We start from the raw sequence: 268,787 nt of genomic DNA on the forward strand, positions 1-268,787 counted from the left end.
AAATGACCTGAGTTATTTAATGTAAGAGGAGTAGGTTATTGTGGAGAGTTGTTCAGTTGTAAATAACACTCTTGTTTTAGAAGAATAGTGGAATATAGATTCTAATTTCAGTGAATCTTTGTAAACACCCTGAAACTCAGAAACTGTGTAAATGCACAGTTGTGCAATTATTGACACAGTGGGCCTGAATGTTGAACTTCATGTTTTAGTTCAACAAACAGGTCTGCCTGAGGCTACATAATGAACAGTATGTGTTGACTTACTGTGTTGACATGTAGATGATCAAATGGCCTACTTACATTTGTTTTACATTTTATTGTATCACGAAGCAAAACGGTATTTTCTTAACAATTTCCAAAGATCCAGGGTATTTATAACTTTAGACGTCCTTTTAGACAATTCAAATTCATCTGGCAAGCGTGCAGCATGAACTCCATATTAAGGAAAAAAAGTTATTCCTCCAAAACCCAGGAGATGTATACGTCTCTGCTGTACCTGCAGCACAGAGTAACGAGAACTTAAAACAGCCTTGATGAATAATTAACCCCAACACAAATAATTCATTCAACTGGTTCCAAGACAGAGGCACAGCACTAAGACACATTTTCTCAAAATATCTTGTGTTTTGTTGTGTGGACAGCACATTTTTAGAATATCACCCTCCTCATTGTTCGTGTGTGTGTGTGTGTGTGTGTGTGTGTGTGTGTGTGTGTGTGTGTGTGTGTGTGTGTGTGTGTGTGTGTGTGTGTGTGTGTGTGTGTGTGTGTGTGTGTGTGTGTGTGTGTGTGTGTGTGTGTGTGTGTGTGTGTGTGTGTGTTGAAGAATTGTTGTTGGGGTGGCTGTGGCTCGGTTGGTAGAGTCGTCGTCTCTCAACCGGAAGGTCAAGGGTTCAATCCCCAGCTGTGTCCGATGTGTCCTTGGGCAAGACACTTAACCCAGAAGTGCTCCATCTGCTTCAGTGGTGGTGTATGAATGGGATTACTTACTTCTGATGGATGATACTACATAGTGATCACTACCATCAATGTGTGAATGTGTATGCAGTGTAAAAGCGCTGTACAAGACCATTTGTTGTTTGTTTTGTCACTTTGTGATTTTTTTTTCTAATTCCTCTTGAAGGCACATCTTGTGTCCACTCTGCACACTGTGTTTTTGTAGCTTGACAAATGATAACCTGTTGAGTAAGGAAGGCACCTGTTTGTATGAACCCAGCATAGTTTTTAATATTTTATGAAACTTGTTCAGAGTCACATTACACAGATGCCCTAGATTTGAGAGCAGCAACCCTCAGAAACATGAATCTGTAAATTGAATTTAAAAGATTTGCCAAGTGGGTTGGTTTCCAGACCGGCTCTCTTGTTTTCCTATGATCATCCCCAGTTGCTTTGGAAAAATGACCCTTTATTTCAGATCATTTTAAATACCGGTAGTTACATTGTGTTCATTAAGGTACAAATACTACACAAGTTGTGACATTCAGGTTTACTTTCCTTGCCAAGATGTCTCTGGCAATTCAAAATAAAAAAAATTTTGTTCAGGATCCATGCATGCCAACAGCATAGGTAAGATTCATATTGAACTAACTACAGATAAGAGCCTTGTGTTGAATATCAGACTGCTCTGGATCAGGCAGCATGTTTCAGCCAGACACCAGGTTTCTGTTTTCACTCTGTTAATGTTACAACAAGTTGCTAAGCAACCCCCCCCCCCCCCCCCCCCCCCCCCCGCCTTCCCCATCTGCTGCCATTGGCTGAAGTGGATGGTGAAGTGTTGTGCTTTGGTTTCCCAAGGTCCATGGCACAAAGAACCCCCCCACCCCCACCCCTTCTTGGTTGCATGTAAACAAGGCAGTGAAAAGACAATCATGCTTAAGTGGATTTATGCAGCACACTGTCTCCCAACCAACACCTCTCCCCTGTGTTGTATGTTTGTTTGGAAAACAACAGCATCACATTGGTCAATGGCAGAAACGTTGATAATAGCCAGCGTGTGTTTTTCTAATTATCACACAAACCAAACCCAAATAACCAAGTGGCAGTGATATATATAATTATGAAACATATTAAACAATAATCCAAATCTTATTTCTACAAAGACTCCTCCAAAGCCAGGCTCTAATTGATGGAGCTGCCTGTATTTCTGTTGGCTGGGTGGTGGGTCAAACTAGGCAGGCATTCCTGAAATAGACAGATGATGGGAACCCGCTAGAGTCCGGCTGGACACACATTTCAAACAGGGATAACTTCATAGCACTTACAATTGCTGGATTATCACGTTGCTGTTTATATTCACGTTTAGCTGCCATATCCTATGACTCAATTATCAAGTAGGCCTAGCCCTGTCATATAGGCACTCAGAGAGTTATATAAGGGAACACACTCACAACATCCAATCCACTTTGGAGTCAAAACATCCAGCAGAGATAAGAAAACCCTGTCAGCACTCTCTCAGACTATGATTTCATTTGTCACATCAGCTCACCCATCGTGCAGCACGCCCTTTTTGTCTCAACCAGGAAAATCTCTTATGCCAAACCAAGCTTGAAATCAAGGCAGATCATTTCATAAATATTAGGCGTGTCTCTTCTTTTTATGTCAATACAATTTTTTTTCTATTATCACAAGACATTTTTTTTTATCTGATTGAGGATTCCTTGTGTAAATACCATAAGGTTAAAATGTTTAACCTTATGGTATTTACATCTTTTTCACTTTGCATCCTAAAAATGAAACTCTCTAAGCACTATAATACACCCCGGCCAAGTTACTTGAATAATCAGAGCAGGCCTGGAGCCCTAGCTGTGAAGATGTATCACCCCTGGCAAGCTGTCTGCTTAAAGACATTCTTATAACACTGGCTCTAAAAGCCTAGCAGGCACGTTATAAGCAGGCTGGCTTCCTATCACAGCATCTTTTACTGGCAGTTTGTCCATGCAGCCAACTGCTGTCCTGCCCAGGACCTTTGTATTTGCCATGCAGCCAAGTGTTCCCTGTCCTATAGGGATGTGGCGATAGTCACATCCAATGTCTCTCTTGGACATGTTTGCAGGTTGCAACCTCTTCAAGCATGAAAGGACACATCTTATATTCCCTTATGCGACATATCATTTGTTTAAGGTCTCAAATAAGGATTTTTATTCCTGATGTCCTCCAAAAAAAACTCCTCTTTCATACTCTTTCATATGAAAGGAAAACCACAGATTCACTACACACTGGTTAAATCTTCTTGTTTCTGTGATATAGGTTATACATACAGTAGGCTCAGTTATGGTCATTCCATAATCCAGATGAATGCATAATCCTGCTCAAAGACCAACGATGACTGCGGCCTATAAATTACATACATTTCCTTTTATGCTTTAGTTGTTTGAAATGAACTTCAAATAGCTGTAGAGGAATGTGTAGAATCCCATGCTGCTGTCTAGCATGGAAGCTGTTTATGGAAGAGAGTAAGGCGGTTGGAGGGATGGTGGGGGTCTATTCTCAATCAGGGGGGATAAGCTGCTGCTCTGGAGCAGCCCTTTCGAGCCATGTTTGGAGCTATTTTGTGGGATCCACAAGCAGTGCTGGATAGCTTCTCTCCCCTCTGCCGTTTGTTGACAAAGCAGAAGTCAAACAGTGTTACGTAACAGCCCCTTTCTGTCCTCCCTTCCAGCTGAGCATATGATGAGAGCTCTTTTGTATGAACTTACTTTAAGGCGACCTCAGACTCAACCATAGAGACCCACTGCATGAAATACAGTATAGTTCAACTTGGTACCAGCCTGCCTTTGTGTAGGCTTCACTGGGGGTCAGACAGTCTGGAGCTTGTTTCAGATTCATGTCTTTTTATGACATTAAATAAAATCACAAGATTTTCATAAACCATAAACAGGGCTACATACTGTACAGCAGACATCCTTTAGAAGCTTTCAGGGCTACAATTACAACATTTTAGTCTTTGGTCATTTTGGTATTAGCCTTCAGAACAATAAGTATTTTATGTTACATATAAAAAAGATTCATTTATTAAAAGAATTGCTATTAACAATATTTGATATCGGGGAACTGTTTTGAAGTGCGACATTTATTCTATTGGCTTTGTTCAAATTTATTTTTAATTTTATGATATAAAATTCTCACATATATTTTATATTATCATGAAAAGTAGCCACATTGTTCATCATGCTGAAAAAGTTATAAAGACCTTATGGAGGGTTGGGGGGCTCTGGTAGCCAAGTGGTTAATACGCATAGGTCATGTACAGAGACTGTAGTCCTGTTCGAATCCGACCTGTGGCTTCTTTCCTACATGTTCCCTGATGTTGACTCTATTCACTGTCCTGGTTCTAAATAAAGGCATTAGACGCCCAAAAATAAACCTTAAAAAAAGTGGATCCTGTCATCCTCTTTCTCTCATGGGCCGATCCTTAGGGAGCACTTGGGTATGGAAGAATTTGATGTGGTGCTCTGTCTGCACAGTTGTTGAGTGGGTGACACATTCCCAGATAGCATCTGGTGACAGGTCCATCTGGGAGTGCCTGTTGGCAAAAAGCAAACAGACCCCCTACATAGCATGGGTCAAGGTCAAAAATGGGACTGTCCCAAACAAGACCCTCAAAGCTCAGCCAGAAGTCTCAGGAGTCTTCAGACGGACATTGTGTACGTGGACTAAGGATTTGCTGTGCACTGCATGAGATTGGTAATGCACCTTACTACATCTTCAGTGATGCTTCAGGGTTATCATAGCCTTTTGAGAGTTGCTCATTTTTGGACATGTTTTTTTTTGGTTACACTAAGGCCATTGTGTTGTATTAATGTGTGAGTGAGTCCTGGTATTAGAAGTTGGAAAGGCTTCACTATATCCTGCTCTTGGGTAATCACATTTTTTTGGATTAGAGGTGAAAATATTTTGACCAGGATTTATTAGGTCTTTAGGTCTTGACACTTCACATTAAGGGAACAAATATTTTTTGTTTTCAATAGAAATATACAGGTCTTCTCTCAGAAAGAAAGAGAAAATCAGTAAACTGTGTAACTTGAATCCAGCTAATTTGATCCCCTAACAATTTAGGATTACTGCTTACTTAAATAATTTTCATTAACTGTGATGTAGTCCGATAAAGTTATAGTGACTTGATCATTTGTTAATGATAAGTGACAGATATGATACATCCTGCATTAACATCTTGCATTAAGAATGACTTTATTAATGATTTGTTCCCTTGAAATGTGTAAAGGTTAAGAACTGATGAGATAATGAGATCAAAGTAAGACCAATAACATCTGTGCTCAATAGAGAGGAGTATGTTTGATCCTAGTTCTGCTCTGGTTCTAATATCTGACATCAGATAACTAGTCATCAATTTACAAAAAAATGACATTATATAAAAATATCTGTTGAAAGAAATACATGAACTGCTCAATCTGATCTCACTTCTTCCTAGGTCATTGTTTTTGTGTCAGATATTTCCCATTTGTCAGGCGGATACATCTGAAAGCATTGAAGATTATAAGGAGTGATTGTTCATTTAAGTAAATTGCAGTTTTACTGGAGTTGGGCTGATGAGAAGTGTCTTCTCATTTCCTGTTTATCTTACGAAATCCTTACTGGCCATCGCAGAGCTCCAACGATGCTCTTCTTATTTTTCACAGGCTGAATGGATGGTATTCTTTGCCCGGCTCTGCTCTGTGGCATTTCTTCCTAAAAAGGCCCGGGGTGATCTATGCTCTCATCTGTTTATACAGCAAACTTAACACTGCAAGCCATCATCTTCCCATTATCTATCATATGTGAGAGGTTCTTTTTATTGTGTATTCACATCTCAGGATACAGCAGATGCAATGTTGAGTTTAAACATTTCTCAGAAAGAAATGTCCCATAATGTTATTTTTTTTTAATGAAAGAGATTGTGAAAATATGTAAACATGATTTGATACTCAGAGACAGCTCAGCTCAAAGATCAGGAGATGTTTAAAAGGTTATAGCTGTGTCCTCTTGGGACATGTTGGAATAACTCCCATTTTCCCCTCATCTATTTGGGCCTGTTTGCAGACTTTCCAGCTGGAACACAAATCCCTTTGCCGGTTCTGCAGGTTGCCTTATTTACCTCCCTGTGCAAACGTAGTGGACATAATACAACATAAACACAAAGTGGAACAGAGTTAAAGTTAAAAGCTGCTTCAATTTAACTAAGTCAATTTGAGATGCTTTTTGTTGTTTATCCATTATTCATAGCCTACAAAAATAGCTATTTTTATTTGCATAGTGTTTGTACATGTGCGGTTGAGTAATTGTTGAAGTGCCTTTCTGTGTGTGTCTCTATTTAGCCCTATCCTTTCCCTTTTAAATAAGGAGGTCTAAATCAATCGTGCAGCTCAATGGGAGCGTTTCACGACTACTTTTCTGGTGGCCTTGGTGTTGCTACAGCATGGTCCACTCATGCAGCTCAGATTAGCATATATTTGTTCTCACTTACACCCTCTCTTCGTGTCCTTAAAGAGGAACATTTCTGATTCATATCATTGGTTCAAGGCAGGTCAAATTTTTTCCCAAATCCAGTGGAAGAATTAGCAGCCAAATAAATCCTGTAATAAAGTTAAAAATAAAAATGAGTCTTCAGAATTGATGTTTGGAGTTTTTTACTTCAATTTGGCTTTTTATGTGTACTTTGTGGATGTGCACAAGACTTGTCAAGTGGAAATACTTTTTTTTTTTTTTTTTTTTTTTTTACAAATATTTATCACAGCAAAAATAAGGGCAGGAAACAAACCATCAACAAGCAAAAACATAAAGAAAGAAAATGAAAAAGTTAATTTAAAGAATTACATTTACAGAGAATTGTTTACTTTCCTTTTTTTTACAGTCTAAACATCAATTTATAACGGACCAAATGGATAACATTTCTAAAAAGATAATTATATAAATTTAATGTGTCTTGTGTATTTTTCAACTAGCTTCAAAATAACTGTTTCTTGACAATACTGTGTTATTGCATTTCTGTGTTTCTACTTCAGGGCTCTCCACAAGAGGGCAGCATAAGACCAAGCTCAACTCCCAGTAAGTGAATAAATAATCCTGTAAACCATATTCACAAAATCAGATGCTGAGGAGATACAAAGAAACACAAACACATTAATTTACAGCTTTTGTTGGTGCATAATGTGCAAGCATCTTAAAGTACATAGTACTTTTTTTTATTATTAATTGGGTGGGCATGCTTTCAGTTTGTATTTAAATGGTTTTAATATTTCTGTAACATTTCAGCCACCTAACAAATTGTTGTATTAGCATTGTGTGTGTATTTAATTAAGTACCATCAGGTCCTCGATCAGTCTGTGCCGTCAAGATCACTCCCTTGGCAACCATGAAAGGCTCTCCTGACCTGATTCCTGCTGCAGGTGATGTATCCGTGCTCTACAATTATTTTTCAAAGCCTAAATCAGTGAGATAATTGTTATTCACTTAGAAAGTGACTTGTAAGTGACTGCTCCACTTCAACCACTGGCAATTAGTTTTACAGAATCATGGGATATTAATATATTGGCCTGGTTTTGATGTTGCAGTTCTATTTTGAACATGGGGAGCAGGAGGTCGCTTTAAATAGGATTCCAGGTAGAAATAGATAATAAAGTTCATATCTATCTATTTAAATATCTGAAGCTGTAGTGACTTCCTGAGTAAACCAAATCAAACTGCATTGCATTTAAGCATGTGAAACTGGGGAAATGAGCCTGTTATTTTGAACATTTCTAGATTTGGACCCCAGCAGAGTGTGCAAAGGGAAAGGAATTGTGACTCTGAGGGCCACCCTTGTTCACATTGATGATGAGGGCCTCATCAGCGAAGAGCCAAATGTCATCACAACGACAAGTGAGTCAGAACGAATGCCACAGCTGTTCTAGCACTAGTTCCCACATGATGACAAAAAAGTTTAGAGGACAGTAATAGTTGCATGACCATGTTAATAGGAACAGCTCCCTGTAGAATGTGGACAGAGAATATGAACATTGCGTTCATGTTAAAAGCATTTCATCATCTTTCTTTACATGCCTTACAGTTCTGTTTGATGATAATAAGAATTGGCTTTTGAGGTCAGGTACATTATCAGATATAAGGAATATGACCCTAACTAAGTATCTCCTGATGTTGTGTGATGCATTCTGCGTAGCCTGGAACACTCCGAGTCATAATAAATGGTGTTAGCTCATATTTTCATTTGACCATCAAAGAGCGTTTTTGTTACAGCCTGCCCACATTGCTCTTTGGAAAAAGGCGCCTTGACTGTGGGCTCGTTTGTTACCAAGAGTACATTGGTGCTGGACTGGAGGTTGGCAAAGTCTTTGAGGGAGATGCATTAACTGTTGTAAAGCCTGAATATAAAGGCCATTGGAACAAATGGCCTTTGTTGATGACTCAGTAAGAGCTTTGTTCTGATGACAAAGTTCCCAGATTGTGGGAGAATCTTTTTTTTTCTTTTCTTGGGCATATTGGTATCTATGACCATGAACACCACCAAGGGATACATTCATGCCCTGCAGAATGAAATGGAAATAAATGTTGTCAGCATTTAGCTGATTTTTGGTTTGATATTTCAAGTTTATTGGAATACTGTACTTTTTGACTCGTCCTCAATGTTTTCTGTATATTTACTGAGAGAGTTGTGGACTCTTTATAGGCGGCTGGACACACCAGATTAATGGAGACAGCTCTAAAGCAGGATTGGCTGAAGGAGGCAGCCACACCACAGCGGATTTACCTCCTGTAAACAACAGTCAGTGCCAGGTACGTTTACTTCCATTTCCTTTTAACACAGGATCTTTGCTCAATTCTTTTTGTTTTTTACAATTTTGACAACAATGTGATCTCATTTATTTGTGGTCTGTGTTTGATTTCAGATTAATATGGGAATACTTGTATGTATTCTATGAAATTTACAGTGAAGTTTCTGTTACTTTCAGTCCAATTCAGCAGAAAGTGTAAAAGAAAACCAGTGTCCATCCTTCAGTGACATACCCCAGACAACCATATCAACATCCAGCTCTGTGTATCCCTGCACCAGTTCAGTTAACCCCACCATCGTTCTGCTGCAACACAACAGAGGTGAGTACACTTGTGAGCTGGTTGTGCGTGTCTCTGTGGCATTTTATTAGCCAAGATCCGTGGTACTCTGGTCTTATCTATGTCTTGTCTGTGATCAGCTGTTCCTGTCGTTTGGCCACCGAAAAACTGACTTACGCAACTAAAGTGAAAAAACAGTTTCTTTAGTATATGTGGACAATTTATTAAATGTCTTGAAAATGACCTTCCAAGATATATGAACATTTGAGAATATAAAGTAAGTACAAAGTAATAATTCTCCCTGTCTTGCTCAGTGCTTCACTAAAACCTTGCTTTCTCACTTTGACGTCATTAGTCACATTTCACTGTCCTACTTGTCTGTCTTTCTATTTCAACAGAGAAGCAAAAGCATTTCTCTCACTTTGAAGGTATGCACTTGGGTCTTGGTGACTTCCTACTGATATTTGCCATGTATTTATATTTTCCTTTTGTTCCTCTCCTGAACCATCTGTTATGGGTATTGAAAGGCCAACCTATCCTGTTTTCCTAAATGTTCATCCAGTTAATGAGTCATGTGTTCATGCCTGAGTGTGGTAAAGGATGTGAACAAACATATCCCGGGTCGAGAATATAGATAAATCCTCAGATATTTTTAGTCCAGTATCTACCTGCAGTTCACAAAGAAATAACTGCAGGTAGATACTGTCCCTGTATTTGACTCATTACAGAATGTATCCTATCTTTATAGCCTTCATTTAAAACACATAGTTGACCATGAGTGCCGGACTGAGATTTCTATGTTTTCCATTTTCTTCCACTTATTGGACAGCTGACACATCTCACTCCTTTTGAGGTGGTTGTCATATGCTGCAAATATTGTTAGTGCCAGGGAGTTGGTGTCAGAATATCAGAATTCTCCCTTCGTTTCCTCTACACCATTCTGTCACAGAGAAAATCATTAAAAACAAACTAATATTTGACATACAGGTTAATTAGTTTGATAGGCATAAGAAGTCTGATTTTTTTTTTAAATAATTTCTGGACCCAAAACAAAACTTATCCTCTCCAACACTCATAATCCAGAAGAAGTGTGCTTTGGTGTCTGTTCATACAGATTTAATGGCTGTCAATGGCTGTGCAGTAGTATGAAGCCTGCTGTCATAAGTCCGCAGGCCAACATTAACAGAAAAAGAAAAGGAACCAGAAGGCATCACCGTCTTTCTTATCTGCTCTCAGTCTGTCTGGAACGGCCTCTAAAGTAACTTGTGCATCCTTATGAGATGCCAAAAGGCCTTCACAAAACATTGGTATTTATTTGTATATCAGGTGTTGGAGTTGTGTATTGGAGGGCTGAGCAGAGAGACACTCATTTCTCTGTTGTACTGCTTTGTTTTGATTTATCATGCTCAGCCTGATTCACTTCCTCTCTATGTCATTCTACCTCAGCTGATCTTTCTGTTTTGCTCGGTGCAGGTTTAGGGTTAAAACATGATTGGAGATCTGCATTTTCATAAATTACTTTCCATTTCTATCACACATAAAAATAAACAAGATTCTATCATTTAAAAAGGACCTTAGTGTCAATGATTTTGACAACCATAGTCAGCAGTTGGTATCATTGAAATCCTTTATAGAAATGTATGAAGGAATATATTAACAAAAATAATCTCTACTTTTCTATATATTTTGCTGATAAAATGCATCTTTAAAAAGTATTTTCTATGAATGAATGTAAGGCAAAAGTTCCCATACATATATATCCATACAAGTGTGTATATTGTAGTTATTTTATAATAATTGATCTAACTTAATAATGAGGTAGAAAGTAAATCCTGTGATGTGAAGATGAATCGTCTGTTTAAATGTAAAATCACAACGTGCACAGTAACAATCACATGTCATACCTAAGCCTGACCTTTGCACCATTTCGCTAACCTAAAACATTTGAAGTGTTATTTGACATTCAAACTTGACATTTTGTGTGTCTAACGGTTTTCTGTTTTTTTTTCTCTTTATGTTTTTTCTTGATAGACCCATCACCAGAAAGGGACAAAAGTCCTGATCCTGGAAGAGACTCAGTCAGTCCAGTCCCTGATATGGACTGGAAGAGGCTGCGGCTGTCACTGCACTCTCCTGTCCTGAATCCTCTAAACAAGCCCGTTGTTCCTGTACGGGTCAGTAATAAATACTGTTCACTTTTACTGTTTTCTTGTTTTGTTTGTATAATAAGTGGGTCTCTTATGTCATATACAGTTTTAGAAGTTTTAGTATTAAATTCAGTAAATTAATTCACTTTATTACTACACATTTTACTAATACTGCTGATACTGATTTATATCAATTTAATGCAGTAAGCTTTTCCGACAGGAATTATTATCACCTGAAAACTCTTTCCTATGTGCCTGTAAGGCCAATCAGTGTTCAGTGTAAAGATATCAGGGTTCAGTATGAAGTATTGAAATTTGATCTCACAGAAAGTTCCCTTTGAACAAAACAGAACTTGCAATGTTTGCTTCAGAATGTTTTTTTTCTTAATAATTTGATGAATAGAATTTAGCTGAGTAGAGTAATGCTTGAACTAAAATGAAGAATATTTGCTATTTGATTGATTGATTCAGGTTGGAATTGATTCCAGGCCAATAGTAAAAATCTGTGATGGACCAATAGAGCACTCTAGCTGCAGAGCTAATCCGCTAAAGGGGTAATGATAAGAAGATCAAGGGGAGCATTAGGTTAAGTAATCGGGTACTCCTCCTAAAGGAGATTGTTTTCAGTTTGAAAATAAAGACAATTTACATTGCTGCTGCCAGAAAAAAAGATGATTAATGGATCAGCATGTCAGACAGTTTCTTCAGGCTCAAAGGAAAGATAGGACACTGAAAAACAGTTGGTTAGCTTCACAGTAATATAATAATAATAAAGTTTATTTATAAAGCACTTATCAAAACCAATGTCACAAAGTGCTTTACAGAAAAAAATCCCAACAGTCAAATACACAACAATAAAATCCTATTAAAAAAGCATGAAAAATAAAACAACAGCGCAGCAATCATCCAATGAACAGAGAAAAGAGAAACAACCGAGACAAAGATTGGCTAAAGTTAACAGTAAAACAAATCAAACATCATGGGTGAAACAAGGATTATAAGTGACTGAACCATAGCTAAAGTAACAGATTTCTTTCTGAAACTGAAAAGGTCTTTATCTCATGACTGACATACTCATTTTGATTTAACTTTCTAAAACATGGCTGCTTCAACAGCATGGAGCTGATCTATGACATCATCCTCAGTTTTTTGTATCAATTAACAATCTTCACCTCTTTATTTCAGAACACTGAAAAGTCCAAAGACTGGTACAAGACAATGTTCAAACAAATACACAGGATACCTGGTAAGAGAAAAGAACATCATGTTCTTTTCACATGTCATTTGTATCTGTTGGTGTCCAAACCATGTGTGTTTCTTTATGTGTTTGTATTTGATGTCACTATGTGCTCTGTCTCTTCATCACTGTGCTCAGAGCCTATTGAGGAAAACCCTTACCGTCCCACATACATTTTCCCTGAGAAAAAAGACAGTCAGATGAGATCAAAAGGTATCCAATGGCAGTGGCCTCACTCTTGTCGGCTTTATTAACCACATACTGGACCCTTTCTAAAACTTTAGCCGTGTTTAATCTGCCATACCTGATCCTGTAGCTGTCATGAATAAACTCATGATAACCAATAAATGTGAATTTGTCTGTTAAATGATTATTTCCTGCTTTACTCTCTCCCCTCGTATGTAACTTTTTTCCTTCCTTTGTTTCTTCTATTACGCCTCTGTGTTTGTGTTCCCTGCATATTGTTTTCACCTGTGCCCTAATTCCTTCTCCTGTCCCTGATTAGCCCCAGATTAGTCTTTTATCTAACCCGTTTCCCCTTGTTTTCAGTGCCAGTTTGTTTGATCAAGACTAAATACTCAGGGTGCAAACAGGTACAGGTGAGAGAATTAGGGCAAAGGTGAAAACAGTAAAAGCAGGACACATGATCACATCGGCTAGGAAGAGTAACAAGGATGTAAAGCTCCATATGAGGAAGAGAAATGTGACAAACACAAACGGGCACAACAGGTGAAAAAAGAGAGGAAAATCCTAAACATGGATTTATACATGACAGTAGAAAGTCAAACAAAATACTTTGATCAACCTTCAAGTTGCCCAAAGTGTTTGAAAAGCTTTCCCTTTTTTTTCTGATTGCTGTTCCATGTCATAGAGATGATATTTTCATTTGTGTTAGAAACACTTAAGGCTTTGTGCAGATTCCCTAATCCCACTCACTTTTGCTCATTTGGACTATTTTGAAGATCAGATTGCTTTTGGATTTCCTGGACCTTTTTGGTCAGGGAATTTTGACATGTCACTGTAGGAAAATAACAGGTTGTTAATGCTTTATTCAATTCAACTGATGGAATTTTGATGTCAGGGAGTTGTGCATGCTTGCTCGAACACTGCCAGGACTCAGTGAGACACCTTAATACAAAGGAGCCATTATCAGTGTTATCAGTAACAATGGTCCTTTTCCTACCATGACAAGTCAAAATGTCAGCTGTGAAAACAGATTTATTGTCTATACAAATACAGTTAAAGGCAAAAACAAAGCTTCGATCAATTCCAAAAAAACAACAAATGCAAGATACGATGGCAGGATTCAATTGCTGTATTATTTGACATTTCAGAAAAGTTTTGAAAAGCTCTGTCATATGTTTGGATTATCCTGAAATACCTCAAATTTCAAAAGAAATCTTACTTCAATAACAGATGTTGGTGCAATTTAAAAATTATCCATTATAGTAGCATGTGTTTTCAAGTGTAAATTTCCAGTTAGAATTTTTTTAATTGTTCCCTCTACTATAAAAATATTTTTTAATTTTCTTTTCTTTTCAACACACGCCATAAAATATAACCCAAAACATTATTTTAGAATAAATAGTACAGTAAAGAAATGTAAAACTGTAGTTCACGTTAAAGGCTTAATATGCGATTGTTAGATCCAGCAGATGTCGCTCTTGAGCACCAGCATGAAATCAAAACAACTCGCGGTGCATTGTTGTGTTAGCATGCTAATGCTAGCGATCTTTAGCATGCTCGTATCTTCGCACTGCATGTAAATTTACATGAAATGAGCGTGATCTAGAAACACAGTTAAGCAGTGAGTACAGTATGTTATTCTTCTTTTCTCTAGTCCCTCAATTAAACAACTTTTATACACGAGGGGAGGAGTCAGCCGGCCGTCCTGGCGATGTAAACAAAGTGAAGATAGGACTCTGAAAACTTTGAAAACATCACAGACAGTGGGACTCTGGTGTTACACCCATTGTAGACAGTCATGACTCACAGAGTTATTTTCAGAGGATATACTTGATTTCTATTACAATTAAGTGTGAAAAATCACATATAAAGCCTTTAACCGTAATTGTGAATGTAATTATGTATAAGTATATACTAAAAAGATTCTTTTTGAAAATGTAAAAAAAAGTGCAGAAAGGATCTATTAACCTTAAATAGTAATTTTCTCGCTTTTGATCCATTACTGTGTAAAAGTAAGGCTTCATATAAAACCAGTTCACTCAAACTGCAGCAGAACACCTAGATGCTCATTATAGTGGTCACCCTACCATCTTCAATATACAAGATTTTCTTTATTTCTTTACTTATTTTATTTGTAAAGTGACCATGTACAATATTAAACATAAATGTTGCCATTGCATTGTACCAGAGTTAGCTTAGAGCTAATTTACATCTGCAGTCCCTCGGCAGGTCAAATTTAAAAACATCACATAGTAATAATAGAACATCAATAAAAAAATATAGATAACAAACAAGCAGAGTATCCAGAGCAGTACACACACACACACACACACACACACACACACACACACACACACACACACACACACACACACACACACACACACACACACACACACACACACATTAAGCTAGCGGCTTGCATTAGGTGATACAACAAGAGGTAAAAAATAACGTCAGTAGTATTTTTGAAGTTTACATATATATTTTACCTGCCCTGGCCTTTAAGATGATCATTTATATTAAGCTCTTAACAGGTAGAGCTGAACAAACATGAATTTATATAAAGAACTTTGATACATTGATTTACATGTTTCCAAGGATAATGCACAAAGCCTAGTGTCTATAGAAGTCAGACTTACCAGACGTACTCATTGCCCTTTTTCTTTTCGCTTGATCATGTAAAACTGAATTCTTCAGACTGCTGATTTTTGAATATGCTATTATTATTCTTTTTTTTTTTTAATAAAAGAGTATTAGCAGTTTTTTCTGATGTAGTTTGCTACAGTGGCCACATGATGCCGCTGTAGTCCTGTTCTGTAGAGTCCTTCTGCCAGCCCACGACCTTCTAACTTGCTGCTGTGAACAAGCTTCATCCACCAGTGTTTTCAAGTTGGTTAAGGTTAGGTTTAGGCTCATGCTTAGGTTTTAAGGTCAGTCGGCCCTAAGGAAGGAGGAAAGATTTGTATGCAGCATTTACCAAAAGAATAACTTTTTTTTTCTTGTTGCACAACAAGACACCTTGACATGTTAACTTCCTTGTTATAATTCTGCAAATGTTGTCTTACAGAATTTTTTTTTTTTTTAAAGAGATCATTGTAGTTGTGACTGTTATGGCATTTTTACTCTGCATGTATTACTTATTCAGTGCCTCGATGCTCATCCATGCTTGGATCCCTTTTTGGCTCAGCAGTGCTTCCTGTAAAGTGCTTTGATTTGACAGACTTTGATTGTATTTGGTGACTCTATAATGCTTGGCTTAATGGAAGGGCCTTGTGAATTATTTAGATGTGTTCTATTTTCATTACCTTTAAAATGTAACAGAGTATAGATAGATTTATTTAACTGTAATTACTGATCATTGTTGTCTCTTTCAGATGATGGTCCCAGCCCCTATGGTTACTTAAAAGATGGTAGGATTTTTAAATCAGCTTTGCTTCAAGTACAGAAGTCAAGATTTACATGAAAAAATTGTGTATCATCCACAATTAGTATTGAGATTCATCCAAAATAAACACTCCCTTAATGCATGTTTTACACTTCAATGTAGGAAATATTTAAATGATGCATAAATGCAGTTAAGTATCAGGCTGTTAATGTCTGTCAATGTTTCTGTTTCTTTTTGTTGCAGTAAAATCCGTCCCACGCTCAAAAAGTGACATCGAAGTTGATTCAAGAGGCCGGTCGATGCCTGTGCCAACAAGATCCTCTTCCCTTAAACCTTCTGCCAAAAGGTCTGTCTATACTCCATCTGCTAAAAACCTTACAGTATGTAATTCCCTTTTAGATATATCTCAAAAAGAACAGCACTGTGCCAGTTTGCAAATGTAGAAAGGAGCTTTTTACAACTCAGACAACTACAGATTTCCTCATGAATAAATATGTTTTTCTGACAAGATTGTCTTATATTAACATGCAAGTTTCACAGATTATAAAACAGTAACGTGACAGTGACACTATGATATTAAGCTGCTTTTTGTGTCTCTGTTGAATAGATATTACTGGTCTTTATTTAAATTTCTAGTAAGTGTAGCTAAACATGACTGTGCACAACTGGACATAAGGATATTCCTTCTTTTGCTAATCTAAGGTTTTGTTCCTGATTGCTTCCACTACTGTGGCCTCTAGTGCCTCATCAGGAAGTGTTTAGATTCAGCCCTTTGACACATGTCAGCACTGACATGGGGTGATCTATGTTCAGAGAAATGAGCGATAGAGTGATGAAAGAGGACAGGTGAAGGGGGATAAACTGTTGCCCACTAGCTGCAGATGACATAAGGTGGATTGACCTTGCTTTTTACTCAGTGGTCATTGTATGAATGGATGCATCCCTAAAACCCAATTTTTAATCATATTGAATGATTTTAGAGACAACTTAGTGTTGGTTTTGTATTAAGAAATTCTTCCTGGAAATGCTGTGCTCTGTGTATTGTCACCAGGTCACATCTGGTTTACAAAAGGGAATAACCTAATAAGGGACGCGTAAATCCAATTGTATGTCAAACCATCGTTAGAGGAAGAGAGGGACAGGGCGACAGTTAGCAGGGATAATAAGGGCAGCCATCATGTTAAAAATGGAAAAAAAAAAAAAACATACCAGCTTATTCTGGTTGCCATGGAGACTTCTTGATGAAGATTGGCCCTCTTCCATCCTACACCCCACCCCTCCCTGATAAACTGCCTCTCCTCAGAAACGAGTGGGAGCCTCCAGATAAAAAGGTAGACACCAGGAGGTATCGCGCCGAGCCCAAGAGCATCTTTGAGTATGAGCCGGGGAAATCGTCTGTGCTGAAGCTGGAGAGAACGGTAAGCTAGCAGCCTGCCTGTTTGTCTGTTTTAATTGTGTCTCTCTCTCTCTCTCTTTTTCTCTCTCTCTCGTTCTATCTGTCCGTGTTTCTGTGTACATGTCGTGGAAGCTATTCCTCACTCCACTCGTCATCCACAACCTCAAACAACCACCATTTATGTACTGAAGCTTGCATGTGGCAGCTTTACTGACAGAAGATGATATACATGCTTCCTGAGTCAACGTGCATCGCCTTCCTTCAGGGTGTCTTGTTGCTGTGACAGATGATACTGTTGGGAAGAGGATATCATGATATCATGGCATCTCTTACCAGGAGAACCATTGTCTTCTTGTCTCTAATTTGAGGTTATTTTATTTGGCAAAATGTGCATGGTGAGAGAGGATCCCTGACACAAAACATGTATCCTTAGGGTTTTCTTGAAGAAGTGGCTGCTCTCTGCTCAACTTTTAACTCTAGCCATTAGCTGTATGTGCTAAATCAAGTGATACTGCATTTTTCAGTGTCTTAAGGGGAAAAGTTTTTTAATGATGAGCTCTGTTAGGTATTATATAATTAGCAGACACTGCCTAGATCCAGAGTGTTATATTCACCAAAGGAGAACACAAAGATTTCTTAGTTATCAAGATTTTTTCATCTTACATAAGAGGACATGGAGATGTTTATTACAGCAATAAAGTTGTTAATTGATCCTGTAATTACTGTTTTTCTGACGCTCAGTTACATCATGCTTTGAGGTGTTGTTAGCTGAGATCTGGCCTGATCCCAGTGACAATGAATACTCTCATTATAGAGAGTTGTCCCCAGTTCATCCTGGGGCTGTTGTAAAATAATGGACTCTGTTGTTTTCAATTACCAGCCCAGTTATAATGGACTGGTGCTCTTCATGATGTAGCTGTTTATTTTATATTTGAGGTCCACTGTGGTTCTTACCAACTTTGATCCTCCAAATACATACTTCTTAAAATTATTATTAAATTTTTTTCTAAAAGGGGTTTGGTTTTTGGTGGTCATCATTAGCCAATGATTTTTGATTGAATTAAAGGAAACCAACACATTAAAAGGCACTTTTTGGAGAAGACTTTCCCAATGGGCTAGGGTATGCTTTTTTAACACCCCCATCCAAAAATGTACATTGAAACATTTTTATTTGGCTGAAATGATTCCTCCCTTCCATACTCTAAAACTAGATCTCTTCCACAACCAACTGTATTTATGGAGAAGCATAATCATTTTCAAAAACATCTTCCTAAACTTATTATCTGTTTAAGAACAACAAATCCATATATATATATATATATATATATATATATATATCAGACAGTATTGCAACCTTTACACTTCAGGAATTAAATTTCTTTCTAAAGTAAGATGGGAAACTTGATACCAGCCCCGAATCTGTAATATTTAGTATTGGCTCCAGTGTCTACTTAGCTTAAATGCTGGCACAAAGATCAGACACTTAGTAGAACAGCTGAACTTGTGACAGCATTGGCTTGCCAGCAGATCTTATGTTCAATCACTTAAACCATCACTTTTTGTTGAATTTATCCAAAAATGTAAGTGTACAAAGAACCTTAAGTGGCTGGAAAAAAGACTTCCTGGACTCGAATCTAGCAACCTGCTGGTGACTACAACAGTATTTAGAGTTAAAACAGATGCAATTATTTAAATTTGGGATCCAGGGCCAGGCTAGCTGTTTCCCCGTAATAGACTTGATGCTAAGTTTAGCTATCAGTGGTAGCTTTACATTCATCGTACAGAGTGCTATACATCAAAGAGAACAGTTTAAGAATTTAAGATAATTGCTGGAATTTGGTGCAAACATTGGCTCAGCCAATAATGTCCCTTTTTGTGTATATTCTGTGCTGTCTGAATTGTTTTCTCTTTGTCTTTCCCTCCTTTTCTTGTTACCATGCCCTAGACTCAGGATGTAAGTCCAGAAGATGTAGATTTAGAGAATGAGCCTTGGTATAAATTCTTTTCAGAGATGGAGTTTGACAAAGCGGTAAGTGGTTGCTGTCTTTAAAGTGACAGCATATTGTATTTTAATGCATGTGATAACATTTATGTTAAAAAAAATGCTAAACAAAGTGTCTGTCTATAAAGACTACTCCAATTACTACGTCCGCTTTAGCTTGCAAAATTAGACTTTTTTTTATTGATCCCAGAGAGAATACGTTATGTGACTGCATGTGTGAGCATTACATAATGTGAACAAATTCACTTTCATGGATCCCTATTTTTCCATCACTACTTTTATTTTACTTTAAATGTATTATTTACAGCTACTGTCATATCTCGTCATCTCATATAATTGAAAAAGATACTTTAGCCAATACTGTCTGAAATGATCAGATAAGATCCATGTTTTTCCTTTCCAAAAGTAAATCTTTCGAGCAATGTTTTTGTTTCTGTAATGCTGATGGATTCCAATCAGCTAAAGAAAAACTGCCCAACCTCTAACATTAGCTGTGGCTTCCACCTTTTACATTTCAGAAATAATACTCAATGTGACTGATGTTTGCTCAATAGTAGAGTCGGTCGTCTCTCAACTGGAAGGTCGGGGTTCCTTGGGCAAGAAAGTTAACCCCAAATTGTCCTGCTGCTGTGTCAGTGGCGTGTTAATGTGTATGAATTGATTAATTAACACTGACTTTACAAAATAGCCTTTGTCATCAATATAATGTTATATGACAGCAACATGTCAACAAAGGCTGACATAATAGAGTGCAAATAAAATATACTCTTTTAAAGTGTTTGTGTTTTCAACTCAACATGCAAGAGGAATACTCGTTAATTTTGATGCGCAGCCTTCTATCTACCATACACTGAACCAAACGCTTGTACTGGGTGAATCATCCAGAAGTCACTTCTTAATTATCAAAATGTCAAAATAGGTTCAGGAATGTGGTGTGTAAATTCGAGTTGGATCAAATCCATGTCTTGGGGCTAGGTTGGTAAAAGTTAAGCATAGCCCTGGCTGTCCCCCAAACAGATGTTGGATATCCCCTATCTGTCAGGCAGAGCCACATCACCACACCCTGGATCACACAGTGAGGTCATGTCCTAGCATCAGGCAGACACAGGGGCAGAGTCTCCGGTTCCAGGTTAGTGTATATGTGGAGGAGGTTTAGCAGTGGAGGCGGCCCACTCTGTCTCATGGCAGCCTGGATGATTGCCAGATGAACTTGGCTTGATGACTGGCTCCTGTTTAATGTCAAAGTCACTTCTAAAGCTGCACCTGGTATGCGCAGCATTTGACCTTAAGGTCCAGCCAGACACACTGGCTCATAGGAGTTTGATTGACATGTTATTACTCACTTTGAGATAGGGTTGGAAGTATGCAAAAACAACAATGTTCAGGGGTAAAGAGAAGGCTCTCCTGGCTATTGTTCTGTTAGCTGTATTCTTTTAGATACATTTGTAATAGTTGCTGCAGAGTACCACAATCAATTATAGAATCAAGTATGATAATAAAAGTTGTTATTATTATTTTTATGATTATTATTATTATTTGAACAGTAAAGGTGACTTTGTTCACAAAGGATGTGAAAACAAACAGTAGAGCTCATGTTTTTGGATCAAACCCATTTAAATAGTTATCAATTACATTTTGAATTAATTCTATTTTTCCTACTTCCTGAGGCTGTCATGTCAAGTCATTACTCTTCACCTCATGTCAGCCATTGGACAAAGCAAGTCCTGTGTCCAATCACAGTAATGGTCATCTGTATAAATGTCAACAAGTTCTAAGTTGAAGGAGAGTCTGGAAACACATTGGGTGCTCCAGTTTAACAGAAGCTCATCCATATAGATAGCTAGCTGCAACTGAAATTCCGCACATAACTATGGTCAGGAAAAGCATTTAGACCCCCTTCAACCGACAGTGTGACTCCATCTGTTGAGCATATGCTGACGAGGGGGCTGTTGCCACACTGTATCAGCGCTGAGATACATCGAGCCTCCCCCTGCCACCTGACATATCTAAAGGAGGCAACTCTGTAAGCTCACCAGCTCATTGTCTTTCATATTTAACCTCTGTTATACACTTAACCTTTACCTTTAAGCATTAAGTGGAGATGAGAAGCACACAGCTATAGCCAGCCTTGTACACTGGGGGGCTGTTGGTTTTCATGAGTACATATCAACACAAATAAGTTGCTGGAAAGAATGAGATTCATGTTACCATGACCTACTCATGATTGCTATTTTAAATATGGATGCGGCACACAGGAGCCAGAGCTCTAAGTAACCGGGGGGTGGGGGGGGGTCACCTGTTAGGAAACATGTACAGAAAATTCTGCAGAAACATTGTCATCAGCGTTCCAGTGACTCACAAGGCCTTCATTCATGTCCATATACAGCTCTCCACATTTCACACCTTTACTGAACAGTCAGAGGACTTTAAGCGTCTCTCTTCTACACTCTCTAATAGTAGTGCATACGCTGAATATCAATTGCAATGTGGTATTAAGTTGTATTGGTAAAGGCATTATTTGAAACACACATTTTTTGCCCGTTTATGTTAAGAAAAGCTCACATAAGCTGACACTAATCGGGCATGTTGTAAAGAACTAAGAGACATTCCTTTACTCCTTTAGTCTCCATGCTTGTTTCCTGTTGACTTTTCTCAGATATTGTACAAGTGTAAGCCCAATTACCAGTATCTTTAGGTGTCAGAGGGCACTGTTTCCCTCTTTTTTTCAATTTTGAGCTTGATATAAGACGTTGTAGAGCAAAAAAATTCAGATTATTGGATAACACCCACATGTTCCCTGAGTTGACATGGAATATTTGGCTTTAAAAATAGATCAGACTATAGACCTGCCAGCCTGATGTGCTGTTCTTATAAAGATAGGCATTTATTTTGAAGGGTTATTAATGATCATCTGCCCTGGCAACCCAGGGGAAAGGCATGTTGTGGCAAATGAGCTGTTAAGAATGCTCCTTGTCTGGTCATCGGTGTTGGAATCAGAGGCTTGGCCACGCTGTGGGGAAGTGGATGTGGTATTAACAGCAGGGCCAGGGTGGCTGGGGTGGGGATTGTGCAATCGTATTTGCAAACAACACTTGCGCTCTCATTCATAGTTCTCATGTCATGTCTGTTATTTTTACCCACTGTGACGTCCAAAAAGAAGAGAGCAACAGAAACAGTGGGCTAAAATTAGATTGCTTTGAACAATTTCAGATGCTTGCAGGTGCCTCAACACTGCATGTATTGGAGATAACTTCTGCTCCTAAATAAATACTGCGTTTCCTTCTGATGTCCTTGACACATAGGTTCACAGTTTATTGATTGATTTATGTCTGTTTTTGCTCAAGCTTTGTTTGTCTTTATAACATTGTTATTATTCATGTTTTCACAAAGAAAAGGTTAATTCAAACTTAATTATTTACATACCTGTAAGCATTTATTTCTCATTTTGACTCCTTTGGTGTGAGTATTGAATGTGTGTATGAGAGTGTGTATGTGTGTGTCTGTGTGTAATTTGGCCTGTTTGCACCACCAGCTGGTTAATTGTCCCCCAGTCTGGTCCAGTGGTAATGAGAGTGACTCAATACCAGACAAAAGAAACAGCTTCACTGGGAAACAACAGCTCATTGGCTGAGCCTGTGACAGCCCCCTCCCCGCATGGGCGCCCTCTGACCACACACGCCTCCCCGCCCACTCCAACCCCCCACCCCCCACCCCACCCACCCCCCCTCGACTCTCCTCACTGCCGCTTGTTTTCTCCAACTTGCATGCAGGCCAAGCACACGCTTACTCCTCCATGCCAAGCCCAGTCCAGAGAAGCTAAGAACTCCGGGTTGTTGAGACAAAACCAAGAAGAGCAAGTGAACGACAGAGAGGAATAGAAGAGAGAATCTGGCCATAGCTAATGCTCCTGTCTCTGTTCTAGCTGGAGGAGACCTTCCTGTGGATCTATCAATGACTTCTTTGTTTGGTTTGTTGCAGAGTTCCCCCTCTTTCAGCCCCCTGGAAACAGCCTCCGACCTGCAGCAGTAGTAAGTTCATGCCTTTCCTGCTTATTCAAAAACTTGTGCTTGATTTCTTCTTTCTCCTTCAGGGATGTTGATGGTTATTTAAGGCATGTTATAAATGTAAGTGAGAGATCTCTCCACCCTGTACAGCTTCTCCAGCTACAGCAGGGGGACTCCTGCTTCCTGAGGAGATCCTGTTAATAAGGCAGAAAGCTACAAGAACAGTGTGTCCTCTGTATTTTATGGTGTTACTCCCAGGGTTGTGTGGTTGTTGTATGTAGACATGAGTGCTATGTGGTCATTTATTTAAAGACAGCAACCTGGGACAGAAGGAGCTCGCCCAGCTGCCACATAACCTAAAAAAACGTTATCTCCTTCTGAATGGGTGTGCGTACAGAGCTATGACAAGCAACTGGATTATGAAAGAGGATGCCAGCTGATGTTAAAGCAAAGCCTACCAAGCCCTTGATCTTTTGTGTTTTTGTCTGATGAGCATGACCTCTTCTATTTCTGTTTTTGCAATTAAATGTCAGAAATTCAGGAAGAGAGACAGTGCTACAAGCCTTTGCCTTCCATCTGCTGTAGTCATTATATTATCTTGGCCAGTATATGAATAGAGGTAACAATCACAATCTAGCCTTTCTTCAGGCTGGATTGTGTTGTCACTTTTAATAGAAAAGCCCTGATAGGTGGAGGTATACTCATCAAAACTTTTCAAAGGAAACCTCAGGCCATACACTGACTTCCTTCAAGGCACATATATATTCTGGGCAGGAACTTCTTCTTCTTGTAGGCTTGTTATCAATCCAAAATTGTTGTGCCAGTGTAGCCTGTGATAAATTAATTAACTTGTAAAGTAAACTTTGGAACAATTTGGAGCATGCCTCATAATTACCTCTTGAAATATGATTGGCAGCTACAATGTTACTGTAGTAAATACAACATTGATACTAATAGATTTAATATTATGATATAATAATATAATAGTAGGCTATCTGAAGGGATTCATAATCATTCCAAGGAAGTTATTACAATGTTTTAAGCTTCTTCTTTTTTTTCGTTAACAATATAGTTATTGTTGATTTCCAAGATATTGTCTTCAGTCTTGCGATTATCCTGTACATCAAAATACTACATCGTTTTTATGTGAATCCTATCAAGCAATGTAGAGCCAACATGGTTTTAATTCCCTTATTTCAGCGCTGTTTGATTTCAGATTATTCCTCAGCCATCTGTAAACAAATAGAGGAGCAGCATGTGTAACACATGGAATGTAAAAGATAGTAAACCTGAGAGTTAAACAGCGACATGGCAGGGGCTGATGCACCATGTGGGAATGTTCAGAGAATATTTATAGAATTCTGTCCTTTTGGCCTCTCTGGAATGCCAAGATATGTGTAGCTATGGCCTTCTTAGAAGCAGCCTCTAAATGCTGTAGTTTCTCCTTAGGTTCAGCTGTCTCTGAACACAGGAACTACTTAACCATATATTAAATAAGAACCATATGACAGCTCGTTACCCAGATGGCCCACCCCTTTTTGTCATGAAACACGTAACACAACTCCTCTGAATGATTTGACTGTTTTTAATTAGCTGTTTGCATTTCTGTCTGCCATCTAGCTCCTCGAGCAAGTCTGGACGCAGCGAGGTGGAGAAGGACAATGGATCATCTACGAGCGATTCTGGGGCTCCAGAATGTGACCGCCATGTTTACAAGAGTGTCCTGGAGGGTGGCGACATTCCCTTACAAGGTCTAAGGGCTTTAAACAAGCGTCCTGGCAGCTCCTCTTCATCTAAAGGTAGGATGCAAGCCATTTTACATACGGCCATAAAATGGCATGCGTGTGTATGTTTTATGGATGTGGATGTTGTGGCCAGACTCTAAAGCCTTCCCTAATGAGACATAGCCAATGAGCTACAGACACTGATGTTTGAGCTTTGTCAGGCAGGGACACATGTGTTTCAGTTTACCTTTCTGTTGAAACCCCTCACATTTTCTTTTCTCCTCACAGCATTGACCAATCACATTGCAGCATGCATGGCATTCACAGAAGCAGTTGATTTATCTATGAATGTTTCCATCAATGTGTTTTACCTTCTGCTTTGAAAACTCATGTGAGTGAGGTGGACTTGCTAAGTGGCTAAAAGATAACCTTGGGGATTTTCCCCTTCTTGCTCCAGTTGTGAGCTGCCAGTCGCTAGGCAGGCTTAGGGCAAGACTCCAGAGTGTTAGAGTGCCAGGCAGAGGGAATGTATAAGGAGAGACAAGCGAGATAAACAGAGCTCTGCTCTTCAAAACTCAGCCAGACAGGGGTGAGATAAACAGGAGGGACACAGAGGGTGGGTATGCATGAGGAAGTCAGCTGTCATTGTGAGGCCAGAGGCTGGAATGAAGGACAGAGGACACATCATGTAGAGAAAAGTAGGAACAGTGTGATCCACAATGTAATGTCATTACATTCAGTCTGGCAAGATGTACATTATACACTATACATACCACTTGAGAAGCTTTTCAGAGTTTATTACAGTTCCACAATAATACATTGAATAAATAGAAACATGTATGAGAGGTTGGGATAAAGATCAGGATATTCGTTTTAGCCTTAACTTGTGGAGCCGTGCAGTGAATGGATTTGGCAGTCTAGTCAACTGACTAGCACGCTCCCTCATTAGCCTCTGTTTCAAAGAAAGACCCGAGCACTAGAAACCAAACACTTTATCATGTGTTTCTGTCTTGTGCTCATGAAATAAAAATCATCTGTTTCAATCTTTGTGTTCTAAAGAAACAAGCCTCTGGGATTTTCAGTAGCCAGGTCCTTTGACATGCCATATGCTGTAGATACAACCTTGGTTACTTCCTTATTGTATTTTATTTGTGTTTTTCATAGACATGAATGTGACATCACACAGACATGGTAATCATTATAACTATGCATACTAAAATCCTACTGATAACTTTCTCTTTTGTCTAATACCAAAGTGGAATTTCATTTCCCTGTGGTTGTATTTTATATGATTCTTAAGTCAATCTTGATAGGTTGATTGACTGATGGGTTTCTCGTGCTACAGAAGTCTGTCATAGCATGTGAAAGTGTGCTGTCATTTTGAATTTCCATGCTATCAAAAGGCCACTATAGCCAGTGACTCAAGTATTTCACTATGGGTTTTTTTTAGTAGTCAGGCTTTATGGGGCAGCTCGACTCAGGATACATTTATTATCAACAACCTTGTGTCAAAGCTGTAGTTTAACAGGGGTGACATATAACTTCAGCCCTATCTCTCTTAGCTACAAATTAAGGAGAAGATTATATGCAGGAGGCAAAAGCAGGACAGGAAGCAGCCATGTAGGAGAAAATGTCAGCCCTAAGATTAATAAAAAATGTATTTCTGTTTTAGAATCATACTGACACTGCTGTCGGTGTAACAAATTCCTATATGACCCCTTACATTACATACTATCCCATGATGCTTCAGTACTTTATGTTTATCTTGTTATCTAACTTTTATAATGCAAGTATGTTAGATAACACATTTGACCTATTTACATTTGTTTTAAAACATTACTCTTCACTGCAGAACCATGCCATATGTTTATAGTTGCCATTTGATACACAATGCATCAAGTCTACTTCCCCTTCTCATTCTTTTTTGATGGAACCAAAATGTTGCCTGACTCTGTTTTTGGATGTGAACCTGTGACCACTGCAATCTAATATGTTGTTTATTCTGTTGTCCTGCATGCTTGCCAGTGGATCATAAAGGTGGGAATGGCTACATAATTTCACCCTGCTCCTCTGTAAATAGTAGGTCAGTTCTTGCCAGTAATGCAATAGGTAACCAGTGTAAAAGTATGACACCTCTATCTGCTGCCAAAGCCTGCATACCCCAAATTCTGCCCTCAAAGTTCAAGCCCAAGCTGCTGCCACCCAGTGGTGACAGTCAGGAAAGTAGGACTGCATCTGTCAGACACCCAAAGGCCCACAGCTGTGAGGATCTGTACACTGGGCAGTATATCACAGACTGTGTTGGATCGGAAGAAAGGGATGGATGTGTTACTGGGTGTGCAAATGTTTCCCACTCAATTAGGAGAAGTGCATCAGAGTTTTCCAGCCTTTATAGATCCATGCATTACATCCAGCAACCCAGCTCAACTGGCTGCAGCCCCCATGGCAGTGTCCGCAGCCTTACCTCTCTTTTTGAGAAGGCAAAGGCAGAGAGGGGTGAAAGGTCAGAGGCAGATGGCGGGGGTAACATTCCACGGGATTCAGTGTCGTCACGGGTCAGTGAGTTTGAAATGATCATCCAGCAGTCAAGCCCGGCACCCTGCCGCTCCTCCTCTCTGCCCACCCTGCACTCCAGCCACAACCACAACCCTGTCCACTTTTACATGGTGTCTGCAGTGTCAGCGGAGTCTCTTTTGCCGGCAGACAACACCCAGACAGTCGCCTGCTCCCCAGTGGAGGCAGAGGGCTCTGTGGAGGAGGCTGCACCCTCCTCACTGGATGTACACAATTTAAGGACTGAATCCCCATTTAACACTGAGACTGAGGTTGAGCAGATCTTCAGTAAAAGTTCTCTAGAGCATATTGGCCAAAATATTAGTGGATCTACTAGTCCATCAGCACTGCTTGCAGAATCCCCTCAGCAACACAACTACATCCACCACCACCACCACCTACTGGACCACCTGAATCATCAACTCCTGCTAAAACCCAGCAAATGCAAAGGCTCTTGCCCAGCCTCCTACACCCGCTTTACCACCATCCTCAGGCATGAGAGGCAGCAAGCCATGACACAACAAGAGAGGCCTCGACCTTTGGAGAAGAGGACAACGCTGCCTGGTAACCTCTTCCTCATGGGCCCTGCTCCCTTTAAGTTACGCAAGAACTTGCAGTCCCACCAAACTCGGAAGACTCTTGCCACCAAAGTGCCAATGGGTGTCCAGAGGCCTTCTACTTTGTCTCCTGAGCTCAGACCTTTGATCCCTCAGCGCCTGTCCTCCCTGGAGGTCCTGGATAGGCTGAATAGCATAGAGGGAAGCAACACTGACCAACTGAGTAACGGGCACGGCTTGGACACCAACGGGAACCTACTACAGCTGCTGGCATCTCACCGCAGAGGTGGCTATTTCCATCCATTCACCACTGTCACCCTCCTCTCTTCTCCCTCTGTACTCATTTATCTCAACTCTTTCTACCTTCTCTCCACAAAGCCACACTGCCACCCTCCATCTGTAGTCTGTTTGGTGTGTTTACAAGTGACAGAGAAGCCTCCATCATATTCTGAGTGTGCTGTTTGGTGCGCTTCCTTTTTTCTCTTTGAATGAGTATGGTCCAACAAATGCATCAAACACTTCAGAGACTGTAGGAGGTTCAGGGGCCTTTTGGTAATGTATATACTGTCTATCTCCTAGTGACATCACATTTGAGTTGTATGCAAGAGATTCAGAGCATGCATAAGCATTGCATCCATACAGACCAAATCTGTAATTTACATCATAAAGATGTAAGAAAAATAAAGGTTCCATAATTGATTTTCAACCCTTGTCTTAACACAGTATTGGCTCTGGTTGAGAGACTTACATTTAAATATGATCCCAGCATATGTCTGTTTTTTCAGTATAACATTGCATACACTCTCTCAAATTGATGTCTCACTATGTCTATATCTGTTTGTTTTTTTTCTGTTTTGCAAACAGTTTACATCAGCCATCTTTCATTTTTTGACTATGAAAGGTTTCTTAAGCAACACAGTTTTTTACAAACTCTGATTTCTTTTATATAACAGCCAAAAAAATCTTAAAGCATTGGTAGTTGTTTCCCATGGTCCTACTGGGACACATAATGAAACAACTGTCATAGTGATGAGGAGGAAAGTAAGCTATGATATCTTAATATTGAAATGAAAATTCAGTAAACTAATGGATACTGGTTGGTCAGTAAAACATTATATGTGTCATTTCTTGGCCAAGATACAGGAAGTTTCATGTTATTGTTCTGCATTTGTTTTCTCATGGACACACATTGGATCATCCCGTGATCATTTGCATGCAGGAATACATTTGGCTTTTGGATGTGCGTGTGTGCTTTTTAGTATTGCAGAGATAATGGTGTTCTTTTAAAGCATGCATGGTTGTATTTGTTGTTTATTTTTATGATTCTAATCATTGTATGTAAGGACTACGGTTTACTACAGTACCATCACCTTATATTTAAAGGATTGTTTTTGTTTGAGATTTGTCTCAATGATGTCAATGAAAAGTCCTCACAGCTGAATCCCTTTTCTGTTTCTTTGTTAGACTTGTCACCAACTCCAGGGGAAAGCCAAGACGAAGTGTTGCGAAGGCGACATGGGGACAAGGAGGTAAATTTCATTGATGAATCACACCTTTGCTGACAATGCTTAATCAAAGAGACCTGTGTTGTGAAAAAGGAACTCATCTATTATACATAACATGAAAGTGTAAAAGAGTAGAATGGACCCATATCTGGAGGGGACAAACAGTTCAGTGTGGTTTCCTGGCAGAAAATCTTGGAGGAGCAGCGGAGACTGAAGCGGGAACAGGAAGAGGCTGACACAGCATCGAGGCGACACACAGGCATTGTCCCAACACACCACCAGTTCATCACCAACGAGCGCTTTGGAGACCTGCTCAACATCACAGATAACACAGAGAAGAGGAAATCAGGAATAGAGGTACAATAGAGGACAGTTTCTTATCCTTATGTAAGCAGGAACAAGGACAGTAAATGATTTGGGGTTTATATGGAACATTGTTAGGGGATAATAATGGGTTTGTCGACAGGATTTCTGCTGAAACAGATAATCCAGAGGAGAAAAATGTTATTGAGTCCATCAATGTTAATGTCCATTTGCATTTTAAACTTCTATTCCACAGTGCACACTGTTAAACAGATGTCTGTTAAAGAAGATGACAAGATATAAATGTCACTAAATTCAAATCTTGTTTAGGTTGAAGGTGTGTCTGCTGTCTTTGCAGGACAGTTTAACAGTAATTATCCCGTTGTCATTTTTCAATTGACATGCTCCAATGGTCATGTGTTTTTATTTTTTTATTTAACCAGGTAATTATTAATATATAATTAATTAAATAATTAATTATAATTAATGCAACCTAGTCGGTCACAAGTACTTCGTTCCTGTCTTTGCATTATTATTTATGCTCAGGTGGGACACAGATTTGCTATTCACAATGAATTTTGGAAGCTTTTTTCGTACACATTAAACAAAATCACCCAATTATCTTTTTATTTACAGAGAACTCCAGCCATGGCTCGCTTTGACTTCAGAGCTGAAAGTTTAAAGTAAGCCGATATAATCATAATTTGTTTGTATGTGTAGGTGTGAAAAATGGGATTATCTCATCTATATGTCGACCTATCTGTCCATCTACATGTTTGAAGTTCTCTCTCAGGTTGGGTTAGAAATGTCTGACCTAATTAAAAATAATACAATTACAATCATATATTATAAAAGTTAAAAAATGTTTTTATTTAGTTGTTTTTTAAATATTCATTTGAATTTGAATAACTTGTCTCTTCTGAACATTTGTAGGGAATTACCATTTCAAAAGGGAGACATTGTATACATCATTCGACAGGTGGATCAAAACTGGTATGAAGGGGAACATCATGGAAGAGTTGGAATTTTCCCTCAAAACTATGTTGAGGTTTGTGATTTCTGTCTGTTATTGAGAGGTCTTTTTTCAGTTTATCATTTCCATTTGTATGTTTCATGTTTATGTATAGATGATTGTGCATTATGTTGCAGTGTGATTCAACTTTTGTTTTCCTACTTATTAGTTTTTTTTTATGTATAATTCTCCTGCTACAGCTGCTTCCTCCCACAGAGAAAGCCCAACCAAAGAAAATTGTTCCAGTTCAGGTGCTGGAATATGGAGAGGCTGCTGCCCGCTTCAACTTTACAGGGGACACAGTGGTGGAAATGTCCTTCAGAAAGGTATGGAGAGAGAATTAAAAATGAACAAACTGATGAACATTCATTTGTTTGCAGCTGTAAGTTATCTACATGTGTCATTTAACCAATTATGGATTTTTAACAATATTTTCAATGTTCAAAATATATGACTACAGGGAGAAAGGATAACACTGATTCGCAGAGTTGATGAAAACTGGTATGAAGGCAAAATATCCGGCACCAACCGCCAAGGCATCTTCCCGGTCACTTACGTAGAAGTACACAGAAGACCCCGTGTCAAAAATGGGTTGGAGTATCCTGACCCTCCCGTTAGCCAATCACCACAGCGTAGCACCAATGCTTCTCCTCAGGTAAGGACTCTGAGCTTTGCAGATAGATCAATAATAGAATACTTTTTGAAGTAGTAAAGACTTGATCCACAGTTTTTAATACTTTTCCATGTTCAACTTCAATTCCTTTTTTTTTAATCAAAAAATCTAGACTAGTCTAGTTATCATTCCTTTCCTTTTCTTTTCATTTCTGATCTCCTCCTCTTCTTGTTTCCATATCCATCTTCCTCCTATGTGCCTGGTACTCTTAAAAGCTGTATCGTAATCATCTTACCACCTCCCCTCTGCCCCTCCCTCGCTCCCCTCGTCGCTCCGTGTCCCCTGAGGTCCATGCTGTGTCCTCAGAGTGGATCTCCCTGACTGTGGGAGGAGGGAGCCCTCCAGCTGCTCCCACCCCTCCCCTGCCACCGCTGCCCAGTGTTTCCTACCGATGTGGCGAGTACCTGCCCCCACCCTTTTCTGCCAGCCCTGTTCCTCCAATCACTGGCAGTCCTTACTGCATCTCCCCCATGGCTTCCCCAGCTGCCTCCCCTCTTCCTCCGCCTTACCCACCAAGACCCAGCTCAACCACTCCTTTTGTTACATTCACCCCACCTCAGGGGGAGGACTTCATGCTCTTCCCTGCCTCCCCCCATCTGTCACGCAGCATGAGCCCCTGTGGAGGGCCTGTGTTGGAGGGCTGGCTGAGGGGGGAGAAGGAGTTGACTGAGGGGGAAGGTGCAGAGGGGGACATTGGTCGCTCAACCCCAGGCAGCAGGCAACATAGCCCTGCAGAGGTATCTTCTGCATGGTTTGCGGTGTTGCATCTCAGGCTCACTGTGAAACATCGGCTTTGACAGCACAGTTTTATCCCAAAAGAAACGTTCAATGGGTCACTGAAGCTGACACTTTATTGTGAAATCCTTGACTAACTATATTTTGACTGAGGTTGATCTGAGCCCCTTAGAGGGATACACATGCTGGTTATTTGGAGACAGACACACATTAAACTTGTTGCATAGCTGGAGGTTGTAGGTTTGCATGTTGTTGTGTGTGCCCTAATAACACTCAGACGTTTAGAGAGTTTTCAGTGTTTATTGGAAGTTTCAGAGCTCTAAAGGTCTTAATGAGGAGCTTTTGTGCTTGCATTTCCAGGTTTGATTTGAGACTAAAACCTCCTTTCTCTTCATAAATATAGCACTTGGCTGCATGTCATTTGTTTTACATTGTTCTTTTCCTTCTGATAACTTGGATGCTGTTGGATGTGAGATTTATTTAAGAACTTGAGTACTTACAGGTTTCCCATGTTACCCTTTATGTCAAATACTTCTGCTAGGTAGTCATTGAAAATGCAACCTGTGACTGAGGTATGAAAATATTTATGTCTAATGATAGATGGCGTGAACTCGAGAGAAACGCTTTATTTTGAAATACCCTTGCTGATTTATCATGTTTGTTTTACAGTTTGTGAGAATGGAGGCTGACCATCGTGGACAGAGCTCCAGAAGCCCTGTGATGCTGTATGACATCCAAGATAACAACAATGCTAACTCATTTGCGGTAAGCTCTTAGGCAGTTCATAAATCCTACTCATCCATTTTACTCACATCATCTTTAACTGTAATTGTGTTTTCATGTGCTGCATGCTGAATGTGTAGCCTATATGTGAGTATTATCCATTCATTAAAGGAATAGTTTGAAATAAAATGATGTTTTAGTTTTTAAAAGTTAGAAAGAAAAATTGTGCTCTCATGTTTTTCCATTCAGTATGAAGTTGGTAGTGTCATCTGGTTAGCTTAGCTTTGCCTTTCATAAAGACTGAAAACATAGAGAAACAGCTAGCTCGGCCCTGTCCAATGTTAACCATATTCACTTGCCAGCACTTTTAAAGCTCTCTTGCTTGAGCTTTTTATATTATCTTTGTTCAATTGGTACAAAATCCAAAAAATAATATTCCTGACTATTTTACTAGAAAGTGGCTAAAGCCTGCCCAGATACTTACTAGATGTAACTCAGTCATGTCATGTGTACTTGTTATATGTTAGCTGATGTAATAGTGTAACTATTTTCATTTTTATTGAAAAATATTATTATTATAATTTTTATTTTGTTTTAAAAAATAAAAATTGAAAATTAAGGTCTTATTCAGGCTGTGGCATATACAGCACACAAAAGTCCTAGAGAGGATTCAGACAATGGAACAATGTCCCTCTCGCACAAGTGTGTTTCTTCACTTTTTTCAAGCTCAGTTGGTCGACTGAATGTGCAGCCTTCTGCCACTCCCACATTTAAAAAAATATATACAGGGGCCTTAAATGTTATCAAATCTAGTAAGAACAATGCAACATTGGTCGTCACTGTTAGGCAACCAGAAGACAAACCAGGGAGAAACTGTTTCTTCCCCCTAAAGAAATAGTCAATCGCATTGCTCCATATGAAACCTCCCTAAAAGTTGCCTTATTTACATTTCAGGCTTAATGTCTAGCTAATAGGCTGCTGGCTTCAAGTTCATACTGTACAGACAGATATGAGAGCACAATCTATCTCCACACCTATCATTCACCAAGAACCAATAACGATAGCAAAGAGGACATATACTCAAAATGCTGAACTATTCCTTTAAGCTGCACTTTTCATCTTACCTTATAATAGTGCATGATTATACTGAATAATATCCTTTAAACTAATTATTCATGTTTCCTATCTACATGTTCTCACTCTTGTCTATTATGCCTGTCCTCTTGGCCTCCACCAACTTCCCCTCTGTTTGTCTCCTGGCTTTTAACGGATCACTTCCTTTTCTCTCTAACCACTTATTGGACCACTTCCTGTTTTGCTCTTCATCCCCTTACTCTCTAACTCCTCAACTCCTCCTTCAACTTCACCTCAACCTCTTGTGGGACTCGGTTGGGCTGCTGTTTGTCTGTCTCTGATGACTTCACCTACTACTACAACTAGGAGGCAGTGTGTAATGAGATCTTGAATATAGCTGAGACCTCAGTGAGGTACTGCAGCACCCTGCCCCACCACCCTCATGACTCTGTTCACAGACTGCACCCCCATCCCAGTAAACAATCTCTCATCATTTCCCAGCAACCCCATTCCCACAATAGCAGCCCAGAGCCGAGCCGTCTGAACTGTGGAATGTGAGTATGATCTTTATCACCTTAAGTTGCCATGTTTTTGTTGTAATTCAGTCAAGCAACCCTGCATTTGTTACGCGTTTGACACTGTGTCTCAGCAGCTTTGCCAGTTTACCAAAATAAGATTGAATCTTTCCCCAGTTTCCAGGCTCTGTACAGCTATGTGCCGCAGAATGACGATGAGTTAGAGCTACAGGAGGGTGATCTCGTCAGCGTCATGGAGAAGTGTGATGACGGCTGGTTCGTTGGTATGTGCTGTAGGCCTTAGAACACATTCCTTAGACATGAAGTCACTCGCAAGGTGTCCCATTAATCCATGTAGGGTTTCTTAGGGAATGACAGCAAAAGACTGCATGCATGCAGTGTGCCTGCTCATAGCTCTTTGAGATGTAGAGTCATTTTCAATGTGTAGCAGATTATTTACATGGGACGTACAGGCACAGGCCTTGCAGTTGATTTTAAATATAGCTTTAAAATGTATTTTTGTACTACAATCATTTATGAATCAATTGACTTTCTTTTGCTCACCCATGATATTCTTTCTGTTTTGTTTATACAGGTACATCAAAGAGGACAAAGCAGTTTGGGACTTTCCCTGGGAATTACGTGAAGGAGGTGAAACTGTAGATATATCTCATCTGACTGTAACACATGGATGCCTGTCAAGCTTGGGAAATCAATACTATCACGCATGACTATTGGTTAGTATAGTATTTTAGCAAGGCAAATCCTATTTGTCTCAGAAAGTGATTGGTTTGGCCAGAGGTATGTCAAACTGCTGGAGGCGGGGATAAAGACAGTTTAATGCTGAGACCTTGGTATTGTGTACGCATTTTCAACAGATATATTTCATCTTGTCAGATGGAATTTTTTCATAAGAACATACCACAATCAAGATTTTAGTGATAGTAAATAGTTTTAATATAAATTGTTATCTATTCTATCCATTTAATTTTTGGCACAGAAGTATTTACTTAGCAACTCAGTGTGGAGGCTGGCAGGCTACAGCAGAGCAGTACATGGAGAAAAGAGTGGATCTTGTTACCTGAAGTGGACATGGGGGGATTCAGAAGGATTTTTTATTGGATTTTGGTTTGTACCTGTTTGTCATAAGCTACCTTTCAGGACCCACAGGTGTTTATCAGAGTTAGATTTTCAGTCTCTTAGATGTTGCTTCCAAAATAAATCCTTTAGTGTTTGACCAGACATACCATTCATGTATGATGAAATGTGGTGAGACATTCGTGGACTCTCCATCATAAAATGTTTGCAGTATAGATTTGAGAAAAAATTGTTAAAATACCTAAAGCCTTTTGTATGACGCTTCTTTACGAAGTGGTCTGACAAACCTGTTTTACATTTTCTGACTCATATTTTATCTTAAAGACAGTATTACAAATGTTCACAACCCCAAAAGCTTTGGATAAAGGTTCAGAATTCCCTTCAACAACCTTTGTCAAGTGCATCACAAAACACACAAAAAACTAAAGAGTGCAGTGGCTACCAGAATAAACACAAATACAGGACACACATTGATAAAAGTGAAGAGAAACTCTATGCCTATCCTATGTTCTAGAAACCATGTAAAAGTATTCTGACAATAAAGTGGCCTTTTTTTATTAATGGCTGGACCTGTAAGCTAACTGGTATAAGCCTGGCTCCACAGGACAGGCGTGGTGAGACTTGACTTCCTGTTTGATCATTTAGGGGTATCTCAACTAACATGATAACAATAGATTCATCAGTGATGATACAAAAAGCTTTTTTAATCATACTGATTTTTGGAGAGCATAATGAGATTAAACCCACACTATTAATGACAACATTTTATGTTGTATTGTAGGCATGTGAATAGAAAACTTTAAGAGGCCTTCCGAATATGGCAACATATTTAATGTAAAGTGAATCCAAATTGGGTAACATAGTGAACAGATTGATTTTAATAATAAGGTAAGCATGTATACAGCACACATTATAAATTATAAAATCAATAAAAGATCAAATCAAATCAGAGCCTTCAACAGCTTCCTTATATCAAGTCAATTTAAAAATTTTCATCAAAGCATTAGAGCCATCTTCCTACAAGACAGAAGCTCCCACTTTGCACAGACCTGTTAGATCCTGTAACAGAAATCATTTTTAAAAGTAGAGCTCCTCTCCATACAGAAAGATGATAGCTAATGTTTTCTTTTTTTTCTTTCATTTAATTATTTTTCATTGGCTTCATCATTTGTTGCACTGTTCTCATACATAATAGCTAGGTGTCAATTAAGACCTGCAAATAGTTCAAGTCACCTGTTATGACCTGATTAGATGAGCAGAAGGATGCAGAAGGACCATGGCTAATGACGTATTTCAAAGTTAATATAGAAGGAGAATTATGGCAGGAAAATTGAGGTTCAGATGCTTCAGAAGTCCTTTTATTCAATCCAAACATTTCTAATCAAATGGTTCCAGATGGGTCTACCTTTTAGTGTAATGCTCTCTCATTGCCAGAGTACACAAAATTAGAAACACAATGTGAAGGATTGAAAGATAAAACAGGAAACTAGGAAAAGTGTATGTTTACTAAAGTTTTTTTTCTGAAATTGCTAGCTAAAGTTGTGCAGTGATGATGAACATTGTTATTAACTGAACTCGGTTCGAAGATGAATGTGGCTACCACATAAGTGATATATGAAGTTTCATGATTGATAAAGTATATTACTTTAACAATATTGAGGCGCTTATTGAGTAGTGTGATGCTTTTTTTGTTAGCTTTTGAGTCAAAATTGTTGTTTCCCCACGTGGAAATCACCACTGACAGTCTTTCCAATACAGCATTGGAATGTTTTCTCACGATAAAAAAATGACGATAATACACTTATAGGTTTGCCTTTATAACGTGGTGTTATGTTCAGGTATTTTGTCACACTAAAAAAGAATGTTTCCTCATCTACTAGTGGCTAGACATTTTTGTTTCTTTGTACGTCCAGCGCCTCATGGTTGAGAGACAAGGTGTTTATTGCCTGACAGAAATGGTTAACTTAATATCCAACACACTATATGATGACAAATAAACACATCACAAATCACCAATTCAGCCATAAAACATTTAACTTCAGTATGTGGTCCATAAAACATCACAGGATGTATGAATGTATTAATATGTGATTAGTGCACAAACAATATGAAATAAATGGCATATTTTTCACTTTGGATGAATACGTAGACCATTGTGCAGGTGGGCACAAGAAGGATTGTAAATATGTAAAATAAAAAATAGACTATGGAAGATGGGAGGAACAGCACAGAGTGCAGCATATGAGCACAGACAGTTTGACACACATGAACATTACGCTGCCATTTGTGAGCATCAAAATGCCTTATGTTAGATGAAAAATTGTGCCTCATTTTTCCTTTTTTTCTCCCCCTTTTTTTTTGGTGGGGGGGGGTCACTGAAATGTGTTTATTACATATTTAATGTAACCATGGTTTACCATTGGTTCTTGTCTTTGTAATGGGAGAACAATTTCCTTGCAAGTACTTAGAAGTGTGACACAATGCTTTAACACAAAGATTAATAAATAACGAAAAGTTTCATGAGACACACAACTGCAACAGTTTTGGTTTGTTGACTTCAATTTGCAGTGCTGTTACATTGAAAATACCTAAAGTTACTATACTGCTGTAACTTCAGTATTATGCAATATTTAATAAATCATTGAAAACATCGTATGTGTTGACTGTTTTTTATTGTTTTTGGATTGATTGAACATTTGAGGTCATTGCCATTTTTAATGTAATGTTAATAAAATGTGAACACAGGCCTTTACAATTCTACAATTCACTTATCAGACGTTTTTATCCAAAACGACGTACATCAGAGAGTAAGTACAACACAAGCAAGGATCTAGGAAAAAAAGGAAACAATGTCAGTAAGAGCAAACGATCAGCTTTGAGTCCGATTGGACACACAGGTGCTGACAGGAAGTGACCAGAGGCAAAGCACAACATTGAGGGCAGTTCTTGAGAGCTCTAATCAGTATAGAAACCATCTTATAAGTCATTGTTATCAAACAAAAACCATCGTCATTACCATCATCATCATCAATGATATGGAGACCATCATCATTAAGTTAGTAGGTATTCATGAAAGAGCTGGGTCTTTAGCTTTTTCTTAAAGGTGCAGAGGGACTCTGCAGATCCAATGGAGTTTGTTAGTTCATTCCACCACCGGGGGGCGACAGAGGAGAAGAGTCTAGTCAGAGACTTAGGACCCTGTTGTGAAGGTTGGATCAGACACCTTTCATTGGCAGAGCATAGTGGGCGGGAGGGAGTGTAGACCTGGATGAGAGAGTTAAAGTAAGGAGGAGCCGTGTTTGTCGCTGTTTTGTAAGCGTTTTAAATTTGATGCGAGCAGTAACTGGGAGCCAGTGTAAGGAGATGAACAGCGGAGTGACATGTGCTCTTTTAGGAAGGTTGAACACCAGTCGTGCTGCTGCATTTTGTATCATCTGCAGGGGTTTGATGCATGATGCATGCATGTAGGAAGACCTGCCAGTAGAGAGTTGCAATAGTCGATGCGTGATATCACAAGAGCCTGTACCAGGAGCTGTGTAGCATGTTCTGACAGGTAAAGTCTGATCTTCCTGATGTTGTACAGGGCAAATCAACATGACCGGGCAATCGAGGCTACTTGAACCTTAAAAGTTAGCTGGTCATCAATCATGACACCCAGGTTCAGGGCAGACTTTGTGGGCATGAGTTTGGTTGTTCCAAGCTGGATATTGATCTGTGGTTGCATAGAGGGACTGGCTGGGATGACAAGGAGCTCAGTCTTTGAAAGATTGAGTTGAAGGTGCCATTCATTCATCCATTTAGAGATATCAGCAAGGCATGATGAGATTCTTGCAGAGACTGTAACATCGTCTGGTGGGAATGACAGGAAGAGCTGGGTATCGTCAGCATAGCAGTGGTATGAGAAGCCATGAGAGCGGATTATTGAACAAAGTGAGCTTGTGTATATGGAGAAGAGAAGGGGACCAAGCACTGACCCTTGAGGTACCCCTGTGGATAAGCTGTGCGCTTTGGACACTTCTCCCTTCCACGACACTCTAAAGGATCGCCCAGAGAGGTAGGACACGAACCAGCAGAGGGCAGATCCTGAGATGCCAAGTTCAGAGAGCGTAGATAGGAGGATTTGATGGTTGACTGTCAAAGGCAGCAGACAGGTCTAGCAGTAATAGAACTGATGACTGACCCGCAGCTCTAGCAGCTCATAGCGATTCTGTTACTGACAGTAGTGCAGTTTCAGTAGAGTGGCCCTGCTTAAAGCCTGACTGATTTGGGTCAAACAGATCGTTTCTGGACAGGAACTCAGAGACTTGCTTAAAGACTGTGCGCTCAAGTATTTTTGACAGAAAGGGCAGAAGAGAAACCAGTCTGTAGTTTTCAACCTGGGCTGGGTTTAGTGTGGGTTTTTTGAGCAGAGGGGTTACCCGAGCTTGCTTGAATGCGGTGGGGAACACACCCGTTGACAGAGAGGAGTTGATGATATGATAAGTGCAGCATTAAGCAGAGAGGAAATGGTCTGCAGGAGGCTCGATGGTATTGGGTCCAGAGGACAGGTGGTGGGCCGAGAGTCTAGCACAAGCTTAGATACTTCATCCTCAGTCAGAGAGGAGAATGAGTCGAGTGAGGCACTTTTGGTTGGTTCCTTTGGGCTGAGTTGGTCAGGCTCAGAAAACTGGTTACTGATGGTTGTAACCTTTTCTGTAAAATACGAGGCAAACATGTCTGGTGTGAACAGATCGGAGGGTGGAGGAGGAGGTGGGTGAAGCAGTGAGTTAAAAGCAGAAAACATTTTTCTTGTTTCTGTGGCATTGCATATCTTGTTCTGATAATATGTTGTCTTGGCCGTTTTCAGGCTGGAGGAGAATGAGACAAGTCTTTTCTTATAGTCATTGAGGTCAGCAGACTGTTTGGATTTTTGCCATTTTCTCTCTGCTGACCTCAGTCCTGCTCTTTGCTCTCTTATGACTTCCGTGAGCCATGGGCTAGGGTGGGTTTTGCGAGCGGGTTTGGACACCAGATGGCAGAGCTTGTTCAGAGATGAGGCTAGTGTGGAGCAGAGTGTGTCTGTAGCCTAGTCTGTAGAGAGTGCGGTAAAGACCTTTTGGGCAGGCATGGCAGCCATTACCTCATTAGACAGCTGAGCTGGCTTGAGCGATCGCATGTTTTGGTGGTATGACACCATTTGTGGCTGTGCCTGAGGGAGTTCCGGCAAGGAGATTGTGAATTGAATAAAGAAGTGGTCTGATAGATGTAGAGGGGTGACAGTCAGGTTTGCTGTAGAGCAGTTCCGAGTCAGAATTAAATCAAGAGTGTTGCCAGCTTTGTGGATAGGAGGAGTTGGGACCTGCGTGAGGTCAAATGAGGATAGTAGAGCAAGGAAGTCTGTTGCCTGGGCTTTATCAGTGTGTATATTCATGTCTCCCATTTCAATCAGTGGTGTTCCATCATCAGGGATTTCTGAGAGTAGCATGTCCAGTTCCACAACAAAATCATTCAGATTTTAATAGGAGCAGTAACCATGATTGTGTGATATTCAAATGAGGAGTTGTTTCTCAGTGGGAAGCGTTTATTGAATTTCCAGGTATTAGAAATGAGGATACCTGTACCACCTCCACGTCCAACAGAGCGGGGGGTGTGTGAGAACACTGTGTCAACAGAAAGACCAGCTGGTGTGACTGTGTTTTCTGGGCGGATCCAGGTTTCAGTAAGGGCAAGTGCCTGAATGTCTGACATTTTTGCAAGTGCTTGGATGAATTCAGTTTTATTCACAGCAGATTGACAGTTCCAGAGGCCAAAAGTAAATGAAGGGTGGGTAGAAGAGGCTTTCTTAAGCCAAGTTGTTAAGATTTCATTGTCTATGACAGATGTGTCTTTTCCTGTTCCCATGAATGACAGAGATTTCTTTGTAGCACATGTTACGTTTAGCAGATAACCAGAGAAAATAGGCAAAGCAGTAGTCGTGGATGCCCGGGCTCTGTGGCCACGCTGAAGCGTCAGATCTCTTTTAAGCTTAGATTTTCGTGAAAATCCCGCCCCAGATTTTCAGCTTGCAATCAACAGAGGGTGTGACACTCGTCAACTGCCTCTCCTGTTGATGCTCAGAGAATGAAACTTAAGTGCTCAGTCCAAACAAAGCCTGACAACGACCCACTATCAATATCTACTCAAAGCAAGTTTCGATTCACCCACCTAGCTGACAAGACCTTCCTAGTTTTCAGATCAGAGCTTGTTCTTTAGCAGTAAAAAGGTTGATGCGCAGAGATACTTAGTTTTAAAAACTAACTTTTTGACTGCAAAATTCATATTAGCTGTTTTTCTTTTGGCATCCATGTAATGATGTATTTTGATCTCAATCAGACAGTCACAACCTTCTACCTTCTGAGGGGTATGATGCAGTTATTAAATGTGCACCTTGTGTACACTTACTTGCAATTCATTTTAAATAAGATAAAAAGAAAGAAAGTATTCAATAAAATGTTTCTTCCTCTCTGCACTGAAGACTGTAGTGCTTCAGCCTTCAGCATATGTTGGCTGTGCTGTTATTTCACTAGTCTCTTCTTTGTGTCCTATATCTTCCCAGCAAGATAGATAAAGATACATGCAAGTATAGAAAACGTGGAAGGAAAGAATTTAATAGATTTGGGATGTATCGGATGAGAAATCATGTGACTAACTAAGCGGACCTTGACTCAGGGCCCCTAAAAAGATTTAAGTGAACAGGCCTCCTCTCTTTTACTGGACTTGCTTTTTCAAAGACTTCGTTAAGATGAGTGTTTTGGGGACCATCTTCAATAACCTTTAACAGTTTATTACAGAGGAACCACTTGGGTTAAAAAAGCTGAGGGCTACACTGCCATTGTTAACTTCTTGTATATGTTTCAGGTAGCTTTATTGGTTGAAACGGATGCAAAAAAAAAACATGACTGTAACATGGGGTGTGTTATTGAACTGTGTCTAACAGTCAAGTCCATCCTTTACATTCATCCAATGAACTTCTTGTATGTAGCTACAAAGTTTTATGCACCTAAACGGTTAAATTGTGTTTGTCCTGTAGCATTAAGATCCTCCATTTGAACAAAGGGGCTTGGCACAAAACTTAAAAACAGGCCCAGAACACTCTGTGTGTTTCTGACATCCATCCAGTTTCATCCTTCAGACTGCCAGATATTGAAGCATAATTCTTCACTCCAAATAACTCCTACTACAGAGTCCCAAAAAAATGAATCAGCCAATCAGAACTCTTCTATTATTTAAACAACCAATCAGAGGTCTTTCTTTGAATATTTCATCAATCAGAGGTCTTTCTTTTAAAACACAACCAATGAGAGCTCTTACAAATAATTTACAACCAATAACAGCTCTTTCTTTTCTTTGAAACTTATGCAACCATTTAGAGCTCTTTTTCAAATATTCAACCAATAAGAACTTTTTTTTATTATAACAACAAATCTGGGATCTTATCTTTTTAATATTCAACCAATCATAGTTATTTTATAGATTTATTTTAATATAAAACCAATAAGAGCGCTTATTTTTGGATGTACAACCAATCAGAGGTCCTTCTTAAAAATATACAACCAATCTGAGCTCAAAATAAAAAATAGCCAAACAAATCAGAATACTTATATTATTTAAACATCTAATGCTGCATTCACATGGTGTCGGAACACATCGGAAAAACAAGTTTCCTTGAACATGCACACAAACACCTGCTCAAGTCGGAACAACAATTTGGAAACTCAGAAAATAATTAGGTACCCGACTTCCAGACTTGACGTCAGAATTGTCATCAAATAGGAGGCAAAATATGTTTCGGTAATGTTTACATACTTTTCATTAATTCAGGTATTGCTCAAATATAAGTTTTAACAGTAACATTTCACTGTTCTTCTTCGTAGCATCAACGCTGTTTTTTGCTGTTGTTACAACATTACGACTTGCCGAACTAAAATCATGTGAACACACTGAAGTCGGAAGAGCAACTTCCCAACTCGGAAACTTGGACCACCAAATCAGCACCTGAATGCATCATGGGTCTTTCATTGAATATTTAACCAATGAGAGCTCTTTCTTTTAATATACAACCATTAGGAGCTATTTAAATATACAACTAATAAGAGCTCTTACAGTTCATTTACAACCAATCACAGCTCTTTTTTTCCTTTAAATTTGCAACCAATCATAGCTCTTTTTTAAGATTACAACTAATCAGAGCTTTCTATCAAATATTAAACCAATTAGAGCACTCCTATTACATTTTCGACCAATAAGAGTTATTTTATTTAATAGTCAACAAATCAGAGCTCTTCCATTTAACAAACAACCCATCAAATCAACCAATAACAGCTATTTCTTAAGAGCTGTTCTTTTTTATAAACAACCAATCAGAGCCTTTTCTTCACATGTTAAACCATCAAGGCTCTTTTTTATACATACAGTCAAGCAGAGGTATTCTACGTTTTAAAAAAAACAATAAGAGCTCTTCCCTATTTAAAAGAAAGAGTTCTGATTGGTCAAATATTAAATTGTTGGTTGATTATAATCAGAGACAAGCTCTGATTGGTTGCTTATAATCACAGAAGAGCTCTGATTAGTTCTAAAAAAAATTAAATAAACAACTAATCAGAGCTTATTTATTTTATAAACAACCAATTAGAGATTTTCCTTTTGAGATTGACAACCAATCAGTGCTTGTTCTCTTCAATTTCCAACAGATTAGATCCCTTCTTTTTAACATACAACCATTCAGAGCTCAATGAATGTGGCATCAGGGTGTGGTGATTTGGCAGTCTGACTGAGACTGAAATAATTTGACATTTTTGGCTGTAACTATGTATCTTTAAGCAAAAGTATGTCCTCTATACTATATGGCTGGGCTAAGGGATTTGCGGAAAAAGAAAGAGGATGTGTGGATGCAGTAATGTATGCCTAGACACTCACAAGGCTTTAAATTAAATATTCATGTATGATTTAGAATAGATAGCAGATTACAACATTTGAGGTACATATAAAGATGATGGTCTATATAGGCCTATATTAAAGTCATAACTGCAGTTATCTGAATATCTTTTTGGGGGCAAAACATTTTTGCTAAAGGCCTAAAAGGTTTTCTAATGAGAGATGGAGAGATGAGCAAGATAATTGAGAGGGTTACTTCCGTTCTGTCAGGGAGTTCACATAAATTGTAATAAAATAGTTTAAGTGCCTAAGCAAAAAAATCAGCATGGCTGATGATGGGCCTACTTCTGTTTTATTCAATTCCGGTTCTATGACTTCACTTTTTTGCCCGAAAGTCTCTTAAGGTTGCATGTATTTTCTTAAATTGTGGACATGTTTCTATCCGTTAGTTTGCCTGAAGCACTTTCTCTCCACTTTCAGCAGTGATCCTCTGGCAGGGACTCAGGTTTTGGGAGCGGCACATTCCACATCCTGAAAAGTAGCTCTACCATAAATGGTAAGCTATAACAAACATTGAAACTCATGTGAGAGGAGCATAGTGTTAGGAGGTATCACTCTGCTCTACTTTTAAAGTAGCCTATTCGAAAGTAGCCTATGTGCCTACAGAAATAGGCCTATGCTTTAAGTTTGAAAACAATGTTCATGCCTGTTAGTGATTTCCATAGAGTTGGAGTTCTAATGTTGCTCTGGGTAAATGCTGTGCATCATATTTTCACCTAGGCCTATCTATAACATATTGATGTCAGGATTAAAATAATTGGAAAATAGAACTTGAATTTGACATTTTCTTAGTTTCCTAAAACTAAATCCGATATTATCATATAGCTTTCTCATATTGTCAACAATTTCCATGAAAGATCAATATCATCATTAGTATCTTTTTTGTAATAGGCTATCACTTCACTATTCTGCTTTTTGCTCTATGAAAAAGCAGGCACAGAAATAGGTTGGCTTTCCTTTTTGATAAATCTTATAGTTAGGGCTGGTGCTGGCGTAGACCAGCTCTTAGTTATGCTGTTATAGGCTTAGACTACCGGGGGAACTGGCACCCTGAGCTCCTCTCTCTCTCTATCTCTCTCTCTCTCTCTCTCTGTGCATATACAGTACATCATATTACTGCATGTATCTATCTATAAATCTCAGTCACTAACCATCTACTTTCCTGGGAGCTCTTGAGCTCTCCTAGGCTCCTCAAGATCGTCGGTTGACGGCCTGCCAGAACAACCCCCCCCCCCACACACACACACACACCCCCTCCCCACCCCACCGGATTGCTGATGGACGGTCTACCTCCCCCCACCCCCTTGCTCTCTATCCCTCTTCCTGCATCTTAACCCATCTCTCCCCCTATCCCTTTCCAAGGCCTGTGAAGACTGTTTCGTCATGAGCCGGGGATCCGGCCGAAGATTTCTGCCTTTTAATAAGGCAGTTTTTTCTTACCACTGTAACTTTTGCTGCTTTGCTAAAGTGCTCATGATTGATAGGCCGGATCTTTGTAACATAACAATGAGTAAGGTCTTTTACCTGCTTTTTGTAACATAACAATGAGTAAGGTCTTTTACCTGCTCTTTTGTAATGTTAACAGACAAAGAGTAAGGTATTTTACCTGCTTCTTGTAAAGTGTCTCGAGATAACACTTGTTATGAGTTGACGCTATACAAATAAAAATTGATTGATTGATTGATTGATATGATTAGCCTACTTGGCGCACAGGTATAACCACCAAGCTTTTCGCCAGCCCCACAACATATTACTGAGTGAGCCACTTTTCAATACACGATCTTTGTACTCTCACTTACCAGCGTGGAAACTCCGAATGTGGTCTAACTGTAACCTGAGGGTCCAGCCCTCTTTTAATGCTTCCTAGCTGGTATCCAGGCTTGTCGTCTGCCTATTGATCACTGTACGTGTCAGTTGCTGTAGGAAGTGAGCTGCTAGAGACATAGCCTATCTTCAAACACTTCACTTTAACATTAACGTTATGCCTATTAGGGTAGTGATAGAGGGTCCTGGACCCTGGGGATTCCGGCTGGTTGGGGGAAAGGACTTCGAACAGCCGCTGACTATTTCCCGGGTAAGTTTTACGGTGCTGCTAACGTAACATTGTATCATTATTGTGTAACCTTAAGCTACCTGAGCATGTACCGACGAAACACCCCTCGTAGTTTCCTCTGAACTTCTGAGGACGAGGTATCTGATGTAGGCCACGATAACGTCATCTAGTTTGAGCAACAAGTTGACGTTCCTTTACTAAGGGTAAACTCATAAGCCTATTACCATACTTACCAAATGTAGCTGATGTTAGTTACTGTCGTTGGTATGCTCTTACTGTCGGGTTCTTTTTTACTTCCAGTTTCTGGAAGTAGTCCGTCTCAGACCCCAGCCCCTTAACATAGGCATACCAGTATCTTCGTTTCTAAACAGGGGTTTCATGGATTATTTATTTGTTCCACATTGAAATTAATTGCCTAGACAGACGGAAAGTCTAAAGTTAAATATTTCAACTTGTTGGATACTTTTCACGTGAACGGTATTAATACACAAAATGCTATTAGGCATTAAACGTATAATGTTCTACTCCTGAAATAGGCTAATTAAATTGGACTCTTCCCTGTGTAGGTCACTCTGCCTGAGTGGACCTTGGTCCTCTATTAGACATGTAGACAGTAGTCTGTCTACTCCACCCATAGAAACGTGATAGAGTCTCTGTAGGCTTTCATCTTTGTGTCTGCCCTGACCCCTCTAGTGGATCTGCCTGGATGTCTTTAGTGTAAATAATGAAAGGTGTGTAAAGTGCTTAGGACACAGTCAAACAACACTCTGGACTTAATGCTCTAAGAAGAAAATCTGCTTTCAGACTGTAAGGATATATACAGGTAAATTAAAGGTATAGTTTCCACATGTTTATGGTTATAGTTATTTGTTGCATTATGATTTATAAAAGTAAAGCTGATATGAATGTTATGAAGTTTTAAAGCAGGTCTCTTTGTCTTTTAAGGTGTTATATAACTTAATGCCTGCTAGTTGGTATTATATGTGTTATACCTGTTTATGTTTTTTCACACTATTGACTATCCTCAAGTATTTATTTTCTTGCCTTTTGATTTAGAAAGCGTTGAACCTATACCCTATGTCCACATACATTCATTCATTCATTATTTTATTTAACCACACATTAAAAAAACAATCACCAGTCTTGGGGTGATGATTGATTATACAGTGAATTCCTCAAGGAAAGTCAATTATTAAGGATCTTATGAACGCTCTCTCTTTAGCCACTGCCAGCCCAAATAACTTTAGCTCAAATGCATTTTTATTTATTTTGATTCAGGTCACCCCTGGGAGTAAAGCTGCCCAAGCCAATCTGTGTATGGGAGACATGATCTTGGCAATTGATGGAGAACCAACAGAGAACATGACTCACTTGGAAGCCCAAAACAAGATCAAGGGGTGCATAGAGGAGATGGTGCTCTCCATTGACAGGTAGGATGTTCCAGGCCTGAAAATACTGAGCAACATGAGACATCTCAGTCCAAGTGTTCAGGGAGTGGTGTTGTGTTTATGCTTTTTCAAGGGCTAGCCATGTTATCCTGACGACTTTAATTGTGAGATGTGTGTGTATGGTAGCCTGTTTCTGAGTCTAGGTTATGTAACTTTATGGTAGCAGAAGATTTCATGTGGCAGTGATGTTTATAATGGAATTTACTGAAGAGGCAGGTCAGAACAAATAAAGGCAGGGTGGGGTAAACTATAAAGTAAGCCAAGACCAAGATTGTACTTGACTCTGCTCTGTTGTAATAAAACAATACTCACCCAGAAAGAAACAACAGTTCTAATATATGTGTGTGTTAAGTTTCTTGTTATTCCTTACTATGCAGGTCAGAGACTAAATTGTGGTCACCACTTTCATCTGAGGAAGGGAGGTCACATCCGTATAAGATGAATCTTGCATCCCAGCCACAGGTATGTGCCTGCTGTCCTGATATCAAACCCCAAACTTTTACAATTACTGTCCTAACTCTCTAATCTATATTTAATTATTACAAAGTAAGCATACAGTTTCTGGAAGCCTGATCATTCCTTTTCCTCTGCACAAAGACTTTTTCTTTCTTTTTTTTCTTCCTACATACTGCCAAAGATGAAGTCATTGTTTACTTCCTAACAGGAGGTTTCCTAGGAGATGGTAGTTTATCAGCCAAGCTCTGATGCAAGCCTCACTTCCTGCCCTCTGAGTTGAGACCAAAGTATGAATTCATGTAGGAAACAGTGTGGTGTGTCTGTTTAAAGAGGTCACAGATGTTGCATTTTTCTCACACACAGTTCTGTGTTTCTTGTTTTTCATCAGCCACTTTGATGTCTTTTCACTCTTTATTATTTTAAAACATTGCTTTGTGCTTTTCAAGCAGTAATGACATTGTTCATGTTATTGTTTGTATCTTGGTGTATGTTAACTTGCTTGAAGAGACTATGGAGCATTCTGCACTTTAAATATCAGATGCTTGAAGCATGAGCTATATTTGTAGGCATTTTTGTGTTCCCTCTTGGAAGCACGAGCTACATTTGGTGGTTTTTGTGTGCCCACTTTGACAGCATGCCAGTGTCATGATGTGTTTGAAGACTGTTGGCTATAATTAGAATCCATGACGCCACACATTACCTTTCTAAATTATCAGTTACTTGAAGTCAAATTGGAAGCAGCAGTTGAATATCAAATAAGCCCGTCATGGCTTTTATGTTCAGATATGTTTTCAAATTTTAGTGTTTAAAGTTTGCAGTTGCAACATTATTGAAAACATTTGAAACACTATAAAGGTTTTTCTCTTTTCAGTCATTTTCATGAGCCAGTTGAAAACAGCTGCTTCAAACTTTGATCCCTGTGCTTCAAAGTTGTGAACACTCTTGAATACACTTTGCACTACTGCATGTTTCAGACAATACTACATTTCTTTTCTTTTGTATCGTTTATTTTTATTCTTTGCTTGGTTTTTCACAATAAGCTTTTCTTTTCATTTTTGCAGGAGGTGAAACCCATAGGATCGACCCACAACAGGAGTGCTCTGCCATTTGCTGCTTTCAGCTCCAATGTTGTGACTAACCAGTACAACAACCCCTCTGGTCTCTACTCTTCAGAGAACATCCAAAACTTCAACTCAGCTTTGGATGAAGCTAAAACCTCGGTCACAGCCCACGAGCCCAACCCCAAGTAGGTTAAGCCTTAAATGACAATCCTTCATCCCCTTTCAAATTGAGACTAAATCTCAAGTTTAAGACTTCTTTTGCTTTATAATATTTGCCATTGACTTTAAATAAGCATTTAAATATGAGATGTATGATATGTTTCCTCACATATCAGGTCTTGCGCTGTTTGTTTATTTTCTGCCAATCTTGGAACCCTTCAGCAGTCATCCTCTATCATCATCTGATAGACGATACTGTATATGCCTCTGGCAATCAAGGTGAATTTCTTCGTAATTCGGAAGCCAAAGGTTAGCATTAAACGACTTCTAAGCAAGACTTCCTTTCATGTCAGTTCTTTGTCAATAACATCCCGGAGTAGCCCCCGATAGTCTGAGTGTAAGATATACTGTAACATCACTCTGGCTCACCTCAGCGGTATGAGCCTAAAAATCAACCTATTTCAATGTCATTTTGGCAAAATAACAAAGTCATGATGCAGATTTGTAAAAAGTCAAGCTTAGTCAGGTCTGTCATCAAGAGGAGAAGAAAACAACTTTTCAAATGTTTGTTGGTTGAATTGAGGTCGGTTCCCTCATTTCTGGTGCGTTTTAGGATGTCAGGGAATCTAAACGCTGATTGGCTTTCGCCTCACTGAATCAAACAAATGTGTGGCTCAAGTTTTAATGATTGATAGATATCTTTTCTGCTAACAAAACAAAACCTCTCTGCTACTTTACAGCCCCACTAACTAGTGGGACAACAGGTGGATGAATGTCTATTCAGAATCTCACTGTCTCCTATTGCCTGTCCACACACAGAACAATACATTGTACATGCACTGCATGTGTACTAGTCACTAAATGTAAACACTCTGCAGCACATCCATTCTTTTAATGGTCTACATTTGTGGCCACTGCATTAACAAGCAACCAAACAAGGTGCGGCTGATTACAGGAAAACTTTCATTCAAAAGTCACCTCTGTTTCCACCCATCCTCCCTCTTAGTGTTCAGGTGCAGCATGAACTAATCTGATAGCAGATTCACTTTGAGCAAGAAGACATGAGCGCAGCCTTCATGCAAGTCTTCATCTGTCCCACACTCTTTGGGTTTAACGAATTGATCAGACCCTGCAGCTGATTGGACAGACCCTGAGCTGAGTGATCAGACCCTGAGCTGATTGATCAGACCCTGCAGCTGATTGGACAGACCCTGAGCTGAGTGATCAGACCCTGCAGCTGATTGATCAGACCCTGAGCTGAGTGATCAGACCCTGAGCTGATTGATCAGACCCTGCAGCTGATTGATCAGACCCTGAGCTGAGTGATCAGACCCTGAGCTGATTGATCAGACCCTGAGCTGATTGATCAGACCCTGAGCTGATTGATCAGACCCTGAGCTGAGTGATCAGACCCTGAGCTGATTGATCAGACCCTGAGCTGATTGATCAGACCCTGCAGCTGATTGATCAGACCCTGCAGCTGATTGATCAGACCCTGAGCTGATTGATCAGACCCTGAGCTGATTGATCAGACCCTGCAGCTGATTGGACAGACCCTAAGCTGAGTGATCAGACCCTGCAGCTGATTGATCAGACCCTGAGCTGATTGATCAGACCCTGAGCTGATTGATCAGACCCTGAGCTGATTGATCAGACCCTGCAGCTGATTGATCAGACCCTGAGCTGATTGATCAGACCCTGCAGCTGATTGATCAGACCCTGAGCTGATTGATCAGACCCTGAGCTGATTGATCAGACCCTGAGCTGATTGATCAGACCCTGAGCTGATTGATCAGACCCTGAGCTGATTGATCAGACACTGAGCTGATTTGACGACCCTGCAGCTGATTGATCAGACCCTGAGCTGATTGATCAGACCCTGAGCTGATTGATCAGACCCTGAGCTGATTTGACGACCCTGCAGCTGATTGATCAGACCCTGAGCTGATTGATCAGACCCTGAGCTGATTGATCAGACCCTGAGCTGATTGATCAGACCCTGAGCTGATTTGACGACCCTGCAGCTGATTGATCAGACCCTGCAGCTGATTGATCAGACCCTGCAGCTGATTGATCAGACCCTGCAGCTGATTGATCAGACCCTGCAGCTGATTGATCAGACCCTGCAGCTGATTGGACTCTCCTAAAACTTCACAACTGCACAAGAGTGTCATCACAATGTCACAATTAAAACAAATTTTCCTTTTTCTAGCCTCCTTGCATTCATCCTTGTTTCTCTCCATGCATTCCTGTTGGGAGGGACAAGGACACAGAGGGAAGCATGGATGGAATTTAAGAGATTTTGGATGCACCTCAGCTGTTTGCTGTTTGTCTCCTCAGTATGTTTTGATGTTTTTTGCAGCATGTTACTCCTGCTGACAGATTGAAATGTACACACTTGGTTTTCAGGGCTCCATCAGATGCATCACAAACAGCCAAGCATTCACTTGTCGCAGAAGAATCGGAGGTTTACAAGATGCTGCAGGAGAACCAAGAGTCTGACGAGCCTCCTCGACAGTCGGCTTCTTTTAAAGTTCTTCAGGAGATTCTCGAGACAGGTACTCATTTGCAGCTTTCTATTCAATGTTTTTTCTCTTGTAAGCCCTGGGGGCAAAAATATATTTTTCAATTTTAATTTGATATCATAGTTGTCTACTTTTTCAGATTTCCTGACAGTCATTTATTAAACTAAAGAATTGCTTTAAGTGTGTGTAGAATCAGTGAAAGATCAAAAGATGTATTATGATAAGCCACCATTCCACCTAAAGCACCTGGAAATGTCAATCCCTAGAGCTACTTATTGATTTACTTAGATGTTCTTCTAGGCAAGTTCCTGTACATGGGAAACAGTCATCCTCTGAGCAGGGATCTTTTTAAGGCTCTTAATATGGACTATGTTCCCCTTGGTGTCAATGCACTTAAGTAGGAACTCATGGGCATTAATTGATTCGGGTTGGTAGAGACATGTCCAAACTAACAACTGGTAAGTAAATAACTTTGTGAAAGATCTGGAATTTATCAAAGACTAATAATCTTATATTGATTTGTAATGCATACAAATAAAAGCTAGACCCTGTTGCAATTGATTTTTTGAATACACAGGATTAGTTTGGAGTCCCTCCAAAGGTCCCATTGAGGAACAATTGTGCAGTGGAATCTTTGTTCATTTCTGTGCATGTGTCTGACGGTTGTAGGTGACTCTGACAAACCATCAGGGTTTAGGAGTGTGAAAGCCCCTTCTACAAAGATTGGATCATCTGTGGGAAACATAGACAAGCTACCTACCTGTGACAAATGTGGATCTGGAATTGTGTAAGTATTTCATGATTCCTCACTATTACCTTCCACACTGTTACAAAATATGTTGATATAACACAAAGGCTCACAGATGTTTTGGGGGGATTTGTCTCCACCTTGAGGCTTTATTTACTGCTGCCTTGTCTTGTCCTTTTGTAGCCTGAAAATCTACTTTATCTCATGGATTTCCTATAAAACCGTATTCTGCACATTTTTGTACTTTATTAAGTTCATTTGAGTTTTCAGATTCAGAAAACCTTGATATCTGGTAAGTTACGAGGTGAGATGTTTTTCAGCTAGCTGCATACTTCTCATATCAAGTCTAGAGAGGACCCCTATACTCACACAATTATGTTCCAAGAAGCGCTCAATAATTATTTTCATATTATGACTGACTAACTAAAACCCTCCCCACTAGTAGACATACCCCACAACGAGAGCTTTAGAATGCTGTTTGAAACATTTAGTACACTTTGTAGCCTACAACATGGCCACACTTGCGTAGTGCATCATTTTTAATCAATCAATCTTTATTTGTAAAGTGCCAAATCATAACAAATGTTATCTGGAGACACTTAACAAAAGGCAGATAAAAGAGCTTACTCATTGTTATGTTACAAAGAGCCAACATTAATCCATCATGGACACAGCACTTAGCAACATTTAGCAGAGATATGGTGGCAAGAAAAAAGGTTCAGCCATCAGTTTGAGCAGGGTAGGATGGTTCCAAAAGTGAAATGGCTGTGCAGTTATCTTAATTGACGATCAAAACCTCTCACCGCTTCCTCTTTTAATGGCATGGAGAAAACTTTATTACATTTGGTTGTTATTGTTTGTTGTTTTGTTGCTTGTTGACCATTTGTAGCTGCTTTGAAACGGGCTGTTAATAGTTAATAAGTGAATACTGATGCCTCTGTATGACCTACTAAAACTAATACGATCATCAAGAAGGTATCAGACCAGGCAATGAACAGAAGGTCTGATACCTGCTGAAATAGTTTTGTTTTTTACATTTTCCATGGCAAGTTTTGACAGCGAGGTGCATGTTAGATAGAATAGACAAAATAAAGCAGGATGTATAGGACAGGATCAGAAAAGATAGAAGATGTACTGCTTATGGCAGTTTTTTAAATCTCACTAGTGTATGTGCGTGCGATTATTAATGAACCTATAATGTCGTCATGGGATACAATCCCTGCTGTCAGGTTCAGAAAATGAAATGAGCATCACATTTTCCTTCCATGTTAAAAAAATAATTGTTTCAATGTGTTTAGATGTCCAAACACTTTTGTCATTGTTGTATTGCTCTAACCTTTTACAAAGTGTTTACAATAGATCCTGATTATTATGATAATATATATGATATATGATCCATGTCATGAAGCAGAACTATCATCAATCTGTTTGATGTTTCTATCTGTGCTTCAGGGGGATGGTGGTGAAGCTGAGGGACAAGTTCCGTCACCCAGAGTGCTACACCTGTACGGACTGCGACATCAATTTGAAACAGAAGGGACATTTCTTTGTGGAGGAGCAGATTTACTGTGAGAAGCATGCGCGGGAGAGAATGACTCCGCCTGAGGGCTACGACGTGGTCACGGTCTTCCCCAAGTAGAGTGATCGCTGAGCTCAGCCTCGGACTGCACGCCAATAAAGGACCAAGACATAATCCAAGACATTGCAACCTTTAGCTTTTGCTACTCCTTGAATAGAAAGTGGTCTTCTTTCGCATTCTGCTTCAGCGCAGTCACTTCTAGATAGGACTGTCATGAATATCATCTTTTCAAATGAAAAAGAATACTATAAGATGACATCCCTTCCCCCCAAACAGCAAATGTGGTTATGATATTTTTACATGTTCACTTTGTTCTTTGTAATGACGGAAAACAAACACAGATTACTTCTTAATACAGAAAAAAAAGATCTCCACGTTTTTAATAAATAAACACTGAATGCAGTTAAAATATTTTAAAACTTGTTACCTATGAATATTTAAGCTTGAACAATTAGCTGCCTGAATCATTGATATGGCTTCATGGTGTTTTAATGAAACTGATTTATCTACATGGTCATCAAATCACATTCCCAAACAGATTTCCTCCATTGCCAGTTTTGTCTCACTTTGTTAAGTAGACTACTTAATCTTTTACGTTTTGAATAAATTCAGTTTTTCGTCTTTATAACTAGGTTAAGTGCTGAAAAAGATGAAAAACAAACGGAAAGTAGAATAAAATGTTGCACAAACCTGCCAGTTCTCAACCCAGTAAGTGCTGTGACCCGTGATGTGTGGTCGGTTAAAGCAGAGTTAACCTGTTCCAACTTTTTGTTTGGATCATTTTAACCACAGAATGACTTGAAATAAAAGGTTACAGGCATAACACAGGACTGGTCTCTTCCTAAAATCTTACAGTTCATTTCATGAGCTGATATTTCAAAGTCTGAAGATGAGACATAAGCAGACTCTACAGGTGAGGTCAGGTCCGACTCCGCAGATGAAACACATTGGCTGCTGATGTCCGCCGGCGTCAGTCCACGGTGGTCAGCCATGCGCAAAGTCTCGGTTAGAGCCCAGATGTAGTTGTGGGCGAAGCGCAGAGTTTCGATCTTGGTCAACTTTACGTCTTCGGGCAGTGACGGTAGGATGCTTCTCAGCACATCCAAGGCGGAGTTCAGGTTCTGCATCCGGTGACGCTCCCTGTCATTTGCCTTTATTCTTCTCCTGCCCCGCTGTCCAGACCTCTCACATGTACTTATGTGTTTGACATGTTTCATTGCCGAGCCTTGCCTCCTGATAACAGTCAGTGGACTGAAGTCCTCTCCAGCTTTATGATCACAAACCCATCTGATCGTCATTGCATCTATGGATGTGCAGAGGTCATGTGGGGCGCATTTAGGAGACATCCTCTGCTAAAAAATAGAATACAAACCAAAATATATAAAACGCATATTCATTATACAACACAAAACAAGGCAAACTTCAGGAAGTAAACTGCAGAAAGTAGCGTTTGTTTTCAGTGCATTTTCTATGACTCTTTAAATCCTTGAAATGATTCCACTAGACAGAACATGCAGTTGAACATCTTCGATAAACCTGAGCCGGATCGGTACATTAGTACTTACTGAACAGGAGATACTTGGAAGAAGAGACAGTCAGTTGGTCTTGTTAATCCTCACTGACAGCGGGGCACGGATGCGCATCTTTGCTATTTTATAGTGCCCTTATCTTATCTTTTTACATGGTGGACGCCTGAATCAACAGCGCCTGTCAAGTGACCAATCAGCTTCCAGATAGCACGACCACCACTTTCGTCCCACTCACTCATTCGACGATTCCCCCTCCCCCTTCTTAACTTACATTCAAATTGTGTGTTCAAAAGTGTTTGGTGATATATCTTGCCTATGCCAGGTCAACCACAAATATATATTATTGCCTGTAAAAATCATACTTATTTTTTCCTGTCTCGGTGTCTCCCATGTTGATAAGCATTGGAAGCATCATTTAACCATTATTTCAAATGGTTTCCCTGGTGGGAAAAAAAATGAAAGAGTTTATTTCATTATCATTATTTTTTATCTTAGGGTTTAGAGAGGACACGACATTTTCTTTTGAACGGTGTTGTTATCCTTTACATTTCAAAGACATGGAATTTGAGTATGCAGGCATGAAATAAAATAAATCTATCATAAAATAAAATTCTAGATTATGTAGTTGTAAGAGTTCTTCCATACGCAAATACATTCACCATCCATTGCCTAACAATGGTGTAGCAGATAAGTGTAAAGGTGAGCTTGGTACACGAGAGCAGATGGCTTCATTGAAGGATGGTGTGGATAGTCAGCACTTTGTTAGTTAATGAATGTAAAATAAGGCTACCTTTGTTAATAAATGGATGCTCACAATGCCTTTAAAAATGTTGGTTGCCATAATTCTCATGCGCAGGCTTGTAGGAAACATTTAAAATATGAGTGTTATTTCTTAAAGTTGACCTACTTAGCACGGGATTTCAAGTTGCTTTTGCAAAAATAGTTTGTATCAAAAAGGAATATCACAATCAATAATGGAAATTTAAAATATCGCATTTTAAGCAATCTTCTTTTGGCTTTGCAGTTTACATGTTTTTCATGATAACTTGGCAAGCTTGATTCTTAAATAAAGTTAAAATACAAATCCGTTATTTCTGGTCATAAAAAAAAGATTTGTATGTACATATGGGTAGTTTGTATCGTTCGATATCAAATGACCTGATGTGTTTGGTATTAAAATACTTACGGTGTTGCAGCTTTATTGTATATCGTTTATATTGGTATAGAAAACATGACGTTAATCGTGAAAATATAATTTTGAATGCCGTTTATATTTGGACAAACTTAACGCGTTATGACGCAAGGCTCCAGCCGCACAAAGGCTATTACGCATGAGGCTACCAAACAAAGAGTATTAGAGTTGGACTGATCTGTTGACTGAGGTGACAGCACAAGAGCTTTTGTTGTTTGTCAAAACAATAAAAGCTCGATTTTTGTTTCAAAATGGGATTTTTTTATGTGTGCGCCTTGACATCTCCAAAACATATCCATTATTGGCCAAAATTATTGGCGCACAACATTTTTATTGATAAAGTTTATTTTCAGAAAGTTAAGAGAAGTGAAATATTTCAACAATATGCAAACAGGATTCGGCTCTGGTGAGGGGAAAGGGGAAACATGGCTCAGCTCAAACATGATTTACAGTTGCCAACAAAGGATTACAAAAAACTCCCCTTCACTTTCTGTCTAAATATGTGTTTTGGGAACAATCTGATAACCATATGCTTTCAATAAACTGGACAAATACAGTAGTGAGATATGAGATGGTGCGTTGCTGTTATAAAAGGCACGAAACGTCTAAAGTAAACGGAATATTACAACTTTACAAATAATCATTGATGCCAAATCCATATTCGGATACCATGGACAGGTGTGGGTTTTACGTGTCCGTCTCTCTCCATGATTTTTATCACTGTATTGTAGTGCCCTGCTTGTTATTCAAAGTATAGGCAAACAGAAGCGCCCAGTTGCTGTGGAAATAGCAGATACTGGAGCGACTTGGAACGAAAAGTAATTTAACAATATTTAACAATAAACTGAGCAAGCTCCAGAGCAGGTGATACCTGCCTGACGCCCTTGAGTAATACGTCCTCAAACACTTCACTTTTGCTTATTTATAAAACGAAATCTATTTATTATTATTTAAGCAAACAGGGGTACCAGGTGGGGCTTTATTTTCGTCCTCAGCTTTTTGTTTGAAGGACGTTTTCAGGGGGGCAATCAAAGTCCAACAACTCGCTGACCAGATTGTTGTCATCTCAAACTAGCAGCGAAGCCATTCAATGTGCACCCCTCCTCTTCTTCTTTCTGGCAAAGAGCTCCCAGAAGGAAAAAAAGAAAAAGGAAACTTCTTCAAGAAAGGAAAAACATCTTAAAAACATTTAATTGCAACCCGGATGCCATATGTACACCTCTTGTGAAACCCCTCAACAATGTGACTGCCTTTTAAAAAGTATGGAGTGCGCCTTGGAGACGTGTGCGCTTTTTGGAGAGGTGCGCGCGTCGTGACCAGAATGACCCCGAACGCACTTTACACAAGAAGTAATTCACTTTTAATGTGCTTTGGAGTTTCCTTTCACAAGCAATGCATTGTACCCACTCACATCAGCTTTTGAAGACGATGTACACCAATTACAGTGGAATAGCTGTCTTTTGGAGGCAGTTGTCTTTCTGTAAAGCACGAATAGGATTCTGGCTGCAAGTCTCCTCCTTTCACCCACTAAACTAATGCAGACTGTTTTTCGTCCTGCTGATAGCTTGTTTACAATGTTAAGCCTGTTCATTAGGGGTTCTTTGTGGATAGAAAAAAATGAGGCAGTTACACTGATGGATTCAATCTTTAGAAAAATAAAGACTTTTTAGGCTATGTCCATTTCCAATTGTGTAATTGTGCCATTGAAGATTAGTGAATAGACTGTTCTTAAAAAAACATTATGAACCAGGAGGTCTTTCTTCTAATACTTTTGATTCAGAGGCCTAATTTGATATATTTTCGTGTTGCTGTAACTGTTTCCTGTCTACAAGAAATAGTTTCGTTTAAAAGTCTTGTTACATTTTTATGTTTTCTGCATTTATAGACTAAGTCGATCATACAGCTATTAATTGTAACCGTGGACTCATCAACGGCACAGCAGTGGAGAGAGTTCTTGGGGGTGCAGATAACAGACACTCTGACCTGGTCCCTTCACACCGGAGCTCTTGTGAAAAAAGCGCAGCAGCGCATGCACTTTCTGCGTCGGATGAAGAGAGCACACCTCCCTCCTCCTATTCTCACCACCTTTTACAGAGGCACTATAGAGGGCATCATAACAAACTGCATCTCTGTCTGGTCCGGAGCCTGCAGTGCCTCCGACTGGAAGTCCCTACAGAGAGTGGTGAGGACGGCGGAAAAGATCATTCAGACTCCACTTCCTCCCATCCAGGAGATCACAAAAATCCGCTGTCTGACCAGGGCTCAGAAAATCAGCAGAGACACCTCCCACCCCCACCACGGACTGTTTTCGCTGCTGGACTCTGGAAACAGGTTCCGCAGCCTCCGAAGCAGAACTTCCAGGTTCTGTAACAGCTTCTTCCCACAGGCCATAAGACTTTTGAACACGAAAAAATAATCCCTCCATTCCCCCTCAAACCCCCACACAGGACTACCTCACTGGACTGTAAAATACAATATAACATACATCACAAATGTGCAATATATTTATCTGTATAGTAATTTTACTCATAGCTTTTCTTTTTATATCTATTTATATCTGCACCTTATTTTTCTATGTAAATACTTGCTGCTGTTTTTATCCTGCACTACAACGAGCCAAATGCAACGAAATTTCGTTCTTATCTGCACTGTAATGTACAAGTTTGAATGACAATAAAGAAAGTCTAAGTCTAAGTCAATCTACAAACCTGTCTAAGGAATAATTGGCACTCATAACTTATCATCCCCAAGATGCAGCTTGGTTAACATTATTTCAGAAAACCAACATGTAAACGGTATACAGCTTAAAGGCAGATATGTATCTGCATCATGTGTTTTCATAGTGTTACTGGAGATATATTTGCAGTACTCCACCTCGGCTGCGTCGAGGCGCTGTTTTCACTCCTCCAACAAAACGATTACGAAAGTTGCGGCCAATGATGCCTTCAATTAATGTCGAAAATATGGACACTAAAGGTAAACTACAGGCGAACAAGCCTACACAACGAAATTGTAAGTATGAACGTGCCACGGAATTAACACAGTTTCCAAAACATAACTTGACAAATAAATGCTTATGGCTGTAAATTCAGTAAATCCTATTTTATGCTGTAATGCACGTTGTTAGACAGCAGTTACAACCCAACGTGCATTTTTGTTACATACCAAGTAGCTCAATGCAACTGAAGAAAACTAAAACTATAAAGAAGATATACATTTTTCCGATTTATTTACAGTTCACACTCCTTGCATTTTGTGTAATAAGCATGAAGACAAACTTGGAGATAGTAATGTTTTCTATGATGTTTTATAGAATATATAGACCTACCTATAGACAAAGTAACGATATAAAATATGCTATACCCTACATGATAGGCTAATGATATAAATATCAAAACAATTGAATCTCGATCAAAATCATGTTTTCATTACCCAGGTATTGCTGCAACTCTCGACTTTATCATGTTGTAGGCCTATATGTGTTTTACATACATAAGTGGAAAGTCTATTTTCCGGGAAGCATTAGAACACAGCATCAGCTCTTTGCTAACACTTCTAGTATTGGGGCTGAAAACAGGCGACGCTGCTCTTTCTTTAAAAAGTAGATCTAGTAAACATGCGGCACCACTCGAGCAATGGGCTGTGACGTGATTGGACCTAGCCATATTATTGTCAGATCTACAAATGGTAAGGCTGCGCACAGCTGCGCTTGACTGGTGGTTACTTCCTGAATCAGGGTTAGCTTGGTGCTGTGGTTGATTATTGTAGCATGTAGATGAGAACCGGAGTCTGAAAGCGGGTTGCTGGAGGTGACTTTCCAGGGTAGCAGACAAAAAAGGGGAATTTCGGTGAAAGTTTGCCTCGACAACATGGATTACTGGGTAGGTTTCGCTTCAATATAGTCATTTCTTATTAAGTGTACAAACGGTGTGATAAGCAGGACGAAGACGATGTTACCACAACACGATAGAAGAGACTTGTTTATCACTTGGAAAGTGAGCTTGTGACCCGACTAGTTTGTGATCCCATGGATGCTGTTAGTCCACAGCTTGCCGTGACCCTTGCTATCAAACATTACTTAGCAAATCGATTTGTTTGAGGAAACACTTAAACTTTGTTGGTAATTTGGCCCCTGAAATGGGTCACCGTTCATGAGACGATGAACCCTAACATATTAGACATTTACTAAATAGTCAAAGTCAACATCCTACATTTCTTCACGTTCAGCTAATACCAGTAGGAATAAGATGTTTTATATCAAGGTTACTGTTGATGAAGAGTATAATATATAATATAATATTATATTATATTATAAAAAATATATACTTTCTACTTTGGCATGCAAAAGGCAGATATTTATCTTTGAGTTTGGTGTAGAAGCACATTCCTTTAAAAGCAGAAGTTACACATCTACACAAGGTGAAAGTTATTTTTGAAAGTGGTTTTAAATTCTCTCCTCACATTATTTTTACTGTAGAAAATACTGCTTCGAAATAGGCCAAGAGGAAATTAAAGTAGGAAGTTAGCTTACACGTAATACTTCTACCAGATATTTTCTGATATTTGCAAAGTTTTTCCTGAAGGAGCAGAAGTTTAGTGGTTCCCTTTGATAGATGACTGAGCACTAGAGGGCTCGTCTTTCACAATACTTTCAGTGCAAAACTGGTCTTCAATGTGTCAATTAAAGTCTTGACTCATCCAGGTTATTTCAAGGAAAGGAAACAGATCTAAGCCCCAAAAAGGTTTTGCCTTCAAGTGAGTTTATGCCATGAAAGCCCCAGGACAGAACAGAACGTTGAAAACAAGTTTACAGATGTAGTAGTTTATTTTTCTCTTCTACGGTCTGATCCCATGATCTTTGTGATGTGCTCTGAGTCTGTTTTCCCTTGATGTATCCAGGAGCTGCCACCGCACACCCAGTACATTTCCATGAGAACATGACCTCCCTTCTGAGACAACAAAAGCTCTCCTTACAGAATAGTCAAATGTTTTATGAGGGGGAGCAGAGGAATGGGCGTACACTGCTAAAACATGAGTTTGGACAATAGTACAATAGTTTTTGTATGAACTCTTTCTATGTTTCCTGATGCAAAATGGCACTGAATGGCTTAAGAGTTTGGATGGACCTGAGAGGTATCGTAGACATAAAATGTGGTTGGATAACAGAGGCCCGTATCTGTAGGGACAGACTTGCCTTTTGCACTGATTAGAGATATCACCATATAATCTTTTCTTTATGACACATGCGTGACATTGATCACTCATGTGCTTTGCCCCCATTCTATCTTTCCAAACAAATATTCTTATTAAGATAACTCTAGACAAGCCTCTCGTTCAACACACATCGATCACTTATTTTCTGTTACTTCCCACTTGCCTCTGTCAAGCTTATCTTGCCAAACCTGTATGAGACGTTATCCAGACAGGCAGGTATGACAGCTGTAGCCTTGGCAGGGGTCTGACTTCAGTCGCTCACTAAATGCCCTCCACTAAAGCTCGTATCACAAAAAATGTATGATTAGTCAAAGATTGAGAAACCCTCTGGCATAATGCTCTAACTGTTGCAATTGGTTAAAGGAACTTACATTTTGTCTCATATTGTGGGATGTTTTTTTCAGGCAGCACAGACTTTGATTACTTCTGTTATTGTCTTTTGAACCTTAAGCTTTCCCCCATCTGATAATGTGTGAGGTCAAGAAAAGAGTCTTCTCACTATCAGTCTACTAACTATTGTGTCATAAAAGTACCACAGCAAAAGAGAATGGAAAGATAACTTTGTTGCACTTATGAAACTGCCTTCATGAGTCTTCAGTGTGATATTGGACTTGTGTGTGGATCAGTTAGATCTTCCAGATGGAGAAATAGCTGCATTCAGTATTTAGATTGGTGTCCGGATGTATGCTATCATTCATATTTCAGTCTGTCTTAAGGTGATATTCCTGTATATTTTCTTATCTGCTCGTGATTGATTGCAAAATATCCCTCTTGTGGCCTGATACCCTTTTGGTGCTGGGAGGAGTCTAATGATAGCCCTCCAGTTAGCTTTGAGCGGTCTCCCACTCTCACCAATAAGACGAAGCGAAGGCTGTTATTATAACAATCTTAAGACAAACTTACAGCATTAGTGTGATTGGGGGTGCTGAACTCTATTGGTCTTACTATGTCTTCTGATGTAAGTATTTACATTTTGCACTTTGATTTATGGTCATATTAAAATAAAACTTACCAGTAACCAACATTTCTATACATGTGGTTTGGTAATCATACTGCGAGATGTAACACATTCTACAAACAGTGATGACATGGGGAGCTGTGTCTTGTGTCATTGGTTTCACTATGTTTCTTTGAAAATTGATTTTCTTTTCAAAGTAACTAGTTGCTAGTTGTTAATTATTTTCTCAAAAGTAGATTGATTCTCTTTTTCATGGAGTTCATGTAATGTCAGTCACTTCAAAAAGAAGAAAGCTATGCCTTTCATTTGATGTTCCCTTTTAATCAAGCGTTATTTTTCATGGATAATGTTGATACAAGTACGATGAAATGTAGAACAATTACTCTTATTAATGTCTGCATATTGTTTTTGCCCATAGATACTCAGTAACATGGTACATGCTTTATATAAGTATATCAGTCTACAATGAAAACAGAGTATGGTGATCCTTTTCCCAAAAACAAATCTCTTGTGAGAAAAGTCATTAACAGAACAACTGTATGTATGTGATGTCTGAATGTCTGTTTTCTGCAATAAACTCAACAACTGTACTTTCAATCAGTATATATATTTACAGTCTTATCAAATGCTGATTTTTACCTTATAATCCTCATGGGACATCCATTTTATAACAACCTTGATCCATTGTGATACAAACAGAGTGCCGTGGAGGTGTATAAGGAGATGGTCCAGCTGTACCTGGAGCAGGGCAGGCAGCAGATCAACTCCCACTGCGGAGACTTGGAGCCATGGCAGATCATCGGAGCCACATTCATCACCACTCTGGGAGCAGTCTGGATGAAAGGCTTCATGTTCCAGCAAGAAAGTAATCTGTTATACTTGATACAGTTGGTACAAAGGAAGGCTAGTTGGGAACATATCAGAAATGATAGTGATGAAATGTAATATTATTAAAAAATGAACTCACATGTCCTTAAATTCTAACAAAGCTCTTTAAGGAATGCTCTTTTGATGACACATCTCTGAGTATGTGGGTTTTGGTTCAATAAGCTTTAACCTCTCAAGGTTAATCTTCTGTCTGGAATCTCAAAATGTGGTTTTAGAAAGTATCTTCAAGTATAGTGCTAGTTTCTCTCTCCCGTGCGTGATTGACAAATGCCTTCAAACACATGTTTTTGTTGATAATCATCAGTGGTTGAATTCTTCAGTTCCACACATCTCACTTCAGTGAGGCCTCTAGAACCAACTAGCTGCCATGGCAGAAAGTACATACTTAGTGAACATAGCTTCATTTCTCACAGGCCACGTCTTGTCCTGACATGTGATCTCAGGTCATAGTCAGCTGTTTAATGGACAAATGTGTGCCAACCCTAACCAAAGATGCTGCATTGTCTTTCTTGCTGATAGGTCTCACATCCCGAATCAAGAAGCAGTGCTTTCGACTTGTCAGAAAAATACCCTTTGTTGGCGGAGCAGTAAGTATCAGTGGTGGATCTGTTCCTTTTTTTCCCAGCAGATGAGCAATGACTCTGTTGTCTGAGGGTTTTATGAGTCACTCTTGGATGACATATACTTCATGGGGGGAGACCTTTGGCACACTTAACATCATGCACTGGTGATAACACTCAGTATTTCACTGATATATTGCTCGCTTTCAGGCTTATCAGAAACTTACATAAAGTATTGATTGGTACGCTGTGTTTTTGCATCCTGAGCTATATAAGCTCAAGTCCATTTACCATTTATGTGTGTCTTTCATGTATGCATCTGTTTTTTGTATATTTGTTACCTGTCTTAGGACTATGGATGTAATAGTATTTTTATCCCTATCAAATAAACAAAATGTAATAAATGACACGTTGTCACCCAACATACTGTAGTTACTTAACTTTAAGCTAACTCTGCTACAATGCATCAAATGGCAACATTTATGTTTTGAAATATACATAGTCCCTTTCATTTCACAAGAACGTTATTTCACATTCAGTCATTTTTAGTGAAATTCTCAGAAAGATAATTAAGTTTTTCTTTCCTCATGACAGATTCAGAGCCAGCTCAACAAGGCTTTAGACGATATGTCTACCAGTCTATGTACTCTAAAGGACGGGATGAGCTATATTAAACAGCTGCCCTCTAAAGGACTCTCTCAGGACCAAGTGCTGGACAAAATCAAAGACTATGAGACTCTGAGTAAGTCATCAAATCATCCATTCCCAGTGTCACAGTTCATTATTGGAATAACTTATTCCTGAAATGTATTTTCTTCTGTATTTTTTTGCAATTTGAAAAGAGCTTACTTTCTAAAAGATTTTGATTTCTGAAGAGACAATGTGTGGTTTCAGGTGAGGTTCAGTGGGAGAAAGGATGTGTATCGGGTGCAGTGTACTGGGGTGATGAAAAACTGACCAATCTCCTTGTTAAGGTATGCATCTTTGTAACCATCTCTAACATTCAAGGCGCAAAGAGTCGGACCTGAATATATTTCAGTGTTAGCCCCATTAGGGTATTTGATTTCATTACATTATTTTTTTTATTTGAGAATAACCTTTTTTTGTTTAAAGCAGATTACTGCCCCCCTGGGCGATCTGTTTGTTCATAACAAAGTTCTAACTGGAGTGTATTCAAGGTTTACTTCATTTTCACTCTTTCTTTTTTCTTCATAGGTATATGGAGATTTTGCATGGAGCAACCCACTGCACCCAGACATCTTCCCAGGTGTAAGAAAGATGGAGGCAGAGGTCGTTAGGATGGCTTGCTCACTTTTCCATGGTGGACCTAACTCCTGTGGCACAGTTAGTATTCACAAACATAAACTTACATTTTGCATAGGTTTAAAATCATGGTTTGATATAGTCTAACAGTTCTCTGTCTTTTTGTCCAGGTTACTTCAGGGGGAACTGAAAGCATACTGATGGCCTGCAAAGCATACAGAGACATGGCATTTGAACGTGGGGTCAAATACCCTGAAATGTAAGAGGAGCGTTTTAAGATGTTATGAAAGTTTGTTGTTGTTGTTGACATATAAGAAATGTTGTCCTCTTCAAGTAATAACTTTTGCAACATGAAACTGAAAACCCAGTTTCCCACGCCTTGAATTAAAATGTGCTATATAGCACATTTAAATTTAAGGCATGGGACCATTTAAAGGCTGTACTGTTTTCAACATTAGTTGTTCTGTTCTATTTTCTGAAGTCTTGCTCCTGTGAGTGTCCACGCAGCCTTTGACAAGGCAGCACATTACTTTGGGATGAAGCTTGTTCACATTCCCCTTGACAAGAACACTATGAAAGTAGATGTAAAGGTGAGGATACAGTATATACAGACAATAGGTGCCCTGCTATTATCAGTCTTCAGTTATTTTCATGTTGTTTCTTCTCTTTCAAGGCCATGAGGAGAGCAATCAGCAAAAACACTGCTATGCTCGTGTGCTCAGCGCCTCAGTTTCCACATGGAATTATGGATCCCGTTGAGGAAGTAGCCGAGGTCAGAATTTGAAAACAGTTTTGTATTAACTCTGTTCTGAAATGGTAACATTGTAGTTGAATCTCTGATATGCTTCAATGTTATTTTGCAGCTGGCTGTACGCTACAATCTCCCGCTGCATGTGGATGCCTGTCTAGGAGGTTTTCTCATTGTCTTTATGGCCAAGGCGGGTTACACACTTGCCCCATTTGACTTCAGGATAAAAGGTGTTACCAGTATATCTGCAGACACCCACAAGGTAATGATGGCATACATTTTTTCCCTCTGCATAAATAACTCACATTCTTTTTTCTTCTTATAACTTAAAAATAAATGTTTTGTTTTCTTACAAACAATCCTGGAAATATGCATTGTTCAAATTGTAATACTTGTGGATTTTAAAGTCCTCCATATGATGGTGTTCTTATACTCTTATACTCGTGTGTGTGTGTGTGTGTGTGTGTGTGTGTGTGTGTGTGTGTGTGTGTGTGCCTGTGTGTGTGTGCCTGTGTGTGTGTGCCTGTGTGTGTGTGCCTGTGTCTCTGTTCCAGTATGGCTATGCCCCCAAAGGTTCCTCGGTTATCCTCTACACTGATAAAAAGTACCGTCACTACCAGTACTTTGTTGCTCCTGACTGGCAGGGGGGAATCTACGCCTCCCCCTCTGTTGCAGGTTCCAGGCCCGGGGGAATCATCGCCGCTTGCTGGGCGACCATGATGCACATGGGAGAGAATGGATACATAGATGCCACCAAAAAAATCATCAGCACCGCACGCAAAATCACAACAGAGTAAGACACCTGTTGACACTTTCTGGAAACCTTAGCACTCATGATGTATTAAAAACAACAACACAGCTCTTGATCTTTGGGCTCATACATTGTTCATCTTAAAGCTTTCAACATGTTCTTTGGTTTTTTTGACAGAGTGCGTAAGATCAATGGTTTGTTTGTGTTTGGAGATCCGGAGGTTTCTGTGGTGGCAATAGGCTCGGATGTTTTTGATATTTTCCGCCTGTCAAATGCCCTGACGTCAAAGGGCTGGAACCTTAATACCCTCCAGTACCCATCGAGGTACGTTTCAAGAAAAAAATCAAATACTACTTCCACAGTTTTCTAACCTCAGGACAACAATTCAAGAGACAATTAATGGTCTTCTCTTTCACAGCATCCACATTTGTTGCACAGTTCTTCACACAAAGCCCAGTGTTGCTGAGCAGTTTATCCGGGATGTCAAAGAGCAGGCGGCCATTATCATGAAGAACCCCAAAGAGAAAACCACAGGAATGGTGAGTTAGCTCCCCTCACACATTACTTTGTGTTCTGGTCATCCACAGTCTATGGTTTCATGTATAAGAGCCGGTGTACATTACGTATTGTGTGAGGATGGTTTTATTATATTAAATCTCTAAAAAGATTGGTTCACTAGTAAAAGAAAAACTTCTCTATTTATTTCTTGGTACAGAATTAAAAACAACAAATTTCAACTAGCATAATACAATACACGATATCCAAGAAGTCGTCACATACAAAAAAAAATTCAAAACACTCTGTGATGTCACAGATGTTCTTATTCATTTGTATTATTTTATTAATTTTTATTTTATTATTTTGTTCTCACTTCAGTGCAACTTTTATGAAACATGTTATCAAAGGATTTTTTTTCTATAAAGCAGTAATGGTGAATAAGTTGTCAGAATCTATAACTAGTAACATCTAGTAGCGAGTTCCTGTCTATACCAAGGCTACAACTAAACTGGTTGGCATTCACAGTTTTCCAATTCAGCCACCGAACTTTTCAAAGAAAGAGAGAGATTCCAAAGGAGCAAACATTTCAAACAACCAACTCTTTGTTTCATACAGCACAATCTGTCGGTATTTCAGTGGATAAAAATTGAATATTCAGATTTTTTGTGTTAGTTTGAAATAGAGTTCAAGCCTGCATCCTGCCTGTCAGGTTCGTCAGGAGTACACCCATGAATAACAAGACACTTTTATTTAAATAACGCATTTCAAAGGCCTCACACACAGCATGATAATGTATAACAAAGAAGTTAGTTTGTTAAATTGAAAGTTACTTGTATTGTAAGTTTCACTTCAAGTACTCATCATTTTAAAAATAAAGAGAAGAGTCATTTACAAAAACAACATGATAGTTTAAGTTTTTGACATTTTGAGGAACAGAAACTGCAGACGTGTTCTACAGAGAACAGGAAGTTACTTTCAAAATCCTCCTCTTTCTCTGTCACCTGAACAAACTGGTTGCTTGTGTTTTTCCTTTGTTTCTGACACTTTCTGAGACTATATTTATCTCTAGGATCGATCACAAATTCTAGTAAAAAGAAAAGTATTTCAGTCAGACAACTCATGTTTGGAATGTTCATTGGAATGAAACATTGTTTCAGTTTGGTGTTTAGTCGAGGACCTCATCACTCCTCACATATTTGTTTACGTGCAGACATTTGAGGAGTGTTGAGATGCTATCTTCAAACCCCCTAGCAGAGTCTACAGGTTGATGGCTGAGAAGAACAATGCACTAGTGTCAGGCAGTAGTGTATTTAATAGAGCAGAGGGAGAGACGGGGAAATCCTGTAACTTCAATAGACCACCAAATGATCCGGATGTGTTTGTGGAGGATGATGCAAGAATGACTTAACAGTGCAGCTCAAGTTGCCTGCCAGAACCGGCTTTCAGGTATCGCTCCATTAAAACCAGAAAACTTGGTGGATCATTGTGTTTGGCATTGGAATAAGAAAAGACAGTGAGATGTTCTGAAATCCTCTGAACTCCTCTGAACACTAACACTGTTGATCATCTCTAGATCGGTGTGAGTTTGTCCTGATGACTTGTGTCTTATTATCATTTCAGGGAGCCATTTACGGCATGGCCCAGTCCATTCCGGACAGATCAATGGTGACAGAGATTTCCCAAGGTTTTCTGGACTGTCTCTACAGCACTGAGGTACCCAAGTCGAGCACCAGCCACATGAACGGCAATGGCAAAGCCCACTGAGGTGCTCCTGACCCACTCCAATTGAATGCAGGGAAAAACTCTCAACTCTTTCCAGAGCTCTGAGTTAATAGCTCAACGGTTGCCTTATATGCATATGTATGGCATACAGAAGAAAGATCCTTTAAGCACAAGCCATCATCCATTTAAGCAATCTGGTTGGAAATCACTTTAAACACTGTGCATCAATTAGCACAGAAAAGAAGTGACTCATTCAAAACAGTTGTATTCCTTTGATTTTATTCATGGTTTGGAAATGTGTTTTTGTTTTAAAAGTTTTTAAAAGTTAATTTCCTTTTTAGTGTTTATTAAAAGTGTATGTCAGTCATAATCTCCAATGATTGAAGAGGAAAGCTCTTTTTTTAACTGTCTTAACATTTCAGTTTTCTTGGATCTCTAATTCATTATTTGTTAGGATAATGCAAAAACACACATCTGCCTGTTGTACCTGAATGTTTGTTCAAAGTGCGGTGCTGCCCTCCAGCATTAGATCTTATGTACTGCTTCACAAAGGCTCTACATGAACAGGATTGTTGAAGCTGCAGTTATGATTGTCATTTTAGAGTTTTTTTTTGGAAACAGAAGAGCATGTCCTAACATAAAAACATATCAGATAAATCTGTAATCACTTGAATCTGACGTTATGGTAGTTTGTCTGTAAGCATGTTCATACATGTCTGTGTTTTTAATGCTTAGAATGACAATGTTTTGTTTTAAAGACTGTATTCATGACCATCCCCCAGATGTGCGATTTGTAGACAGAGGGTGAATGATTTAAATATTGGGAGCTTTAGATCTGCCACAGCTCATCAGTCAAGTTGATGATTTATTGTTATCATTATCCAAAATGTCTCCACACAAAAGCTGGCTTTTAAAAGTAAATCAATAGAATTTGACTTTTTTAACAAACTGGGCTGAAGAATGTTTTCTGTATGTTATCAAGAAGCAAAAATCTATTTCCCCTGGTGCAACATCTTGCTTTAATAATTGTCTCTTTACTTAATCTACCTCAGGTTCTACTGAATGCAAATGTCATGTTTTATTCATTGCAATCTATTCTAACAGTGCAACTGTTTTTTTTCCACATCTTATATAATAAAGGGCACTATATTAGTACATTTGACAAGATGTAGAAAGGTGTTCTTAAACTTCTACTAAATGGAATAAAAAAACTGTAAATGAGGTTTTCTATTCTCAGACAGATTCTTGGTACAAACCCACTCACCTGCTCTGAATGTGTATATATTTAACCATTCAGCAGAATATGAACACATTTACAACACTTACCAGTTGAGAGGAGTATGATAACACCAAAATGACTTGGTGTTGTTCTCTTTTCTTTCTTTAACATTAATTGATAAAAGTGTGTATTTCCATGAAATTATTTCCATGTTTGTGCAATATTATCTCTTCCTGATATAAAGTGAAAGAAATGGGAAAGCTCTGCTGTTGAGAGATAAATCATTAGGAGCATACAGTAGTTTTGAATGATTGACTTTGTTTGGTAATTTAACCAATTTTAATTGTTCACCTGTTTAATGAGCGTTTGTGTTTTCTATAGTTGTTTTTTTGTTTCACATACCAAACCAAGCAGTTTTGATCTAACTGGACCTTAATGTATTTAGGATCTAGTGTAATTTTACCTCATTTAGTCAGTGCCTAGTTTAAAGACAGAGGACCTAATGTCCCCACTTATGATTTTAGATACATACATGAGCCTGTGCATTACACTGGGCTCAGTGACTGGGTATGTTTGCACGCCCAAACAAATAATTACATTTCCAACAAGACTTTGTGTGTTCCTGATAAACACGCAAAAAAGATAACAACCAAATGGAAAATACAGCTCCTCTCATACAAGTCCTTCTTTAAGCATTCACTGAAAATGATTACAGACTTCAATGGATGGATTCTTAAGATTCCTTCAGAGAAAATTGTGAAATAATTTTGTCCTGGTTTATGTTGTTGCAGTTTGGCAACGTGTAGCAATAATGAGCATTTGCTTCTGTGCCTTCAGAGGTTTGAACACACGTCATGATACTGGATTTGGGTCACTAGTCTTTCCAACATACAGGCTGAACAGAGAATAACAATCACCTTAAAATGCAATGTGTTGATGAAATTTGTCCTGAACAAAACCCAGTTACTCTGTCTTTTGAAGTACATGATTGCATTATATTAAAAGGTCTTCTTGATATTCTGAATGAATACATTTTGACTCTTTTATTCATTCTCTGTTCGTGTTATTTTAAATCAGATGCACTTTCCTTTTCCTTCAAGCAAGGGATCTATAGCAGTAGAGCTAACTCATTTACACTTAACCAGATTTAAAAAAAAAACAGCAGATTGTCTACAATGTTGTGTTTCAATAAAATGTGTTGTCACATGAGAAACTCCATTTTTGGTCACTTTTTTGGAAAAAGTCTAAATCAGTTTGCAAGACAAATAACATTTACCAACAATAATGCAGAAAAGCAGTTGGCACATTAGATAGCAGTGGCCTGGATAATAAACAGGATGTAACATCAACCTTTAGCTGATCATCATTTTCACAATACATGTGGCCCTTGCAGTACAAGACGTAGTGCCCTTCCAAGAAACACTAGTCATCCATCCATATTCTTTAGATCTGAAAATCCCACTCTTGAAGATGTTTGAGAGGAATGAAGAGCCTTGAGTTTCAGCACTTGAGTAGCTTGAGTTAGTAACATGGGATTGTCACATCAGTGATGCCTGGTCAATGAAGGTAGCCAAAGTGATGTCACGCTGAGATAGCCCCCCACAATCATGTGTGCTGAGAGTAATTTGGACCTGGGTAACCAAAATAAGACGGAGCATAGAAGAACATTTATATGAGACAGCTTCCCATTGACATACATGAAAGACAAAAAACATCAAATTTAAATTCAAGTAATACAGCAACATGCTGTATATATGCCAGCAGCAGTATTTTTTTTGATTAACACTGAAAGTAGATGAGGTATAAGCATAGTAAACAGTCAATACATTGAAATGTTGATTACAAATTAAATATAAATAAATGTTAAATAGTCAAAAAGGGTTAAAGTATAAAGTGCAATAAAGTTAAGAGGAGAATATCTGGATAAATCTAAATTGTAAACTGAAAATTGAAGTTCAAATTAAAGTAAGATGTTCTTTAATTAAAAGTATGTCTGGTCATTTAAATGCTCATTTAAGTTATTACTTTGAGCCCTTTGTAAAAAGTATGAAATATTTATGACCTGCAGGAATTCATTATTTGGCCACTTGGGGGCAAAGCAACAAGCAGGTAAACAACACTGACATTCAATCAGTTGTACGTTTTGAAAAAAGTTTCTTTATATACACGATGCTAAGGATTTAAAATGTAAATGTTTACTCAGCTCTGTTTCTGTCTGGCTCTATAGTTGCTCACTGTGTCTGTCAGCTGGTTGCTGCTGAACAGGAAGTGTAAGATTAATGGACTGTTCTAGTCTTCTGACTACTCAAAGTGCTTTTACACTGCATGTCACACCTACACATTCACACCCTGATGGCAGAGGTTGCTCTGTAAAGTGAACATAAGTAACTAATTTTATTCATATACATTCATACGCCGCTGACGAAGCAGCAGGAGCAGCTCGGGGTTCAGTGTCTTGCCCGAGGACACATCAGACATGTTACTCCAGGAGCCAGTTGAGACTGAGCTAAGGTGAGCGTATCAAACTTTTGACAAAAATAAAAGATTCCTGATGCCCCTGAAGTGATTTTTTGTGAAGCCTGAAATGTTGATATAATGTTGATATTGTTGATAATCCTGATTATACCTTATTATAAACATTGAACCACTCGGGGTGATGATCCATCTTCTCTGCTTGCAAAGCCACTCTGGACATGAAACCAAAGGCCTGAAAGCAGAACATAAGAATCATCAGTCATCAGTGTATTTAGTTCTTAAACTGCAATATTTGATAAGTTAGGAACCTGATTGAAGTCTTTGAAAATAAACTCTTTGTAAATGGCGTCCCGTCCCACAACCTCCACCCATTGAGCGCTTCGTAGCAGTGGTAGAAGGTGGGTCCTCTCCTCCTCAGTTAGACTCTGAATTTTACCAGCCTTATGGGACAGAGCAGGGGTAACAGTCAAGCAAATCTGAGAGGGGCCGTTTCAAAAGCACAAACTGTGATTGGTTGCACATGATCCCATCTGGATACAATAAGAGGCTGCATTCCTGCTTTAAAAAAAAAAACCGATCCGGTTCAAAGGTATGTGGTTGGTGGTGGGAGGTCCGGGGTTACCATTTGTTCCCTCCTTCCTAATCTTCACACATGATGCAGGATCACATGAAGTTATTTATTCTCAGCTTTTGTTTTTACTATGATCTAATCATTTCAATTTCACCAGAGACATTTGGCAAACATTTTCAAAAGATATTTGATAATCTTTCTTAATTAAAAGAGCATTTTGAATTCTTGAGAAAAAGGGTAACTATATGTTCCAACCACAGCCTAGAGAGAGCAACTGGAGTGACATCACAGGGTATCTTAGCAACACTTCATTTTCCAATCTAATCGGTAAAGTGAATCAGCACAACACAAAAAAAACCTGCTTAAGCTTTGCTTATTCGTCACACACACACTGGTTAAACACACACTGAGAGACTGAATGTGAATGTGTTCACTTGTTTCCTATCCCTGGCAATTATTATTAAGTATGTAACTTAGCATCTATAGTAAAATACTGTCTGAGAAAACATGGTGACTAAACAGTAGTGTAAGGGGATAAGTACAATACTGTGTGGCACACCGGGAACACAGTGTAGAGAGATTGTTTACTTACCATGTTTGCAGAGTGCTTTCATGCACAAAGGATGTTCAGCCTCAGCTCCCTGTTGCTCAAACACAAATCTACTATGGCAGCTAAAGAGAGCAACTGGGATGAGTCTATTCATGAGCAGTGGGTCCTACTTAGCTGCCCCTGCAGGAGCCTGAGTAAAAATCCTTTTGACGATAAGGTTACTAAGCTACCTGTCAGCATGGGTTCAATCATTTACTTTAATCTATTGTGTAGAACATATATGAGTTCAGCTAATGTAGCTGCATTTAATACAGAATATACAATACAGCAGTTTTTTACTGTAATACATACAAAATAGACTAATTCAATATTTAATAATCCCCTTATGTATTGTACTTTGCACACTAATTAAGCATGAAGCTAAAATCTAAATACTAGTAAACAGTTAAAGATGTCACTTTTCAACAGGACAGCACTCAGCACTGCCCTTTCGCTGACTGGAGTTCATGTCAAAGGTTAATGAGCTGCTCCTGTGGTTGCCCTGTTGAACTCATCTGTCACAGCAAGCGCTTAAGGAAATGAACTAGTTACTCAAATGAGGAGAGGGAGAGGATGTGACAAGTAGTCAGCATTTAACAGTCGGCTGGATTCGGAAATGAGAAGATTTCTTCAGTGTGAGGAATGTGAGCTGGGATTCAAATCATTTGAATGGAGCCATGTGGCTGCTTGAATTTATATCCCTTTATAATCTACATCAATGCACCAAAGTGTCTATTTTATTTGTCATCATCACAACCATCATCTTCACAAACTGGTCTTGGTCTGTGATGTATTGAAGTCACTTATTCCACCAATTGTGCAAGTATGCTGCCCTTTGACCGTTTTTTATATAGTCTTCAGAGTTATAAAGATGAGCCGTGAAGTGTCTATATTCAAATAGCACCATGGAGCCCAGGGGACTGCTAATAGCAAGTCTGATTTTATTTATTCTTGTTACTAGCAGCCTAGGAGGACATTTAAAATCAGGCGAGTAGTCTATGGAGTTATTAGTGTTTTATATACATCATTTAGGTGTTTCATCTAAAACCGACAGAAGTATTCCCGATGAGACGATTAGACACAGGATTCTGCGACTAGTCATTTCAATATTTTCTTTTTCAAGATTGTTGTTCCAAATCAATGTGTGATCCCCATGATGAAATTTAAAATCTAATTATATCACATAGACGTATATGTATTCTGAGAAATAAGTCAATAGTATTGAGTCAATGTTATGATCTTGGTAATTACATACCATTCTGCTTTCTTGTATTTATGAGGCACAAAAAGATTTGTGTATCAGCTGTAAATCAGTGTCATTTTGATTTAATGCAGGGCCGACTCTGAAGATGGACCAGGCTTTATTGACATTTCAAAACCAGCTGACTGAAGAAGTGCAGGTCTTCTACACCACAGATTATTGCTACAAGGTAAAACAAATAATAATAATAATAATAATAATATATATACAGTATATAAACACTTTTCAGTCCATTCATCTGATTATCTAGTTTCTCTGCTAAGAAAGATGTGATTCAGTCAGCACAGTTATTTGGCAACATGCTTTACTCGTAAAAAAAAAAGGTTTTTGAGCAAGAAAATAAATGTTATGAATGTTCTTTAATGAAACAAATCTCTTTTTTTAAAATGCTCACATTTTGTCTCAAGACTTTTATAAACACACATTTAAATTTATGGCCCTCAACATGCAAAATGAGTGTCAATTCAAAACATCCTGAAGGTGTAGCAGAAAAGTAATTAGAAAACTTAAGGCTGATCAAATGTGCTTTTCATAATGCTGATAGTATTGTTTAGAGATCAAAAATGAATATCTAATTGTGCACATAAGCTTTCAGATCTATGATGGCCTTTTTTTGTTTCATTTTTGTATTTCAACTGGAGGATATTCAGAGATTGGAGAAGGGAAAATCTTGATTTTTCACAAATAAATCAAAAGGTGTCTGAAGACAGTAAAATAAGTGTGATTTTTTTTCATAAGTTGTCTTTACCAGCACACATATTTTGCACCTTTGACGTGTGCATGTTCCTTTTGCATAAATTGTTTTGTTTGTAATGCTCTTTCTTTATTATGTCTTTTTGCCCAACTTTAGGAGCGGAGAACATTTCATTTTACTACTTGCGTAGTTGACAAAGACCTTTGAATCCTACAACCTTTATACTTGTTATCAGCATGACCTCATTGGATGTGTTTTGCTGTGATGTCTTAAGGGGCCCTTGAGGGCTCTACACAATGGCTTAAGAAACAGAATCATTATTTTACACCCAAAACTTTTGAGTGTAAATTACATTAATTGAGCCTTTCACCTGTTTTTTTCTCCTTAGTGTGTGTATCAACACATGGTCACTGTGAAACCCAACAACAACAATGAATCGACAGTCATCAGCACAAAATTTACCCTGACTATGCAAGTGGAATCACAGAACAGGAATGCAACTCTTTGCAGGTAACACATTTAAGAGACCTACATTTTAATATGAATCAATAACATACATTTTACCTACAACCCACAGAGGCAAATATATTTCTTTATTTCCTCTACTCATATTAACCCAGCCTTTGGTATGTTATTGCTATTTTTTTCTAGACATAATATAGCGTGGTGTCGTCGTGATAGTGTCAGCAGTCTGTAACATTATTCACAGGGGTAATCCTGACCTGCTTTTCGGACCTTATGCCCCCCTTAAACCAACTCAACATGTATTGATCCAGAGCCTTTGGGGGGTTAATAAGACTTGACATTCCATTATTGATGAAAAGAGCTCATCAAAGCTTCAAAGCCACGTGTCTTTAAGAAGCCTCAGCAAGGATGTTTAATTTGTAATATTCATAAACAATTAGAACTGGCAAGAAGGAGGTGACTCCCAAATGATAGTTCTTCTTTTGGTGGTCACCTCTAAACATGATGCAAGAGAGTGAGTTGGAAGATCACAAGCCTTTGGTGCTCTTCTTTGACCTCTCAGAGGACTGGCCTTGTGTGTCCTAAATCAATGCTGAGGTCTCTAACCAAACTGAACTCCCATTGATTTGCTTTTCCTTTTGAAAAAAGACTCCAAGTGATAGCTAGTATATCATCCCAACAGTGGATCAATATAAACGTGTAATGCATGGTTTGGGGCCACGAGTGGGAGACGAGTGGACAGGACACTTTGAGTTTCTAGACACTAGATGGTGCTCCTGAGCTTCATAGATAAAAATCATCTGAGAGACAGAGACTCTTTCTGCTGTCAAACCTGCAGCAATAGATACAAAGGTGAAGTTAATGTATGATTTAAAGGAAGTGTTATTTCAAAAGTTCTCCAATAAAAAAATAATACCTTGTACTTTTATAGACCAAGACCAGTGTCTGAATATTTCAATATTTTGGATGCAGATGGAGTCGGACGTATGGAGAAGATGGTCATTACACTGTTTGGATCAAATTGTCAGAGGCTACCGGTAATGCAAGCTGCATCCATACTGTGGATAAAGTACCACACAACGCATACCTACGTAAGACCCAGGATGATGATATTCAAGAAACATTTTTGAATAGTTTACCAAAGTGACAGAGAATTTAGCCTGTCTCAGGTAAAGTTTTTAATAATCTCTATACTTCTTGGAGTGGTAAAGAAGAGATCATTTTAAACAGGATATCTTAGCTCTGATATCTTATCTCTTGTGACGTGATGTGTATTGACCAGATAAGGCATGCTTTGTTGAAAAGGGTTAAAAGAAAGGTTTTCTGACTGTTCTGAAGGCCAGGCTCCATGCATGGAGGTTTGTGGGTAATACATTAGGGAGTGTGGAAGGATTAGGGCGTAATGGGATTTTGAAAGCGTCACTCTACATAATGTACACTCTACTTAACAATATTGCAGATTATATCGTACATCAGACTTTTAAGGCCAAGTAGCCATTATCCAAGCAGATACAGTCAGTGTGACTACACCCAACACAGTATGATGAGCTTCCATTAGCTTCACAGATCGGTGATTATACAGACTCCCCATGGGACCTGCTCAGCTTAAGTAATGGCCTGGTCAGCAGTTTAAGGCAGGTTAGAGTTGCCTTGTTAGGGATTTTAAAGTTACCTTTAGTGTCTCAGATTGATCAGCGGCGGGGCTTCATGAGGTAACTTTTTGAATGCAGTGTTTTTCAAGGACATGTTTCTGTGTAGCTGCTATCAAATCTCCTCTTCAGTCATTACTCTTTTTTCTTTTTACCACAAACAACAAGCAAGGGCATAATTCTCACAAAGAAATCCACAATACTGACAGTTTTTTTACTAATCTGAATTTATTTAATCGTTCGTCCACTATTATTTAGTCTATGGTTTTACTCCACCCACTTGTGTGATGCCCTCTGGAAGTCCAGCTTTTTCTCTCTCTATTTGTTTCCTCATCCTTGTTCCAGTGTTGCCTTACATTTCCTTTTCAAATGTCTGCATGGTTAGATTACCCAGAGCTGACGAGTTGTTGGATTGAGCAAAAGCTTTCCATCAGGTTCTTGTTTGTCACTTGAGGAATCTCCTTTGACACCGATTGACTGACAGAAAGCCACAGAGGCGAGTATAGCAGACAGTTTGGCCTTAAAGTTAAAGAGTTAAATCCTATGATGATAGAGATGTGCTGTATAAATCACCAGACTTTTCAACAGAAATAAATTGACATTGGCTGACATTAACACATTTTATATTTGTTAACGTATCCTATTCTTTTCAAGCTATCCTGGTGGCAGCTCTCTTACTGGCTCTAATTGCTCTCTTATTCATTGGAGCACCCTACATCTACAGGTACTCTTTTTTTGTTTTGTTGCATCATCCACAATGGAAAAACTTAAATGCACTGATTTCCCAGCAGAACCAGGCTGATAAAACTTGCCATCCCATTTCCAGCAGACATTGTACAACCAAATGTATTAAGACCATTTGCTGCCAAATGGATAATGTGAGTAAAATGCTTCTTCTCATTCATTCTTCAGTTAAGTGTCTTCATAAATTTAATAACAAGACAAAAATGCATAATTTTGATTATTAGATTCAGATCAATCATTGAAAGTCTAATTGATTTCTCTTAAATGACTACACTGGTCTTCGTTTCGTTGGGACTATAAAGATCTCAATATGCAAAATGTTCATCAATAATGTACAGTATGTTTAAGGAAAAAGGTTGGAAACATTTTCAGCACCTATACATGGGGCCTTTGTGTTGTAAAAATCCTGTTAGAAGAGTAGTACAACAGGTTTATGAACTAGTTTAATTTATTCCCTGCGGATTTATTAATCCACTAAAGTACATGAATGGTTTTATGTTTTTTAATTTTGTGAGACCAAAATCAGCCTCGATACAATCACTTCATTTCATTATTTTCATTGGTCATCAATGCACTCTACAATGCAAACCAAAATTGTTCTGAGCCTCCAGTCATCAAGCCCTCGGAGACACTAATGGGATGATTGATACAAATGTTAGCAGAGCCAATTGTACAGCAGACTTACATAGAAGCAATAGAGCATTGTATCTATCCAATCATCTTCCTTGTTGGCAAGAGCTGCTGTGTATTTATGGTGAGCATGAATGGCCTCTCTCACTATTCTAGCAAGATGTCTCTGTTTCCCATATGCTGTCTGGATGGCATGCAGATCCATCATAACATATTAGTGCTGGTGTCTTCCTGATCTGGCTCTTTAAAGTGCTGTATGGAGACCAGTGAGTCAGGCTAATCCAACTGGGAGGGCAACAGGCCAGGGTCATCTTGGCTGCCTTCACAAAGGAGGAGGGAGGCAGGGGGGTTGAAGGCGTCACCATACAGCACAAGTTGACCAACATCATTTTGAGGAATTTTGAACCATGGAACAATTTAGTTTTTAAGTTTTGTACATTTTTAAACTTACATAACAATAACAGGAAAGTCATCAAATGTTTCCATTACATGTCATTTTTAGTGGTTGCTATAAGTATATGAAACGTTGTCATTTTGTCTATTTGTTCTGTTTTTGGATATTCTAAAGTACAAAGAATACAACAAATAGTATACACGTTTAAAAGACATTATCATCTTTATATATTGCAACACAAGGGGGCTCACAGCCGATTAGCATAAATTATTAAAGTGATATTATCGTTACCAATTTGCTATGTAAGTATTTATATTAACTGTATAAACTGTAATAGGAAGAAAGAAACAATATTATAAACCAATTTCCAATTACAATCATCTTGGGCAGTGGTAAAACCAGCCAGAGAAAGTTGAGAAAGATGACCCTAAAAACATTTCACAAAGGGCCTGAGTCCTATTTCTCTGGATAGCAAAACCACATTTTTCCTGGTATAATTTTTTCTGATAAGGTAAAAGTCATTAGAAAAAACCATAGGGAAGTTTTGGTTTCAGCCATTCTTCTACATTTAGAAGCAACTATCTTAGTGCATCTTCTTCAATCGATACAATCAAAAACTACCAAATGTATTTTTTTCACAGTCTTTTTCACAGTAACAATAGGAATGACGTCTCCTGCAGGTTTAATGTTAGAGTAAGGGCAAATGTAAGTTTGTTGTTGTTTTTTGCTGAAGGAAACTGAGTTTTAGGTCTATTCAGATGATTGAGTCAGTATTCTGGGGCTAATAGATCATTTACTTGACATGGTCTCTAAACATAATCATATACTCTCGGTGCCCAAACCTCACCAGATGTTAACTAATAAGAAATGTTTGGTGAAGCGACACTGTTTTGCTATGCAAAAGAAGAGATTATGGTTTGGGCCAAAAATAAGTTAATGTTACATTTGGTTTCACAGATCTGTGACGTGTGCTTATGCCCACAGGTAAAAGGACACAACTGTGCCATTAGTTTTGACACCTCCCCAGGTCCTGTAAACAAATGTGTGCACATGTTTAGAACAATCATCCCCCTCCATAGACACCAAAGTCAATAATTAACTTCACAAGCCGCTGAATAGTTTGAGACAATATACCATTTTTCAGAAAGAGTTTTCTTTGTTCAAGACCTGTCTCCATCCCAGCAACCTTATCTTATGGAATCTTGCAACACAGATATCACTTTTCACGTTACATCTGGCAACTTATGAAATTAAATCATGCCAATGTCTCTTTAGAAATGTTTAGCTGAAATATTAAAGGAATGCCCTTATTTCTGTCAACATATGTTTAATATTTTGTTTAGTGTCACATTTTAGAGGTAGCTATAGATGTTTCTATTCACTGATGTATGATGTTCAAAGTGGACAACATTTGTTGAGAGAAGTTCTTTAAACCCACATCAGGGAACAGTAAGTATGGATTATAGTTCAAACACTATAGAAGAGAACAAAAAATTATCTTTCACAAAAGGTGATCTTGAAAATAGTGACTGAAGGGGAACTGTTTGTCTAGAACTCTGCAAAAATGGTTGCTGAGAAAAACACCAACTAAAACATATAAGGACATAAAAGCTAAGAGGCCTGACATATAATCCCAATCTTGATGATTTAAAAGAGATTTTGAAAATAATGTAATAGCAGTGGAGTGAAAAAGAGTAGGGAATGAAATGGAAAGAGTTTATGAAGCCAATTGCTAATGTTCTATGTTTTGCTTGGCGCCATGATCTTAGTGATTAAACAAACGCTGTTACTTCTCATACTCCAAATGTTCAGTAAACCTTAAGGCCACAGTTCTAACATTACTTTGTCTGTCTCTTCATTGTGTGTACAGGATGGAGGACAATCATTTGAAGATGAGCACAATACGACTAAAACTAAACCAACACGTCTGTGCTCTCTGGACACTTTTCGAGGGTATGTAGACCATCAACAATCATCCATTTTATCAGTCTATCACCACATGTGGCTCCTTCACATGCTAATTCTTTTAAGAGCAGTCTAAGGCATGATTAAGATCTACAGCCCCGGCATAATAAATAATTACAGGGGTCATAGTCTGGCCACGGGCTCTCTCAAGCTTTTGTTATCAGGCCGTATAGCTTTGGGCATGATTTCTGATATCAGTGCATTGTGGGTTTGGAACAGTGCGTTTCTGTGAGACAGGAATGATGTGTGTGATTGAATCTGGGCTCCCTGCTTCCCTTAATTGTGGCCTAGGGGTAGACACAAAGCACGCCTCTCTGAAAACAGGATGCTGGTGTGGCTTTGACCTGCCCCTTGCCAAATAATTGATGTAATAATACCGTCAACATATCAGCACACATCCACACGGCCATAGATCTCCTGCCAGCGAGATGCAATCCAGAATCACAAAGGCAGCATCCAGGAGACAATTGGCATCTTCTACTGTGGCTTCCTTTTGGATGGAGAGTAATCTGAAACCAATATGTTTTAAAAAAAAAAATACATATTCCTTTAGTGGCAAGTCCTGCTGCAATCCTGGTCAATATTTTAAGCAAAAATGTCACTCTTGGGTTGAAGATATTATATATTGATGTCATAAATGGTTATGCTGGAAATTCTGATACCTTACAACACACTTAATCAATCATTGACTCAGCATTCATGATCAATGCTGCCTGTGCCTTCCCAGTCCTGTGACTTATGATCCTTACTCCTGATAAGTAACAACTTTCTACCCAGACCAGACACATCAGTCATCTGCCATAAATGCTGGAACATTTCTGAAGGCAAAATGCTTTTCCTCTGGGCTGAAAGGTTTTTCTGATCATTGCTCAGGCTCCACTGACATGATATACAGAGAACAGTCAGCTACTGTTGCACCTTCATTTTTCTAAAAGGATTTGGATTTTAATCTTGCGCCACACTGCTAAAAGCCTGTCGCCTGTTTCCTAACAGCTGAAAATCGCATCGTCAGTAAATAGTAGTGCCATACAACAGAGTGAACAACTTTTACAGCAAAACAATGGATCGGATTGCGTTTCACACCTCATGTCTAACTCATTCTGTGCCTTATTTTCACTAAACTCAATATTTTCCTCTGGTTTGTTTTATGTAGCTCTGAAATTTGCCACAAAAAAACCTAACAATGTCCACTGAAGTTTTACTTTATCAAGGTCGGACACTCTGCTGGCTTAATGCTTTGCAGTGATATACAAAGCTAACTATCTGATAGTACTAAAACATATTTTCTTTTATTTCTCAATGTGGTTTGTCTAGAATGGTGCTTACATTATCATTCAAACACCAAGGATGTTTTCTTTTAAAATGATGGGACAACAAAGGGTCCCAATAAGCCCCAATACTGCAAGGATATTCAGGTCTCATCTGGCTTGTAATTTATGGCTTTGTCACTATGGCGACTAATGGATCTTCTTCAAAATTAAGATGATTGCCTGGATGGGTAATTGTTAGTGTGTGTGTGTGTGTGTGTGTGTGTGTGTGTGTGTGTGTGTGTGTGTGTGTGTGTGTGTGTGTGTGTGTGTGTGTGTGTGTGTGTGTGTGTGTGTGTGTGCGCATGAGAAAGAGAGAGAGAGAAAGAGGGGGGGGGGGTACATGGGCATGCGCAGCAGGATTTACGCTTCTTAAAAAGCCCTTTGAGATGATAGTGTCTGATTAAAATCTTGTATCAGCAGGTTGGGGCTAAAAGAGGAGTAATGGCTTGGGTGCACCCTTTAATTGAATCTTGGCCGAAAAACAAGAGGAGGCAGATGATACAGTGCACCTTATCAGACAATCTAGTTCCTATATCTTGTCCTTATCTTGTTATGTCTCCTAAGAACACTTATATAAATTGTATTGTTTGACTAAACAACACATGATTCAGAAACATGAATCAAAACATAAACAACACAAGTATGTGGTATGTTAAAAGGATTAAATCCAACCTCAGAAGTAGCTCAACCATGCTAGCATTTACTGTACATCATGTAATTGTACATATCCATTTTCTGACATGCACGGCAAACACCTTTTTTCCTCCAGTGTCTGATTCGGTGAGGCACTCCATCACACGTGGTGCAGTCTTGGCCAGGGCTAAAGCATAAAGTGTATCATATATTAGATGCAAAGTCTGTAGTCAGCACTGCTCGAGGAGATTCAGAGGACAAGTGTTCATTTCCTGAGTGATTCATAAAGCTAAGATTGCATTACCTTGCATTTGGAGTGTGACAGCATGACAGCTTCTCTTTTAGCATCTTTACCTTTAACACATAAGTTTATATTGTACTGAATGTATTAGTTGTGGTAATAAAACACTTAGATATAAAATCTTATTCTGTATTTAATATTTTCTTATGATAGTTTGATTTAAATGTGTTTGTTCAACATTTTTCCAAATATATTAATTATTTACTCAACTGCTTGAAAGGCAAATGCAATCATGACTCATTTCAATTATTTTGTTGTTAGTGTATTGATTTCCAACCAGGGAACTAACCAGGGGAGCGTCAGGCTTTTACTGCTCTGAGGTTGTTAAAATTAGAATTGGACATTATCACTAAATCATGACAACACACTGGATAGTTCAAACAAAGTTATTCTGGTAAGCACAGGTGTGTTGGATTATTCTGTTGGGAGTTTTACAATGAAAACAGCTCAAACTGATGGGGTCCCAGGACATTGGCTAGGATCCATTTGTTTAGTTCCTTATTGTTGTTCTGTCTTTGTAGGTTTGCCTTGACAGTCATGGTTTTCGTGAACTACGGTGGAGGAGGCTACTGGTTCTTTCAACATGCACCGTGGAATGGTAAAGTAAAGTACAAGGCATGCCAAAGAAATACAACTTATACCACAGCTTTTTCATTCTATTTGAATCTCCTCCTTGCATCTCTTTGAGTGTCATTGAAGCAAATTCAATTAAATTCAATAACTTTTAACAGCTCATACAGTTCAGAATGTTTCATGGAAGTCGTTGCCATGTAAAAAAAAAAAATCGTATTGCCATCTTTAAAGAGAACATATTATCCCCCTTTTCCACCTTTTCAAACAGTCCCCTGTGGTCTAAATGAAACAGCTGTGCTGTGCTTTGGTCAAAATATAACATGAATCAAGCACCAGAAGAGGTTTGTGACCCTGTATAAACCAGCTCTCTCAGAACGCTCCATTTTGGCGTGTGTGTCTCTTTAAATGCAATGACCCCCCCCCCCCCCCCCTCCCGGTAGACATCACTCCTCTGTAGTGAGAATAAAAATGGCGGACCTGCGCAAAAGTTTTGTTCTAGACTGAGGGTGGAGTCCATGGGTGGAGATACCAGGGGAGGGGAGGGGATTTTATTTTTTTACCAGAATCCCACTGTGACATCACAAGGAGAGCACATTTGAAACGGAGCATTTTTCTCTGTGTTGTTCGACTTATACAGACCACAAACAAAGGACTGGATGGATTTAGTTCACATTTTGTGGGTCAATAGACTCTCAGGTTATCCAAATATATGTTCAAGAACACTGTACAAGTGGATTTTTCATAATATGTCCCCTTTAACATAAAGCCAAATATAAAGTTATTGTGTAAATGCTGGAAGTTATTCACAGGTAACATTTCTCCTCATCATTTGCAGCATTTCCTCATCTGCTAATTTTGTTGAATGCAGTCTTAAATACATTAAAAAACACTTTCTATTGTATTCATTTTTATAAGACAAGGATTTTTTTTATTGAAGTTACAAACTGGGTAAATTAAATGAAATTAGCAAAAAAATGCAAATTAGAAAAAATCTGACATCATTTTTTCAAGGAGTAACTTTTCAATACATTTAGTAAGTTTCTGTCTCCCACTTTTAAATTTTATAATCCACTGAATATAAAATTACAATGGAGAAAGAAAACAAAATGATCTTTGAAAGAAGTTAGATATTCTTCAGTCACAACCCTCATAGGAAGTTAATTAGGAACAGTCGGCATAACTCCTCCCTGTAGCAAATAATGCCTCCTATTTCTTTCAGTAACAGAACGTTTTTCATCCAAACATGTCACTGCAACTTTTATTAAATCAGTGTAACAGTAAATGGGTGTTCTGAATTCATATGTTTATGACAGTGTTGTTGACACATCCAAAAGGAAGTATTGATTTCCTGAAATGTTTGATTCATCTTGTCTTTGCTGCAGAGAAACTATTATCACATGAGTGCAGATATTCATTAATCACACATTTACAAATGGAAAGGTAAAGGCACAGGCTTCACTTTAAGGACAAATAATTGTTTTTAGTTCTACTTGTATATTTGATTCAGGACATTAGAAAATAGCAAGAACTGTGAAAACTGAGAAGTGACATAAAGTTCCAGTATCTCTGTGTTAACTGTTCTAACTGTATATCTCTGGATGTTTTGCAGGTCTAACTGTCGCAGATCTTGTTATGCCATGGTAGGTAATGGTACAAGAGCACTGTCAAACATTTTCATTCAATTTTTATGATATTTTTATTTATCACACAAGTAATCACAATTTTGTATAAATATGTGTTTTAATAGCTTAATGCCGTCTTTTTCCAGGTTTGTGTTTATCATTGGAACTTCAGTGGTGTTGGCTTTCAGATCTATGCAGAGGAGAGGAGTGAGCCGGCTGCAGCAGCTGCGCAAAATCACCTGGAGAACAGGCGTCCTCGTGATGCTCGGCTTCTGCTTCCTTAACTACTCTCCAAGAGATGGACCACGTAAGTTAAAAAATGAAGCAGTGGATTGTCAATGAAACAAAAACATTGTGTGTGGTTTTGCCTTTTTATGTACTGTACTGCTGGATATAAGTGAAAAACAGACTCTGGTTTGTCCAATAATATGTCCACCTATTACATGTACTGTATGGTACAATTTATAATTATCTCTAATGGAGACAGATAAAGGGTTTTCTAATATTAATGGACCAGAATCAGAATTTAGACTCAACAACAACAGGAAGAGTTTATTATGTTGCATAAACATAAATAACAATAAATACCTCCAAAGAAATGTTTTCAGAGAATAGTTTGAGTGTCATTTTATAGATGAATTACAGTGATTGGGATTTACCTCTTTCGATGTGATAATTTACCTTTAATTCTCTTCACTGAGATCTGAATAGCTTGATTTTTGACTTTTGGCTTAAAAAAACAATAAATGCGTTTATACTGTTTAAAAAGCAAGAGGTTTTTTCAGCATTAATGTTTCATAGACAAAATAAGTTATTAAATACTTGAAAAAAAACTCAGCAAACTAATAAATGATAACTGATTCATACAAACCAGGAGTAATCCTCAGCTCCTGTAGGAGCTGCTAAACATAGCCTATACATCACTAAAACTCAGGAGACAGATACTTCTGTGTTATATATGTTCAATTCTTAATTTCTGATCTGCAGGGATATTAGGGTTAAAGGAGGAGAGGCATGCTGAAAACACACCATTTTATTGTCCACCTAGGGATGGAAGGGGTGCCTTTCTCACATTAGCCACCCCCACTGCTAATGGACTTTCCTGGGTAGATGTCTGCATAACTGGGTTAACAAAAATATTGTTATTGTGTGTGCAGACTGAAAATCCAGCACCAGGGGACATTTAACAGAGGCAGATTGGGCAAAAACAACAAGGACATAATGGACGATTGCAAACAGATAGTGTTTCACCCTTCAGTCTCATGCAGCTGCTCTAGAGGCTGCTGCTGAAGCTGATCATAACATCACAGTGACTTTACCATTAACTGCAGCTTTGCCCTCTGTCTCCAAGGACGTCCTCAGAATTTCAGTCCAATAACTAAATCAAATTAGAAAATAGAGTCATATCAAGTGAATGTGTTTGATGGTTTCAGTGTCCGACAGGAAAGAAAGGGTTTTAACCTCTGACATCACTATATACTTTTTACTGCTAGCTGCAATACCTAGATGTCAAATTTGTGTATTTGATTTGATCTTTTACACTTAACAGTTAAAAGCTTCCACTATTTGTTTGTTTCTTTAGTCTTATTCATGTTAACAACTTACTACAAAAGATAATTCAAGATGAGATCAGAAAGTCAAATTTGGCAACTAGATTATGTCCAATTAAGAAAACTCTCTCTTTTTTTAAAGTTTTTGACTCGGCTACAGTATTTGCAGTACTTTCTCATTGTTTTATTCGTCTCTGCTCACTGCCCATGGAACCATATTGTTTTTGCTGAAAGTGCAGAGATATGGTAAGCAGACAGCAGGGCTTTTACACCCTGAAATGTTACTGAATGTCAAAGGGATCAAAAACTATTGATTATCAGTTGAACCAAAAAATGTTTACACATTCCTACAGTTCAGCTTCAAACGTTCACCTCAACAGTGATTGTTTATCTAAGTAAATATTAGAAGTATACAGTTTATTATCTTGATCTTAATGTAACCTACAGTTTTACCAAATGTGTCATAAATAAGAGCTTTACTGTTCCTCCCTTCCCTTCATTTCCGCCACTTATTCGATTTGTCTGAATCAATGATTGGGGTAACACTGTTTTTTCGCCACTTTGTTCAGCAAAGAGGTTTTCAATTAACTAATGTGTAGATTACCATCAATCTCTCAACCACAAGCCAATCCTTTCCTTGTTGAGACCAAGAGATAACTGGGAATCTTTGCTTTGATTAGCTTCCCACTTTCCTGACATGTCCATATCCTGAAGGCTGAAATGATTTCCCAATGACTGTTACCTCCTTCAGCAACAGTCATGGAATAATGGAGAATCAATTCATAGTTTAGATTTCTTTAAGGCATAAGGAGTAGTGACATAACAGCAAGTCTATGCTTATACTCGAGTTGTAAGTTTTATGAAATAATAAAATACCTTTAATTGTATTGCACATTTCTTAACAAAGTCACAAAATCATTGGTAGATAAATGTGGAAAAGGCTAAATATAGTGAATGTAAGACAATTAGTTCAGATAAAAGCTGATTTATACCAATAATAGTGATAGATGAAATTCCTGATTGGGTTTTAAGTCATGTGGTTCATGTTGTTTGTTGTTGACTGTGTTCCAGTTTCCTTGTCCTGGCTGAGAGTCCCTGGAGTGCTGCAGCGTCTGGGCTTTACTTACTTTGTTCTGTCTCTCCTGCAGACTTTCTGGGGCCAGAAAGAAATCCCTCCGACAGCGGTGAGCTGCTCTGTCAATTTCAATTTAGCTGGTCATTATACACCAGTAAAAATAATTTAAAGAAGTACAGCCTGACACACATTCATACATTTGCTAGTTTGCCATGTTAACTCCTTGGTCGATTTTGGTGATTCAGTGTTATTCTGCTTGATGTGATAACTGTCCATATACAATACTTGAGTTAAAAGATTCAAACGTTATTGCAGTTTTTCACCTTAGGATCATTTATGATAACATTTGTGTTCTGTTTGATGTAGAACCATTTGGGCAACCCTGTTCAGGATGTGATCCTTTATTGGCAACAGTGGCTGATTATCATCTTGCTGGAGACTCTGTGGCTATGCATCACTTTCCTCATGCCTGTGCCCGACTGCCCAACGTAAGTCCAACAAGGCTCCTACTGTCACAGCAGTGAGTCTGATCTACTCACCAACCCAATGTAGAGACATGCTGTCAATTGTTCCATGCTGAGATAATCTCCAGTTGAGGCTACAGGACTATAGCAGAGGTGTGCACCTTGTGTTTCTGATGTTATGAACTGCCATGATTTATGAGCATGTGGTGGAAGCTTCAGAGGGCATAATTACCCAATCTCAGTCTGTCATGAGCAATAAGAGGAGGGAGGCAGAGGATCCATCTTCCTCGCTCTGTGTCTTCTGCTTCGTGATGCTTTTTTTTAAATCTTTTTTTTTTTCCTATGCTTTGACCCTGCCTAGTGTAACACTTACACTGTTAGTTCAAGTCCTACTGTTTTCCTAACAATCGGGTATTTTTTTCAACATCTATTCAATTTTCATTTTAGTGCAATGTGAGAATGTGTTGTAAACCCAGATCACCTACAAATCTTAGAAACAAGAGGACATCTTGTTAAGCTCTGTTTTTCATCAATTCTTTTGTTGCTACCTTTTCAACTATCTTAATCTTTTAATTCTAATTATACCATTGTTGCTTGTTACCAGAGGATATTTGGGAGCTGGTGGAATTGGTGATAAAGGTCTTTACCCAAACTGCACTGGAGGTGCAGCAGGTTACATTGATAGATGGATGTTTGGTGATAATATGTACCGATACCCCACATGCAAAGTAAGACAATCTTTTAACTCAGAATTCATTATTTTATTGCTTTATCATAAAAGCCTACTTGTGTAATTAACCTTAAAAAACCTTGCATTTCATGTTGGCTTGTCCAGGAAATGTATCTCACCACACAGCCCTTTGACCCAGAGGGGGTTTTGGGTACAATCAACTCAATCGTCATTGGATTCCTGGGGATGCAAGTAAGATGGATAATTTCTTCCTGTTGTTTGATTAAAAAGAGGTACAAACATTTTTTTGTTTCGTTTTCAAATTTAGTTCAGCTTGTTTGAACGTTTATTTAATGAATTATTAGAATTGTTTTCTGAAAAATTTTGATCAGTGAGGTATTTCAAGAAAGCAGTAGGACTATTGGATTAAATTTACAGTGGAATTTCATTTTAATCTCAGGAGGAGTAAAGAAGAAATGTGTGAATGGGTTAAGTGAGCACCTCATGTTCCCACAACATTGGCCCCCAGATTAACTGAAAACAGAGGCTTTTTATTATCAGGATGAAGCAAAACCTGCCCTATAAAGACTTACAAATTAATAATTAACTAATTATTATTTTGTAAGTCTTTATAGACAGAAAACAATAACATGCATGTGCTGACATGGGTTAAATAGATAAGGCTATCTATCTATCCATTAAACATTCATATTTGTAATGAAAAAGATATGTTTCAGATTTATTTTACTTGATCGATAAAGTTCCTCATTTATCTATGTTGATAAGATAGTATTAGACAGCAGGGCAACAGTATACTCTGCACTTAAATGAAGGTCGTGTGAAAGACTGTTAGCCAAATTTCAAATGTGCAGCTGTCCATTTTTAATGACAAAAAATGCAACAGTATCTCTTATAACCATTTGTGTTGTGGGAAGCTGCCCTGCAAAAACAGCCACATTGCTCAATTCCCAGCGGGCGTTTTGCAGCGACCCCATCAGTCAACAAGCCTTAGATGAGACGCCAGGTGCCTGCTGCCCTCTTCTATATGTTCACCGTGCTAAAGTCGTCAGCTGAAACATATTCATCATCACCAAATTAATCACATGGTGCAGATGACTTACGCTCCACATCTGCCTCAATAGAAAAGGGGAAATGTGTCCGCCAAGTCATGGACACAACGTTGACACCCACATCCCAGGCCTATTTGGTTACCCAAGGGCAAATACATGGTGTTTACATGGTATTTCTCATTAAATGTGTGATGATGAGTCGTGGTGACTGTGCTTATATTTACTTTCCCCTCTATAGGCTGGAAAAATTTTCATTTTCTACAAGGGAAGGAACGTCCACATTCTCTCGCGTTTCATTGTGTGGGCTGCCATCCTGGTACGTTATGTCATGTGGAGGTTTTACAACACAGATAATGAACTAAATTGGTATAAAAGCCAATTGATATCGAGACAATAAATCACTTAAAACCTCTTTCTGCCACTATAACTCACACAGAGCTGAGCACTTTTATGTCCTTAACGGTGCACTATGGAGATTTGTTAGTGAAATTTGAAAGTTGGAGAAGTGAAACAATTCTATGTTATATTTTCTGAACTAAATACACAAACTCTACTCAAAGAAAAAATGGGTAAAAGCTACCAGGAGAGTTACAGTTTCACTGTTGCGGGTTCCAGGGACCACATGTTCCTCTGATGACAGTTTGTGTATAGGGTTATGAACATATACCACAGAATCTGTACACTTCTCTAACTTTTAAATTCCTCTACCAAAACTACATAGTGCACCTTATAATATTTGACTTTGCCTTGCAGGTGAACTTTGCAGAGTGTTGTCCAGCCCCTGATAGCTACTGAAGCTATTCATTAGCAGGACATTGCAGAGGAAATGTGTGATCTCAATACAATAACACCACATCGATGTGTGGCTGGGTTTCCGGGCAGAAATGGGAATTCTAACTTCTCAGGGGGATACATTCTATCTCTCGTTGTCTGTGGGCTTCACATGTGGTTTTTGATTAGAGGAGTTTAGACGTCTGCATAAGGAACATCTGATGAAGAGTATGATTGGTTCATGTAGCCTACATGCACGAAAAGTTTCAAACATTTACAGACCAATCAGATGACAGCACGGATACAGTAATATAACTGATATAACTGATATTCCATCAATAGAATTGGGTTTATTGGATACGTGTTTTTAAATAGATTAAAGTCTATTCAAATCCAGAATTAAAGAAAGCTTTTCATAAATCTACACCAAGGTAATTTGAGGTCCTATTGGTTTGGGGTCTGATTTCTTTCTGGGTGGTCTCAAAACAAGAAGAGAGGCAGGATGGCCTCTATTTCATTTAAAGGGGGAATGTGTCCCACAGGGAGAAGCTCAGTGATATGCGAGATGGGCTGTTTTGCATTTCTGAACCTGTGGAGGCTGTTAATCTGCTTTTACGAGATTGAGAGATATTCACATCGAAAGGCCCAGTTTTGCTGAACCGTGCTTGGCCACAGTTTCATTTACGTACATAAGATACTCTAGAGATGAACTCCTCTGCAAAATAGGGTCAGTATGAGCAATCATGTTGTGGAGGCAGACATCCTTAACTGGCAGTCCTGTGACCTGGAGTGATGATGGAGCTGGAAGAGCTGGCAGCATCATTCAGCCTTTGAAATCTAAGTGAAGCAGAGTAAACCTAGCCAAAGAAAAACAGGAACAGAACCCATTACTTAATGTTGCATAGTTGTTGTATATTACTGTACTATCCACACAATTTGATATATAAGCTTAATTCAGACTGGTATCTGCAAAAATGTAACTTTTTTATGAAGAAAAAAACAAACATTTTTTTAACCCTTCATTGGCCATAGATTTTTTTTTTCATAAGTTTAGCAAGTATTTGATGACAAACCAAAGTTTTGGATAAATTATGTTGACTTAATGCTGATGATAGATGAAAAATCTGAGTATTACAACTTTTCTCCGGTTTCTTAAGAATATTAGAACCATTGTTTGACTAACACTCCAACACTGCTGTTGCCATTGTTCAAACTTGTTGTGATAAAAAAAAGGTACTTATTAAATATATTTTATAATGTATTAAAATAACTTAATATTGTGGAAATAAAAGTCCAAAATTGTTCCAAGACTGGATATAGGAAGTCAAGAAGTATAGGGGATGGGTCTTTTGTTTTTTCTGTGAATCAAGAAAAATCCAGTCTGTAAGAATCAATTGAAATTCTGTTGTGAGAATTAAATGTCATTAACCTAAATTCCTAAATGACAAATCTCCCCATTCTGTCTCTTGTTGTTGAATCTTATTGACTATCATTGTGGAGGGAATGACCGGAGGGGTGTGAAATAAATTACATCCATTTGGCTTCTCCCCAGAGGTGGAGTGATAAAGATGAAAGGATGAAAAACAAAACATTAGGCTGTTATGTTTTCCACTGAATCTCTTGGTCCAGCAAGTTAATGTTACATAGATTTTTGGGATAATATAAAATATAATGATGTTTGGGTTGTTATATTCAAGATCATGCAGTTTTTAGCTATGGGATTACTTAACTTTAAAACGTTAACTGATAAAGAAAATAATAGTAACACATATGTTCTCATGATGAATTGGTTGCCAGGGTGAACAGGCCTTTTTAAATCATTCATGGAAAGATACAGACCATGTCAAGAGTAAGACTACGACATCACTTACCCATGTTAATGTATATTTCTTCTGATTTCTTTTTGATGTCAGTAGCTTGGTCTATTTGAAGTCCCTTTTGAATGCAAGTGTGAAGTGTTTTCACCAACTGAGAAAGAAAGAAATCATTTTACAGATTGGCCTCATTGACTCTTTCATAAGAATTTCTGGGGGGGAGGCAGGAAGCAGAGCTGAAATGCCTCTTGTTTCAGACATGTGCTCTTAACATTAGCAGGTCTCCTCAGTGGAGGAGGGAGCTCATTTCTGCACTCGCCCAACCAGAGAATTGTTATTATTCAAGGGAGGCTCACAAAGAAGCAGAAAGTGTTTCTACAGTGAAGTGAACTGTAGTACGGTTTTAGTACATTGATATTCAGGGGAGGCTATGCATTCACTCTTAATAAACAACAGCCCCTGTTAATTAAAGTCCAACGATCAGACTCCAGAAGTGAGAGATTGAAATTGAGCGATTGTCCCACATACCAGCCCCATCCCACATCCTGCCGCTTGGATAGCCTGGAGACTCAATCCAGCCTGAGCAAGGCTATTTCAACACAATTGATTCTGTCATCTATACACATGATGGATATCCATTTTTGGTTTGAGATCCACAGACTTGGGTTTCTATTTGGAACAAAAGTGTATCTACATGATATGTAAAGGTCAACAGAAGAGTAAATATTAGCTTTTATTGATGTGGAGTTCACAGTATACAGTTATCTTGTAAAGGTTAATTAGTCTGTGGAGTCAACATAGCCTCAAACGACTGTTATTCTTCAGTTGGCCCTCCTCTAGAGATTATTCATCAGTGTGGATAATCAAATTGGCATTTTGCAGTATGATATTCTGTAACGTCATGGACCTTGTTCATTTGACTTTCAGATAATTGTTTAATCTGCTGGACTCACTTGATTCAGTTGCTTCATGTTTTAGCAGCCTAATACAGCTTGCGTTATCATCCTCCATTGATTTGAAATCTGTTTCATTCCCACCCTTAGGGAATCTCTGCAGCCATCCTTTCTAAGTGCACACGAGATGGAGGATTTATACCTGTCAATAAAAACCTTTGGTAAGTGCTTCCTGACCCTCTTAATCCAGCCACTTTTCCTCACAAAAGAAAGGATGGATTTTCCAACAGGCACAAATCAAGGATGCTAAAACACGTGCTTACTTTCCTCTTACGACAGCTACAACTGTAAATAATCACCCAGGCTGTCAGGAGTGTGAGGTGGAGCAGTTATACATCCTGCATGATCGCTTTTCCTTACAGCCAGCAAGATAAAGGATGTTTTATCCTCTCTACAAGGCACTCACTGCACATTTTACCAGCTCTGTATGATGAAGTGGGATCCGGCTCTAGCAAAAACCATCTATTTAATGACAGGGTAGTCTAACTGCTCCCAAACTATCTTTGCCCTTTTGTAAAAACAAGGCACAGCATCTAGTCTACGTGTGTAATCATTTTGCATTACAATACAGCGCCATTACTTGCTTAGACATAGACGACTTTACAACCTGGTATTGTACTACTCCTACTAATGTGATGCTATTAATTTTAATGTTGTATCACGAAGAATACCATTCCGTCTGTGATGTGTAAGCTAATTTTTTATGATAATCCCCTGGGGTCCCCACTAACACTGTGCTCATCCCTCGCCATTACCTGCATGGCTTTTATAGGCTGTTCATCAAGCACAGGTTATTGAGCTCTTGCGCATGATCCCTGCCTGGATGTCTAGAAGTAATTACCTCTCAGCCAGAGTCCTTTTTGGCCCCACTTCAGCTGAGATAAAAATTTAAAAAGGCCAGTGTAGGGAGGCTGCTGGAGGCAGCCATTTTACATTAGATGATATTACATCAAACATTCTTGCACTTAGGAGCAGACAAGGACATGGCTTGTTGGCACAGCTGCATCGTGCATGTGCCAAGGATCCTCTACTAATGCTTTAGCCCAATCTCACAAACTGGCCCACCCTTTGCTGGTTTGTTTCAGGATTCCTTGGGGTGATTTACCTATAATAGAGTATAGATAGACTCCCCTAATTCACACCATTAACATTTTAATGTTTCCAGAATGAACCAGGTTCAAATGTTGTTGTTGTTGTTGTTGTTGTTGTTGTTGTTGTTGATGTAAAGTGTTGCTAATGTTCTCTCCAGGTCGTTGTCTTATGTGATGTGTATGGGCTGCTTCTCCTTCCTATTGCTGGCAGGCATATACTTTGTAACTGATATGAAGAATTGGTGGAGCGGACAGCCATTCATATTCCCAGGTATGATTCACAAATAAGAGAACTCAATGTTGTGTACCAGTTTCATATAAAAGAATAATACTTTCAAACAGGATTGACACAGGATTTCACACCAATGCATAGTATTGTGCATTATGAGCACACTTATGTGGGGTGTTCATCTCAATCACCCAATGGCCTTATGGCTAGTTCTAGTGGTAAACTTTCATATAGTGCTCCCTCATTTTAAGTCCTTATTAAGCAACATCACTGCACATTAGTCCGTTTTTGTGGTGGGGGGTTTTGACTGTAATTTTCATGTGGTTAGAGATGAGGCCTATCACGCTTCTAATATTATTGAGTACTGTAAGGCAACTGTTTAATAACAAGCTCACCATGTTAACTCTTAAGGACAAACACCTAGCTGTACGACTGTCACCCACTTGAGGCAGGGGTTACTGCCCTTTGTGATGTCACAAAGGGCAAATCTCAAACAGCCTGTTTAAGCACACATTTTCTGAACAGTGGAGAAGGCAAAATGGACTTTTATCATAATTGGGGGGTTTTAGACAAGCTAGGAACACATGTAAGTGTTCGATATGTGACTTTTAACAGTGTTAGTAGTAGGGATTTAAAACTGGAAGTGAGAGTGAGCTGATGTTAGAACACTGCAGGATATTCTCCGGAGAATTTACCTTGAGCCAATAGGAGGGGGAAGTGAGGTTTATATACTGTGACTGCTGCAGGGTGCATAGAGTGTATACACGCGACCACTACCATCTTAAACAGCTGCATAATGTTTTCTATTTGCCAGTATGTTGTTGTTCTCCAGTTTTGATGTCAGGATGTTTGATGTCTCCGGTTAATGATGTCATTCCGTTGGACTACAAGTAGCATTGATATAAAGGCGAATACTCCCATTATAGCCCTGTATAGTGGACTCTGTTGCTTCATCTGCTACTTCCGCGTTGTTTTTTACCTCAGGAGACCCCCCCCCCCCCTCCTGTCTGACAGTGATAGTCCCCCGCTGTAAGGAGAATATGTGAACAGCCAGGTCAGGAGAATCTCCGGAGCAGTCCTCCTGAAATGATCTAGATATTTTCCGGAGTGCATAAGTGAAAACAGCTTTAGGACTTCCTATGAATAGTGTGTATGTACATTACAAGGACAAGTGTTTTCTAAAACAAATCTCAAAGTTACAGACATGAACAGTGCCCTTGATAAGATTTGATAGTAAACAGCTGATGTACTTCAGGGAGAACTTGCCTGCTGCCATAGCTTACTGTCTATTCACCTGCAGTGATAACAAGACCTTTGATTTGTATTAACAGAGGTTAATATTATTATATAATATCCTGTTCATTAACAACTTGTTTTTTATGTTCTTCTCTCCATCCAAGGTATGAACTCTATCTTTGTGTATGTTGGCCACTCTCTCCTTGGTTTTTACTTCCCCTTCAGTTGGGAGATGCGCTTCCAGGAAAGCCATTGGGAATGGCTCCTTCAAAGCCTGTGGGGAACTGCACTGTGGGTACTCATTGCTTACCTGCTGTACAAGAAGAATTTCTTTCTCAAAATATAAACCAAGATCAACAGTTCATTTTTAATTCAAATTTTTCAAGTGTAAAAAGATGTGATTGTTTAAAAGCATAAAGAATACATCTCTGGGAGTTTCAAATAAGTTTAGTTAATTTATCCATGAAGTCACACCTAAACACTTTAATTTGACTGAATTCTACTGATTCTAATATCCAATCCATCTGAGGTACGAGCAGAACAGAGGAACTACTTTAAGAGACTTTATTTTTCATTTAAAAAAGTAGGAAAGCCTTCATCTATGAAAGCAATTTAAACATCACTTGGTTTCTAAACAACATATCTGACCCATTGTCAGAGTGTTCAGCTTTTATTTGATACCACTTTTTTTGTGTGCTGAACGGACTTATTAAATCAAATATAGCAAGGTGGTACTTAACAAATTAGGTTGAGTGATTCCACTACACACAAGGCCAGTCATTATGAGTCTGTTGCCATGGCCACTCCTTTTCTGTGTGTGTTTGTGTGCCAGTACCATCTGCTGCCCTCGCGACAGTACTTTTATAGGGGTCAAGATGAACAGCTCACAGTGAGAGTGTCATCACGGGGACTGAAACCTCTTGCACTTAATGTATTGGAAATCAGGGAAATTAAAAATATTCAATTCATCAGTGCCCACCAAGACCTCTGATTGTTTTTAACAGATTTATCCCACAAAGCTACTTACCTTCTGAAATAAGGGTTTATTTTTACACCATAGGTTTGACTTTTTCCATTTGGTTGACAATGTGGTGAAGTTATTTATGGATGCTTCTGTAGAATACATAAATAACAGTTCTAAGTGTGCCCTCAGCATAAGGTCAGGTGGTGTCATGAAAGAATCATCGAGTTAATGAAATGAAACTGCACCATGCTCTTCTTCCAGACTCAAATCAGATTACACCATCCTCAGAAGCTGTAATAACATTGTGTGTATATTGTAGTGATTTTAGTAATTGCCTTATGAACAGAGGTTATTGTTTGAATCCCATAGGTACATCTTGTCTTTTTGAACAGGACTCAAGTCCATAATTGCTTTTCCCAACTACTGTGCCAGCAATGGAAAGTCATAGCGGCATCTTTTGTATATGAAAAAAAATCAATACGTACTCACCACAATGGTCTTAAGTATCTGTAGTGTATGCTTTGATTTGAAGTATAACCATTTAGTTTAGTTGACATTGTGAGAGATTTCGCATTTCTCATTATACATAGAGTTATATATTTGCTAATGCAGAATTCTTGGTCTCTTATACGATTCAATGATCTTTGTTCTGTTTGTCCACCTATATAAATATAGTGTGTAGGTGAACATTTGAGTAACGCATTTCTTACCATGTTCCATCTTTATTCAAACATTGTATCTTTGGGAAAGTCAACATTTTCTGATTTTCATGACTGCTACATTTTGATGCAAAGTCTTTCTTTTTTAAACAGAGGGGTTGAAATAAAACCTAATTGTTGAATACAAAAGTTACAAGAGTGTTTTTTGTGCCTGAAACTGCAAAACATTGATCTAAGTGTAACTGGATATTATTCAGCTTTTCATCATTTATTTTCAGCATGTTGTTATACCAGCACAATTCAAGAATTACACAAGTTAGTATACTGTTAGGGTCCACAAGTTCCTGCTAATTTCATTTAGTTTTAGTTTTTTTCTTCTCTTTATATTCCATGGTTGATTCTCAAATTTTAATAACTCAACTTTCTTAAGGTTAGGAAATGAGAGACGTATTTTTGTATAAGCCATTTGGATACTAATGAGACAAACCTAGAAAACAAGAAACCATGTGCAATAATTAAAAATGATAACATCCTCACAGTTAACATGTCTGTTTCCTCTGCATCCCAGTGAGCTCCTGTGTTTTTACTCCATGCAGAGGCATTGATTGGAACTATTGCTGTTGGATTGACTGGTGTCCTGCCCTGAGGCTGAAGCAATGCATCACTCCACACCATCCAGTCACAGAGAGACCTCTCAGTGTAATGCGGTCTTGGAAACACTCTTAAGACATGTGAGGAAAAGGTCACACAGCTTAAATACAGCTGATCTTACAGTTTAGCTCGTCTCCTTTGTTAGCATTAGCAAAGTATGAGCAAGTAAACATGATAATTAACTTCAAATCTTTGGGTGAAATTGTAATATCCATGGGGTTTAGGTCCAGCAAAATTAAGTGAAATGGTTAATTTTGCCAATATGTCAAGTCTAAGCAGAGTTTGTTGCTGGGCCACTGACTGAAGCCTTGAAGCCAAAAATAAACTGGAATATGATGTCATGGTGAAGTTACAGGTGAAAAACATCTTTAATAATTATTAAATAATATATATACATCACTATTACTATATTAATCGCTATGCTGTGATAACTGGTAATTCCAATTAGCCTACTATATTTGATTTCAACCAGTGCCTAAAGCTTAAGTACCAAACAGTTGATGATAATAATAATCATCCCTCTGCAGAGTGTTAATGAGATGACTGACCTGCTGTTACATTTTGCTCTTAAATTTCCTGTTTGCTCTGCCGCCTACTGCTGCGGAAGCAGCGGGGCAGTGAGTAGCCTAGTGAAGCAGTGAACCCCCCCCCCCCCCCCCCCCGTCCCCCTCCTCCCCGTCCCCTCCCCCGGCCAGCCAAGCAGCCAGCCCAGCAGCACACAGCAGCGCGTCCATGGGACACTGAGGACTTCATCTGGATACCCGGAGCAACGTATTGGTTTTATCGGCTCGGCTTTTTTTGTATCGTGGTTCGAAGGAACTTTTTTCAAACGCATTAACATTTACAAACTTTCACTTATGGTTCGCGAGTATGTGGTCAAGTTGTGGTTTCTCTCGCGGAAACACCGTTGTGATGGTGGCGGTGGTGCTGCTGCTGGAAGGTAAGGTTCATCATCAGCATTACATCCAACATAAAGACACCTCAAGGTGATGTTGGGAATACTTTTCAATACATGTTGTCCTTTAGTCTTCATTCACATATTTCATTAAATGAAGATAAATACAAAGAAATAAAATACTTTTTTTATGTTTACTTACTTTAAACCCGTAGCCTACATCAAATATTAAGTTATGGGCCTATAAAGAGTCAGATCAGTGCAAAGTTCTCTTCCAATTAAACATTTAGCCTACTGCTTGCCCCAAAACTGCTTTTTGTGAATGTGGATGATGGTTACAGGTTCATTTTTACGTTTGTACGGATTAAGACATGCAGTAAATATGTTCCTTTCACCGTGATATAGGCCTAACCACAGGTTTTCTACAAACAAACACAAATATAGTTTTTTGTTTGGGGGGCGTTAAGAGAAAAATCCAGAAAAGGGAAGATTATATGGGCTTGAACAAGCAGGGCCAGTTGGCTTTGATTGTAGATGTCAAAGGTGAAATATGTTTAAAATTCGTTTAATGTGTAAAATCAAATTTCCATGCTAAATTGTGGCTACCTGAAGCTGAGTTTTAAGGATTTTCTTGTAGCCTATCTGAAAACACATGGACACCAATGCCAGCACTGTTATGTGTTGCAGAAAGTGATACTTGGACTGCAACTGGCTGTTATGCATGGTATGGCACATTGGTCAAATGAATACAGCCATATATCATAATATCATAATCCCATTCACAATCCCAGAGCCCAACTGTACCAACACTGTCCTGCCTGCAAGCTATATTTAAATTGTCTCTCATAGCTCAGGAGCGTGCAAATCCAAATGCGTAGCAAGTATGTAAGATGTGAGGCTTGGACAAATATACTGTATATCCAACTTTGTGGAAAACTTGAATTTATTTTTGGATTTAAAAATAGTCCTAACAGAAAACATTTTAAAATGCTGCCATCAAACTGTAGAATAAGAAGGTCAAAGTGAGATCATCATCACAGTCTTCAAGAACTGATGTTTGAAATGAGGGTGTTCATTTTAATGTTAATTGGTCAGTGCTGTTAAATGACTGCAAAAGGGGCCTTAAAGTATCAACAAACAAGGTCTGTCTAATTGCCAGGAGAGTTGATGAATCTATAAATGCAGATTATAAGGTGGTGTGAATGTTCTCTGGTTAATTTCCAATATGACAGACAGATATAATTGTCAGTGGAAATGGGCTGATAGATGTTAAAACCCCCACTACACTAAAGATGATTGTCCTATCACATACCTTACAATATTGAAATCTCACGTCTTCCTTGTTCTGCACATATGTTCATTGAAGCTGGCTCTTCATCTCATATTTTTTGTTGACCATAGTGTGATTTGGCATGTCAAGGAGATGATGAAATCTACACCCTACATAATAGTGGAACCCCTCACCTGCCTCAGTGGAAAACAAAAGACCTACACTCGTACAGAGAGGTGAAGAGGCAAGCTGCAGGCAGGTGTGCAGCAGCTGCTCCTATCTCTGGACAAACACAGGCTGTTTGTTTTCTTTAGGAAAATATCGCCTGTTAGAAGACTGCACACACCATTTAAATTGCAGGTTTGACGTTGACTGCCCTGAAAGCAACACATCTGATTGATTTGGCTGACAGTAAATGTTATTTTTGACTGCTGTTTGTCCTTAAGAATAATACAGTTCTCCACTGCACTTACAAATATCTAAATTAACCAGAATGGTTTTATTTTTGGATATTTTCTCAGGGTAATGAGAAATGTAGGCTATACATACTGTGACTGATTAGTTCATTTAGATTTTATTTTTTGATGTCACCAAGAAGCATTTGGATTATACTGTAGATCAAGAAGGATATATATATATATATATATATTTATATATATATATATATATATATATATATATATATATATATATTCGATGGTGTTTTTATTTTAAATGGAGGCATAGGGTGATTCTCATGGACGTGTTAATTAGTAGGTAAACAAAATACTAAAAGTTGAAACTCAATTGTACCTTTCATGACTAAACTCAGGGAAAGCCTTTATCAAAATTAAGCAAATCTTCTTCACAAACACTTAATTCATCATTTCCCCAAGAAGAGGCACACGTGTTTTCACATAAAAGTATGGATCTGTTTATCTTCCATTGTGACATTTAGCTTTTACCATTCTTTGCACTCAGACCTTCAAAATCTTAAGCAAGCATCCCCCTTTGACGATGCTACAAGAAATCCAGGGTCTGCTGCTGGTTTTCTATGTCCTCACTTCAGAACAATTACTTTCATCAGCATCTTTTGCTTTTGAGAAGGGCCAGACCAATAAATCCCATGTGATTTGTGTTGCTATTTGATTTAGCTCCTTATTACATTATGATGTCGTAAAGCTTTTGTTTTGTGCTGTTCATGGATGCATTAAATCTTGTCAGTTTTCCACCACTGACACTACCTCTATTTTAATATAATTGGTTAACATCAAGATAAAAACATTTTTTGATGCAGATGTTCTCCTTCATCATCTGTGAACAGCGTTGCTTCCCCTGTGATGGGCAATAAGAAAGCACTGGATCACTAATATTACACAGGCATTGATTAGTGTTTAGTTTTTTAAAGTTTAAAGATTTTAAACTTGATTTGAAGAAATTGTGACAACAAATACACAAATGTAACTTCTGACACCTTGCCAACCTCATGAGCTCTACCCATATCTCACCCTATCCCTCCACAGACAGTAAGCTACAATTGCTAAGCTTATCAAAGATAGTTTTTATGATAGAACAATTCAATTCAAATTAAAATATGCTGTCTTTTGTAAATGAAGCTAAAGCCTATTGGAAGAGTCAGTAAAAAAAAGTAGCATCATCCCTCAAAGATTTATTACAATTTCAGCCTTTCAAGGTTTACATTTTGCCACTTTGTTTTCAATGCAAATTTGCTAAAATATTTACCAAGATGCATTTAAAATCATATTATATATATCTTTTCCAAAACAGACAGGTGTGCTTTATAAATATCATATCAGCTTGATGGACGCCTTCATTATTAGCCTACTGCCATTGCTTAGACTCCCAACCTCTAACTGATAACAATCATTTAGTGATGCTGCGTTGCATGGATGCTGCTCCTACCTGTCAAAGCTCTCTGTCTGATCCTCTAGTCAGTTCAGGGTCACGCTTCCCTCTAGTGCACGGATATAATCTAATTTGCTGTGGTGAAAGGACAAAGAGACATTGATTGAGATTTCGCCCCTGGGGCATTTAGTCCTCTCGTTTCACATGGGTCTTGACAAGTTATTTTCCAGTCGCCTAGCGATGCATGCTGTGTTTGACCCAACAAAACAGAGAACAAGCCTAGCTCATTTGATGTCACTGGTTGTGTGACTGCAGAAGTGGATGTAGGTGAACGTAGAATTTTTGCAAGCTGTTGATGCTAACAGTATAAGTCTAAAATGTAAAAATTGAATCTGAAATATAATTCAGGTTATATTTTTTTTTTATCCCACCCTGGAATCTCTCAAAGTTCATTTGTTTAATCATTTACTAATTGAAGTAGACAAACATATTGGAAATGATTCTGCCTTTGACTCCTACCATCTCTACTACCAGAAACTCAGAGAGCTTCACTTCCAAATATGCTGGAAGTATATGGTGGCTCATAATATACAGCTGTATCAAACATTTAATAGCAAATCACATAAGTCATCTTAACAATGTTCTGATAGTTGGATTGAAATATTTAATGTTCAAATCCAAAACAACCGTTAAATGGCGAAGTAGAAATAAAAATAATTTATTTTTTGAAGTGGTTTACTGGTTTCAAATTCCCATCAAACTCAGCTGTCATAACAAGCAAATGTTAGCATGCGAAACTACAATAAATCAATCAATCTTTATTATTTGTATAGCGCCAATTCATTACTCATTGTTATGTTACAAAAACCCAGCGTTAATCCATCATGAGCGTAGCACTTCATTTTAGCTGAAGTTACAATGGCAGAGAGGCAGAAACCTCGGGCAAATCGGCTCATGATCAATCAATCAATCAATCAATTTTTATTTGTATAGCGTCAACTCATAACAAGTGTTATCTCGAGACACTTTACAAGAAGCAGGTAAAATACCTTACTCTTTGTCTGTTAACATTACAAAAGAGCAGGTAAAAGACCTTACTCATTGTTATGTTACAAAAAGCAGGTAAAAGACCTTACTTATTGTTATGTTACAAAAAGCAGGTAAAAGACCTTACTCATTGTTATGTTACAAAAAGCAGGTAAAAGACCTTACTCATTGTTATGTTACAAAAAGCAGGTAAAAGACCTTACTCATTGTTATGTTACAAAAAGCAGGTAAAAGACCTTACTCATTGTTATGTTACAAAAAGCAGGTAAAAGACCTTACTCATTGTTATGTTACAAAAAGCAGGTAAAAGACCTTACTCATTTTTATGTTACAAAAGCAGGTAAAAGACCTTACTCATTGTTATGTTACAAAGATCCGGCCTATCCATCATGAGCACTTTAGCAAAGCAGCAAAAGTTACAGTGGTCAGCTCATGAGCTCATGACGAAACAGTCTTCACAGGACTAGACTGCGCCGGGCTTGGAAGAGGATAGGGGGAGAGATGGGATAAGATGCAGGAAGAGGGATAGGGAGCAAGGGGGTGGGGGGAGGCAAGCCGTCCATCAACAATCCGGTGGGGAGGGGGTTTGTTCTGGCAAGCCGTCCAAATGATGAACAGACATCTACCGAAACTGTGCCGGGCTTGAAAATGGGATAGGGGGAGATGGGATAAGATGCAGGAAGAGGGATAGGGAACAAGGACATAATTCGCTTGACAATATGCTAACCATCACAATGTTATTGTAATTATCAAGTGATCATTTTTGCATAATGGTAATAGGCATTTATCTCTCAAATCTGTTGTGCATGAGTATAGCTTTGCAGAGCTGCCATCAAGAATGTCACCTCTCTTGGAAAGCCGTGAGGGGTCTGTTGTTCTTGGCCTTGCTTGTACAGGTTTTCTTTATTTGGATGTTGTTAGTAGGACAGATCACAATAATAATAGCATTTGAAAAAGTCAACAAAATCCAATATAACTAGTTGGTTAGATGTATTTTGCCACAGGCAGCTAAGGTATCTGCCTATACTTGTGTTGTTTATAAATCTGATGGCATTCACATCCAGAGATGTTTTGTCAAAGCAGAGACTACCTCATCAAACATTGTCTGGAGCTCTATAATTTACCACATGTTTAATTTAGATACAATTTCATTCCAACAGGATTTCTTAAACTGCATTTGTAGGTTAACTAACCCCTAAGGGGATGATCTATTAGATTTCTTAATGACTGGTGAACATAGTCCATTGAATCTCAGCTCTTCTATTCTCTAAGAGGTAATGTGATTACATTATAGGGTTATTGATTAGGATGTTACTATATGCGTCATGGCACTCTAAGTAATCTACCTGCAGCTTGACTTCCTTTTTCCAAACTGCCATCAAATTTTGTATTGCTTTGATGAAAAGTTTGTTGAATGCATCATCATGCCAGGAAATTACTTTCTTTCCTTATTACACTATGTTGTTTAGAGATTGAAAGAATCACATTCCAGGCTATATTAAATCTAGATTATGGATCCAGATTGCCAAAGCGATCATTCATAATGGCACAGGAGACCAAGAGGCCATTTTGATAATTATAGTTTTTATAAATTGAAATAAAGCGGAGTTCAGCTTTTCGGTTAATTTAGTCCTTGACGAGTACTACTCCTATAAATGTTACATCTTTGGAAGCAGAGTAATCATGAAAGGTTTCAGAGTGAAGTTACATTGATTGAATTTGTATCAACATGATCCAAATAGGTACTTTTTATATTATAATATTTCCCTGTTGTGGGATAAATAAAGGATTATCTTATCTTATCTTATCTTACAATACTCTTCAATACTTCTAGCTGCAACCGCTTTATAATTGTTAGATTATTCGTAAATGCATGTCGAGGGACTCAAATGTTGTATTGGCCATGAAATGAAATATGTGCAGTAGATGTTATAATTGTGTGGCTATGCAATTACCCAAGTGTTTTCATCATATGAATCAGAGATGATTTAATGCATGCAGCCATCAGCCTTGCTCTAGTCTTGTCAGTGGAATACAATCAGCATCATCAATGATTAGTAGAGTTATTGATTAGCCTGATACATGGCTGTTTGTTACCAGAGACAGATGCAGTTCAAGTTGACCTTGGGAATAGAAAGGGCACGGGACTGAGCTCCTGCCATACAAGCTCCTGTTTACCAACAAGATTATTGAGAATTGTCACACAGTGAGATTAGTGAGATTGTCATACAGTTTTCACAGCTGACATGGATGCTCAGTAAGGATGTCTGGGTGAGACTTTCAGACCTGCTCTGTAAGTTGAATTAGCAAGCCTTTGGGTTAGTGTAGCACATGAGCTCATAGCTGGTAAATCTATCAGCCGAAGCACACATTGAGCTAATTGAGTTTTTGTCTTTGTCTGGGACAACATAAAGGGCACCGCACCCTCTCAGCTCTGAGCCAGTCCTAGACTCACCTTGAATGACTGAGCTCATGATTTCGGGTTTTCCTGATGAGCATGTGTCCTTTTTGCCTTTCAACAGTTAAAATATTAAAATTGAAACATGAAATATTTGACATAAGAAAAGTGCTATGATCAAATGCTATCGGGAAGAACATATGCGTACAGTTGAGTAAGAGGGTTTACAATTGTTTTTTTTGTTTGTTTTTTTACAGATGATGTATGATTTCAAATTCACTACCTACTCAGTACATGATATTTGTTGTAAACACAGACTGCTAAAACAGTCATCCTGTTCAAACACTATCATTGTTTGCAAAATAATGATACTATAGCTTTTGAAGAAATTACAGTTAATGTAAAAATTCAGTTTTGTATGATTCTAAGGCTGCTGATGCCCTGCTTATGATGTTATTGTTTACACACTTTGAGTTAAGGGGGTCAGGCTGTTCCCAAATAAGTATGCTTTTTACATCATCAATCAATCAGTCAATCAATCAATCAATCAATTTTTATTTGTATAGCGTCAACTCATAACAAGTGTTATCTCGAGACACTTTACAAGAAGCAGGTAAAAGACCTTACTCATTGCTATGTTACAAAAAGCAGGTAAAAGACCTTACTCATTGTTATGTTACAAAGATACGGCCTATCCATCATGAGCACTTTAGCAAAGCAGCAAAAGTTACAGTGGTAAGAAAAAAACTGCCTTATTAAAAGGCAGTTTTTTCATGATGAAACAGCCTTCACAGACCTAGACTGCGCCGGGCTTGGAAGGGGATAGGGGGTAGTAGATGTAGACATGTAGACATGTAAATACATGATTGTTACAGAGATGTGAGAGCAATACCAAGACTAAAAATGATAATTTAACCTGCTCTGCATCTTTATATATCCAAACAGATATAAATGTCATTAGTATTATATTTCCGTCTTTCTTGTGCATCTTTCAGGGAAACCAAGGAAGGTGAGTCATGCTCTGTGCTCATCGTGGCTTCACGGATGCCATTATGCTAAGAGAGGCCTACTTGATCTATTAACTTAATCAGTTTTGATATAAACGGCTTGCTTTTGATTGGCATCACTCCTTGAAAGAAATTGAACTCCAAGGCCATTATTGTTAACATTTTTAGTTACCATTGGGTGCATCCTTTTGTTTACAGATCTGCTGTCTTCTTCTCTGTTTAATCATAATGTGTTCCTGAAATTATTTTTCTTAATGTCTGTTTAAAAAAAGAGAGAGTGTATATTGTCCTGGCTCTTAAAAATGCAACTGGATCCAGGAGCTCATGATCTCATGTACAAAAACAGCCTGATGATGAAAACGCTGCAGTTTTACAAAAAAACACAATTTACACGTGTGTGTGTGTGTGTGTGTGTGTGTGTGTGTGTGTGTGTGTGTGTGTGTGTGTGTGTGTGTGTGTGTGTGTGTGTGCGCGCGCGCGTGTGTGCGTGCGTGCATGTGTAGGATAATGGCTCCACCTAATGGCCATTTGAAGAATAGCAGTTTTACTATGAATTTGTATTAAAATGTATATTAGTACCAGATTTTTTCACATTAAAAATATCCAAAACATTTTTATTTTTTTTCGCTTTTTTGCTTCGATATATATCTATATTTTAGTCATTTCAGTTCTACTTGACCAAGTTTGATACCTATTAATGATGCAATTCTAAATTCACCTGACTCATTTTTAATTTTTCTAAGTAATGTGAATCATCTGCCTTTTTGATTTATGATTGTAGTCTCTAAGAACTAATGGTTAAATAATCATAATACTGATTATCAAGCTACGCCCGTGCCTGTTTAAATATAAAGATGAATTCTTATTTTTATTTTGTTGTATTATTTCCTGTGATTTGTTTAACTGTACCCATATTTTTGCCTCTATGTTTTTTTTCCATATCATTTTTCCAAGATATTTTTATGTTGCTCACTGTCTTAAGTATACTGCAATTTAACACAACCTTGTTAAGACATCCAACACCAACACAAGTGTGCACAAAACATTCTAAATCTTATCCAAATCGGCCCAAGTCTGAAAGGTTCTAACATGGTCGTGTTCAATTATTAAATGGAAAATCATAAAACTGAATCCCTCCATCATAGCAACAAACATGCAGCCTGGTGTTTGTTTCTCTCCCTGAAGACCTTTTTTTAAAGGGCTGCAGCTTTCCTGGGTGTATGTACATCCTTCAGGAAGGACAGCCTTAATTTATCCATCAGCCAGGCCTCCTATCATCCAACCCCCACAAAATTCAATCAATGTCTGAAACCAGAGCAGTGGACTCAACTGCAGAACAGAAATAGAAAATCAAGTTTTGCTGCCTGCTAATAACATTAGTGCTTTCCCTAAATGGTTACCTACCGTCATTAAAGAGGAAGACAGCAGGGATATAATTACAGGAGAAACACTCACATATCCATTTCCCTGTAAAACATTCCGACTGTATTGATTACCACAACAGACATGCTCCCATACTCCCATATGGCAGATAATGATTAATTCCTCAGCATATCATGTTATCGCTTGTAATGAAACTTCTCAAGGTGAAAACAAGGAGAATCAGAAGCCACATGGTTTGAACACAACATAAATGAATTAAACAAGCTGCTACTCCTTTCAATTTCTGTCAACTGTGAAGATGGAAAACATATAAGAGAAGACATTTTCAATTTGTGTTCTGACAGCATTATCAGCAGATATTATTCCACCAAAGAGAAGATGTCTGTCTAATGCTGTTATCCTGTCGTGTAATAGGTCACAGTCTTAGCTTTATTAGGCTTTATTTTCACAATGAAATCCTTGTTCATTGGGATATAATCAAATCTCCTTTTGACTCCCTTGGCTGACTGTTTTGTTAACATCTGGACAAATCATGTCTTATTTCTGCAGGGGCAACTGGGCTGTACTTCCCTCAGAATGAGTATATTGAGACGGTGTATGTTGGCCAGCAGGCAGGGACTCCTGTCCTTCAGGTCCATGCCATGCTGGACAGCCAATCTGAGCAGCCACATTTCTACCTGTGCTGGACAAGCCCTCTCAGACGGCCAGCATACAGCTCCTGGTTCAATCTGGACGTCAACACTGGAATACTATCCTTGAACAAAACCCTAGAGGAGAGTGACTTTGCATTACTATGTGAGTGGAATACAAGCATTGTAATGGTAATATATAGTCACATTTCAGTGCCAAATAGCTGCCATAAAGGAGAGCAATTCTAATGAATAAAGCCTTTGACTTTAGAATCATAATGTTATTGGTGGAATGAAAATGCTTCCCTTTGTTGATTTTGCTTTGTGTCTCATCAGCTCAAAAGTCATGGTCTGTAAAGAAGCTGTTGCTGCATGTCATGGTGTTACGGAGCTTCACCAAGAAGTCCCAGTGCATCAACAGAAACTCCCCTCGGATCATCCTGGACTTTGTCAACGCCACAATCCCTCAATGTGCTCAGACAGACATGAAGGAACTGTGCTTCCCACATAGAGACACCTCCAACCCACACATCATGGAGAACAGGTTCCCTGAGGCCCTCCGACAACTGAGACGTCTCACCAGGCTCAGCGTCTGCCCAAACTACACCATATCTTACACTGTGGAATCAGGTGAGAGGAATATACACTGTAGCATTAAGAAAAGAAAACTTCAGTTCTTTAGCAATAAGATGCACCATAACTCACTTAAAAAAAGTCAGAATTTGGCTGCTACAACCTTTGTTGGTCTGTTATGACTTTAATTGTAGTTCATTTTAGAAAGCTTTAGGTAAATGTTGCTTCTCCTACATTAGTTCAGCATTTTACAGTCAATTCAAGTCATTACACCAATATGTCATTTCTGAGTTAGTAAGTTCAGTATATTCAGTGGGACGATGTGCTTTTGTCCACAGACACCCCAGCTCCCTTTATTGTAAATGAGAACACCACAGAGCTGCTGGTGACTGCCTCATTGGACCGGGAAGAGAGTGAACGCTACAGGCTCCTGTTGGTTTGCACAGTCAGGACAGAAACAGTCATCACCAAGGTGGAAACATCACTGGATGTTTTTGTAAATGATGAGGACGATAATGCACCTTTTGTGAATGGATCAGACTCTGCAGATATTATCATCAGCTTTAATCGGACGAAGGTGAGAAAAATAAATCACTACATTTGAGTATTTGATGGGCACATTGTTAGATCGTTTTATTCCTTTACATCCTTTCCTGTTTTTCCCCATGCGCAGGGTGGCTCATTCGGGACACTGTTTGTCTTTGACAAGGATTTAACCCCCATCTATCCAATAGACCAGAGTCACAATAAGTATGTAGGGACTGTGCTTAATAGTGATCCATGGATAAAGGAAACATTTGATGTAAAAGGCACCTTTAGTGAAAAAAAAGCTGCTGATGGAGGCATTCGTGAGACTATTCACAACTACCGTAAGTGACCTGGAGCCACTTAAATGTTTCTGTTTTTATGGACACTGTTGTCTCCAACATACTTTTCATGTCTTCTGGTTCAAGAGCTTGTCCTGAAGAGGAACCTGTACGTGACGGAGAATCACACCCTCCAGCTGGACTATCTGGTCAATGACACCACCTACCCTGGTCCAGAGGGAACAGTGCTGCTTCACTTCAACGTCACCATCTTACCAGTGAAAATCCACTTTGCCAACATCACTCATATGTTCACATTGACACGCAGAGCGTCTACTTATGCTCAGGTAACATTACCTTCACTTCCTTTATGGCCCTATTTAAGCCCAGAGGCATCTGGGTATGCATTCTTCAAAGTTTATCACAAACATTTCTCAGAGGCCAGTGGGTATGTCAAAAGAAATATTGGTTGCTGGAAAGGGGCCTCCTCAAAAACTGGCCTTCAAGTCCCCTCTCAATGTATTTTCACTGTAAGTTGTAGGTGATGTACATTAGAAGGTAATAAAACTACACTTTATTTTATTGCTGAAACCATATTAAACAACTAAACAGTTGGCCAAAAGCTCTTACAGAGCATTAGACTATTGCCATCACCCCATCGAGGCCCAAAAAGGTCCCTGGTCTGATCCCATAAAGTTCAGAGTAAAGCCTTTGTGAAAGCAGATATTATATATTATATATATATATATATATATATAAACATGTTTCAAGATTATGTACAAAATAATCAGAAAAATACTTAAAAGTTGTGCTGAAAGGCAAAATAAAAATAAAATAAAATAAACAGTAACTGTCAATGTATGAAATAGTTGGTTCATCTCCTGCCTAACCCTTTACTTACTATATAATTTAGAAAAATGAGATGAGAAATTCTTTGGAGCATGGTAGGAGCAGAAATGTGTGAGGAGTTAGTCAGAGACAGAGATTAGAAATGTTATTCCTCAATGTTTTGCTGCAGATAAATCCTAACTTGTTTACTCTTGGTTGAGGGCAGGATTGAAACAGTAGATCAGAATCAGAAGAATCAGCTTTATTGGCTATGTATGCTTACACACACAAGGACACAGTCTTCAGTAACTGTGCTCTCAATGTACAAAAAGTACAACATTAAATATAAACATAATATAAGCAAAAAGACTAATATATACAAGGCGGCTCAATAAGACAATAGTGTAGTGGTGAGTAGGGGAGCACAAGTACTAGAGAGTGCAGTACCGTGGCAACCATCCGCAGCGCCATCTTGGTACATCAGATGGCAGTGTTGAGACATTTTTGACCTATGAGGAGCGATTCTTTTTTTATATATTGAATAAAATCTACAGCAGCAGCAGCAGCATTGATTTGTTTCATCAGTTCAGTGATATGGCTTAGTTTACAGCTATGTTTAAATGTGCAGTAGTTCTTTACTCAGCTCCTATGTGCCCTTAAATGTTCTTGCATTATACTCAAGTTGAATATTGTTATCTAATAAATCAAATGTCATCCCTTGTTAAATGTCCTCATAGGTTGGCAGAATATGTGTGGAAAACTGCCAGAAGTTTGATGGGTTCACTGTCACTTACCGGCTTGAGGTGGCCGATAAGAATGTGTCTGCTGATGTGCAGGCCTGCTACGCAGCTGTAAGCATCACCCAGGCCACAGATGAGATGTGGGGACTGCTCTATGTGAATGACTCAGAGGCACTGCGCAGGCCCGAATGCCAGGATTTGCAGTATCTAGTTGTAGCTCAGGAGCAGAACACACAGCTAGAGGCCAGCACGCAGATCCACATCATACTTGATGGTGAAGGTGAGACCCTCACAGCTGAGCTCTACTTTAAATTTCACAGATTTTAGGAGAGAAATTGTCCAATTCTTCACGTTATTATGCTTACAGCTCATGTCTGTGCTTATCTTAAATCAACATTTATAAACTGCGCCTTGCATGCTTATGTCTAAAGGCAAGATAAATAGTCCTAGTTTTCTTTGAAAGAGTGATCAAGGAGAAAATATTTATTTCTTATTCAATATGGAGTAAGCAACAAGCTGAGTCATTGCACATTCACATTCTTTAAATGTTTTTTTTTTTCATGTTGGATCATGTGTGTTTCTTGCATTCTTGCACATAGCCAACAAGGCCAGTCAGGGGGACCAGCCATTCCTGTCCTGTGCAGAAAATAGACATCGTGGAAAGTGTGAGTCTGTTCGAGGCCTTGGGGCAACAACAGGGAGATGCCAATGGAGGCAAGGCAATGAGAAAGGTGCATTTTATTTGATTAAAACTCAAAAACTATAACATCTTGCATCATTTTTTATTACATCAGTGAATCATACATGTATATATCATGAAATATATGAGACAGAGAGTAACTCTAACTACACCCTAATCAGTTGATCATTGCGCAAATGTCCCTTGATGGCAGTACGAACAACCCCATATGATGACTGAAGAAAGTCCTCACAGTGATGTTTTATTCCACCTTAAAGGTCTTTTTAAGTCAAACATTAAGACATTTCTCTCATATTCCTTTACAGTTATATCTGAGAATTACTCGACCTGTTCCCCTGACCTAAAGACATGTCCAGATGGTTTTTGTGATGCAATTGAAAGCAAAGATTCATCAATATGCCCACAAGACTGTACAAGTAAGAGAACACATGCCGTGCTTATCATCACACTAATAAACAAATAAAAGCTGCAAAGCCCTTATTTCTTACATGTATATACATGTAAGATTATTTTGTATGTTACTTTTTGACATTCTTAATTATTCTTAAGAGGAAACTGTAATCGGAGGACATGAACGAGGCTTGAGGAACGGGATCCAGGCTGGTTATGGAACCTGCTACTGCTATGCTGAGAGATGCTTCTGTGAGAAGGAAGATGTAGAGGGTGAGATATCATAAGATAGCATAAGATATCATAAGTCACTGCCTGTTATAAAGTCATATACTACATCTTCTCAAGAATCCCCCACGGGGGATCAATAAAGTTTATCTTTATCTTTATCTTTATTTCTGCTTTCCTGAAAAATTACGATTGTGCAATATTCTCTTCCCTAGAGACGATATGTGACGACATGTGTAAAACCATCATCGCCACAGCGTTGCTCCTGTCCTTCATCGTTTCAATCATCATGTCATCATATTTCATACATCGGTACCACAAGAACTCTCCTAAGCCCCCGATTGCCTCTGCTGAGATGACTTTCCGCCGGCCAGCTCAGGCCTACCCCATTAGCTTCCCTGCAAACAACATACGACGGGGCTCACAGGAATCCATTGAAACAGACACCTTTAAAATACCTGTAAGTTGCTTCGACAGCATGTGGCACGCTTTTCTGCGTTGTATATTGAATTTGTAAAGAAGTTGTTTTTTTTAAATAACAATGTTTTTCAACAGGAGGATCCTAAGTGGGAGTTTCCTCGTAAAAACCTTGTACTTGGCAAGACTTTGGGAGAAGGTGAATTTGGAAAAGTTGTCAAAGCAACAGCGTTCAGGCTTAAAGGAAAAGCTGGATACACTACTGTGGCTGTGAAAATGCTTAAAGGTAAGACAGACAGATAGCAGAAATGATGGGAAAGTAATTGTGTGTGAGGAGTGAATGTCTTCATCATTACAACCACTTCTCTTTCTCCATGATAGAAAATGCCTCCTACAGTGAGCTGCGTGACCTGCTGTCAGAATTTACTTTACTGAAGCAAGTCAACCATCCCCACGTCATAAAGATGTATGGAGCATGCAGTCAGGACGGTAAGACTTCAGTTTACCTGCCAAACATTCACATGTGTGTTGCACATGGAGTCTAAGTGCTTCCTTTCTCTGAATAGGCCCATTGTATCTGATTGTGGAGTATGCCAAGTATGGGTCACTGCGCAACTTCCTGCGGGAGAGTCGGAAAGTTGGCCCAAGTTATATGGGCAGGGATGCCAACCGAAACTCCAGCTACCTGGAGAACCCAGACGACAGGGCACTAACCATGGGTGACCTGATCTCCTTTGCATGGCAGATCTCCAGAGGCATGCAATACCTCGCAGAAATGAAGGTATAGCTCAAAAAGTGATACATTCATATTTTCCAAAAGAAATGTATTTTTTAGCTACGGTTTCTGCAAATATTCAAAAATGACAACCCAAGCTGTGCTTTGATTCAAATATTTATAAGAGTTGAAGAGCTTAGACAACTTATAGTGTTCTTTGTGGTCTGACAGCTTGTCCACAGGGACCTTGCAGCACGAAATGTCCTTGTAGCTGAGGGACGGAAGATGAAGATCTCAGACTTTGGCCTTTCCAGAGACGTGTATGAGGAGGACTCGTATGTTAAGAGGAGTAAGGTAAATGAGAAAGAAGTACTCATTTTATTGTATTTATCAAAATCTTGAAATTAATACTAACATGGTCTCTCTCTGTTCTCCAGGGCCGTATACCTGTTAAATGGATGGCAATAGAGTCCTTGTTTGATCACATTTACACAACACAAAGTGACGTGTAAGTTCGAACAGCATTTACAGGGAAAACTAAGTTTGAAAATACACTCATCGGATTTCTTCCTGGAAGTCAGATCAGAAGATTGAAACTACTTTTGTATCTGTATGATAATCAATGGTTAGCTTTGCCTAGCAAAATGACTTAGAAACAAATGTGAAACAGCAAAGCTTGGTTTAATGATAACAGGATCAGCTCACAGCCTTTTATAAGAATACATTTTACCACTACATTATCATCTATAATGAACATCAAAAACAAAAACAATGATTGTAAACGGTAAAACCATAGTGCAAAGGAGGCTAGAGAGATAAAGATATTGTGTGAGTGTTTGCTTTTTACACACAAAGTAGATCTATTTAGTAGTGTCCATAGATTTGTGAATAACAGTAATTATATTCTTATTTGATTTTATTTGTAAATCTAAACATTAAAGTAAAAAACAACAAAATTGTTATAAATAGCTACAGTGGATTTGCCAGTGTTATAGCAAAGGGATTGTCCTGACACAGTATGATTAGACACACAGCTCTGTTCATGCTATGGTAAAGAAACTGTCACTGTTTCTGGTTCTCTTGGCATAGATTGCTCTATTACAGAACCAGGCCAGAGAGGCGATCAGGCACAGAGCCAGGCTTCATGCTTTCTTGGTTCAACTGTTAATGCATAGTGAAGCTTAGACTATATAAACATATCTACTTATTTAACTGTGGGCAGAAAACTACATAATGGGATTTCCCAAATTGTTGCATTAATAGTATTGAACAGATTTTTACCTTCTTTATTGAATGAAATACTCTTATGAGTTCATGTATTTACTTCCAGCTGGTCCTTTGGTGTGCTGTTGTGGGAGATAGTGACCCTTGGAGGAAATCCATATCCAGGTATTGCTCCTGAACGCCTGTTCAACCTACTTAAGACTGGCTACAGGATGGAGAGACCAGAGAATTGCTCGGAGGAAATGTGAGCCCCATTTTGTTATTTTCCATTATCTCCTTGTTTCTACTGAGCGCATTAACTCCCATTCACCTTGTTAATCAGTCAGTGGTAAATAAGGAATGTTTTGAGGATGAAAGATACTTACACCATTGTTAAACATTTTCCTGTAGGTATAACCTCATGCTTCGATGCTGGAAGCAAGAAGCAGAGAAGAGGCCGACATTCTCAGACATCAGCAAAGAACTGGAAAAGATGATGGTGAAAAGCAGAGTATGGTGATGCTATATAATACCATATATTAAATTAATCTGGTCTTTCCATTCTTAAAAGGCTCAGCTGGTAATATATTACCACTCCTGGTTTTATAGCAGGCCCAAAGTAAGTCAGTTTTAATGGACAGTATTAGGGCTTGCTGGTTAGCATCATGTACACATGGACACTAGCTGTCTAACTCTACTTCACAATGAGCCACTCCTCCAGGATGCTTAACATACTATAACAAGTGTTTCAAAGGTAATCCTGAAAATGAGGCCTTGGGCGGAATAATCACAGCACATACCAGTCAAGCTCCTGCTGTTGAATTGAGGCTAATAATAGAGAAGTTAAGGACAAGGGGATGCTGAAACTCCAAGAATGCAGCAAGCTTGTTCTTGGTCTTTATTTAAGTTGATATGTCACTTAATGTAACAAGTAAAGGGGATTCATACATCAAAAAAACTACAGGATCATTTTCAGTAGACCTCACTGGATGTTTTCTGACATTTAGTCTAAGCACCCTGTCCTAGCCCCCCACCCCCCTACCCCATTCCCAGTAATCAACCTAATCACACCTTCATCTGCTTCTGTCAGGATTACCTGGACCTTGCGGCATCCACCCCAGCAGATGCCCTGCTGTACGATGACGCCCTCTCTGAAGAGGACACACCACTTGTGGACTGTAATAACGCCCCCCTCCCTCGAACCCTTCCCTCCACATGGATTGAAAACAAGCTCTATGGTAGAATCTCCCATGCATTTACTAGATTTTAGGAACAGAACACAAAACATAGGCTCAGTTTTTTTTCCACAAAGTTGTCTTTAGCTTTTTCAAAGTCAAGTCTCTGTGACTTTGATCTAGGCATTTCTTTTGCTGACATAGCTCCCATTTCATTATAAATGAGAGGTTCAGTGAAAAAAAAGATTGTGTCGTGACCTCTTTTTTTAGTTTGGACCTGCTTCTAATGTACATGATGCTCACTAAAATGCTTTAATGTAAATATTGAATATACAATTCATTTGAATTTAAATAGCACTGCTAATACTCATGCTTCATGTGCATTTATTTAAGAACATTTTATAATCCATCACATTTCCATTTCATTATTTATTTTTTATTGGAGGAGTGTAACATTGAAACAGGTCCTTGCTTAATCAATTACTTAAAATGTTTTTTAATTTCAGAATGTCTTAAATGTCCTGACTTTTTAATGTGTATATTAGCTATTGATGATATCACAATGCTGAACAGAGAAACAGTAAAGCTCTTGAATGCCATTCTCTGGTGAGATCCATTTTAAATCAATAACTTATTGTCAGTTTGTATTTTTGAATAGCTACTCGAAGGCAGCTACAGGTCAAATACACAGTCATGAATAGCCTCTAAATCTTACCAAAAAAAAGATATTGCGTCTAACTTTATGCAGCATATACAAATCTCTAACTTTGCATACATGTAATAAATCAAATGCAGCCCTTCGAGTCATGTCAGTACTTGTTTTAGAGAGATACAGAGTTTGAATTAAGAGCCTTACTGTACACTGTTGATCTTTCCCTGAGTTCAGAAAAATGATATGTTCTTATTTTTAGGCATGTCATACCCGAACTGGCCAGAGAAGAGCCCGGTACCGCTCATCAGACATGATGCCACTAATCCAGTCTTTACAAGATATGCCAATGATAGTGTTTATGCAAACTGGATGGCTTTGCCTTCACCCGCAAAAGCTGTGGACAAGCTTGATAGCTAAAGACAAACCAACTCTGTTGAAGAGATAACTGATTGGGAGATATGTATATTTCTAAAAGATTGTATATATGTTATCTGATACTAAAGTTGGTCCTTTCTATTTCTGTTGCACGGGTATTCAACAGGTAAACTGGGGTCATTTAAATGCAAAAGCAGCAGATATAGGCCATGCTTTATTCAGCTCTTCAGTACGTCAATTATTACCTCACAGATCATGTTGGCCAAGTAATTCCACTGCATGACTGTTGTACCAGATTGTATGCCAGTGTAAATGTTTTTAAGTGCCTGTGCTGCTTCTACAATAGTCTCAAAATACTAAAGTGTGACTGAAGATTTCATTCCAGCCCAGGAATTAAATGGGACATCTTTACCCTCACCTGTTGTAGACAGCAGGAGTTGAGTGGACAAAAGCATAATGTTGAACATGTTCTGAAATGTAAAGTTTCTACTTTAGAAGATTGTGCCCCTCAAAATGTCAAAGACCTTTTTTGTGTTTCTCCCACGAGATGATTCAAAACTGATCTTGCCAAAGAAAGTAAAACAGACATGTTTAGTGCACAGTCATCGTGTACCTTGTTTGTTTATTTTTGTATATCACAATATCACCTTGTGAGTGCTACTCCAGTGTAAGGACATAAGACTAAATGTAGGTTGTGACCATGTCTTGTGTCAGACTACTGGTCAATTTTTGATTCACTGTAATGGCAATCTTTGTGGAAAAAGTATGATGTGAACTAACAAGTGTTATCACTACTATGTTGGTTTAATTTGATTTTGTTCCAATTAATAATAAACATTGATAATGTGCAGTATGTGTGTTTACCTCATATGTCCAAAAAAGGTTCTAGTTGTTTATAACAATGATACAAAGCAACTTATTTTTGGCATTTCACACAAATTGGGCAGCTGTGACTCACTGGTAGAGTGGGTCATCTCTTAATAGGAAGGTTGGCAGTTTGATCCCCAGCTCTTAAGTATACACATCGTAGTGTCCTTAGAAAAGACAATGAAACCCACATTATAGAAACCTTGTTTCTTTTATCCTGAAGGCATAGCCATATGTGAATGTGTGAAGGTGTTTGGGACTTTTTAGGTTTAGTATGTGCTGATATTTCAGTGTAACAATTGAATGGCCTCTTTGTTATTTATGAAAAATAATAGTAGGCATAGTTTTTAAGATGCTGACATCAGTTTTAGGGGGGTACGAATAAAATATAGACAAAATATTATACCCACCACACCCATGTATGTTTTTTGGTGATTCTGCTTCCCTTAGAATGATTTGATAAAGGATATTATCCACCGTACTGTATTGACAGCAGATGCGATTCATGGACATTACCAAGATCTCTCTTTTTAGAGTAATATAAATCCGATTCAGCTAATCTGTTGTCACAGATCAGTTTGTGTTTACAAGTTGGAACAGGGGATTTCTAAACAGCATGACAAAGTAGTCCGGCCATATCAAATTATTGTAAGTCATTACATTCATAGTAGCCAACCGAAGCAATAATAGGCTAAAATGTAAATGACGCTGAGTAGGCTAATACTTTGTTAATGGCGAAATTGAACTAGCTTGATAATAATTGCAAAACAAATATAAACTGGATTGTTTTGTTATATAAAACATTGTGGTATAAAAGGATGTCCGTTGAAGTTATCTGGGAAATAAATACAAAGACGTTAAGATGAACAAGAACCCAGAGCATTATATTGAAGGGCACTGCAAGAACCGAAAGGGTTTATGACGTAGTCTACATCCCATTGGTCAAGTTTTCACCGGAAGTAGACTACGACCTACTCGTTTCTTTTTGCTCCGTGGCATTTTGCGGCACAGTGTGCTTGCGGACGTTTCGTTCTTGGTCGTCGTCTCTAAACACAGACCTGAACAAAGACGACATAAAGTAAGTACTTGGTCTTTCACTATCATAACTGCCAAGCTGACACTATCCGACCAGAATAACCTCGAAGAGCGGTGTAGCTCAGATCAATAATACAACTAGCCAATGAACTCCGTCAGCTTCCGGTTTAGATTTTTCAAAGTATGCATTTCCGAGATTTACATTAGCACAATTTCTTGAATGAAAGTTCTTTAAAATTATACAGACGTAACACAAATTGATGCCCGTTTTAGTAAATTATTTAGTATTCAGTTTTATAGTTAAACTACCAAACACATCAGCCCATTCTTTGTTTAAAAATAGCTTTTTAAAATCTAATCCACACCTGTGACCAGGTAAAGAGAAATCCGTATAGAAAAAACAATGCATTAGCCTACTCTGTGTGCTGAAGGCTGTAACCATAGTTTAGACTCTTAAGACATTATTTTGTGTGGTATGTATGTGGTTGATAAGCTGAGGTGTCAACGATACACAAGGCAAGATGCTGAGGATATCCTGTTGAAGAGGTCAATCACACTATATTAAGGATTTAGGCCTGGTCTGGTATTAGATTCCTTTAGCCTGAATCTCGCATTATCTGACCATGTTGATACTGTGGTTGTACTGTGGCAAAATTTCAGCTACACGTATCCTTTTATTCCACGATTGTCCTAGAGAATTTCGTGCTTTTATTCTGGAAACTATGTTCGTTAACCGGATGTCAATCCTTAGATCAAGTTCGGAGCTAAACCACTATTTCTCTCCGTGCTGTTTAGCTTAGAGCTAGCTGCAAGCGCTTAAGCTGCAATCAATTCTCTATTTCTCAATTGTGACAAATGCTTAACGTGCTGTGTTTTGATTGAGTGAAATTATTATCAGTTGTTATTATCCTACTATTTAAATCTTAATAAGTACTATTAATTTATAAACTAACAAACTACCCTCTCTGTAGTAGATCCTTGACTTATTGTGGATTTCTGTAGTTTCTCATAGGTGATCATCATATGATCAACACAAGACAGATACATATAATCATTGTCCAAGCCAAGACACAGGAACAGCATTTGACACATGACAGAACTGCATTCCAAACCTCAAAGATGATGTGCACACTGTAAAAAGGGGGACATAGGATGCAAACTTGCCAGCTATAGCTTTTAATGCTAGAGTGATGCCCAGGCGGGGGTTGCCACTCCAGGGCCGGATCCGCTGGCTCTTCCTTGGCCTCTTCCTGCTGCTGGTGCTGATGCTCTTTGCATACCTCCTCGAGTGCACACCTCCTGCAGATGTCAGCCTGGTCTTGCCTGGTTTAGCAGGGGAGACCTACAGCAGGGAGTATTACCAGGCCCTACTGCAGGAACAGGAGGAGCATCACCTAAACCGTGCTGCCAGTCTCAAGCGCCAGATTGCCCAGCTCAAACAAGAACTGCAGGAAATGAGTGAGAAACTAAAGCTTCTGCAGGAAAAGAAAGAGCTCCCTGGGGTGCAGGGTTTGGCTGAGACGAAAGACCAAGAGCCAGGAGATCTGCTGGAGTACCTACACTCACAGATAGACAAGGCTGAGGTCAACACAGCGGCACGCCTTCCTAGTGAGTATGCTTTAGTGCCTTTTGAGAGTTTCACCTTGTCCAAGGTGTACCAGCTGGAAATGGGGCTTACACGACACCCAGAGGAGAAACCCGTCCGTAAGGATCGCAGGGATGAGCTGGTGGAGGTCATCGAGGCAGCACTGGACATCATCAACAACCCTGATGAGGAGGATGGTGTTGAGGAAGACATGCCAATGCAGAGACAAATCTACACAGAGGGTCACTTTACTGAAGGTAACATCTGCATTATTAATGATTGGTGACTGTTAGTATGTTTTCTTGGTGTAGCGTTCACTTTTATTATTATTCTTTTCAGGACTGTATAGGACAGAGCGAGACAAAGGGACGCTTTATGAGCTCTTCTTTGCCAAAGAGGATTCCACCAGCTTTCGCCACGTCACGCTATTCAGGCCATTTGGTCCCTTAATGAAAGTCAGGAGTACATCTTTAGAAACATCAGAATTAATCATTAACATCATTGTGCCTCTGGCAGGCAGAGTTGAAACTTTTTCACAGTTCTTGCAAAACTTCAGGTGAGAATTTACACAAACTGTTTCTGTCTATTAAACATAGCATGGTCAGTTCAGAAATAGATATTGACCTGGTCTTCCTCGTCTTTTGTTTTATGAGACATTATCTTTGTTGTCTTTAATTAATGTAAAAATGAAAACATATGTTTCTAGGGAGGTGTGCATACAGCAGGACAGACAAGTACATCTCACAGTGGTTTATTTTGGACAGGAAGGTCTACAGGAGGTGAAGTCATCCTTGGAAAAAATTACTAGGTTTGTTATTTGACTGAGAAATGACTTTGAATGTGTTTGTTTTATTCCTAAAGGCAATTTGTCGAACGATTTTTAAACTACAGCATCTATTGTTTTTCAGGGAAGAGAGCTTCTCTAATTACACTCTGATCCCAGTAGAGGAAGAGTTTTCACGAGGTCGGGGTCTGGATATTGGAGCTCATGCCTGGAAGAAAGGCGACGTCTTGATGTTTTTTTGTGACGTTGACATCCATTTCACCCTGGAGTTCCTCAATACATGTCGTCTCCAAACTGCTCCAAGTACAGTTTTACATGATGTTGACCAGATTAACCATATTTATGCTCTCTTAAGTTTTTGTATGTATTTATGTTAGGTGTTACTAAGTCAAAATTTACTATTTTTTTTAGATAAAAAAGTCTTCTATCCAGTGGTGTTCAGTCTATACAATCCTGCCATAGTCTATGGAAGTTTGGAGTTGGCTCCACCCACTGAACTCCAACTGGTAAGGCCTGAAAGTTCACTAACTATTACAGAGCCATTTATACAAACCCCATTCCCTTAAAAGTTGGGGCGCTGTCTAAAATGAAAATCAAAATAGAATCTGATGATCTTCCAAACATTGGAAGCCTCATTATTAATTATAAATAGCACAGAGACAACATATAAAATATTGAAACTGAGAAACTGTTTTAGGAAAACAATGTGCCTATTTTGAAAATGTTGCCAGCAACACCTTTCAGAAAAGTTGGGACACTGGCAACTAAAGACTGAAAAAGGTGGAACATCTTTCAGTTTATTAGGTTGACAGGTTAGTGACATGATTAGGTATAAAAAGAGCAAGATGGCATGGGGGGTGCATTCATGCACACAGCATAGGTAACTTTAAAATGTGTGAAGGCTCTATTAATGCTGTCACCCATTGGAAATGTTTGGAGTATTAAAAACCATGAACTATTGAACAGCTGTAATCCTACATCAAGCATGAATGGTGAAACATTTCAAATGTTTAAGGAACTGGTCTTTGAAAATAGGCACATAATTTTCCTAAAACAGTGAAATGTATCAGTCTTTGAAACCCCAGGATAAATCTGATATAGCACAATGTTTGGCTAATCATCCCATTCTGTTTTTTTATTTTCATTTTACACAATGTCTCTGAAAAATCCTTCCTTAATATACTGTATGTGCAGTGGAAGTTTAACTTGACGCATCGTATTTCCTAATATTAGCATGAACTTTTGGCTCGACTAAATATGTGGTTTTCCCTGGTTTTTGTAATTTAACATGAGAACTTTCTTCCAATAGATTCACAAAAAAGATGCTGGATTTTGGAGAGACTTTGGCTTTGGAATGACGTGTCAGTATCGCTCAGATTTCCTTAACATTGGTAAGAACTTATCATTTAATTCATTTTTATTCTAAGTACAATCTAATGGTCACATTAACATACAATTTACAAATTGATTGTATGACTCCAGGTGGGTTTGATCTTGAAGTCAAAGGCTGGGGTGTCGAAGATGTCCACTTGTACAGGAAGTATCTTCGGAGTGACCTCATAGTCATTAGGACACCAGTGTCTGGTCTTTTCCACCTGTGGCACGAGAAGCAGTGTGCAGATGAGCTAACGCCAGAGCAGTACCGCATGTGCATACAGTCCAAGGCTATGAACGAGGCCTCTCACTCTCACCTGGGCATGTTGGTTTTCCGTGAAGAGATTGAATCTCACCTTCGCAAACAGGCCTATAAGACTCAAAGCAAAACAGAAGACTGAGCTTGACTCTACGTATTTCAACCTTAATACTGTGAGGAGCTGACATTATAACTGCACTACAGACATGTTTACATAGATCCTTCTGCATTTCACCGCACAGCTGCAGACAAATGAATGTAGTAAATATATGATCAATGTGAAGTTTCCACACATGGTACATCTGTTCTTGAAGCAGTCTCAATCATATGGTATACATTTTACCTGACAGCATGCTGTCATTGTCTCGGGACACATAACTTCTCATTCTGTCATATTACCTGCTTTAAATACAGCTCCTGAATGGAAAAGGTTCTTCATCATTTTCACAGCTTGTACTGCATAACTTCCTTTTACTGCTGAGTGCAAACTCTGTCAGTTTTAGCAAACAGGATGATATCAAGCAATATAAAATACATCCAACTTGTCAACCTTTAGCATTTTAAAGAGGAAAAGTGCTTCAAATAAGTCCAGGTATTTTCCTCTAAAATTAATGTCAACATTAAAAATGAGTTGTGGTTTCTTAAATTGAAAAAAAAAAAAACAAGTTGACTGCACAAGAAGCAGCTAGTTTCTATGGATTCCGAGCTTTCTGCAAGTTAAAAATGTTTTGGTTGTGGTTTGATAAGGGAGTGCTACTGCTTTGTACAGATGTTCCAGAGTAATGATGTTGTTAAAAAAGGGACCTTTTACATGTTTTGTGACAGTTACTTTCTCTCGCAGCTTCCAAGTTAACAGAAAAGCAGGTTGATAAACTAGTTCTAGCATTTGCAGAGATATGCTTGTAGCATGCAGTGCTATATCAGGTCTATGTGGACCATTATTATTGTTTAACAAACTTTGTCAGAGATTTAATGTTACAGCCACACATGTAAATACTTTTCAGAAGTGTCTTTGTTTTATACACAAGAATGAAACATGTTTGATGTATGTGCCTACATGCTTACAGTGATACAGAATCTTCAAACTTTGCTAAGTGGTGTTGATCTAATAATTTTTATTCCAGCTCATAAGAGAGGATATGTCTGAACAGTTCAGTCATTGAGGTTAGGAGTCTGTATTTTTTCCACAATTTAAGTGTTATTCTCATCCAGTAGTGTAATAAATTTGATAAAGTTTCAATAAACATATAGCAGCGTTTATTAGTCATCTCACTCTCAAGGAGAAAGGGTGTCTTTCACATGCACAATTTAAACAGAAGTTCTGCCAGTAAAATTATTTATTTAGAATTTTTGGCTATGAAATCTAAATTTACAGAGGTCTGAAAGAATGTCATGTTGCTGTTAGCATTTGCATATTTTACGTAACCCTGACCAGTTTCATAATTTATACAATAAAAACGAAATATTACATTTTCAAGTGTCTTTTATTTAACTTTATAATCTCATTTGTATGCTTCTTAATTTAAGACGAATGGCACTATACATTTTGTTAGTCAATCTGATACAGTAAACTACATGAATAGAAAATAAGAGGGGAGAAAATCAGAATGGGGAAACAACTCATCAAGGAAAAGCTTAGGAGTGTCCTATCTGTTCTGGCTGGATCCCCATATCCTTGTAGATCTCTTTGAGAAGAAGCAGAGTTGTGTCTTCAGATTGCCTGAAATGAACAGAAGTGTTAATATATAAGCTTTTCATTCATTGGCAACAGGCTTCATGTAAAATGTCTGACACAAGAATGTAAAAGAAACAAGATTGATGGTTGAGTTCTATTCAGCTTCTTTTCAGTTTACTATAATTAAGCCCAATAAATACTTAAACATAATTCTCTGGAAGCAACTTGACTAAAAATGATTTGCATTGCTTGGTAATCAAATGCTATGCTGTCTGTCACTTAATAATGAATCATCTAATGGTAGCAATTGCAAAGTGGTGGATGGATTGAATTTTCAAACCTCTTTTAACAGTAGTAAAAAGCCTAAGTGAAATCAAGTCCTCAGTACCAGTAGCAAAGATGACTCTGGAGGGCAAACAGGTACTCGTTGAAACTCTCGATGGGCTTCTCCTGCAGGACGTAGTCGATACGATTTCCTCCATTGAGCAATCCAATCTTCACCTCAGGCTCCTCTTCCTTTAGTGGCTCAAGGCTCTCTGGGATCTTGTGGTCTGAGAAAATACAGAATACAGTTAGAAGTCTCTCACCGACCTTATACATTGTTAGAGCTGTTAACATTCAGTGAAACCTACCCTCCCGAGCTTGCTTCTCCTGCTCTTCGATCTGATTGGCTACAATAGCCAGCTCAGCCTGAAGCTGGGCAGATGACGTGTGAGCACGAGCAAACTCGTTGAGCGTCTGCCAGGCGGTCCTCAGGGAGCTGATGAAACCGTGCTTTAGGTCAGAGCCCATCCTGGAGAGACTATCCTTCAGTTCTGTTACACAAAAAAAACATCCATTATAAAATCAATCCCCATGAAAAGCTTTTCAAAGGATTTTAATAAGAACCAAAAGAGGTTTATGGACACATAAAACCATCAGTGGAACATCCCTATCAATAAATCTTTGTTATCAACTCTTCTTTGGTATAATTTCCAATCTGAAAAACAATTAAACAGATTACTACTTAACCAATAGCTTAAACTGCAAAGGACAAAACAACCTTTCCTAACTGCCACTGTGACCATCAATGACCATTTCACTGAAAGTAGAAATACTATTTATATGTATTATAGACAACTGCTTTCAAACAATATTTAAAAATGTCTATGGTTAAACTTTCAGTGCACATACATTAGGGCAGATTGTTTTCAGAGAAGCAGGAGCCATTGTATATTCAGTAATTAAACTGAATATTGGATGTGGCACAGTGGACTGGAATCTGCCAATACCAACAATAAGCGTCTAGTTGGCAGGTGGCATGTGCTAACTTTCATACATTATATGTATGCTAACAGTATTCCATCCATAAGGGACATAGAGGACACAACCAGCAGGAACACTAGATGACAACTCAGTTTAGGCACTTAAAACTCAAAAAATGTGTCAGCAATGAGTACAATATACTTATAGCTCAATCAAATTTGTCATAAAAATGAACAATGGCTGATGTTTGGGGAAACACAAATTAGGGATCAAATAATAAGCGTATGCTGTACCCAGATGAAGCCTCTTTCTTCCTTTGTGATGTGGGATCAAGACAGGCTTCAAGTCCAAGTCTGGTATTATCATGGGCTCAATCCTATATGCCACTGGATCCAACTGAAAGAAAATGGATTCAGTCATTCAGTCGAGAGAGTAACTCAGTTTCATTGATAATACTTGCAGCTTAAAGTTTTGATTTCTTTGAAGATTCATTCATATAAAGGCAATAACTAGATTTGACAATATTAAATATTGACCATGCTAATATTTATAATATACAGATTAGAAGGGCTGCATACTGGATGGTAGATATTGAAGAACCCCTTGCATGTGGGCAGCTGGTAAGTTTCTTCAATCTTTTCCAGACCTCTGACTGTTAGGAACATGCCAATTGGAGAACCCAAGGCAAAGAAATTGACTGGCTCGAAGTCCAGGGCCTGGTAAACCACTGACAGCTACAGAATCAAACATTAAGAAAAGTTATATTCATGTTATATCATCATTACATTTTATTATTACATTGAAAGTAACCTTCAAAGTTAGCTTTAAATGTGTCTATCAGTACCATTTACCTGTCCTGTTCCAACTTCAAAGTAGTTGTAGTCGACATGGATGGAGGAGAAGCTGTTTCCAACTGGAAGAGTTTTCCCAGAGGCATCAGGAAGAGTTTCAGCTGCTGATGGAGGCGCCACAACTTGACTGACCTCTTTCACCTCTGCTTTCTTTTCTGCCTGACACGCAGCCTTTGCATGTAAAAAAAAGACAGTCACCACCAACAAGCTGCAAGCAACACTGGTGCTAAAGAGACAAATATACCTGCTTGTTCAGTCGTTCTTTGATGAACTTGGCAATCTTTTTCCTCGGACCAAGTGGGATTTCCATCTCTTTCAAGTCCTCAATCGTGCACATAAGCTGAAAGAATGCAACACCAGGGTAAGAGGAAACAGTCACTTTATATATATATATATATATTTTAAATAACATTCTAATCCCAGCAAATTCAGGGATAGGAATTGTATATGGTATAACAGGAAAGAAAATATGTCCACTAAAACATGGCCTGGAGCCTAAAACACTGGCTAACACTTCTGACTTAATAACAAGCAGGCTTTTATTCTCACAAAAGACTCTTTGTCAATCCTCTCGTCATCAAATGTACTCTTGTACTCAGACAAGCCCAGATGTTCCAGCATAGCAGAAAGATCTTCAAACTCCTTCCCCTCTTCTTCCACAGCTTGATGAGCAACAGCATTATTTTCCTGTGTAACGGGGGCTGCCACCTGATGTGAGAGGCAGAATAAACTATTATGTGCAGCATTGTTTTTGCAATTATCTATTATACAAAGAAGTGCTCATGATGAATTAAAATACTTTGTGTTTAAAAGAATAATAGATTTCTGTTTCTGTTGAATTATGTATGACCTTTTTGGTGTCTCCATTAGCAGTTGCTATCATAGGCATGGCCACAGAGCTATTCTTCTGATTTGACAACAGGTCAAATAGAATCAAGGAACCTGCAGGTACAAGGAAGAAAAATCCAATCTAGTTTAAAAACAAGACAAATAGAAGCTGTGTGTATAAATGGGTTAGTAACCAGTTATTACCTAAGCTATGTCCTGCCACCGACATGCATCCTTTGTAGTCTGGGTTCCTCTTCATGAACAAGGCATATAGTCTGTTAATCTCTTGAGCAACTGTGTCCATGATGGTCTGACAGTAAGTGGGACTGTTGTAGAAAAGCACATCTAACAAAGTCTCATTTGTAAAGTGTCGTAAACGTCCAGTACTGGGCAAGGTAATCTTTTTTATCCTCCTACAAAGAGAACAAAGAAAATTATACATCTGGTGATAAAAAATATTATATTCTGTATTGGTTATCTAGATATAAAAAGTAAACAGCAACTCAGGGAGACAGCCTGGGATTGCTGTTCACAGAGTGGTGGGAGAACTGGTTCCAACTTAGATATCCAATACAGTGTTTAGTTTAGGAGATAAAACAAAGCAACAGATCATAGATAGCTAAACATGTTTTTATCTTCACATAGAAAGTATGTAACACATTTAACGATTCTATACAGGTCAAAGAAAATGTGGAGAAGCAGTTTTGTTCCCTTTTCACTATTTGTTATTATTTCCCACTATGATTATTCTTCATAACTAATATCTGAAAATACTTTCCAACAAATGCACTCACCCTTTGTTTTTGTTTTTTACTAACAATGATTTCAAACATCTTTGCAGTTCACAGGTTTATTGAGCCATTTTTAAACTGAAACTTTATTTATAAATCTGAACCTGTTCTAAGTGTTTGATGGCCTCAGACAGGTATTGAGTTCAACAATCTGAGCAGGAAAACTAAATGTTGGTAGTGGTCTTTTTATGACAATTGTCAGAATTATACAAATATACATTTGGTCCCTCCTTCCAGCAGTTACCTTCTGTACAATGAATCAATACCAGTCCAAAAGATTTCAGAATATCAGATGATAAAAGAGACCGAAGAGGGTATATGTGTGTGTAGATGTAGGCTTCTGATTATGTGTGAATTCATTACACAGTCAGTGTAAACCTGCTTACCTGTCCACTCCAGTAGCATCCCCATGTAGAGCTGTGTGCCACTGGACAGGGAGGAACTCCACCCTGCTGATTGTGTGGTTATCCAAGGGGTTCTTAAAGTGACTGTTCAGCAGCTTCAGTGATACACTTCGGAAGTCATCCACTGAAAGCACAAGGATGTTTAGAGTTTATTTGAAACATGGCAGGTATACTCAAACTGGCAAATGGCATGATTAAATGGTACTTACCACACTCGACCATGCTCCTAAACCTCAGGTCACACACAGGACCAATACCGTGAACCATAAACACAAGATGGTCCACCTTGGGAAGCTCACCTGGAAAACGGTCCACAGGATTTCACATAGGTCACTAATCTAGTCTTCATCCATACATATGTTTTCAATATTAATTAAGTTTAGCACATTTACAACATTTATGACAAAGTTCAAGCTGAGATTGTTTGATAAACTTTTTTTTCACTTGGATTAAATGAATTGAAATTGGGATATATCTACCATCAGGCACTTCATCATGGTCATCATCAATCCCCCTCTTCACCACTCTGGGCCTGGTCTGTCCGTCCTGAGTTGTGCCCCACTCATCTGGCATGGAGGAGGGCTGAAACTGCACAATGACCTACAGAGACAATCAGAAGTCAGTAAATCAGACTAGTGAAGATCACGACTGAATGCTCAACACCAAGAGTTTACCTTTGGATTGTGCATAACAATGGTCTCTCCGGATGGAAACTCTAGCCTACGGTGCCACTGGTTGGTAGACACAGCTTTCTTATATTCTGCCTGAGTTATAGAAAAAAGAAAACACAGTGATGTGCAATACAATAATTCCACGTCCATTGTGCCAGCTGATGCAGAACTGGAAGACAACTAGCATGTGTTTGACTCGAAGGGCGCACTACGATTGCCCTAATAAACTTTGTTACAAAAAAGGATGTTTTTTTATTGACACAATACCCGTTTGTAGTCATACCTCAAGCTTTTCACTAAACTCCTCAGAGTAAGGAATAAAGCGACTGTCTGTATCCCCTTTGTAGAACCAAGAGCAGCGCCGAACTTCTGTAGGCTCCTCCTCCCAGTACACTGCAGTCCGTACTCTGTCATATAGCTGCACATCATAACGCCCGCCGTCTGTACGCACAATCACATTTTCCGGGTCTGGTTGAACTAGAAGGACAAAGAGCCTACATTAGAACCAGTCACAGTTAAAGTGCAATGTGAGTGCTTCGATTATGTGGGTGTTTGCATATCACCTGAGTTATATGTCTCCTCTAGCTGAAGGGAGTCGATAAAACTGAAAGGAAGCCATAAACTCTTTGATTCCACTTGCTTGCAGTAGAACCAGTGAGGCTGAACAGGCTCATAGACACTGTAGTTGTATGGCATCATGGGACCAGTAGGAACTAGCGCTCCGGCAGCAGAGGCTGGAGCTTGAGGTGTTTCAATCTGTGTTGGAGGAGATTGACGAGAGATGAAAAACTCTGATCCTTACTTTTTCATTTACTGGTGCAGTTAACATTCATTAATAACACATATCCAACCAAGTCACTGATAAGCTTATATTTACCTTGGTGAACGTGTTTCCTGATGGTGGGAAGGTCTGTGGCGGAGAGCTGAGAAAGTATGGATTCTGCTGAGGTGTGTGTGTTTGTTGCAGGATCTCTGGCGCTGGGATATAAGGACTGGCTCTGCTGGAAGTGGAGGTGTGTCTGTAAGGATTATGAGCCTGACGCTGCATCTGGGGAGGTGGTGAGGTCACTGTGGTAGGTGGAGAAGTGTGACGCCCTATAGGGCTCTGGTAAACATGGTTGCCAAACGCGGAAGCAGCAGGATTCATATGTGAGCCCGGAGTTGGTACTGAAGCCATGCTGAGACTGCTTGGGACAGAAACCGGGCATGTTGTTGTGGGCACTGCTGACAGGGCAGGAGGCGGAAATGGTGACTGACCGATGGATGCGAATGGATCAGCACTGGTTACAGAGTTGGCAAAGTAGTTGATTGTAGAGGGGGCTGACACATTTTCAGAGTTCTGACCAAGAAAGCTGTCTTCTTCTCCAACATCAGTTGAATCATCTAGTGAATAACGATAGCAACATTTAGGCTTAGAATCGTGGTAAAAGTTTAAAAAAAGAATACTAACCAAAATGTTAATAATAAATGTCTTATTATCATTTTGGTTAGTATTGTATATGTCAGATAAATAAGGTTTATGATGTAACAGTTATAAACACCTGGGTTGCTGTGAAGGTGGAAATACAGTTCCGTTTTAAACACTACCAAGATCACAATAAAATGTTGAGTTAACCACATCGCACAGGATACCTAAACATTGAACAGTCTGATAGGCAGGTTGTCACTCAGGCTGTCGCATCTGTTTCAGTTTCTTCTAAGATGCAGGTCCCTGTTCTCCTGATCACTAGCTTAGCCGTACAGCGCTAAAGTTGAGAAATATCCTATGTCAGTGTCAACTCACCTCCGGCAAACACCACCGGACCTGTGGCCTGACCCACAGGCAGAAAAGGCAGGTTGAAGTTAAACTCCGGAGCATCGCTGAACAGTAAATTTGCACTGGCGTTGGGGGCATTATTTTTTCTTTCTGCCATTTTCCTTAGAATTACACGTAGCAACTACCAGAAGAGGGACACACATTCAGTTCCCCAATCAGCCTTTTCCTGCCTCCATATTTCAATGATCTATACATCATCGGCAGTCGCCTCCCATAACTACAACATGGTAACACATGATATATAGATCTACTTAACCCACACAGCTTATTTGACCACATTTCATTGGATGCAGAAAAACAAGCACTCCCCCTTACTGTTGCCCCCTACCGGCTGGAAAACTATGAACATGGCATGTACACTTTCAAGTGTGCAAAGCACAACGTGTTTAATAAAGAGTTTAAATATAGGTCCAACACACGCATTTTATATTTATTTTATACTAACCACACAATCGACATCAAATTAGAGCTAAAACTCCCGATACAGCCTGGAAGTGGAGTAGTGCGGTAAACAAACAAACTTCTACGAGCTCCGGTGCGTCCTTTTATACAAATCAAGCGAACTACACTTTTTCACTGATGACGCGAGTTTCCCGCCCTGACTCACCAGAGCCTGCGTGGGGAAGTTAACAGTGTTTTCACAGCGATTTGCTTTGGCTAATTTTTCATTTGACCGACTTTTGCGACTGGCTAATGATGCCTTCCACACAGGACTGGATCAACAACCCTCTCACAGTGATTCAAGGGATGTTTGGTATGTGGCAGAAGAACACTTTTCAAACTTCACTTTGAAAGCCATTGTGAACCTGGTTAGCTCTATAGTCACGTATTATGCTAACTATCACGACCACACAGCTTTCTTATCCCTTAGAAACACATGTGAAGTTTATGCGGGTCGTTGGTCGTTAACTACTTTTCTACAACCGGAACTCAAACCGTTTTCTCAGCTCGAAAACGGGCGAGTCTGTTTAAAAACCTGCATAATACAGGGTCTAAACCATAGACTTCAAACTCATACATACTTAGCATTACTTTTCTGAATGCAACTGATTGGCTTGGCAGAAAGGCTACTAGTGTTTTTATGAGCTTGATATAACTTCAGAGGTTATGGCATTATGCTACTTATCTTTGTTAAGATGACCATAATTATGCTGCATTCAAGTGCTCCTCGGATGTTCTCGTTCTTCCGTCTTCAGTGTGTTCACGTGCTTTCAGTTGGGACGTTGTATCAACAGCAACTTAATGTGCAATACGTGAATTAATAAAAGTCATACACCCAATTCTTTCCCGATTTTCCGAATTGTTGTTTCGACTTGAGCAGGCGTTTATGTTCATTTTCCAACTCAGCTTCTTTTGTCCATCAGTGTAAAGGCATAAACACTCACAGTTACATGAAATCATGAGAGCAAAAAACTAATTTTTATTCCTTAAAGCAACCATATTTTATTTGAAGTAGGATGCACAAATACCTGTTAAGGTTATGTCGGTCCGAAATGTGTAAATTACAATCATGCATCTACTGTAGCTCATGTCCATAGACTGACATATATTGAAGTGATGTCGGTTGAAATCCTCACTCAAAATAGTTTTTTTTATCCAATACTTATAGAATATGGCTATCAATTTCCTTGTCTTTTACTTTGAATGACACTGTGTATTTTCAGTCCTGGACAACAATCAGCCTTTCTGGAGACAGTTCACACAAAAACAAAACCTGACATGCTTTAAAAATTGCCATAAACAAAATATACATAGTTCTGAATAACATATGGCTACTTTTCTTTTTGTATTTAGCTAACTCACAAAACATTCCAAACTCTGGATGGGAGGCAAAAGTGGTTGATTTCTTTAAGGACCATCTAAAAAAGGACAATGCTCATACTTGGGTAATGCTTCTCTTGTATCTTTTCAACATAATCATTTCAGCACAGCTGAAAGCACACAAACTAATAGATAACAATCACGTATATTTTGGTGTAGGTCCCATCTTTGAATGATGTGCCTTTGCACTACCTGAAGCCCAACAGCCTGGTCAAGTTTCGTTGCTTCATCCAAGACATGTATGATCCAGAGTTCTACATGGGAGTGTATGAGACTGTTGATCCATCCACAAAGGCTAAGGTTTGTGTTTCCTTATACTCTGCAATTAGAAGTACTGCCCTTTTAACTATCTTGTGTTTGATAACATGTGAGATGCTTTCATGTTATCATGCTATACCCAGGTGTTGCAATGTGGGAAGTACAAAGATGTAACAGAATGTGGGGTAAGTCAGCCTCAGCCAAATCACTCAAGAGATCAAAAATCCCTCAATTCCAGTTGACATACTAATATGTGTTTATCAACAGGTGGATTTCAACTCAAGAAACACTGTGACTGCAGAGAGGCAAACTTTCTACTGTGTGCCAATTCCTGGAGAAAATCCCTGGGTGAAAGAAATATCCTAATCTAGTCCTCACAGTGCCATACTTAAAAGACAGAGAGGAAATACATATTCAAAGTTGACTTTCTACTGCTCCCTAGCTTTCCTTAATTCTTGCACAGCTATGCCGGCCTAAGCCAAGTGAGAGTGGTTCCTTCAACCTCGTATGCACCCACCAGACAGAAACGGAGCTATGAGGAAGAGGAAGACCTAAACGTGCTGAAACAAAGGGAGCCACCTACTGGTATGTGGGAGATTTGACTCATGAAGCCAGATACTAAATAGAAGCTCTGTTTTTTAGGTGTTTCTTTTTTATTATTGTAAATGAAACTTTGTTGCTTGGTTTGTAGTGCTAAAACTTTGAATCCAGCAACAGTAAGCTTGATTTTGAAGGTATTTAACTCAAAAGCAACTTTCCAATGTGAGATGTTGACATAAATGCAGACTAGTTCTTCTCTCACTGCAGGTCCTCCAAGTAACACAGAACAGCACAGAAATGGAGACTCTAAGCGGCAGGAGACAGAAGCCCCTTCCAGCCACATGGCGTCTGCCTCTCATCTTGACCTAAACTTCCCCCTACCAGGAGAGAAAGGCCCATCCTGTCTAGTCAAGGTGTGTTATGTATCTTAACATTGACTTTTGGTACCTTTCATACCTTCATATTATTGCGATGAGATAACATTTGATACAATAATAGGTAATAATAATAGGTAGTGCCACCGTTATCAGCAGACTTTGTGAATAACAGAAGCTAAAAGGTGCTTGGTGTTGGCAGGTTTACGAGGACTGGGATCGCTACAAACTGAATGACATAGTAGAAGTCTATGGAATCCTCTCTGTCAACCCAGCTCTCAGTGCATTTGACCACAACAAGTAAGAGATATTTACCCAGAATCCACCAGATACGTGTGCATTATGTGTCAGCTATGCTCCCACAAGCTGCGTTCACAGAGTAGCATCGGCAGACAGCTGGAGTCCCTGCGGTTATTACAGAATCACAGATAATACGATGTATGTCGTACCTCATACAGTCAACAACAAAAACACAAAATAGATTGTTTTATTCCAAAAACAAAGCAGCTGTTTTAATGTATCTGTGCGTGACTTCCTGTCCCGCTCTATGGTAAATTGATGGGCCATCAATTTCCGGCAATAGTGGAAGTCTTGTGTATCTGCTTCAAAGGACTGTGGACTTCCAGAGGTCAGGAGCAGCGCAGCTGAGCACAAACATTGACTTAATTAAAGATCTATCAGCTCCAGAGTGGAGACGGACTGAACACATATCTGGTGGAATATTAGGATGAATTTCTCTCTAATGGTGATGTGCGTGTTTGTTACTCATTCTTGGCATGTCTGCACAGAGACACCACCTCATCCCTCCTTGACCCTGCAGAATTCATGGAGATGGCAGAGGAACAGAGAGTGCACAGTCCACCGACCTCGCTCGTTCCTCGCCTTCACATGCTATACGCCAAGCAACTGTCAAACAACAACCCTCTGCTGCCCTCAGCCACCTTGGAGAACGACAGTTCCTGTATGAACCAAATATCAGAGTATAGATGCTTATTGATAATCCAGTCCAGTTACTATGAATATTTCATAGTAATATGAACAGCTTTCCTCAGAAATATATTTAAGTGCATTAGTTCTGATTGATAACAATGTCCAAGAGATGCAAAACAATGTCAGGGTCAATTAATAAATAATGCTGCATGTTGAAACATATTTTAATGAGCCTAGCCACAATTCATACTAACTTCATCACTGGATCTAAATAAGAGCTGCTGTCAGGTTTACTACATTTAGAAATGTGTTTGACTTAAATATTACTAGTTTTCAGCTCAGCAGACAGATCAATGTTAAAATGTGTCACCAATAGGAATGTCTGGGGGTTATTATAACAAGGCTGTTAAAGCTTTCTAAGCTTTAAAGGACAACATACCTGTAGTATCAACAGGAATATTTTTTTAACTCTTTTTCTTTTCTCCTCTTCAGTTTTATCTACAACCTTGAGCGAGATGGCCTCAGTCAAGGCGGAGCTGCACACATACTTAACTCACGTTCTTCTGGGAGATACTCTTGCTGCCGAGTACCTCATTCTGCATCTCATTTCTAGTGTGTATGTCAAGTTTATGTATTACTGTTAAAGTCAACACAAATTGATAAGTGATAAAATTCACTCCAAACCATTGTTTATGACAAGCAGCTGTCAAAGACCCAATTTGACGAGAGAGATAAAAAATGAAAACATTTCTAACATTGCTCTCATCAAGGTAGACAATTTGTCAGCAAATGACATACATAACATTACTTAGTTTAAACTACAAATCTGCTGGACATCTAGCTGTTTTATCCAGAACCTACTTCTTGAACAGTATACAATCTGTAGTAGCATTCCTCCCTTGTGACATCATTATCATCTCTTACAAAAGTGCTTTTATAACATTGATTAATGAATACCTTGGTATGGAATTGGTTTGGTTCACAAGAGTTCTCCATTCATGTTCTCAAGCATCTAGTAAAGCAACCCTAACCCTGATACAGGTGTATGTGCATTAGTCACATGCAGTTTGCATGGACTGTAATCAGGACCTTGCTGTTCTATCTATGTGGCATTACGGCAGGGCTTTTGTCTTATCACAGTGTGATTCATTTTTCTTGAAGATACACCAGAAGAGATGTACTCCCACTTGGAAAGTTCACCTTGAACCTGAGTGGCTGTCCAATAGTCGCCTCATACACTGAGCGTCTATACCAGATCATTCAGCAGCTCGTCCCTTCTGTGAGTAAATCTGTACCTTAAAGTGCAATTTTAATTGATTTATGTCAATTGAAATGAAAGACACCGAATGTTTTTTTTATCGCTGCAGTCATACTATCTGGGCATGAGCCTCCAGAACATGAACCAGTTGCGATTGGTGCCCAAGAAGGATTATGTGGGCAACCGCCTCTTGAGTGGAGTCCTCCAGTTGTCCAAAAACACTGACCTGTTCCTGGATGAAACCCAGCTGGAGCAGGGACAGCTGGACACAGCAGGTGAGACTCCTCTAACACTGAGCCAACTTCAGTGAACTAACTGACCCAACACTTACACTCTGTGTGTTTTTGTTCTTGTTGTGTAGGTGTGCGTAACATCACAGCCCTGGGGAACGTGATCTCATGGCAGAAGGTTGAATATGACTTTAACTACCATCAGATGGAATTCCCCTGCAATATTAACGTGCTCATCACATCTGAGGGCCGCTCACTACTGCCGGTAAGGACAAAGAAGAATGAGGCATGCAGCTAGAAGTCGAAAACACACCCCTATCCACCACTGTTCCCCCCCCCCCCCCCCCCAGAGGCAGAGGTTCGGTTTCCTTTGCCCTCTCATGAGACAGCCATGTCTGATGCTGGGTGTGGTTTTCCAGCGTAGTCACGTCACCACGACAGCAGTTGGTTGGTCAAAGCAGAACCTCTAGTGAGCAGCTTTATCTCGGCTCTCACTCAGATGCGAACAGCCCAAGGAATGTGCTGTGTGCTATTCCTGTGTGTTGGTCCACTGGGTTGCTATGGCTGCAACTGTGTGCCACAGGAACAATCCTGGAAAAGGCATCAGGCCCTGTCATTTATTAGCTCTACAGTGAAGGGAGGCATGCTGTAAACAACTACAATGGTTGATCAGAAGCTGTAGCTGACAATGTGTTACAGTGAAACAACTGGCCAGTAGATCAGATAATTCATGGTCCCTATATAGCATATCAACCCCCATTAAAAGAACTAAATAAACATATGTATATATGTATACATTGTTTTTTCAACCAAACCGAGTTTCAGGCCAAGATTATAGGATACAGCTAGGGCAACAGAAGGTCTCTTCTGTATTGCCTGTTTATGCCTTCATAAACACCAAACATGTTTACTCTGCGTCAGCCCGAGCACTTTCTTCAGGCTTACACAGTGGTAATGTTTGGGCTGACATGAAAAGCACTACATGAGTTCTTCTAAGACCTTTACATCTTGAATAGCCTTACCTTTATATACAATAATGCACATGCTGGTCCTATGTTAAAAAAAAAGCTTTTGTTTATTGTAAACGGATGAATAGAGAATTTGAACCATAATACGTCTCCACACATTTCTATTGACGACAATATTATACTATACTATATTATGGTATAGTGACTATATTTATTTTTCTTTCCTACTCCACAGGCAGACTGCCACATCAATCTACAGTCTCAGGTTAACCAGTCTCACATGGAGGAGTATATAAGCAGCATCAACATGCCGGTGCATGTTTCATCACAGCTCAACAAGTTCAGGATTTACTTGAGTTTGGTGCGGCTGCTTGATTACAGTATCTCTGATGATGTGACAAAGGTAAGGCATGCCTTCAGTATTATAATAACCACGTCATCAGTGTAATAACTTGAAGTATTGACTTGTTCCTTCATGTACTCATTAGTCCTGTTTGTGTGTCTTAATGGGCAGTCTGTTCTAAAGTGTACTTTATGTGCTTGCCCTTTTTGGTGCAGTCAGTTGAGGATGACTTCGTCGACATGAGGAAGGATGATCCACAAAGCATATCTGCTGAAGACCTCCACAGGATGCTTATTGTTGCGAGGTGGGCAAGAATTAAAAGCCTTTGTCTTTTTTTTTAATAGTGTTAAAAAACACAATCAATCATTTATGACCAACTATGAAAATAACAGATGTGCAAAGCAACAATATGTTGTCACAGAATTGAGTTCATTTAAGCAAACATGTTTTTTTAAGAAGACTGACTGTTACTCTGTTGGCAGGTTGCTGTCTCTCAGCCTTGGACAAACCTCTCTGTCCATAGACAGCTGGAAGAGAGTCAAACAAATGGAGATGCAGCGAAGAAGCAGGATTGAGCAGCTCAAGTGTTTCAACGGCAACGAGCAGTGATCGAACACAGATAAATGAGATGCTTTTGTTTTTTCTGTTTGACAAAACAAAGATTTATAATAAATATGTTTAAATATGAATAGTTTGTTATTTCACTATGAGGGGCAGATGTTTGTGTTTCCAATTAATGGAAAAATAGGATGGAAAGTTTGTAGTGCGTGCATTCTGCAAAATAACATCTCAATGATGATCACCTCTTAATTTGCTTTAATTTCAGTAACTTTTGATTTGTAAATAAACCTCAAGCAACAGTCAATCATTAATTTGTTTTTATTCCAGTGAAATGTAAAAACAAATCAAAAGCACAATGTCATCAAGTAACACCCAAAGATAAGAATAAATAGATCAGTTTAATAGACATTAAATACATCAGTACACTGTAAAACAATGACAACAGTAAGTTGGTAAGTAGAAGGAAAATATGAGCACTGACAAATGGAATGATGCGTATAACAGAAAATGTGCTCAAACTGAAATCAATTGCTGTTTTTCATTGTCTTGCCTCGTGGGAAGGGTGGACAACCACATACAACAAACAGGTGGCTGCAAAAGCACTTGGTGTAAAACTGGAAAGGAAGGAAAGCTTAACCACCAACTATGGGGTCAAATAAGGCTCCCAGCATTTGCATATAAAACCAGATTCCAACACTGGTTGGTCTTTGTGATCTCAATCAGTAATGTTGAGGATTACTGTTTCATTTAGATTCATCCAGACAGTTAAGAACAGAATACACTCTTATTCTACTTGAGAACTGCTCCAGTGTTTGCAATCCTAGAGGAAGTAAAAAGAAAAAAAAACAGACACCCTTTATCCTCTACATCAAAACATTTCCTTACAGCTTGCTCAATATCTTTATAATGTAGCCTCCACAACGCAGCCCTCAGTCCTTCTTAAACGATGTCAAATGAAATGTTAAGACATATATGGAGTGAGTGAAGATTTATCTTGGGATTTCAACTCCAAGGGTCCCAACATGTTTAATACACTGACACCAGCATAAAGAGCAGCAGGGATCCTCAAAAAAACTAAACTCAGAAATCGATATAGTACAGCACATGCATAAAAATCAATAACATAATTATAAAATTGAATGTCAGTGGTGGTACATGAAATATCCCAAGATAAAGCTTGATGACACAATAAACCCTGAACATCATTGTTTATACAGTACACCAAATGTAACCTGTTGAATCAACTTAATAAGGTAGATTTTGCCATAAATACCTGATATACATAAACTATTCCTGTTAAGGCAAATATTTTCAGTTTGAGGAGTGCATAAAGCATATGTATTCCTCAGTGGGTGCAATTGCATATATATCTACTATATGCTACTCTCCTGTTTTTATCAAACTTGCAACAAAAATGTACAACACTGGCTGAGGACTCAATAAACAAACCATGAGCAGAAACATGTATCTATTTAAAACAACTCCAAGCAGTGTTTTTCTGGTTATTCATGGTTAACAATTACATTGCTAGGCTTTCATTTCAAAATATAATTCCTTTATCTTTTAACTTATTAAGCTGCAACTCTACCATCAAAGCAAGAAGCTTAAGGGAAATCTTGACCCAGGAAAAATATACAGTACCTACTTTACACATGATCAACAAGGACACTCTTACTAAGGGTTTGTGAAGTGATTTCTAGAACAGTATTTTTCTGAGTTACATTTGGCATAATGGTTTTACATGGGATAACTATGTACACTATGTGGTTTGGCTAGTTTCTAACAGCTATACAAATTGATAATGAACACAGACTCATCCTTTAGGAATCACAAATGAGTTTTCCACAACAGTCCAGATAACAAACGCCAATATGTGAGCTGCACATAATGGATCACATAAAGTACATAACACATTTAGAGTTTATCTTTTAACATCCAGCTTCATGTTTCTCTGCCATGTCATTATTAACTGTTACCATAAACCTCACATGCAAGCACTGTGGGTACATTATCTTTCCAGATGAAAAGGGGGTCATGTTTACATGCACAAAAATACTTTGCATACCACTCTGAAGGTAGAAGACTTAAAAAACTTCTCAAAAACCTGAATGTCTTAGTTCTTTTTACAAGAAAGTTTCTGGTTTGAATTAGGATTTGGATTCACATACACTCATTTCAATAAAATGTTCTTACAGACAGATAGGAATGATAAAGTATTCCAGAAATACTTAATTAGATTAACCATGATCGTTTAGACACAGCATAGGCTCTTAGTTCTAGTTCCACATTTACATCAGAAATCCCATGTTACACCATCATTGCAATTTCGAAAGGGTGGGAATATATTGATAAGTTATTTGTCCACAGAAATATAATTTGTAAAAGAGAAAATTATAAGTTTGAAAAGTTAAATGGCAAAAGGGGTAAAATTCAAACTTCCTTTGTAGTAAAAAAAACTGTACCAGGCAATCCATAATAATGTGCATGTAAACATAGTCACCACCATGTTGACTATAAATACATATTTGTTAGTATTGTAAAAGAGGTATCACCAACAAGGACACGTTTAATTGAGGGGTAATTTAAAGAGTGCTTTGCTGGCTGAAAAGTGACCCTATGTCCAACCTTTGCTACTGCTACCATACAGGAAGTTTCAAAACAATATACAACTACAAAATCTTGCTACAAAGAAAGCACTAGATTTGAATAATCCTGGTCTGGCACTGTGTAAACATTGCCTTAAGCTCGCTCTCTTGGGCTTCACTGATAGACTCTGGTTCTGGGCTCTTCTGTACCTTTGCCACAGCAAAATTGATACCTTGTGTAAGTCCAGCCTGGGTAAGGCTTGCCACCTGAACCATTGAGCTCTTGATCTTGGCAAATGGGGACACTACTCGGCTGCCATTGCTGTCAGCAGGCGAAGGGCCTTGGCTGCCCTCCATCTGCGAACTCAGACTCCTCTGAGAACCTCCCGAGGCTACAGAGCTGTTTTTTTGGACTGTGAGGAGGTTGAAACTGGAAGTAGTTAACTCAACGTCAAGCTGGGATGGCCTGGGGAGCTGAGGATCCTCATGCTGCCACTCGGAGCTCGACTGCTTGTCTGAGTCTGCAGGGGTCTTATTCTGCACTGGCACCACAGGGTTGAGAGGGGGAACAGCAGATGTTGGTTGCTCTCCAAACACCTCAACAGGTTTGGTCTGTGCATCCTGGACAAACTGGTGACAGTAGGCATCAATGGGAGTACCAAAGTCAATCAGAATGGCTTCTTCAGCCACTGAAGCAGCTCCTGGTGACTTGTCATTACCAGCTTCAAAGGGGCTTTTCTGCTTCCCATCACACCCAGTGACCCGTATCATGGTGGGGATATTTAGCTCTATGCTAGCAATAGACTGGGAGCGACTCCCCAGGCGTGGGTTTGATGCTACAATACCGCAACTTGGTAGCACATAGTCCATGTTTTCCAAAGAACATGGTTGCTCTGGATCAGAAATATAAGAGTCAGAGTCGTCTGAGATTTCAGAGTTCCCATCTCCAACATCTTTGATGCATCCTGTTCCAGGGTTGTTTTCTGATGTCTCCAAGCTGCTGTCAGATTTCCAAAGGTTGACATGCATAGTCGGCTTAAGGAAATTGACTTTAACATCTGGCTTAGAGAAGTTGCCCAACCTCCCAAGGGGTTTAAAAGGGCCAGTCTGTTTCACTTTCTGATTGAGAGAAGAGAATTTGTTCAGGAGGAAACTCTTGCCCTGTGCCAGCCCAGAGCTACCCTGGTCAGCAGGTTTGTTCTGGATGGCCATTATATCCTCATGAGGTTTACACTGCCGCCTAGAACACAGACATTAACGTTAGTATATACGTTTATACCTTAGACAAAAAGCTCTAACCATTGGTTAAAGTACAAGGGCTGAAAAGTCATTAGGGTTTAATATAAAACAAATAATAGATTATTTATAATAGATAAATACTATATATCTAATAATGACATAGTACTCACCTCTCAAGCTTCTTCTCGACTACAAGCAAGTCCAAACCCATGGCTTGTTTGGTTATGCGAAGCATCTCAGCTATGCATTGTAATGTGTCTAAAATTGACCACAATATACTGTAAGTTTCAACCAATAAATTCATAGTCAATATTCCAAAAAGTTCATTTTTCCTTTCAATCAAAAGAATTTCCTACCTTTTCCATCGTCCTCAGGATTTCGTGTTGCTGCTCTCAGCGTGTGAAAGAATCCACTTGTATCTTCACTCCTGTAATGCAAACGCATACAGCAGAACTTTGGTTTCCCAAACAGTGTAGGCTCTGGACCTGCACAAGGAAACACAACTTATTCATTTCATTTTCAGGGATTTGCTTTTTCTACATTAGTCATATTCAACAGATATTGCTAAAAAGCTACTGAGCAACTGTAAAGCTTTTGAAAGTGCTGTGTCACTCAGCAAGTGTACAAAGACGAGACTTTCTTTAAATTTGAACGTTTTACCTATTTCGATCTTTTCCAAACCATCCAAATTGAGGCGCTGGTATTGGTTGACTTTATCTGCTTCTTCATCGTAGCTACAAGGAATTAAGTTAAAACATAAGTGAATTCATAAATACAGTTTCTAAAGAGAAAATGTGTTAAGTTTGAAGTCTCACTTACAAAGCAATGTAATAGGCTTTTTCAGAAAGAAGGAGCAACACATCTACGTCTTTGTTTGATGCATCAATGAGGCTAGTGGGAGAGAAAGGAGACATGGTAAATGGTAATGGTAAATCTGACTACTCAAAGGGCTTTTAACACTGCAGGTCACAGTTACCCATTCCTCACCACATTCACACACTGATGGCAGAGGCTGCTAAGAAATGTGTACATTGATATTAACTAATCCCATTCATACACATTCACACGCCATTGACGCAGCAGCGGGAGCAATTTTGGGGTTCAGTGTCTTTCCCAAGCACACTTCGACAAGTGGCTTCAGGAGATGGGGATCAAACCCCAACCTTCCAGCTGAGGGTTAACAGACTCTACCACTGGACCACAGCTGCCCCAATATGAATAAGATATGAGAAATATTATATATATATATATATTATATATTAATATTATACATCTGCAAATATTGTATAATTAGAATAGCAGTCTTAAGTTTGGATGAGGATATTGATGCACACTAAATGCTATTGCACAATAAAAAGATATGGTAGCTAGCCACCAACCTCATGTCACAATTGATGAGGGCCCAACCTCCATGAAATTTCTCATCATCAGGCAGCAGAAGCTGCATGTAGGTCTGCAGCAGCAGGCTGACCTGTTCCTGTGCTCCCCTCTGGCTTTCTTTCTCTTTCTCTTCATGTTCCTTCTCCTTACTAAAGATGGAGTAGAGGTCTTCTGTCACTGGTATGCCCATCATTAGGTCTGCAGGCAAGAACAACCATAAAGAGAAGTCACTCAAGGGATAATGTTGTTACAACTCATTTATAGTTTAATATCTCTGTTTTCCTTACCAATAACTGCTTGTCTGTAAGCGTCTCTAAAGCGGTTCAAATAGTAGCGGTTGGCTGAGTTCACACCATCCTTCATTACGCCAGCCAATTTTCTCTCTCCTGTCCTGGTGAAATCTCCCTAAAATAGATGTTTGTTAATGTGTCTGTTAAATATACATTTAGAGTGACATTTGAACGGTTACCTTCTGTGAATTCTATCAATTTGTATGTTCAAAAGACTCTGTCAGCCCAAAGTTATTAATAAACTCTAAGTAAATTCACAAGTCTTGCTGTTGGAAAAGCATAAGTCCAAATAACTTTAGAATATCCCCTAACTACTTCTTTAAAAGAAGCTGGCACAATTCACTACTGTTTCTTTAAGCAAAGCAAAGACATAGATGGTACCTTAAGCGCTGCTGTGCCTGCATACTGCCTGCTGATGATGTCTCCATTGTTGGCCCACATGATCTGATAAATTTTGTAGCATTTGGGAGGCAGAGGCTGTTCTGGAGGCATCACACCTAGTTTCTTTAACTGCATGAAGAAAGAAGAACATTTGAAATATTACAAAAACATGTATTTATTAAATAGTCTCGTTTGGTTTATCTTTCATGAGTGGTAAAGAAAGACACAAAGAAAACCTAAATTGCAATTAGTATTTGCAAAGCAAGCATGAGTTTTCAAGGTGAACAAAATATAAACGGACAATAACATGTACTTCATATATCATATATCAAAAATGCTACCTTTCTTTTTGTCAAATATTTTGAGATTCTTTGTGAAAATTAAGGATTTTTCCTTCTTGTGACCAAGTGATGATGAATTATTACAGGTTTAAAAATGAACCAGAGTACAGTGGAACCTAGCAGCATCTGTTGACAATTGGTTAGTTCATTATGGTTTTAAATAGCTATGGTTTGACTTCATAATTTTAATTATTTTACCTTATCTGCTCTATTGTTTTGGCATGCACATGATAAACTATCAATGACAATAATTTGACTGTTTAACATACATGTTAAACTGTATAACATACATGTTAAACAGTAAGGGGACCAGAATGAATGCATTGGGCACACCTAACATATTTCTTTTTAAATATCTGTCATATAACCAATGACATAAGCAACAATGTGTCATTATTTAGGGACCGGGATCAAAAAGAGTCCCAGAGAATGATGTTGATAGTTTGAGTCATTCTTGCAGACACCCCAAGCACCTCTTAACCTCGTTAAGTAACACGTTTAAGTTAACAAAACTAAGGTCACAATTTCACTGCGACGCACTGAAAAGACATAGACGAAAGTTTGTCTAACTGGAAAGTAGCCCAGCAACAGTTGCGATAAGAGGAGGCTCTTTGATTGGTGGACAGCTGACCAATCAGAGAGCCAATAAACGGTCAGCTACATCATTTTGTATCCAGTACCTATATTATATTTGCAATGTGGGAAATACACAATGTTACATTCTTTCCCTGGGACAGCGCAGCAAACCCACCTGTTGTTCCATCACCACCCGACCAATAGCAGCCTGGACCACATTGGTCCTGTCAAGACAGTCCATGCAGTTTACTCTGAAGATACCCTCCTGCTTACAAATGACTCCCGCCTGATCCACCCTGACAGAGGAAGATACATTCGCCAAAGGATTCATTCATTCATACAGTCTCAAACCCAAAGTCAAGAAGGATTATAAAAGTAGCCAACAAATGGGATGTTGTTATTTTCTTTAAAAAAAAACACACACCAATGAACAATAGCAAGAGTTAATGATTATCTGGAAGTGAGAAAATAGTGAAAAAGACACTTACCAGGCCCACTTCATGTCAGTTATGATATCAGAGATGGCATCTGTCAGTATTTGCACATTTTCAAACTTCATACCTCGGCTGAGAAACAGGATATACAGAGTAAACTGGGAAGTCACTGCATTGTAGTATAAGAAAGCTTTTAAAGAATATATTTATGAACAAGTTACTCTGCTGAACTGTGTCTCTTACCAGTGCTCATGGAAGTCAAACGAAACATACGTGAGGTTAGGGTTGTTGTAGAGCAGGACTTGCTTCAGATATGCGTCACCAATTATCTTCTCCCGTCCACTTTGGTCCACTAAGTTAATGATGACCTAAAGTAAACCATAAAGACAGGCTATTTCATGCAGTCCAAAGGCTGCTGCCGCCTAATTTTGGACTACCTCGGCCCTCGTCAAAGTCAATGGATTTTTTTCATGGAAAGCAAAGTTTTGTAAGTACAGCAACTAGTGAATTTTTCATTTCTAACTGCAGTTACGGCTGTTTGCAGATATGATGGCGGCGTTGTTTTTTAGTCAATCCAGTGCAACACGAAAACGCCAAACAACAAAAGAGGAAGAAAAGTGAGGAATGTGTTAATTTTTTTTCCCTGAGAGCACTTGTGTTTCATTTGCTGTGCTGCTGTGCAGGCATAAAATAATTTTGCTTTTTACAAAATGAAGGGAATTTTTTTATGCCAGGAAAAACCCTGAAATAAGTCTAATTCAGCAGTGTATAACCCCGATTCCCTGTATGCATTTGAACAAAAAGAGATAAAGATGCTAAATGTAAGATGAAAGATAACTTAGGCCTTTTATTACAGCACTGTCATACAGAAAAGATTGGCTCAGTAAAATGTAGCTGTCTTTAGAAATAAAATGTTTTCAAAGTCTTAAATACCATGACTGCTAGACACTAGGATTAGGGCTGGGAATCTTTGGGTGTCTCATGATTCTGGATTCATGATTAAAAGTGTTTTTTGAATGAGTACATATTTCAGGATCTACTCCCGTCATCTGTGAGACTGGCTGAATGTCTTGCTGCTCCATTTGGCACTCTACTGAGTTAACGAGCTAGCCTTAGCACTTAGCAGGGAGTGACTGATTAGCCAAAAGAAAATCGATTTTTGGAAGTTATGAATCGATTTAATATCTCAGAAGATAAGAATCTCGATTTTTACATGAATCGATTTTTTCCCCCACCTCTAACTAGGATCATCATCTCGAATCATATCCAAGCATTCAATCCATCAAAGCAGACGCACCTGTGTCTTGTAGAGTTGAAGCTGTTCTTCAAAGTGAGCAGCAAAGTACTCAATGGTCTCCTTTTCTCCTTAAATGTTAAAACAAAAAAAAAACATATATAAACCTCAAATAGACTTGGGAGATGAGTAAAATCCACAAAGCTTCTTCGCACCACTGTAAGAGATAGGCAAAACAAAGTTGTTGTATTGACCTTTCTCTAAGCGTGGCCTGGGATTGTAGCGGTACCCTGCCTGGCTCCAGAAGACCGGCACGGAGCCGCGTGTCTGCACGAAGGATAGGGTGTGGCTGTGCACGTGGATCAGCTGCTCTGTCTCCACATAGTTGGCAACATGGCCATCAGTATCCACTCCTCTTCGTTTGTACCGCATCCCTTTGGACAGGAAAAGGAGAAAGCATTATCAATATTACAATTATTTATTTCTTGATTGTGGTTATTTTAGTAAGAACAAAAATAGGTTGTCTTCCCAAGTTCTCAAAGCCAATGTGGGAAAAGTCCCTTCTTGGATATTAACCACACTATTAGGAAACATATCCTATATACAGTACTTAGATGTAACCTTTCTCAGAGCCCAGCTAAGACTAACTGTAGCTTTACCTGCGCGGTGGCGGCTACGTCTGGAGATAAGTGCTACAGTAAAGTGGGGATGCATGTCATCAACACAGGTGACCTCCTCTAGGGGGGTTTCAGGGCTGCTCCGCTCCTCATCGGATGTCTCATTGTAGTTCACCACCAGTTCTTCTACCTGTACAAAACCCTGGATGATTGGCGTCACCCAGAAATCTACCTCCGGTGCCTGGAGAATAACATGAAAAAATATGAAATATTAAATATATTTCTAATAAAGTTATGGGGTCTCATTCATAAACATAACGTACGCCCAAAACGGGGCCTGAAATGGGCGTACCAAATTACCCACGCAAAGTCTGTGATCTTTTAGAAACAAACCTGACCTATGTGTACAGATGTCCCCCTGCCTCCAACATGAGGCAGGGGGAAAAGATGGTATGGTGAAATGAAGCATACTGTAAACGTAATGACTCTTTTGCATTCCCTGTCTCATTACGTCACTATTCTAAATTTGTCATTGTGTGGGATTGTGGGCACAAAATCAGGGACATACCTGCTCTAATGTGTGCAGGTAAAAAAAACTCTGCCCGTGCCTCTCCACTCCACTTCCCATTATACATGCAGTAATAAATAAAACCGCATGATGAAAAACAAACAGATAAAAAAGGATCTTCAGCTTTCTTGATGTCAAGCACACGTATGGTAAATGGACTTGAGCTTGTATAGCACCTATCCTGGTCTTCTAACTACTCAAGGCACCGTTTACACTGCATATCACATTAACCCATTCACACCATATCTAGAAACTGATAGCAGAGGCTGCTTTGTAAGTCAGTATTAACTAATCCCAATCATATGCATTCACATGCCTTGCTGAGTTGACCAACTCTACACCCCAAAGGCAGCTGACTGTACCACAGTAATGTCAGAAACATAGGATCTACATTATGAAGTTATTCATAGCTTTTAGCTATCTTTTCTTTTTCAGTGGGATCACTTCAGCAAATGCAACTTCAATCTACAATGGCAATAACACACAATGTTGGTCATCTCTAAGCTCCTGCAGCCACATGTCGAAGTGTCCTTTGGAAAGACACAGAACCCAAAATTGCTCCCGCTGCTGTGTCACAGGCGTGTGAATGTGTATGAATGTGATTAGTTGGTACTAATGAAAACTTTACATAGCAGCCTCTACTATCAGTGTGTGAATGTGGTGTCAATGGGTTAAGTGTAAACTGTGGTGTAAATAGCTCTTTAAGAAGTCAGAGGACTAGAAAAGCCCTATATAATCTCAAGTCTATGTACCATATACCAAAAGTGAAATGAGTCGGTCTGCTGTCCAGTCAAATGGGATAACAAGTAATCCTTTCATAAATGAGGAAAAAGCAATCAATCAGTTAGGCTGTGTGGAAAAAAAGATTTACCTGAAGGTCGATAAGGTCTTGGATCATGTGCTTATTCCAGAAAAAACGGTCATCAACCTTTCATAAAGAATACAAATTTAAATTAATAACATTTTTGCAATTTGAATATGAGAAAAAAACAATACAACATGATTAATGAGCAGCATGCTAATGCTTAGTTCACACAGCAAACCAGTGAGTGACTCCTGCCTCATAGATCTAATTCATTATTGAGTGTAGACGGATATCAGTTACAGATGCAGGCAGTTTTAAGTAAAAATAACAACTCAGATTCCCTGTTTTTCCCCTTACATATATGTTCAAACTGTAGTGAAAGGCGTACTTCTCTTGATTAGTAGGGCAATCCATGTATGATTTTTAATATTCCTGATTCTCACATTCTTTAGACTTTTAGCCCTTGCATCACCATGCTGCTGTTACAGGCTGTGTGGCTGAATTTAAAAGCTAGAGGTCATTTCCCTGACACTCAGGCATATAGGGCTTTCACACTTGCAGAAAACTCCTGAATAACTCCAGATATTTTCAGGAGGAGCTGTATGTGTGAATGCAAGCAGCCAATTTTTTCAGTCTGACTTCATCCAGAGTATCTCCTGCAAATCCCTCAGGGCGCACTCAGACTAGGCAATCCATACCGTGCCTAAGCATGTTTCACCCCTAAAGTCCAATTTGTTTTTTGCATTTTTTTGTTGCATGCACGGTTTCACAAGGTGTACAGCCTTCATTATCAAGAACCTTGTAATATTATGCCTTTATCTTACTTACATGACTCAAAATATGCCACAAAGTCAGCAAAGTCACTGTCATGTTCTCCGATGTGCGGACACGGACCTATAGAGTGTGCCTGTTTTGTAAACAAAATGCACTTCATAATTCAAAATAAAGCCAGCGGGGGGAATGCTTAGGGGGGACAATCGTGCTTAAGCACGGTACGGGATAACTTTTTTCAGTCCTCCTGAAATGATCTTGATATTTTCAGGAGTGCCTAAATGAGAACAGCTATTCGCTGTGAACAAGCCAAAAGAGGAGTTTCTCTACAAACCTGCTTCCATAGAGGTAAGCTGGAGTTGCCTGAGTCCCCTTGACGCTGGACACTGTTTGTCAGGTCATAGGTCGTACTGTAATAGAAGGAGTCTGAATCCATGAATATCTTGCAGAGCTCATCCAGCAACCGTTTTTCCATGCGTTCCTTCTCTTTGTTTTCCTTAACCTGGATTGCAGGGGAATACTGGATTAGGTGGGTACACAGAAAAGAAAGATAAGATGAAAAAACAGAACAAAATCCTGAGAAGCAAAGACAGAGAAAGAGACTGTTGGTCAAGAGTGAATAGTCAAAAGAAAAAACTACCTTTTTCTTGATGGGAACTGCCACATTAGATTTGATCTGGCTTAAAGTTTTCATCAAGAACTTTGACTCATCTGGAGACTGAGTCAGTTTCTCTGGTTTGTCGATTCCAAAGTGATGTTTCTTGCAAAGCTGAAAAAGAGGATTCTAAATAAATGTAATTCATTTCATGAAGTGACATTTGCAGACATTGGTACCAGCTTGAATTGATTCACACAATAAACCGAAGCAAGGATTATTACTAGCCACTCAAAACCTACAAGCAAAAACAATAACAAGAAAATATATAGTTCTAAACTTAGAGTACATTGGTCTTTAAGGATTCTAGGCACAAGAGGGATGGAATGATTATCCTACAAGCTAAGAACAATATACAACAGGGTGGGGTCTAAAATCTAATTCAGGAACCTCCATATTTACTCACTTGAAAATATTCTGTCTCACCATCCATGAAGCTCTCCTGAAAGACTGAAATCTTAGCAATACTTATTTTCCTTTGAGATCTATTACACTGTTGTTATGTCTGCATGTTATTATACCACATATTGTGTGAGGGGAAAATAAAAACCATCTTTGAAAAGAATCGTAAAGACTTAACGTATGTACACCACTAGTATTCATGGCTACATCAATTAAACCAGCACTATTATAATCCTTGTCAGCAGGACTCCATGCACATATTAAACCAATAACCATTGTCATGTATCACTACAGTGGTACTACACACACCTCCAGTTCAAGCTCCTGAGGCTCTTCATCAGACAGAGGAATGACTGTTATTTTGGTGATCTTGAAGACTTTGTGGTTGCCTGGTAGATGGCCCACCAGTGCTTTCTGGCGAATCAATACTAGGCCAAGAGGAAGATCTGCCAAGAGGTGAAAGAAAATAGCTGACTTGTGCCAAGGGGGCTGAATTCCTCACAATATGACACATGCGAAGAAAGCAGATGCACTACTGCCATTTACCAATTTGTTTTATTAGGGGAAAAAAACATCTGGTATATAAATATTTAATGATCATGAACCATGGCTATATTTAAGCACAATCCCCTTTATAACTACACACATCCCAAAGTAGTTTAACACATTTTTACACCTTCTTTGTGAGTAAGAAAGATGACAAATACAGGATGATTATGTCTGCATACAGAAAAACAATATTTGCAAGAATTAGGGTGTTCTGCTTACAGGAATAAAATGCTTAAGGTGAAAAATTCTTCATTCTCCACTTACCTGTATGAAGTTGTATCTTTCCAATGACACCTTCTACCAATCCCAAACACACTGGATTCCAAGCTAGCAGTAGGTCTGTTGCTGAAAAAGAGAAATACATGAGGACAGTGCAGCATCAGCAAGATGTATCAAGAACATAATAAACAACAAATTAATTATTATTTTATTGAAAACCAAATTACAATACTATTTAGGCAGCCAGAAATATCAAAGTTTGGGTAAATACATGTCAGAACAGCCAAAAAAGCATGCTTTCTAGCATACTGCTAATTGTTTTTGGTATTTTTGTAAACTGTATTGACCATGTACATGTAATGTTATATTGGTGACACAAACAATAGAAGGGGAGTGTAGGTATTGACAAACAAATTAGCTCATAACTGGGACAGATGTAAGATGGATACAATTACTACAGTACTCAAGTACTTGTTGTTGACGTCTAGAGTCAGAGTTCTGACTCCGAGCTGAAGGGGTTTGTCAAGTCCAGGTACAGGCCACCATCACGGTGAAAATATATATGATGATAGGCTAGCACAAAGTGGCTGTTACTACAGAATAGAGGACAGCCTCTCACCACTGAGTCATGTTTCACCCTTCCTTGTCATTTCATCCAGAGGTGAGATTGAAAGACCGCTGTTCTACAGACATGCAGTACTGATAAGTGGCCACCTCAAAGCGTGTGAGGCTAGAGCCGGAACGTCCGTGTCCTGCGTTTTGTTTTTTACAGTGAAAAAAGTGAAATTTGTGAGTAATCTTATTGTTGTTCATTTGACAATGAGATTACTTGAATATTGAAATTACTAAAAAAAAAATCCCATCCCTAGTATAAGCAAGAGAGTCAAAGCCAGGGGCAGAGTGTTGTGACAGAGAGGGAAGCCCCAATCGTATGCATACTGAATGCAGAGTGATTTACTTTGTAAGGGCAGCAGCAGTTCTTTTACTTATCTTTGTTTTGAGCATACTATTGTGAACAACTTAAAATATGGGATTTGGAATGAAGGGCTACTGTATTTCCAACAGGCATGTTGTGTACAAAGGAGCTGGCTGTGTTGTACCATATGAATGTGTTATACTATATGAATGCTTCACTGGGTGCTTGAGAGTGAAGTGGAAAAACAGTAGGGGTTTGAAACCCTTTTTCCAATTAAATAATGAAACAGTGGTGCAACTAAAACCCTGTCCTGGATGGCTGCACAGCCATGCAACTTCAACTGACACACAGAATAACATACACAGCCTACTGGTAACACTAATAAAACTTTTCATTTCGTTTAGCAGCGTTTTCACTTAGATGGGAATGCAATTCCCACAGCTCATACTTTTTTATGTGAAACAAAAGCTTTTATTGTCACAGCTAGTTTGAGTAGCAGCAGGACTCACTTCTGTAATATGACCAAAGTGTAATCTCAGGAGCAGCTTTAAGAGATTCAAAAATACTTACAAAGCAATTGCAGCATAATTTAGCCTAGACCATATTTCAACATAGTTTAGGAACAAATGTTTTTTAATTGATCCTTAATATATGTGTGTTTTTTTTATATATTGTGTTGGATCATTGTTTATGGTTTGAATCACCAAAGTCAGACAGCAACTCAGCCACTCACATGTTTTGCAAGGAAATATTACTGAGTTTGCCAAGAACTGTTGTAGCGTTTAGAAGTACAATGTTATGGTAATTTCTGGTTAATTAAAAAATGTGTTTTTCTGTAGGATGCATTTTGTTATGTTTTCAGACATCCTAAATAACAATCTTACCCTGTATGTGTAAAAAAAGCATAACACTGCCGGTGCTGTGAACTCAATGGAAGTAACTGGTTTTCAAACTACTGGAAATGGTTGTCTGATCGCTGAATGCCTTTGTGCGATCTGCTTCACAAATATCAAACAGATTGGGTTTACACATTGTGGGCCATCATTTTTAGCCACAGGTGGCTGTGTTTTCATGTAACTTAGCTTTGTTTGAAATATGTATGTATTTATCCATTGGTCTGTAATATAAGGAATAAACCAAGAGCTCTGGAGTCTGTTTTGGGTGTTGGCAGTTCCGGAATGAAAGCCAAGACGGAGATTTGGAGACTGGGAATGCCGCATCCAAATCATTTCTAATTTGTTTAACAACTTTTTAAGGGATCAATGCAGTTACGTTAACTTCCGAGGTGTACAAATGGTTGTTACGAAGTGGAGATGAGACCAAGCTGCAGACCTCATTCAGAACGATGACTAGCATTATTAAAATGTTTGTCAACTCCAAACGGGGCTCGGGATATATAGCCTGCATTTAGATCGAATGGGTTATTATGTCAAGGGCTTGAGATAAAGGGCAGTGTGCATCAGAAAAACCATTCACCCAGTATGCTACGTACCAGGTCTGACGGCCATGGTCCCGTCTTTTCGGCTGCACCACAGAGCACGGTCCCCGCTCTGAAGTATGTAATCGTCTTTCGCCTGAAACAGCTCCATATTGGGATTTTACGTCACACAATAATAGGTAGCCTGGTTGCCAAGTACAGGCAATGTACAAAGAACACGTAAAGGAGGTCAACAACAGCTAGCGACTGTTAAAGTCTGCTCGCCTCTTGCAGGCTGGTGAGCTACGGTAGCTAGCTAGCGTTACCCATCAAGCTAGCAGCCACTTTAGCAGCTGGGTGCGTATCGGATTTGATTATTCCATTTTGACGCATACTGGTAGTCAAATTCCTTTCCACTCGGAGATACGCCCCTTCCAATTGTCATGGAGAACAGAGAAATGGCAAATAATTATAAATGAATGGGAGTGTGTCCCAACAACTGCTAACTGCGGTCCAAGACGGAAACGACAGTTTCCTGCTCTAAACAATGTCACGTGATCTGTGTCGTCATCACTGGTGCACAGCAGTACACAGGTACAAACAAATGTTTACAACAAGTTTCTAAATAATACAGTATCCTACATGTAAAATAATACATGATTTAAATGACGGTTTTAAACCTCTGTATCCCCAAGTCTGATGGGACGGAGAAACAGCCATAATTAGGCTATTGTGTGACTTTATTTATAACTTTTGGCCAGCGATGGCGTTGCCCTTATTTTTCAGTATTGGTAAATAATTTGATATTTTTCAGGCAAGGCATCACATCTTAGTTGAGGTACCTCTTCTTCGGTGACAGTCACGTGATTGCATATTGATTTTGGGGGAGAAATGCTTTAATAATCAGGGGAATTATTTGAAACAATCATAAAAAAGACAAACAGGCCGGATGTTTCTATTTCTTCTGGTGTGCTATCGTTTAGGTGTATTTCTAGTTAGAAAGCACAGAACATACCACTTCAGTAAGTAATGACTCAGTTGTGGAAGATGCAGGGTAGAGGTAGGGGGTACAGCATAGTATCGTGATATTTTCTGTGGTGATATTATATTGTCTAATGGCTGCCAATTATCGATATATTTATTATATTAATATCAAATGTGCTTTTTAAAATTTTAATTGTTGAAGGGGTTGCACAATTAATTTTGAACAAGTTGCATTGTTAAAAATTCATGTTCAAGTTCAATTATACTGAAATACTTACAGTTCAGATTGTGAGGTGCTTGCAAGCTTCCCTAAGGCAGGGAGCAGCTGGCAGACAGATATAATAATGCATTTTACCATTGATACCTTATAAGAGAAAAACTAGGTCAGCTTGAGATAGTTCAAGGCTACGTAAGGGATACATCTTTTAATCCAATGTAACAAATACTCACACGTGAATTAAATAGTGAATCTTGAGGTAGAAATTATATAATGGACTGCTGATTCATAGGCATACAAAAATCTAGGTAATATCTTGTGTTGTAAAAACACACGGCAATCCAACTTTTACTCAAAATCCATGTATAATATATTTTATTTTGAAGCATACCAACATGATGACATTAACCGTGATCAACAGTAAGCCACAATTAAGGGTGTGTAAGGCAGTGGGTGACCCCCCTTCACAGATGGCTTATCATTTAACCATAGTGACACATTTCTACACAAACAATTAGGGTCATGAAAAGTTCTTTTGATGCATTTTTTTTAAATCCTATATTAATCAGGCATTTTCTTGTTGGCGTTGTAAGCCTCTAAGGCCATTTAACTTAGATTTATTTCTTATTGTGACTTTGGTATTTACACAAAAAACATTCGTACAATCTTAGACTGTCCTTATCAGCACATGTTGATTGTTTAACTTTTCAAGTAGGAAAAATTCCATCTGCATTTGTCATTACACATTCATAAATGTACCAAAATACTATATAATTATATAAATACTGATATAATGTTTTGAAATAACAAGTAAAGCATTGCACATACACTCAAACACATCAATCAAAACTTGTGTGAATTATACAGTTCTGCTGAACTTTCAGCATGATACATGTCAATGATGGCAAAGTGCAAAAACAGCAAATCAGTTATGCATCAAAAAGTACCATCAAATAAACATATTTACTCAGTTCTGGTTTAAAGTAACTTCTGGAGGACCACCTGGATATAAAGGAGATAATGTTTTCTTTCTGAGTGAGTTCTGCTTCAAAGCCCCACTGCTGTCACTCATTACTTACTGATGCATTAATTGGATCAAGAATAGCTTCAAACAGTCACGATAAGGACAAAAAGCATTAATACATCCCTTTTTAAGAAAATACTTCTTTTCCATTTATTAACAAAGGCCTCTAATTCAAACTGTAATATTGACAGGAAATTGTGAACAATTTTATTGTTAAAGCTGTCTCATTATGACAATGGCATAACACAGAAGGCAACAACATTGGCTTGAAGAACATGATTGCACTTATCTTCCATCAATTATGAGCAGAATGTCAGGAACTTGTTAATCAATGCATGCAACTTCTACAAAATGCTTGTAAAGGAGGAGGATATCTATCACATATACAGTAGGGTATCCTTCTCTTCTTGATGATGAAGTGTGCAGTCATTATGATATCTCCTTTGAAAGCTCATTATTCTCTTTTGTGATCATGCTGGGCTCTCCTTTGAGGTTGTCTCCCTCAATTGTAGTCTGGCTAGCAGGCCTGGCAGGCTGCACGTCCAGTTGCTCCAGTTCTTCCAGTATGTTCTGGACACGACGGACTCCATCCCGTCTTGCCTGCCGTACATCTACACGACCTTCAGGGTCAACAGAGTCTAATGCTAAGAGCTCTTTAGTCAGCAGCTCCTCCAGTAACAAGTATTTCTTATCATTCTTCTTTCCAGCAAAACATTTAACCTCTTGCTCCAGTTTGGCAACTCGCTCAACGATCTGCTGTACCTTAGCCAAGCCTGGATGGATCAGGCACTGAGCAGCCTGTTCAGCCTCTACCTTCACCTCTGCGGGTGATGCTGTTATGTCCAGGTCTTCTGGTCTTAGAGGTATTTGAACTGTAATATCTGCATGCTGTTGTGGTTGCTCTTGTTTGTGGGGCTGCTGGAACTGCTGCTGTGACTGCATTAACTGTTCAGGATGCTGAGGCTGTGGAGATGTCTGAGGTGGTTCCTGCTGGAACTGCTGAGGTTGGTGGAACTGTTGAGGTTGCTCAGGTGGAAGCTTTTGGAACTGTTGAGGCTTGACGACATCAGCTCCCGGGTGCAATGGCATGGGCTGCGTGTTATCAGGTTTTTGCTGAGTGCTTTGTTGTTCCTGCTCTATTTTTGGTAGCTGGTCTCTTGTGAGGACATGCTGCTGAGCCTTAGAAGTTAAAAATAATGTGTCAAATACTAGGGCAACAGACACTGATGTTAAAAATCAACATTTTTCAACATTAAGAAAAATCCAAATGAAAAAGTGCAAAATAAAAATACCTGTGGTATGTCTCCCAGCACCTGTGTTATAATAGGTGACTGGCTTCTAATATGAGGTGGAAGGTTAATAGAATGAGCATCACGATGCTGGGGAGGCAGTACTGGAGAAGCCCTTTCTCGAGAAGGCTGCATTGCTACAGAGTAGCTAGGCCATTCTTCTTTCTGTGAGTGATGGAAGGGCTGCTGGTGCTCAGAGAAGGGGATGCGTTGAGAGTAGTTTGACGGAGTAGACTGTGTCAGAGTTTGTGTTTGGCTCCCTCCACCCTCATGGATCACTGGGATGGGGATGTAACCTGCTTGAAGACCAATGCTGTTGGGCCGTTGGGGTTGGTGATGCAAGGGTGTTAAAACCTGTTAAATAAACCAAATTGAAACAGTTAAATAATCAGTATTTGATGTTTTATTTTCATTGAAAACTTATAATGTTTACTTCTTAACCACATTTGTTAATGCAGATTTGTTATTTTTTTCTGGTGACAAACCTCTGCTGTTTGTGAACCAGGTGAGCCAATCTTTCCAGGCTCCGGAGTACAACTGTCTGAAGGTCCATGTAACGGTGATCTAGGCCTGCAGTGGAGCCCTGGTGTAGGTGTTCGGCCCTCTGTCCAGATATTCTGTGCAGCACTTGGATGGATATAAGAATAACATGGGTCTTGTTGCTGCCTTAGTTCTGTGCCCTCATGGAAGACAGGTATAGGAATATATCCTGGCCGAAGAATGGGGTGCTTCATCTCCCTAAAAACGGTCTTCTGTGACTCCTGGGGGCTTGGTTCTGGTGGTATGTTGGGTCCATTTGCTGACACTTCTTTGACCTACAAAACAGTTAATAGTATATAGATATGATTTAATGCTATATCATCTCTTATTTTATCTTTACAATTAAGATATCAATAATCTTCTCAATGATAGATTTGACCAAATCCAGCAATTAAATGAAACAAAATGAAATAGAGCCTTTAAGGGCACAGATGGACCAATGTATGAAGGCTATACTCCTTCAAGTGAGCGACCAGGGTTTGAGTCCAATCTGCCGCTCCTTTCCTGGATGTCATTCCCTGATTTTCTACCATTACCCTGTCCTATCAAATAAAGGATAAAAGCTTAAAACTTTAACTTTAAAGGAATAAATAAAACCAAGAATTTAAAAACATCTATTTATATACAGTATAAGTGAGTTTGGTGTTCAATTTAACTTCTTTCTTTTTTTAAATCCCTCATGGGAAATTCTGGTTTTCTGGTTTACACTATGAGAGACATGCTATTCAAACACAGAGGCCTGTAATACACACGTGCAGAACAGGACTTATCAACATGCATTAATGGAGAGATGTCAGTGCAGGGCTGCTACACAGGGAGCACGCGAGGGCTGTAGGGGTTCAGTGCCTTGCTCAAGAGCACATTGGCAGTACTCGGGAAGTGACGCGTCGTCACTCCAGCAATCAGACCAACCTCCATAATTTGGTCCGTATGGAGACACACGGGTTCCCAACCCGCCACTGCTGATATACCTATTTTGAGCAATCAAAGATAACTATTCAAAGAAACAAAATGCCCAAATGGCTTGTGTCATTTCATATTAGATTAAAATAACAATTGGCACTATCATCTAGTAAATTGTACTATTACTTTTCCTCTAATAAGATTGTATTTTTAATGAGCCGCAACCACACTCTGCACTACAATTTCACTTTTATAAATCAAACATTATTATTTCAATAAGCATATCTGTTTCACAAAAACACTTAGGACTGAAATGATTGCAATGGGCTATTGGTTAAAATGTCCCCTTTTGTACATTTGAATGCCCAAAAGCATCACTTTCTGCTCTATCTAGCTGAATCTCCTGACTTACTAACACCTTCTTAACAAATATATAATCACAGTTCATGTTTTCATAAAGATCAGTGTATAGACCAAGAACATTTTAACATACACTTATAACTGATTTGTTTTCTTTTTATGCAAGCCTTCGAGATTCTGGTCCGATTATAGAAGAACATAACCCAGAATAGCCTCCAGTTGTAGGCATGAAATGTTAATTATCACACTACAAATAAGTCTTCATTGGGAAAGTACCATAAGTAGAATACAATATTACAGTAAACAATCATAGCATAATAAATGATACTGTAAGATCAATTACAACATTTTTAGTAGGTCTACAGCTAGAAAAATGTTTTATGTTGTAATTTTTCTCAAAGTGTTCAGATAGACATGTGCAAATGGTGGAGTGCAGCCAACAGGTCAATGATACATAAACTATTGAAGCTCTAGCCTACTTTCAGCCACTAAATCCCTTTGCCTAACCAACAAAAACTTTATTTTCAGGAAAGCCAGTTCCAACATTACTCTGATACAAAGCTTGCGAAGCTTTGACCCATCGCCTTCTTCCATTTCGGTACGGGACACTGCGCCTGCCCCAATGCACCAATTTAACCCATGACAGCTGTCTTCCTGGCAGATTCATCGGGACTCTAACTTTGGACAACACAACAGATGAGATGAAACATACCCTACTGGCAGCCTGCACCGCTAACTTCAACCCCCTGGTCGCAGACCTGTAGCCTATCACAACATATCTAACACAGTTAAATGACTGTAGACGGCACCTGGCGCGACTGTCTTACCCAACAGGCCAAAGTGAACGTAACCAGCCTCAATCCTTGTAAGGGAAAAAAGTTTTCACATGAGGTGAACGTCGCAGTATTTTCTACCATGCAATAAATATGTTTTAGACACTGAAGCTCATAAGCTCATCGTTTAGCTTTCGCATAGGCTACTGAAGGGTGAGTCATCGAATAATTATAGTTGAAGATCATGACAGAAACATAACGGTGTTGATCAGCCCTTATAATAGGTCTATGAGCTGTGTATGAGGGGGAGGTGACAGAGCAGACAGGGCCTACAGTCAACAACATTAACAGATTCAACATAGTAAGCTACCGAACCTCAACACGCAGCCTGTAACAGCCCACGCATCTCCACAAAACACTGCCTATGACAAGTCGTGACAACAAACCAAGTTCATGCTATCGCTCTTTACCTTGTTTGTGTCGTGTCTCGGGTCATTCCAGGTTGTCGTGCGATTATTGTGATCGACAAAGAAGGGCCATCCAGTCTGAGGGTCAATCTTTACCTCCCACCCGAGAGGAAGAGGGTCGTTGTCATTGTTTGTCATTGTCAGCAACGTGGATGGTGTCTTCATGCCGCTCATGTTGCAGGGTGTCGGATCCTGAAGCATTTTATACAGGCGACGGACTCTTTAAAGATTCCTTGAAGTGACGTGGAAAAGGGGGCTGGAAGTTTCTCGAAATAGCGGGGTTAATGTTGGGGGCGGACAGAGCTGGATGCGCTGGCACCAGACTGGCACAGACTAACAAACATGGGGAACAAGTAGGCTATAACCTAATGCACAGTAGGCTAATATAACTAGTTAAAAATAAAGGAAGCCCCCCTGTTTGAACATTATATAGCCTAGTGAGAAGATTCAGACAAAACGTGTTGCACATTGTCGCCAGTGGAGCTGCTCTCCTCAGTGTTTGAGTGTATAAACAGCGAAAACGCTACTTTTTCCATTTAAAATTCACACAAACAGGAGATTTGAGGGATATGTCATCTAAACATATCAATACATAGCCAGGCCTATATTATCATTTCGACAGTGTAAGGGGTTTGAACAAATAATGAAGTCTGAAGTGGTTAACTGTAGCCCCTGGTTTGAATCCCAGTGTGCACTAGGATCATCGGTCAAGTGAGCCTTCGTTTGCAAAACCCGGCGTGTCTATACTGGAATTTACGGTACAGGTGCTCGGAGTGCCCAAAAAGAACGAATGCGGCCCATATTTCAGCAACTTGTTACCAAAAAGGAAATATAATATATATATATATTTTAAATAGTAATAGTCCTGTACTTTTTAGTATGATTATCTTTATACTTGTTGGGATAATTAAAGGTAAAGTCTGCTCAAATTGCATTGGAACATTAGTCCTATTCAAACTTTATTTGGAATAATCTGTGATGGGTGACAATAAACTTTCAATGGATTCTTATCCCTCATGTCCTTGGCTTTTAGGATGATTTTACTGTATAGTATTTGAGATAATAAAAAGGTAAAATCTGCTCAAATTGCATTGGAACGCTTTGATTATGTAGTCATATTTAAAAATGTATTTTGAAACATCTGTTAACCTTTTAATGTATTCTGATTCCATATGTCCCTGGGAATTTTAGGATCCTTTTTCATGTATAGTTTTTAAGACGATTAAAGGTAAATTCTGCACAAATTGCATTGTAACACTTTAATAATTTAGTCATATTCAATATTTGATTTTGAAACATATGTGATAACTGACAAGAAACAATGGATTCTTATGAACCCTGGACTGCAAATATTTTCTTTGCACTTCAAAAAGTCTAAAGCAAACGAATTCCATGTTTACCCTTGTGTAAAACAATGTAGGCTAATGGTTTGTCTCATGTTCTGTTTTTTTTAAATAGCCCTACCTATATTGAAACATCTCTCAGATGATAACATTGTGCATTTTTTTGTTTGTTTTTCTTTTAATAATAAGTATTTCCACAAGTGGAAGTGTACATACCTGGTATTATTCTATTACTGTATTTTTTCTGCCTTCTTTAACTGATGTACATATGTTTGATTTTTAACTTCTTGTTATTTTTAATAATTATATTCCTGTTTCCTGTTTTCTTGAGCTGTTGTAATGAAAAAAAATCCCCCATTTATCTTTATCTTTTTCCTTTACCATCTCAGGGCTCTCGACCTTTGAGCTCGTTTTGTGTACTGGCTTGTTTGTGTGCTCCTTTTCAGAGTGACGTATCCTGTGCGATTGTGTCAGGTAGCTTCTGTGCTAGAAACTGTTGTTCACGGTTGTTCACCACGTACTCTGCTGTCCGTTAACTAGCTTGTTATCAGCGTTTATTGCTGTCAGTGTTATCGACCATGGATGACGAAACTCACCCCAAAACCTTGTAAGTATAAGTTATGTGCCTCACAGCAGCGTCAGATAATGTTATCGTTAGCACAGGCTACTAGCTAGGCTAACACAACCCACGGTCTACAAATAACAATACGTTACTGCTCGACAACATTAAGACATATTCAATGACATTAGAACACGATTGAACAATGTCCGGTTAGAAAACACATGGTTAAAACAGAATTTCATGCATGCAAGTAGCCTACTCTACGTGAACGTTATTCGTTATCAGAGTTGGGCCAGCTAGTAAAGAAGTCAGAACATTTCAAGTTAATGTTTATAGCTAATAACACGTGGACATTTGACCACTAATAATAAGGGGACGTTCATATCTGTTAGTTTGTCTGTTTTTCCAAATAGGTTTCACTATCCGTATCACATAGTCGTTACCTGGATTAGGCTGTGACTGTGTCTACAAATAAACATATGTTTTCATTACAGATATGTGGGAAACCTCTCCAGGGATGTAACAGAAATATTGATACTGCAACTCTTCGCCCAGATAGGGCCCTGCAAAAGCTGCAAAATGATCACAGAGGTAACTTAAATTAGCCAAGACTATACACATTTTGAAAAAATGCATCTATATACTGGTTGTTTGCAAAGACTAGAACCATCCTTTGTCTCTTTCAGCATACAAGCAATGACCCCTATTGCTTTGTGGAGTTCTTCGAACACAGAGATGCTGCTGCAGCCCTTGCAGCCATGAATGGAAGGAAGATTTTAGGAAAGGTAGAACAGTTTCTCAGGACTGAAATTTAAGGCAGATTTGTGCATCCAATTGTGCATTTTGTTTGCGGAAAATGTCTGTTTCTGGTGTTTTCATTCATCATTTTCAATTCTCTCTGTGAACATTCTGCTTTCAGGGGGTCAAAGTAAACTGGGCCACCACTCCAAGCAGTCAGAAGAAAGACACGTCCAGTAAGTGTTAATTTATTGATTTTATAATCTGGGGAAATTAATGTCACATTTAATGGTTTCTTCATTTTGTTCATTGTCCTTTATTTTGTTTTAGATCACTTCCATGTTTTTGTGGGTGATTTGAGCCCTGAGATTACCACTGATGATGTCACGGCTGCATTTGCACCTTTTGGGAAAATCTCGTAAGTTTTCACTTTAAGAGCAGCTCCTTTACATATGCTGTGCAATGTTTGGGATGCTACAATAATAGCATAGTGATTTCACTATGGACAATGTGAAGGGAGACAATTCATCTTCTCTCATCTTCTTTAAGCTTGTCTCATCTTCTTTAAGCCTCTTTAAGATGGTAACATCTATGGCCATGTGAACATGCTTACAAAATTGATATGTAACTAATTTGAAAAGCTGATGAATTTTACAATTTGTAGAAAATGAGCAGCTAATAAGCTGTGTCTGATCAGATAGATTACATGTAGCCTATTTAGGAATAAAACATTAATTTGCTATCATGTAAATAAATTGTATACTCCAGTATCCTCAGAGTCCGGGGGCAGTCCATGAACTGTTAAGTTTTCAGCTTTACTGAGTGTCAACTCCCTTTCTCCCCACTCTATTTCCTGATGTGTCCCTTTCTGATGGTCGTCAAATAAAAGAGAAAAAAAATCTAAAGCTTGCAATTTCAAATGATACCTATACTATTGGGAGAGTGACTGTACTGAAGGATGGTACAGAACTTCTTTTTTTTAGCAATTTGGATGTATATGCATTATTTTTCATTGAGAGAACAAATTATCATGTAGAAATACTGATACCTGAGTAAGTTCTAGGAATGATTGCCTTTACAGTAAATATATACTAAAATAAATATATAAGATTAAGAAAAAGGCACCAGTGTAAGATTTAACATGTCAGTAGGGATGGTTAATGTTCAGCATCTTAAGCTTTTTTCTTTATTTTTTTTGCTTCATTTTGATGTATTCTTTGTTGTAGATACCATATGTGTGATTTTTAAACTCAACTGATGACCATTAGAACTTTATGTAAAGCATGAATATAAATATCAGAATGGATCGAACCTCTTACCATCCTATCTGTGGCTTTGTTTTTAAAATAACTCATATTAGCCTAATATAAGTAGAATATCAAGACAGTTATTATTTCATGTTCTTTAGCCCTTTATTTAAAAGTGTGGTAAGTAAAGTGTGTGTCACCTGTGTGTATGTACCTGAACAGCTTATAGTTGTTGGTCTCAGTGAAATAATAGCACTTTGGTTATTTTACAGAAATGCTCATAGGATTGGACAGGAGCTTGAAGGCTTACAGCAAGGAACTGTGCACTCTGGAGACTCAGATGTAGTTTTTTTCTCTATTTACTCCATTCTTTCTATATGTTTGTATTTGTAGATGTGTTAATATGATATAGCTTAGATTAACAAAATCCAATACTCAATGTATTCCCCTGAGCCAATCTTTTAATTGTCTCGTTTTAATTTGCATAGTGTTGTTTGTAGTGTAATGATCCTCTTCCAAAATTTCTTAAAATGTCAATTTCTCAAAATTTGCAGCTACCCAAACTCCGAACTACGTATTGGTGGTAAAGAATTGACCAGGGAAAAAGAAATCTGTTAACAGGCCATGTATGCCTTTTAATTCCCTTTTTTGTCTTTTCATACATTCTATATCTTCATATTTGTAGGCAGAGCACAAACTGCAGATTTTAAGCATGAGCGTAAACCATTTAATCTGTTCATCTGTGCATTTGAATAAGTAGCCTACTGTTCAGAAGACTGAACATAAAGTGGTGCTCTTGTGAAAAGGATCCTTTTATACTCTAAAATCATTGAACACCAACACTGTTGGCTGCATGCTTTTGTACTTTGTTTGTTTGTTTGTTTTAAAGTTTTTATATATTTGAAGCTACATTTCCAGTCCTTACTAAGTACAAGTTCATCATAGCTAATATAATCTAGAATCAAGCACAGGATTCACTTTATAGTGTCTTTCTATTGATTCCTTTAGTTTGATGTATTTCAACTGAAAAGTACAGTGATGTTGCTTCCACATTTCCTTTCAGTGATTCCCGTGTTGTGAAAGACCTGACCACAGGAAAATCAAAGGGGTATGGATTTGTGTCCTTCCACAACAAACTGGTAAGGCTCCAGTGCAAGACCACAGACTGAAGGTTATTTCTATTTCCTGTTTCCTGTTTACTGACTGATTAATCACAGATGAAACTATAACTTAAAAGTACTTCAAATGTAAAATAACAAAACAGTTTTAATGTTGCTTACATTAAAATATGCAATGTATATTTGGAGTACTTATAATTAAATCTACAAATTCACTAAGCAGAATTGACCGTCTTTGATTTTGATTGACAGGATGCAGAGAACGCTATCATTAACATGGGGGGACAGTGGCTTGGAGGACGCCAAATCAGGACCAACTGGGCAACACGTAAACCACCAGCTCCTAAGAGTGCCCATGACGGTGAGTTTTAAAGGCTTTGCACAACCACAATACAACCACAAAGGGGAATTCACTTATTTGGGGTAATTAGAGCTTTCCATATGGTGGTGCAACTCTGAGCATCATTCATTTCCCACAGGAACATGGAAAGAAACAGTCCCCTTTGTTGATTGCCACCACTATGCTTGAGACTTCATTCTGAGTGAACATTGACATCTAAGAGAGAAGTTTGGATTAACCCTTTGTTTGGGAAAGGACTGCACAGAAAAGAAGCCTTTTTGCTGGCGCCGTAGGTACTGTAGTGTAAATGGTGTAGCCAACAGGATTGAATTCCACCAGGTGTGAAGATGAATCTTGAGCTGTTAGTTTAAACTGTACATTGTGTCTCATTTGCTCCTACAACAACGAGAACTCAATGTAAAATCAAACACAAGTGATGTGATAGAGCTTTTAAGTGTAAAAGCACAAAGGCAGCATAACACGGTAGCTTTGTTATGGCACTGTTGTGGAATCCTTGTATAAAAAAAGGATTATGTACAACTGCAGGGCCTATTGGCTTCCCCGAGCGCACAAGCTGCTCCAATGAAAAAAAGTGTTTTCTGATCACTAAAATGTTTCAGCGTGACATTAATTGTAAATACAGTAGCCTTTTATCACCAACTCTCATCAGACTGTAAAACATTTCATTATTACTGAACAATTCATTCTAATCTGATAAACAATGTAATGCTCAAGCTGTCTGATCATAAAGAGGTCCGCTGGTTTAGCTGAGTCTGTAATGAACCTTATCAAGTTTGAACTACAATGTGGGGTGACACACACAAGCACACACATCTTAATGACATGAAAAGGCAACTGCTCAGAAACCAATCTCTGATGTGGACAGACTGCTAATACCAATAAGTGTCAGGTGTCGGCCAGCAGGTGGAGATGTAAGTGTTCATTCTCCACTATAAGTTCTATTTTTAGTTGCTGCCACAAACCCTAAGTTTCTCTCTCTCTCCCTCTCTCTCTCCCTCCCTGTCGCTCTCTCCCCCCCTCTCTCTCTCTCTCTCTCTCTCTCTCTCTCTCTCTCTCTCTCTCTCTTCACTGTACTCTATGTTATGAATTTGACCCCAGGGCAGGTAGAATAACCCCTGTGTTAAAGTTGCTATAACCTTGAACTGCAATATTAAAAATGTGAGTAATCGCGAAGACATTTAAATTCAATACAAATGCTCTTCTTTCCTTCTGTACTGTGGTAATTTTAATTATTTTCATGGGCCAACATGCAGTTTGCATGTTTTGTGTTTGAAAGCTGTAACCTGCAGTCTTAAAAAAATATCATAAGTGAATGCCAAAAATTTTTTACATTTGAAGTTGATCTTTTTCATTTGATGTAAGGATAGCATAGTAATTTATGCATGACCTGTTTTTACTTAAACCCTCTGCTTAATGTAATTTGAAATTTTTATGGTTTAAAATGCTGTTAATGCAGAACCTTATTTTGATTTAAAATAAATAAATAATACAGCAGCCTTGTATATCCATGTGCTGAGTAATAGTGATGTTGGAAAAATAGTCCGGCCCACTGCAGGTCTCAATTGAACCAATCCGGCACCCGAACCAGTATGAGTGACACCCCACACATGCTAACTAGCAGCTAAAATATCCCCTGTCAGCTGGAGGTCCGCAGATATTTCTGCCATAGTTTTATAGGAGGGGGAGACGAATTAAAGGGGCATGTTGCCATGGTGATTACAGATGCTGTCTGTCAATTTTTGAAGGTAAAATCAGGAGAAAAAAATATGTCCCAGAGTAGGGCATTCGTCTCGTGGCTCTGTTCATATTGTGAGATGGTGTGCAGTCATACGACCAAAATATCAAACATGTCAGAAATTCATCCAACTGGTTGGGTGCAGCTGATTGCACCGTAGATATCTGTCGTGTTTCATTGTACACTGCAAGATAGACGCCAGGCAATCGGGCCGAACTTCGTTTCGACTTCAACATGAGTCTGCGACTCAAAATGGGGTCATACAGTGTAGGCTGGGCTTTATCTGTCACATTTCAAAGGCTTCTTTGCAAAGTGCATGGCATCGGTATGATTTAATATATAATAGCCCTCCCCTTGGTGGAACACCGACACTAAAAGCACAAGACACATACTTTATATTCACAAATGACGCCAGAAAATTGTGATTTTTTTTTAGTAACATTCCCTTACAACATGTTTGATTTTTTTCTTACAGATGGCCCAAAGCAGCTGAGGTTTGATGACGTTGTAAATCAGTCTTGTCCACAGAACTGTACTGTTTACTGTGGAGGCATCCAGTCAGGACTATCAGGCATGTGTCATCTTTGCAATCATAGTTTTATTACTTACCATACACTTTTCTAAAACAGTTGAAGAGTTTACCACTTTAACTTATTTTCTTCTGGATTCTTTCAGAACACCTAATGCAACAGACCTTCTCACTGTTTGGTCAAATAATGGAAATAAGAGTTTTCCCAGAGAAAGGATACTCCTTCATTAGGTAGTGACATTGCAGTATTGGGCCTTTAGATGTCACTTTGCATGATTCAATGACAGGACTGTTAAAACTTGATTTAGTGTTTATTGTCTTTTCGGTTCTGTTTGTCTTCACCATACTGCTTTATTAGGGTCATTAAGCTCATAGTTTTGATACTGTGTATTTCATGTTTTCCTTGATAGAGATCATGCTTCATATCTTTAATTGCTTTTGTTTCCTTTAAAGATTTTCCACCCATGACAGTGCTGCACATGCCATTGTTTCAGTCAATGGCACAACCATTGAAGGTCACATAGTGAAGTGCTTCTGGGGAAAAGAATCTCCAGACATGGCAAAAACTCCACAGCAGGTAAGAAAATGGACCGGATTATTAAAAAGTTCTTGAGTATTTTTATATTTAAATTGAAGAGGACTGTAGAAAGACGGCACACATTGAGGTACGAAAGTTGTCGACATCTTTAACCCTATTGACATTGGGTCATTGTGATTTTGATGGTTATGCTGATCATAAATTATTGTCTATATATGAAAATATTATTATAAACAATTTGACTATTAGACTAAAATTTCCCTTTGAAACATTTTTCTTTGAAGGTTTTGAAACGTTTTCCTGTTGGAGATAAGTGGGAAGTAAGGACAATGATAACCTTTCTCCTCTTTGTTCCATTTAGGTTGAGTACAGTCAGTGGGGGCAGTGGAACCATCCCTATGGAAATCCACAGCAGCAGTTTGGACAATATCTGACCAATGGGTGGCAAGTTCCCTCCTACAGCATGTACAGCCAGACATGGAATCAGCAAGGATTTGGAGTAGAGTGAGTTTGATCCAATAGTATGTACTCAGTGAATTCCTAAACGTTATACTATATAAATACATTGTAATGGGCTATAAGACTAACCACATTATTATTAAATGCCTCTAAATTGTGATCAATCGTTATTTTCTTGAACTTTTTCTTAGAAAAAGGAGACTTTTTTTTCATCAGATTTTTTTTTTTGACACATTGACCACAGTCATGCTTAGAAGGTGTTTTGGGGTCTTCACAGGCAGCCGGAGTCATCAGCCTGGATGGGAGGCTTTGGATCACAATCAGCCCAGACTGAAGACCCGGCCAGTTCTGTCATGACAAACCTGACCAACTTCAGCATGGCTGGCTACCAAATGCAGTAAGCCTGTCCTTGCCTAAGTGGAATGGCAAAGGGATTTCCAAAAAAACATTTTAGACCACGCAACTCTCTTTCAACCTGAAAGCTGATTTGGTAAAGGAAGGGCAAAAGGAATGTTCACAAAGCCTTTTTACTTAATGTTCTCCTCAACAACCAGTTTAACAAGTCTTTTTTCACATGTCTTCACTTTAAAATGTTTTGGATGACAATGAATTGTTAATCATTGAACATTCACTTGGGCCTCTGAAGTAAAGTCAAACCAACCAACTTTGACTAGGTAGATGCTGAAGGAAATGGCAGACATTTTTAATGCTTAGTCCATGAAAACCATACCCAGACTGACATTTGTAGCTTTACCATACTTACTGTAGAGCGATCTAAACGGAGAGGAACCCCTGATGTCTTTCTCCTTATCACAATGACTAAAATGAAGGTAATGTTTACATTACAGTGGGTCTCAAATAGTATTTGTAAATTAACTCAGAGGAGCTGTAAGCACACTAAATATAAGCAACCACCTTGCTCCAGCGGCTGTAAATGGAGCTGGATTAAAATCCCTTAAAGAACCTTGACTTTGAGATATTTAAACATTATATTTATAGCAATGTCTGCTTTGAGTTTCCAGTGTTCTTTGACATCTTTAAGTAAACAAAATGCCATATTTTACCAGAGAAATCAGTACACTGCTTACGTCACATGCATTGATAAGTCCTTTTTTCATGGTTTTAACAGTATCAGTATACAGTGGTGACAGTGATGTATAGATCAAGTATTAACAGTCACTGTGAATATGTGTTACAGACTGCTGTGAGCCACAAGAATGAACCAACCTACTAAAAGTTGGTCTTGGCTTAGCTTCAGCTTAAAATCTAGTCCTAAATTGATATAGAATAAAGGCCTCTGAATGGTAGTTTAACCTGTAGAAACTATTTGTATGAACAACTATGGATTTAAATGAGACTTAAACAGGACTGCATATGTCTCTGGTACATTTTATGTAGCCTACAGTAACAATTATCTACACGCTTTAAAGCAAAAAAAGAGAGAGAGAATTTGGTTCTACATTCTAGTTAGTGACCGGAATGTTCTCTCCAGAGTTGTGATGGATTTTAAACTACACCCAAGTTTTGCGTAAAATAGATTTATTTATAGATTTATTATTTATAAAAGCTTTGGCATCTGATCATCGTAAAACAGCTTTACACCATTATAAAGGTTACTTGACTCTGTGTGAGCTGTTTGTTAATGTCCTTTAATCTTCTCTTTCTAACTCATTGATAAATTCTTGATAATGCATTGTGGTCCACCCAACATCCTGCTTAAGATAGGATGACTACTGAGCTTCAATATGGAGAGCTTTCAGCTCTATTTCCCACTACTTGTTTGTTAAACAGTGATTGACTTTGAACTTATTTACAACTTACTTATGTTGAATGTCAATGTAACTTTTAAATATTTGCATTGATACAAGTCAATATAGTTGAGGTAAGACATTTTATGTTGAAAATATCAATTTTTTCAATTGAGTGGGACTTACAACCTATTATATATTATTGACAGTGCAGGTTAACTATTTTTTGTTTCTTTCCCATCAATCTTTAATCATATAGCGACAATTCATAACAAGTGTTATCTCGAGACACTTTACAAAAAGCAGGTAAAATACCTTACTCATTGTTATGATACAAAAAGCAGGTAAAAGACCTTACTCATTGTTATGTTACAAAAAGCAGGTAAAACATCTTACTTAATGCTATATTCCAAAGACCCAAGGTTAGTCCATCATGACCGTAGCACTTTGCAACATTTAGCAAAATTTACAGTGGCAAGAAAAAACGTCCTTTAAGAGGCAGAAAAGGGGGGCAGGCCATCCACCAACTAATGTCTTTGAGATTATTTTTCTATAGACCTTACACTCAGTGTAAGTAAAACATATAATGCTGTGCCCTTTTTCCGTCTTGTGTAAAGAGAACTTTTCAAAGGTTTTAGGCATACTACAAATTGATGGGCACCTTTTCTGCCCTTTAATTCTCTTGAGTATTTTCTGAATAGTTTTATATATTCAAGGTAAGCTGTTGAAAAAATACTGGAAAGTAAAAGTTATATTTTCCCCATTTACATTTTATTTGATAATGTGCCATTCTGTACAATGTATTGCACCTCCTTTAAAGTCACTCCTTTTTCCTGCTGTACTAGCCATTAATCTTGATTTATAAAAAAAAAAAGGGGGGGGTGTTATGTAACAAATCATGTCGGCTCAGAGTATGAATAGAAACATTACTTGTAATTGGGAGAATGTTCTGAAATATTATGTCTTCAGTTGGGGGATTTTATAATTCTCCATCACAGTTTTTTCTTATTTTTTTCCCACTGTGAGTTTCTGCCTGTTTTTAAGTGTTTGTGCCATTTTCGGGAATAAGCAGAAAGCTTGAACCAACATGTTCTTTATGTTGCATAACATAATGTGCATGTTGACCAACAGGAGTGATATAATATAACCGGAAGGAATGAATTTTCCTGTTTAAGGGGAAGAGAAGCAGTAAGTTACACAATTAAAACAACATTTAAATCTAGGTGGTGCGTGCATTTATTGGACACTGATAAGTTGTTCATTATACATCAGCATACATACTGTAAAATTCTAACAGACCCAGTAATGCTTTTCACAGTTATTAAAATGAGGTTGTTGATACAATATGCAATTTTCAATTTAAACATGAATGTATTTCTATAGGTTTGCTCAAAATTAACCTTGTTTTAATTGATTTCAAGTATAAACTTTTAATTAAAATGACCCAATAAATAAAACATTGCAATAATACCTCCGGTTTTGTTTTGTTTGTTTTTGAGTTCAGTTTTGAATAAAAACTTCTGGACACCGTCATACATTGCTATGTAACAGCATGCAGTTTAGGCAGCTGAAGAGGTGGACAAAGTTATTGTTGTCAAATTATTATGAAAGCATCAATCACCAATTATGCAAACGATTTATGCCCTTAATGTGCAAATGAGCTGGGAGCTTTCAGCAACTAAGAATTGAATCACTGCTAAACATCAACCACCTTCGCAAACATTCAGATATTAGGTACTATATATATTTCCTTATAGTCTCTTATAGTGAATTTCTCTCATATTGCACAACTTTTTTCTAATCTAAAGTTACATTTATATTATACAACACAAAGTATGTTTATTGTATGTATCTGAGAGAATACTATAACAAGTTTACGTACAGTTTTTCTAAGCAAAGACTTAAAGAAATGATACAGTTTACAAATTGCCTTGAAATGATGAGCTGTTACTCAAGATGGACAGGGTTGAATATCTGCCAGTAGTCAATTGTTTATCTAACTGAAAACATTTCTGAAACATTAAATATTGTTGCTTTGTGACTTGTTCATCCTCCTGTCTCAGAGGTTAATCCCATATGACAGTTGTATATGGTGTTGCTGCAAACTCTCCTTGATGAGACTATCCAAACAGATAAGGACGTTTCGATCTAAGGTAACTTCCTCCCCCTGGATAGGGTAGATAAAAAAATAACAATTAACATTTGGAATTCAAAGGAATTTATCCAAGAACATTTCTATTTTGATTTGCTGAAATCTTCTGTGCAAGATAAACGTTTTCTTCATATTGTACAACAGCCATTTCAACAACCCAGTTTTTACATAGCGTCACTTAGTCACTTAGTGTACTCAATGAGCCTATAATGCTTGATATTTGTATGAAGCAGCTTTCTAGCCTTAAATGAATAAAGCACTTGATACTCACAACAAGACTTTGCACACATTATTAGTAACAAGAAGTTCCCCTGCTGTTCCGTTTCCATCAGCTTTCTCTTGTTTCTCTCTCAGTTTCTCCATAATCAACTCCACTCTGGATGTGATCCCTGCCAAGGTGCTCTCAAGGTGGAGAACCTGTTGGACCAGTCTACCATGGTGAAAGAAGAGTTATTCAGCATTAGCATTTATTATAATGACATTTCTTTCTTTTGTTTTGAACATTTTCAAGACATTTCATACGTTAAAACATATATATTTTTCAAACCCCACAAACGTCTCCTTGTTCACAAAGTTATGAACCAATGGGTTTTTCTGCTCATTGGCTGTAACAGAAGGCTTGTCAAGTAATTCTTCCCTGTAATTAATTCCAAGATTGTTGAGTTCAGCGCAAAGAGCATCCTGAAAACAAATTTGAAAAAACATCATAACTTTGTCAGCATTTATCTTCAGAATAAAAAGAGAAGGAGAATGACATGAAAACAAGTTGACTTTCTACAGTATTATGATGTAGACTTTGACACAAACCCTCTTTTCCTCCAGCTCGATTTTCATTCTCTCCTGTTCAACCTCATCCAGAATTTGGTTGCTATCATGGTCAAACCGTGAGAAGGCTGCTGAAATTTCATGATCAGCATGTCCCATCCTGCAAAATTATCTGAATGGTTAAGATTCTGTTATTATATTCTTTGCTATTTTATATATTTTACTTACTCTTTAAGAGTTTCTCTAAAGTCCTCAAATTCAATTTCTCCAGATCCAGATTGTAGTGCTTTCTGAACATCTGATATTTTCTCCTTTTTAATTTTCAACTTTGAAAATGTCTTCATGTAACGCTGAATTACAAGAGAAAATTATTTATACCCATTTGAAGTGTTAAGCGTTCATAATGGTATCTTTTATAATTACATTAATCACATAATTAATGTATTACATTAATCAATGCTTTTACCTGCTTGATGATGTCAGTAATTTGTAGCTCATCTTTTTGGGATGAAAGCTCCTCCTTAACCTCAGAATAAGTGTCATTTATAATGGCCAGAAACATGTTCTGAAATATAGAAACAAAGCATTTCAAATAAAAACAAAGAAAAAATGGGGAAAATAATTCAAAGACAAACTTGAATGAAGACTTATTCTGAAATATATAGAAAGAGAGACTTCTTTAGGAACTCTAGATTACCTACATGAATTACTTGGGCATTTATCTAAACAGAGAGTAGCAGACTTCTTGATTCACCAAAGGTTACAGTTATTGACATGTATCTGCTGAAAAAGGTTTTCTCAGGATGTAAAGGTAATATGGGGCACTGATTTTAAAAATAGATATAACATTTAACATTTATATCTGCTAATGAAATTATCTTCTATCTAATTTATTTTCATGCAAATTAAATAAAACAAAGATCACAAATATTGCTCTAAATGTAGGCCTAATTAAAAACTGCCTTAAATATATAAACCTATTTTTTTAAAGGTTTTCATGCTAAAAATGTTGCTTTTTAGGTAAGGAATGTACAAGAACATTAGATTTGATAATATTAGCCGTGCACACTTAAATCAGTTATTACCAAGTTTTGTGCAACAAATTAGTTTTCCCCTAGTTTGACAAAACACATTTTTATGAGTTATGGACTTGGATTTTTTTTTTTATCCTTTATTAATCCCGCAAGGGGAAATTAAATTTTTATACTCTATCTAATGAACATGCTACACAAACATAGGACAAAATACACACACATGCACAAACAGGATCCTATGGACATGCATTAATGGAGAGGTCACAGAGTGAGGGGACTGCCCACAGCGAGCGCTCCAGAGCAGTTTTGGGGTTCGGAGGGACTTGGATTTTATAACACTTCTCTATTTTTCTGACTACTGAGAGTGCTTTGACCCAACATGTCACATTGACCCTTTCACAGCACATTCACACACTGATGGCAGATGCTGCTACATAAAGAGCCCAACTGCACTAATTCATTCACCCCACACTGGTGTAGCAGCAGGAGCAATTTAGGGTTCAGGGACGCTTCAACATGTGAATCCAGGAGCTAATTTGAAACATAAGCCGTTTTCACATATGCACTCCGGATAATATCTAGATATTTACAGGAGGACTTCTTCGGAGATTCTCCCGACCTAGTCGTTCACATATGCTCCTCACAGCGGGGGGCTATCCCTGTAAAAGGGGGGGGGGGGATTTCCCGACGTAAGATTTGACGAAAATAAACAACGTGGAAGTAGCGGCCAAAGCAACAGAGTCTGCTACACGATGTTATAATGAGAATATTTGTCTTTATATCAATGCTATGTGTAATCCAATGGAAGGACAACATCCACAACAGAGAGGAGAACGACATACTGACGAACAGAAAACAGAATGCAGACGTTTAATTACGTGCACAGAGATCATAGTGGTCGTGTGCAGACACTTTAGCCGGTCACTGTTTATAAACATCATTCTCTTTCCATTGGCTCGAATTGAAATCTCCAGAGTATATGCGGCCGCGTTCAGACATCAGCTCACTCGGATATTCTGCAGATAAAATACTAGGGGTCTGGAGGAGAAACTCCGGGTAAAGTCTGCGCGAACAATGCAGCTGTTTGCATTCACACATAGCCTAAAGAACCTCCGGGTGCTTTTACATCACATGTCACACCCACCCATTCATACCCATTCACACACTGATGGCAGAGGTGTCACCAAACATTGTGAGTAATTTGGGGTTAAGTATCTTGCCCAAGGACACATGGGAGATGTTGCAGCAAGAGCTGGGAATTGAGAGACGAACATCTCTACCAACTGAGCCACAGCGGAAAAGGAACTATCTGCAAAGCTGCTTGAACACTTACTTATTAACATAATAAGTAAGTAATGACCACACTCATCTTTTTAAATATATCATCTTGTTTAAAGGAATGACTTACCAGTAGAACAAAGAAAACAAAAAATACATAGGTGACAAAGTAGATTGGTCCAAGGACTCTGTTAGCACGGTCGATAGCATCATAATCAAAGTCTCCAAGAATTATCCTGAACTGTGTAAAGCTGCACAAAAAAAAGAATGAATTAATTTCAGCTCAATTATCCTTTCTAGGTATGTACTCCTTAAAGGCTTTATTTGTGATTTTTCACACTTCAATGTAATATAAATCAAGTATATCCTCTGAAAATAACTCTGTGAGTCATGACTGTCTACAATGGGTGTAACACCAGAGTCCCACTGTGATGTTTTCAGAGTTTTCAGAGTCCTATCTTCACTTTGTTTACATGTTAGGACAGCCGGCCGGCTGACTCCTCCCCTCGTGTATAAAAGTTGTTTAATTGAGGGACTAGAGAAAAGAAGAATAACATACTGTACTCACTGCTTAACTGTGTTTCTAGATCACGCTCATTTCAGGTAAATTTACATGCAGTGTGAAGATACGAGCATAATAAAGATCGCTAGCATTAGCATGCTAACACAACAATGCAGCGCAAGTTGTTTTGGTTTCATGCTGGTGCTCAAGGGCGACATCTACTGGATCAAAAAATCACATATAAAGCCTTTAAGCCACTGTTTTTGACACCTCTTACATGCACTTGATGAAGGTGCTGAAAGAATCAACCTCTGTCCCAAAGAGCAGATATCCAAGTTGCGCATAGGCGAAGAATACAATGAAGAACATGATGGCAAAGCCCAAGATATCTTTGGCACATCGACCCAGTGTGGAGGACAGCTGAGTCATGGTCTTGTTAAAACTGATGTATTTGAAAACCTAAAGAGAAAAGTGCATAATTTTGGGGATGATGAAAGACAAATTGGTGTGTTTGATTAAAGCATGTCCGTACTTTACCTTGATCCATGCAAAGAACAAGTTTACTGCATTCATGTTGTTGTACTGTGTCTGCCAGAAGGCAAGAAATTCAAAATCAGCATAGGTATCAGGCTGCTCCAGCAGTTTGCCAAGCAATGTGTCCACTTTGATGGTTCGGAATATATTGAATACAATGGCAACGATGGCAAGCTGGAAAGGGGAATTATTTTACTTATTTAATACCAAGGACAGAGAAAGGACATATTTCAATCAAATAAAAACAATGTTTTCTTACCATGATGACAACAATATCTAGAATGTTCCAAATGCTTTTGAAATAAAAAAACTTGTGTATTTGTAGCTCAAGAACCTCCTCAACAACATAGTAGAGAATGAATAAACAGAAGACTATCTCGCAGCCAAGGATAAAGTAATCCCAGTTGGTGATGTACCGAATCAGTTTTACTGTTCTTATCTGGTAGGAAGGGATTGCTCCACCAGTTGCTGGGAACTCAATCAACAACCTGAGAGAAGCAGATAAAATGTTGTTCAACTATTAGATGGGACAACTATTAGATGACACCGAACCAATGGGTGAAGTCATTGTTTCCTTTTACCTGATGACACAGAACATGTTGATGTTTGCATTGTAAGTTGAAAAGTCGACAAAGACTGCCCTGGTTCCTCTGTCAAGCCACAGGTTGTCTTCCAGTTCCCTCAGAACGATTGTGCTCTCCTCTTTTGTCCGACCCAGGTCTTGATAGTATCCTGCTCCACTGTATGTGGTCAGCAATCCCCAGTGAGAGGAACCTTTTATTTCTTTTTCCGTATGATAGGTCCAGCTGCAGAGGAGCAAATATATTTTTGCAGTTTTTCTCTGTTCAAACATATCGAAATCAACCTTGTAAGAAAAAATTGCAGGCTTACGCAGTGCCATTGAAGAGACCAAATCTAAGGTCATCCTCCTTCTTTTCATTGTATACATCAAAACACCCTATTATCTCGTCCTGGAAGCTGCTGTGGACCTTGCAGGAGTTGTTCATAATCTTGACCTGTCTCAGTCTGGGGACTCCCAGCAGCATATTCTCATAGTAGATAAAGGACTTGTCTCCACTGTCCATGGACTGGTTGTTGTACCATTTATTCCAGTAGAGACCATCAAGTAAGGGGCCTTGGGTATACTGTTTATAAAAAAGAGGGAGGATGCAGTTTAATTTGCTTAAAGAAAAAAAGAAAAAACAATTCTAGTTTACAGTTATTTCTCACTTTGGTGTACATGGAAAAAAATTAAGTGGAGGAATACTCACGGTCCAGAAGTCGGCCATTGTGCTAATGGACTGAAACCTAACTCCACTTTCACTGGCTGTATTCACAAACAGGTCAGTCATGACTTTAGTGTAGTAGTACGTGCTAGAGCTGGTCATACCGTATGTCACTGAAATACAACGTAATTACATTGTTAATTGATCACTATCTGGCTCAGCTCCAAATGTTCCATTCAACAGTCTAGATAAGAATATGGGTTGAAATATAGATGCCATATAAATAAAGCCTCAGTGAGGAATTGTTTGGCTGATTTTATGTCACTGCAGTCAAATACATTCAGATTAGAGGACATGATTTGTTTGTTGAGCAAGAACACTAGCCTGACGCAAATAGCCTCATCAAACAAAGTAAATCTAAACCAGACAAAGAGACAATGGTTGGAGACCAAATGCTCTTATCTCAAAAAGGCAAGAGAGCAGTGGTCATGTCCCTTTCACTCTTAATGCTCAGTTGGACAATGACTTTCAGGCACAGGAATAAAGGGCAATTGTGGCAAGCTTTAAAGAAAGGGGGGATTGCACGGTAAATCAACAGTCCAAAGTGCCCTATACATAAACATAGAGCAAAATGGTGAGCTCTTTGACAAATAATCTGCATAACTAAAACAAAACATGATTGAAATATAGTCAAATACAAAAACTATAAAGACAGAAAGAAACACAAAAATATGTCATTATTGCCTTTATTGTAAATACTCTGTAATGAATCAAACCCAAAACCACATTTAAATTCTCTTAACCCCCACGGTTAGTGATGTTGATCGATTTTAAGACAACCATAAGTACCAGAAATACACATCATAAAGGTATATTATATACCTACAGTACCTCATATGAAAAATACTTACAGAGACATATATCCACCAGAAACAAGAGATAGATCAGTAACTCCCGTAGTGTGGTTCGGACAAACAGTTCCCTGTTGTTTGAGGTGTTTTCAGTCAATGTTGTGCCCCACAAGCCTAAATCATTAAAAAAAAAGATATCATTTGGTCATTTAAATACTGAATTACTTGTAAAGTTCAGACTGCTTTTAATTAATTTTCAGATATAACATTGACTATGGGATGAAATATACTTGACAACATTCTATTTAAGTCGTTATTTGATTCGCCAACATCATCCACAGAAAAACCCCAAACTGAACCAGTGATAATAAAAAAAAGACTTCAGTAAGATCTTTGTTTGTGTCAGGAAATTAGAGAGTTTTTTTTTTACAGTCATTAAACAAGTTATTCAAATGACATAAAGAAATTATGCTTGCTGCCTACCTTTGACAAAAAAGCAGCAGCCTTTTTGTTTCTTCGCCAGGCTTTTGTCAGTAGATGGGGACCCTTTTGGGAATGGGCTGGGGTTGTCCAGTCGGTACATGCTGTCCATGGAGTCCTGGAAAAGGGGCTGAGGGTTGTAGATTGTGTCTAGAGCTTGGGGCAGGGGTGGAGTGGTGCTGCAGAAGCCCTGGTTTACCCATGCCCCCATGCCCTTACTGTCCAACTCACACTCAACTTGTCCAGTCAGGTGGCTCTCAGCTCGGTTGTTCAGGCACTTCATGCTGTTGGATGCCTAAGTTTTTCTGTATAAACAGCTGGTTTAAGATCAGAGAGGAAAGTAAGGCAGATCAGTGAAGGCAGTGCTGGAGAGTTGATTATAAAGAGTGGATGACATCAGCTTTGCTGAGGGCGGAGTTTCTGGTCCTTTGGTGAAGCCTTTGTTGTTTTTAGAATGACACCCAATTATAACATATTAAAATGTATAAAGTGGTAGATGTAATAGTATTGACATACTTGTGATCTGTTTACATTTCACTTAATTATGAAGTGCTTTAAAACCAATAAGCATCCAAAAGCGTTATCGAATGTTTTGCCTGTATCAAAATGGTGATAGGGTTGTTTGAGGGTTGATTGTGTTACTAGTTAGTAAGGATTTTCATTGTTGCATTTAAATAGGCAATTAATTTGCTAAAATGTAAGTTAATCACTCTACACCAAAAACATACTAAACAAGTGTACAACCCCACACCAACCTGAGAGTAAAGAGCTGAAATTTATTAAATACCTGCAAAATTTGAAGTAACGTTATACTTTAGTTGGGGACTACAATTCTACAAACCCACCTAAAGTAATGTGCCTGAATTGTATTCAACCTCGTTGGCTAAATAGTTCTGCAGTTAGAAGATGTTTTAAATGAATTTGAACTTCCACATGGTGAACATTGTTGGCTTATTTGATTTAATTTGCTCCTATTGAGCAAATCATATCATGGAGCCATTTTCTTTTTTCAATGATTCTCTATTGCTGCTTATAACTGGATTAATGAAGAGTATAATTGCAGTACCCTAAATGGCCTCTGCCTCATTGCTATAACACATTGTTGACATTGCCATCTATTGGTTTTGACATGCCAACTGTAAGATAGAATGTATTCATGTTAATGCAAACATTCAGTGTGGCATACATTTTTATGAACATCTGTGTCTGTCATGATTTGGTCTCGTTTGGTTTTCTTTTTCAGAGTTTAGATTTTCTTGTTTAAGTTTTTTTTTCTTCCCTAGTGTTGCTTGTTTCCCTGTTCCCTGTTTCCTGTTTCCTAGTTTAGTCTTATGTTTAGTCTGTTTTATTTTTCATCACGTACCATGTCAGTGTTTGTGTTTCTTTGTCTGTACTGCAAAGCAAACGAGCACCTTGTAACACGATTGTGTGATTTAAGTATTATTTTGGTTGATATTCATATTTTGAAAAGAAGATTAACTTACAGATTTGGCTATATATCATTTTTCTCTAGTTTTGTATGAATCATCGAAATGTATCTTTACTTTTATGTCTGTTTTATATTCATAAATAGTGACATAGTAGCGAGCAGATTTAAAACAGATCGTTTTAAAAACAACATGTTAGAACATAAATGACATATGAATAGTGTTTTTGCAGATGGACACAAATGATGTATTTTTGTATGTGTCCTGTGCCTAATGCAGATAGAGTTTTGGTGCAACTATGGGTCTTCATGCTTCAGCGGCTCAAAACAGAGTGATTACATGCACACAATAGAGTTTGATTTTGCTCGCTTTCTGAAGCCGTGGCAGGATCTTGCAAACAGCCTCCTTTAATTTGTGATGCCTTGTGACACCATTCAAACGATTTCACATTTGGAACAAGCCCTTTCAGTGATGAAGGTTTACTATTTGCATGTGTAACAGTTGGTTTCCAACAATTGATAAGTGTCAATCATGTGGCCTCCTGCTTTATGCTTTATTTAGTCATGGTTCTCCATAAATTTGTTTTATTTCAAATGCCTAGATTATTTTCCTTCATTAACATAAAAGTGTCTTATCTTGGCGCACAGGAGTTTAGAAGAAAAGGATGATTTATTGTCAGGGGTGCATAGCAGGGTAATGCTTTATGTCATGACCTGCCAATTGATGCTCTTGAAAACTTGACAAATCCAATATGGGGAATGTGCTATATATAATTTTTTCCCTAGTTGAAATAAAAATTAGGGCTTAAATGTTACTTTTTCAATTGAAGTTTTACTTAAATTTACTCTTGTTGTTAGATGTTATACTGGGCTGGATAAGCCATAAAGTTTATAACCAACTTATTTTGCATGAAATAATGAGCTATATGGTAGATCTAATTTGAAAGACATTTCATAGTTTCAATTTTCATATATTTTCATATTTTACCATCATAATTAACTGAACAATTCGTCTAATGAGGAATTGAAAGACTTTTTGTATAAAATAGTTTTTATTTATGATGCAGAACTAAAATTAATCACAATAGAGGTATTTCAACTCTACAAATGTGTACTTAAACTCAGCAAAACAAGTTTAATTCATTATACAATGCAACTTGGACCACAAAAATTTTCTCTAAATGAGCTGAACATTTCACATCATCAAACAGCTGATAAAAAAGATACTGACTGCCTATTTCTTAGGTCATTTGGGGTAATCCAATGACTGATAAAAGACATCAATTGCCTATGGTTTTGATACAATCTAGTGGTCTATAATGACACTAGATTTTATTTATTGTTATACATTGAACAAAACAATGCTTTATATTGCTAACCCTGTATGAACATCACACAAAAATGGCAGACAACACAAAAAGGAAATAAAGCAATACTGTATTTACTCTCTATTCACAAAATTACTGATTATCCATCAAATGGAAGCTGTTTATGTGTGGACCATATGGCTCTTGAACTGATATAAGATCGAAGAGTGGATACATTCCTGTCCAGCTGGAGAGTCATACCTCATGAGACAGGGGTAGTTTTCAGGCTGATCACAGTCAAACTGCAGGTCCAGCCACTGCCTGTAAGGAGCATTGTGCCTCTTTGGGTCTGTCAGGATCCGGTTGAGGGCCATGATGTAGCTGAGGGCCATCTGCAGAGTTTCGTACTTAGACAGTTTTTTGTCCTGGCCCCACTGGGGGACCACTTTGCGTAAGCAATCAAAGGCTGTGTTCAAACCCTCCATCCTCTTTCTCTCCCTGGCATTGGCAGCCATCCGTCGCCTTGTGGTAGTCTCATATTTCTCTGGACTCTTGGAGTCTGGGTCTGAAGATTCTGATCCAGAGTCAGTGCAGCTTGGTCGATGAGACTTCATGATTTTGGGTTGAAGAATCAAACCAGTATAAGTCCTCTGATCAGAAAAAACTCAGCTGGCTTCCAACAAATGTATAAGAGAAGTTTCCAGTTGTGGTTTTAGGGCTCCTCAGCCTCTTGATCTTCCTGTGGGCTCCAAGCTGTGTGTCCTTAGTACAGATACTCCCGACAGTGGAGAGTGTAAGGAGTCCAAGATGTCAGTGATACAGTAGACTGAGAAGAAGTAGCTTTTATAAGATAGGACAACTGAACAGGTGGCAGCAGGTGGAGCCCCCCCCCCCCCAAACCACAAACACACACTACATATCCTCAGTATTTCTAAGACAAGAACACACCCAGACAGACCCACGCCCACACTACCCACACCCACTCTCAGCCCACACACTCAGACATATACACGCACACCACTCATAACACACACATACACACACACACACACACACACGCGCGCGCACACACACGCACACACACGCGCGCACACACACACGCACACACACACACAGACCTTAATGAAATTCCAATTATCTTTGGCTGGGTTATCTGGTCGTGGTTTCAATTATGTGACATGTGTCACAAACACGAAAGGTCTACCATCTGGTAGCCAAACTCACCACAGCTGACCATGCAAACCAACTTTTAAAAGGCTAAGATTAACATGAAGTTAACATTTCCAGCAGAAATCTCAATCTCTAGAAAAAAAGCTAAAGCTTTTGAGGGCTTACCTCTACATAACAGAATCTGGAGATAATATGGAATATCATTTTCACCAGTGGTTGGCAAAAAACAGAAAATAGATCTGAAATGTTGCTGAAAATTACAATAAAGGAAAAAATGGTTTCTAATAGATATCATATATGTATAATATATATTATGTATATCAAATGTATATTCTATACTGTGGTAAAAACAGGTTTGTAACTTCACTTACTGTTTGTGCAAACATACAGTATCTAAGTGTATAGTTTAGTAACAGCTTTCCTTTTTTATTAATCAATACTTCCCAAAAAAACATTTGCTCCTTCACAAGTGTAACAGTTTTGTTTGAAAATGCTAGCAGAATGGTCACTTTATTTATTTGTGATGTTTCCCACATGTTTTTTTTTAAAGTTACATAAGCCACCAACAAGTCACTTTCACTTCTTATTTAACTAATCTCATTGGCATTATAAATGTAATCTGAGATTAGCCTGAGTAGTAGAGGTGTGGTATGTAATTTGAGGGATTTGAAATGAAAATCGAGGGATTATAGTTCTCAAACAATAGGGGCCAGGATGGCTTATGTATTACTGCACCTTATGAAGGGTAGTTTTTGCACCAGTGAAATATGATATATTGCCCTAAAAAATGTAATGTTATGTGATGTCTGATAAGCTATCCAGCTAAGGTTTTAATGAACCAATGTCTGTGGGATGCATTGAGGTTCCTTGTGTACCTTTGATCACGAGGAATAAATAATTGATCTGTGTAGTGGTCCGAGAGAATGGGGTAGACACTGCTTATCCTTCCATCTGTTAACATTCACATCTTTAATTCTATAAGTAAAAGTACTGATGTTGATGATGATGATCCAAAAGCAAGCATACACATCACTGCTGTTCTTTTTAACTTACCTTACTTTAAAAAAGTACCTCTGTTGCACCTTGTCAAATTGTGTTAATTTTAGAAAAAATATGGATTGAATTTGATGAACCACTGAAGTTGAATTGACTCCAATTCATTAAGCTATCAACTGTTAAAATGCAGGTTTCGATTTTTACATTTGAAAATAATAAGCTTATAAAAACTTAATCAACTACTCAGCACTTAAAGGTAGTTCAAACTTAACCAGCTACAGAATTAATATAAAGTTCTAACAATACTGCATCAATGATGTGGAAATTCTATAAACTTAAAAAAAGATTTTACATTAAGAGTACTTTTGAAATGACACTTAGTTACACTTTAACTTTAGCAAAATGTGTGTGCAGTAAGCTGACTTGTAATGGAGCCCTTTATCACAATGGTATTACTTAATTAAAGGATCAAAATGTCTTCCACTTCGACTTCTTTATCTCCTGATGTCATCCTTTGTATTGACAAACTCAAAGCTTGGTTAAAGAGGCAGCCTATGAATCATTAATAACTGTCAGAGCCTAGAATAATGCCTCTCTGATATTGGGTCATGGACACAAGCTGAGGCTGTCTGGTCATTTTTGGATGGACTGGTTTGCTGTGCAATTAGGCATATAATCCCATCTACCAGTTGGTTCATTGATCACAGATTGATGTAGTTTGCCAGCTGCTGCTTGCCTTGTCTGATGGCCTTGTCTCAGCCGTCAATGTTGTCCACTCGTTTTTTTACACCCCTAACATGATTGGCTAGTCTGATCACCAATGGCTGAGCCATGCCCTCATGCCCAAAGCCATATGTTACAACTAAATAGTGACCTGTCTGCTCAAAGAGAAACATATAACCTTGGAGAGATGGAGATTAGACCACAAAGCATATGTTTTGGAGAAAGTGTAACAATCCATTCACTTGATAAATCTCATAGGAATAATCTAATAGGACAATATAAATAACCTTGTACTTTATTGAGTGAGCATACAAAAACACATCACGAGCATGCTAATACTTTTGGTCTCTAATGTGTGGACTTTGGTTGCTGTTTTGTAACAAACCTGGAGTATTTGTTCTTAAAACAAATATAATAATTATTGTTGTTGTACTTTCTTTTCAAAATAAGTTTGCTTCTTTTTCTACACAACTTCAACTTTCATTGAATTCAGATTACTTTTGAGAAGAAAGTCAGATAAACACCATGTTCTTGACCCACAGATATTTATGACTCCAGCACATACAGAACTGAGTAAACAAGTAGGCCTAGTGGCAGCTGGTCTAATGAGGCTTTGAGTATAATTAGGTCAAGTAAGGTGAATGTCATTTCATGCTTAATTTAACTCTTTTCCTCTCTAATTTGACTGGTTAGCAATGCTTAATTGGTTTATGAGTTGTTCAATTTGTTTGGAATTTAGCATCAGTTAAGGCTAATATTGCTTTGATTCAAGTTGAGTTAAAATGAGCTCTAAATACTGACAGCAAAAACTTTGATTTTAACCAACATACCGTAAATGTAAGAGGTAGCAAATGATGCTACCAAACAACCAATTTGAATACATTCAACAGAGAATGTATGATCATATAAGGCTTTGAACTTAATCAGTTGCAAATAAGACAACAAAACAAAATTCAACATGTTTGTGTTTCAGCTCTAACCATGAAGGAAACTTAACTAACAGCATATTATTATTATGACCACCAAAAAAAAAAGGTTTGTTGAACATTATTGGGTCACGATAGGCATTTGGCATGCACGCACATACAATAACATTATGCAAAAATGTGACAAACGTCTAGAAATAATGTAGTTAAATGAAGAAAAAATCTCATTTTGCTGGAGCCCTTTAAATAAAGTGATCCAAATAGCACATTCAAGTGTCTATTTAACACTTAACTACATCTCGACATGGACAATCACAACTACTTTGACTATTAACTTTGTAAGAAAGCTATTGCTACCAGTACATGTAGTCATGATTTGTTATAAAATAATTGATGCTCGTATCCCTGTAAAAAGGACTTACAGTTAATTTGATCACAAACATTCAGCATCAACATTACTATTTAACAAGTAATGTAAAAAACAAACGTGAATCATTCAAACCAAAGTCAAAGAACATACTTTAACTCCAATGATGGCTCATGAGCTAAGACTTTTCAGTCAGTCTTTTTCTGTACAACACAAATTCCTAAAAAGGTGGCATACAGAATGTGAGGATTTACATTAATCACCCATGTTTGATTGAAAATAGACACAAACACAACATGTCGAATGTTGAAACTGAGAAATTACGTTTTTTTTAGGGAAGTTTTATGCCCAATTTGATGCAGGCATCATGTTTCAAAATAGATGGGACAGTCAATAATGTAGAATGTTTGGGGCATTATGAAGCCTTAATAGACAAATAGACAAAAGACAAGGAGACCATGAAATCTTACATTAAGCAAGAACTATAAACATACCACTTTTAAAGTTACAGAAATTGGTCTCCTCAGTTCGCAAAAACACTTACAGAGTTCTGTTTAAGAAAAAGTGATGCAACAGAGTGGTAAGCATGACCCGGAATAGCTAGTATCAAATTGAAATTGGGCATTTACTTTTCCAAAAACAGTAAATATCTGTTTCAACATTTGATATATTGTCTGTGTGATATCTACAATCAAATATGGGGTTTCAGTGTTTTGCAAACATTGTGTTTTGCAAAAACAGAACATGATGATGTTCTGTTTTTAATTTAAATTTCACATAACATCCCAACTTTTTAGGAAATGGGTGTTGTATTTGAAAAACTCCTCATATAACTGTTGGATAGGAATGCTGGCAAACCCACTTTCAGTGTTGATAGTTCTAACACATGACTTACTTTGCCTCTCTATCCTGAATGTATCAATTTAAATTAATCTCAAAAATAACATGACAATCTGCTTGGATCGTCATGCTTCTTATACCTCCTACAGTTTAGACAACAGACAAAATATGCTGGGAATCCTCTAAAGGTCACCAATTTGAAGTGGTTGTTGAGCTCAAAGCTCCTCACTCTCTAGATTAGCCTCGGGAGGGGAGCTGGAGAACAGGACAGGGCTGGTCTCTGATGTCGAGAAGGCTGACTTGATGTCAATTCCCAGCCCTGTCAAAGCAGCGTAGCGGCTGCCTGTGCGTGGAGACTTCTTAATAGGTGCGGGGATGCTCTGATGCCACTGTGCTAAAGATGCAGCAGGTAGCCAGTGTTATCATTTGAGTAAAACAATTATGCAAATGTCATAAAACAGATAGTTAAAGAGCTACACAACACATTTACCATAGATATCAAGCCTGCAGGTGCAGGACACAATTCCAGCCTCGTTTTTTGCAGACACTGTGTACCAGCCAGCATCGTCTTTTGTTGTTGGCTGTATAAGGAGACATACATATCCTGTTGCATCCTGGGTCATACTGAAATAGAAAATAATAAATAATTCAGATAAATAAATAAAAACGTTTTTGAAACTTTTAAGCTGTGGTACATACCACTGAAATAACAAGGAGAGGCTGAAAACTCCTATCTACCTTATTCTTTCCTTAGTTTTAGAGATGCTGTCATTGTCTTTCTTCCAGAAGATAACTGGAGGGGGCATACCCACCACCCGACACTCAAGCCTTACTGGGGTTCCATCTGGAATACCCATGTTCTGCAATTTCTCCACAAATTTGGGAGGGTGCTTCATCTCTTTCTCTAAAGTGGACATGACATTAATGGCCCAAACAACGCATGGAACTTCATTACTTTTCATCATCTAACAGCAAAGTCATTGATGGTATTCAGTCCTTACCTACTACTTTCAGTTCTAGAGTAAAAGAGCTCTGCCCTGCTCTGTTGCTTGCAATGCAGGTGTATGTCCCGGTGTCATTCTGGGTCAGAGGATCAATGACAAGAGAATGGATGCCATTCTCCCGCACCAACATCTTGTGGTAAAGGTCTGGATAGATTGGTCTCCCATTGACCAACCACATCAGTTCTGGGGTGGGTAGGCCATTCACCTAAAATAATTTAAAAAAAGATGAAATACTATACTAATTTTCTGGTTGTATCAATGCCAAAACATATTGCATACTGACCTTACAGTCTAGTCTACACAGACCTCCCTCGGGGGCTAGCATGTCACCAGGGGCCTGGAGGAAATGAGGCTGAAAAAAGCGCTCCTGGGTTTGCTCACCTTCAACTTCCTGTATACGGACCCGTACCCTTAAATACATGAGGTCAGCAGAGCATGTTATGGGGCAAAACTGCACTTACGATCATCAATGTTGGTCAATGTAATGGTGCATGATCCCATCGTACCATTGTTGTCAAGGCGAGCTATCAATAACTGTCTGTGTCCTCAAGATGCAGAGGGATTCTTTTTATACATGGGTTCACACTGCAAACTTATTAACACATTGCTTGTCTGTTGCAGAACTTACTTACTTTCATTTTAGCATGCTTGTTGAAATGTAAGAAAATGGCTAACAGAAAAAAATGACTAAAAATATGATCTGTGACCCAGCTCGTATAAACGCAGCGATAGTTGCTGCAGTTCAGCTAGCCTCCTGTTACACATCGTTAAGGAGTGCTGTGTGAACTGACGGTGACCAACTCACCTCTGAGGGTGGATAGGTGTCAGTCGGTTTCTGAGAGGTCCTGTTTGGACAATCAAATGACCTGAGCAGCTGATTCGTCCCTGATGATCATTTAATGTCAAATAGCAAGTCAGGTTTGTAGCTGGAGAGAAGGTTTTAACAACATGAACAAGGAGGCTCAGTGTGAATCATTACCTGTGGATTAGCTGCCATGACAGTGTAGTTGCCGTCATCATCATTGGTAGTGGACTCTATATGTAAAGAACAGGTCCCATCCCCCTCTCTCATTTTTTTGTAATGAACATTCTTCTTCAATATCTGTATGCCATCCTTAAACCAGTAAACCTGATAAGAGACAAAGATGTGAAAGGTAAATTAGCTGGATTTAGAAAGGTCCTGCTGTTATTTGGTTGAGTTTTTACCGCTTACCTTTGGAACAGGGATTCCCAACACTTTACATGAGAAAGTGACAGGAACACCTTCCATGGCTCTAAAGTTCTTAAGTTTCTTGTCAAATATGGGTGCAATGCATTTTCCGGTAGGGACATCATCATGCTTCACTTCATCATCTGACTCTTGCACAGGTGTTCGTTCCAAACGAAACTCAATCTCACTCATAAGTCTCTGCTCAAAACTTGAGACTCGGTACTCCTGGAAAAGGAAAACACAATAAAGTAATAAGAAAAGTTAATGTTATTGCATTCTGCTTTTTTGTCTACAGCACATTTCCCTGACATCATCTGATAAAATAACATACATACAGTATTGCTCTTGGATCCCTTAACTTTAAGATACGCAACAAATGTTCTTAGAAAGAGCTGCAGTAACTAGGAGTGGGACATCATGCATCTTAACACCATATAGCAACAGAGGCATTAAAGTAACAATCTGTAAATAAATTATCAAAACAAAAAGATACAGATTGTGACTTTAAACTTCATAATGATGAAGAGCATGCAGATGCTTCTGTCTGACAGTGTCACACATGGTTGTCAAAACACTTTCTTCAACCAACCAAACTATATTAAGCTGAAGGTAAACCAGAGAACAGACGAAGATGAGCTGTTGAGGGAAACTGTAGAGCTGATTAACATCATTTTTAAACATTTAAACAGTATATTTAGTTCATATTAGGAAGCTCTCCGCACCTTTTAAATGTATTGTACATTGGTAAAGACAAAACTAAAAGGAATCTGTTAAAGGGTGTGATATGTAAGGACAATGTGCAGGTTTCTGAGCTAAGCCTTTTCTTTTAGTAAAGGGTTGCACACTGACACTCGCCTTCTGGGGAAACTCTAAAATGCAAACATGACAGCGGTGAATACAGTCTTACACAACAGTGGAGTTTTTGGATGCCATTAGCCTAATAAAATGTAACCTGTCAGTTTTCATTCTTTGGAGGATTAGTATATAAACATATATAAGTTAACAGATGCTCATGTTCAAGGTACTTATTCTTCTTAGTATTTAGATAAGTGTAAGTGAATATTCAAAGTTTCATAATCTCAGTCTCAAACATTTTAATAACCCATACAGCCTTGGGCAAAGCAAAACTTGGGACGGAAAGATCCTTGTACCTCATCAAAGTTAATGACAGTAGCAGGTATGTTTGGTCCAATGGGTCTGCTCCCTGTTTTCCCCTCATTACTCAGCTTCTATGAGAGGATAATGATGGATGATGACATTGACCACATACTGTACATACCAAACATATACTGATGGATAAACACACATGCTACAGTTATAATCAAGCATATGTTGTTCGTTACAGTCACGAACAAGCAATGATAGATAACCGTGCATACAGGAATGATGTCTGATTTTCATGGAATTGAAAGTTGTGCTTTAAAATAATTTTCAGTGTCTCTTTGATTTTGCATTTTAAAATATCTGTTGGACACTAAAAAGAGATATCTAAGTTTAAATGTAAAAAGTAAGGTAAATGTAATACTAATAAGTAATCCTGAATTAATGGCTGAAATCAATGATATATTGTAGGAATTAAGTGACCTCAATCTTGGGAAAACAATAATGCAATAGTTTTAACTAGTTTGTTGTATTAATTGTCCATTGCATCCATTCAGTTAAGGCAGTCATAAAAAGAGAAATACATCAGGGCTGAAGACCATCTAGGCTATGTTGAAGAGAAACCCAAGTTGCACAATACAAATTATCATATCAAAATTAGATCCCTATATTCCTCAGGTTATTGACCTAATTTGCATTACCTGATTTAATGGTGAAAAATATTTATTTACAGGTACTTAATAAATATATACATATTTATATACAGGTACTTAATAAAGAAAAGGAAAGGAAACTATTGGACATGGTGCCTGTAAGATAACTGATGTTTAAAATTGGCATAGTGATATATCACACTTGTCAGTGTTTAGTTATATTTGGTTGAGATGGACATTAAAGTTTAAAGACACACAGCAGAAATTGTCCCCATGCTCTTGCTTCACCCACATCCTAAAGGTACATTTAGTAAACTGAGTTTTTAGTTAACACCAAGACAACCCAGTATTAGACTACACCAAAATAACTGTTCAGACTAAGTTAATACTATAGAAGACAATCATGTATCTGATTTAGGAACATGCATGATGAGGGCCCAAAGTATAACAGAAAAGTTAATATTTGAAATGATTTGTGCTGTTGCCACTACGACACAAAAACAAGATATCTAAATTGTAAGAGCAAAAATAAAATCTTATTTTGTATATGTTTGCAGTCTGAATAATGCCTTAGTACCTGCTGTTGTGATACATTTAGAGTATCATCTTTAAAACTTTGAAAGCTTTGAAGCTTTTTCTCAATATTGTGTAGGATAATTTCTTTGCTTTCACACATGTCTTCAGTTGACGGGAGACGCATCTTGGGAACCTTTTTTCGAAACCTGAAAAGAGAAAGGAGAAAACTGTTTTCAAAAAATGCCCGAAGTTGTCAATCTCAAAAGCATTTTAGTTCATCAGATAGGGCGTACCCTAAAGGAGCTCCCTTTGGCAAGCCCATTGAGTTGGTGGGCTGACTTGGGGTTAGGGACGGAAGGACCGAGCTCAAGAACGCTACAGGGTTTTGAGTTGGGCTGGGAGTTGAGCTGCTTGAGGTGGGAGAGGATGCCTTGGGTGGCAGCTGGGCTGGTATAGTGAACAACGTTGACCCTGGCGGAGGTGAGGACATGACGGAGGCCGGGCTGGTGGGAGACCTGAGCACTCTCATGGAGGAGATTCCTGGTGGTGGGGAGAATGTTGGCAGAGAAGGGGAGCTGGCAGCAGAGGAGTTAAGCTCTGCAGCTAGTTCTTGGAGCAGTGGGACTGGTGATTCATTTGGGGAAGGACTCCTGACTGGTGAGAAAGTCTGAGCAGCTATGAACTCTTTAGGCCTGGCATAGCTGAATGTGTGGGAGGTGGCAGTTAAGTTAGTGAGGGAGGTGTGTGTGCTTCTCAGTAGGGGCGTAGGAGATGTGATTTGCAGTAAGCTTGATCTTGAATCTGTAGAGACTGTACTAAGCTTTGGAGCAGGTGGAGAGAAACATTGGGGTGTTGTTGAGGTAATTGAAAGAGCTGCAGGGGAGAGGTTGAGGATGGAGGCATGGATGGTATTCATCTGGTTTCTGATGAGAGGAACTGCATTCAGCTGTGGGGCAGGTAGAGGGGAGTTTACTAGTGAGGAAGACTTTGGCTGAGAAATCGAAGGTGGGAAGCCAAAGGGAGAAGATAGAGATGTACTGCAAAGGTCTGAAATTGTGTTTTTTTGTTCAGGGCCAGAACTCAGAGATAGAGCAGAAGTAGTGTTGGCCAGTTGAGATGCACAGTTGGGCATCTGCTTCAGAGGTGTAGCAGCATTCAGATAGGGCTGAAAAGGTTGCAGATGGGGCTCATGTTGTATTCCAGGTGACCACAGCAGACTTTCACTGGAGTTCTGAACATCAGATTGGATCTGGGCCTGGACTGGAGGTTGGCTTTTGGGCTGAATATGAGTTTGGGTCGGTTTGGGCTCAGTATCTTGCTGCTGCTCCATAAGGACTTGGTTGTGCAGAAGCTGGAGCTGGGCTTGGTCTCTGTTGATTAAGCAAACATGTAAATACATGACATTAGACTTAAAATTACATTTTAAATTGTGAAAATGAAAGGGGCTCAGTCTACTGTTGTAATTGTTTCCACTTAGTAAACCCCAGAAGAATGAGCCAGCAAGAAAAATACTATGGCCTTTTATGGGCTTCCAACAAGTTAGTAACAAAACACTGTTCCGGCTCTGGACACTCTCAGCTCACATTCTTAAAATCTCCCTTCCATTTATCATACATTACTGCAGATTTAGTCCAGGCTAAACAGTGCAGGAGAATTTGTCGTATAAATGTTTGTGTTTCAAGCCTATGATTCAAAGTACAAACATTGAGGATTTCATTTACAACATGAATATTGAAGAATTAAGAAGACTTTAGAAGATTTAGATTAAATAACAGATAACCATGAATGCAAAGAAATACACTTACAGGTAGAAAATGCCATCCTTTGTTCTAGAAAGTTGTGTGAAGGTCCACATTTTAAGTCTGCATGCATTTATGGATTGCAACTGACTACAGTGGCTACTGGAGCCAGCCCAGGAAGAACCTCCCACCTCCCAGCCCACAGCTTTGAGCAGTACAAACTAAGGACATGATTTTTGGAACTCTACAAAACTCTACAAAATATTGCTTTCCAACATTGAAGACCTTTCTGACAGATTTTAGTAAAGAATTTCAGCAGAGCTGTGAAATTTCTATAAGTCATACACTTTTTTTTCTCTACTCACAGTTTGGGTTTAGTCAGCAGTGGTGGTGGTTCTTTACTGAATGACATCGTAGGGGTCTCTTCATCAGACTCACTGGACACATCACTTTGTTCATCCTCAGGCAGTTTGAAGTGCACATGCCGACCAACTCTGGAGCTAGAGCGTGAGTCTTTCTGATTTGTCAGGGTGCCTGTCTTTAAGCAAGAGTTTGGAGGGGGATCAGGGAGTGGCACCACATTAGGGCCAGTCTTCTGATGGTTTGTTGTCCCCTTCATTTTGATGCTTGTATCAGGTGACGTTACTGAAGATCGGAAACCATCATGCTCAGCTGAAATACCAACTACACATGGAGAAACTAAAAGTTTCTGGTTTGAGAGAACCTGGCTCCTGCTCTCTGGTTCTGGACATGCTCTACTGCATTCAGGAGGTTCCTGCTGGAAATACATAGCATCAAAATGATTGGTGCTGGTGTTGCATGAGTTTAGGAAGGAGCTGCTGCTTAGACCAGTCGGTTCCACACTGGGTATACTGGTGCAGAGAGTGTCTGGACACAACATGCTGGAACAGTTGGAGTCAAGACTGAAGGTTCTGTTGTTGATGGGCTCCAGGCATAGAGTGCTAGAATTGACAGGGTCTAGGATGATGTTCCTGGAGAGTGGCTTAATGCTGCTGGAATTGTTAATATCTGTTTGAAGGTTTGAAGTGGAAGCTCTAGGGGAAGGATCTTGGATTTGACTAGACTCCATTGTTAAACTGCTGAAAGGCCTTTCATGGTTGCTGTTGCTGCCACTAGCTGATAAGAATCAGAGAGATGAATATCAGTCATTTCAATACACTTTTATAACCATGTATGATAGCTGTATTTTTCTGAGGAATATTACCTGTGACTCTGAGTGTAGCAGTACTGCTAATGGTTCCATACTTGTTGCTTGCCGTACAAGTAAACATTCCTGAATCTTCAGGAACAACTTCAGAAATGACTAGAGTGCATATTTCGTCTAGAAGTAATGGTGTAAAAAAAAAGATGCTCAGATAATGAAGGTGGCTTACTTTCAGTTAGAAAAAGTTCTACCCCTAATAATGAATGTACATTTATAACTGAACTAGACAAAATGTAGATGCAGTGACACCACTTCTTTGTTGAGGTTTGTTAAAGTCACTGGGGCTCAAAGTCTATCTGCAGCAAAAGCAGATTGAAGTGATCTACCCTAGGTGTTTCAACACAGGATGAGAGATTACCTTATATGGTCCTGAGCCAGGAAAAAGCAGCACAGGCTCATACTTGTACACAGAAGAGCATAAGCCTTAGCCAAGGACTACAACACTAAGCAGAGTAATATGAGCATGTACAGACAGGCAGTTGCTGGGGTTCAGTCAACACAAAATATATACCTGAATCAACTGGAGATCTGGGCTCTGAAACAAAAGACAAATCAAAAATGATTAGCAGAAGCTATACTTTGATACTTTACTTTTTATTACTGACCATAGATCACTCATCAGTTGTTGCAATATGACTTTCATTTGTTTATTGCAATTTCTTTTAATTTCCTTTAAGAATCAGATTTTTTAATATTAAGGCGGCTTAATGACACATAAGCAAACATTTCAAGATGAAACTCCAAAACTTCAATAATCGGTTAAATAAGATGATAGCCTAAACAATATTTTAAACTTTAAGATATATTGGTTGAAACACATCCTTAATCTTAAAATCTAAAAAAATCTATATCATTATAGCATTTGGAGTTTATTTAACAAACCCTTTGGATAAGATTTGATATTAATGCACTTTTTAAAGATAATGTCCTTAGATGTTCACAATGGGCACTGAAAGTGATTTATAACACAAAACCACATGCACAGTCAATACTTTAAACAAAACTAATAGGAAGATTATATTTTTTCTTGTGTGCACCAAGGTTCTTATGAAACAATGAACTGTGAAATTGAAAAAGTAGAAAAAGTTATAACCTCTGCACTTCAAAATACTCCTTTATAAAAATAAAGAAGGCATGAAAATGTGGTTGCAGGAGGAACTTTGAAGATTTAACTCCTTCAAGGTCATCTGCATTTTCAATAGTTAAGATAATGGGGTTTACTTTTTTGCAGCATCCGAAAATCATGAGAGTCCTTTAGGATTTTTCCATCTCTGTACCAGTCCACTTGAGGTGATGGTAGCCCTTTCACACGGCACTCTAGCACCACCAGCTGGCCTTCTGATGCAAGGAGATCCTTCAGGATCTAGTTTGAAAAGACATTCTATATGTCACATTAATAGACAAAACCGTTAGTAGCACTGTACGTCCTTTTTGAGAATTACTCTACCTTTGTGAATACAGGGGCAGCCATCATGGGTTGCCCATTCATCCTTTGAATGTAGTTGTTGTTGGAGGTTTGACCCTAAAGATACAAATCCACAGATAATATGTTGATTAACATACAAAAAAGAACACTATTTTTGTTGAAAACTGTGTGAAATGTCTCTTCTACCTCAGGTTGGGGTGTTTGTGTTAGAGTTGACAAAACAGGCAGCACAGACAAATCCAATGAGTTCGAAGACAATAATGGAGCTTTCGCTGTAGTTGTCAGCTGTTGAGCGGATGTGAATATGTCTGAGACGGATGTTGCCACATCCTGGGCTCCAGAAAGTTCTTTATCCCCAGATGACATGATAGGAAATACTTGCACGGGTAACACAGTTGTCTCCTCCAAAGTAAGGTGGGCTCTGGATGCCAAAGGTGTTTTTAAGACCTCTGGAGCTTGAATTATGGTTGTTGTTGTCTGGACTGGCAGAAGAGGTTCTGTGATTATTTGGTTAATTGTTGATGAGAAGTGCTCTTCAGATGGTCTCTCAGTGGCTGATGCTGGATGGGATGATGGAGAGTTTTCATCTTCAATGGAAACAGTTTGGCTTGATGATGGAAGCAAGGATTTCCTCTGCAGCCTTTGGGAAATTATAGGAAAAAGAAAGTACTGGTCAAGTTCAGAGTTGAGAGTTCCATTAGTTCCATTAATTCCAACATTAAGGAGTTCCATTAAGACCCACATCATTTATTTTTGAAATGGCTTTTGACTAAAACATACTGGGCTTCGTGTCCAAAGTGCTGTTCCCCCTCAGAATCAGAAGAAGAGGCACCTGTTGGTTTAAAGCACACATACTCAATCATTCAGCATTTAACTTACAGGGTTCTATATTAGAATTTTAAACATGAAAAAGCAAAAAACACTTTTATTAAGTGGAGAACAGGAATAAGAGGATCCTACACTCCAGGTACAGGTATATCTGTGCTTCTTTGTTGTTGTTTTTGGTAGCAAGTTTATATTTTTTACGGAGCCCCTGCAGTTCCAAAAAGTAAAAAAAAAAAAAAAAAAAAAGATATTGACTTGTGCCCGCACTATATTATGTTTACGCTACAACTTTGGCTGTCTCCATGTAACTCATGCAAGTTATTAAGGGCAGTGACTTCACACACAACATTCTTAAAGTTAGATGGCAAAGTGCAGTACACAGCATTGGGTGGCCGTGTCTCAACCCCCAAGTTACTCCCGCTGCTTCATAATCAGAGTGTGAATGTGTATTAGTGGGATAAGTCACTTCTGCCGGTCACTCTATAGCAACCTCTGCCATCAGTGTGTGACCTGGGATGTGACCTGCGGTTTGAAAGCACTTTGAGTAGTTGGAAGACTAGAAAAAGTCCATTTACCATTTACAATTGCACAGGCATTCATACTCATTTGAACAGTCAGTTAGTCCAAACAGACTTTACTGGATAGGCAGCTATACATAGCAGAAAAGCTCCATGGCTTTAAGTAACTCAGAGGATCTAAGAAATAGTTCAAAGCAAAAAACAGCAAGCATTGGGCGTCTGTGTGCTCAATTCAGCCTTAACTGAAGTAAGTTAAGCAAGTAAGTAAGCGCCCAACAGGAACCCCTGCTGTTTCTGTTACTCCCCTCCATTGTCTCTCTTTCTGCCCTCTTCTTATTGTAGACTACATAAAGTTATTGTGTGAGTAAGCAACTTGGATGAAGAGAGGCTAGTTACATTAGTCTGCCGGTTTATTCATCCCCTTGCTGCTGCATACAGGCTGAGAAGCAAGAGGGAAGATAAACCAAAGATAAACCCACTTTTTAATCTCTAAACTTTAAAACTTAGATGAACTACTCTTCCAACTGGCTAGCAGCTTCAGGTTTAAGCATAATCCTGTGTGAATCCGGGTATTCATTTTAAATGCGTTTTATTAAGAAGGATTGGCCAATCCCTATTTGCTTTTGTTTAAAATGGTGCTGAAGTGCACCTATTAGTGGTTCTAAATTCCTACATAGCACCTTTATATATAATTGTAGATAAAAAAAGAAATACCTTCAACATAGATCTCAGCTGATGTAGAGTCAGTGCCATAGAAATTAGATGCGAAGCAAGAGTAGCGTCCAGTATCTTCCTCAAATGCCTCTGCAATGATCATAGAGTGCAGATTTCCATTGGTAATAATCTGAATGTCAGGGCTGTTCTCCAGCTCCTTGCCCTCACAAAACCACCTGTAAAAAACAGAGAAAGAAAACGGATTATTACAACATAGCACAGTGGCATTATTACCACAGCCATTAGCTGTACAGGTGTGGGGTAATTCCTGTTTTGTTTGTGCATGTGTGTGCACAATGTCTCAGACACGGAAATGCACACATGTATTCATGTGGCAGACTATTAAGACTAGTGAACATTTTACTGTAAACAATTAAAAATGTAACATTACAATTTTGAAGTTTTCTCTGCATTTTTTTAATATCCTAGGTTATAACGTATTTTGGGTACATCAAATAGATATTAGAAGCACTTCATATAAACTATTTGGGACAGTAATGCAGTCAGTAATACAGTCATTTGTTTCTATAACTGAGTAGCTAATAGATATCTTTCAACTAGTTCCCCATAGAAATGCAAGAATTAGAGGACTTTATAATTATAGAACAATCATTGTAAGTTTTAGTGCAACTTAGCATTTCCCCCTAACTATACACAGCCAACAAATCAGCAGCAGCATGCTAAATGCTGGTAAAATATAGTGGTTCATGGATTACTTCACTCATAAGCCACAAAAAAACAAAGTTAATAAATTATTAATTAGCTGTTTATTTTCAAACGATTACTGGCCATTTTTCACTGGACAATTAAGATGCCTTTTTGCTCAAATCATACTAACAATTTGGTGATAAATCAAAGTAAAATCAGCTTAAAGCTTTTAAATGTTTTGTTATGGCCACAACATCACTATTGAAAAGTCATAAAGTCTGTCAAACTCCAACAGAATGATGAACACCTTTCAAAAACATTCCCTCCTTTAATTGGATTCTTGGGTCAATATCTGTGTATCTCATTCATATGGTTTACACCTATTCAAACCTTTAAACATATCTGTCCTGAAGCTGATGAATTTCAGCAAATTGGGCTGTTCATTTTGTATTCATTTGTCACCTTTCTGTAACTCAAGTAGTTGTATTTTGCCATCCACTCCCTACGGTTCTCTTTTAAGTTTCCTGCTATGTTCTGACACTTTTTCAATGTGGCTGGTACCATGTTGTATCTTTGCTTTTGGAATGGTGCCATTTAGTGGAGTTATGTAGGCCAAGCAGAAAATGTTTTGATGAGCAAACCTGATCCCTTTCCCTGTAAAACAAGAAGCAACAGCAGCATGCCAGCCCAGATTAAAGGCTTTTTCAATGAACAGTTGATGTGATCAAGATGAGCAACACAGTTATTTGCCCCAGTTAATTATGTTTTTTCCCATCTTAATTAATGAGCTTGAACCAAGCTACACCGAGTCAGCATCCTTAAACCAATGATCAGAAGTGTAATTTTATCATGTTTTATTTAACAATGTTGAATTCTTAGGATAATAAAAAGTCAAAACTTTGCAAATATTTTTTTAACTGGCATCTGCCTTTCCTAGCTTTTTTATATTCAATGTAAAATATAATAATAACATTTTATCTATAGCTGTCATGACCAGCAACATATGCAGCAGCCTTCACATAATCTTTTTTAAGTAAATGCTAGATAGATAGAAACTATGCTATAGCATGAGAAACCCAAGACTAAAAAGCAGTTTACACACAACAGTATTCTTCAGGTAAAAGTTAGTATTTCAAAAAAAGTTGTGAAGTTGTGAAAACCTGCACTAAAGATTTAGAACCAATTCTTATACAACATAAGCAAAAAATAGCCTGGAATGTATTATTAGTGTTCTGCCTGAGGCAAGCTCTGTCATTTCTTATTGGTAGGGGTCTAAATTAAAAGCATGAGTCGTAGAGGAATCTTCTGGCCTGTGAGTCATAGACACTGCTGGCTGCACCTGTCAGGCCTGTTTACCCTCTGGGAGCTCTTACTGGCTGATCCTGATACATATACACAGAATGCTAAATAAAGACTAAGACTACACACAATGCTAAATTGTACCTCCAGAGACAGAACACTACTGCAAATTGATGGGACATGAATCTTACAACACTACTTTGGCACATTTTTGCAATATTCACAAACTAGGGTGGAGAAATAACACTTAGGCTAATGAAAAGAGCTTTATGTGAGGACATGCACACACACACACACACACACACACACACACACACACACACACACACACACACACACACACACACACACACACACACACACACACACACACACACACACACACACACACACACACACACACACACACACACACACCATATCTATCTATCTTGCAGCACATTGAATGTAGACTCCTTGTGAATCCCATGGAAGCAGTCCTTCTGTTTCTAATTAGACCAAAGACATTAGCTTGGATGTGTTATTCATACTTATCCTTATTACATATCTTTACCCAAGATCACATTATTATAAGTGGACTTTAGAATCTTCAAAGTTACAACACTCTCTTTTCTTAGAGCGATTTGTGATGAGGAAATATTACTCCAGAGTAAGGACAAAAAATAAGTATAAATCAAAACTTGTTATCCTTACCGGACTTCAGGCACAGGTAATCCTTTAACAATACAGTCTAACTGGACCTTGCTGCCTTCTGGAACCTCCCTGCTTTTCAGTTTCTGGATGAAATGAGGAGGCTCACACACAGGCTCTGCTAGATATGGAGTTTCTGTCAAGGCAAGGCTGTCAGTCTCCACCTCTTGGGAAAAAGTGTCACACTTCTCCATAATCCTGCAGTCTTTGAGTTCTCTTTGCCCAATATCATATTCCAACTGGACCTTTGGGTTATGGCTTACAACATGACTGGTTTTCTCTTTCTTTACCTCAGTGGGCATGACAGTGCGCTCCCTGTCATCATGGCTGAGGGGGAAAACTGTCTCCTCATTCGGGCTCTTACTCTGGTTTTTACTTCTGTGTGTTTTGCATGACCTTGGTCGCATCCGTTTGGAGCTGTTGGCCTTAAAGAGGGAGGAGAGCTCCTCTATGAAGTCTGCTGCCTTATTGAGGAACTCCTTCTTGGACTGCGTCTCAAGACCGTAAGGAGCATTCCTCACTGGCCTGTTAAAGTCCTCGAAGCCTTCTCTTGAGTCTCTGCTGCTCCTGATAATGTTTTCCTGCCTTGTGGACGCTCTGAGCACCTTTCTGTCAGGTGTGAAGTTTTCCTGTGTTGGCAGCAGATCTCTATATTCCGGGATTGGATTGGTGACGGGTACAGTGGCGGGACCAGCAGATGAAGCAAGAGAATGGCTAACCAATGGAACAGATGGGATTTCACAGTTAGAATCCAAGGCCGAGGAGATGTTGGATGGGGTTAATGGTGTGATAGAGGCTTTGAAATCGACTCTCTCCTCTTGAGGCCCATGTCTGATGGCCTGGCAGGCAAGGTTCACACTTTGATCCAGCTCCTCCTGGCTGAGGAAGGCTGAGAGGTCTGATAATTGGGGATCATTGTGGCCCACAGGATCCTCCACCTTACCTTTGAGTGAGCCATAGATCTGAAGGCATGAGGAGGAAGTATCTGAGTGCTTCATATCATTGTGTTGCTGGGCTCTATCCTCTGCCAGATAGCTCTCTCTTAAGTGCTGAGACAGTGATGGTGGGTCTTGCATGCTGGGGAAATAACCACAAAGAATTCAGTACAAGTAAACCCTAAATATCCACGTGTTGAAAAATACAACTTCAATTCACTGTAATGAATTGACTGACTTTATTTACATTTCAAACTGAAGAAATCTAAACAATATAGGAAATCATTCTAATAGATATGTATAGCAAGCAGTGGAACTGATACAATTAGCAAATTACAGTAATTGATTTGTTAATCAACAAAAACACAATTTCAACGATTTCGTTTTATCATTGTCAATGTCATTTATAAACCAAAAATATTTGTTGTTTAGATTCCTTTTAAATGTCAAGACAAGAAGCAAGATGTCCGTTTTTCACTGTTTTCTTTTCAGATGAGATATATGAATTCATAGACAAAATAGCCTTTGGCCAGTTTGTTGGCTACATTTTAATGAAATAAACAACTTGACAACTGGTCAAAAATAAAATCAGAGTTTTTAATTGAAGTCCTTACAGTAAGAAGGGAATAGAAACCTACACTGATGTCCCTTAACTAATACTAAAGTAAAGTACATCAATACAGAATGGATTGAAACAGAGAATATTTGGGAACCATTGCTCTTTATTTCAGACTCATTTGAATCTTCTTAGTCTCAAATGGGTATCGGGTTCTGACTGGAGCAAGATTTGGTTGGATAGGCCTACTGATATTCCATCCCAGTCAAACTCATATGTTAATACATGAAATCTTTGCACAACAGTTGGACACTCATTATGAGTAAGTTATTGTATCCAGACATGAGATAGGGTACACATATGCCACTGACACTCAAACCTTCCAACAGACTCCAAGCTGCAGCTGTTGTGTACATTAATCCTTTTCAAACAGGCTACGAGCCCACCAAGTCATATCTAATAATAGCGTGGGGTCACTTTACATGAAAAATCTACAAAAAAAGAAGCTCCCTTCATCCTGTGCCCTTGTTATTGTAAACATCTGATGAGAACAAGCATTAATGTTATTAAACAAGATTAAACATATACAAACGAGCAGACCCCAAACTAATATGCGTTACAGATTAAAAAAAAAAAAAGTTAGGATAATTAAATAACATAAAAGAAGTAGCTAGACTCAAGCCTGTCAAATGCTTAATGTGTCCTGATGAGATTCACAGAAGTTGAGACTTGTGTCAAACACAATCTGAGACACTATAAAGCATTAAAATAGGACGTGATGTATATTACCTTCGAATGAAACATAGGTAGCCCCTTGAAAGGACGGTGAATGCACCTGTGTTTGAAGAGGACGATTCTTCAATCTTGTGGTTGCTGCCACCTGGAGAAATCTTGGTCGCAGGTAGCAGCTCAGGACAGTTTTATCGAGTTAACCTTGGAGTGAACGAGAAATGTGGAGCCGAGCTAGGCTAACCTGTCACCAGCACAAGTAATAACACTGGTCAGCGCACTGGTTTCAGGTTATTTTGGGAAGGCCAGGCCCATGTCACTGAGTGGCGTCCCTGCTTATTGGCCGGGGTGTAAAGGAATTCCTCGTCCAGTGGTTCATCAAAACGTCCATCCTACAGTTGGAATCCCCTTATTTTACTCTTACACACATTTTAACTGCACTAATGTTTGATGCACTGTATACAATCCAAGTGGTGAAATATCTGATAGGCCAAGCGGTATTAGTGTTAGAAAAAAAGACATTAAAATCAGATGTCTTCAATATCTGTCAACCAGTAGAGACAATAAATGAATGATTTATTTTATATAAGATAATGTATAAATTATAGTCATAAAGTAGTATTTGGCGCTTGAACTGGAGATATCATCCTTGAAGGGTGTCTGCACTGAGAGCAGCAAATTACTGTATGTTCCCCCCTGGAGTGCAGACATCGCTGATGGGAGGTCTTGGATGATGATGTAGGCTATCTGCAGGATGATGAATCTATGAAGACTGTGCAGCGATGATGATGGAGAAGTTCGCACATAACGATGATATGAATGAACTGGAGGCAGAGGGAAGCCATATTTAAAAAGACAGCATTAATATGATGGGCTAACAATGATTGTGTAACAGTGCTATTGGATAGATGTAAAAAGCTGACAACAGCTGATGACTACAGGAAAATATGTGTGCATTGGGGGAGTAAATGCAAAATAGTATGGTAAATGGGTTTACCTACTTCTTATCTTCTACATTTTTATGGCGTACCTGTCTAGTGTATGAAGACTATTAAAATAAGAAAATTAAAATAAATAATCGATCTGCTCATAATCAAATTAGTTAATTCTAAGGACAATGATACCCTTTGCTGGATCTACAGACAGAAACAAAAAGAAAGCATAAACATCGTTTTTTCCAAAAATTGCCTTACCTCATATAAAATACTTCTTTTTGTGAATCATTAAACTTAAAAATACATCCTTGACAAAAGTTAGTGTACACTGACCATTAATCAAATGTAAGAAATATATATGAAAGCTTTACTTGTAAGAAACCTTTAATGCAAGAGAATGCCATGGGCTAAATCAGAACTGTTTTGTAAATCTTTTGAAACATTTTATGTATTTAAATTAAAACAGGATTAAAGTAAGTCGACAAACTAAAGTTATATTTGTAAATTGCCAAACATTGATGAGGTTGTCTAAACTTTCCTACAGTATAATGTCCCAGGCTTAAAAACAGTGAACTACATGGCGTTTGTAACTGGTAATAAAACGATCTCAATTTAGTACTGATGCTCTACCTTGCCACTGGAACTTGGCTAAATGTTCTTAATCCTGTGCTCATCAATGATTAATGTAGGGTCTTTGTAAATAACATTACAAAGAGTAAGATATTATTCCTGCATCATTTAAAAATGAGTAAGGTCTTTTATCTGCTCTTTTGTAACATAATATAACAATGAGTAAGTCCAGGTGGCCTGGTTTTTACAATTTCCATCCAAAGAAGTTTTTCACTAAGTGTAATGGATGCCAATTAAAAGGCATAAGCCAGAACGTTCCATCTTTTACTTTTTTGTTACTGATAATGGAGCAGGATGAGCAAAAAGTAGAAATGAGCTTACCAAAGAGTAAAAACAATAAGAGGAACACTGCTGGAGTATAGAAAACATGGCTATTCAACAGATGATGTATCACTTTTAAAAGATAACACTCTGACCCTGTATTTGCTCTTTTCTTTCCAAAAATAATTTTTAAAAATGGTATAAGGACTTGAACGTCAGTCTCCTAAGTGTTTGTGTGTTCAAGCCAATCCAAACAGACTTTTTGTCCACATTTTCTCTGCTATGAGTTTCTGCTAAAATAAGGGTCATTATAGGCTGATGCACTGTGACATGATATTGTCATATTACTGGTGCAGACTGCAGCCCTATCTGTTAGCTGTGAGATAACCTAGTTGAATGAATGGTTTAAAAGCTAATTTGATTTAATTTCATAATAATATTGCAGTTATTAATTTCCAATAGCAATACATACATTACCTAATGGCAATGTACCCTTTCAACAGCTCTGGTTAAAAAAATAAATACAGCATTAAAAATTAGCAAGATAAATGCTTATTATATTAGCTTTTAAGAGTTTCAATTCCACTTGAAGAACAAACTGTTCCAACCAAATCTCAGAATGTTGAAGTTTAAATACAATGAAAATGGCTCAGTGAGATAAATACATAAAAGAAAACATGTATTACAAATCCTCTTTGGAAAACAGGAAACCTGGTGAAGTAAAGGCATTATGAAGAACAAAATCATACTTGATGTCAGCGGTTTACAGCACCTAGTCTAATTTCTCACTGCAGTTGTCACTGCATTACAGACATAATGTGTGAATCTGAGGCATTTGTATTTTTCACATTGACAGTAGTATAAGCAGCAATAAAAAGCCTTGATTTGCCCAGTCAATAAAAAGAAAATCAATTTGAAAGGTTAGGGGTGATTTACTGATAGTAACCTATCCTTCACAAGGATCTCTGATCTGAATAGAGACTGAAGGCACTCTTCAGATTAGACAGTGAAGAAAACAATCCCAGCAGCATCCCACAAATACTGAAGCTGGATTTATGAGGATTCTTTTTAGTGCAGTAAATTAAGCTGCTCAAAACTGTCATCATAATCTCTTGTTGTTCACAGAGTATTATTACCCTTCAAGTGATGTTACACTGATACATTGTCAATATTACAACTATTGCATTGAGCCACCTTGCATGTGATAAATATGTAGGAGGCACAGTAGTAGATCTTCAACAACTCTATTGAAGGTGGTTCTGCTATCAGGAGTCATCACTGGTCCGTTTCAGAGACTGGTCACCTCTGGAAAAGAAAACCCACAGCACATCAGTGACTTTCAGTTAAGTGTGTACTGAAAAGTGTTATTAGGTTTCTTTGGGGTTTTTTTGTTCTGTGATTTGTAACTAGCCAAGACAGAAGCCCAAAAAAACTGACCGGGGAAATCCATTCATTGACAGCGCCATCTGCAGCTTCTTGTCATAAGCAGCATAGTCAGACAGCAGAGACTCCTCAGTTGGTGGGTTGATTTGGGGAATAAACCCAGAGAAGAGAGCTGGGGCTAACTTTGCCCACTCTGAAAGAGGATACCAACATTTCCAATAAGACTCTTGTTAGAAAGCACCAGAGGCCACAAAGTAGGCCGTCAAACAATCAAAAAATGAACATACCTAAGGTTTGTGAAAGCAATCTATAGTTTACAACCTGTAATATCTTGCATGACAGAGTAACAACAAACCCTTCTGAGACCAACCTTCAAGGGTCCATTTATCAGGACCTGAAGTAAGCCACAGTATTTAACGAATTAGCATGACAATATAAAAGGTACAGCTTGTTTAAACTCTTTTTTAATAATGTTTCACAAAGCATTGATCCAACAAACAATTTGGCCATCCTGGCAGTCTGCTCAACCAGCCACTCTTCTGAAATACTGGCTTATTTATATTATTTTATATTAGATAGGCTTATAATTTATATTAGTTTTGCATTGCCAAATTTTGTGCAACCACTGACTTTGGAAACTTCTTCAAGGATTGCATTTTTTATTCAGAAAAGGTGTGTTGCTTGTCATGGCAAGGACATAGTTCCTTCAACTCCAGTCACCACTGCCAAAAGCTCCAGAGATTATGTTCACACTTGTTGCAGTTTACATCAGCAATATCTGTTGTATCAAGGCCTGCATCAGACCTATTCTGAATCGTGGTGTTACAGTTTTTTCTGTATATTTTCTAGCATGCCTGCATAATTCAATGCAATATTGCTGCTAGATGCTTGGGTTGGGCACCGGATGATCGCCAGTTCAAGTCCCGGTGCGGACCAAGTCTGGAAATTGGTCTGGTAGCTGGAGGGTCCCACTCACAGCCCCCTCTCTATGCTCTCTATTAGTGCATGTCCATAGGATCCCGTTTGCGCATGTGTGTGTATTTCAGCCTCTGTGTGTGTTCATATTCAACAAGAGAGTGTAAAATTGAATTTCCCCTTGTGGGACTAATAAAGTATATTGTCATATTATTATTTAATATAGATACTCTCTTTATAATTTAATGCATAGAATATAGCTCACCTGGTTGTAGGCTGTAGAGGCCTTTAACCACGCTGGCCATTGTAGATGGCTGTACTTGAAAAGGCATCGAATGAGCTTTGATGAGAAGAGCTAAACAAGAAAAAATGAGTTAAACCACATGTTTCAGAAAGCATTTACATTAGAAAGGAATCAAGTCTTGAGTTGGTGCATATCCCTTATCAACCAAAATTCCAGGATTGGTAACAGCAGCAAATTGGACCAACACAATAATCCATCCTTGATATGGGAAAAGTAAGATTTTATTCAAAAGAATAGGTCATTCAAATGAAGCAATACACTCACACATCAGTGTGTTCACATGCTTTTCTGCAACTTGATCAGCAAACAACTTCATCAGATCCTTTCTTAGGTCGCTGTTGAGTTTTGATTCGATGTAGAACTTGTTCTGAAAAGATTCAAATTAAAAGAAAATGATAAGGCTGTACAAAACTGTATGTATTCATTCAGTCACCACAACTGTTTATCTAGTCATTCACTGAACAACAATGTAATGTCTTCTGTATCATAGCTGCTTTTTCACTTTCACACTCTCAATCTCACACAACCAGATTTTCTAAGTACATAACTAGGAATATATTTGTATATATTTAACCACATTTTGTTACGCTGCTGTACAGGATTGCTGCTATCAAAGTGTTGTTGTGTCTATCTATCTATCTATCTGTCTCTCTCTCTCTCTATCAAAGTTATTTTCAAGCAACAATAAAGACTGGGCTTGGTGGCATAGAGCATTCTAGGATATTCAGTTAATATTCTATGTTGCTTTAACAAAAGATATTTTTTGGGGAAAAAAAGACAAATGAAAAATATGCCTACCAAGTACATGAATACAGGAACAATACATTGTAGAGAGGCTGTGTATTGGGTTAGAGCATCGTTAAAGTTCTCGATGACATTCCCTGGTGGGCTAGCCTAGAAAACAATAGTTGGTCTCAGTCAATTTGACATTTTCTAATTTCTTTATTATATATTAATAACATATGCAGATTACAGGTGTATATATTTACTTACTTCTAGATGGATTGACACCTGTTGCAGATGGCTTGTTATTTTCATTATCAAATCATTGTAGAGCAGCTCTGAGTGCTGCTGACAAACACACCTGTAGACGTAACTAGGAAAACAAGGCAGAGGAGAAACTCCTTGACTAATAAACAACAGTGATGCATATGTCATCTAAAGGGGTCTCCTCGAGGCTAAAGAAGTCACACAAGGGAAAAACCTGGCCAAGCTCAGCTATGCGGTCTGTAAACATCCAACTCTTCATCTGTCTTACCTATATATCTGAGCATAAGAAACAGAGATGTGGTCTGTTGGATTGTAAAGCAACAGACGATCAATTGCCTTTTCGAGGTTTGGCCAGTGGTTTTTCCGGTAGTCTTCTACAGCCATTGCATTCAGAACTGGGCGGAGAGAGGAGAGCCGGTGAGGGTTACAATGACGCATAAAAATACAATCAATGTTTCGGGGCCAACATTCCTACAGTCGATCTGCATATGTAGGTGTAATGTTGTGGGAGGACGAATATGACTACAAGAAACCAGGCCTTGTTGTCACCTTGCCTGCTTTACGTGAACTTACGGAATTTGGAAGGAGAGTCGATAGTACGTTTTCCATCGACAGTAGAAGGCGGAGCCATGTTAGCAGTCTCTCTGACTTTACTGCTAGCACAGTCTCTATCCGAGTCTGTAAACTTTGTCAGTCCTTTACTGTCAGACAAAGTCCCTCGCTTACACCCCGGGGTTTCACCTGGCACCGACAGACTGCCGGGCGCTTGGGCATCCGTTGAATCCGTCCCCTGGCTTCTTGTAGTGCGGGTTCTGCCGCTGATGTTTGCACAATAGTTGTGGTTTTGGTCGTCTTTAAAATCTAAAATGTCATCTTCTAGGGCATCCATTATCATAATTCGTATTTTATGACGCCTAGCGAAACTAGATAAGTACAAGAACAAAAATAAAGATTAAGATAGACGACTTACAGCCGTAATATTTACAGTCCAAGCTTGGAGTGTCTGTGGTGGAGTACGTTTCAGTTTGCGTCTGCTGTTGAGTGAAATTTTACGACATGTCGTAACAGGGCTGCTGCCCCCCGTCATATTTTTAATCATTAAGACTGGAAAAATAGAATCGCTTTCAATGCTCACAGTATCCACAAAGCCTCAGTTTTAAACCTATTCAGTTTAAGCTTATGTTTCCTTTTGTTCCTATTTGTGTTTAATTCATCCATGAATGATTGTTGAACAAAGAAAGCTTGGGGGGAATAAAACTGAACCTCTAAAGGGTGGAGATGAAGACTTCGGAACGAACTTCTCTCATTCTTTCAGAAATAGGAACGCTGTGTAACAGTGTGTTACACTTAGCCAGACAGGAGTCCACTTGCTGAACCTTTTGGCAGACCACAAATCGCACCACAAGGAGAAAACTGCCTGTCACTGGCATTTCTGTTTTGAAAGCATCTTATTATTTTAATCTGATATAAACTGCTTACTTGTTGCAATTCCATTCAAGTAGGCAATAAACCCCTTCACAATCAGCTACCGTTTTCAAGAGTAGGGTCTGTTTTAACTTCTAGCATGGGCGAAGAGTAGACAATACACTTAAGTGATTGGCTTCAAGTTAAACTAAACATGGTCAATTTTATAAACACTACATCAAAATTTGTGTAATTAGACGAAGGAAAAAAAGCACACTTTGGACCAAGTTGGCTGAAATTCATCAAAGTGATACCCCACCCCCTTAAAGGGACACGCTGCAGGTGAATAGGGTAAAAAAGTGAACTAGACAGTAGATATAGCTACTGTAATAGATATTGCCATGAAACGTTCCCAGTTGAGAATAACATTAAGACAATTCTTTTTTTCATTGCAAGTTTTCTGAAATATGTTGCAATATGCAAATGATGCATTATTTAATTTAATTATTTAATGCACTATTTAGCATACTTCAAATAAATCTGAATATTGCAGGTTTAAAATTATTGTTTAATTCAAAGGTTCATGGGTTCCTGTAGCTCAGTTGGTAGAGCATTAGGTTTGGGTTTGATTTTTTTTTTTTAAATGGCAGTATTTTCCCCTCAATTATTTTGATTTCACAAATTTGTTATGTTACTCCTTTAGTTCTCTAGACAAAATCTTAAAAGGGTTGTAACACTGATATACAATTAAGTTGTAGGGGTCCTTTGTGTAATTCCCACCAAGCATAGGCAGACACAAGTGGCTTTCTTGTAACTGGTTTGTTTGAATCTTCTTCTCCTAATCCACCGAGAAAACTTAACACAGTACAATTATCAGACAATTTCAAAAATTTCAAACATTAACTATAACATGCATAGCATGTGAGTATAATTTACCTTAAATAACCTCATTGGCTGCATGCTACAAAAATATTTAAAGTTCATCATAAACTTGAATTGAATTGTAGACTCCATGCTTACTGATGTACACACTTCTAAATGACAGTCAAACATTACTTCTGAAGCAACTTCAAAATAATCACTTCTACTCAATATAATGATTATTTATAATGTATAAATATTGTACCAAATCAAACTTAAATACAAAACTCAACATTCATTTATCCATAAAAAGGTCAACAATAATTGCAACAATTACAATAAGTGTATCCAGAAACAATAACAAGCAGGTGTTCTCGATCCCAAATTCCTGCAGGAGAGAGAAAGGGACAACAGTCGAGTCACTTTTTTAATTAACCATTGTTTTACCAGGTTATAGTCCTGTTGTGATCAACAACATCTTCTACATGGTAGAACTGGCCATGACAGCAGTATAAAAAATTGTGGACAAGACGACAATAAAACAACAAGGAAACATAGAAGATATACAATAAATGTGTCCATAAATGTAAATATCTTAAGACAGGGACATGCAACCAAATCAGTAACCATTTTACTTAAAGTCGGGCAGAGAGACCAATTCCCTCACAGCTCAGAAACTACATCAAAAACAGGAATAAATATCACTCCTCACCTGGAAAACCTGAATAAAGAGAACTATGTCCCTCTTGCAGATAGTGTTAAATTGGATTTGTGTAAATGATGTCTGGTAAAAACAGACATCAAAGTCAGTACACTATTATTCTCCTGACATAGTTTGCCTTAGTACTTCTTAGACTTCATGTACAAGAAGAAGAATGTTCAATGCAACAAGAGCGGTCTACTAAGGATATCATGGCTGAGTGCTTTGAAGACTGTGTGTAGCCTATGTCTCAGTTCCCTTAATTGCATCCAAGTGTCCTCCACTTGCCTCCTCCACTTGCATCTTAGTCTCTCCCAACAGAGATTCATGGAGTGACGCGAGGAAACGAAGCAGAGGAGAGAGGAATGAGGCAATATGAATTAAGAGACAGTAGACGTCCTTTCCTCTGTAGCATCAGATGAATCAACGTCTGTTTGTGATGATGACATCAGCTGATCCTCGCTCAGCTGTCAGTCAGCTTTAACAGCTGTTTATGTCCGCACAAATACACACTGTATTATTTCTAATAAAATACACACAGTAACAATGTTTAGTCTGTGTACTTTACCTGAAAACAAACACCTGCACATGAAGAACAACCTGCAGTCTGCTAAAACAAACTGATATTCTGAGAGTAAACTCTGTATTTTATAAACACTAAGGATGTCTCAGTTTTATTGACAATTTTTTATTTGGATCAAATTTCCCACAAAACAGGATGCATATGTTGCTCACCTGACCTGGCCTAGGGGTGCCAGGGAGGAGTGTGTCTTTACCCTGCAGTGGTCTATCTGTTTGTAAATACAAAGAGGAAGCGAAGTTAGACTTGCGTTCAGCTCGGCTGCAGGATTTATTCTTGGTTTCCTTTACATATTAAACATACATCTTCTCTGTAACTAATATTACATTTACATTGCATGACACATAAAACAATATATAATGTTAACCTGAATAGCTGTGGTTTTTCCTTAGCCTACATAAATTAGCCTACTCAATCTCAAATATCTCACATTCACCTCTGTCTCTATTTTAAGTCAACAAGCAACATAGACACATACTTAAGAACATGGAATGTTCACATTAGCTCTCTGTATGATTTCTGAATCATTAGCAAAACATAACAAACCCCTTTAATGTGTCTCAGCTTTTCCACGTGCTCCATAATGTTACTATGCATTAGCACAAGGTGAGCTAGCCTAGCATGCTAGTGTACAGCTTAACATTTCTACTTTTCACACATAACTGTGAACATACTCGACTTCAAACATTATACTTTAGTGACAAAATCCACAACACTCTTAACCATTATACTGGTGTCCATGCATGTGTTTTTGAGGACAATAACCCCACATGTATGTAAATACAAAGAGGCTGAAGGATTTATTACATTTAATTATTAAATCCTGCAGCACTTTATGGAGGACTAAAAGTGCCAAAATGAAATATATAAATATATAATTAATTAAATCATTAAATGTGTCATCAATTATTTAATATTGGAAATAAATCAACAAATATATAAATAAATATATAATTATTTAATTAATTAAATGCATGTTATTAAATAATTAAATAATTATTTAAATGTGTCATTAATTATTTAAAATTGGTAATAAATAAATAAATAATTTATGAAATACATAAATAATTAAATAAATGTTTAAATAATTATTTAAAATGTTAATTCATTCTATGTAAAAACACATCTATTTATTCCACTATTTATTTAATTATTTCATGTTTCCTGCTCCAGCAGTGCATCATGAAATAATTTTATCTGTCACCCTCTCCCATCAAACTCAGTGGGCGGGATTAACGCTGGAGTCACAAACCATTGCTTTGGTCGTGCAGGGTTGCCAGACTAGGCGATTTCCCGCCAAACAAACAAACATGGCAGCAATCACAGAGGATCCAGCTGATGTTGATAAGTTTCACTGAAGTCTGATCCTCTGCAGCGTCCAATCAATGAGTGATATTCGAGATGGGGGCGTCTGTTAGTAAAAAGTCTTCCTGGAAGGCGAGTAGGCTGGTGTGGATTCGAATTGTCCCTCCTATCCCCTTTCACTATCCTCTTTACCTTAACCACTGGGAAAACGTCATGAGGTTAAGGATAGGAGAATTCATAAAGGACGCTACGGGTGCATTCGAATTGTCATTTTTGCTGTGGGTTCTGTCTACTGAAGACCCCTACTGAAAAGTCTGCACTCCAAACTGAACTGTGGCTATTCAGAAAGGTCCTCTTATTTCGGCACCGATGAGCGAGGATTTTTTTTTTTTCGATTTTTCATTTTTGCTTAGGAAGGTTCCTAACTGAGTGAAATGACCCGGAAGCATCTAAATTGCGGCCATGATAAGAGCAGTTCAAAATGTTCTAAAAGCTAAGGAAAGGTGGGTCAATGCTTCCTTTATAACCTCCTTTAGCTTATGATACACTGGACCATCCTTTACAAAAGGAGATGAGATATGCCGCCCCACAATTCCTTCAGTCAGTCATCATTAGTTTTCTTGAACGGTTGTATGCGCAAGTCGCTTTAAATGTTGCGGCCGCAAGGAATTGTGGGGGTCATTTCACTCAGTTAGGAACCTTCCTAAGCAAAAAAGACAATTCGAATGCACCCCTGGTCTCATGTTTCCTTGATCATAGCTCCTCAGTTATTTCCTCGATCCTCGCTCATGAGAGTGCAGACTTTTCAGTAGACTGAACCCTCGTAGTCATTCAGTGGCCATTTTTGGGGTCCAACTCAGTAGACTGAACATTTCAGTATGGATACTAACCTCCAGGTTTTGTGCAGTATGGTTTGGATGCATCCTTCCAGGAAATTAGTTTTATTTCAACACCCACAATGCTGTGCGAAATTAAATGTAAAACATCACTTCACGTGCGCCTCTAAATCAAAACAAATGAGGATGAAAAAACAAAATCAAGGATGGATGCAGCTGGTTTGGGTAACGTGCCTTTCAAATGTTAAGTTGTTCAATTGTTTACATGCAATGTGAAGTTTTGTATTATTTACTGAGCCATCGTGCAGATCACATCTGAGTTGGAGTGTCAATAACATGAGGCGGACACTTCCACACTGAATGAATCAGACAAAGTAGGAACAAATATCTGCCTACTGTGCATGCCTACTGAACAGTAGGTACTAACAGTATACAGCACAGATAGTAGGGACTGTCTACTGACAGATTGTGTAGGCACTTTGCCTTTGAAGGGTGCATACCATTGGTATCCTGCAGTGGGCAAACACTACCAGGTAGGTTACTAGATGGCACACTACTCGAGCAGCACCATCACTTTTAACAAAGTACTGTGACCAAATTGCAGGACTGTGTTTAATTAAAACCCTAAAACCTAACCCCATTTTCAAAAACGATTACTAAGTTTTGCCTTCAGTGGCAAATCTGGACTGGCTCATAGACTAAGAAGATGGAAGAAGTCAATTAACATTCTGACCCAGAAATGGATGTGCTCGTGAACGAGGTGGAAGTCAGAAAGAGAATATTGTTTGTTTACTGCAGCAGGAGGGTGACAAAGAAAAGTAAAATGAGAGAATGACATCGCCTTGCTGCTCAATTCACATTCATCATTGTACGCACGAGTGTATCTACGTTTACGGGACCCATACTGATTTCTTCATAAATATCAGAGTGCTATCAGTACGTAGTCTCCCCAATGTCTAGGATATTATTAATCAGAAGTTTAATAAATGAACGACAACTTTTAATTCTTGGCCACATTTTATCCTGGCAAACTCTGTGTGCACTAATTACAAGTAAATATAGTCCTAATAGGCGGCTGTGGCTCAGTTGGTAGAGTCGTCACCTCTCAACAGGAAGGTCAAGGGTTCAATCCCCAGCTGGGCAACATGTCCGATGTGTCCTTGGACAAGACACCTAACCCTGAATTGCTCCCTTTGCTTTAATGCTGGTGTATGAATGGCATTAGTTACTTCTGATGGATGATACTACATAGCGATCACTACCATCAGTGTATGAATGGGTGGGTGTGACCTGCAGTATAAAAGCGCTCTGAGTAGTCGGAAGACTAGAAAAGCAATATATAAGCTCAAGTCCATTTACCATCTAATGATCAGGGGCGATTCTAGAGTCTATTAGGACCCTAGGCAAAAATTAATTGGGGGGCCCTCCAACTGGCGTTCATCACCATCAAGTCTGCCAGTGTCTTGACGCTCCTCCTCTTTTTTCTCTTCGATTGACGGATAATTCCTCCTCATTTTTCTTTGACAAACTCTCATAGCAATAATTGGTGCAACGCTTAGCAGGTCAAGAAGAGTGAGTGCTGTCAGAAGGGAGGTCATTGTCAAATTTAGGCCACATTTTGGGCCCCTGCTTTGGTTAAAAGTTTGTCAGCCCTTGGGGCCCCCTACTGGTCTCGGGCCCCAAGCAGTTGCCTGCCTTGACTGTTGACAAGCAGCACCTCTGCTAATGATTGTGTAACCTGCCCGACTTAATTTCCAAACTTTACTTATCGACACAACACATACGTGCAGGTGATTATGTGCTGACTAACGAGAAGGAAAAATATGTGACAGCCATGCCGTGTCTCTGTGCGTCTTACAGCTCAGTTATCTTTATTAAAACTAAATATCACACTAAATGATTCATTGAGGATATTAAGAGATAAATAAAAATAAAAACTGGTGGCACTATGGTTTTTGTTCTATTCTACTTTGGATTTCTACATAAGTGGTTACATAAGTAGGCTACCATCCAGTCACCTACGTTCTGGGATAATGAAGGTGAGACCACGTTGATGAAATGTGGCGGAATTTTTTTTTAACGTTTATATATTTCCATATTTAAAAGTTATTCATGGAAAATGGCTAACTACATGCACGCATATAGATTAAACTGCCATTTGTAATGCTAGTGATGATGTGGATCAGTCAGTTAAGTTTGATATTTAGTGAAATAAAATGTGACACATTAATATACATTCTGGTTTCAATTCAGCACCTCACCATCTGTGTCACCAATTTACCCCTGCCTCCAGAATGTACGCCTAGGTCAGTTTGCTTACTGTTGCACACACTTTACCTGGGAAATGGCATATGACAGGCCCCATTTTTTTTGCACACCCAGTTATAAATGAGTCCCAGATGACTGCTTTTTTTATATGTAAATTTAGAACCTTAGTGAGGGTAACATTTACATGAAGTAAAACTCATCAGAAGTCAAAAAAACTTGAACTTAAAAATAGCAAGTTCATTTTGTAGTACTTCATTAACACATTGGCTTGACTGTATATCTGTTCAACCTATTCTATTAGCCAAACCAGTTTTAAGAGGGGGGAAAGGTCAGTTTTTCTGATGTCAATGCATTGAACATATTTAAAAGCCTTGATTTTAAACTTAAACAGGAAAGAAATAACATCTACTCATTCATGAGTATTTCTCGCATAGGGTTACATTAAGAGGATTGACATTAAAATGGCAGCTGCCAAATGTCCGATGGAACACTTGTGCCATTGTAATTTTTTCAGGATATAAAGCTAAGCATACAAAGATTGTGACAACCAGAATATGTTTATCAAGTGTTCTTTGGTGAAAATTAAATTGAAAAAAAATATCTTGTTTTACAGCATTTACCCTCATGAAGGGGTACAGCTTAACTTTTTATATTGTACATTACAAAATACGTGAAGTATTGTGAAGTTAACAATGAATGTGTCTAAAATTCATAGTAGTCCCAATTTAAATGGTTTTAAGCTGAAAATATCTGTTTGTCAAAGGTAACATGAAAAAGCTCATAAACCAAATCTGATATACTATAGACTAACTAATTTGTTGTCTTGACTTGTAATGACGGCAATTTAAGAATAAATGGCCTATCTAGTGTTGATTCATTGTACATCCTAAAAGGTAAGATTTTAATACATCTCTGAAAGTGAGACCAAAATGAGGTACGATGAAAATAAACAAATTCTAAGAAATTGTAATTAGTGTGTGGGATTAAGGACTGGATTCATGAGTCCTAATTGGACAGGGGAAAAAACACACACAAGCAAGAAACAAGCTTGCTGCTTATTCACATTAAGTTATCAATCAATTGCAACTTTATGAAAAATAATTGTATCGTCAAAAATATACGAAACGCACATATACATATAATTAGTGCCGGGTAATGGGTACTTTACTCTTAAAGGTGTGGAGAGCTCTGAGTCTTTTAAGATGCATGGTCTTTCTGCATACATGTTGTGGGTTCATTAGCTTTACTGTGATGTATTGCGTCTTTGAGGCATGTCTCTTCATCCACTGCAAGTGTGACTTCCTCTGTCTCACTGTCTTCATCCATCTCAACTGCGCTGCATTCAGAGACTTCACTATCACTGCCACAGGAGCTTGATGTCTCATCTTCAGAATCAGTGTAAACTTCTGCCCCATGGAAGATGTAGTGATTTGGTGCCTGAAAAAGGTACTGTCCTGCTGTAAAACAAAAATGAATTAAAAAAGTTAAAAATCAATATTTGGAGAAAATCTATTACAAGAAATCCATTTGTCGTCTACTTTATGACTGACATTTATAATGATTTAGATAAGCATGTACTTGGCTGCTGTATGAGGTAATAAACACTGTTTTTAGACTTTTTCAATTAATACATGAAAAGTCTCCCACTCTCAACTATAACAAAAAATATTTCTATATCTATCACTGTCTAAAGCTTACTCTCAAGGCGTTTGCTGATTGGACTTTTGTTGATATGAGTCATCCAGCATCGTCTTCGACTTTCAATGTTGGAGTCTTGGCTCTTTTCTGAAGTCGCTGTCTCTTTAAGTGCATCTTCTGTTGAACACTCTGAAGGCTCAGCTGTCTCTTTACATGGACACTGAGCATTTGAACAAGGTCTTGGAGATGTTGTACTATTGCCAGCAGCCTCTGTGACATTTGGACTCTGCGTCTCCTCTGAAGGCGGAGTTACTGTGTCTGTACTGATTTTCTTCTGCTCCTCCTGTGCTGCATTGCTCTTACCAGGCAAGGCCTCACTTGGTAGCTTATTTGATAACCGAGGGGGTTTCTCTATGATTTCAGAGAGTCTTGCAGTATTATAACAGAGTTGCTCAAAGTCTCCACCCAACCGATGACAGATCTCGTTGACAATTACATCACAGTCCCCAAGTAACTCCACATCAAAGTTGAGGTGAGGGAGCTGCTCCCTATTGATCAGGACCTGAGGCACTTCATGAGGAATAGAGTCTGCACAGGATGAAGCACACAGTCATATATATATTGAATGTATAGACAAACTGGAATAGTAAAGAAATGTTCAAAGAAAACAAAAAACAAAAAATTGATCCATTCAAACTTGACATACTTGGGATGAGGGCAACTGGTCTGACTTTAAGTGAAGAGCCAATGACTATCAATAGGTCCACCTCATCCTTGTCCTGCTTCATGGCTCTGTGGAACATTTCTGGAAGATTCTCTCCAAAGAAGACAATGTCCGGTTTCATTATTGCCAGAGGAATGTCTTCACATTGTTGACAATGAGGGACATCCTGCAGAACAGTGATTTTATTACAATTTTAAATAAACATTGTGTTAATGGAATGACATTCCAACATCATCTTTATTAAGATTGGGGCCTTGGTGTGTATGATTGGGGTCTGGATTTGTATGACATCTTAAGTAGACTTTACACAAACCACAAAATAAACCAACCTGTTGCTCTTTAAAAAAGTTGGCATGTCTGTTTGCAAGACGCTTTGCCAAACTTGGACACGTTTGCTCCCCTGCTACGTCTTTTACATCCTGACTGTTGGGGGATTTAAGTAAAATAATGCCATATTTTGCTCTAGCTAGACTAGCAGCTAAAATGTAAGCAACAACAGTCTTTGCTCTGCTTCTCACCATGAAAGTAAACACATTTTTGGCATTCCCACAATGACTGGTGAGCTGAGCTCAGAACAGCACAAACACACACCTATCGCCTGTGGTGGAGTGAAAGCAGAGTACTGAACAGAGCTTTCCCAGACACATACAGCCTCACTTCTTCACGTGTGGAGAAAATCGGTTCTTAATAAAACTCTGTTATTCAGAAAGTATTGGTATTAATGAAAGTTGGCATTGGCTCAATTTCAACAGCTTGTTACAGCAGCATCCTGTTTCATGGCAAGACATGTAATATGGCAATTTATTTTATATGGATCTGAATAAGGCACTAGAAGGAGTTTGTTAAAGTCTCCTGGAAATAGCCATTAATACTGTTTTTTAATCTAAATTTAGAATGGTGTCTTTTGGTGGGGTTCACAATAAGGGTCCAATAGTTTTTTTCCTCCTGTAGGTCTAGACGTGAAACCTATGCCTACCAAATGTGGCTTAATTTTTGAAATTTTGTAAGGGGGGGGGGGACGACCACTGTAATACAGAAGCACTACCTTGCTGTTGACAGTAGTCTTGCTGGTTTCATTGATAACTGTGTTTAAGTTGGGACTCTTGTACATAACATGGAATAAGGTGAAGATATGAGCTAGACAATCAATGTATATTTGGTTCTTTAAATATTCAATTTAAAATACAAAATCGGAGAATCTAAAAATGATCTGTCGTTTCATAACTGAAACCCATTGCTCACATACACCAAAAAGACCTCTTGTCTCATGATTACTAGATTGTTTTTCATAATTAGGATCTCAGTTTGCTCTTGATTATTGTGGAGATGAGCCATCCGTACTTGGTAAATGGTTAATTGTAACTGCACTTGAACTTGTATAGAGCTGTGTAGTGGCTGCAGGAACTGGGGATCCAAACCCCAACTTTACAGTTGAGAGATGACCGACTCTACCAACTGAGCCACACTGTTGCCTTTTGGTACCGGTACATGATTGGCCGGTATTGGGAGTACTGTAAAGCTCATGGACAAACAGTGCTCTTATCAGTATTTACGTTCGTCCCTCTTTTGCAATGCAGGACTTTCCATAAGTGCTGCTGTCGGCCAAACAGCAGAGCAGTCACTCAATTACAACCTGCTTCTTATTACGTTAATAAAATGATATTATTACTATTAATAAAATAGTTTGCATTAACGAGATTCTGATCAAATAATAATTTTCTGCTCCTATACCGAGGATCAACCGCTGCCTCTGCAGCCTGCAGAGGATCTTTCATACAAGACAGCTGTCACCCTGTCACTGTTAACAGAGAGATGGTGCTCATTGACTTCAATGATTTACCCGAGTGTTGTTACCTGCAGCTTTACATCAGGTTGCAGGACTAAAGGACCGTTTTTATGTTGCTGCTCCGTGCTGCCAACATGCATACATTTAGACATTTTCATGTCATGTGTTTAGTTTTTACACCAAATAATGAAAGTAGTATCGATAAGTATCGGTATTGATAAACAGTACCGGTATCGATAAATTTGTAACTTATCTTCCTTACTGGAGTCAAGCAGCTCGTCCAGAAAAAGTAACTCTCCCATCCCTGGCTGTCGGGTGCCATGGGTCCAGACCACCTCCATTTGTGGAAAGTGTATGCCCTACCATGCCAAGTTTGAGCCTCGGATAGCCTAGACCTGTTTAAATTAATAATAGCTACGTCAAAGTAAGGCTATATTAACACTTTATTTACAGACAATTTACTTTTAGATTGTCCAGAGCTGGAATTGTTACCATGATCAGTAAAAATCTTGAGCGTTTCATATCTTGTACTGCAGCAAAGTTACAACTTACTCTTAGCAGATGGAAGTAATATTGCCTTAACTGTGCATGGCTGTTAACAGCAGTGTTTTTTAAGTCATTTTTGCATGGAAATTGGACAGTTTTTATCCACATAAAAAGATAAAAAGATAATTTAAATACAGGCAAAAATCACCTGCACACAGAGACGCTGTTTGTTCCTGAAGAGCACAGATAATGACGAGAAAAGATTGTTGATATGTGCCAAACAATAACATGAGCTGATATACCACCAACACCCATTAGCCCAATTAAATTCAGTTGTTTCAAGTTTATTGTTTTCCTGTTTAATAATGCATCTTACTTTTTAGTCAATTGTACAAGAAGCGCTTCTTCTACTGGGTCTATGAAACAAAAGGGAAACATAGTGTTTATAAACTACACACTTAGTTCATAGCTTTCTAGTTAATCACCCTATATGAAGTGGATTCGGGGTAAGGGCAGGGTTCTAGTTGGCCTGTCGAGATCCCTGCAAATGCCTGTAGGTTTAATTCAGACAATAGAAAATTAAAAATGTGTTGTTTGGTGATCTGTAAGTGGAGAATTGATACTTAATACCAAGGATGACATCCTCCTGGGTGGATATTGATTTCATCTATGACTTGCTGCTTTAAATTGTGATTGTTGCGGCCTAAAATGTCTTCATTTTGTGGCAGCTTTTTAAGAATGTTGGGATAAAATACTTTTTTAGGCTTTATTTTGTCAATGACATTGCAGGAAAATGAACTTGCAAAATTAGTTGAACTTGCAACTGTTTTTAGTGTTCATAGCAAAATGATTCTAATATATGCTTTATTCTCTAGTTTTTTCAGGTTTAAAGTAGTGCTGGGCGATATGGCCTAAATTTGATATCACAATATTTTTTTGCCTAATGTCGATATTCGATACGATATCTATCGTATTAAAGTTTAGAAATGTAGCCTATAAAACTGAATCTCCACTGTATAAAAAAAATATCACTGGCCCGACAATTGTAATCACTGGCCCAGGAACATTACTCTTGATTCAAAGTATAACAGCCACCAATTTACTCTTGAACCATTCTGATGCAAGATTAAATTAAAACCGCAAGCGGTGATGAAGGGCCCTTGTACCCCTGTGCATGTCGGGGTGTGTTGCGACCGCGGGAGTGCAGCAGCAGCGGAACATGGCTAAGCAGCAGGCCGTGCAGTCCGATTTGTGTAAAAGTCGTACTATGGTATGCTGAACTAGGCAACGTAATGAAGATCACAGAAAATTTTGACGTAGAGCAGTTCAGGCTGGCACTGTCATGATAGCTATGAAATATGGAGCAAATTGAGCATTGTGTTGTACTTATTCCTTGCAGTAGGAGGCGCTATGGTTAAAGTTGACTATAGTTATGTCAGTGTGTTCAGAGGCCAACCCTGATCATACATGTGAAATTTGAGGCAGATCAGACAAAGTATATGAGAGTTACAACCACTTCCTGTTTGACGGCGAATGATGCATCCGTATCGCGACAGCGTTGGATGTAGGCGTTTGGGCTTGAAAGTGTTGTATGGCCAAGGTGTTTGAATGGTCCCCATCAATTCTGAGCGGGAAATGAGCTACCTTGTAGCAATGGCTAATGCTAACTGAGAAGCAGTAACTTCCTGTTGTCAACAGGTGGCGCTGTGACTAAGCAAAAAATGTAAATCATGGATGAGTTCAGGGCAGGCCCCGTATCATGTATGAGAAATTTTAATATGATTGAACACTGCATGGCAGAGATATAACCATTTACTTTTTTGGCAAGTTGCCAAAATGCACATCAAACTTTGAACACACACCAAAGTCACGCCCTTTGACGAAATAACGTGCAGAGCACAACGGGATATGTTGATCACTAGAACACATTGACACTAAGTTTGCATCCAACGGCTGAACGCTTTCGGACTTGCTTTATTTTTCGCTTCTGCCAGTCTTTATTTTTATACATCCGTTTATGTATTTCCATTTTCTTTCTTCAAAAACAACATTTTATCCATATTTCAACACAATATGCACAGAAATATACAGTGGAGGAAATAATTATTTGATCCCCTGCTGATTTTGTAAGTTTGACCAATTACAAAGAAGTGAGCGGTCTATAATTTTTATGGTACCTTTATTTTAACAAACAGAGATAGAATATAAAAAAAAAACATTGTATAAAGTTATAAATTCATTTGCATTTGATCGAAGGAAATAAGTATTTGATCCCCTACAAACCAACACGAATTCTGGCTCCCACAGACCGGTTACTCAGATTAGTCCTGACACTTCAAGTACTCCCAATCACTGCTCGTTATGGGTAAAAAAGACACATGTCAACAGAATCAATCTCTTCCTTTCCAACCACTCCAACACCATGGGCAAGACCAAAGAACTTTCAAAGGACATCAGGGACAAGATTGTAGACCTGCACAAGGCTGGAATGGGCTACAAGACCATCAGCAAGAAGCTTGGTGAGAAGGAGACACTGTTGGTGCAAAGAAAATGGAAGAAATTTCAAATAACCATCAATCGCCCTCTGTCTGGAGCTCCATGCAAGATCTCGCCTTGTGGGGTAAGGATGATCATGAGAAGGGTGAGGGATCTTTGGGAGGAGCTTTGTAATGATCTCAAGGCAGCTAGGACCACAGTCACCAAGAAAACCATTGGAAACACACTGCACCATAATGGATTTAAATCCTGCAGTGCCCGCAAGGTACCCATGCTCAGGAAGGCACATGTACTGGCCCGTCTGAAGTTTGCCAGTGAACACTGAAATGATTCAGAGAAGGCTTGGGAGAAGGTGATGTGGTCAGATGAGACCAAATTCAACTCTTCGGCATAAACTGGAGTTGTTGTGTTTGGAGGGAGAGAAATGCTGAATACCAACCCAAGAACACCATCTCCACCGTCAAGTATGGAGGTGGAAACATTATGCTTTGGGGCTGTTTCTCTGCTAAGGGTACAGGACGACTTCACGCATTGAGGGGCCGATGGATGGGGCCATGTAATGTAAGATCTTGGACAATAACCTCCTTTCCTCAGCCAGAACACTGAGGATGGGTCGTGGATGGGTCTTCCAGCATGACAACAACCCGAAACATACGGCCAAGGCAGTGGCTCAAGAAGAAGCACATTAAGGTCATGGAGTGGCCTATCCAGTCTCGAGTTGCAAAGTGACAGCCTCGAAACCTTCAGAATTTGGAGAAGATCTGTAAAGAGGAGTGGACCAAAATCCCTCCTGAGATGTGTACAAACCTGGTGACCAACTACAACAATCGTCTGACTTCTGTGCTTGCCAACAAGGGTCACTCTACCAAGTACTAAGTCATGTTTTGCATGGATCAAATACTTATTTCCTTTGTTCAAATGCAAATGAATTTAAAACTTTATGTAATGTTTTTTTTCTGGACTTTTTTTTTAATATTCTGTCTCTGAGCTGTCTCACTTGGAGGTTACACCTCCTTGTGGAACAAATTGGAACCACACTCTAAATTAGAATATTTAAATCATGGACAGTCACCACAAGATGGCAGCATTGCCTTAATTTAAGACGGGCTCTATATCATGCACGAGAAATTTTTAACTACCTTGAATTGAGAGCGTTATTAACCCCTCTTCCCGACATGATAGCATGTCATGTTTGGTACCAATGGTACCCTAACCCTTACCCTAACCCTAACCCTATGCAGTATATCGTGGACTTTCATTAGATACCTGTATATCCCCTCTACCTTTAAAATTGAGAGCTGAGGGCACACTAACATTTGACTTGAGAGCGTTATTAACCCCTCTTCCCGACATGATACCATGTCATCTTTGGTACCAAATGGAGCCTGCGACGCCGTCTTTACTTAAGGAGCTCTCTTAAGGGCTAAGATGCTTTGTGAATAACTTTTATCTTTACCATGATCTAGTCTTTAACTTTAACGTGTTCCAGCTCCTCCAGCTGTCTGCCACTGTGGCTTAAACTTTTTTCCCTTCTGTTTTCGTCATGCCCAGCTGTCACTCAAAACTTTTCCAGTGATTTTTTGTCTGACTTTTGTCGGGATCTGATGGTTTTAAAACCGTTTTCATGCAATTGGGCCAATGTCGAGCCCTGCGGTATGTGCCCTTTTTTTGGAAGTAATTCGGCCTCGCTCGCATCTTTCTCTTTCCCCTCCGTGTTGGTCGCTAGGCTACTCAGCGGCAAGAGTGGAGTCTCCTCCGCCCTTTCGTCTCCATGCAACAAGCGCTGCCGCGGAAATCTCGCGGAGCAACGAAATATCGCGAGAAAACTTTTAAGTAGTTTAAAAAATAAAATCTATGTTCCCTTTTCCATATCAAGCATTAATTAAATAACGATCGAATCGAGCTTCACGATATATCGCCCAGCACTAGTTGAAAGTGCAAAGAAGTGGTCATGTTGCCAAATCAAAGCCATTAACGTGTCAATGCCACAAAACACCACACTTACAATATGCCAAACAGCACCTAGACAAGCCTCAGAACTTAACAAACAAAGTCATTTGGATTTATGAAATCAAAATTTGTCATTATGTGCACAATCATAAACGCTGTTTGGAAAGAAATCAGCAAGGCCTTGATGAGACAAAATGTGCAACATTCCTAATTGTGAAGCATTGTGAGGAGGATCTCTAATGTTTTGGGGGTGCTAAAAAGGCACAGGGACTTGAACTGATGGCAAGAAGAATGCAGCATGTTATCAGAAAATTGATGGTCAATATGCACTTGTCACCCCAAAAGTTATGCATGGGATGCACTTGGACTTTCCAAATAGTAGCAATGTCTTACTCTATTGATGCAGCATTTAGTAGTGTAGGAGTGTAGTGTAAAGTCTTATCTCTAATCAGTTTATAATGGATAAATACCTGGTTAAAGATGTCTTCCCGTATAGCCTCACAATCCACTTGATGTTTACAGACAAGGCAGGATGCAGTTGCAAACGACCCTGAAATTCAAACTTAATGACTTTTCGACAGACCAAAATAAAAAGTTACCAAATTGAGTAAGCACAATCACTCACCATGACATTGGATAATCCGCTGAACTCCGGCTACTTGTTCCAGTGTATCAATATTCTGTGTGTAATTGCGCAGCAGCTTCCCCTGTTTATCAAGCATGGATATAAATCTGTGGCAAGGTGATGGCTGGAACTGACCAGGGTATATCTCCTGAAAATAAAGAACACATTCAACAATGTTACACAAGTATTATTTTAAGTGCACCATACCACTCTGTATACAGTCAGAGCTGCATCTGGAGTATAACCTATTCAACTGTCAAGACTTGCACTTAATGAATGTACATTATTAAAGGGGAAAGTAGGTTATCTTCAGATCTTTGCGCATTGACTTGTTCGCTCAGTTCATCTGCATTCCTTGCTGCAGCTGTGTTTAACTTCATCATGTGTTTTTATTTCACAGTTTGCTCTGAGTTTGTTAAATATGACCATCTGCTGATAATAGACTTGTCCATGAAAGCCGAAACAAACAGCCAAATTTTTCGCTCAGACTTCACCCAGAGTTTCTCCGGCAAGACCCCTAGTATTCTTGGGAGAACTCAGCTCTGGCCAGTCGGAGGGGGAGTGACGTTTATACTGTGACTTACTGCATGGTGCATAGAGTGTCGTCACACGACCTCTACGATCTCTGTGCACGTAATTAAACGGCTGCATTATGTTTTGTGTTCGCCAGTATGTTGTTCGCCGCTCTTTTAATTCCTTGTGACTGAACATAGCATTGATATAAAGGCAAATATTCTCTTCATAGTGTCATGTAGTGGACTCTGTTGTTTCATCTGCTACTTCCGTGTTGTTTTTAGAGGTTGTCTTACCTCAGGAGACCCTCCAGCCCCCCTTCTGTTTGACAGGGAGAGTCTCCAGCTGTGAGGTGCATAAGTGACCAGCTAGGTCAGGAGAATCTCCGGAGCAGTCCTCCCATGATTATCTAGATATTATCCGGACTGCACATGTGAAAAAGGCTAAAGTACGAAAAATACCCCTCAATATGAACCAGTGTTTCCCCTACCATTATATTGGGGGGGGCGGCCCGGGAAAGAAGTAATTTAAGGATACCTTTCCGATAGAAAAGGACAGCTGTCATTAAAAGTAACCCATGAACACCAAAATTCCTTCAAGTGTTTGTGTTGGCGTGTCCCCCATCCCCCCCAATGCTGTAAACCTAGGGGAAACACTGTGAACTTTCATGACAGGGGTTAATATCATTTATCTTCTTAAAAGGTGTTTCTTCAGTGTATCGTTAAATCAGGGGAGTGAGGTTTCCAGTTTAAATCTTCTAACATTTTGATTAGAGCCCTCATTTTAAGGAAACCCTAATTGTTAATCAATTAAGCTATATTCAAAGCAATACAGCCTGATACGCATGAACTTCCCGGGACTTCAGGCAGCGGTGGAAACACTGATAACTATGTGCCACTGGAACCTTTTAGTTCCTTGAAGATAAGGCCCTGATCCTTTTAGTTCTGGGGACCTTTGGTCGGAAAGGGGGCTATACACAGACATAGTCCTCCAGGGTTCAAAAGCAGACTTGTGGCTCCTTTCCCACATGTCGTTCACCACTCTCTCTATACCCGATTTCTGACTCTATCCACTGTCCTATCTACAATGAAGACAGTTCCAGTTAGCAGTGTTAACACCACCACTAGTTTGGTTAAGTTTGCCATTGCTCTAACCTCATGTAAACAAAAGTGACAGCAACGCAAAACGACACCAACAGAGGACAAAAATCAAGCTAAAAACTTAGTTTTCACCATCTACACATTAACAGCTTAGTGCGTGGTAATACTGGCAATCCATACCGTGCCTTAGCACGCTTCACCCCTCAATCCAGTTCGTTTGACCAGTGTGACCGCTCCGTACCGTGCTCTAACACGATACACTTCCTTGGCCATGGCACACTTCGGAGAGGTGTGCTTCAGCACGGTACACTTCATGCACTAGCACAAGCATGCGGGTAAACAATGTTGACAGCCTTCATTATGAAGAAATCCAGACTGTTCTGGATGTATCTGACTAAAATGACTCAAAGTGAAGACATAAAGTAGCTGTCATGTTCTCCTATGTGCGGATGCAGACTCGACTGCACGTCTTTTTTTTTTTTATGGCTGTATCTGATTAAAATTACTCAAAATAAGACACACAGTCAGTAAAATAGCTGTCATGTTCTACGTGTTGTTCTACGTGTTGTTCTCCGCTGTGGAGACGTGGACACGACTGCGCTTCCCTTTAAAAAAACATTTTTCATAATAACATAAAGCCATGCATGTGTTGTATAATGACGTTTAGGCCCGGTTTGTCCTGGAGCAGTGTGACCGCAGGCCGTGCAGGCCAGCGGGGGAATGGGGAGGGAGAATGAGGGGCAATGATGCTTAAGCACGGTATGACAACATTGCCGGTGTGATAAATCAAATGCTAAAATAAATAGTTAATAAATAAATAGGCAATGTCTCATTATCATAAAAATATAAGAAATGAAAATAACGGATCATTATAGGTTATGACTGAACCCTGTCTGTCATAATCTATAATGATCCTGTCCGTCAAAATGACAGACAAGAAGAAAGTCTAGTGCAACCTCTTGTAGGGAAAGGCTTTTTTTGGTGCTAAAATGTTCTGGGGTAGACCTCCAGACACCCATACAAAGACATTTCTCTAATAGAATAATAAAAAAATGTACTAGGAAATAAGTGTGGCTGAACTGTAAAGCAATTTGCAAATAAGTCTATATAATAAGTCTATGATCAGTATGAAAAAAAAAATAGGGATAAAGTTGTGATCTTGCCATGAAAAGGAAAGAGTTGTCATTTCTTCAGGTAAGAGGCTCAGCCAAAATTCATATTGTGGTGCAGCCTCGGAGACAAACCAAATGTGTGTCAGTCAATAAAGTTTGTGTAATAAAACAAGTGTGCATGAATTACTTTAAGTATTTCTTGCCTTTCTCCTGGCGGGCCGCCACTCCAAATGGATTGTAGGAGAAACACTGAGCATCTTTCATTATGTCAAGAGAATGTAATAATGTATCACATCGTATATTACAAACCTGGACAACAGAAAGGGTTGACAAATATTTTTTGTTGTATATTTTTCAGTTTAGACTTGCACAGAAAAGAGACAATAAACCAACCTTTGCAAACTTGAAAAACGGTCTTGGGTCCCGTCTGAAGTATTCAATGTCAAACATAGCTTGAGGATCCGGAAGATCCGGAAAATCTATGGCAAGGCGTGCATAAATCCCATCTCTGGAGCGAAAGTCCGGTATTCCACAAGAAACGGACACCTACCAAAATAGCAAAACAGCAAATACTGAAATTTGTGTTTCCAATAATATATGGTAATTCAAAAAGCACAACTTTATGATACTAATAAAAATGCATACCCCAGCACCAGTCAACACGAGGATCCGTTTACTTTCATGAAGTAGTTTGACCACGTCTTCTAAGGTATTGATATCCTTTCGCTTCTTTCTTTTTGGAGGATCTGAAATGTTGATGATGATCTGCCACAATGTCATGTCGTCTAAATCCGGTGGGAGTACAGTCTCAGGCAACAAATCCTTCAGTATAGCTCTAGGATCTGCCTCTCTGATGTGTTGCTGGATGAAACTGTAGGAACCTGAACAAGAACACAACAACTTCATCCCATCGTGCCTTTCGTACCTTTTCTTCAATTCTATGCATGTTTTCCAATTATTGTTTCTCATAATAACAAAGTTAAAAACCTATTGGCGGTTGAGGAGTCCAGTCGCTAGAGCTTGCATGAGATAATCTGTCATCTTCCTCGTTGATGTGCTCCGGGGTGTCAGGCAACCCGTTTGTGATAAGATCCTCATGTCCAAAATATTCTGAGCAGAAAGAAAAATTGTACTAGGATCAAGTTAAACATAGGAGGACTGGCGTCTTTGTCTCACGAATGACCACCTTCAATCGATTACAATTCACGTCAATAACAACAACCTCGCTGTGATATCAACATCTTATGTCAACGTGAAAGTGGAAAAGTAACTCGGCTCACAAACGCTTGTTAGCGACCCAAGTTTCGTGCCGTCAGGGAATCACTTAAATCGTGAAATATTGTCAAGGTGTGTCAGTCTGTCAACACAAGAAAACATACATATTCCTTTTTGAGAGGCAGACGCCTCCCGATACAGATTTACTTAGTTAAACATTCACGGATAACATGAATGTATCTTTCGGTTCAAACCATACGGAAGTTCGAAAAACATGAATCGCGTAAATACACAATGTGATAAGTGTTAGTCGTCTACGTCTCTTTCTTACCACCACCCTCCTCGTTTGCCTTCAGTGTCGAGCTGGCGTTTAGTTTTATGACGGCGCTATGTTGCTTGGAGTCCAGCAGTTCCAGTCCATTGTTGTCGCCTGCTGGCACTGTTGTGGCCTGCTGTACCGCCATCGCCGGCTTTGCTTTCTTCTCCGCTGGCAGCATACAATTTACCCCCGCCTCCCAGCTCTCTGTGACCCCAGAGGCACATGTTAAGTGGTCTGCTTTGGCGAAACCGTAGTCAGTCGCCGGGCTGACTTTCGACCGCTTTTTGGCCGGTTCTTCAATTTCGGATACGCCTGGAAAGGCTGTTCCAAGACTGCTCTCCCCGTCCGCCATCTTCAGCCGCAAACGCAAGTGAAGTGTTCAGTGCAGGGCGTGCAGGGCCTTCCTCTTCTTCGGCTTCTTCTTCTTGATGTTTTATGCCGGTAAGCAACATTTTGGTGCATTATCGCCACCAACTGGTATGGAGCGAGAATAGACTAGACGTATGTTGTAATAACAACAATAATGATAATAAATGCTCTGTAGCCTACATGAAGATGGATATTGTACTGCAAATAAAAAACAATAATAAAGACTGTATGTCAAAGATATAAGACGGTACATCAAGTCTTGTCATTTCAAATCTAAAATGTATACTCATAAGTAGAGACAAAGGAGTGCATTTATATAGAAATATTTATTTAATCTGAAAAACTACATTCAAAAAAAGTCTGTTTTTACAGCAGAGATTAACATGTTTACAGCCTGGTTAAAAAAAACAAATAGGTGTGATTAGCTCATGTCTCTATCGACACACACTGTATGGGGGGGGGGGGGGTGAATGTTTTGATGACTCATCAGTTTTGATTTGATGAAGGATAAGAGTTATTCACAATAAGGCGTGTAGCTGACATGATCGACAGGTGGGCGCGGTGTAACGGTTTGTCAGGACACTTAAAACCCGCCTCAGCTCCAGCTCTCAGCCCGTCGCTAGGTTGAATGAAGGTAAGGGTGAGACAGCATTTCAAGCATGGAGCCCGCCATCGATGCAGGAACATGTGGGTGACATCACTCAGGCCATCCGGGGGAGACCTCCCTCGCAGCGAGTTGTTGAAGAGAAGCAACCGAAGTCCACCCCAGAAGAACCAACAAATGCAGATGTTGTTGAGGCTCAAGTTTCTTCCTCTGTCTCTGCAGCTCTCTGGGCACCTCGACGGACCAGTCACCAATAATCCACACTGTGTCTATAGGAGAAATACAAAGATGTTCAATTAATGCCTCAGACAAGACAAATGTACAGTTAACTACATGTGACAGCTCAGGGTGTTTTTTTGTTATTAGCCACATCTGAAGGAATAATATTTAACAAAGTAGCTGCAACTCCTAATAATAGATGCCAGTCTTAAACACTATTTTCTCTAATACTTAAAGTTTTTGGTGTGAAGCTGACACTGTCCACAGACTCCATGACTTCACGGGGTTCAATAGAAAACAAATATCTTATAATAAATACTAAATATTTATTTTTCAATTGTCATGTTCACCCACATCACTGTTCACATCAGTAAATATAAGACACAGACATTCCTCTTTTTGTCAGAACAGTAACATGAACTGTATGCTTTGTAATATTGATTTCTTCTGGATGTCTCATATTTATTTACAGTCTATGGTCTAACAGTAGTTTTATCAACAACGAAAAGAAAAAAGACACCAAAGCTCTGTCTTTTATCGTTTTAAAATAGACTTCTTATCCTTAAACATGTTCTTACACCCAAGTAATGATTTGTAACACAATGTGAGAATTTAAATGTAAAGATTAGCCTCAAAATGTTTCTTACATTTTATGATAAAACTTTGCTAATGTGTTATAACTAATAACCATAATTGTATATTTTAAAAAGTGTAGTTTTAAGACTTTAATTAAATATTTGGGTTGAATATAATTCGTTTCAACTGTGTTGTAGAAAAGTTAACTTACTGTTTATAGAGATAACTCAGGACGAGCAGGAGAGCAGTAGGGGATGCTAGCAGCCTAGCCGTTAGCTTTGATGTGAAATGGAGCGTCGAGCTGAATGGGCGGAGTTAAGTCCCGCCCGGTCCCGCCTTAATGCTGTTCGCTAGGTTGATCCGAAGTTAGGTTGAGACCCCACTGAGACAGCATATCCAATTATTCCAATATGGATGCGCCCGTTGATTTAGACTCCTTTGATGCCTCCGTAACAGAGGGGTGACGTCACTCAGGGTTCGTCCAGTAATATAGTCCATGTTTCGGACACAGCCAAAAGCGGTACATGTACAGCAACAGTGACCTAGGTAACCGTGGCCTAACAGTATGATTCAAAAAAATGCCTTTATATTATGACATCATAGAATGCAAATGCAACGGCTGAAACACAGGATATTGACGTTGAGGATGAGACAGCTGAGGGCACTTTTCAGCAGTTGCATTTGTTTCTGGATTTGAGCATTTTCTTTAGAATGTGCAGTGTTTCTGAATATGCTGCGTGTTTTTCTCAATGTGCAGTGTTTCTGAATATGCTGCGTGTTTTTCTCAATGTGCAGTGTTTCTGAATATGCTGCGTGTTTTTCTCAATGTGCAGTGTTTCTGAATATGCTGCGTGTTTTTCTCAATGTGCAGTGTTTCTGAATATGCTGCGTGTTTTTCTCAATGTGCAGTGTTTCTGAATATGCTGCGTGTTTTTCTCAATGTGCAGTGTTTCTGAATATGCTGCGTGTTTTTCTCAATGTGCATTGTTTCAGCAGTTGCAGAGCGTGTGACCCCTACCGGCCACCGTATTATCCCTTTTCAAATACCCAAATAATTAAATGAATGACTGTTTTGCCGAATGAACTAATTGACCATTATATAAAACTTTTTAAAATGTTAAAAACTATAAACAGCTTGAACATTTAAAGTGCTGTAAAACAATTCCGCCTCAAAGAAATTAAAAGTCAGTGTAGGCTGACACTGGTCTACACTTTTGAAAATTCCTGCGCTAGATGGAATGCCTCAACCAGGACTTCTTTAAAATCTTTGAAGGTAGTCATGTGTTTAACAGGGAAGGTAATGGTGTTAATGCAAGCAGCAACATTTGGATAACATATTCTGTGTTCCCCAAAATGTGACTTGCAGTGATGCTCAAACTTCACATTCACTTTGATCCTAATTTTCTCCTCCTGAAGGACAGGAACGTGGCCTTGCCCCGTTATCCACTGTAGAAATGCCTCTACAGTGAGTTGTGGTCCTGAAGCCTCCACCTCCGATTCCACTTCATCTGAAATTAAAAGCAATGACAATAGAATGAGAATGAGATTAGACAGCAAAAACGTCCTCCCGTAGTTTGTCCAAGTATAAGGAGAGTAGTTGAGCAATAATACCAGGATTATTGATGAGGAATAAAATAGAAAGGGCTTTGTTACGGCTACCTCAGAGACAAAACTGGATAGCAAATGCCAGAGTGTGCTTCATATGCTGCTGGTTGAAAATGTTTGTATACGCTTGTATGATATCTTAATAAAAAGTAAGGAGGAGATACAGTACCTCCACCACTATAAAACAACAAGGCTAATTCCTTTGTTTTTGTTATACATTGAATACATTTTAAGATCAAAAGATGCATATGAAACAAAAGTTGAAATTAAAACATTTTCTGCTATATAGATGTGGTAAACAGGAGCATTCTGGTAATATTAAGGTGCTTTGTCCTAAGTTTTTAATGTATATAGATATCAATACCAGGAAATAAAAGCTTAAATTCTCAACTTTTGTCTCACATGCATATTTTATCTTAAACTCAAAAGTCAGGGAAGCTGGTAGCCTAGTGGTTAGGAGGCATTCCCATCTATAGAGGGTCTTGTCCTTGAAGCGGGCGGCCCAGGTTCAAATTTGACCTGATCCTTTACTACATGTAATTTCCCACAATCTCTGTCCCCGATTTCCGACTCCATCCTCTGTCGTCTCTCTACAACAATGGTGTTGAGGCTCAGAAATAAAAAATAAACCTGTAATGTTATCTATGTACAACAAATTCAAAGGGCTTGGTGGCATTGTTCCAATACTTGAGCAGAGGACTGCATCAGGTGGTATCTGGTGTGTGTGTTCTTGTACAATATATGTCAGTGTTGCCCCCCCCCGCCCCCCATTGAAGGTCAAGTAAAAAAAAGAAAAGAAATATATATACATATATACTGTATATATATATTTTTTCACAGATTTATTTTTGGGCTTTTTGTGCCTTTATTGTAGAGATAGGATAGTGGATAGAGTCTGAAATCAGGGAAAGAAGTCATTTAAGGATACCTTTCCGATAGAAAAGGACAGCTGTCATTAAAAATAACACATGAACACCAAGATTCCTTCAATCGTTTATGTCGGCGTGTCGGCTTGTCCCCACCCCCCCAACGCTGTAAACCTAGGGGAAACACTGTATGTGTAATAAGTAGTGAAACCTATGGAATCGGTTGGCTAAACTTCTGTCACAGAATAGCATTTTTTTTTTACCTTGCTCGAGTTCCTGCAGGAAATCCTGGAGATGATTCATCAGAGTCACCTCCAAATGTTCCCTGTTTGTGCCTCTCTCGCTGAAGTCTGCTTGGCACACAGATATGATAAAGTCTGCATCAGCCTGTCAAATGAAATATGGCTCATGAGTACAATCCATCATTTATTCAGTCAAATTAAAGAATTTGAAAAAAAGTTGTTACTGGATGTAATTCCACAACTATGAGGATGTGCATGAACCTGTAACACTCCTCATAATTATATTTAACGTATATTAAGTTTAATTTCACAGTAGCTGTTTGAACCAGGCATTTTAAACACTCAGGTTTGTAATATTATTCAATTTCATAGGGATGGTTTTAATGGTATTGTTATTATATTGTGGTAATGTATAGTTATGTAAAACAAACAAGCTGATGCACTGAAAAGTTTGAATAATTGTAAGTGTTCATGTAATGTTGTGATGCTACAATCAATGTTGTACCATCACACATCCAATCTGCATCATTTCTTGATTTTGTGGTGAAGTTTTATCAAAATGAAATCTAACCCTTTGTAACCCTTACTTACTACTAATCCTTCCACGTTCCCTTGTATTGCTAATATTTGCCTGGTTTTCCATCCCAATACAAGTGAGAAGATGAGGTCTTGTCCCTCACCTATATTCTGGTATTTATCATTTGAAGTTCCAGTTCAAGAAGTCTGATCCACACTAAACAAGTTGAGTAGTTGAACTCAGTATGTACAGTAAAAATAACAAAAAAAGTCATTATATGATAGAAAATATTTGTTCTTCAATCATTTCCATGGTGCACCTACTTTCATTTCCAGCCCGGGAACAAACAAAGGCTGACAGATGCCTGGGTATTTGGCCATGATTTCCAACAGGCCATACAGCTTTAAGCCATCCCTTATCTGCAGCAGAATCGGGAGCAGTCTCAGATGTGTGTGGAGGACAGTAGCCCTTTTTGAGGTAAATTACATAGAAAAAATGAACATAGCAAAAAAATGATATGAAATCTAAAATGATTAATCACAAAAATGTAAAACTAAAGGAATTCATGAGGATTGTAGTGTATATATTTATGGCTTTCAATAACAACAGAAATGGTTGATAAGACCGGAAAAAGAGTTGAAAGTACTAAAAGGCTGGAAAAGGGACACAACCATCTCCAAAGAGGTTGAACTCCATCAATCCAAGGTTACCAAGGAACCCAGGGTAACTTCAAAGCAACTATTGGCTAATGTTATGTCCATGAGTCCACCTTTAGGAAAACACTCAACAACAGTGTGCATGGCAGAGCTGCAAAGACAAAGCTACTGTTCCCCAAAAATAACCTTTATCTGGTGGTGAATAAGACCAAAACAGGATTTCAAGCATTATGTTTGGAGAAAAGAAAACACTGCATTTAGTAATTATGTGTAAAATTGTAGTGATGTTCACAGATGAAGGGTTCACATACTTTCAAGCAACAGTGTATGACACAATGGCAACAGCTGGAAATGAGCATTAAACATTCAGTCCATTATGGCAAAAATTACAATTTAAAGCTTCACCATTTTTTAAGGTGATGATGCTTGAGTGAGCAATTGCAGCTTTTATGATTTTTGAAATGTAAACACTTTCATGTCAACATACACAAGCACAATTAAACCCAAAAACACATTAAACACCAAGATCTCAAACATACCGGATTATTTCCTCCCTTTTCTCCACATGGATTAATCCTGTGTACCCACAGTTCAATATCTCCTCTGTGAGACTTTGAATGGTTGTCTCAGTGGCTGCCTCCACCTGAAATGAAACAGACCACCTTATCGTTGTGTCAAGAAACAGATCAAGTGATGCGTGAGGGCTCTTTTAAAGATAGAAAAAAGTCAAAGTACAGCTATGAAGGCTGTTGTACAAATTGTTCCTGATGACAGGACTGTAAGTGACAGAGCTACTTGGTTTCATTATCAGTTCATTTATTTTAAAGCTGATCAGTTAAGTCTCCATGCTTTGTCAGATCGAGGCCGCTGATCAGTTTATGCTTTGTTTTTTTAAGAAAGGCTTTATACTCTTACTCTTGTTAAGAGGTCGGCATATTGGGCATCTCCCACATTGTCTTTGTCCAGGTTGTCAAAGTTCAAGTACCCAGTGCACAGGACCTTGTAGCACCAAAGCACAATGAAATTAGGGGCAGGTCCTCCTTGGGCCAAGCTGGAGGCCATTATTTCCCCAACCGTCCTAACCAAAAAACATTTTCAAATAAATGTTCATGATGCTCCATTTCTTCATAAATGCTGAAAATATAAATATGAAACTTTTGCATGCCATGTTTGTCTTTAAGCTTAAAAGGTGATCTACCAAAGTTCTGTTTACAGCATGTGTCTACAACCCGAGGAGGCAGATTGCAGGTCTTAGTATATTAATTGTATTTAGTGGTTGCCTGGTTAATCAAATAATGATACCGTACACTGAAAGTGAATTTTTTTTAGCACATACCTGAAATGACCTTTATCCAAATCTGACAGGGAATAGTTCGGTCTCCCGCCATTTGATCCCTTCTCAAATAATTTCTGTTCAATGCCTGCAATCATTCCTTAAACATGATAATAAATATTTTGAACAGTAAATTTGCTGATAAAATTCCCAATTACACAACTTGCATATATAAAATATTAACAGTATTTAATGTCACTCTGAAACCTTTTAAAATTATTCTCAGGGCAAAACATTGATATAAGTTGTATCCTATGCTTACCTGTCAGAAATTCCTTGCGAAGAGCCCTTATGTCAATGCCTGCGTCACCTAAAAAGAGGACTCTCAGCTGGTTGGCTGGTGATGCTTTTTCTTGTCGCTGCCATTGCACAAGACCCCTCTCAAACATGCTCTGGCGAGACACTGTGATGTCAAAGTTTTTTCCATCTGTGTAAACAGCATGTGCAATTGCCCGCATAACATCATCAAGACTTAAAAAGGGAAGAAAGAAGGAAAATGTTAGGGCTGGGTACAGTGCAGGATATTTAGAGACAAAATAATAGTTGAATATTGTCTGCAGGGGTCCCCAACCACTGGGCCTCAGACTATGGTACACAGCATTTGGTTGTTTTAAAAATCTGTACTTAAATGTGAAAACCAAGAAGCAAGCAGGAGGGTGAACGTAATTGTCAAACAGTATGTACTGCATTATGTTCTGTTGTTTAATTTTCATGAAATGGTAAACCTTATTATTACATGTCAAATTGTAAATTATTTTCATTGATATTTAAAATTTATATTTTAAGTAAAAGTTAAAAGATGAAAATGTAAACTTTTAAGTGATTAGGTCACATATGGCCAAAGCTGCTGTCCAGTCCTTACAGTCAAAAAGGTTGGGGACCACTGCATTATAGAAATGGTTACAATGTCTTCAGGGCATCCAATTTTCCAAAATACTACATGCATTTCTGGAATATAATTTTGTCCATATGTATTTGGTGTTTTATATTTAACAGAAAAGGTTACGTAATTTGAAAACAAACATTGTAACATGATTACAGGTAGATACCAAACAAGCCTGATTTTAAATAATTATTAAAGTGTTAGATATTCTTTTATTAATCAGAGTGTGAACTAAATGTCATGTTAGCTGGATACATACTTTTGAATTTCCTCTGCAGCACATTTTGAAACATCTTCCACCCTGGAAGGCATTTCCTCCACACTGTCAAGTAAATGATGAACATTACAAAAGAGTGTCTGTTAAGTTGTTGCATTACATAAGGCAATGCCCTTAAAAGTCAGGACTTTCTATTAGAAGACTGCTTAATTGTCTGTAGACAAACAAAAACCAAACTTATCCTTAACCTTTAATTACCTTGTCCTTAATTATTCAGTATTTCACACCAAACACACATGATCATCTCTCATAGAGAAAAAAGGGGTCTATTTTTTACCTGTCTCCACATGCGCTTGCATGGACTTCTAAATAGTCCATTGGAAATTCCACCTGACATACTGGACAGGCAGCCTAAATGCAAACACAGTCAAACAGAATCACAAGAAAATGATTTAAGTTCAATTATAACTGATACTGGTTGTATAACAATTTTATCTTTATAGGGTTGGTATTCAATATTTTTGTTTTACTGTATTCAGTGTCATGGTTGTGCTTGTCCCTGGTGTAGATTCTTCCGGAATTGACTCAACCATCATTATATCAGGGGAACCCTACAAAAGACATTTGAGTTACATTTAAATCTTAATGTGAAATAATCTGAGATATCCAAAAGCTGTGCAAAGTTTTAAATACTTCTCCATGGAGATCATAGTCGTCCCCTGACGATTGCTGTTCTACACAGGACTTTATGTGAACAGCCAAAACTTGCATGCAACTTTGCAAGTGGCCTTGGGCATGTTATGGAACTCATGCGCATCTGCTGGATGAGGGGATGTATCCAATTCATCCTGGAGTGGCACAATATAAATGGTGTTCTTCCCTCCTCCAGTCTGTATTTAAAAAAAAGCTGCATTGTACCCCTCAGCTTCTGGGGCGATAACTGAAAGTCTCCTTTGTCTAGATCCACCTGAAACAAGCCATAAGTGAACGTTAAGAGAATAAGGCAATAAATAAATAATTAGACAGTTCAAAGCTTTTTTTAAAGATTTATATTACCAAGTGCTTTGTAAAGCAGCCAGCCTCCTAATAAACTGCCAATCATAGGGTACTGGCAGGTCAGGAGTCTTGAAATCTGTTCAAAGCACAATTTGCCACGTTATATCAAGGCAGTTCATCTTTCACTGTTCTTTCAAATACTTACATTGTATATTTTCATTTGTCACTGTTAAAAAGGTTAAATACAGCTTTGCTTAATTTAACCCTCAGGCAACGTGACGCTTCGCCGTCCCAAACCGGCAAGCAGCAATGTTAGTACCCTGCTTCCGGATGGTGTCCTGTCTGTATTTTTTTCCATCATGTAGAACTGCAGGGTCACAGTCCTGCCACTGATGTCCTTACATAGAGGTAGAAACAGTTTTCTACCCCTAGCCGAGGCTCTCGAAAAAAAGCCTGGGAATGATCTGTGGATTCAAATAAAGTCATATTCATCAGGCCAAATCTTAGGAATAATTCATTTTGATGTTACGTATCACACTAATTGATTTAACATGCTAATACACCTCAAAAGTGCATGAAATTCAAACTCCTTTTAAGGGCGCTCAGGTATACCTAATTTAATCAAAGCAACTCCAGAATAATCATTACTATGAAGAGGAGGCAGTTGCTCTTGTTACATACTCTGGAAGACTAACTATAATCATACCAATCTGCAGTAAAAAAGCAACCATAAAGATCTAAACTTGGAATGCCCTTGAAAGAAACTACACAAATAATTTCTAAAAATATTCAGAACCTGGCCATGTCTTGGTTAACCCCTGATGGCCTTTGGGATGTGGTTGGTATAATTGTTTGTTGTTGTTGCTGAGGGGTCGTTTGATCTCCTGACTGCCCCTCTCTTTCCAGCAAGGAAATAAAATTCCTTGCCATCTTACGAATGGCGTTTCTCTGTGGGTGTAGGTGGAAGGTTAATGCTCATCTTTTACTTAGCCACAATGATTTAACTCTAACAGGAGATTTTCTACACCCATAAAAGGAAAATCTACATAGGGCACAGAAGTTGCCAAGAACACAGAAAATAAATTATTTATTGTCTATTTGAAACATAAAAATAGATAAATTATAATATTACCCAGGCAAAGGTAGATTAAGCAGGAAAATATCCCCCCAACACACAACATACCAGAGCAGCACAAAAAGTACAAACACTTAAAGAAAATTAATTGCACATTATTTGTGAAGTTTGTCACATTTGTTTTTGTGAATAAAAATGTGATATAATTTCATTGGCAAATATAAATGTTAAATATTATATCGAAATGTTAAAAATACATGTCTTGATTATAAGTATTTAGGGCAGGGGTGTCCAAAGTTTTTTTAGTGAGGGCCAAATACAAAAAAATTAATTTGGGGCCGGGCCACACACTAGAGGTGACATATTAACACATGAATACTGTGTGTATTTCTAACTCACTTATAATCTGAAGAACATTGCACTCAGTGGGAGCAGTGATGCTGTCCTTTGGATTGAAGGATGGCTGACATGTCTTGAGTAAATTTGGTGGGTGAGACGCGAAGGACTTCACAGAGATGGCTATCAGTCATTCTGGTTCTCAGTCTGCTTTTGTTATGATTTAACAGAGAAAATGTTTGTTCACATATGTATGTTGAGCCGAACAAGCTCATCATTCTTTTTGCGTGGCGTCTCATCAGAGGAAACTTGGCATTATCCAAACTCTGATAGAAGTCAGGGAGGGAGAGAAGCTGATGTTGACTCTTCAGAGAATCATCACATTGCATTTCAATCAGTTCTAACTGCAGACTCTCTTCTACTTCTTTTGCATCCACCAGAAAGGGGGTCGAGAACAGCTTGATTTCTTTTTCAATGATAGAAAAATCTTGGAAACGCTGGTTGAATTCTGTCAGGAGAGATGTAATCACAGACACATATTTCTCCTTTTTAGCAGAAAGGTCGGCCTTTGGAATAGCAGACTTGATTTCAGACAGCGCAGGGAAGTGTGCAGCATTAAAGCTTCGTAGTTGTGACTCAAACAGGCGGAGCTTTACACAGAAGGCTTTCATGTGCGCATACAGGTGAGGCACCAGCTGTTCTTTGCCTTGTAGGTTCTTGTTCAGTGTATTCAGATGATGAGTAAGATCAACTAAAAAAGCCAGGTCTGACAGCCACAGAGGGTCACGCAGTTCATGAAGAGGTCGGCCCTTTTCTTTCAAAAACTGGTCGATTTCTGATCTCAGCGAGTAAAACCGCTGCAGCACAGAGCCGCGGCTGAGCCAGCGCACATCAGAGTGGTAGAGTACATCCCCGTATTCCGCATCCACGTCAGATAGGAAAGCTTGAAATTCTCTGTGGTACAGTCCTCTAGCGCGAATTATGTTGACAGTTTTCACAACAGTGTTCATCACATCGCCCAGCTGGACAATCTTGGCACACAGTGCTTCTTGGTGGATTATACAGTGCATCCTAACAGCCTCACCTCCGCTCTCTTTTACCTTGGCGCACACCATCGATACCATTCCTTTGCGCTCGCCGGTCATGGCCGGAGCTCCATCCGTTGTTACTCCACAGAGCTTGTCCCATTTAAGCCCCATCTTTTCAACGGCCTCCGACACAGCTTCAAAAAGTCTTTACCCGTCGTTGTGCCTTTTAGGCTCATCATATCAAGCAGCTCCTCCGTACAGCAAAAATTATTATCCACTCCCCGCAAAAAAATTAATAGCTGCGCGGTGTCTGTGGCATCTGTGCTCTCATCGCATGCTATCGAGTAAAAATCAAAAGCACAAGCTTTGTCTTTCAGCTGAAGTTTCAAGTTGGCTGACAAGTCCTCGATTCTCCGCACCACTGTATTTCTGGACAAGCTCACGTTTTTGAAATCCTGCACTTTTTCCGGGCACATTATTTCTGTGACTTTGATGAGCCACTGCTTTATGAAATCGCCGTTTGAGAACGGTTTGCCGTGCTGGGCAATAAGTTTAGCCACTTCATAGCTTGCTGTTGTGGCGTTTTCCTGTATTTTGTTTGCACGAAAAAAAAGCTGTTGTTGCGCTTGCAGGCTAGCTGCCATTTGCTTGACTTTCTGTGTTCGTTCGGCACCAGCGTACAATGTGTAGCTCTGATGTTTGGTCTCATAGTGCCGACGGACATTATACTCTTTCATCACAGCAACATCTTCCTTGCAAATCAAACAGACACACTTTCCATTGACTTCTTTGAAGAAGTATTCATTTTCCCACCGTGTTTGAAATCTCTTACACTCACTAACTATTTTGCGCTTCTTCGGTGCTGCCATTTCTGGTGACTCGCGGTATAAGTTTTTCTTTGCTTAATTTTGTTTAGTGGAGAAGCACCGTTTCTGGGGCTGGCTCCATCTAGTGTTGAAACTTAGAAGTGCAACAGAGTTGAGCTCTAGCTTCTTGTACGGGCCATATTCAATTATATTTTCAGAATTTGCTGCGGGCCAATAAAAACTGGACCGCGGGCCGCAGTTGGCCCGCGGGCCGTAGTTTGGACACCCCTGATTTAGGGTCTTAGTTAAATATTTAGACATTTAAAGCTAAATATTTAGAAAATCGTTGCTAATTTTTTTATATAGCCTATCTAAATATTAGACATTTATTTTCAATCTTAGCTACATTTTTAGAATCTAAACTAAATGTTTAAAAACGTTTTCCATGTGTCCTGTGCATGTTTAGGCACATCTATTTGCAAAACACGGCTTCTCCTACGTCCTCCTGCTAGCTGCAGCATTTGCTGCATGTAACGCTCGGTTCTAGCCCCCCTCGATAAAAATGTGTCAGTCCGACGTCATTGTCAGTGTGATATCACTGATCTAAGCCCGTTGGCTCGTTGTGGTAAGCCCTGCAGCCCATTAACTTCTGTAGCACGCCCACGATATGCCACAGCTCCGGTAGCACAGTAGTGCTAAGGTGCTAATGCTTTTGCTCCCTGGCCCTCGGAGCCAGAGTGGCTGAGCGAGTGACCAATTACGGCAGAGCTGACAGGCCGACCAATCAGATCAGACTTGGCACACGTGGGGACTCTGAACGTGGGCACTTCAGAGCCTTCGAGAGAGAGTCAGAAGAGAGCCGGTGCATGGAGCGGCAGTACATGAAAACAGACACTTTTTTCAAACTTTAGCTATTGTGAACATACTTTAGTAGGTACATAGATTAAATATACGAACCCCAAAAAGTGCAATATGGGCTCTTTAAGAAAAAAAACATGCTCTTGAATAAAGATAGTATATTCATCCCATAGTTGTTTAGGAAAAAAAAGCAGGCTTGAAAGTGAAAAAAAAGGGATAAAAATGAAACTAAATAAAAGATTAATAATAGTGGACTGCACTTGTGAAGAGCTTTTTAAGTCTTTTGACCACTTAAAACACTTTTTCACTTCATAACTAATTCACACTTTTACGGATATACAGTAAATATGGTGAGGTGTAATGTCATGATTTGTTCTTGTTTAGTTTTAAATTTAGTTAATTTCAGTGTTTAGATTTCATTCCCTGTTCTATTTTGTATTGTTCATTCCTCGTGTTGCTTTAATTCCTGTGTTCTTCTCTGATCATATTCCTGGTTAAATTGCTTATTGTCTCATTTTCTCATTGTATCCTCCTGTTTTAAATTTTCCCTAGTCTTGTCTGTTGTGTTTGCTGTCTTATTTTGTAGTCCTTGTCCCAAGTGTTTCCTCTCTTACTTCCTGCCTTTTTCTGTTTTTCCGCCATTTTGATTGCCCTCATTATCCTCACCAATGTTTTCATTTTACTTTGTTCTGCCTGACTTTCCTTTAAAACCACAACACAGACAAAAACAATACTTAATTAAAAACGAAAGCGGTGATGAAGGGCCCTCGCACCCCTGTGCATGTCGGGGTGTGTCGCGGCCGCGGGAGTGCAGCAGCAGCGGAACATGGCTAAGCAGCAGGCCGTGCAGTCCGATTTGTGTAAAAGTCGTACTATGGTATGCTGAAATAGGCAACGTAATGAAGATCACAGAAACTTTTGACGTAGAGCAGTTCAGGCTGGCACTGTCATGATAGCTATGAAATATGGAGCAAATTGAGCATTGTGTTGTACTTATTCCTTGCAGTAGGAGGCGCTATGGTTAAAGTTGACTATTGTTATGTCAGTGTGTTCAGAGGCCAAACCTGATCATACATGTGTAATTTGAAGTAGATCAGACAAAGTATATAGGATGTAGTACTTACTCCTTACAGGAGGGTGCGCTATGGTTAAAGTTGACTATTGTTATGTCAGTGTGTTCAGAGCAGTGGGCGCGCACTGTAGCTGTTCACACTCAATGTTCTTGAAGCCAAAATACACCACTTAGAGGCGCTTCCATCTTGTGATTTTGACGTCATTTGGAGCCAGAGTCTGCGTAGGGCAGGAGCCCTGGTAACACGCCCCGCCCATGTAGCGTACTGCCCTGATGACTTACGCAGCCCAGCTACGCCGAAAGCGCTCTGCCGGTCTACGAGGCTTATTATGAAGAAATGTGTAAGTACAACCAACCACCGTATTCAAAGTCTAATATTTAAACACACTGTGTTTTAAAAAATCCCGCTATTTTAATCATTATTGAAAATACGTGGGCTGCTGGGTCCTCTGTTTTTGCCGAAATTGTTCTATATTTAAGCTAGTTTAGCACCACAGACCGTAGACTACAGGTGGCAAGATATGTTGTATTTTGTTAGAAACTGATAGTCTGCAATGTGATTCATGTCTGCTTTTCTAATATATTTAAATGAACAGTAAATCAATTGTTTTTTTGTGTTTTCATTTAGGCAAAGAAGAGATAAAGAGCAGATGGTCTGACATCTTCCACAGAGGTGAAGTGTAAGTTAAAATCATCTGTTAAAAGTTATATATAGATTTTTTTTTAAGTTTCATAAGAGGATTATAAAAACAAGCTATTGTTAACAATACAGTCTTCTAAAATACAAATCACACTGAGTCATACACCAGCTAAATGTTAAATAGAAAGGTGATGTTTTCTTTTACATTTTACAATCAACAGAACCTAGAAATGACTAATTTCAACCTTCATCTGAACACCTGTTACAGTGGTCAGGCTGGGGTCGCTTAGTTTGAAGGAACCTCCTCCTTCTTTCACCTGTGCTTGGACTAAGAGCTGTGCCAGATGCCCTGCTCATCCACTGTGGTAGAAATGACCTTACACCAGCAGCTCTCCCAGATGAAGAGTCCTCTCTGCCATCACCCAGAGGAGCTGATTGACATCTGTACAACTGAAGAAGATGGACAGAGTCTGGTCATGGTCTCCCTTACTTATTTTCCACATGGTTAATGAAGCCAGGGGTTGTTTATTGAAGTTTTTTTTTCATAAAATGTTTAAATAAACTTTTTTTAAAATCTGAATTGACTGTCTCTGATTAACTGGAGCACTACAACGTGTTGGTCACAATAAAATAATTTAGCAGTTAAGTTTATAGCTCACATTTGAAAAGGCCTTGAACTGACATGAATTTCTTCTTGACCAACAACAGCTAAGACAACAGCAAAGCTAACAGACGAGCTCAGCTTGTCACAGCCGGTCTCGTCTGAGATAAATGGCCTTCAAACTTATTAGTATTAGCATAGCAAGATACGCATGAGATTCCATTTCCATTTATTCAATCACAGACTTGTCCAACAGTCTGGCATGTTGTGCTGCTGTTTTCAAGAGTTAATAACTGAAGAGAAGAACTCCATCGAGAGAGGACAGGAAACACTCAGGAGACGAGTCCTCCATGTTGTCAGGGGTTGTTGATGGATCTGAATCTGAGGGCATCTTCTGTAATTAAGAAAAACAATCATGGAGTTAAATGTAAAATATAATGAATTTTACTGTGATGTTTATGCCTCAGACCTGAAATCAGATCTGTCCTCAGGTTCTGCTAAACTTCAGGTTCTAAAGTTTGTTTTTAAGACAGGAGAACTATTTAAGAGGAAAAACAAAATATATAATAAGACTGGATGAATCCAATAATATGATCATCTTTATGAATTTATGTTTTAAGACAAGTGTTCCTGCCACTTTCTATTGAAGATTATTTTAAACTGTCATCACATGGGCCAGCCTGATAAATTAAACTAATGTTAAATATTCTCATATAATCAGACAGCCAATTTGTGTGCAGAACCTCACCGGAGCTGGAATCAGACTCTGGACTGTTGTTTCCTTTGGGCATTTATTTCCTTGAAGACAGAAAGAAGAACAATTTAAACATGAACTAGACTTCTTGCAGAACCATAGAGGCTGTTAAAATCTTCTGCTAGTCTTCCTTACATTTTAAGAAGGATTATAAATTGTTACTAAAATTACTTTGATGCTGATAGCGGTTACAATAACACGGTCCAATCATGAGAGATAATTTTACCTTTGAGTCCTATGTGAAGGCGTTCTCTTCAGAATCAGCACTGCAAAGACAAGATGATGGCGTCCACCTTCACAACGTGCTGCTTCAGTCTGGCTGCATCATGGTCACCTACAGGAACATCACAGAAATGCAATCAAAGTACTTCACTTTATTTATCAGAGGATGTACTGTATGCAAAGTAGATTTTTTTTTAGCTGTAATTCCTCAAAAAGATTTGAGACTGCTTTGTTATTTGAGAGCACAGATTGTTTCTTTTCCCTTCTCTCTGTTTGACTGTACATGACCTATTAGTGCTGTAAAAGATGCTACAGTAAATCCTGGATCAGCTGTGTGGATGGTGTGACTGTGTGGTAAAGCTTTGTTAAAGTTGTCACGCACATACTCATATGCCTTTGGAGAGTAAAAGTGCAGTGTGGTGGCAAACTGCTTATAAAATATAAAATAGTATTTTATTGGTGAGGTGCCCCAATCAAAGCATCCTACAGAGTAGCAACAGCGGGCTGTAGAGGGAGGAAACGAGCGCATTATGGAGAGGAGCGCACCAGAGGGGGCGAGCTGGGGGAGAGACGAGAGACCCGAGAAAAAGGAAATCCCCAGTTTAAAATATAATGTTGGTGAAATGAGAGACATAGGAAGACATAAATATCAATGTTGAAATTCATTTGAATGCAGAGGCTGTGAATGTTCAGTTTTCTTTGGCTATAAAAAGGCAACAATAGCCTGTAGTTTAATCATGGTGTTTCTCTTCGTTAACGATTATTGAAGCAAAATCAAAAATAAATGCATGACATTTAAAACATATTAACATATGTGGGGAAAAACGCGATCTTCATGTCTTCTTTTATTGTACCTATGTCTCCTCCTAACTAACATAACAGCAGCATGTTGTGTGTAACACTGATCTCCTGTATTAGCACCTTTTTTTCAAAGGTGTTAAATACAGATACACAGTCACAATCACCGCAATTTTTGTCAGGTTTTGTCAATTTTTTGTACAAATTCTCAATGAGGGTCATTAAATTTACAATATGATCAACTTGTGACTGTTGAATTGGTAGTGTGTGGAAGCTAATGCAGAATATTTATCACGTTTAAGCAGCAGTTAATGCTCGGTTAATATTGCATTACACCACCGCTGGTTGCTGATGTTTGCATTCACGTTTCGGTTAGTCTCTTAAATCAGTACGCAATCATATTGAATCAGAGCTTACCTTTAGTTTTATCTGGATAGCTAGAGAAATACTCTACCCTCGTATATAGTATGAATTTCAGTCTGCACGGTGAAAGTAAAACCTTTTACTCTCGGTATAGCCCACTTATCACTCGGACTGTAAAAATGTACACATTAGTAATGATGCAGGCCAGATTAAAATTATTTGACTTTGTTTTTGTCCTAGATACTTTTTTGAGACCTTTCCAGACTATTTATTTTTGCTGTAAAATAACTGTACAGTCAATGAACCGCATCTATGAGCGGATTTTTATTATGATTCTTGGTTTTAAATACAATTTCAATCACAATAACGATATAACAATATCAAGAAACATAGCAATAAAATAAAAAGTAACCTAGCTTTACAACATTTTGGCTAACCTTAGACTGCTTATGTGTTAGCTAGCTAGATAACAACTTTAACCAACCAATGACACATAAATCACACTTTTTTACTTAGCGAAAAAAACTGCAAAGATCCCTGAGATCCCACAGGTCGGTTAGAACAGTTTACTGCAGAACAACTCATTTTGCCAGCTCAAAAAAGACGAAAAAACTGAACGGAAAAATTCAATGGCGTCTCGGCTTTCCTTCACTATGCAACTTTTGCTATTCACAAAGAGAGCTACGCAAGATTGGCGGCTGTCAATCATCGTCAAATATGACGTAAAATCCTGTTTTTCAACCTCAAATAACTTATTTAAAACAAACTTCACAGAAAAATGAGCACTTGAACACAATGTAGGGTGATAATAACTAATGATCACAGCAGAGTTTAGGTTTGGAAAAAAATTCCAGTATTTTAGTTTTACAGTTTGACCCACATCCCGTCTGTTATCATTGAGGAGGCGGGGTTTATGACCTATACTGCAGCCAGTCAGCAGGGGGAGCTCTAAAAATAAAAGCTTCACTAGACCGGGGACCTTGCCCGTCCATTATTTTTACAGTCTATGGTTCAGAGGCCAACCCTGATTATACCTGTGAAATTTGAGGCAGATCAGACAAAGTATATGAGAGTTACAACCACTTCCTGTTTGACAGCGAATGATGCATCCGTATGGCGAGAGCGTTGGACGTAGGTGTTTGAGCTTGAAAGTGTTGTATGGCCAAGGTGTTTGAATAGTCCCCACCAATTCTGAGCGGGAAATGAGCTACCTTGTAGCAATGGCTAATGCTAACTGAGTAGCAGTAACTTCCTGTTGTCAACAGGTGGCGCTGTGACTAAGCAAAAAATGTAAATCATGGATGAGTTCAGGGCAGGCCCCGTATCATGTATGAGAAATTTTAATATGATTGAACACTGCATGGCAGAGATATAACCATTTACTTTTTTGGCAAGTTGCCAAAATGCACATCAAACTTTGAACACACACCATAGTCACGCCCTTTGACGAAATAACGTGCAGAGCACAACAGGATATGTTGATCACTAGAACACATTGACACTAAGTTTGCATCCAACAGCTGAACGCTTTCGGACTAGCTTTATTTTTCGCTTCTGCCAGTCTTTATTTTTATACATCTGTTTATGTATTTCAGTTTTACTTAAACTGTATTTCTGTTTTCTTTTCTTTCTTCAAAAACAACATTTTATCCATATTTCAACACAATATGCACAGAAATATACATAAACTTATACTTGTCATTAATTACATGCAAAAATTCTCAAAATTACAAAATAAACATTTCTGTGTGTTATTATTCTTTTCACAAATATAAAATAATTCGGTTTTGCTACTTAAGTGCTTCTTATCAATGCAATACAGTTGCAAACAGGTTTCCAGTTTAACTGAATAAAAGTTCAATTCTCGCTTAGCATTATGCTAACAAATAACATGGGAAATCCCATAGAGAAACTGCGAAGCTAGCGGAGTTAGCGCTACACTTTTTACATGAATATAAGTACAAAATATGAAAACAAACAGTCTTCATGAACCCACGGTTACTTTAAGAGATATGCAGGAGCTTTACAAAACTAGCAAAATAGCATGGGAGCTAGGGACAAGCCATAACAGACATATATGAATGTGGCGATGAGCTAAGCTAGCGCTCATGAGCATCATAGCTAAAGTACCTTAAAACCTTCAAAACAAATTTAAAACACATCCTGACACACACTAAAGGATGGTGTTACCTTCCACATGCTATAGAAGAATATATAGACCACATGTACCTATGTGATTTGTGACATTTACTCACCGGTAAATAAAATGGAAATAATGAGACAACCACAGGTAGCCTATAGTGTTTCCTTTCCTTGCTTCTGCCAGTATGAAGATGAGGGATACCGAGCACTCTGAGCTGTCTCACTTGGAGGATACGCCTCCTTGTGGAACAAATTGGAACCATACTCTAAATTTAAATATTTCAATCATGGATAGTCACCAAACGATGGCAGCATTGTTTTAATTTTACAGCTCTTATTTTATTTAAATCATGGATGTGTTGAGCTAAATCAGCCTCTCTAGTCACCACAATATGGCAGCATTGCCTTAATTTTAGAGCGGGCCCTGTAGCCTATCATGCATGAGACATTTGAAACTAACTTGACTTTAGAGCGTTATTAACCCCTCTTCCCGACATGATAGCATGTCATGTTTGGTACCAATGGTACCCTAACCCTTACCCTAACCCTATGCAGTATATCGTGGACTTTCATTAGATACCTGTATATCCCCTCTAGCTTTAGAATTGAGCCGTCCAGAACGCGTCCAGGACGCCGTCCAGAAAAAAAAAACATTTATGTCAGCTGAAGGCACACTAACATTAGACAACAAGTTAACCGTTAGCGATAGCTAGCTAACGAAATGACTGCTAGCTAACTGGTAAACCGTTAGCGCGAGCAATTCTGTGAAATTGCTTGGTTGACTAATGTAACATAATGGTTTTATAAGTTTAGCTAGTTAGCCGTTAGCTAGCAAGAGTTACAGCCACTTCCTCTTCATGGCGATGTGATTTGTGGACTTCCTGTTGGATATTGAGCATGGCTGCAAGAGGGTTTATTGTAGGTGTTGTCAAGATGGATAAGCATAGCAAAATTCAGAATTGTAGGCTCAACGTGCTGCGGGGGCTGAATGTTTGAAATATTGTAGGGAGCGCCACTGAGCCATTAAGCCACGCCCACTAATTTAAACGGTATCAAATGTTTGACTTTACCACCAGGATCATATGTATGAAGTTTCGGGACTGAACAACTATGTTAAGCCTGTGAAAAAACTACTTCCTGTTTGATGGAGACAGCGCGTCCAACACTGCATAGCTGAGATATAAGCATTTACTTTTTTGGCAAGTTGCCAAAACGCACAAAAAAGTTCAAACATACGCCACGGCAATGCCTTTTGACAAAATAATGTGCAGAGCACAACGAGATATGCTGAGCCTGTCTAGAACGCACTGACACTGAGTTTGAGCCAAGTTCGTTCAAATAGGAAGGCTGAAATCACGATTTTGGGCCATTATTGTGAAATTCAACTTTAATTTGTGGATTTCCTGTTGGGTTTTTTGAAACGCTGCAAGAGGATTTTTTGTCCGTCCTGACAAGCTGAATATGCGTTACAATTTTCATGAATGTATGTGAAAAAACCCTCTAAGGGGAGGCCATTTTGAAAATCTGAAGGGGGCGCCACTGAGCCATTAAGCCACGCCCACTTACTTAAATGATATAAGATGTTTGAGTTTAGTACCAGGATTATATGTATGAAGTTTCGGGTCTGTACGACTATGTTAAGCCCGTGAAAAAAATACTTCCTGTTTGATGGCGAACAACGCATCCGTAAGGGAACAGCTTTTCACGCAGGACTTTGTGCTTGTAAAGGTCGTATGGTCAAGGTCTTTGGATGGTCAGCAGCGATTTTGAGGGAGATTCAAGCAACTGTGTAGCAATGGCTAGTGCAAAGGAAACAGTGCTTAGACGGAGTGACCTCCTGTTGTCAACAGGTGGCGCTGTGACTAATTAAAAAAATTAAATCATGGATGTGTTCAGGGCGGGTTCTTTGTCATGCATGATTTTTTTGGTGATGATTGAACACTGCATAGTAGAGTTATAAGCATTTACTGTTTTTGGTGTGATGCAAAAAACGACATCAAACTTTGACATCACGCCACGGCCACGCCTTATTTCGAAACCTCGTGATTTGAGCACAACTTTTATTCTTCAACTTGTCTACTTTCATTTGACACCAAACTTGAATTGATCAGATAAACGCTCTCGGGTGGATGCTTTCAAACAGGTACCCTGTAAATGGTGAAAATACGGACTTTTTAGACATTCAAAAAATCATAGTGGACTTCCTGTTGAAATTAGACAATGACTTCCACTGACTTTTTTGTAGGTCTCGGCCTGCTCTAACATGTAAAAAAGATTCATGTATGTAGGCAAAAAAACTATTCGTAAAAATCAAAAGGGGGCGCCATCGAGCTAATTTGCAAACTTCGTTCATAAAAACGGCAAAATATCAAATTTTTCGTCGGACCCGATGACCGTGCAAATTTTGCTGAGTTTTCGGGCACATTCAGGCCCTCAAAAGTGGCTGCAAAGTGGCGGAATAAAAATAAAAATAATAATCATTTGCATTCCAAGAGGGTCCTACGCACTTGTCAGTGCTTCGGGCCCTAATAATCAGTGACCACTTCAAGCGAAAACCAGTATTTACAGATCACCTAAATAAACAAAACACGTACCAATGCAACACAGACACTTCCCCCCCAATTTCATTCAACTGGCATCACCCCAGCGCAGCCTATAATACAAAATACAATCAAACTGTACAGCATCAATACAAAGCATCCCGCAATACAAATGTACTTAATACTAACTTCCCACCTCTTCATTTTGCCTTAATTTGGCGTGCGATGTCACCTCAAAATGCCCAACAACAAGTGTCCCTTAAGCATGATTACCAAAGTAAGCCTGATGCATCTTTATGATGCCTCCAGCACCGCACAGACACAGTATTACCTGTGCCAATCCACCCAGGGCAGCTCCCATGCCTTACATTCACCCCCTGCAACTTAAATCATCATCCCAATGACCCTGGTTACCCTACTTACCAGCTGGGTCCAGTTATTCTATATCCGTGGGCTTTGATTAAGGTTGTCAATAACCTGACAAGGAGGATAGGATATCTTTAAGGGTGCCTAACCATAGACTGTTGAGTCACAATTTGAGTCACAGCCCTCTCACCTCGCCTTGGGATCGCCGACCAGGGCAGGTGACAAGGATTGGAAAGCACACCAGATGTGCTCCTAGTAGACAGTCGCAACACAACTGGAGAGACGCCCTTCTCATCCTCAGATGACCCAGTATGAACCACCTGTAGAAATTGATTGCTCCCAATTCCGAACCTCTGGACCAAAAGGGGGAATGAGAGCAGCTGATTATTGTAGAAGATATGTTTGAGATGGGTAATGCCTTTCTAAACTTTTTGAAAAACTGGGCCCAGGAGTTCATGTATAGACACCACCGCTGACTATCCCTCTAGCAATTTGGCCACAATTAAGCACATTGACCATACATATCCACCGATATACTATGTTTCAACCTATCTTGTATCAGTATTTCGAGTACAGCCCCTTTAATCATGCTGGCAATCCCTTTTTTCTTTTGGCTTTCATGTCATCCAGATTTATTCCCAGCCCATCGGCACTCAGGGCCAGATTTAATTGATATGGAAGTGTTGGGCCACGCAGGCTTAGGACAGTCAAACCATGGACTTGGGCCTTTGAGTTATTTACTGAGATCACAAAGAGCCCTAAAAGGATTCTTTATCCCAGAATTCCCTGCGGTACTTCACACCTACGTGTGACGTAAAGGGGGGACCGGAACCTGAGGGAGACCCCACAGGAAGGCGGCCAGGTGATAAAACTCTGAGACTCCCCTCGTTCACTCTCTTTCCACGCGCTGACTTAAGTGCTCGGGGACCCAAGCTCACCTCCTGTTTTCTGCAACAATCTTCCTTTGTTTTAAGTTTTGGCGCGCAGGTAATCCGCAGCCGGCAGTGTTCCAAATTCCGAGCTCGGATTGTCCAGTGAACGCATCTCAGTTTCTCGGAGAGCGTTAGGCTATAACAGATTATCAGAAAGATAACGGTCTTATTCCGTCCTGCAACGAAAGGACATCAACGGACATATTTCCCCTCGACGGAGAACCAACGAAGCCGCTCTTGCCGTAAGGGACCCTTGCCGCCATCAGACGCCTCTGCACCAGGACAGACAGAAGATCTGTTTTATCGCCGGACTCCTTTTTCCTTCACCGATCGCAGGCAAAGCGATTCACAAGTGAGGCTTAATTAGATCTGGGCAGAATTAGCTTTAGAGAGTGTTTTTAACAATTGTTTGATTGAAGCAGAAACTGTAATTTTTATCTTTGTTGGACCGTCGCGTCCTGAGTTTTACCTGTTTAAAACTCTTGTTGTTTCCGTTTCAGACCGCTGCGTCCTGTATGTGTTTAGCGTAACAGCGTTATAACCGGGTATTATTCTTCTGATCAGGAAGGTCAGTGTAAGCCGTATTAACTTGAATTCGGCCATTGGTTTGTTTCTGTGAATGAAGGGAATTACTCTGAGTTGTGGTGCGGGATTCGGACTGTGATCCGGCCTCTTCAGGCACGCATTTCTCTCCACCTCTACGCTCCTCTTCTATCCTTTTTCTTCCCCTTTGACTAACACACACACAGATCTATACATTCGCGGCCATCCAGACGCCTCAGAGACACAGATCGTGTAGGGCCGAACTCGGTCTCTTTTAGACATTAAGGCCACATTAGGTCTTTGTTAGGTGTGTGCCATCGGAAGGGCGACCACGTGGGACGAAGGAATCTCCCCCTTTTCTTCTTCCCCCCTCTCTCTCTCACACACACACACACACACACACACACACACACACACATTCACACCCCTTCCACAAGCCTTGCTTGATAATGTTTGTTTGCTTAGATTAGTTTATGATAGTTATTTGTTTGATTAAGTTCATTGATTTTGGATTGATGTTGCTTTGTTTAAATAAATTCTGTTATATTTTAAGAGAGCAGTTGTTTGTGATTACTGGTGTATTTACATTGTGATATAAGCTGGGTGCGAAGGCTTTGTGTACGGATTTCACGCCTTCAATTTATTAAATATAGTTATTAATTATTAATAATATTAGTAATTAAATAACTAATTTGAGACTGATTTGAGTGATATTTTGGTTATATTTCCCTGAGTACAGGGTGGTGCCCAAAGAATATAACCAAAGTTGACTTGATACAACCCCAACAGAAGTGTGATATCTCAGATATGATCACAATATGCTCTTGCGTATACAGCAGAGAATCCAGTCACCTGATTGACCAGTAAAAGGGCTTCCCCTATTATCCACTACACACAACAGGGCTAGACAACTAGCATAAGGCAAACCATTGCAACACGGCACATTAACACCATCTACTGGAGGCACAGCACATCACATTTTGCTAAATCAACACGACGAATGCAACTTCACACGTGAACGCCACTCGAAGGAGAAACGATTCGGCTGCTTGAACAGGCTACGGTACCCCACTATGCTCCCACCCCACACTATTAAAAACTATTAACATCATCCAAACACATATGAAGCAAGATCTAGAACTCCCCAGGGAAAACAACTTTGCTGGACGGCGTGGACAAGCATGCACTGGTGTCATCAATTTATACTTGTCCAAGATAGGCACTTGAATCATATACCTGTCATGATTTGATATTATTTAGTTTTGTATTTTCAGTGTTTAGTGTTTCTCTATGTTCTAGTGGGTTTTGTTCATTCTTGAGTTCTGTGTCTTCAGTGTTTCATGTATTTTATTTTGTAGTTGTCCTCAGTGTTTCTTGTGTCCATTCCTTCCTCTGTGTGTTTCCCTCCATTGTGATTGCCTTCATTGTCTTCACCTGTGTTATTAGTCTCACCTGTGTTTGATTACCCCATGTCTATTTAGTCTCTGTGTTTCTTCCCTTCTGTGTCAGTTTATTGTATGTGTTTGTCGGTGTCGGTTGTCATATGTCAGGTTACCCGTGGCTCCTTGTTTTCTCCTGTTTGGATTTTGGACATAAGTTTTTGTTTGTTTGTTTAAAGAATAAATAGTTTTTGTTAATTCTGCATCTGGGTCCACCTCTTAGTTTTCTCGTGACAATACCAGTGACTTTACTGAACAATTTGCTCTGGATAAATTGGCACAATATCAGAGATTCTGTCATATTAGAGCTCCCAGGAAACAATGTGATAAGTGACTGAGATTTACAGATAGATACATACAGTAATATGATGTACTGTATAGAGAGAGAGGTGCCAGGTGCCAGTTCCCCCGGTAGTCTAAGCCTATAGCAGCACCGGCCCTAACTATAAGATTTATCAAAAACAAAAGTTTTAAGTCTATTCTTAAAATTACAGACTGTGTCTGCCTCCCGGACCCCGGCTGGAAGATGATTCCAGAGGAGAGGAGCCTGATAACTGAAGGCTTTACCTCCCATAGTACATTTAGAGACTGTAGGTACCACTAGTAGGCCTGCATTCTGGGACCGTAATGTTCTTGAAGGATAGTATGGCACTATTAGCTCTTTAAGATAAGATGGTGCCTGGCCAGAATCTTGAATTCTATTCTAGATTGTATAGGGAGCCAGTGCAGAGAAGTCAACACAGGAGTAATGTGGTCCCTTTTCCTAATTCTAGTCAGTACACGAGCTGCAGCAGTCTGGACTAGTTGAAGAGTCTTTAGAGACTTACCAGAGCACCCTGACAAAAGAGAATTACAATAACGTCTGTTGTTGTCCAATGACAGAGGAGATTATGCTTCTTACTGAGTGAATCAGGCACTCCCAAACACTGCCTTGATGGGAGGCTGCAGGCGTGTTAAAGCTCCATTTAATTCCATCATGAATGAAGGTGCTCTGGATTTTGGCATGATTCAAAGCAGCCAGGCCCTGCTTCAGCTCCTTGTTGGTTGCGACAAAATTTGTGCCGTTGTCAGATCTCATCGTTGATACAGGACCTCTTCTACACATAAACCGTCTCACAGCATTAATGCAAGAGTCTGTATCGAGGGAGTGTGCCACCTCCAGATGAACCACACGACACGTCAATACAGGTGAAAATTACTCCATACCTTTTCAGAAGGTATCTTCCCCTTTTGACCTCCAGGGGGCCAAAATAATCAACTCCTACGTCTGTGAAAGGAGCGTTGTCTGGCATCACACTCTCCACAGGTAGATCTCCCATTTTCTGCTCTCAAAGTCTCCCTCTGTAGCGCCTACACAGTGCACCTGTTGATCACTTTCCTTGCAGCTGAGTTGGCATTAACTATCCAATATTTCCGTCGCAGCCTGTGCAGCTGTGATTCCTGCCAGTATGTCCCAGCTGCTGATGGATATACTCAAGAATAAGCTTGGAAACATGCAGGTCTTTCGAGAGAATGATCGGATGCTTGGTCTCAGATGGTAATGCATACTTGTGCAAGCGTCCTCCAACTCTCAAAATATCCTCCTCCAGCACTGGATCCAGCTTGTACAGAGGGCTGTCTTTGGAGACATGACCTGTGCCATTCTTCAATGAGGTTGACGAATGATTTCTCTTTCTGCTTCATCACAACTTTCTGGAGTCAAACTTCTCCCTCCAAGAGTGGATCTGAAGCTTCTCATTTTCCTTTCCACGCCATACTTACTCTCCGTGCTTTCCAGCTCTTTCCTCTTTTGTCTCAGGCTCCCAAGAACCCTTCTGAGCTCAAGATGCCATGCAACAGATGTTCTCAGCTTCTTCCAAGATGAAAAGTAATGGATGAGATGGTCTGTGGGGGGTAAAGCCTTCAGTTATCGGGCTCCTCTCCTCTGGAACCGCCTTCCAGCCGGGGTCCAGGAGGCAGACACAGTCTGTATTTTTAAGAATAGACTTAAAACTTTCCTTTTTGATAAATCTTATAGTTAGGGCTGGTGCTGGTGTAGACCAGCTCTTAGTTATGCTGCTATAGGCTTAGACTACCGGGGGAACTGGCACCCTGAGCTCCTCTCTCTATGCATATACAGTACATCATATTACTGCATGTATCTATCTATAAATCTCAGTCACTAACCACCTACTTTCCTGGGAGCTCTTGAGCTCTCCTAGGCTCCTCAAGATCGTCGGGTAACGGCCTGCCAGAACAACCCCCACCCCACCCCTACCCCCTCTCCACCGGATCGTGGGTTGGCGGCCTGCCAGAACAACAACGGATCTTTGTAACATAGCAATAAGTAAGGTCTTTTACCTGCTCTTTTGTAATGTTAACAGACAAAGAGTAAGGTATTTTATCTGCTTCTTGTAAAGTGTCTCGAGATAACACTTGTTATGAGTTGACGCTATACAAATAAAAATTGATTGATTCACTGGATGCATGACAATGGCACACACCGTCTGCTCTTTCTTCACCTCTGGATCATCAGCGGGAACTGTCCTTGGTTCCACATCAGAGGTAGGCCACTCAGTTTCTGACAAATCTGGGCCTTTTATCCATTTTCCTTGCTTGCGAAACTCCTCGGCTCTCAGTCCACGAGAACCTTCGTCTGCAGGATTATCCTTTGTTCCCACATATCTCCACTGGTCAACCTTTGTTGCGTCTCTTATAGCAGACACTCGGTTGGCGACAAAAGTATGGAAACGTCGAATCTCATTTGCCACATACTTGAGGACTGTAGTGCTATCAGTCCAGAACACTGACTTTTCCAATGGCATCTGTAGCTCCTTTTGCACCATTTTATCCATGCGGAGAGCAAGAACCGCCGCTGTGAGCTCAAGCCGAGGAATGGTGATTGACTTCAGGGGCACAACTCTGGCCTTTCCAGCAAGAAATGAGACATGCACTTTTTCTCCATCATCCAGTCGCAGGTAAGATACTGCACCATAGCCGGCTTGACTGGCGTCAGAAAAGTTGCGAATTTATGCCGTCACAATGGCTCCAAAACCCTCAGGTTTGATGCAGTGATTCACCTCGAATTCACTCATCCTTTGGAGGTCACTCAACCAATCAGACCAGTTCTTGGAGAGGGAAGGGGGAATTGGTTCATCCCACGTCAGGTTCATTCTGCAGAGCTCCTACAATAGCAACTTACCAGTCAGGGAAAAGGGTGCCACAAACCCTAATGGATCGTACAGTGAGCTGACCACAGACAAGATGCCTCTCCTGGTCTCAGGCTGCTCCTGTGCTGATGCTCTGAAGCTGAACTTGTCAGACTCTATACACCATCTCAGGCCAAGTGTTCTTTCGATGGGAAGCTGGTCTTTATCCATGTCCAGTTCCTTCATCTCCTTTGCTCTTATGTTGACTGGAATCGATGCAAGGACCACACGACTGTTGGTCACCCACTTTTCAAGAATGAATCTGCCTTTGTCACAGAGAGTAGTCAGGTCCTTCACTATCTCAACTGCCTCTTCTTCGGAGGCTGTGGACGTGAGACAGTCATCCACAGAAGTTATGATTGACTGTGCTGATGACTTTGGGAGGAAAACGATCTGTGTTATCCTCTGCTGTTCTTCTCACGGCATAGTTGGAGCAACTTGGTGAGGAGACGGCACCGAACAAATGTACCCTCATGCGGTACTCCATTGGTTCTTGGCTAGTGTTGCCATGAGGCCACCAAAGGAATCGGAGAAAGTTTGCATGCTTGTCAGGGACCTTTACCTGACGAAACATTGCCTGAATGTCGGCCATGATTGCAACGGGTTCTCTCCTGAACCGCACGTTTTTCAACTCTGCTGATTCTTTCACAATCCTCATGAATTCAATGTCCTCCCTTGACATTTCCAATTGCCCCTCTGATGTTCTTTCATTAAAATCATGATTGTATTGCTTAGCGAGCATTTCTTCCAAATGTTGCACAGAAATCCGATTGGACGTCACAACAGAGCATCCAGTCTTGACTCCATTGCTCTCTCCACCACGCAGTGGTCCATTGATGACCCAGCCGACACTTGTCCGTACTGCGTATGGGCCTTCACCTTGACTATTAATGACCTCCCAAGGCTCCATCACTTTGGGTGCGTCAGTTCCAATGAGCAAATCAACATCCACGTCCAGATCATGAAGATTTACACTCCTCTGGTAAGACCACTTCTCAACATCCTTCTGTCGTGGAACATTTGCTCTTGACACTGGCATTGATTTCTGAGTTATGACACTGGGCAACTCAAGAAAATCATCCATCTCCATGCCAGACGCTTCCAAACCATTCACTTTGGTGGTGTTCATAACCTTTGTTTGACCCATTGTCTTTAACAATATGTTGGTGGGTTTTCCTCTGAGGTTCAGTCGCCTTGCCAAATCATCAGTACAGAATGTACATGAACTCCCAGGGTCCAAAAATGCATGCGTTAGCACCACTTCATTACTCATCTTGTTTTTAACCTGAACAGCAACAATGGAGAACACACAATTGTCCTCATCACCGGCCCCTATATATGAAAGGACTCTTTTTGCTCAGGTGCAACACTCAGTGGAGGGCTCACAGGTTCCTTTAGGTTCCTGTGTTCCTTTAAAGGATGTATCCTTTCCCTGGATGTGCAGGACTGATGGGTGCTTCTGCTGGCATACGCTGCAACCCAATTGACTCCTACAGTCTTTGCTTGTATGACCAACCTTTAAACAGCCGAAACAAATTCCATTTTCCTTTATGAAACTTATCTTGTCCTTGTGCATCTTCGGTTTAAAGCGTGAGCAAGTATTCAATGAGTGACCGTTTTGTTCACAAAATAGCTTTTGAAAGTGCTTGAGGCAGAAGAGGATTTGGGGGCTGAAAAGGGTTTGACCTTCTCAGTGTGCGCAGTTCTTCCTTCACTGTAGAAACACTTGTAGCAAAGGTGCTTCCACTCTTCCTTTGCTTGACTTGGCCAGCACTGGAGGCTGTACTGTGACTGACAGGTGACACATGCTGGATGTTGCCAAAAAGTGGATCAGAGACAATCTTGACTTATTTCTCTATGAAGGCCACAAGATCAGTGAACATTGCTCTGTATCCTCTTCTCTCTTGTAAGTCACGTGCAAAACTTGTGAATTTTTCCCTTAATTTGTAAGGAAGTTTCAGCACAATTGCTCTGATGTTGGATGGTGTGTCCAGCTCCTTCATGTACATGATTTGCTCCGTCAAGTTGGAACAGCCTTGGAGAAACAGAGAATATGATTGTAGTGCTTTTACATCTTCTGATTTGATAAGAGGCCAGTTTAAGATCTTCTCTATATACGCAGCACCAACTTTGTGCTCATTTCCAAAGTGTTCAGCTAGAAGGGCTTTAGCTCTGTAGTATCCCTGGTCAGGGGGTAAGTGCTGACAGCTCTTCACAAGATCCTTTGGCTGCCCCCTGGTGTACTGTTCCATAAATGTCAGGCAGTCAGTCATGTTGTCAGTTTTTCCCTCCACACAATTTTCAAAGGCTTTAATAAAAGATTGATACTGAAGGGGGTCACCCTCAAACACAGGAAGATTCCTTACTGGCAGAGAAGATGCAAGATTTTGTTGAACCAACAGTGCAATAATGGCATTCTGACACTGCATGATGTTCACAATGTCATCACTGGTAGCATCAGATCTTGGGTTAAGGTGAGACTGATACACCATTTGTGCTTTGGTGTCAACTTGTGTTATTGACTTCTTTTTAGGCCTCACATATTGAGTCACAAGACCTGTTTTACTTTGAGCATCATCATTCCTCTTTGGTGGGATAAAATCCCCTGTATTTGGATTCAGTTGACTGATTCTCTGGGCATCCATCTTTTCAAGATATGAATTCATTCCGTCAGATCCTTTTGCAGTGCCATTTCCATGACACAACTTCTTCTTTCCATCAGACAGTTTTGAAGAACCACACCTCGATCCTGTTTCCAGCACATGAAGCCTTCCATTTGCTGCAGCCATCTTGGTCTGCAGAGCCAACAGTTCCCTTTCCCTTCTGGCTTCCGCTTCTTTGGCTTCCAATGTGTTTCTTTTTTTTTTTTTTATGCAGAAAGGTACTCATTAAGAGATGCTTTGTTTGCTTGTGCCTTTAATCTTGCATATGTGTTAGATGACCTTTTAGATATGAGAGGATGTTCTAACAGATGGTATATTTGAAGCACTGTCATCAGGGTTAATATTATCATCACTTTGACCGTCATCATCATCATCATCAACATGCTTATCAACATCACCCTTGCCATTGTCTGGCTCAGTGGGTTCATTTGGTTGCACACATGACTGAGACTGTCCAATCTCAGATAACCACCTTTTTGTATCATATAGGAAAGGATCAAACACTTCAATTTTTTCAAGAAAATATTTATTTTGCCTGTCCATTTCATCATGTGGCAAATCCAAACACAGGAAAGATTCATGTTTTCTTTTGCCTCCTCCCAACATTTAATGAACGTGTCCAAATGAGACTGTACACTCTGTGCATTTTCAGTGTATTTCATCAACTCAGACATTATTTTCATTGTCCTTTTGGCCTGTTTACATTTTAAAGACCGTTTTTCCTGGCAGGTTTGCACATACAACGCCAAGCCTTTTGCAGTGAATTTAGTGCTACGTTTTGAGAGAGTTGAAGTTGCTTTTTCATCATTGCCAATCGGCTTGGGGCGATCAGCCCCTTTGTCCGCGTCATTTTGCACATTTTTCCTTTCATCAGCCATGATTCTCTCTGTTTCATAAATCAATCACTCTAGTCGTTTGAAGATACCAGTGTGAATGCTTGTGCTTGTGACAAAGTTACGCCTCCATGTCGGAGATTCTTTATGAATGAATGACGTAGCGATAGTAGCCTGGTCCTCGTTAACGCATCAAACTCCCATCCCGTTTCCGTTTAATTGAAACAATTACTCCACCACTCCAATAGTTGTAGAACTGCTTTCCAATACAGACTCGAGTAATCTTTACATACCAATGTAGTCGGGTGGCTTGTGCATTGTCTCGAGTAGGCCACTCCACGCTGGCGTTCTTTCAACTCAGCATTCAAAAATATTGCGCTAAAAAAGGCTTTCTGATCCAGTTGGCTGTGTTCGCTTAAACGGGAAGGATATCTATAGTCTATAAATAACAAAAATTCCAAACAAATTATAAACTTAACACAAACTCATAATAAAGCCACTGAGGCACCTAGAGGGTGAATCTTACGCAGGATATATTAATAAGTCTATTGTCCAGGTGATGATTGAAGGTTTTAGGGTGGTTTATTTTATCCAGAGACATCAAGCAGACAACAAAAAACATTGCTGTCTCTCTTGCTCTGTCATCCTGCCATTGCGTCCTGGCTTCCTGGTAAAAAAACCATTAACCCATTAGGTGCCTACCTGAGTCTCACCTGGCTATATAGACACACCCATGTACAGACTCCACCCTTATGCCCCAAGTAGCAAAATAAACGAATGGAAATAACTCATATGAATGTAAACAATAATAATCAGAATACCCCGAACATAATCTAATATTCAAATGTATCCCCAAAATAAGAATATAGACTTTCACTTAATTTAGGAACAGTGAATAGCTGTAATAAGTGCTTTTCGATTACTTCTGTTTATCTGAACGTACAGTGTGTTGGAAACAACAGTCGTAAGTCGTAAGAAACTGAGCAAAATGAAAAAATTAAGCTTTTAGCTCTAACGATCAGCACTGAACAACACAGTACAGCGGTGAACAGAACAGGAAATGATGCAATACGCTCACCCGTAGCACGTCCGTGCAGCCAAGAAAGTACTTAACTGCAAAAGCAGAATAATTCAGTCAAACAACTGTACTTATAGTTGAGACTTTTTATTGCTTCTGATTGTTTCTTCAAAACATAAAATGTCTTGTATTGCTGTTTCATTAAACTCGAGATAACTAAATGTTATCAACAATGATTCGGTTATCCAATCAGGATTGCGTTTTAAAAAACAAAACAATTTTATTGTCCATTTTCGATTGATGCCTGCACCATACAGCTGATGACTGATGAACAGTTAAAGACTTATTTGCCATCATGTGGTGATCGCCTAGCAGTGTTAGGATTTTGTCGGCAGAATGAAAACAGCCACAATAACACTCGCAAATCAAAACTTTTTGAGCGACTGAAAACAAAATTAGCTAAAAGAAAACCTTGTATTGAAGGAGGCAGCAGCAAAAACCAAGTGGAGCATTCCCAAACCAAGTCAGAAAAAAAAAGCTCTGAAGACAATGAGAAAAATAGAAATAAAATGGATGCATTATGATGATGAATAAGAGACGTTTGAGCAAGTGAGAGCCAAACAAGGAGGAGGAACAAGAAAAGTCAACATTTCAAAGGATGCACAGAAAAGAGATTTGATACAGGAAGCAACTGGCCTGCTCTTTCCAGATGGGAGAAAAAGTCTTGGGCCCTTAACAGATTTTGAGTTAGATCTCACAAATTATGAAGAGGGGACAGTTGATGATGTAATCACAGTTGGACAATTGTACACTGACACAAACGGGAAATGCTTTTAAAGTGCCTTTACTAAGGCATGATTTTGGACAGCAGCTGTGGGAGAGTGTAGGCCAAATAATTGCTTTTGGATGGGCGAGGGAGAAATATCTTCCTGTCATATTAGAGCAAGCTTCTTTGGGATATGTGAAGAGTGATCTAGTGGAGAATTTCCTCAAATACATGCCTGAATCTGAGCATACAGTGCTTTAATCAAGGCGATTGGATTTTTACAGCATCAAACAAGAAGAATTAATTGAGATCCTAGATATCAGCTGCAGAAGGATACCAACAGCCAGCAATGTCAATGAAATCCTCCAGGAGCTTGCTGACAAAATGCTTGTCCAGGAGCCTGCCTACTACTATCGAACAATGAGCAAAACAGTCTGTTGAGTGTCACAGAGCGGAGCTCAGACAGAGTGATAACTTTTGTGTTTCAAATGTTGCTGTCGGTGTTTTCTGCTTTCTCTCTGTCTTTACAAGTTACTAACAAGCCTATCCACTCGAAGTTCACCTGTTGTGATAATGGAACCTATAGGGATTAGGCTAAAAGACGTTACGGAGGGAGCGTCCATGCATGCTGCTTTAAGTGTTTTCAGTCAGCAGCTCTTTCTACTCTCATTCCGTATGCAGCAGGAATGAGAGTGAGTAACCATGGTGACTGTCTGTCTGTCAATCAAAGATGTCCCGCCCTCTCTATGAATAAAACTCACTTACTTTGATCATGTGTCACAGAATGAACACAGTCTGTTTTATGTTTGATTATATTTAAACAAAACTAAATTTAGTCTAATGATGTCATAAAAACAACATCGCCTCTATGAAGCTCCAGCTGTAGGAACTCTGCAGGACTAAATACAGAAACACAAGAACTTGAAGTCTACATGTTTTCAAATGAATGCATCACTGCATGAAAATGTTCCTGATGAACACAAAAAGAGGACACATTACTAAATAAAAATGTCAAAATGGTGCAGAAAAAGGGAAATACATTTCTGATGCTTAAAATGTTCTTGGGGGGACCTCCAGACCCCCAACAAAGAAGTTTTTCAAATATAGACTAAACTTATTAGCAAAGTTTCTGTGCATTTAAAAAACTTTTACAGGGAAATAAGTTTGGTTGAACTGGTCAGTAACTTGCAAATTAGTCATTAAGATCAGTATGAAAAAAATCGTGATTGTGATTCAGCCATAAAAATAAATTATATGATATTTTTTACATATCGCCCACCACTACTATTGCTGTTGTTTTGTGCTTGCTTTTTGTATTTCTCCCCTGATAGTTGAGGGGCCCATGATGATGAATAGGCTTATATTCAGTCTGTACGTTTTTTTGGTAGGACTTTTTGGAACCTGCTAATAGCATCATGCTAGTGGAGATCCAGGAGGGCCAAGATGTTCGTTTAAATAATTTTTGTTGGCACTTTTAAGTAAAGAATCTTGTTTAT

General features: G+C 38.9%; 18 protein-coding genes and 2 long non-coding RNA genes across 42 annotated transcripts in view; 9 read left to right on the top strand and 11 right to left on the bottom strand.

The window, feature by feature from the left end:
• The window catches only part of LOC132975986 (sorbin and SH3 domain-containing protein 1), a 39,378-nt gene extending 858 nt beyond the window's left edge, over positions 1 to 38,520 (top strand). Inside the window, exons 1-27 of one of the 10 annotated variants that reach the window (XM_061040915.1) lie at positions 4,656 to 4,679; positions 6,995 to 7,037; positions 7,292 to 7,378; positions 7,734 to 7,850; positions 8,656 to 8,762; positions 8,939 to 9,080; positions 11,070 to 11,212; positions 12,371 to 12,431; positions 12,561 to 12,635; positions 15,986 to 16,021; positions 16,240 to 16,342; positions 17,300 to 17,414; positions 19,338 to 19,421; positions 23,373 to 23,422; positions 25,019 to 25,197; positions 27,148 to 28,518; positions 29,697 to 29,761; positions 29,924 to 30,094; positions 30,677 to 30,723; positions 30,974 to 31,088; positions 31,253 to 31,378; positions 31,513 to 31,707; positions 31,941 to 32,462; positions 33,130 to 33,225; positions 34,624 to 34,811; positions 34,950 to 35,056; positions 35,368 to 38,520. In XM_061040915.1, the coding sequence (XP_060896898.1) occupies positions 4,671 to 4,679; positions 6,995 to 7,037; positions 7,292 to 7,378; positions 7,734 to 7,850; positions 8,656 to 8,762; positions 8,939 to 9,080; positions 11,070 to 11,212; positions 12,371 to 12,431; positions 12,561 to 12,635; positions 15,986 to 16,021; positions 16,240 to 16,342; positions 17,300 to 17,414; positions 19,338 to 19,421; positions 23,373 to 23,422; positions 25,019 to 25,197; positions 27,148 to 28,518; positions 29,697 to 29,761; positions 29,924 to 30,094; positions 30,677 to 30,723; positions 30,974 to 31,088; positions 31,253 to 31,378; positions 31,513 to 31,707; positions 31,941 to 32,462; positions 33,130 to 33,225; positions 34,624 to 34,811; positions 34,950 to 35,056; positions 35,368 to 35,435 (4,422 nt within the window). In that variant the 5' untranslated portion in view covers positions 4,656 to 4,670 and the 3' untranslated portion in view covers positions 35,436 to 38,520. Of the gene's footprint in view, positions 1 to 4,655; positions 4,680 to 6,994; positions 7,038 to 7,291; positions 7,379 to 7,733; positions 7,851 to 8,655; positions 8,763 to 8,938; positions 9,081 to 11,069; positions 11,213 to 12,370; positions 12,432 to 12,560; positions 12,636 to 15,985; positions 16,022 to 16,239; positions 16,343 to 17,299; positions 17,415 to 19,337; positions 19,422 to 23,372; positions 23,423 to 25,018; positions 25,198 to 27,147; positions 28,519 to 29,696; positions 29,762 to 29,923; positions 30,095 to 30,676; positions 30,724 to 30,973; positions 31,089 to 31,252; positions 31,379 to 31,512; positions 31,708 to 31,940; positions 32,463 to 33,129; positions 33,226 to 34,623; positions 34,812 to 34,949; positions 35,057 to 35,367 lie in introns of those variants that run through there. The other 9 variants (XM_061040922.1, XM_061040916.1, XM_061040920.1 and 6 more) reach the window with 9 other exon arrangements.
• Positions 38,521 to 46,616: 8,096 nt separating this feature from the next.
• On the top strand, positions 46,617 to 55,674 carry pdlim1 (PDZ and LIM domain 1 (elfin)). Its single transcript, XM_061040926.1, has 7 exons — positions 46,617 to 46,896; positions 48,154 to 48,305; positions 48,701 to 48,785; positions 49,841 to 50,025; positions 52,409 to 52,557; positions 53,194 to 53,311; positions 54,725 to 55,674. The coding sequence occupies exons 1-7, from the start codon at positions 46,804 to 46,806 to the stop codon at positions 54,909 to 54,911; spliced, it is 969 nt and encodes a 322-aa protein (XP_060896909.1). The 5' UTR covers positions 46,617 to 46,803; the 3' UTR covers positions 54,912 to 55,674.
• neurog3 (neurogenin 3) lies at positions 55,325 to 56,497 on the bottom strand. The gene is made up of 2 exons (XM_061040927.1): positions 56,417 to 56,497; positions 55,325 to 56,203 (listed from the first exon to the last, which is right to left on the bottom strand). Exon 2 carries the CDS (start codon positions 56,195 to 56,197, stop codon positions 55,634 to 55,636), a length of 564 nt encoding a protein of 187 aa, XP_060896910.1. The 5' UTR covers positions 56,198 to 56,203; positions 56,417 to 56,497; the 3' UTR covers positions 55,325 to 55,633.
• Positions 56,498 to 61,294: 4,797 nt separating this feature from the next.
• On the top strand, positions 61,295 to 72,421 carry sgpl1 (sphingosine-1-phosphate lyase 1). 2 transcript variants are annotated; one of them, XM_061040928.1, is made up of 14 exons: positions 61,295 to 61,453; positions 64,444 to 64,609; positions 65,152 to 65,219; positions 65,787 to 65,934; positions 66,087 to 66,166; positions 66,408 to 66,536; positions 66,626 to 66,714; positions 66,937 to 67,045; positions 67,129 to 67,227; positions 67,319 to 67,465; positions 67,758 to 67,996; positions 68,132 to 68,278; positions 68,373 to 68,493; positions 70,073 to 72,421. In XM_061040928.1, the coding sequence occupies exons 1-14, from the start codon at positions 61,442 to 61,444 to the stop codon at positions 70,214 to 70,216; spliced, it is 1,698 nt and encodes a 565-aa protein (XP_060896911.1). In that variant the 5' UTR covers positions 61,295 to 61,441; the 3' UTR covers positions 70,217 to 72,421. The 2 variants fall into 2 exon arrangements, with proteins under 2 accessions (XP_060896911.1, XP_060896912.1); XM_061040929.1 differs by lacking the exon at positions 61,295 to 61,453 and adding an exon at positions 63,589 to 63,744.
• A 138-nt stretch (positions 72,422 to 72,559) lies between these two features.
• Positions 72,560 to 75,187, bottom strand: pcbd1 (pterin-4 alpha-carbinolamine dehydratase/dimerization cofactor of hepatocyte nuclear factor 1 alpha). Its single transcript, XM_061040930.1, has 4 exons — positions 75,032 to 75,187; positions 74,177 to 74,308; positions 74,020 to 74,100; positions 72,560 to 73,024 (listed from the first exon to the last, which is right to left on the bottom strand). The coding sequence occupies exons 1-4, from the start codon at positions 75,032 to 75,034 to the stop codon at positions 72,932 to 72,934; spliced, it is 309 nt and encodes a 102-aa protein (XP_060896913.1). The 5' UTR covers positions 75,035 to 75,187; the 3' UTR covers positions 72,560 to 72,931.
• Positions 75,188 to 75,889: 702 nt separating this feature from the next.
• On the top strand, positions 75,890 to 100,004 carry si:dkey-192p21.6 (uncharacterized protein LOC565246 homolog). 5 transcript variants are annotated; one of them, XM_061040934.1, is made up of 18 exons: positions 75,890 to 76,015; positions 76,364 to 76,458; positions 77,372 to 77,493; positions 78,421 to 78,539; positions 79,752 to 79,821; positions 79,924 to 79,975; positions 82,736 to 82,818; positions 85,596 to 85,672; positions 87,257 to 87,287; positions 87,416 to 87,576; positions 89,891 to 90,003; positions 90,261 to 90,382; positions 90,963 to 91,086; positions 91,194 to 91,280; positions 92,337 to 92,414; positions 95,727 to 95,797; positions 96,886 to 96,998; positions 98,357 to 100,004. In XM_061040934.1, the coding sequence occupies exons 1-18, from the start codon at positions 75,934 to 75,936 to the stop codon at positions 98,536 to 98,538; spliced, it is 1,782 nt and encodes a 593-aa protein (XP_060896917.1). In that variant the 5' UTR covers positions 75,890 to 75,933; the 3' UTR covers positions 98,539 to 100,004. The 5 variants fall into 5 exon arrangements, with proteins under 5 accessions (XP_060896917.1, XP_060896918.1, XP_060896921.1 ...); XM_061040935.1 differs by having other exon boundaries at positions 79,927 to 79,975; XM_061040938.1 differs by lacking the exons at positions 95,727 to 95,797; positions 96,886 to 96,998; positions 98,357 to 100,004 and adding an exon at positions 92,852 to 93,889.
• Positions 100,005 to 101,214: 1,210 nt separating this feature from the next.
• On the top strand, positions 101,215 to 120,595 carry ret (ret proto-oncogene receptor tyrosine kinase). 2 transcript variants are annotated; one of them, XM_061040932.1, is made up of 20 exons: positions 101,215 to 101,406; positions 110,861 to 111,106; positions 111,277 to 111,570; positions 111,852 to 112,090; positions 112,187 to 112,382; positions 112,467 to 112,666; positions 113,885 to 114,167; positions 114,487 to 114,618; positions 114,893 to 115,003; positions 115,137 to 115,250; positions 115,421 to 115,665; positions 115,761 to 115,908; positions 116,004 to 116,111; positions 116,189 to 116,403; positions 116,569 to 116,691; positions 116,775 to 116,845; positions 117,668 to 117,805; positions 117,952 to 118,051; positions 118,631 to 118,778; positions 119,627 to 120,595. In XM_061040932.1, the coding sequence occupies exons 1-20, from the start codon at positions 101,337 to 101,339 to the stop codon at positions 119,782 to 119,784; spliced, it is 3,339 nt and encodes a 1,112-aa protein (XP_060896915.1). In that variant the 5' UTR covers positions 101,215 to 101,336; the 3' UTR covers positions 119,785 to 120,595. The 2 variants fall into 2 exon arrangements, with proteins under 2 accessions (XP_060896915.1, XP_060896916.1); XM_061040933.1 differs by having other exon boundaries at positions 117,952 to 118,039.
• Positions 120,596 to 121,544: 949 nt separating this feature from the next.
• On the top strand, positions 121,545 to 126,436 carry csgalnact2 (chondroitin sulfate N-acetylgalactosaminyltransferase 2). Its single transcript, XM_061040956.1, has 8 exons — positions 121,545 to 121,687; positions 122,647 to 123,486; positions 123,569 to 123,785; positions 123,936 to 124,037; positions 124,138 to 124,316; positions 124,425 to 124,519; positions 125,323 to 125,404; positions 125,496 to 126,436. Exons 2-8 carry the CDS (start codon positions 122,835 to 122,837, stop codon positions 125,786 to 125,788), a joined length of 1,620 nt encoding a protein of 539 aa, XP_060896939.1. The 5' UTR covers positions 121,545 to 121,687; positions 122,647 to 122,834; the 3' UTR covers positions 125,789 to 126,436.
• Positions 126,437 to 127,111: 675 nt separating this feature from the next.
• Positions 127,112 to 134,279, bottom strand: sec23ip (SEC23 interacting protein). Of its 3 annotated transcripts, none has more exons than XM_061040952.1 (18): positions 133,895 to 134,279; positions 132,989 to 133,494; positions 132,675 to 132,867; positions 132,395 to 132,588; positions 132,115 to 132,204; positions 131,920 to 132,040; positions 131,650 to 131,739; positions 131,423 to 131,564; positions 130,450 to 130,658; positions 130,268 to 130,359; positions 129,967 to 130,125; positions 129,662 to 129,757; positions 129,418 to 129,588; positions 129,145 to 129,300; positions 128,860 to 128,962; positions 127,954 to 128,136; positions 127,710 to 127,872; positions 127,112 to 127,366 (listed from the first exon to the last, which is right to left on the bottom strand). In XM_061040952.1, the coding sequence occupies exons 1-18, from the start codon at positions 134,022 to 134,024 to the stop codon at positions 127,282 to 127,284; spliced, it is 2,883 nt and encodes a 960-aa protein (XP_060896935.1). In that variant the 5' UTR covers positions 134,025 to 134,279; the 3' UTR covers positions 127,112 to 127,281. The 3 variants fall into 3 exon arrangements, with proteins under 3 accessions (XP_060896935.1, XP_060896934.1, XP_060896933.1); XM_061040951.1 differs by having other exon boundaries at positions 132,675 to 132,882; XM_061040950.1 differs by having other exon boundaries at positions 132,675 to 132,871; positions 132,978 to 133,494.
• Positions 134,280 to 134,467: 188 nt separating this feature from the next.
• On the top strand, positions 134,468 to 141,338 carry mcmbp (minichromosome maintenance complex binding protein). The gene is made up of 16 exons (XM_061040955.1): positions 134,468 to 134,681; positions 135,722 to 135,813; positions 135,908 to 136,048; positions 136,150 to 136,191; positions 136,274 to 136,363; positions 136,468 to 136,591; positions 136,814 to 136,959; positions 137,123 to 137,220; positions 137,709 to 137,881; positions 138,343 to 138,466; positions 139,012 to 139,129; positions 139,218 to 139,383; positions 139,470 to 139,603; positions 140,542 to 140,709; positions 140,865 to 140,953; positions 141,132 to 141,338. Exons 1-16 carry the CDS (start codon positions 134,621 to 134,623, stop codon positions 141,256 to 141,258), a joined length of 1,893 nt encoding a protein of 630 aa, XP_060896938.1. The 5' UTR covers positions 134,468 to 134,620; the 3' UTR covers positions 141,259 to 141,338.
• A 174-nt stretch (positions 141,339 to 141,512) lies between these two features.
• inpp5f (inositol polyphosphate-5-phosphatase F) lies at positions 141,513 to 157,129 on the bottom strand. 4 transcript variants are annotated; one of them, XM_061040947.1, is made up of 21 exons: positions 156,665 to 157,129; positions 154,302 to 154,382; positions 153,798 to 153,934; positions 153,493 to 153,528; positions 153,072 to 153,200; positions 152,766 to 152,933; positions 151,727 to 151,783; positions 150,330 to 150,528; positions 149,925 to 150,104; positions 149,734 to 149,801; positions 148,680 to 148,804; positions 148,491 to 148,568; positions 148,178 to 148,298; positions 147,086 to 147,214; positions 146,702 to 146,819; positions 146,414 to 146,612; positions 145,854 to 145,925; positions 145,695 to 145,768; positions 145,391 to 145,519; positions 145,205 to 145,292; positions 141,513 to 145,035 (listed from the first exon to the last, which is right to left on the bottom strand). In XM_061040947.1, the coding sequence occupies exons 1-21, from the start codon at positions 156,759 to 156,761 to the stop codon at positions 143,907 to 143,909; spliced, it is 3,414 nt and encodes a 1,137-aa protein (XP_060896930.1). In that variant the 5' UTR covers positions 156,762 to 157,129; the 3' UTR covers positions 141,513 to 143,906. The 4 variants fall into 4 exon arrangements, with proteins under 4 accessions (XP_060896930.1, XP_060896929.1, XP_060896932.1 ...); XM_061040946.1 differs by having other exon boundaries at positions 152,766 to 152,951; XM_061040949.1 differs by lacking the exon at positions 153,493 to 153,528.
• A 1,019-nt stretch (positions 157,130 to 158,148) lies between these two features.
• Positions 158,149 to 163,408, bottom strand: bag3 (BCL2 associated athanogene 3). The gene is made up of 4 exons (XM_061040939.1): positions 163,150 to 163,408; positions 160,589 to 160,918; positions 160,107 to 160,457; positions 158,149 to 159,993 (listed from the first exon to the last, which is right to left on the bottom strand). The coding sequence occupies exons 1-4, from the start codon at positions 163,345 to 163,347 to the stop codon at positions 159,244 to 159,246; spliced, it is 1,629 nt and encodes a 542-aa protein (XP_060896922.1). The 5' UTR covers positions 163,348 to 163,408; the 3' UTR covers positions 158,149 to 159,243.
• Positions 163,409 to 164,919: 1,511 nt separating this feature from the next.
• On the top strand, positions 164,920 to 174,994 carry tial1 (TIA1 cytotoxic granule-associated RNA binding protein-like 1). 2 transcript variants are annotated; one of them, XM_061040942.1, is made up of 12 exons: positions 164,920 to 165,096; positions 165,546 to 165,642; positions 165,738 to 165,836; positions 165,971 to 166,025; positions 166,120 to 166,207; positions 168,100 to 168,175; positions 168,407 to 168,515; positions 170,726 to 170,821; positions 170,926 to 171,010; positions 171,233 to 171,356; positions 171,679 to 171,838; positions 172,054 to 172,182. In XM_061040942.1, exons 1-11 carry the CDS (start codon positions 165,068 to 165,070, stop codon positions 171,823 to 171,825), a joined length of 1,005 nt encoding a protein of 334 aa, XP_060896925.1. In that variant the 5' UTR covers positions 164,920 to 165,067; the 3' UTR covers positions 171,826 to 171,838; positions 172,054 to 172,182. The 2 variants fall into 2 exon arrangements, with proteins under 2 accessions (XP_060896925.1, XP_060896924.1); XM_061040941.1 differs by having other exon boundaries at positions 164,923 to 165,096; positions 171,679 to 171,821; positions 172,054 to 174,994.
• A 153-nt stretch (positions 174,995 to 175,147) lies between these two features.
• On the bottom strand, positions 175,148 to 182,696 carry pkd2l1 (polycystic kidney disease 2-like 1). Its single transcript, XM_061040940.1, has 15 exons — positions 182,350 to 182,696; positions 181,927 to 182,040; positions 181,061 to 181,188; positions 180,681 to 180,934; positions 180,371 to 180,595; positions 180,049 to 180,277; positions 179,793 to 179,963; positions 179,533 to 179,714; positions 178,884 to 179,004; positions 176,908 to 177,006; positions 176,670 to 176,791; positions 176,484 to 176,601; positions 176,224 to 176,357; positions 175,948 to 176,106; positions 175,148 to 175,691 (listed from the first exon to the last, which is right to left on the bottom strand). Exons 1-15 carry the CDS (start codon positions 182,627 to 182,629, stop codon positions 175,673 to 175,675), a joined length of 2,355 nt encoding a protein of 784 aa, XP_060896923.1. The 5' UTR covers positions 182,630 to 182,696; the 3' UTR covers positions 175,148 to 175,672.
• Positions 182,697 to 184,819: 2,123 nt separating this feature from the next.
• atoh7 (atonal bHLH transcription factor 7) lies at positions 184,820 to 186,584 on the bottom strand. Its single transcript, XM_061040990.1, has one exon. The coding sequence runs from the start codon at positions 185,691 to 185,693 to the stop codon at positions 185,262 to 185,264; it is 432 nt and encodes a 143-aa protein (XP_060896973.1). The 5' UTR covers positions 185,694 to 186,584; the 3' UTR covers positions 184,820 to 185,261.
• A 1,663-nt stretch (positions 186,585 to 188,247) lies between these two features.
• Positions 188,248 to 206,971, bottom strand: mypn (myopalladin). Its single transcript, XM_061040943.1, has 22 exons — positions 205,950 to 206,971; positions 203,673 to 204,746; positions 201,033 to 201,208; positions 199,756 to 199,807; positions 199,162 to 199,615; positions 198,997 to 199,071; positions 198,771 to 198,912; positions 198,061 to 198,084; positions 197,550 to 197,666; positions 196,690 to 197,461; positions 194,879 to 195,955; positions 194,647 to 194,791; positions 193,467 to 193,544; positions 192,319 to 192,540; positions 192,085 to 192,234; positions 191,911 to 191,990; positions 191,389 to 191,515; positions 191,103 to 191,310; positions 190,840 to 191,005; positions 190,592 to 190,725; positions 188,927 to 190,495; positions 188,248 to 188,886 (listed from the first exon to the last, which is right to left on the bottom strand). The coding sequence occupies exons 2-21, from the start codon at positions 204,743 to 204,745 to the stop codon at positions 190,317 to 190,319; spliced, it is 5,451 nt and encodes a 1,816-aa protein (XP_060896926.1). The 5' UTR covers position 204,746; positions 205,950 to 206,971; the 3' UTR covers positions 188,248 to 188,886; positions 188,927 to 190,316.
• Positions 206,972 to 207,705: 734 nt separating this feature from the next.
• Positions 207,706 to 212,355, bottom strand: cacul1 (CDK2 associated cullin domain 1). Its single transcript, XM_061040945.1, has 8 exons — positions 211,881 to 212,355; positions 211,576 to 211,702; positions 211,311 to 211,413; positions 211,116 to 211,211; positions 210,582 to 210,684; positions 210,279 to 210,368; positions 209,153 to 209,291; positions 207,706 to 209,020 (listed from the first exon to the last, which is right to left on the bottom strand). Exons 1-8 carry the CDS (start codon positions 212,200 to 212,202, stop codon positions 208,981 to 208,983), a joined length of 1,020 nt encoding a protein of 339 aa, XP_060896928.1. The 5' UTR covers positions 212,203 to 212,355; the 3' UTR covers positions 207,706 to 208,980.
• A 7,506-nt stretch (positions 212,356 to 219,861) lies between these two features.
• On the bottom strand, positions 219,862 to 233,622 carry sirt1 (sirtuin 1). 2 transcript variants are annotated; one of them, XM_061040954.1, is made up of 9 exons: positions 233,238 to 233,622; positions 232,679 to 232,801; positions 232,337 to 232,572; positions 232,085 to 232,237; positions 228,967 to 229,114; positions 228,812 to 228,891; positions 221,606 to 221,789; positions 220,960 to 221,487; positions 219,862 to 220,715 (listed from the first exon to the last, which is right to left on the bottom strand). In XM_061040954.1, exons 1-9 carry the CDS (start codon positions 233,575 to 233,577, stop codon positions 220,459 to 220,461), a joined length of 2,049 nt encoding a protein of 682 aa, XP_060896937.1. In that variant the 5' UTR covers positions 233,578 to 233,622; the 3' UTR covers positions 219,862 to 220,458. The 2 variants fall into 2 exon arrangements, with proteins under 2 accessions (XP_060896937.1, XP_060896936.1); XM_061040953.1 differs by having other exon boundaries at positions 219,862 to 220,718; positions 233,238 to 233,620.
• A 283-nt stretch (positions 233,623 to 233,905) lies between these two features.
• LOC132976051 (uncharacterized) lies at positions 233,906 to 235,286 on the bottom strand. The gene is made up of 3 exons (XR_009673367.1): positions 235,205 to 235,286; positions 234,280 to 234,467; positions 233,906 to 234,130 (listed from the first exon to the last, which is right to left on the bottom strand). It is a non-coding gene; the product is annotated as an uncharacterized LOC132976051 (long non-coding RNA).
• An 11,853-nt stretch (positions 235,287 to 247,139) lies between these two features.
• Positions 247,140 to 248,703, top strand: LOC132976052 (uncharacterized). Its single transcript, XR_009673368.1, has 2 exons — positions 247,140 to 248,163; positions 248,392 to 248,703. It is a non-coding gene; the product is annotated as an uncharacterized LOC132976052 (long non-coding RNA).
• The last annotated feature ends 20,084 nt before the right edge of the window (positions 248,704 to 268,787 follow it).

The sequence above is a fragment of the Labrus mixtus genome, chromosome 6, assembly GCF_963584025.1.
Source record: "Labrus mixtus chromosome 6, fLabMix1.1, whole genome shotgun sequence".
Taxonomy (NCBI): domain Eukaryota; kingdom Metazoa; phylum Chordata; class Actinopteri; order Labriformes; family Labridae; genus Labrus; species Labrus mixtus.

What these genes read in the sequence shown, in the direction of transcription:
- cacul1 (XM_061040945.1), bottom strand. Translation starts at nt 212,202, where the DNA reads ATGATAATGGATGCCCTAGAAGATGACATTTTAGATTTTAAAGACGAC. An exon ending in AGGTGTCAATCCATCTAGAA is followed by an intron (nt 211,212 to 211,310) that starts GTAAGTAAATAT and finishes ATTGTTTTCTAG; the next exon opens with GCTAGCCCACCAGGGAATGT. An exon ending in GCATGTGAACACACTGATGT is followed by an intron (nt 210,369 to 210,581) that starts GTGAGTGTATTG and finishes TTTCTTGTTTAG; the next exon opens with CTCTTCTCATCAAAGCTCAT.
- sgpl1 (XM_061040928.1), top strand. An exon ending in CCGTTGAGGAAGTAGCCGAG is followed by an intron (nt 67,228 to 67,318) that starts GTCAGAATTTGA and finishes GTTATTTTGCAG; the next exon opens with CTGGCTGTACGCTACAATCT. An exon ending in AAGAGAAAACCACAGGAATG is followed by an intron (nt 68,494 to 70,072) that starts GTGAGTTAGCTC and finishes TTATCATTTCAG; the next exon opens with GGAGCCATTTACGGCATGGC.
- atoh7 (XM_061040990.1), bottom strand. Translation starts at nt 185,693, where the DNA reads ATGAAGTCTCATCGACCAAGCTGCACTGACTCTGGATCAGAATCTTCA.
- csgalnact2 (XM_061040956.1), top strand. Translation starts at nt 122,835, where the DNA reads ATGCCCAGGCGGGGGTTGCCACTCCAGGGCCGGATCCGCTGGCTCTTC. An exon ending in TCCTTGGAAAAAATTACTAG is followed by an intron (nt 124,038 to 124,137) that starts GTTTGTTATTTG and finishes ATTGTTTTTCAG; the next exon opens with GGAAGAGAGCTTCTCTAATT. An exon ending in TCGTCTCCAAACTGCTCCAA is followed by an intron (nt 124,317 to 124,424) that starts GTACAGTTTTAC and finishes TATTTTTTTTAG; the next exon opens with ATAAAAAAGTCTTCTATCCA.
- bag3 (XM_061040939.1), bottom strand. Translation starts at nt 163,347, where the DNA reads ATGCTTCAGGATCCGACACCCTGCAACATGAGCGGCATGAAGACACCA. An exon ending in CGAGACACGACACAAACAAG is followed by an intron (nt 160,919 to 163,149) that starts GTAAAGAGCGAT and finishes ACTGTTTTGTAG; the next exon opens with GTCAAAGAAGTGTCAGCAAA. An exon ending in TGCTGGGAGACATACCACAG is followed by an intron (nt 159,994 to 160,106) that starts GTATTTTTATTT and finishes TTAACTTCTAAG; the next exon opens with GCTCAGCAGCATGTCCTCAC.
- pcbd1 (XM_061040930.1), bottom strand. An exon ending in TTTTCAAAGACTTCAATCAG is followed by an intron (nt 74,101 to 74,176) that starts GTTCCTAACTTA and finishes TTCTGCTTTCAG; the next exon opens with GCCTTTGGTTTCATGTCCAG. An exon ending in GGTTCAATGTTTATAATAAG is followed by an intron (nt 73,025 to 74,019) that starts GTATAATCAGGA and finishes TTGGTTACCCAG; the next exon opens with GTCCAAATTACTCTCAGCAC.
- mypn (XM_061040943.1), bottom strand. Translation starts at nt 204,745, where the DNA reads ATGCAAGACCCACCATCACTGTCTCAGCACTTAAGAGAGAGCTATCTG. An exon ending in CAGATCTCCAGTTGATTCAG is followed by an intron (nt 197,667 to 198,060) that starts GTATATATTTTG and finishes CATTACTTCTAG; the next exon opens with ACGAAATATGCACTCTAGTC. An exon ending in CTGCTGACTAAACCCAAACT is followed by an intron (nt 195,956 to 196,689) that starts GTGAGTAGAGAA and finishes CTTAATCAACAG; the next exon opens with AGACCAAGCCCAGCTCCAGC.
- sec23ip (XM_061040951.1), bottom strand. Translation starts at nt 134,024, where the DNA reads ATGGCAGAAAGAAAAAATAATGCCCCCAACGCCAGTGCAAATTTACTG. An exon ending in TCCGGTGGTGTTTGCCGGAG is followed by an intron (nt 133,495 to 133,894) that starts GTGAGTTGACAC and finishes GTTATTCACTAG; the next exon opens with ATGATTCAACTGATGTTGGA. An exon ending in CCATGATGAAGTGCCTGATG is followed by an intron (nt 131,740 to 131,919) that starts GTAGATATATCC and finishes ACCGTTTTCCAG; the next exon opens with GTGAGCTTCCCAAGGTGGAC.
- inpp5f (XM_061040946.1), bottom strand. Translation starts at nt 156,761, where the DNA reads ATGGAGCTGTTTCAGGCGAAAGACGATTACATACTTCAGAGCGGGGAC. An exon ending in CAGTTCCCATCAAGAAAAAG is followed by an intron (nt 152,952 to 153,071) that starts GTAGTTTTTTCT and finishes CACCTAATCCAG; the next exon opens with TATTCCCCTGCAATCCAGGT. An exon ending in AAAGCCTATTACATTGCTTT is followed by an intron (nt 145,769 to 145,853) that starts GTAAGTGAGACT and finishes AATTCCTTGTAG; the next exon opens with CTACGATGAAGAAGCAGATA.
- tial1 (XM_061040941.1), top strand. Translation starts at nt 165,068, where the DNA reads ATGGATGACGAAACTCACCCCAAAACCTT. An exon ending in GAAACTCACCCCAAAACCTT is followed by an intron (nt 165,097 to 165,545) that starts GTAAGTATAAGT and finishes TTTTCATTACAG; the next exon opens with ATATGTGGGAAACCTCTCCA. An exon ending in TCAGAAGAAAGACACGTCCA is followed by an intron (nt 166,026 to 166,119) that starts GTAAGTGTTAAT and finishes ATTTTGTTTTAG; the next exon opens with ATCACTTCCATGTTTTTGTG.
- si:dkey-192p21.6 (XM_061040934.1), top strand. Translation starts at nt 75,934, where the DNA reads ATGGAGCCCAGGGGACTGCTAATAGCAAGTCTGATTTTATTTATTCTT. An exon ending in CCACAGATTATTGCTACAAG is followed by an intron (nt 76,459 to 77,371) that starts GTAAAACAAATA and finishes TTTTCTCCTTAG; the next exon opens with TGTGTGTATCAACACATGGT. An exon ending in AGGAATGCAACTCTTTGCAG is followed by an intron (nt 77,494 to 78,420) that starts GTAACACATTTA and finishes TTTTGGATGCAG; the next exon opens with ATGGAGTCGGACGTATGGAG.
- mcmbp (XM_061040955.1), top strand. Translation starts at nt 134,621, where the DNA reads ATGATGCCTTCCACACAGGACTGGATCAACAACCCTCTCACAGTGATT. An exon ending in AGGGCCGCTCACTACTGCCG is followed by an intron (nt 139,604 to 140,541) that starts GTAAGGACAAAG and finishes CCTACTCCACAG; the next exon opens with GCAGACTGCCACATCAATCT. An exon ending in TCTCTGATGATGTGACAAAG is followed by an intron (nt 140,710 to 140,864) that starts GTAAGGCATGCC and finishes TTTTTGGTGCAG; the next exon opens with TCAGTTGAGGATGACTTCGT.
- neurog3 (XM_061040927.1), bottom strand. Translation starts at nt 56,197, where the DNA reads ATGTCTCCTAAATGCGCCCCACATGACCTCTGCACATCCATAGATGCA.
- pdlim1 (XM_061040926.1), top strand. Translation starts at nt 46,804, where the DNA reads ATGCCTATTAGGGTAGTGATAGAGGGTCCTGGACCCTGGGGATTCCGG. An exon ending in ATGGTGCTCTCCATTGACAG is followed by an intron (nt 48,306 to 48,700) that starts GTAGGATGTTCC and finishes CTTACTATGCAG; the next exon opens with GTCAGAGACTAAATTGTGGT. An exon ending in GCCCACGAGCCCAACCCCAA is followed by an intron (nt 50,026 to 52,408) that starts GTAGGTTAAGCC and finishes CTTGGTTTTCAG; the next exon opens with GGCTCCATCAGATGCATCAC.
- pkd2l1 (XM_061040940.1), bottom strand. Translation starts at nt 182,629, where the DNA reads ATGAAGTGCCTGAACAACCGAGCTGAGAGCCACCTGACTGGACAAGTT. An exon ending in CTGCTGCTTTTTTGTCAAAG is followed by an intron (nt 182,041 to 182,349) that starts GTAGGCAGCAAG and finishes TTAATGATTTAG; the next exon opens with GCTTGTGGGGCACAACATTG. An exon ending in TTACTGACATCATCAAGCAG is followed by an intron (nt 176,792 to 176,907) that starts GTAAAAGCATTG and finishes CTTGTAATTCAG; the next exon opens with CGTTACATGAAGACATTTTC.
- ret (XM_061040932.1), top strand. Translation starts at nt 101,337, where the DNA reads ATGTGGTCAAGTTGTGGTTTCTCTCGCGGAAACACCGTTGTGATGGTG. An exon ending in GGTGGTGCTGCTGCTGGAAG is followed by an intron (nt 101,407 to 110,860) that starts GTAAGGTTCATC and finishes TTATTTCTGCAG; the next exon opens with GGGCAACTGGGCTGTACTTC. An exon ending in TGGAGCATGCAGTCAGGACG is followed by an intron (nt 116,112 to 116,188) that starts GTAAGACTTCAG and finishes TTCTCTGAATAG; the next exon opens with GCCCATTGTATCTGATTGTG.
- sirt1 (XM_061040953.1), bottom strand. Translation starts at nt 233,577, where the DNA reads ATGGCGGACGGGGAGAGCAGTCTTGGAACAGCCTTTCCAGGCGTATCC. An exon ending in CGTTTTTCAAGTTTGCAAAG is followed by an intron (nt 229,115 to 232,084) that starts GTTGGTTTATTG and finishes CTTTATTTTCAG; the next exon opens with GAGATATACCCTGGTCAGTT. An exon ending in AATCAGCAAACGCCTTGAGA is followed by an intron (nt 220,719 to 220,959) that starts GTAAGCTTTAGA and finishes TTTGTTTTACAG; the next exon opens with CAGGACAGTACCTTTTTCAG.